This window comes from Drosophila takahashii, chromosome 2L, assembly GCF_030179915.1.
Source record: "Drosophila takahashii strain IR98-3 E-12201 chromosome 2L, DtakHiC1v2, whole genome shotgun sequence".
Classification (NCBI taxonomy): Eukaryota; Metazoa; Arthropoda; class Insecta; order Diptera; family Drosophilidae; genus Drosophila; species Drosophila takahashii.
Genome location: NC_091678.1, coordinates 5,851,194 through 6,088,749, shown reverse-complemented (window position 1 = coordinate 6,088,749; position 237,556 = coordinate 5,851,194). Strand labels below are relative to the sequence as shown.

Genomic DNA, 237,556 nt, shown 5'->3' with positions numbered 1-237,556 from the left:
GTCAAATGCAGTTAATATTATGACAGCATGGAAATGGGTCATAAAATGCGAATGACTCACCAAATAATAGCTAATGAGGCATTCAAATGGAACACATTCCAAAAGCTTTTATGCCAATCAAACGCAGAGTAAATTGAAATGAAAATCGCTGGGAAATGTAAACAAAGTTAACGAGGGAAATCTGAACAATCAAATGTTGCGCTCCATTGGAGTCTGTAAACGAAAAATGAACCTGTCAATTACGAATATGGTTTTTTTTTAAAGGGAATCCCAAGTATCTGCGTTTGAAGTGAGATTTTAACAAACTTTTTCCACGAAAAGCATTCTGAAATCTGCCAAATGAGGCGGAGGAAAATGGGGAGAAAAAGGCAAGCAAGCAAAGCAAATGAAAAGAACATGGAAAACTGCCGCAATTTGTTGCAAAAACAAAGAGAGTTTTGCTAGTCGAAAAGGAAATGCAACAAAGTAAAGCAAGGGAAGTGCAGCTGGGAAGATATTTAAATCCTTTTCCCTCTCAGTTTTTCTCTTCTCCCGTAGTTACCGCAATCAGCCACTCCCATTTCTGTCGACCCGCCCACTTTGATGACGCTTAATAAAAACCCACAGAAAAATAGAGAAAAATGCTGGAAATGAAGAGGGGAAAAGTTCATGTTTTTCCTTGTCAACTCTTTCTTCAGTTGGCTTAAAGAAAGTAAAAAACACAAATGGTGGACGATGAAAGGGGTTTACAAATGGGGAAAATCAGGAAGAACTAAGGACACTGGCTGCTTGCATTTGTGTTGTTTACAACTGGCGAGTGACTTTTATTGCCTCCCATTTGAATTTGCATTTCAGGGCAGCTGAATGCCACCTAATTGAAAGTAGGGCAATGCGGAAACTCAAATCGGGGATTATTGGAGATGTAACGAGTTTTGGGAGATTCCTTAGCGATCTAACATTCATTAAAAACCTTCCAGTTCAAGAAACTCCTATGGAAATCGCTTCCCATATGAAAGGATTCCCCACGGAGTTAGTTTTCCACAGCCTCATTTTCATTCTCGCCACATTGAGCAACTCTGAATGTGCGAGCATAAAACTAAGTGCTGCCTTTCAGGATCTCTCCCTGCTCCTTCCTTATATCCCATATATCCTATATGTATATATGTATATGTATATATGTATATCCCATCCAGTGCCTTTCCGAATCCTTTCATTTCATATTTAGCCAAAGGGAAACGCAACAGAAAGGAAAATGCGGCTAGACAAGAGCAAGAAAACAAGAAAGCGACCACAACTGGGATGAGAAAGAGAAGGGAATAGGAGGGAGGAAAGAGAGGGGTGACAGGACAGCAGTCAACATTTGCTGACTTAGCTGCAATTATGGCAGATATTTTTATGAACTTGATGTCAGCACATACTCACACTGAGACACATCCTGCGACACATGACACACACACACATGAATATAGCTGAGTATATAGGGACATTAAGACTTCTAAATGGAGGAAAGTTGCGAACTGAAAGGCCAAACGGTGCATGGAAAATGGAGATGAAAATGACAGTTGGAAAATCATACGCAAGGGCTTGTAAAGTCGCTAAAGGACTTCTTATGAGAGAGGGGAATCTTCTAGTTTTAGTTTTCCCGAGATTAAGTCGGAATATATCAATATATTTCCTTACCTCAAATATTTTCCTCATTTACTAAAAACATAATGGGTAATTTCCTGCACGCTTTAAAACGCCCCATATCATAATTAATTTCACTTTGTTGTTTATTTTCGGGTAGCCCTTGCAAATGAAAAACATGCCCACGATGAAAAACCTCACGTATTTCCGCCGGAGGACAGCAAAAAGCAGAAGTTAATTGTTCAAATATTTCCAGAGCACACATGCAACGCCCTTTGACCCCTGCATCCTCATACCCCCTGGTATTCCCTCCTCTGAAACAATGAAAGTAGGCGGAACAAAATCAAAGCTCCGCTTTTACGGAAAATGCACTCCCAAATAATTTACGGCACAGTTAAACATACAAACATTTTCATTGTTAATTTTTATGCAGGGAAAATAGGGGAAATTTGGATCCTTTATTGCAGTTTTACACCCTTGGAAGAAAAACGAAATTCAGGAGAGCTTTGCAGTGCATTTTCCATCACATTTTCATAGCTCTCAGTTCGAGGCTCAATAAAAATCATGCACAATTCATTTTCAGTTCCACTTTGCGAATTTTATTCCTCTTTAAGAGTTTCGCGAGGAGAACGATGAAACACTCAGTCGTAAAATTAAATTTCTCCGCAATTAATTCCGATCTCTTCCTCTCTTGGGGAAAACTTCGCTGGAATTTTTATCGCTGACCCGTAATGACCTTCGCATCGATTTCATCGCCTCCCACTTCCCACCCTCCTCCACTTTGTTTTATTTTCTTTTAATTTATTTATCTTTTTCGTAGATATTTCGCTTGAAGTTGATTTTATGCTCCAGCTAACTCTGTCTCCGTCTTTCCATCTCTGTCTTTCCTATGAACTTTTACGGGTTTTTGGTCGCCTTTCCTGTCGCCTTTTAATTGTGTTTAAATTATTGCCGGGAAGGGGGGATGGGAGCTTCGATTTCTGTTTATCTTCAGCAATTTCCACTAAGAGCGGAATGAATTTTCTTTGAAATTTATTGCTCCGGAAATTAAAGGAACTTTACGAAAGAAAATGGTTCAAGGGAATGACTCTAGAGAACTTAGTTTTATATTCAGTATATAATAAAGTAATTTGTATCTGCCCAAAATCATAACAAACCGATAGATTAGTAAAATCCAAATGGTTATATCAAATTACCATAAATTATTATAATCTATTTATTGACCCCACCAATTTCTTCGACACTTAAACTCCACCCCAAAGATCCCAGATACGTAAAACTTTCTCCAGAACAACAACAGGCTCAAGTTTTCTATTACGTCGCTGCATTTTCATTGCTGATTTTTATCACGGGCACATTGAAAATTTACGACTTTGCTCAGCGCATAAATTCTGCGCCGTTTGCCAATTTTTATTATCTGCAAAATACGTTATGCGCATCTGAGGAATACACGAGAGTAGGGAGCATCTAATGGATACATGAACCCAAATTGAGACACTTTGCATAGACCAAAGCAATCATCCTCCCCTCGAAAGAAGTCGGGAAACTTCTCGGGAGGGAAAGCTCGAAAAATGAGCCAAGAAATAATGATAAAAGGTGAAAAATGCACTTAGCGGGCAGGGATAGCAGAAAATGCTAAGCGTAACTTATTACGAAAGAAGGAGGAAGGGAAAGCATAAAGAAGGAAAAGAAACTTTCCGCGGAAACTTCAGCTGCATGTGTTGCATACTTTGTGGGGCTCCAAAGAAAGCATGAAAAACGAGCAAAGGGAAAAGGAAAACATTGTGAAATTTCAGCCCCAAGTAAACGGGAAAAACAAAATTTTAATGTCCCCCATAGGAAAGGGAGAAATAGGGAAAAGTTTCCTCCTCCGATTGCGATGCAAAATGTTGTCACTTTGTATCCTGACAGCCAGGATCATCAATCGCTGCACCCAGAAAAAAATCCGTTCGAAACGTTCAAAAATCAAGCCCAAACGGGGTCAAAAAGTGCGTAAGCCCGTTTGTTGTCAGTTCATGAACGCTTGTTCATAAAATTTGAACGAAATATTTGGCATGTTTTGCGAACGAATGGGGTCAGTTTTAGAACATTTTGGGGTTAATTTGAGAACAAAAAGTTCATAAAAAAACAAAAATAAACAAGATTTCTGTACTTGCCACTTGCTGTTTTTACTGTGCGCCTGGTAGAGATGTATTTAATATTCTTTTTTTTAGTGGTTGAATTATTTTTAATACATGTTATATTTTAGAATTTGTTGTTGTCATATAGTTTATTTATTATTAGAAGTACATATTAACATTAGAAATAATATTTTATTAAAACTTACGATTCACGACGTCCTCTCTCGGGCTCGAACCTGGGCTACTCTATGTCAAAGGCGGACGGTCTAACAGCTGGACCACGGAACCAATTTTTCAAGTACGGACAAACGGTGCACTAGACTTGCATGTTTTTCGGTCCGGGAAGGAAATAGTTTATGAACAGCGTTCGCAATTTCAGAACCATTGTTCATAATCTGACCACAATCGTTCAAAGCTCAACACTTTTCTGTGACGCGTTCATAATTTTACCAATAAGTTCATGATTTGACCCCGCGGCGTTCTTTTTTCATGAACGAAAAATAGCGAACGGATTGTTCGTAAATCAAGAAAAATGTTCTTGATTTTTTTCGTTCTTTTTTTTCTGGGTGTGCTCTCTTTTTCTCTGTCACCAAGGATCCCTCAGAAAAACGTAAGAAACGGGAATATAAATAAAGGAAGACACCCCAAAACCCCAACATTTTTCCAGCCAATAAATTTTCAATTTCCGTCCTGAAATTTGCAATTTATTTCACTGCAGCAAAGCTAATTTCCACTTTGCTCCTTTGTAAGAACCTTTGAGAGAGTTTTCCTAGGTGGACGGTTAGTTTTCCCCGTAGTTTTCCACACAAGCTCACAAGAGTTTATCGAAGGACATAAATACGCCGGCAAATTGCATTGTCTGGTCCCAGGATTGCACTTTATTAGATAAGCAAAATAAGAGGTAAACATCTGCCGGGATTCCCGCAATCCTTTGACAAGTAAACAACTGGAAAAGTTCACCCTCCATTTTCCCCATAAATCACGGCATTTTCCCTCAATGGAGGGCTGTCAGCAATTTGATTTGATTTGCAGACGCTGCGAAAATATTTCATAAATATTTACCCACAATTTTTTCCCGATTTTTTAACACTTTTTCTGGGTTTTTCTGCTTATCGCAGGCGAACATTTGCAACTGTGAAAATATTTTCGCGCTTTCCGTTTGTTTTTCCCTTGCTACTTTGTATTGCAAATATTTTCCACCATTTTTGCACTTTATTTGCCTGGAAGGGCGTGTCCGAGGGGGCGTGGCTGTTTGTTTTCCTTTGATGTGCTAAATTGGTGCACCGATTGCATTCGAAATGAGATTTGATCGCCTTGAAATCGTGAGAAGTTAACTGGGGGTTATGGAAACAAGGAGGTTGGCAGCCCTTAGTTTGCATACTCAACTCTCGCAACAGAGATTTTTATCCTTTCTGCGCTTCGGGACAATATCCATTTGATTTTAACGACTTGCGAGCAAAGTTTCCCCGCAGGCAACTCGAATCCTTTCCAAGTGAAACATTAAACTTTGCCCCATCAGAGAAATAAGGATAACAACAACATGGTGAAGGATATCAGCAGACAGAAAGGCAGTCGGGATAATGGCCAAACGAGACATGACAGCAATGAGGGAAAACATTTACAATAATCCCGAGGAAAGGTTAAAGGCGCGACATTTCCATAGCATTTTCTTTTGTTTTTAGGGTCGTTAGAAATAAATGTATAAATCCAGGGTCATGGCACATTATAAGCTTTGAATCACTTAGCTGATGTCTAACCAAACCAAAAATGGAAAATGGGAGGGAAAAAAAGAAGCACAAATTGTGTTTAAATAGGCCACGTCCACTTTCCATCCTCTCTCAACCACTCCTAATATAATTTGTCTAATTAACTCATTCTGGTTTATCCTTCAACACCCCTTCCTATTTCCTTTTTTAAACCCCTTTTCGCAGGATTTCTGTTGGCTCCGTTTGAACTTGGCAAAGGGAATCCTTTAGAGCCTCTAATTATGCCAGTTGGCTAAAAATGCGAGTGGCGTTGCCTAATTGCAGGCGACTAACGCGAAGGCGGCTCACGTGGCGTATGCGCAACGTGGGATAACTTTTCCCTTTTCGCTTCTTGGGGTGTTGTTTCTTGGCGCCTTACTTTTAATGAAATCACGCACAATTTGAGGGGTGTGGGTGCGTCATGAGTTCAGCTAAGAAACAAGGGAACAAAATTGTGCCTTTGATGGCTAAATTTGGCGTTTAATCAGGTCTTAAGATACAAATATCTGCGCTAGAATTCAAGGAAGAATCTGCAGTAACCCTTCACCACAATGATGTCCTTGTCTCCTCATTCGCCTGCAATCCTTTTGTGGTTTTTCACAGTTTCCCAAGGAGATGAGAAATTCATTCAAGGGGAACAACAATCCACAATTGTAGGCCATTTTGTGTTTAATTAAGCTCGAACTGCCAATGGTTAAAGTCGCTCTCCCTTTCGAAAGAGAAGCAGATTCATTTGGCCATGCAAATTGGAAGACCCGCAGGAAGTCCAAACACCTGAAAGGAGCCTCGACCTTCGTGATTGTTGCCCTCTATTTACTCCCCGTTTGTTTGCTGTGGTCAGCAATTAAAAATTCAAACTACAGTTGTGCCGAGAAATGCCTTACTAATTCTAATTGCAAACTGTGTTGCGAATGTCCCCAAAGGACCCACAAAGGACACCCCGAGGATGCGGCTCAGCTGCTCTCAATTGTTATGAAAATGCGGTTGGATAATGGAAAGAATCTGCTTAGATATTTACAAGCAAAGTGGTTGGGAAAGTGCTTCTGAATTAATTGAAATCTGGTTGGGCAAGGATTTGTTTCGGAGCTTGTTCATCTCCGTAGATTACTTAAAAATAAGGAATATTTCTCTTATCACCCTATTAAATGGCCAAGGGTCTCTCTTATATTGTCACTAGCATTCTGCCAAAAACAAACTTTAAAAGGTGCCAAATAAACACCACTAATGAAAAAGTAAAAGAGGGGAAATTCCAGGTGACAGCTGCTAAAAGTTTGCCAACATAACTGCCAAAGTGGAAGGAAGCTGGAAAAGCGTTAACTTTGCAACAGTGTCAAAAACTGCAGGCGCATCGGGAAAACAAGTTTAACCGTTAGAAAGTTTGTAGTGGGCATTGGAGAAAAGGTAAAAAAGTGGATGTCAGTTTAGAAATGTGTCTAAATGGGTTTTCACATCAGTTATTGAGAGGTCTGTGATATCAATTTAGCCTAATTGAGTTCAAGGACATCAACAATTTTCTTCTTATTCCCTTTTCTGATTTTCTGCTCACATCTCACCAGCTCATTGAGACAAACCTGAATTTAATTTAATTAAATGCAGTATATTTAATGCTCTACAGATATAACATTATAATTGTTAGTAATTTTCCCGACAATACAGTTCACCAGTAGAGGGCCAAAGTCACCCTCCCTTAACCAATAATTTAGAATAATTAGTTTGCTTATCTGGTTGACCATCGTTTTTCTATCAGCCCTTCAGCACTCAACGGTCGATGTGTAATTTTCGATTCACAAATTACTCCGAGTCGGACTTCAATAATGTTACGACCGAAACTCGTCCATCGTTTTCGCCAGAACTTGGCCCATTTCACCCTGAAGGCAACGTTGTATTTATCCTGGGTCCTGGGACTATTTCCCTTCACATTCGACGCCAGAAAAAGGCAACTGCATCGCTCCAAGTGGCTTTTGGCCTATGGTTTGATTTTGAACACACTTCTGATCGTTTTGTCCTTGCTGCCATCTACTGACGATCACAATGACATCAAGGTGGAGGTTTTTGAGCGTAATCCCCTGGTAAAACAGGTCGAGGATCTCGTGGAGGCCATAGGCTTAATAACCACAGTGGTGACCCATTTGCGGATCTACTGGAAATCTAAGGAATTAGTGGCGATTCTCAACGAACTGCTGATGCTGGAAAATCGTCACTTCAGTGAGCTCATCCTCGGCGACTGTTGGCAATTCGATAGGTATGTGATCGAAAAGGGTCTGCTGATAATTCTGGAGCTCGGTTCCTCGCTGGTGATTTACTTTGGAATTCCGGATAGCAAAGCCGTTGTCCACGAGGCAGTGTGCATCTACATTGTGCAGCTGGAAGTCCTCTTGGTGGTGATGCACTTTCACCTGGCAGTGATTTACATATACCGCTTTGTGTGGATTATCAACGGACAACTTTTGGATATGGCCAGAAGATTAAGGAGAGGTGAAAGTGTGGATCCTGAGCGCATTCAAAAGCTCCTCTGGCTTTATAATCGCCTTTTAGATCTGAATAACCGACTGGCCACCATTTACGACATCCAGGTGACCTTCTTTATGGCCACCCTGTTCTCGGCCAACATTATTGTGGGTCATGTGCTGGTCATCTGTTGGATCAACATCCAGAGATTTTCGCTGGTGGTCATGATTCTGCTCTTTCCACAAGCGCTGATCGTCAACTTTTGGGATCTCTGGCTGGGAATCGCCTCTTGCAATTTGGCCGAGAGCACGGGCAGAAAAACCTCCACGATCCTGAAGTTATTCAACGACATTGAAGGCATGGAGGAGGAAGTAGAGAGAAGAGTAAGTGGGTATACAGAAAAATATTAAAAATATTATATAGGTATTATAGTTTCTACTTTTCCCTTAGATAGCTGAGTTCTCTTTCTTTTGCATTCACCGGAGGCTGAGAATTCGGCACCTTGGATTATTCGACATTAACTACGAGATGGGCTTCCACATGATCATCACCAATATTTTATATGTACTTTTCTTGGTGCAATTCGATTACATGAATTTAAAATTCAAAGCAGACGATAGATATGATCAACAAATGTAAAACATTTCATTTTTAAAGTGGTTATTTATACTTTCTCTTTATGGATATAAAATAAATCATATTATTGCTATAATATCTTCTTTAATACTAAGTAATTTGGGAGATATATAGTTAATAATTTTTAACTATTTATAGTTAGTTTGTATCGTTCTGGTAATATTAGTGTGCACAATAATAATGAGACTTATTGCTTACCCTTAAAAATAATAGGTATGTTTCTATCTTTATTCTACCATTAATTTGTATATTACCGACACTCCTTGTTCTCTCTGAAATCGATATTTCATCACCGTATTAATAACTCTAACGGCTTTATATAGATGTTTAACTTTATTATCCATCTGGACTTTATTTAATGGCTAATTGTTGTTTACATTAGTAAAATTGTAAAATGGGAAAATATTTTATTTTTCACTCGCAGTTAGAAATGTTGGGATCACGTCGCAACTTTAGTCCCCTTTTGGCGAGGTTCCTCCTGAAGGCTGCACTCTATGGATCCTGGCTATTAGGATTATTTCCCTTCACCTTTGATTCGCGAAAATGTCAAATTATACGGAATCGATGGCTTCTATTTTATGGATTAATTTTGAATTTCTTTCTTCTGAGCCTAATGGGTTACTACGTAAGTCAAAAACCGGAAAAAATAGAGGCCCTTGGACGAAATCCTCTCCTGAATATGATATACATGTTTTCTGGAATAATGGACCTCTTCTCAGCCGTCATAATACACTTTATGAATTTTTGGGGAAGTGAAAAAGTTCAGGAGATCGCCAACGAACTGTTAACCCTTGAGTATCAGGATTTTTCTGGTAGAAATAGTCCTAAATTTAACCGTTATGTTATACAAAAGTCATTAATTGTGATGGGACAACTACTATCCGTGTTGGTTGTGAATTATGGAATGCCTGGAAATAGACCCTCCACCTTCCTAATGATCTTTACATGCGTGATTCAGGTGGGCATTAATCTTAATAGCATACACTATTATGCCGGAGTGCTTTTCATCTATCGCTATATGTCGACAATCAACGATAAGCTCCAAGACCTAGCTGACCTATTCAAAGTGAGTTCCCTGGATAACTCCCCAAGAATTCGCGAATTGGTCTCGTTGTATAAACGGCTTCTGGAGTTAAATAAGAAATTAATATCGGCCTACGAATTGCAGATGACTCTCATGCTAACAGTGGGTTTAGTGGGAAATATTGTGATTATATACTTCCTTATTGTCTTTGGAATAAGCATGGGTAGAACTTCCATCTCTCTGATGGTTTTTCCGCACACTTTGCTAATTAATATCTGGGATTTTTGGTTGAACATCGTTGTATGTGAACTCACGGAAAACACTGGTAGAGAAACCTCATCTGTCCTACAACTTTTTACTACTCTTGAGCAAAATGATGTTGAGCTAGAGAGAAGTGTATGTATATAAGAGCATTTTCTTCTAATAAATAAATGTTTTCCTTTTCAGCAGTTAAATGAATTCGCTTGGTTGTGCAGTCACCGCAAATTCCGATTTCAGCTGAATGGACTTTTTTCGGTAAATTATAAGATGGGTTCCAAATGATATTGACCAGCTTTCTATATTTGATATATTTAGTTCAGTTAGACTATATGAATTTGTAATTTAATTTCTTAAATTTAGGAAATGTAAGAAGGAACGTTAAAGTCATTTAGAATTTTTTGTTATTATTTTAAGAACGTTTGTTCCTATATTAAGTACAAAATGTAATAAAAAACAGTCGTTAAATTAAGATATTGGTTCCTTTTTTCCTCAGTTTATAGTCGTTCCTGTAACTCTTAGTAATTGCTCACTCTTATTCCCCTTTTCTACGTTTCTCCCTCAAATCGATACTTCATCACCATATTAATAACCCTAAAAGGGTTTACTTAGATAGTTACCTTCATTATCTATCAGTGGGGTTAATGGGGCTATTGTGGGGTAAATTTTATTCAACTCGTTTGTTTAAATTTGTAAAGTTGGTCTGACCATTTTATTTTTCATTCGCGTTGGAAATGTTGGATTCACGTCGCGACTTTTGTCCTCGTCTGTCGAGGTTCTTCCTAAAAGCTGCTCTTTATGGATCCTTGATATTTGGACTATTCCCCTTTACCTTTGACTCGCGAAAATGTCAGCTTAGACGGAATCGATGGCTTCTGCTCTATGGCCAAATTGTGAATTTTTCACTTATAAGCCTACTGGTTTACTTTGCACTTCGGAAACCGGAAGCACTTGAAGCCCGTGCAACGAATCTTGTATTGAACAATGACATACTTGGTAACTGAAATAATGGAAACCTTCTTAGCAGTCGTAATTTATTTGACGACTTTTTGGGGTTGTGAGAAAGTTCGGACGATTGCCAATGAACTTTTAACCCTTGAGTATAAGGATTTTTATGGTATAAATTGTCTTAAATTTAACCGTTATGTAATACAAAAGGCCTTTATTGTGCTGGCACAATTTCTATCAGTGTTGGTTTTGTATTATACCATGCCTCAAAATGGGCCCTCCACCTTCCTAGTGATATTCTTTTGCGTGATAGAGATGGTCATGAATCTGAATAACATGCACTATTACACCGGGGTGCTTTTCATCTACCGCTATGTGTGGTCAATTAATGGACAACTCCAAGACCAAGCTGATCAATTGAAAGATAATCCCCTGGAAAACTCCTCAAGAATTCGCGAATTACTCTGTTTGTACGAACGGCTTTTGGAGCTAAGTAGGAAATTAGTAGCGGCCTACGAATTGCCGATGACTCTTATGCTAACGGTTGGATTACTAGGCAATATTGTGATTATATATTTCCTAATTGTATTTAAAATCAGCATGGGTGAGACTTCCATCTTTCTGATGGTTTTCCCACACTCTTTACTTATTAATATGTATGATTTCTGGCTTAACATCGTGGTATGCGAACTCACGGAAAATGCTGGGAGAAAAACATCATCTGTCCTAAAACTTTTTTCTACTCTTGAGCAGGAAGATGTCGAGCTAGAGAGAAGTGTATGTATGTTAAGGAATGTTTTTCAAATCAATAAATGTATTTCCTTTCTAGTTAAATGAATTTGCTTGGTTGTGCAGTCACCGCAAGTTCCGGTTTCAGCTGAATGGACTTTTTTCGATAAATTATAAAATGGGTTTCCAAATGATCGTAACCAGTTTTCTTTATTTGATATATTTAGTTCAGTTTGACTACATGAATTTGTAAGGCCTTTCGTAAATTTAATAAATGTAATAATAATATTACTGTGCTAACAAATTTCAATAATTATATGTCTTTTCTCATTCTCCCCCATTTTACCTTAAATCGATATGTTACCCCAAAGGGCATAGGGGAACAAGCCTGGGAAAACTGCCCCAGGCGATATTGCAAAATTTTAGATGAGGATTGGTAGATAGGAACCTAATCGATAAGAATTCCAATTTTCAAATATTTTGATCCGCTGGTTTACGAGTAATCTGCCGCAACTAAAGAACATATCACTTGATGTATCTTCCCTTCGGTGGTTCTTAAGAAAACTTTTTGATGCCAATAATTTTTGTGTTAACCTTCAAGAATGTCAGCCAATCTTTGGATTTTTACCATTCTTATAAGCTACCAAAAATCGCGATTCAAATTTTCAAAAAATTGGTTCAAGACTTTCCAAGTCTGACAACACCGCCAATTTTTTACAGTTTGTGTGTCCTATAACCATCTACTTCATATAAAATATTCATAATTTTTCGAGTGGTGCAAAAGTGTTAAACAAACAAAAAACTGAAGAATTTATTTCTGGAAGGGTAGGAATTAGAGCTTGAAAATTATCGATAAATGATAGTATCGATATTTTCGATACTTTATCATTATCGTATCGATAATATCGATGATTTCAAGGAAAGCAAAGACAAATTAAAAATAATTTTATAATTCTGTTAATACCACGTATTATTATTATATACATGCATAATACACTTACATTATTATTAATATTATTATTAGAAAAAATCGCGGGTAATTTATTTAATTTTAATTTCCGGTTTTCATTATTAAAATGCACTTTCAGACTAAAGGATCGTCCTCTTAAGAACTCGTGGTTTATTTATGTTTGATCATTGAGTTGAGTTGCGTCACATGTCTAGAAAGACACCAATTCTTAGTCAAAGACATTCACGGCTTCTTAAGAATTTTTTTTAAAATATATTATGAGGAAATACTTATGTAAAATAATAGAACAAACCTTTGTTCCATACCATTTTTTGGTACTAAAGAAGAACAAATTCCTCCTCTTCTGAAGAATTCCCGGTTGCTTTTTTTTTTGATCCTTTGCCAAAATTGCTCAAACGATCTTCGTTTTGTTTGTTGTTGGTATTAAAAGAACGAGAGTTCCTCCTTTCCCCAAGAAATCGCGGTTCTTTCATTTTCGATTTTATGCCACAACCTATGGTTATTTTCCCCTACTTTAATTGATACTATACCATAAAGAAGTAAAAATTCCTCCTCTTCTGAAGAATTCGCGGTTGTTTTTTTTTGGATCCTTGAGTCCAAATCGCTCAAACGATCTTCGAAAAGCGACCAATTCTTATCAAAGGCTATGAATTCGCGGTTTCTTGAGATTTTTTAATAGCGGACAGAAGGTCGGTAGCTGCAACCAAGACTTTGTTTTTGGTACTAAAAAAACCAAAGTTCCTCCTCTTCCCAAGAACTCGCGGTTCTTTTATTTTCCATTTTTTGCCATAACCTATGCCCTTTTCGCCTACTTTTAAGTATTTCATAATATCTATGGTACCAAAGAAGAATAAAATACCAAGAACTCGCGGTTCTTGCATGGTAATTTGTCCCTACTTTAAGTGATTTTGTATTAAAAGTTATTTTGGTCCTCAGAATTAAAGAGTGAAATCTGTTCGTTTCTCTCTAATAAAACGTCAGAAAACATCGATATTATAGATAAATATCGATGTTTGAAAAATATCAGAAGTATCGATAATATCGATACTGATATCGATAATTTTCAAGCTCTAGTAGGAATGGAGTCAATAAAATATATTTGGCTTGTAAATAGTTAGTTCTTAGACCAGAATTATTATCAAAGAGTAAAGTTTTTAATATTATGGGTGAAAAGTGGTCCGAATTATAAAATGTTTGGCATGTAAATGTTTGCTTGTAATTGATTTAATAGGGACCCAGTCCCAGTCTAGTCCCCACAGCTTCGAATTTCATATCCTCCCTGGATAGAGATTTCATAAGAAATCCTTTGAGCATGGATGTCCCACAAATACTTTATTTATGTGATTCTAAAGAAATCGCGGTCCAAAGAGGATTATTTAATTTGCGATCCTTTCGGTACCATCGTTATTCTAAAAAGCAAGATAGTAATTTGAAAGCTTTAATATGCGGAGCACGATAACAAATTGTTAACAAATTCGCGCAATAACAACGGTGCCGAAATCTCGCATATTAAATAATCCTCTTTGGACCGCGATTTCTTTAGAATCACATAAATAAAGTATTTGTTGGGCATCCATGCTCAAAGGATTTCTTATGAAATCTCTGTCCAGGGAGGATATGAAATTCGAAGCTCTGGGGACTAGACTGGGACTGGGTCCCTATTAAATCAATTACAAGCAAATACAAACATTTTATAATTCGGACCACTTTTCACGCATAGTATTAAAAACTTTACTCTTTGATAATAATTCTGGTCTAAGAACTAACTATTTACAAGCCAAATATATTTTATTGACTCCATTCCTACCCTTCCAGAAATAAATTCTTCAGTTTTTTGTTTGTTTAACACTTTTGCACCACTCGAAAAATTATGAATATTTTATATGAAGTAGATGGTTATAGGACACACAAACTGTAAAAAATTGGCGGTGTTGTCAGACTTGGAAAGTCTTGAACCAATTTTTTAAAAATTTGAATCGCGATTTTTGTTACCTTATAAGAATGGTAAAAATCCAAAGATTGGCTGACATTCTTGAAGGTTAACACAAAAATTATTGGCATCAAAAAAGTTTTCTCAAGAACCACCGAAGGGAAGATACATCAAGTGATATGTTCTTTAGTTGCGGCAGATTACTCGTAAACCAGCGGATCAAAATATTTGAAAATTGGAATTCTTATCGATTAGGCTCCTATCTACCAATCCTCATCTAAAATTTTGCAATATCGCCTGGGGCAGTTTTCCCAGGCTTGTTCCCCTATGCCCTTAATAACCCTAATAGCTTTTATATAGATGGTTAACTTTAACAGCCATCAATGCTTCGTTAAGGTCTCTTTTGTTAATAAGTTTCTGAACATTCCCCGCACATTTTTTCCTGTGTTTGCTTACAAACGATATATCCATAGTTAATTGGGCCATTCCACTTCTTTCTCGTGGTGGGAAATGTTCGGTTCACGACGCGAGTTTCGCCCATATTTGGCAAGAATTATCCTAGAGTCGGTGCTATATGGATCGTGGCTAGGCGGTTTATTTCCCTTCATCTTTGATTCCGAAAGACGTAAAGTGAGGCGCTCTCGATGGCTTGTTGTCTATGGCCTAGTTGTGAATTATCTAGTTCTGTTCGTTCTGTTATTCCTTGGATTTCAATATCAGAACCTGCGCAAACTAGATGCCTTCGAGCGAAATCCTGTGCTGGAGAGGGTAAACGTGCTAATTACACTGATGAGCCTTTTCTCAGCCGTTGTGATCAATTTTATGAATTTTTGGGGAAGCAAGAAAGTGGAGGAAATTGTCAACGAACTTTTAACTCTAGAGTATCATGACTTTCGAGGTCTGAATGAAAAAAACTGCCCAAAATTAAACTGCTTTGTGATTCAAAAGTGGGCGGCTATGGTGGGTCAGCTTATATCCTTTTTAACGGTCAACTACGGAATGCCTGGAAACAGAACTCATATATCTCTAGTGCTTCTTAGCTGCTGGTTGCAAGTATCCGTCTGCTTTAATATCATGCAATATTATTTCGGAGTACTCCTAATCTATCGTTATGTGTGGCTGATAAATGGACAACTCGGAGACCTGCTGAATCAACTGAACCTGAATCCCACAATAGCATCGTCGAGGATTCGCAACAATCTCTCCTTGTACAATCGTCTTTTGGATCTAAATAAGAAATTGGTGTCCGCCTATGAATACCATATGATACTAATTCTCACTTCTTGGCTAGCTGGCAATATTGTGGTTAGCTTTTTTCTGATTGTGTACGGAATTAGTATGCAAAAGTGCTCGATATTTCTGATGGTCTTCCCGCAATCATTGCTCATAAATGTTTGGGATTTTTGGTTGACTATTGCCGTATGCGATCTGACCGAGAGGACTGGTAGGAAGACCTCAACAGTTCTGAAACATTTTACTGATATTGACTATAAGGATGATCAGCTGGAAAAAAGTGTGAGTATATGTATACTTGTAATGGAAAAAATTTGTAATATATAATAGAATTTTTTTCCCCTCAGGTTAACGAGTTCGCCTGGCTGTGCAGTCATCGCAAGTTCCAGTTTCAACTATGTGGACTTTTTCATGTTAACTACAATATGGGTTTCCAAATGACCATAAGCAGTTTTCTATATTTGGTTTATTTAGTTCAGTTTGATTTCATGAACTTGTGAAACCTTTTCTTTCATTTAATAAAATGTATCTTAAGTTTTATAATAGTGTCTTTTTTAATTCTTGCTTTATTGGTATTCTAAGTTGTCCTAAAGTTCTGTATATTAGCGGCATACCTTACTCGCCGCAAGCCGAAAGTTCACCGCCGTTTTAATAATGCTAAAAGCGTTTATACAGATGGTTAACTTGTAGCAGCCATCAACACTTCATACAGCGACCTATTATTTCTATACACCTTTACCACTTTTCCCGCATTTTTATATACTTAACCAATTCATTTGAATCTTGCGTTCGGAAATGTTTGGTTTACGCCGCGAGTTTCGTCCTCCTTTGACAAGGCTCATCCTAAAGACAGTATTATATGGGTCCTGGGTACTTGGATTGTTCCCCTTCATCTTTAACTCCAGAAAATGTCAACTGAGGCGCTCTCGATGGCTTCTTTTTTATGGCGGAATTATGAACTATTTCCTTCTGTTTTTCATGGTATTTCTCGGGTTTCAGTATCAGAAAGAACACAAACTAGAGGCCTTCGAACGAAATCCTGTGCTGGAGAACATAAACATTCTAATTGCTGTGATAAGCATGTTTTCAGCCCTTGTGATACATTTTATGAATTTTTGGGGAAGCAAGAAGGTAGAGAAAATCGTCAACGAACTGTTAACCCTGGAGTATCGAGACTTTAAGGGTCTCAAGCTAACAAATTGTCCAACATTTAACTGCTTTGTGATTCAAAAATGGGTGACTATGATGGGACATTCTGTTACTTTTCTGATGGCCAACTACGGATTACCCGGAAACGAATCCCATTTATATCTAGTGCTCCTAAGCGGCCTAGTGCAAGTATCCAACAATTTTAATAAAATTCACTATTATGTGGGCATCCTGTTGGTCTACCGCTATGTGTGGATAATAAACAGACAACTTAAGGACCTGGTGAACCAACTCATATTGAATCCCACAACAGACTCATCGAGGATTTGCCAATTGCTCTCCTTGTACAATCGCCTTTTGCAGCTAAATAAAAAATTGGTGTCCACTTACGAATTCCACATGATACTGATGCTTACAGCTTGGTTAGCTGGCAATATTGTGGTCGTCTACTTCTCAATAGTCTATGGAATTAGTATGCATAAAGTTTCGATCTTTTTGATAGTCTTCCCGCAAACGATGCTCGTAAATATTTGGGATTTTTGGTTGACTGTTTCCGTTTGTGAGCTCACCGAGAAAGCTGGCAGAAAAACCTCATCACTTCTGAAACGGTTTGCTGATCTTGAGTATAGCGATGATCAGCTGGAAAAAAGTGTGAGTATATACTTGAAAATATGGAACATTTTTGTTTCATTTAACTCAGTAATATTTTCCACAGGTAAATGAATTCGCGTGGCTGTGTAGTCATCGTAAATTCCAATTTCAACTGTGTGGACTCTTTCATGTAAACTACAAAATGGGATTCCAAATGATCATAACCAGTATTCTATATTTGCTTTATTTGGTTCAGTTTGATTATATGAATTTGTGAAACGTTTTCTTTTATTGAATAAAATCATAGCTTCTGTACTCTAAGTTGTCTCAAAACCCTGTACACTAGCGACATTCCTTATAAGTCCCGATTCGCTGGCTTATCGCCGTTTTAATAATGCTAAAAGCGTTTATATAGATGTTTAACTTTTTACAGCCGTCAATACTTCGCACAATGACCTTTTCTCATTTCTTTCTTTACACTTTTCTTAATTTTCACAGTACATTATTGTAGTTCCCCAACTCACTTGACCATCGTGCTCGGAAATGTTTGGTTTAAACCGTGAAGTTCGTCCATTTTTGGCCGGACTCATCTTGAAGACAGTGTTATATGGATCCTGGGTACTTGGATTATTCCCCTTCAAATTTGATTTCCGAAAAAGTCAACTGAGGCGCTCTCGATGGCTTCTTTTTTATGGCTTAATTATCAACTATTCTCTGCTGTTGCTCTTGCTATTCCTTGGACTTGAGTTTCTGGAACTACGCAAAGTAGAAGCCTTCGACCGAAATCCTGTGCTGGAAAGAATTGACCAGCTAATTGGAGTGATGAGCATGTTTTCAGGGCTTGTGATAAATTTTATGAATTTATGGGGAAGCAAGAAGGTGGAGGAAATTGTCAATGAAATGTTAGCCCTGGAGAATCGAGATTTTAAGGGTCTAAAGATAACAAACTGCCCAAAATTCAACTGCTTTGTTATTCAAAAATGTATGACATTGCTGGGGCAGCTTTTAACTTATTTAACGGCTAACTACGGAATACCTGGAAACGAAGCCCATTTATTTATGGTGCTCTTAGTCTGCTTGCTGCACGTATCGCTTGTTTTTAATACTATGCACTATTATATTGGAATCCTGTTAGTCTATCGCTATGTGTGGCTGAATAACGCACAACTCGAAGATTTAGTTAGCCAACGGATTCTTATTCCCTCGACAGACTCGTCGAGGATTCGCCAAATTCTCGCCTTGTACAATCGCCTTTTGGATCTAAATAACAAATTGGTATCCACCTACGAATACCACATGATTCTAATTCTAACTTCTTGGCTAGCTGGCAATGTTGTGGTCGTCTACTTCTTCATTGTCTATAGAGTTAGTATGCGTAAATTCTCGATCTTTTTAATAGTTTTCCCCCAATCGTTGCTTATAAATATTTGGGATTTCTGGTTGACTATTGCTGTTTGTGATCTCACCGAAAAAGCTGGCAGAAAAACCTCAGCACTTCTAAAACGGTTTACTGATCTTCATAATGGAGATGATGAGCTGGAAAGAAGTGTAAGTGATTTATTCAAAAAATTTTCTAATATAAAATTAAAAATTATTTCCCACAGGTTAATGAATTTGCATGTCACCGGAAATTCCAATTTCAACTTTGTGGACTTTTTTCCGTAAACTACAAAATCGGTTTCCGAATGATCATTACCAGCTTTCTATATTTGCTGTGTTTAGTTCAGTTTGATTATATGAATTTGTGAGAAAAATGTTGTATTAGGTAATTACAATTAATTTATGGGAAATTGAAAATAATATTTATTGAGTGAATCAACTTGCTGTTTGTACGATTTCATTGATGGGGCAGGTTTAATTTCTCAACTATCCATTAATAAATTAAGCTTTTATTGATTTTAGTCATTTGAAGGAGGACAACCATCGTAGGTTTGTCAGTCGTTTAGCAATGTTCCGACTTCGTTGTGGTTTTAGACAACAGTTGGTCTACATTATCCTAAATTCTGTTCTGTACAGCTCCTGGCTGCTTGGAATTTTTCCATTTAAGTATGAACGTAAGCGGAAGAGATTGCATCGCTCAAAGTGGTTAATCCTTTACGGAATTTCCCTGAGCTTTAGCCTGCTTGTCCTGATGCTAAAGCAGACTGGAGAGAGCCAGAGAAACGGGGTCAAGTTGGATGTCTTTCAGAGGAACTTTGTGCTGCATCAAATCAGCTTGTTATTGGGAATATTTGGTGTGCTGACCATATGTGCGATGTATCTGCGAACCTTCTGGCGGAGCCGGAATCTGGAGGGGATCTATAACGAGTTGATGCTGCTCGAAGTCAAGCACTTTGGGTCTGATGCCGTGGAGTGTCCCACATTCGATGGCTATGTAATCAAGAAAGGATTCCTAATAGTCGCAGGACTGACCTCCACATGGATTTTGCACTTTGGGATGCCGGATCAAACGTTGTCAATAGCAAATCTTTTGGTTATTTCGTTGGTCAAATTGGGAACCTTTCTCCTGGCCATTCACTTTCATCTCGGTGCGGCCTTCATCTACCGCTTTGTGTGGCTCATAAACAGGGAACTCCTAATCTTGGTTAGTTCCTTGAGAAATAATCACAGGGTAAGCACCTCCAGAGTTCGTTTACTCCTCCGACTCTATGGAAAACTGGTAGATCTCTATGGAAGACTAACCGATTGCTACGACTATCAGACGGCCCTAATGATGATAGTCTTCCTGGCAGCCAACATCATTGTGTGTTTCTACATGATCGTCTACAGGATCAGTTTGAGCAAGATGTCCTTATTCGTAATGCTGATTATGTTTCCCTTGGCTCTGATCAACAATTTCCTCGATTTTTGGCTGACTATTGCCATTTGTGATTTGGTGGAAGGCACTGGAGGAAAAACTACAATGATCTTGAAGTTATTCAATGATATTGAGATTATGGATGAAGAGCTGGAGAGAAGTGTGAGTTGATATGCATGATATAACCTAAAATATTAACCGTAATATTTGTGTTTTCTTTTCAGATTTCAGAATTTGCCTTGTACTGCAGCCATCGGAGATTGAAATTCCTTCACTGTGGCTTATTCCACGTGAATCGAGAGATGGGCTTTGAAATGCTCGTCACAAGTGTTCTGTACCTGCTTTTCTTGGTGCAATTTGACTTTATGAACTTGTAACTCCCAGGCTTTCAATTAGTCTGGATTTCCGTTTAAAGCTGTTACTAAGTCTCCCAGACAGACAGATGAGATGCAATATTAAGCAGGTGACATCATGGGAAAAAGGGCTGAATCACTTTCCTCACAAGTGAATGACTTGTAGTTGTGGAAAATGTGAGGAAAATCGGAACAGGGCCGCCGGGCATAAGCTGCAGCAATAAAAGCCAAACTCCTTTGCCATTCCCTTAGTCTTAAACGAGGCTATGCAAAAAGCCAAAAGTAAAGCTCACAAAAACACCCGAGTCAAAGGCGTCTGGAGAATGGAGTGGCTTTTCCGTAGAAAGAAGTGCAATTAAGGCCAGCAAATGAATGGGGTTTGTGCTTTGCAGCAGGGATTCCCCTTTTACTATTCTGCCCGAACAATGGAACTTAAGTACAAGTGCAGCTTTGGGAGATTTCTACCTCTTTCTTACACACAAAAAACACTCATATATTAATGTAGAACATTAGAGGCTATTATTTTCGAGTAAAGAAAAATGAATTGGATTAAATCGGATAAGAAAGGTGCCTTAAATATTTAATATCCATTAAAATATATTTTTGATTTTATTGGATTTTAATTAAATCCAATTAAAGCTAAGACTTACAATGTCTCCGGATTTGTGTGCTATATTCCAAGCACCTGCGCTTGATTTATGCCTGTATTTCTGCACATTTTATCTATTATTCGTTTGTTCAGACATCGGCAACATTTAGGCCAGAAAACTACAACTGACAGGCAACAATTAGGCCAACAATGTGGGGTCGGTGGAAAAAGTCAGACAAAGGAAGCCCACACACACACAAACCAATCGGGGGTCCTTCGTCCTTGGCATCCTTGGCTGTCAGCTACAGGCCTCTGGTCCCTTTTCGCCTTTCTCGCCGAGGGATAGCACCATTATCTTCGATTATCGAGAGCACAAAGCCAGCAGCGATAACAGGGCTCACAGCAGCCACACTCGACACAATCGCGTAAATTGATTTTTATTATCCTGCGCCGGGGATTCCCCTCCTTCTCCACGGTATCCTCGAGTTTCTGGCAAATTTCCTGCTCATCTGCACGTTGGGCAAACAAATATAAACTCGAGTGTACACAAGCATTTGATTTATTGCCCTGGCCCAGGACATCCGCCAATTGTTTGGGCCACGTGGCGGCCCCCGCATCCTGGGGCTCCATTGTTTACACAATAAAATTCCAGCAGTGAAGTCAGCATTAGGTCAACATTCCTGCCATTGGGGGCGACTCGTCAACGCTTGCCGATAATTCGATTCGCTCATCTCGATTTGTGCCAGCTTTCAATATATTTTTATTAAAATGACAGCATCTGGTTATCGCTATTTCTTCTGCTGAGGAAAGCACATTTTCACCATTTTCACGGAGGCAAGAAAATTCATAAAAATATTTCCGTTTTATGATGATTCGCCCTGTCAGCAGAAATAGGCTCGAAATGGATTTCCCTTATAGTGATAGGTTCGCACATCTTCCCTTATTTTCGCCTCCATTATGAGACCATCTTGTTTATGGTATTGGTCGTTATATTGAGATGGAAATATTTTTGTAAATTAAAAGAATAAAAACTAAATATTTATTTCAATCAAAGGCCTAAATAATTTCAAAAGAAATATCTAATTTATCGTTTTTTCCATTATCATTTCCAACTTCTTTCGCAGAAAAGTGTAATTAAAGTTTTGCCAAGCGAAATTTCCTATAGCTACAATATTCAGTCAGACTTTCCACTAATTGCCCGGCTTTTCTTGGCTTCCTTCCATCGCATTTCCCCCCTTCCTCTAGTTTCATTTTAGCTGGAGACACAAATCGGCTTTGCTCGTCGCTGAATTGTTGTTTAAACTGCCAGCAACTTGCAGCAAATTGGCAATTATTTAATTTCGCAAACTTTTCTGAGCCAAACTTTCGAGGATAGCTCTCCTATTCCCTCCTCCCTTCGATCGGCTTATATAAATTGAGGGCTGGAGGCCAAAATTATAACGCATTGGCAAACTAATTAAGGCAGTCGGCTCGAATCAATGGAACAATTGGCGGGTATTTATCGTAATTAGGGAAAGGGTTTGAGGCTGAGGGTTTGCCCTTTCATTAACTGCTTGCCTTGAAGTTCAAAGTCCCCTTAGTGAACTCCCTTCGCTCTCGATCAAATACATTCCCCAATTTGCGGCTGCTGGAAAACATATAAATTCAAATTAAAAATCTGCTGATAAACTTTGACCTTTCATTTTCAGCCTTTGGCAATCCTTTTGGGTCATTGAACGTCCTTTACCTAAGAGAAGGCGAAAAAAGCGAGTTTCACCCGCTCCCTAATTACAATAAATGGTCAGTCAGCTCAATTTTGTGGAAAGCCTGGCGGCAAATTTTAATTAATTTGCCGAACAAGTTATAAATTGAGGTGAACTTGACGGCAGAAAAGTGTGAAGGGTTCGGATAAATTTGTATCTGATTTAAAGGAAGCGCTGAACCTTTTTCAAGCGGGTTTTTCCTGTAATAGTCATTTGGATAATTCGAAAGCTATTACATAAAATGAGATGTAGGTGCCCAATAAAATATATGTATATTCCCCACCCCGAGTGATTTTTATACTCTCATAAAATAATGGCTGAACATATAAATATTCCGCCAGACAAAAACAGACTAAGAGCGGAAATTATCGATGAAATTTACGAGCCGGGCTCATGAGCATGCGATGGAGAATTTTGGCCAACTAATGCGTCCATCAGGATTTTTATGGTGTAAACAAAGCAATGAACAATTTGCGCGCATTCCGGATAAAGCCAATAAATCAAATATATTGGCCGATGCGAAAGGGAGGAAATGTGGCCCGAAAGCCCCAAAAACTTTTTGCTGAGCCAAGTTGATTGTGGATGAGGGAATCGGGTAAGTGGCCAAGGGGGAAGTAGGGAGCTCGAAGGACTCGAAGGATAATAAAAATCAATTTACGCACTTTTGCTGTGAGCGACGTGTCCTTTGTAGTTGTTTTTATTGCCTCCTCTCCTGCCGATGTTGTTGATGTCCCCCTCGGCATTGTCTTCCTCATCCTGGCTTCTAATCGAGGCTAATGGCGGTGATTCCGGGGCTAAGAGTGGGGTGGTGGGTGGTGTTGGCCTGGCCTTGACAGCGGTTGGCCCCTGACAATAAGTGGCTAAGGGTCAGATTATCCGCAGCCTCAAGTGTTGATTTTTTAACAGGATTTCATCCTTGCACTAGGCACTTTAATGGTGGCTTTCGAAAAGGATTTTATTTCACTCCAGAAAGGCTGGGGTTTTCGGAAAAATCTTTGTATTTATATATTTTATTTTTTCCAAAGCTAGTGCTCTAATTTAAAAAGTACCGCTTAGCACTACAAAGCACGAATTTATTTGAATGGAAATCCGCAACAAAAGCCAAAACCCGGAGCACAATAAATCAGGAAAAACAAGCAGCCAGCAAGTAAGTAAGGAAAGTGTGGAAACAGCTGGAAAATCGCAGTCAGGGAAATTAGCAGAGCAGAGCACACCATGTGAATCACACAAGGGGCGAACAAAGAAAATGCACCAAAGCTGCTTTCGGCTTTTCCACTGTTTTCTCTGTTCTCTGTTTTCTCCGCCGCCATTGTTCGCCGGAAAATCCAGCTGCATTCTTAGCCAGCCAAAAAATACAAAAACCCGTTCATTTGTTGGCCTTAATTGCGCTGCTTTTCACAGCTACTCCATTTTCTGGGAATCCTTTTGACTTGTGCCCGTTCTCCTTTCGGCTTTTGCATGGCACATTTCTCCCTTTATTGCTGCATTTTTCCTGCTGATGTCCTGCGGCCATGTTTCCCTTCCCCCCAGTTGAAAAGTCAACAAGGCTTTCACTTAGACACGACTCCTTGTAAGCTCGGGGACATGCATCCCACTTGTTCTGAAACCCAACCCCCCATTCTTGAGCTGTCACTTGTTAGTCCTCCGAGGAGCTCCCCTTTCGAGAACCCTCGACTCCAGACGACACAAGGAAGTGCGAACCAATTAGGGGACACTTCCAGGGGCGCTTTTAATATGCTTTCTTCACAGGTTCCAAAAATCAAACTGAAGGAGGAACAGCAGGTACAGGAAGCTGGTGATGGCCATGCGAAAGCCCATCTCGTAGTTTACGTAGAACAAGCCGCAGTGCTGGAATCTCAGCCTGCGATGGCTGCAGAACAGGGCAAAGTCGCAGATCTATGAAAGGAATAATTAATTAATATTTTAAAAATTATTTAACATTTTTTAAGAGTGAATAAAAACCTACACTTCTCTCTAGTTTTACATCCAAATGTTTTATATCATTGAATAACTTTAGGATGGCCGACGTTTGTCTTCCAGTTCTCTCAGCCAACTCGCAGACCTCGATGGTCAGGCAGAAATCAATCATGTTGATAATCAAAGCCTGGACAAAGACCGCCAACTTGATGTCTACCTTGTTGTTCAGACTTATGGTGAAGATGATAAAGAAGTAGATGCCCAAAACGTTGGCGATCAGAAAACTGGCCATAACCAAGACCATCTGGTAATCGTAGATGGATGCCAGTCGATTGCTGATATCCAAAAGACGGTGGTAGAGATCTAGGAGGTAGTCCACCCTCTCAGGCTCCACATCTTCTCCACTCGCCAGTTTGTTCACCAGCCTGAGCAGCTCCCTATTCACAATCCACACATATCGGTAGACGAAAACCACTGCCAGGTGAAAATGCAGGGCTCCCAAGAGGACAGACAGCATCATCAGACATAAACTGGTGAGTCCTATAAAAAACTGGGCACTAAAGTTCGGCGACATTCCCATCTCCAGAATCAGCATGGATATCAGTTCCAGAATCACCGAGACACCCTTGTACAGGACAAACCTGTCGAAGCTGCAGCATTCCTCCACCGAATAGTGGCGAAAGTGGCGATGCTGGAGGTCCTGCAGCTCGTTCAGGATCCTCTCAATCTCACCGCTCTTCCAGAAGCCCCGCAGCAGCATTATGGACACCATCGAGAGGCTCTGAATGTCGTGAACTCGGTTTATCTGCTCCGCCAGTGCGTTCCGATGAAACACCTGCATTTTCAGCGGCGTCTCGCTCTCCGTGTCATTGGTGGCCACCAGCAGAATAAAGGCCACATTCAGGACAAGGCCATACACAATTAACCACTTGGAACGATGCAATTTCCTCGTCCAGCTGTCGTAGGTGAAGGGAAACACGCCCAGGATCCAAGAGCCATACAGAGCACCCTTCAGCGTGAGGCCAGTCAACTGCTGGCGGAAGCCACTTCCACTGGGGCGGAACATTCCGGCCGGAGAATCAACCTCGAATGGTCAGGAGTGCCAGCTGCGATAAGGTTGGCTGGATGTACAAATGTTTTCCGGCTGTAGTGTGGGAATTGCTGATGAGCGGATTACTTGTAGTGAACGACAGGCATTTCGGCAGAATAGCACTGGAAGAAATCAACGGAGTATATGAACTTAATACCCTTTTAACAACGAATTATTTTTTAAAGACAGAAAAGAAAATTAGTTTTAACTTTGAAATATTTTTTAAGTACCTATACCAAAAATTTAATTTAATTATATATTTTTTTCTCATCATATAAATATTTTGAGTGTAATTAATACATAACCTTCCCATTCTTTGTTAACCATTGTACATACTTTTTATAGGCCAAACGAGCTCTTTGTGCTCATAATGCGAGCAACATTTTCTGCGATTAAATCGCTTAATTAATTGGATGGACATGGAGTTGAAGTTCAGTTGAAGTTTTCCGCCCCCAATTTTCCCCACTTAGTTGGGTCATTCCCGAAGGCAGGCTCGTGAAAAATAATTTCGAGAGGCCAAAGGGAAACCTGAAAAGAAGCTCGAGAAGAGCCTCTCACTGCAATTCATCTGAAATCTGTGAAAAGCTTCGAGTGCGATAATATCCCCGGCATATTTCACTTCACATCTGGAGAGTTCTCCTGGAGATAGAGGAGGAGTTTGAGTGTTTGACTTGTGGGGAGGAATCGTCTCGAGAGGAAAATCTCCGAAGTGGTGCAAATGAAATTTCATTCAATTAGTGTGGCAGACGACAAGTTTGATGCCTGAATGAGCTGCAAAAATTCGAACAGAGAATCCGAGAAGAGTGTGGGAATAATGGTTGACGTCCAGCCATGCGTTTAAGTCCTTCAACCCAAATCGATGCTTGGACCTCAGATTAATTAGGCCCAATTGAAGCCTGAGACGCGTCAATAACCGAATTATCTTCATAGAAGTGGCAGCAACCGTTTGGACACATTGCTCCCCAGAAATTCGAGTTTTTTTAAACTTTTCCCCACTGGCCGCAACAAACTTTCGAACGGTTAAACTTGTTTTCCCGATGCGCCTGCAGTTTTTGACACTGTTGCAAAGTTAACGCTTTTCCAACTCCCTTCCACTTTGGCAGTTATGTCGGGAAACTTTTAGCAGCTGTCACCTGGAATTTCCCCTCTTTTACTTTTTCATTAGTGGTGTTTATTTTTGGCACCTTTTAAAGTTTGTATCTGACAGAATTCTCGTTACAATGGAAGAGCCGTCACCTTTGACCATTTTATTAACTGATAAGAGGGATAGTCCTTATTTTTATTTAAAATCCAAATTAAATCCTTGCCAAACCAGTTTTCAATTAATTCGGAAGCACTTTCCCATCCACTTTGCTTGTAAATTTGTAAGCAGATTCGTTCCATTATCAAACCGCATTTTCATAACAATTGAGAGCAGCTGAGCCGCATCCTCGGGGTGTCCTTTGTGGGTCCTTTGGGGACATTCGCCGCACAGTTTGCAATTAGAATTAGTAAGGCATTTCTCGGCACAACTGTAGTTTGAATTTTTAATTGCTGACCACAGCAAACAAACGGGGAGTAAATAGAGGCTCCTTTCAGGTGTTTGGACATCCTGCGGGTCTTCCAATTTGCATGGCCAAATGAGTGTGCTTCTCTTTCGAAAGGAAGAGCGACTTTAACCATTTGGAGTTCGAGCTTAATTAAACACAAAATGGCCTACAATTGTTGATTGTCGTTTCCCTTGCATGAATTTCTCATCTCCTTGGAAAACAGTTGAAACCACAAAAGGATTGCAAATGAGGAGACAAGGACATCATTGTGGTAAAAGGTCCCTGCAGATTCTTCCTTGAATTTTAGCGCAGATATTTGTATCTTAAGACCTGATTAAACGCCAAATTTAGCCATCAAAGGCACAATTTTGTTCCCTTGTTTCTTAGCTCAACTCATGACGCACCCACACCCCTCAAATTGTGCGTGATTTCATTAAAAATAAGGCGTCAAGAAACAACACCCCAAGAAGCGAAAAGGGAAAAGTTATCCCACATTGCGCATACGCCGCGTGAGCCGCCTTCGAGGCAGTCGCCTGCAATTAGGCAACGCCACTCGCATTTTTAGCCAACTGGCATAATTAGAGGCTCTAAAGGATTCCCTTTGCCAAGTTCAAACGGAGCTAACAGAAATCCTGCGAAAAGGGGCTTTAAAATAGGAAGTAGGAAGGGGTATTGAAGAATAAACCAGAATGAGTTAATTAGACAAATTATATTAGGATTGGTTGAGAGAGGATGGAAAGTGGACGTGGCCTATTTAAACACGATTTTTGCTTCTTTCTCTGTCTTCCTGCTTCCCATTTTTGGTTTGGTTAGGCATTGGCTAAGTGATTCAATCTTATATTGTGCCATGACCCTGGGATTTATACATTTATTTCTAACGGCCCTAAAAACAAAAGAAAATGTTATGGAAATGTCGCGCCTTTAACCTTTTCCTCGGGATTATTGGAAATGTTTTCGCTCATTGCTGTCATGTCTCGTTTGGCCATTATCCCGACTGCTGATATCCTTCGCCATGTTGTTGTTATCCTTATTTCTCTGATGGGGCAAAGTTTAATGTTTCACTTGGAAAGGATTCGCGTAGCCCGCGGGGAAACTTTGCTCGCAAGTCGTTAAAATCAAATGGATATTGTCCCGAAGCGCAGAAAGGATAAAAATCTCTGTTGCGAGAGTTAAGTATGCAAACTAAGGGCCATCCCCCTGTTGTTTCCATAACCCCCAGTTAACTTCTCACAATTTCAAGGCGATCAAATCTCATTTCGAATGCAATCGGTGCACCAATTTAGCACATCAAAGGAAAACAAACAGCCACGCCCCCTCGGACACGCCCTCCCAGGCAAATGAAGTGCAAAAATGGTGGAAAATATTTGCACTACAAAGTAGCAAGGGAAAAACAAACGGAAAGCGCGAAAATATTTTCACAGTTGTAAATGTTCGCCTGCGATAAGGAGGAAAACCCAGAAAAAGTTTTAAAAAATCGGGAACAAATTGTGGGTAAATATTTATGAAATATTTTCGCAGAGTCTGCAAATCAAATCAAATCAAATTGCTGACAGCCCCATTGAGGGAAAATGCCGTGATTTATGGGGAAAATGGAGGGTGAACTTTTCCAGTTGTTTACTTGTCAAAGGATTGCGGGAAATCCCGGCAGATGTTTATCTCTTATTTTGCTTATCTAATAAAGTGCAATCCTGGGAGCAGACAATGCAATTTGCCGGCGTATTTATGTCCTTCGATAAACTCTTGTGAGCTTGTGTGGAAAACTACGCGGAAAACTTACCGGCCACCTAGGAAAACTCTCTCAAAGATTCTTACAAAGGAGCAAAGTGGAAATTAGCTTTGCTGCAGTGAAATAAATTGCAAATTTCAGGACGGAAATTGAAAATTTATTGGCTCGAAAAAAGTTGGGGTTATGGAGTGTCTCCCTTTATTTATATTCCTGTTTCTTAAGTTTTTCTGAGGGATCCTTGGTGACAGAGAAAAAGAGAGCAGCGATTGATGATCCTGGCTGTCAGGATACAAAGTGACAACATTTTGCATCGCAATCGGAGGAGGAAACGTTTCCCTATTTCTCCCTTTCCTATGGGGGACATAAAAAATTTGTTTTTCCCGTTTACTTGGGGCTGAAATTTCACAATGTTTTCCTTTTCCCTTTGCTCGTTTTTCATGCGTTCTTTGGAGCCGCACAAAGTATGCAACACATGCAGCTGAAGTTTCCGCGGAAAGTTTCTTTTCCTTCTTTATGCTTTCCCTTCCTTCTTCTTTAGTAATAAGTTACGCTTAGCATTTTCTGTTTCCCTGCCCGCTAAGTGCATTTTTCACCTTTTATCATTATTTCTTGGCTCATTTTCCGAGCTTTCCCCCCGAGAAGTTTCTCGACTTCTGTCGAGGGGAGGATGATTGCTTTGGTCTACGCAAAGTGTCTCAATTTGGGTTCATGTATCCATTAGATGCTCCCCATTCTCGTGTATTCCTCAGATGCGCATAACGTATTTTGCAGATAATAAAAATTGGCAAACGGCGCAGAATTTATGCGCTGTGAAAAGTCGTAAATTTTCAATGTGCCCGTGATAAAAATCAGCAATGGAAATGCAGCTCCGTAATAGAAAACTTGAGCCTGTTGTTGTTCTGGAGAAAGTTTTACGTTTCTGGGATCTTTGGGTTGGAGTTCAAGTGTAGAAGAAATTGGTGAGGTCAATAAATAGATTATAATAATTTATGGTAATTTGATATAACCATTTGGATTTTTATAATCCATCGGTTTGTTATGATTTTGGGCAGATATAAAATACTTTATTAGAAGATGAATGTAAAACTAAGTTCCCTAAAGTCATTCGCTGAAACCATTTTCTTTCGTAAAGTTCCTTTAATTTCCGGAGCAATAAATTTCAAAGAAAATTCATTCCGCTCTTAGTGGAAATTGCTGAAGATAAGCAGAAATCGAAGCTCCCATCCCCCCTTCCCGGCAATAATTTAAACACAATTAAAAGGCGACAGGAAAGGCGACCAAAAACCCGTAAAAGTTCTTGGGAAAGACAGAGATGGAAAGACGGAGACAGAGTTAACTGGAGCATAAAATCAACTTCAAGCGAAATTTCTACGAAAAAGATAAATAAATTAAAAGAAAATAAAACAAAGTGGAGGAGGGTGGGAAGTGGGAGGCGATGAAATCGATGCGAAGGTCATTCCGGGTCAGCGATAAAAATTCCAGCGAAGTTTTCCCCAAGAGAGGAAGGGAGATCGGAATTAATTGCGGAGAAATTTAATTTTACGACGGAGTGTTTCATCGTTCTCCTCGCGAGACTCTTAAAGAGGAATAAAATTCGCAAAATGGGAAGCCAATGAAACTGAAAATGAATTGTGCATGATTTTTATTGAGCCTCGAACTGAGAGCTATGAAAATGTGATGGAAAATGCGCTGCAAAGCTCTCTTGAATTTCGTTTTTCTACCAAGGATGTAAAACTGCAACAAAGGATCCAAATTTCCCCCATTTCCCTTATTTTCCCTGCATAAAAATTAACAATGAAAATGTTTGCATGTTTAACTGCGCCGTAAATTATTTGGGAGTGCGTTTTCGGTAAAAGCGGAGCTCTGATTTTGTTCCGCCTACTTTCATTGTTTCAGAGGAGGGAATACCAAGGGAGATGAGGATGCAGAGGTCAAAGGGCGTTGCATGTGTGCTCTGGAAATATTTGAACAATTAACTTCTGCTTTTTGCTGTCCTCCGGCGGGAATACGTGAGGTTTTTCATCGTGGGCATGTTTTTCATTTGCAAGTGCCACCCGAAAATAAACAACAAAGTAAAATTAATTATGATACGGGGCGTTTTAAAGCGTGCAGGAAATTACCCATTATGTTTTTAGTAAATGAGGAAAATATTTGAGGTAAGGAAATATATTGATATATTAATACTTAATCTCTGGGAAATGAAACTAGAAGATTCCTTTTTCTCATAGAAGTCCTTTAGCAACTTTACAAGCCCTTGCGTATGATTTTCCAACTGTTATTTTCATCTCCATTTTCTATGCACCGTTTGGGCTTTCAGTTCGCAACTTTCCTCCATTCAGAAGTCCTAATGTCCCTATCTACTCAGCTATATCCATGTGTGTATGTGTGTGCTTGTGTGTCATGTGTCGCAGGATGTGTCTCAGTATGAGTATGTGCTGACATCAAGTTCATAAAAATATCTGCCATAATTGCAGCTAAGTCAGCAAATGTTGACTGCTGTCCTGTCACTCCTCTCTTTCTGCCCCCTATTCCCTTCTCTTTCTCATCCCAGTTGTGGTCGCTTTCTTGTTTTCTTGCTCTTGTCTAGCCGCATTTTCCTTTCTATTGCGTTTCCCTTTGGCTAAATATGAAATGAAAGGATTCGGGAAGGCACAGGAAGGAGTTGGAAGGAGGGATAGGATATATGGGATATAAGGAAGGAGCAGGGAGAGATCCTGAAAGGCAGCACTTAGTTTTATGCTCGCACATTCAGAGTTGCTCAATGTGGCGAGAATGAAAATGAGGCTGTGGAAAACTAACTCGGTGGAGAATCCTTTCATATGGGAAGGGATTTCCATAGGAGTTTCTTGAACTGGAAGGTTTTTAATGAATGTTCGATCGCTAAGGAATCTCCTAAAACTCGTTACATCTCCAATAATCCCCGATTAGAGTCTCCACATTGCCCTACTTTCAATTAGGTGGCATTCAGCTGCCCTGAAATGCAAACCCAAATGGAAGGCAATAAAAGTCACTCGTCAGTTGTAAACAACACAAGTGCAAGCAGCCAGTGTCCTTAGTTCTTCCTGATTTTCCCCATTTGTAAACCCCTTTCATCGTCCACATTTTGTGTTTTTTACTTTCTTTAAGCCAACTGAAGAAAGAGTTGACAAGGAAAAACATGAACTTTTCCCCTCTTCATTTCCAGCATTTTTCTCTATTTTTCTGTGGGTTTTTATTAAGCGTCATCAAAGTGGGCGGGTCGACAGAAGTGGGAGTGGCTGATTGCAGTAACTACGGGAGAAGAGAAAAACTGAGAGGGAAAAGGATTTAAATATCTTCACAGCTGCACTTCCCTTCCTTTACTTTGTTGCATTTCCTTTTCGACTAGCAAAACTTTCTTTGTTTTTGCAACAAATTGCGGCAGTTTTCCATGTTCTTTTCATTTGCTTTGCTTGCTTGACTTTTTCTCCCCATTTTCCTCCGCCTCATTTGGCAGATTTCAAAATGCTTTTCCTGGAAAAAGTTTGCTAAAATCTCACTTCAAACGCAGATACTTGGGATTCCCTTTTAAAAAATCATATTCATAATTGACAGGTTCATTTTTCGTTTACAGCTTTCCCTCGTTAATTTTGTTTACATTTCCCAGCGATTTTCATTGCATTTTCCCCTGCGTTTGATTGGCATAAAAGCTTTTGGAATGTGTTCCATTTGAATGCCTCATTAGCTATTATTTGGTGAGTCATTCGCATTTTATGACCCATTTCCATCCTGTCATAATATTAACTGCATTTGACTTTTCCCTTTTTTCCCTACTTTCTGGTGAAAGGGATACAATATTTGTATTTTCAATTAAAGTTTGCCATTATTCAGTGAACAACTGCAGGGATTGTGTCCTTTTCACTTCCCATCTTCCTATTTCCGCTAACTTCCCAACCAACTCCCACTTCCTGGCTTTCGTTGTCCGTTATCTGAGCATCCGGTTTGGCTTAGTTTCCCATTCCATTTCCATTTGCACACATTCCCAAACAGAGTGTTTATCATTATCCCACATGACTTGCCATTCCGAATTTCCACCAAGAACTCCATTCCGAATTTCCGTCATTTGCGTAGTCATACAAAATTAATTAGGAACCTCTTCACACATTAGCAAGTGAAAACTGAGACTGAGGAGGGAATTTAATAGTAAGAAGAAAACTGAGAACGGATTACTATTACTCATATGCCACCGACTCCATTTAATTTCGTTAATGAATCATTCCATTGAGACTCTGCAGGTGGGACTCCGATTTCACTTTGCCATTTACATTAATTTCTTTTGGCCATTTTAAGGCATTACCTTGATTTATTCGTTGAGTTCAGAAGAGATGAAAATCAGGGAAAGATGATTTGTTCACCTTAAAGATCGAAAATGTATAAGGCCACAAGAGGTGAAAAGAAATTCAAAAGAAAAGCGGTCAAGAAATACTACAGAAAATCAAATGGGGAAGTTAATCGAAAGTGCAATTTACATTCACAATGAAACGAAGTTATTAACTCTTTTCCATATTCTTCATCTCCTTCCATTTAACTGCCCCCTCAGTTGTCCTTTGAAAAGTTTTCAACTTGCGCTGAACCGAAATTGCATTTAATTAACATTCAGCCACAAGTTATGGAGGGAGAAATCCTGACCCTGGGATAATTCCATTGCAACAGTTGGTCCCGTGGTTTTTTCCTTATTATTTTCCTCACTTCTCCACTTCAACATTTCACCCTGAGTAAATCGAAACTTTTATTTCTTCATTACGTCAGTTCAGATCGATTCGGGGAATATCCTTCCTGTTTTCCTCCACGGATGACATTTCACTTTACATATCCTTGCTCTTCGCCCCTTAAATTTCCTTCATTTCTGGTGACGTGTTTTCGGTTTATTTTGTTTTCCTCTTTTAATTGAACGAAGCGGAGATTTTAACGAATTTATCGACGGCAGGATGGCAGGATGGCATCTCCCAGGATCCCCCGTCACCTCGGCAAAGAGGGCATGGTCGGTTGCCTTGTAACATACTTTATGCATGCCTCAATGGGCGTTCACTGAACAATGTGGGAAGACTCGGGATAAATGGCAGATGTCTCTATCGCATTTCCCTGGATTGTTGAGTGGCTCACTGGAGAAGTGGAGAATGTGAGAAGAGAAAGGGAAATCATGGAGATACAAGTATTATCCATATGTAAATGACTCCTTCGAGTGGGTTGCCTCTTCCCAGTTCCCCATTGTTGTCTCCATGTTCGGAGGATATTAACCACCTGGAACATAAACAGCGGTAGCAAGTGCATCTCCCCCATCTTAGAAACTCCCTTCGTCTTCATCCATCCATAAATCATGCAACACCTTCGACCCATTTCCGAGTGTTCAGCTGTCGCACAATCGAGAATGGAAACAGAGGACGTGACTCAGGTGGCTGCAACTTGACTTTCCCCCTTCCCATGACCCTAGGTTAACCTCTCCGTTCCCCGACAACCGAGATATTCGTGTTCTCCGCAGCATTAGCATCTCAAACAAGGCGAAACATTCAAATTGATGTGACCCCAAGATGAAGAGGGAGCCAAGGGGCAAGGAGGAGGTGTTCATCTCCATTTAAGCGAGGAGTGAAACCTCAACTAGTGATGCATTGGGGTCAGGGAGGAAATCTTTATTTTCCCGGCAAAACAGCGGCTTAAAGTGGGTGGAATAGCACAAGAATTTTCCACTTTACCCGAGTGTTTCCATTTGCATTTGTAGGCCAAAAGGAATGCCAAACAGTGAAACAAAGCCAGGAAATGTATTAGAGGAGGGAATAAGAGGTCCTTTGGTGGAATGCTCTCAATTCAGAAGTAAGGAGAAAGGGGCGAGAAGGTGATTCAGCTTTCCTCTGTGGTCTCCATTCGAGTTTCTTCATGTGTAAGTTCAAGGTCAGAAAGTAACCTTGACCGTTTTAAAAGCAAGACGAAAACATTCCTCTAATCTGTGTCCAAACTTGTCTCGGACTGTGAACTCATTAAAAATTCTGAAAGCGGAACTGAAAGCATTTCCCCAGTCGGATAAAAAAGACAAGTGGGGCAGACGAGTGCGGACAACGATGCGTATGAGTAATGGAATTTAAAGTTGATGAATGGGATGAGGAAAAACATTTAGAAACGGATAGTGAAACACTTTTTGGTGAAAATTATTAAAGGGTAAACGTGACAAAGCAACAACTCAGCTTCAGTTTAAAGTTTTTTAATTTTTACTAGTTTAAATTCTTAAAGATTTCCCTAAACTATCCTAATCAAGTAAACGTATCCCTTAATTCACCTGATGAGGTCAAATGCACTCGCAATCCTTTTGAGTCATCTAGGATTTCATCTCCCTTTGGCTGCCTTTCATCGGATGCCTGAAAATGCAAGAAAACACTTGAAAAATGCTTTGTTTGCTGCCTCATCGGAACTTTAGTGAGTAGCGTGGAAAAATGCTCTCCAATCAACTGAACTCAGCTGCACGGCCACGCCCTCCGCCCATATCCCTAAGCCCCCTCCCTTTTACCTATTTTGGATCCAAAATGCGGGCAATAATGAAAGTGCTGACAATGTGAGCCCAACCGAGGCCCCAAATTGCAGTTGCACCTTGTTTTTCCACCCGTTTTCCCCTATTTTGAAGGCCCCTCTTCTCCGCCGCCCATGGCAACCGCAACGAAGGACGAAGCCTGAATCAGGAGCAGTGGGATGGGCCATCGGATCCAAGCTGATGTCCTGCGTGAGCGGAATTTTAAACGGGTGCCAGGAACAGAAGCAGGCAGCATCATCTATCACAAAAGGGGGTTACGTTGATCAGAGGTTAGGTGTGTACAAAAAATAGAAGAGGGGTAGGAAAGGGGATGCATCCACTGCACTTTGACCTGCATCCGCTCATTACAATCTGGCTTTGTCCGCAGAATTGGATGCAATTTCCTCCCACTCCAAACCAAAACAAATAAATTTGCGGGTCCTCGATTCAAGTGGACGTGGCATGTCAGTGAGACTGAATGGAAATGCGCAACCATCACAAACTGCCAGTGAAAACTTTGTGTCAAGGCCTTTAAACCAATTAAGTGTTTGTCGTTTGGGCCAAGTTCGTAATTGGTTTAAAGGGTGTAGAAGGGTGTGAAGAGGGGTGGAATGTCTGTGGTTTGGTGAGGGAAACCCCCGAAAAGTGTCACCAACAAACACCAACAGATGGGAAAAGAAGGCAACCAGAAGGCAATTGACCCAGAAATCCATCTGCCACCCATTCTCAGCATCTTTTTCCCTCTTGCAACCCCAAATCGAAGTCAAAACAGAACGGGAAATCAATAAAAAGGGAGAGGTGAAGGGAGAACCAAAGGACGAAGGATGCTGCATGTTTTCCTTAACAACAAATGTTGCCAGACATTGTCAACATAAAGCCAGGAACATTCTCTCTTCATTTAATGGCATCCTTTAGATAATTCTCTGGAAAAGCTCTCTCTCTCTTCTGCGATTTTCCTCACTCTGTTGCCATAATTCAGAGTCCAACATCCGTTCGAGGGCCACATTTTGGGGGAGGTCAGTAGTCCTTAGTCCTTACTCAGTAGACAGTCCTGCGTCTTGGTCGAAATTCTTATTATTCATGTCAACGACTCGCACATTTAGAATGCAAGAAGGGGAGGAGGTTGGGGATATGGGTAGGTTATCCACCGGAATTTAAATTTATTTGACTGGGAATTTGTTTGCCTTGCGAGAGCGGCAAACAAAAGTCTCAATTTAAATATCAATTAGAAATGTTTATCGGGGAGTGAGAAAGAGAATGAGCGACGGAGATCCTGCCATCAATCAATGTTCGAATGGGAATAAAATATATATGCAGGATACGCTTGAGTTCCATCCTGATTCGTGATTGCAGATCCTTCTTCTGTAAGGAGAGATTCTGTAGCGAACTACGTTTCGAGAGCTGGTGTAATTTGTAGCCTACGTAGAGCACGCGCTGGTTCCGGCATGAGTTACCAGTAGAGGGGGGTCGGGGATAGGTTTTAAGAACGCTGCTACTTGCTCTATAGACGAACAACAAAATCTTATTACTTCGCGTGCTAAAGGGTACGAGGATCTCCACAGGACTAATGGACCGGACTATTGACTAGCAAAGGACAGACAAGGACGAACAAGGATGTAGTGCCTTTATGTCAGCGGTTGTTCAAGCTGACTTGCCCTCCCTACCATGATCACCATCGACCAGATATATTTATGGCGATCCCTAAAAGGCGACTACACTTTACACGACAGATAACATTCGACGACGCATGGCTTCCCTATGGACTCTACTCAACTTTAGACCACATTATAAATTTTATTTTTAAACATAGAATAATCCTATTAACTGACAAAATTTAATTCTAAACAAGAGCATTAGGATCCTAAGAAGTGATTAACATATAGATTGAACTTAAAATTGCGAATTTAATGAATAAAAATTAAATTTAGCGATCGCTGAATATTTCAGTGCTCATGTATATAACATCTAGCTTTTACATGAAATAATACAAATGTAGAGAGCGGGTATAATGGGTGTAAGCATGTAAAATTATGGCATTATATGTGTGACTTAAAATTTTATTTTATTGAGCAGGGAGTTGTGGTTTGGGCTTTATGGGGAGGAAATTTTTTGGAATTTGAAGTTTTCTTTAATTTTTTTTTTATTTTTATTACGGCATTTAGTAAGGGGGTTAAATTTTAATGTTTGTTGTCTCTTTGGACTTTTGTGTTATTTAAAAAAAAAAGGTAGTTGAGATTCATTACAATGGACTCACTTTGTTTCCCACGATGAAGCGCTTCTCGAAGGGGCCTGTGAAAGAGAACCTCAACTACTTAAGAGATTGCTTAAGTTACTCTCACTCGCCTTACTCGTAATCTTCAGCGGTACGGTACTCTGCCGTTAAGTTATGGGAGAGGGAAGGGAATTGTACATGGAAAGACGGGACTGCTCAGCTCTAATGCATATTTTCCTGTTATTGACCTTCTCTCTTGATTGCTATACTCTTAAAACTACTTAAACTAAATTTCAGCTGTTGATCTGCTCCTAGCGGCGTAAAATGCCGCGTAAAATTCGTTACTTTAAGTTTTTAAATGTAATTAGAAATGATTTTGTATTTGAGGGGTTGATTAATTCATTTTTTTTTCTTGGGCTATATTTCCCTACGGCTTACGGACTGTATTGCCGGTAAATGGACCCTAGCCTAAATTTCGCTGGCTACTGGGCTATTCTACAACATATAAACGTAGATGTAGAAAGTATCAAAAATATGTAGATAATATATATAAATCAAATTCTCGGCGCTTTGGTTGCTGCTGAGGGATCTCGGATTCTGCTGCTGCTGCTGGTGCTGATTGATCGGTTGATGGGTATATAACTTCACTCCTGTTGGCCCTTTTGTTCTCCAGACGCCTCTTACGCCCAAGCCTGGCTTTTGGCGGACCGGGGTTATGTAATTAGGTGCCACCTAAAAACATTACGGCGTTCAAACACCACTTTATCAACTTCTCGCACTCAAAAAACTTACCCACTAGGGGTTGGCACTTTAGCACTTGTGTTTTTTTGGTTTTTAAGCCACTTGTAACGGCGATTGCCGGGAATTTTGGAAATTTTGGATTTCCTTTAATTTGTGTAACTTTGATCTTTGCACTTGCAACTAACTTCTTCTTCGATCCACTGGTAATTTTGGTGTGACTCCAAACGAAATTGACTTCGGGTCGGGACCCTGAGTCCGACCTGTAGCTCAAGCCTACTCACCAATTTGGTGAAGTTTTGGGAGTTCTGGCTCAAGAGACTATATTTTCTACTAAACCATGTAGACCAAACTCTGTTGCCTACTTTTGGGCCGAAAGCAATCTTAGCCAAAAGACAAGCAATCCTACAGTTCCCCCCCACCAAAATCTCACTTGGGGTGCGCTATCGACACAAGGGAGATCCCAGCTTGTCTTATTGTCGCAAGTCTTTCGCGTGGTATTTGCCAATTAACCTTCCCTGGAGGTCCTCAATTTCATAATAGGCCAAACCCAGTTTTTTTCGGATCCTAGACTTTATAAAAACCGGTGCTAGCTTTGAGCTAAAACCCTTTGCGAAGTTGCTTTGCTGGAAGTTCCGGCGAAAGACCTCTTGACCCGGTCTGTAAGACACAATTCGGCTCCGCAAGTTATAAGCCCTTTCATTCCTTTCCCTTTGGGCTTCCATCGAATCCTGAGCCGTACGCCTTATTATGTCTCGCGAGTCATCCTTACTGAACTGTACATTTCTATCCTCTAGCAATCCTAGCTCCCTAATGATTTTATATGATTTTCCATCTACTACCATGTGCTGCCCAAAAACCATTCTGTACGGTGTCGTTTTTATGGCCGAATGAAAACTTGACCTCAACGCGCAACAGATGCTACTAAGTTTACTATCCCAGTTCTTTTGACTCGGATCTATGTACGCCTTGATGGCAGCTAACACCGATCTATTGACCCTTTCTGAGGCGTTGGCTTGTGGAGCGTAAATCGCCGTATAGGAGTGTGCGATCCCATATCTCTCAAGTAAAGCGTTGAACGCCACTGATTTGAACTGCACTCCATTATCGGAAATAATAGTTTCCGGTACGCCAAAACAATGGAAGATTTCTTTTTCAAGGAATGGAAGAATAGCCTCTGTGGTAAATTTCTTTACGGCTTTTAGAAAGGGAAACTTAGATGCATGATCGACTACAATAAAAAGCCCTATATGCCCTTCCGAGCTACGCGGATACGGCCCTAAAAAGTCCACGTAGAGCCTTTGAAAAATCCTTTCAGATTGGCCAGTATTTCCCAAGGCTGGTCTCAAAGTCTGACTGGGATGCTTTGTTGTCTTGCACACTTCGCACCTATTGACAAAATCTTTTACATCTACCGCTAAATTTGGCCAATAGAAATATCTTCTCAAGTTTTCTAACATTTTGGCTATGCCACAGTGTGCTGCTAAGGGATCTTCATGCGTTTTTTTTAACAAATCTGGAACTAGCTCTTTAGGAAGCCACAGCTTCCAACAGGATTCATCTGCCACTTTCTCGTCTGCAGCGTGCTCAGCGCGACGATAAACAAACCCGTTGCTGACCTTAACCTCACCTAATTGTTGTACTCCTGTGGAAATAGCTGCTTTTAGATCTTCGTAGTTTTTCCCTTTAAACTCACTAGCATCCATATCCACTAAACTAGATATTTCTAAGACCGAAAGGTCTTCCGTAAAAGTCCTTGACAAGGCGTCTGGCACTACATTTTGGCTTCCTTTTCTATGGCTGATTTTGAACTTAAATCCCTGCAGTTTTAGGGCCCATCGTGCAAGACGAGAACTGAGGTCTCCCTGGGACATAAGCCACTTTAAGGACGCGTGATCCGTTATAATTGAAAACTCTTGTCCCTCCACATATGCCCTGAATTTTTTTACCGCCAAAACAGCTGCCAAACACTCCTTCTCTGTGACTGTGTAATTTGATTGACATTTGTTTAGTTTCTTGGACATAAAGGAGATTGGAACTTCGTTTCCCTCGGCGTCGTCCTGCATTAGAACAGCGCCCACTCCAGTGTTGCTTGCATCACAATGGATGGAAAACGGAGCGTCAAAATTTGGGCTATGCAACACAGGGGCCGTACACATGTGTTCTTTCAAGATTTCAAAAGCTTGTTGAGCTTCCTCAGTCCAAGCAAATTTCTTTCTGTTTCTGAGCGTATCGGTAATTGGAGAAGCTAAAGCGGCAAAGTTTTTTATAAATTTATTGTACCAACCCGTCATTCCTAAGAAACGGCGAACCTGTTTCATGGAGCGAGGGCTAGGGAACTCCAGAATTGCGGATATTTTATCTGGGTCTGTGCCTACGGTTCCATGGCCAATCACATGTCCCAAGTATTTAACCTCCTTGATACAAAAATTGCTTTTTTCTACGTTTATGGTCAATTTGGCATTTTGAAGGTGAGACGCAACCTCTTTCAGAACTTCTATATGTCTTTCAAAAGTATCTGAGACTATTAGTAAGTCGTCTAAGTACACAAACACCTCGTTCCTTAGAGACGCTGGGATCACCTTATCCATTAGCCTACACATAGTCTGGGGAGAATTAGATAGCCCAAAGGGCATAACAACAAACTGATAGAGGGGTCTTCCAGGCACTGTGAATGCTGTTTTGTCCCTTGAATTAGCATCTAGCGGGATCTGCCAAAAGGCGTCTTTTAGATCCAAACTAGTTATGAATTCTGCTTTTGGGAGCCTACCTAAAATTCCATTAATAAGTGGCATTGGATATGCGTCTTTAACCGTCACTTCATTCAGCTTTCGGCTATCAATACACAGCCTTACTTTACCAGGTTTCTGGACCAGAACTACTGGTGAGGACCAAGCGCTGGACGACTCCTCTATTACACCTAGCTCTAGCATTCTATCCAGTTCCGCATACATAAGTTTTTCCGTTGCCGGAGATACCGCATAGTGCCTTTGTTTTATGGGTTTTGCTTGAGCCACATCAATGGAGTGTGAGAGTAGTTGGGTCCTTCCCAGACCTTTCGCCGCGTACGACGGGAAAAGCTTAATTGCACGAAGTAGCGCTTGCTGCTGGTCAGGCAAGAGCTCACGAGATATTGGCTCTTCTAATGCTGCCACTATTGGATTGTTGCCCCGGAAGGCTTCGGGTAATAACTGGAAATGCTTCCAAAAATCTATTCCTAGATACAAATCTCCTGCTAGGGATGGTACTATATAGAAGGTTAGTGTTTTCTTTTCGCCCCGGAAGGACACTTCTGTAGTTAGCCGACCACTTATCGGTTGGGATTGCCCGTCTGCTGTTCGAATTCCTGCTGTTATTCTAGAGTATTTTATATTTAGTTCTGGTAGCTCTGCAGCCAGACTCCCACCTATGCAGCTGACTGACGCTCCAGTGTCCAGTAAACCAACTACCATTTTGCCCAAAATTTCAACCTGCGCGTAAGGCCTGAAATCGTTAAGTTGCCCCACTATGGCTGAGAGCAACAGCTTGCGTTCTTTCTTTTTTAAACATTTGTAATTGTCCCTACGGCTTGTTGAACGAGTGGTATGATTGCTCTCTAACTCAGTTTTGGAAGAAATCTGGGCAGTTGATTTTGGTTTTGGGGTTAGTGAAGTGAATCTAGTTGGTCGGTCATCGTTGCCTTCGAGACCATCTGTTTGCGTGCCTTTGTGGCACGCTCTGCTGAGTTTTTTGACGGGTGGCACTTGATGCAGGTATGACTGTACTGGCCGTCTTCTCCGCATCCGAAACAATACACCCGCTTCGGTACTGGGCACTTGGTATGTGGATGTCCCTTTTCTTTACAGTTCCAACATCGCAGATTTATGGCCGCTAACTCTTGATCTTCATCAGACTCTTCGCTCTCTGTTACTGTCTCTACCTGACATTGCACCTCACAGACTTGCCTCCTGGGTGGTCCGTGGCGCGGTGTAAATCCTTGCGGCTTTCCTACGGTTTGCATAAAAATTTCTCGGGTCCTTACTAGTCGTCTTAATTCTTGCACAGTTCGGGTATGCTCATACAAAATCTCATGTTGGACTTCTGGAAGGAGGTTCGCCCGCAAAGTTTCAACCATTGCTTGCTCTGACATTGGTTGCGACAGTCTATCTGCAAGGGCAGCGATTATCCTATGGAAATCATCGAAAGTTTCGTTTCCCCGTTGCTTCCTTTGGTCTATTTCCGCTCGAATGTTCCTGTCAGTTCTATCGTCTTTGAATTGGCCTTTAAGTCCTTCAACTAACTCGAACCAACGCACTGCAGATACGCTTTTATGAAAACGCCAATACCAATCGCTCGCGATTCCGTCAAACAGCAAATTAGCATTCTGAGCCACTAGCTCAAGATTTCCCTCCAATGATTGTCCTGCTAAAGCTTCTACTCTGTATATAAAGTCTTCGACAGTCATTGGCCCTTTTCCTGAGAAGCGTAGCTTCCAACCAACCATGATTTGAGCAATCTTATCTGGCCTTAAGGAGCTGCTTGCTGAGGCAGGCGAATAATTGCTACTACGATTCTGACCTAGATTTGGTGGACCTTGAGGATCGGTATTACCTTGGTTATACATCGGGTCTAACATTATCTGGTTAGGCGAAAAATTTGCCGCTTGGGCTTGCGAATTCCCTGCGAACGCTTGGGTCATGGTTCTTGTTTGTTGCGCCAAAGCATCAGCGAAACATTTTGTTTGCTGGGCCAATGCAGTCGTTAAGGCTTCTGAAATGGCTACCCTGATAGTTTCGGCCATTGCCGACTGAAAATCAGTTGGAGGTTCAGTCGGGGCTGAAGGCGGTTGTTGGTCGTTACCAGTAGGCATTGTGATGTCGCTTGATGGTTTGCCTTGATTAGCTTTCGACCTAGTTACTACGTTAAGTGGCACTATTGGAGTTTTGGTTCTCGAGCCAGAAGGTTTAGTTGGAGTATCAACTGCTAAATTCTCCGCTGATGCGAATGATAGTGAGCTAGAGCAGACAGGACAGATTTTTGTTTTCCCCGCTTTTGTAGCGAAGCAATTTCGGTGAAAATCGTGACCGCACCTTGCGTGTAGCAATTGGATCGGAAAGGAAATAGGTTTTGCGCAGATCTGACAAACGTTCTCTACTATTTTATTTAGATCTTCTGTGCTGTGTGCTAGGGACATTTCAACAAAACCTACAGCTCCGGAATCTTGCAATAATAATTAAAAAAAAATATCTACCTAATAATAAAAATAAATAAATAAAATAAATAAATAATAGTAAGCAAAAATAATAAATAAACAAAACATAAATAAATAAATAATTAATCGAAAAAAAATCAGAATAAAACTTTCAAAATTTGGGGTGCCATGCAATCGTTTTCTGCTATCTTTTTGTAAAGTTCCTTGTCCTGCTAAGCCCTGTCGGTAATGAAATTTAATACTATTGACTCTAAAAATTTTTAATAATAAAATGGAATTACAAGTGGAAGATGACGTTTTCAGATGACGAACTATTACACAAAAACAATAAAAAGGTTCACCTCAAGGCAAACGGCAACAAGAGGCTCCTGTAATATATGGATTTCCATGTAACAGATTCACTAATCTTACATTTAACATCTTGTATCAAATAACTTTTTGCAACTTGTATTATATACAGACTATACCAGACACACCAGGCAAACGGCCAAAAGTGTTCTGTACAATTCCGCCTAAAACTCCACTACAAAAAGATTAATACGCAAAACAAAAATAAATTACAAAATAAAATTTGACTAGAAAGGTGAAAGATATCGTTTTCAGATGACGATCTATTAACGAAAATACCTACTTAATCGGTTCACCGCATGGCAAAACGGCAACATCCGGCTCCTATTGTTCAGATTCTCGAAAACAGACTCTTAATCTTAAATTTAACATCTGGTATTAATAAAATTCTTGAACTTCGCATAAAACACAGACTATACCAGATACACCAGGCAACCGGCAACAAGTGTTCTGTACAATTCTATATTAAAGTTCAGTACAAAAAAAATTAATACTTCCCACGCTAAAAGACGGGATGGCAAATTTATTAAGCCAATAAACAACGCCCTATGCGTAAGTTTAATTAGGTAGCGGCGTTAAAGCTAAATAGCTAAAACTTTTCCAGCGGCCTAATAGTATGCAAGGAGTTTTGATCCGTAAATCACTCCTCGCCGCACCTAATCTAGAGGATGAATGCTGTGGAGATTCTCTTGACTAACGTCTGATGTTACTGACGGTTTTAAATAAATATATTTTTTCTTTTTATGGATCTGGCCTTGCCGGATCGATCTGTCGCCATGACAGAATCGGGCCACACACGTTTGGGCGCCAAATAAGTTTATTGTTATATATTAGAATACTGTAGCGAACTACGTTTCGAGAGCTGGTGTAATTTGTAGCCTACGTAGAGCACGCGCTGGTTCCGGCATGAGTTACCAGTAGAGGGGGGTCGGGGATAGGTTTTAAGAACGCTGCTACTTGCTCTATAGACGAACAACAAAATCTTATTACTTCGCGTGCTAAAGGGTACGAGGATCTCCACAGGACTAATGGACCGGACTATTGACTAGCAAAGGACAGACAAGGACGAACAAGGATGTAGTGCCTTTATGTCAGCGGTTGTTCAAGCTGACTTGCCCTCCCTACCATGATCACCATCGACCAGATATATTTATGGCGATCCCTAAAAGGCGACTACACTTTACACGACAGATAACATTCGACGACGCATGGCTTCCCTATGGACTCTACTCAACTTTAGACCACATTATAAATTTTATTTTTAAACATAGAATAATCCTATTAACTGACAAAATTTAATTCTAAACAAGAGCATTAGGATCCTAAGAAGTGATTAACATATAGATTGAACTTAAAATTGCGAATTTAATGAATAAAAATTAAATTTAGCGATCGCTGAATATTTCAGTGCTCATGTATATAACATCTAGCTTTTACATGAAATAATACAAATGTAGAGAGCGGGTATAATGGGTGTAAGCATGTAAAATTATGGCATTATATGTGTGACTTAAAATTTTATTTTATTGAGCAGGGAGTTGTGGTTTGGGCTTTATGGGGAGGAAATTTTTTGGAATTTGAAGTTTTCTTTAATTTTTTTTTTATTTTTATTACGGCATTTAGTAAGGGGGTTAAATTTTAATGTTTGTTGTCTCTTTGGACTTTTGTGTTATTTAAAAAAAAAAGGTAGTTGAGATTCATTACAATGGACTCACTTTGTTTCCCACGATGAAGCGCTTCTCGAAGGGGCCTGTGAAAGAGAACCTCAACTACTTAAGAGATTGCTTAAGTTACTCTCACTCGCCTTACTCGTAATCTTCAGCGGTACGGTACTCTGCCGTTAAGTTATGGGAGAGGGAAGGGAATTGTACATGGAAAGACGGGACTGCTCAGCTCTAATGCATATTTTCCTGTTATTGACCTTCTCTCTTGATTGCTATACTCTTAAAACTACTTAAACTAAATTTCAGCTGTTGATCTGCTCCTAGCGGCGTAAAATGCCGCGTAAAATTCGTTACTTTAAGTTTTTAAATGTAATTAGAAATGATTTTGTATTTGAGGGGTTGATTAATTCATTTTTTTTTCTTGGGCTATATTTCCCTACGGCTTACGGACTGTATTGCCGGTAAATGGACCCTAGCCTAAATTTCGCTGGCTACTGGGCTATTCTACAACATATAAACGTAGATGTAGAAAGTATCAAAAATATGTAGATAATATATATAAATCAAATTCTCGGCGCTTTGGTTGCTGCTGAGGGATCTCGGATTCTGCTGCTGCTGCTGGTGCTGATTGATCGGTTGATGGGTATATAACTTCACTCCTGTTGGCCCTTTTGTTCTCCAGACGCCTCTTACGCCCAAGCCTGGCTTTTGGCGGACCGGGGTTATGTAATTAGGTGCCACCTAAAAACATTACGGCGTTCAAACACCACTTTATCAACTTCTCGCACTCAAAAAACTTACCCACTAGGGGTTGGCACTTTAGCACTTGTGTTTTTTTGGTTTTTAAGCCACTTGTAACGGCGATTGCCGGGAATTTTGGAAATTTTGGATTTCCTTTAATTTGTGTAACTTTGATCTTTGCACTTGCAACTAACTTCTTCTTCGATCCACTGGTAATTTTGGTGTGACTCCAAACGAAATTGACTTCGGGTCGGGACCCTGAGTCCGACCTGTAGCTCAAGCCTACTCACCAATTTGGTGAAGTTTTGGGAGTTCTGGCTCAAGAGACTATATTTTCTACTAAACCATGTAGACCAAACTCTGTTGCCTACTTTTGGGCCGAAAGCAATCTTAGCCAAAAGACAAGCAATCCTACAATTCCCTTTAAAGTCTGATGAAGATGGAAGATTGAAGAGTTTTGTCTGAGCTTGGGGCAAACTTTTAATTGATTTGTGCGGCAGGGAAACTTTTCCCTTTCCTTTTTCTTTATCTGTCTCTCGAACAACACTGCTCAACATTTCTGTTAATTTGTTTACCATGGAATAAGAGAGACAACAAAGAAGCAGCTAAATCAACTGATAAGCAGAGGGAAAAACTGCGCATTTTTAAATTTATTTCTCCGGGAATCTCGCTTGGCAAACGTAGGAAAAACCACGAGGAAAACTGCGCAACAAACAAACCTTTGCGGTTCCAGGAATCCAGAATCCGCAGAGCAAACGGAATATTCGATTGAAATATCTGAGGGGCCAAAGGGGATACAAAGAATTCGGCATTAGTTTGTCTATTCGATTTATTGGCAAACTTTTCACAGCAAAGTAAGCTGTATATCCAAATTATTTTGTTGGTTTTAGTTTCGTTTGTTTGGGCTCAAACTTTGCTAACTTTTTAATTGTTTTTCAAGTCCTTCAGTCATGTAAATTAATTTGGTAATTGTATTTAATATTTTTGCCCATCCCTTTCCTTTGCAAAAAGTTTGGCTTGCCTCAAAAAATTAGTAACTTTTAGTTTGATTGTTAGCCAGAGTTTTCCATCCTTCACAGAGTTGAAAGTAAATAAATATTTTCATTTGTCGGCATAACATTTACAGCAATGTGATGAAAGAGCATTTATTCCAGGAAATGTAATTTATTTTTAGCTTAAGTACTTATTTATGTTTTTCTTTTTCTGGATAAGTGGGTGTAGGAAGTTGGAATTTTTATAAAATTTACTGTGAATTTCGAAAGCTTTCCTTTTTTATTTTCTCTAAGCAGCTTAGATCCGAGTTCAGTTTTCTTTTGATTCTGGGTCACTTGTCGTGATTTGTATCGCTTTTCCTCATTTTGCAGACAAGACAAAAGGAAAAGGACTCGGAGACAAGGAAATATTGCAGCTAAGCTGGGAGAAAATAAAGAAAAGTTCGCGATAAATGAAAACAAAGTCGCCAGTAAACTTCTCCACTCCCATTCCGTTTTGTTTTCACTTTTTTAAATGGGTTTTCTCTCCCCATCCGATTTGAGGTCGTGTCACAGTTTTTCCTGCCAACAGATTTGTGGAATTTCCAAAAAAAAAAGGAAAGAAAAACCTTCCACTTCTGTTTAATTATGAAATGCAAGCAGAGTGAATGAGTGGAAATGCGGGAGGAGGGCAGCAGTTTTCCATTGTTTGCATTGGCGAGACTTTTCTCCCCGCTTTTCCCGGCTTTCAGTTTGGCCACAATTCTGGAGAGGAAAACTTTCGTGGGTCCTGCAGTGATTTTCCTTTGCTTTGACATATTGAAGCGTCTAAAGGGGGCGGGAAAAGTGCTGGAAAGGGGCGGGGCATCTGTCAATCCCTTGACTTTATGTCTCGCGATTTTCCGGGGTAGAGGGGAAAAAGGAAAGCGAGAACCGGCAACGTTGGACCCATTTAAGGCCTCAGTCAGTGTAGCTCCCATCGTAATTGCTTTTGTATGCTGAGCATTTGGCTTACAGCGATGGAAGTGAGACAAGGGAACTAAGCTGGTGGGAAAGAGAGGTGGAGATACGAGGGAAAGAGATAGGGACACAAGTGGGAAAGAGAGGGGTTTCCCTCGTTCCCTTTGACTTGTTTTCAGCCACCGAATAATTTGAAACCACCAAAAAAGCCACAGGAAAGGAAGCAAAAAATTTCCGCCAAGAGGAAAGTAACACACATTAAAACACACACACATATTAACACAAAAAGAGAAAGAGACAAAGGAAAAGAGATTGAAAGAGAGGGGGAGATGCCACAGAAAAAGTTGTATTAAATTATGAGTCTGTGGCGAAATAAATTTGGAAGAATGAAAATTTAAATAATGCGAGGCACATTTACCATAAACCGCAGTGTGTGTTTACAGTGAAAAAATCATAAAGAAAGAATTCTTTTTTGATAAAAATGATAAAAAAATAATAAAAATAAAATAAACACTAATAAATGATATTCTATAGTTTTTAAATGAACGCTAGAATTCTATATATATTTTTTTATATAGGTAGTACTGTTTTACCAGTGCATTACACTTTAATGTGGGATGTATTCAAAATATGCTGCTCACTTCACCAGAAATTGTTGCCATTTACACGATACTTGGGCAGCCAGAGAAGCCCTCTCTTTCACTCCTCTTACTTCTCATCTCCTTCCAATTCTCTATGGGTAATTTCTCATCTCTATGAATGTGAGTGTAAACGGAGAATGCTGAATGTCTCAGTGGGCCAACTTTGCTTATCAGTCCGCGTAATTTCGCGGTGCAAGTTTCAAATTTGTCAGTGGTCCACGAATTATGTGGCTCACTTCCACTTCCTCTAGATCTCCTCCTAAACTTAAGGAATCCCCAAATATGGATGAGGAACTGCCTCCGGCCGAAACAATCTGCTCAGGTGGAAAGAGGAGGGCAACTTATGGGATAAGTTATCAAAATTTGGCTTCTTTTGAGCCACAAGTTAGTTTTTCCTTTAGTTTCACTCCCATTTTAGTTAACTGTAGTTCGGAGGAAAGTTTTCAAATGAACTAAAGTGAATCCATGGAGGACTTTTGAGGGTGGAAGTGGGATAATGACCAAGGGTCAGGTTTAAAACCAACATTTTAGGGGCGGATGAGGTAGTTTCATGCATAGTTAAGTCTAATGAATAGAAGAGGACCTTCTGAGTAAAATGTATTCTTATTTCACCTTATTACAAAACATATTCAATTCTAATGTAATTCTGCAAGTGTTCAACCTTTGCCATTTAAGCATAATTAGAGGCTTATAAATCCGATGCTCATTCCAAATTGTTGCAATCACTCTCTTGTTGTTCTATTCATAATTTATCCGACTTATTGGTATTTGCATTTGAATGTTTCCATATCGCATATTAATTTCATGTTTACTTCGCTTACGAAATATCCACATATTCCTCCTCTTTTGACCCACTTTTGCTTGGCCAAGATTTTCCTTCTCCTCCTTCTCTTGTTGCCCCGTAAATATTGTAAATTATTTTGGCCGAAAGCCAGCAAACTGGATTTGGAATTCAGAAACGAATTAAATTGGCAAGCTCGATGGTTCCTCGTCCTTTTCGGCCGTTTTCTAAAGGACATCCTCAGCATTTTGCCTTCTTTTAATTTCGTTGAAATGTCGCGTGCATCTCAATTCTCCGCTCCTTTCCCTCGGGGAAGAATTGCCCGTAATAAAGTCGCCTCAGTCTGGAGAAAGGCCTTTAGCAACGGGGAGGAGGCCTAGAGGAGGCTTGGTCCTGGCATTTCTCATCTCTCATGCAAAATTTGTAGTTTCCCCGTGGTCTCGGTTTCGCCTCTTTTATCGCTTTTTTCGTTTTTTGCCTCAAAATGGTTTACGGCTACGTGAGAGGAGAATTTGCGAAAAGCCAACATGTGTGTCTCCGTCCCTTTCTGCCTCCTATCCCCATCTCTTTCGCACCCTTGGCATATTGACAGTGGGATTGGGAAATACGCATGCAAAATACGAAAGAGACACAAAATATTCACTTGGCGAATTGACTTGAGAACATTTTCCTTTCTCTTATCCCACTCACGATTTCCCCGCTTGTGTTTGTTGACATTTTCCCGACTCTTTGTTTTCCCAGCGAGCGATTGGGGGAAATCGAGAGGAAGGGAAATATATGGCATTGGGTCACGTGCGAATTCATCGATGAGGATGATGATGATTAAGGCGATGATGGAGATGGTGGGCATCCTTGGAATCCCTACGAATTCGTGGATTGAGATGCTAACTGTCCGAGGACAATTATTCAAGACATGAGTTCTTCACTCCGAAATGAAAAGTGCAGTAAAATTAAATATTTAAGCGACACTTTCTCAGCTGATTGTTAAATTCTTTCCCTGTTCACTTCGGTTATACTACCAAAGACAAAATCGATTGATAAACAAACAAACCCCGCGGCAAAATGGAAATCGGCTGAGAGAGTTGTGACGGGATATTGTCTGAATCGCATTGGCAAAGCGTCGGAAAAATCTAGCTGAAAAGTTGCCAAATATGCCAAAATGAAATTCGAGCCGTGACAAGGAAATCGATCAAATGAAATTGAAAGACCTGCGGCCCACAATTCGCTCCGTTTTCATTTATTTTCATCAATCGAAATTTTTCACGGGATTCTCTATTATCTAAAACACAGCACTGAAATTTAAGCTGTCATTTCTGTTTTCCAAGTTGTCATTTTCAATTGTCACTGCCTAATGCCACGCCCCGGTCCGCATCGCCGCCCACATTGTTTGTCCGTATAATTTGTTGACTAAATAGCTCAGTCGCGGATATCGGGGCAATATATCATGGGGAAAACCGGGGGAAAGGGTGGAAGACTGGTCGCTGCAGCAGTACTAAATTATTTACCGATGGCCACAAATGTAATGTTCCAATTCCCCTTCCATCTGCATTATTTCGTTTGGTTTTTGGTATTTCCCAATTAATTCGAAAATTGTTTTCCCAGTTGGTAATATAACGATTGTACTTTCACTCCTCTCCTCATTTCATCCTGAGTTGTACATTGCTGCTCTATTTGCGATTTGGCTTTTGTCTAATGTTGTTTCTAAATGGCCACTAATTAATTTTTGGTTTACAGATTATACAACATGTAAGCTAGCAAGGTCATAAATATTAATTTTAGTCCAGTAAAAAGCTGTTTACCCAATTTTATATTAAAGTAAATAACAATGCAGACGGTGAATAATTCCATTCACTTTAAGAAGAATTCCAGACATTTAGCCACCTATTTTCACCTTTACCTCTGCCTCTTGGCATTTAATTTTCGTCTGCTTTCATTCCATTTAACTTTTGTGTTCTCCAGAATTACAAATTCATAGACACAAAAGTTAATTGCTCCGCAGACAGAGTTTCCCACCTTTCACACCTGTCCTGCCTTTTTGACTGCCCATGAATAATTCGAGATAGTCCGCTGACAAATTGTGTGGCTCGTTAAATTTTGGCCACAAAATTCGCAGCGAATTATGCAAATTTCAATGAAACGGACACAGCGATTCCGAAGATTCGCGAATTCTTTAGCAGTCCAAATTCTGAAAGGCCTTACTTGCTATTTCATTTTTGTTAAGAAAGCAAAAAGGCGAGGACAGCCATTAATTCTGTTTAACTTGTATCTGGGCTTCCTGTTATCCTCCACTTGGCCTACATAAATAATTTTTAATGATGTGAAAATGGTTTCACAGGCACTTTTCCTATAATTAATGTTGACTTCCTGCTAAGGAACCGCAGGAAGAAAAGGGAAGATGAAAAGCTCGAAGGCAAACCGCAAGTAAAATTGAAGTGGAAAGGCCAGTGAAAGGTGAGGAGCGACATGTGTTCAGAACCTTTTCCGGAAATGAAAACCACTCCAGGGGAAACTCCTCTTCTTGAAATTTATTTTTCCCACCTGTTTGTATTTTCCGATTCCTTGACACCAATTCAATCAGAGTTTTCACTGCAATACTTCCTGCCTTTCCATAACATCCCACTTCCCTTCCACTTCTTAAATTTCTTTGACATTTTCCCATTTTCTTTGGTCTGCTACTTTTATTTAGAAATAATTTCCGCTGCACTTTCCGCACAGAAAGCAACTAAGTTGAAAGTGATTGTGAGAGAGGTAATAAAAGCAAGGAAACTCCAACGAATAATGTGCATTCATTTGTAGCCAGAACTCAGGAGAAACTGGTGAGAAGTTTCCTTTGTCCGCGAGCAGAATTTAATGCAATTGAAATGGCAATTTCCCCGGTGGAAATTCTTTCTCGGACCTTGAACTTCAGTTGAACCCCTCACAGTGCCTCCTAAATTAACCACTCTCTGAAGTGCAATAATTTCCCAACGAACCCAAAGAGGATCCAGTCGGAGTCTCTCCTGATCCACATCCACATCCACATCCTTATCCTGCTTCCATTAAGCATCCCCCGAAGAGGAAAAGACCGCAATGCAGTTCGTGTCCGAGTTCCGTTTTTATGGCAGCTGGAAAAGGCGGAAAAGTGGGTGGAAAAGGGGGTAGGGAAAAGCGGAGGTGATGGCACCTGCACATAGGTAAATTTGTCCAGCAGCGAACTAAATTCCAAACGGAAGTGACACTCTAATTGAGAGCAACGAGCCAACAGGGAGGTGTTTTTGGGTGGTGAAAGGGGCGGAGAAAGGGGGTTCCAAAAGGGGGAGAAAGTGGGGAAAGCAGAGAGAGTGGTGTGAGGAGTGGGGAGGATATGTCCACTTGATGCGGGCACTGGGAGTATCACTAAAAAAAGTAAACTCGTTAATTGCTAAGTGCAAAACCATAAAACGTCTGTAAAGAGAAAAAAGGAGAGGAATTCTCAAGCGGAAAAAGGAAAATGGTTGGGGGAAAACTGTTTGGTTTTGGATCAGGCCAACAATATAAAGAGGAAATGGGAGAATTTAGTAGGTAGGATAAATTATAATGCGGGATTGAAATGAAGAAAAGTGTCTGTAGGCAATAAAATAAAAATTAAGTTGCATGTAAATGTGTAAAAGATATATTCCCAACTTTTGACTAACATCCTATTTTAGTTTCCTAATTTAGTTTCAATATTATTCCCAAATATGCAAGGTATAATATTAACATTATATTATAGCCAAAGTAATCCCATGAATGGATATCCCTTTCCAACTGACTTCATCCGATTTGCATGGCCCCCAAGTCTCAGTAAATATCAAGGAAATATCTCCCATCCGTTTCGACGCCAAAAAGGATGTTCAATGTCAAGCTCACCTTCGCAGGATTCTAGTTCGACAAATCTGTATCCGCTTTTTCCCTGGCCTGTCATCGGTTTGGGTGAACTTTCCACCGAACCTAAAACAAGATGGAAATGCGTTGCATATTTATGAATAATTCAGCAGGGAAACTCTTCCCCAGGCTTTTCCTATTTGTTTTGCACAAATTGTCAGAATGTTGCCTGGATGACATTGGCACCACGTGTAAAGCACCTCCTCCTCCTCCTTGTTCTTTTCATCCTCCACATGCCACAAAGTTTGTCCAAAATTGGCCATTGGAATTTATTCATGTGGATGCGGTTGTCGTAAAAGGAAGAAGGAGAAAGTATCATCATGCAAATCACTCACTCACATCTTCTACTCTTCCTCTTTCCCTATTTTCCACCTTAAAGCTTTCCCAGTGGTCAGTTCGCAGCTGGAAAAACTTGGTCCTGCGACAGCTGAAAAAATGAGTTCCATTTCATAATTATCGTGGGAGGTTGCCAAGGTCCCTGGGGAAATTGAAAAAGAGAATGAGAATGAGAAGGTCCTTTCGCACAGCTCAGCTGTGACATTTTTATTAAATTTCCGCCACTTTCTCCTCTCTGCAGGATATGAGTTGGCGCGAGCTTTAATTAAAGGAATAATCAAGGGGAGTTTGCCCCTAGTAATATATCAACATCTCCTTCTGCTCCGATTGAACTTTGGGGTGTGACGAATGTGGAAAGGAGGGATGGGGAATTGATTAATGAATGGGAAGTGGCCAAAAGGTTGCTTAAATATTGGGATAAGGGAAATTGAAGTGGAAATCAGAAAGCACTGGAAATAGGAAAGTACTGTTTCCATTCTTTGGTAAGTTACACAAATTTTTAAAAATATTTAATAAATTACTTCCTGTTAACCCTTGGCATATTAAACCACACATCTCAAATTGGAATTGCTGTTTTCCCGTTTTTACGATTTGTTCTTCGAAAGTATATTACTTATCTTGTGATTTCACTTAGGTTCCCGAGTTTATTTACAATTTATGGCGGAGGGTAAAGCAAAATCCTGTCTCAAGGCTGCCAGAATCAGGGTATCCTTTACCAAGAGATTAAAGGGGAGAAATGGAAGGCCAAATCACTCTGGTGGTTCAACTCTGAATTTTTAAAGACTTCATCAGCAGAGTGCAATCGGTTTGGCAATATTTTTTGTTCTCAAGAAAACTGAAGGAAAAACGAGTAAAAATGCAAAAAGAAAATGGCAATTAACCGAACAGAACCACAAAAACAAAAAAGAAGAGGAAAAACAGAGACGAGGAAATTAATTAACAATTGAGGCTATGAAAATGCAATGAAAATGGACGAAAAAAAGATTGCAGATGCGTTTCTCTTTTCCTTCTTTAGTGGCAATAAAAGAAATAAAACAAAAGTCACAATAAACATCCAACAGCAATCAAAGAGCACTTTATTGCCAGCCAAAATGCTTTCCTACAAACTCGAGTGTAAGATATTGGGGATAGAAACTGTTAAAAAAGGATAACACTGTGATAGAATAATTTATGATTTTTTAATGGCAACCACTAACTTGTGGGCGTGGCAAATGGGGCGTGGCAGATTGGGTTGTCCGTTCCTGACGCAATTACGGAATCTGGGAAACTTAATTGCTGCTGCAGTGGAACGACGAGCGAGGTCCTTGAAGTCAAAGGAAGGAGGAAGGAGGAGATTGGGATGGAAACTGCGGCTGTTTACCAGTTGATTATCGTCCTTGTCGGCTGTCTCCGCTGTTTGTCTGCTCCTGCTCCTGTTTGTGACGTGGATAGTTCGTGGTTGCCTTGGTCGGATGTCCTGCACATCCTCTCCTTTGGATCCTGCAGATTGAAACCAGCCATTGTTCGTCAGTGTTTCTTTAGCTCAGTGCTTTGGTTTATTCTTTGGTTAGCAAGTGAAACCTTCAAGATAATTTTATTGACATTAAAATGGGTAACCAGTTTGTGGCTTCTTAATTCATCATAATAACAGTATTTTTAAAAAGAAATTTATTATTTTAATTAAATTTGGTGTAAGCTTTCTCTTTGTAAGCCCCTTAATATCCACCTAAGTCCCTCATGTTTTCACCTCTCATCTGAACCCAATTTGAATGCATAGCCAACCCGCATGACATCTCGTATTTGGTTTTCCTATTTGGAGGCCTCCATCCTTTTGCCCATGCTGTTTGCCAATTTGGTCAGAATTGTGCAGCTGACCAAATGAAAATCCCCGTGCTACCCCATCCCCTATTTAACCCCCTGCTAATTCCCAAAGCCGTGATTTGCAAACACTTTAAATATGCCAGTGATGTGGGAACAGAATGCCATCTCCCCAAAAATTCCAGGACTCCCCCCTTTAATCCTCATTTGTTGGGAGGGCAGTAAAGGATTAAGGATTCCCCAGCAATGGGGATTAAAAGGGTGGGAAAGAGGCACTCACATTCATAACTGTTTTAATATTTGCACTTTTGCAGTGAGTGTTGGAATGCTGAGAGCCAAGTTCCACATCGACGTGAATTTGGGATATCAATAATTTATTCATATGTGGAAGTGCAGAGGGAAAATGGCAGACAGTGAAACCCCTTTGCACTGCCTTTTCATTAACAATAAACCAACGAGTAGGAGGGGGAAACAGCAACTGGACACGCCCCCAATTTGTGCAGTAGGCGCAATATCCTTCCGGTTTCGAGGTTGGCCAATTGAACCGGAAGTGCAATTCCGGGGGGAAAGGGGAATATTGCGGTTGAGCAGCGATCAAAGCGCCTCGAATGCAATCGGGTGTTAATCCTACGCTCGTAATGGGAGATAATTTATCGGAGGAGTGGGTCAATTAAGCGGATGTATCCGCATTCAATCTCAACCTGTATAAAATACTTGCCTTGGCCTACAATGAAAATGTTTAGCAAACTTTATTTGCTCCTCGGACTGCTTCTATGCCATTTCCCTTCACCATTCGCTCTCGAGGATCTCAATCCTCCAAGCGGGTCAAGTGAAATGTGCTTCACAAACTTTTCTCCCTCCCCAGAACCCCCATTTTCCCCACTTTTCTTTTCCCACACACAACACATCAAACAGGGAACACACAATGGAGCTCGAGAGTCGAGAAGAAAGTGGAACTTGCGACCTGATTTCTGGGCTTCTCCTACTTGGACACGTTCCGATGCAGATGTATGTGTCTGGGGATTTATGCCACCGGTCTCCAGTCTCAAATTTATGCAGAATACACCAGCATTATTGGTATGAAATTTTTGATAAATGCTGCCAATTAAGTGAAAGCTTGACAGCAAACGGATTTCCCAGGAAACAAAGAAAATGAAGGGAGGGGGAAAAGGAGGGATCACATATCGATTCCTATTTGGATTCGGACTGCGGATGAGGTTGGTTTACCATGGGGATTTGGCCTTAAATGCTCCTCATTTATTTTAACACCCAGCGAGAATCGAAAGCCCAAAGCTCAAATGTAATATGGGTACAGTGTGAGAAAAATCATGTACCTAACTTAAATTGATACCTTTAATCTCATGACAATTAAAAAAAAATAATTTAAAAATATATTTTTTTTTCTACATAGTAAAAGATAAAATAAGACATGGTAAATTAATTTTCTTTCAGTGTAATGGAGGTGTTCCGCTGGATATTTTTCTACTTTGAGCCACCGCCTGTGGCGTAAATATCTGATTAGGCTCCAGCCCACAAAAACTCCACCCACTTTTCTCCCTCGCAATTTTTCCTTTTCTAGGCAGCCAAACAAAGGGCACCAAGAAAATGGTGAAAATAATCTCGGGCAACATCTGGAGGAAAAGCGAGGGAAAAACGAGAGGCGACTGCTCCCTTTACGATTGAGGACAAGGCAAAGCATTCGGCAGTAAAATGGCCACTTATTGTTTGGAATTGCCGGGAAAACAAGGGAAAGGTAGAAAGTGCTTTATTCTTGGGGTTTTCCTTGGGGAAATTCAGTTGGCAGTTGGTGTTTTCAGGAAATATTGAAAATGTTTGACCAATCACATAGATTATTCTGGCTATAACCTGGGCAATTAGTTGGCTCATTGATATCTGTGGCTTGCTGTTGGGTCAGCAGTGTCTGCTTCAATTTCTCCTCCTTATAACAGAACCACTTGACCTGCTCCTGTTTTCAGCATCCTCATGAACTGCTGTGGTTGCTGTGGTCGTCCTGCCACTCGACTTCCATCCTGGACACTCAACTTCAGTTGGGCTCCCTGTAATTGTCCTTGTCTGCGTCAGTTATCCTTTGTCCTGGTTTGCTGCTTCTTTGTGCGGTTTTCTAATAACTGATGGAAATAATTTGCTCATTTTATGAAAGCAGTTTCTGCATGTGGTTGACACATCAAAGGGAAGAATTTAATTTAATTAAACGAAGCACAAAATCAACTTGCTTAATTTTAATAGTGATTGGAAATTTTACTTGAATAAATCATAGGAATTTTTAAGAGGTTGACTTAAATTTTTTGGTTTTCAAAATAAGAAATTTCAAATTTCACCTCCATCCAAAAGTTCATTTTCTCGGAATGACATTTATTACTTTTTAATGAGCAATCTTCATCCCAGAAAATGTCCCACGTGGCTGTCATTAAGTTGGCCCCCAAAAAACCTGGGCCCACGAGTCAGTAAAACTTGCAACACTTGCACAAACTTTTCAGCAACTTCGAAATGAACTCGATAAAATGGCCAAATCATGGTGGAATTCGAGGACATCCTTGGCAGGATTACCGCAGCAGTCATAAAGGCAAATGATGGCTAAATAAAAATGCTAAACTACAGTTGCCAACTCATGCAAACGTCGTGTCCTGTCTGCGTTTAAATTACTTCTTGGTGGCCAGTGGTCGTTGGATGTGGATGATGTGGATGGGATGGGTGACCAGGATGAGCAAGTGCCACATGACCACAGAGTGGGCTCAAAGTCGAGCTGTGGTCTGCCCCCTTCCAGGAACTTGAGCGCCAGACCGAAGACAAACTTAAACTTCAGGAAAACTTTGGTTTTTGCTAACATGCTGCGGCTGAGAAAATGTCGCCAGCAGGAAAACTTGTCTAAAATGTTAAGCTGCACTAGGCTTAAATGGTAAACAAAATGGGGAATGTAACGAAGATTTAAATACCTTTGTTAAAGTTTCTGTAAAGATTGTGCATTAGCCTGATTACTTTTTCTATATTATGGAATTTACCATTAATATATTATTTTAATACAGCATCCTATTTTGAGTTAAAGGTATTAAACAAATCCTTTTACAGAGAAGTTTTTAGCAAACTTTTAAATAAATTTCTAAAAAAAACCTTTAATAAACTGGAATATTTCCAAAAATGTTAAGAAAATAATAAATTAATTCCCAACCAACAAATAATTTGTTAAAAACATATACATAAATCTATAAAAATATACACCATTGAACGGCAAATCCCCACACAATAAAATTTGATTCAGTAGATTCCATAACTTAAATTCGTTTGGATAACAGTTTTCCATTCATAAAATCTCAATGCTTTCCGGAAATCCAATTCAGAATACAAAACAACAATTTCCACGAGATGCTAAAATCCATTGCAATATAACTAAAAATTTCCCTTTTTCCGTTTTTTTTTTTCTTTTGCCGGAAGCCCATCCAATAATCCTTTGTGCATACTGAAAGCAAACAAAACTAATTTCTTTTTTGTTTGTTTTTGGCTTTTACTTGCAAGCTGGGATTTTCGCGCTAAGCAGAAAGTGGCGCATAAGTTGAGTCGCTAAATAAATCAGTTTATGCATCTACAAATGGAGTTTCGAATGCAAATCCTTTTGCCAAGTGAAAAGGATTTTCAGACAGCATCCTTGGGCGTGTTTACCCTTCAGTTGCCTCCCGTTTCAGACAATTTGAAGCGCTAAAGAGACCGCGGGGAAAGACTAAGACAATTGTCGATCCGCTTCGACGCTTCGAGCCGGAAAAATCTTTTCCCATTTTGCCATCCGAGACTTTGACATCTCCACTTGCATGCGAAATGAAAATCCTGCTTTTTGCTAATTGGCGGATAGACAAACTTAAGTTTCACCAATGAGATTAGCCTGGCTCCGAGTTTTAAGTTGTTTTTAAGTTTCACAAACTTTGAAGCCGAACTTTGAGCTCTTTCAGGAATTGTGAATTTTTTATAGTGCATAAATTGTTCACAAATAAGTTTTGAGTGGATAGAAAATGTTTGAGAAAAAGTGGATGAAATTATTGTTGTTGTAAGAATGTTTTAGCGCCATTTTTTCAAGAATAAATTGCAAGAAGTTTTTCTAATTTGTAGTGCATTTTATTCCAAGTTTGTGGAAAACTATAAAAACAGTTTTGTAGTGTTTATTAATACCTATCCAAGTGTAGAAGACATTGGACCATTCGTTAAAAAGCAGTTCGTTTGCTGCATGTATTTACTTAAAGCCTTTTATAATAGTGCATTTTAAACCAAACTGACAAGCAATTTGTCTGTTTTTTTCCCACTGAAGGATGTCCCAATCTGTCCTTTTTATCGCCTCTTAAAATCTCCGCGGACCTGCCAATATTTGCCCAGTCTTAGAAATGCACAGCGAATGGCATCGCGTGACAGGATCCTCTTTCCATTTCATCCCGCAGGCTGTCGGCGCAACTAATCCAATAAGTTCCACTGGCACCATCCTAATGAGCCATTCTATTTGCCTGGCCCCCAGTTGAGTCGAATTCTCCTCCCGATAGTTCCTTCAGCCCAAAGGCAAGAGCATCCACATCCGGTTGCTGGAGGATAAACTTTTCTACGCCGCCTTCCGACGGAGGCAAAAGTTACATTTAATGAACCATCAGGACACACCACTCCGGGCATCCTGCCGAAGGAATGGCGAAGGGGGAAAGGGCAAAGGGATAGACAATCCCCAGAAGTTAACTTGCAATTTTGCATGTCGCGCAATTAGGCAAAAGTTAAATTGCTTGTCATAAATGTAGAATTTGCAACACAAAAATTGACTTAAGTGAGTGCAGGAGCTTCAGCTCGAAATAAATTTAAGCGGCTTTTGAATTTAAATTGCACTCATAAGCGTCGTAACTCCTTGAGCTGTAAAAAGCGCTGAACCACGCCCCCTTGGCGCCCACACCGCCCGCAGCCCCCGCCCATAAAGATTATGAAAAGTCGTAAAAGGCCAAAAATATGAATGCGATAGTCATAGTCTGAGCGGGTCCCGAAAATGGCTCAAATAAAATAAAACAGCAGACTCATGCAGAAAAGTCAGCGTCGCCAACATTTTGTGACATTTTCCGCTGTCAGCACGCGGAAAATTCTAGAGTGGCGGCGGGGGTTTTGATGGGTGGTACACTCGAAAAAAAACCACCCAAGAAAATGTATCAAAATTTCAGGGACTTAGCTTCAAAATTATATATTTTAAACTTTAATTGAGGATTGTTTACTAAGAAACCTTTAAAACTTTAATAAATTAAAGTCGAAGTACATCATAATTGCTTATCTTTATTTATTTGATTATTTTGTTTTATTTAAACTTCTAATTTAATTTTGTTTGTATTGTTTATTATACGAGTATTTATAATTTTTACACAAATATTGTTTATATATTTTATAAAAACAATTACAACATATTTATAATTTATATTTGTATGGTTCCTGTTTTTATTAATCTTAGCCTAAACTTTTTCTAGTGTCCTTGTGGTGTTTCCTAAACTCTGGAGAAAGGCTTAAAATATGCGCCGCTGGCTCAACATTTTGTCATATTTTCCTGCTTAGCCGCTACAAGAAGCTGGCTTCATTATAGAACAGCTTGAATCTTCCTGCATAAAGTATGAAATTAAAATGCTGTCCAAAAAGGAAAAAAAAAACTAGTGACAGCAAAAGTTGGAAAGCGTTGGAAAAAGTGGAAAATAGAAACCAACAGAGAGCAAGCATTTTTGTTGACTTGTTGGTGGCTCTGGTTTGTTGTATGTTTTAGGGGCATGTTTTTAGGGGATGAGGGGTAATGGTTGTAGGGGGTGTAAAGAGGAGGCTTAGGTCACACCTGTGTCAGTGTGTTGCTGTTGTGTTAAAGTTGAAACTTAATGTGTACAGCTTGTCGGGGGCATTTTGCAGCCCCAAAGTCATGGTTAGTTGAACTTTTCATTGTTGCCCTGAACAGTGGCTTTAGTGTGGGAATTGTACGTCTCAAAGTTTTAGGAACATTTGGAAAAGGAATATTAAATGAGCTAGAAATAATAGTATTTAAAGACACCAGAACATCTCTTCGATTTCGCAATTCAACCGCAATCAAATACTTAAATACCCAAAATATTATAATTATAAATTTAAAAATCGACTATCTTAAAGAGAAAACTATAAAAGCTTAAGTTAAAAATTCCTTAATCCAATAACATTTTTTTACCGACTGCAATTTAAGTTGACATCTCCGACCTGCACAACATGCTGATATTATTTCTCTGAGAAAAATAAACTTACGCACCGAATATGCAAGAGGCACAAACCGGAGGCGGCAATAAAATGCCAAAAGGTATAAAAATAAGGGGAGACATCAACAAACTTGGTCAGCCTGTGTTTTCAGAATATCAGATGGTTTACAGCCTTTGTTTATTTATGGCGGAACCGGAGATCCAGGAGAGCCCGCCTACCATTTCGGGGCACCACTCAAATTAAAGGACCCACAAAAAATGAGATTTTCGAAACAACATTCCCGGGCGGACAGGAAAAGCTTTCACCTGCAATTTACCCGGTTGCACTTGCCATAAAACGAAAATTTCATTAGGCCTACCAGGCAAAAAAAACATAGGAAAAATAGGAGAAGGGAAAATAATAGAGCACGAGTCCTTCACGACGATTAGGGTTGCCGCCCATTTCGCATTTTTTGTAGTACTTGCTGGCCGAGTATTTTGCCGTAAATTCCGAACCATTTCCATTTTGCACAAAACGTGACTGAGTTTTCCCAGCCCCGCCCCCCGCTTTTTGGAAAATCCCCGCCCATTGGCTTCCGTTTTTCCGGAGCCTCCGGCGGGGGGAAACTGTAAATAAATTTTATTTTTCGGTCCGCCAGCAAAGTGCATGGAAAGGTCCGGAATACGGATTGCCGGATAGAAAAGTGCGGGCCCCGAAGCCTTAAAAATGGAAACTTTATCTGCATTTAGTACATAAATAATCGAGGGCTCCGCTCCGAGGATTTCGGGAGGTGAAAAGGCTTTTGGCTGCACTCGGGATGATATTGCAGTGCTAATTTGTTTAGGATTGATGGACTAGCATTTGGCCTGAATGGGCTGGGAACCCTGATTAATCGAAATCTTTCAGCAGGTTATGGATTTGCAGTCCGGTGTTTTCACTAAGCGAGAAAATTGCATTGAAAAAAAGAGTCATTCTGTAGTAAGTTAGAGGTAAAATGAAGCCATTTGTGGACATTTATTTTACTGAAGAGCCATTGCCGCTTGAGGAGCAATTTAATAAGGTGAACCAACCTTTGAAGAGAACTCTTTATGGCAGCCCGCTGAAAAATCAGGTGCGTACATATGTGCAGCTTTTGGTTTATCTATTTTTTGCTAAGATGACTTGCAAAATTGACACCAAACTGAAATTCCCATTAGAATTGTTATTAATGCAATGCAATGATTTGCTGGTTTTCATTAAATTAATTTTCTGCGAATGTCCCAATAATTAAGCAAATATTTATGCTTTTGATTAAACATATAAATCATTTTTTATTATTGCTTGTTAGAAATATGAACTGAAAAAATGTTGATTTATGGAAAAGTTGTCGATTAAACAAAATTATATCGGTGAATAGTTTTTATTAAGTTGATATTTTTGTGGCTGACCAGTGGGCTTATAAATATTTTATTATTTTAAATAATTTGTTTTGCCAAAATAAGAATTTAATTTTTTTATTATCAGCATTTTTAATTCTAGATTAACAATTACGCGAAAATATGTTATTTTATATAGCTCGGCTATAGAAACCTATACAATTTTTTTTGTTTAATACTCCATCCTTATTTGACAGGATTTAGATAACCATATGGATTCAATGGAAAACGAAGAGCGAACTCCTCTTTTAAACTCTCAGAACTTTAATAGCGTGTATGGATCATCATCTTATAGCTATAACGACGATTTTGAATATTTTCCGGACCTTAGTCAACCGCTGCCTAATATTTCCTTTCGTGAGCAACTTCGTTTAACTGCAGTGAATCGCGGCAAAAACCTCAGCTGGCAGCGCAGTCATAAGAAGCGTCTCGAGGAAATTTGGCTATCCCAATTTTCCATGGATATTTTGAGAGACTAAACCTTGAAAAACGTATATCTAGTCGAAATTATGTGTGTTAAGCTCTTGATAACTTTTTTTCCCATTAGAGAATTTTTCTTACGACGTTGATGGATGGCCATGGAAGTAAATACCTCTTCCGATTTCAACATTTGATTGATAATCCCTTTCAAAAGTGTTTCAAATATTCAAAATAAAATGATTATACTATTTTTAGCAATAGTTCAAAGATCATAAAAATCAGACTCTCATATTTATTACTTGGTTCTTCAAAAAGTGGAGAAATATGCATTTGAAATGCTCTCAAACATCGTGTTATCCCGCTGTCGACTAATTGTTAACAGGTGAGTGCAATGCGTAATTGCAATTTGCGCAGCGTCATTCGGATAATTAAGTGAGTTTTAACTTGTGTGCACACACAATACGCTCGTGTCACATTGGTCATGGTAATGTCAAATGAAAGGCAATGAAGCACTTTAAATGCAAAACTCACAATTTGCCAGTCCAGTCGAGCCAGCCTGCCGAAATCATTTAACGAGCCTGCCAAATTGCCTTACGCCAAATGTTGGGGAAAGCTGTGGGGAAATGCACTTCCACAGTCGAATGTCAGGATGTCCAGCTCGTGTCAGGATGCATTGATTTATGTCCAGCCAGAAGTCGAAAAGGGGAGGAAAACAACATGAACAGGGAACGTAACTGTTATAAGTTTTATTTTAAAAATCACACTTTAACAGTTATTTTCTGATTTGTAAAGTAAAACTCAAAGAATAACTGTTATTTTTTGAGTTTTATAATAAAAGTTGACAAATAACAGTTATTCGTCGTGATCAAAATAAAACTCAAACTTGATTTATGGCGATTTTGTGGGTAAACGAAATTTTAAAAAAATATAGGTATAAAATATGCGCGGTTGCCTTTTTTAACAAATTTTTAGTAAGTTATAAAAAGCACGGTTATTATGTTTTTTTTAATTATTTCATTTTTTCAAAAATGTCAAGGGAATAACTGTTATTCATAAAAATCAAAAAATAACAGTTATTTTTTGAGTTTTATTATAAAAATCAAAAAATAAAAATCATTACGGATTTGTAAACTACAATGGCTAATAAAAATTGTGGTGTAATTAAAAAATTTTTAGGACCCTTCTAAGTGCGTGATTTTTTTGTATGAAAAATTTACAATAACAGTTATTTTCGTTCCCTGAACATGAATCTTCATTTGTGAATTGCATTTTATATGACTGCTCTCTGTCTGACATTCAGTCAAGTATTTTTGCGAACAAACATAAACAGGGATTTACAGACGCGGTGAAGATAATAGGAGTTTACACTGAAATAGCAAAATAAAAATAAAAAATAATTTTCAAATTACAAAAAAAATATATTTTATTATTATAAAATTGAATAATTTATTTTATTATAATAAATGTTATTTTCTCTTAACCACAGCTGTGACTGTTCATCCCCTCATATACATATGTTTCAATTAGTGCTCTACCAAAGGGATCCCAATCCCACCTTCAAGCTTAATTAAGGCAAGTGACCAGCTTTATGTTCAGCTTTATTTATATAAATCTACATATATGCAAATGCGAATGCGTGTTTTCTTGTGCAGTCGGCATAGCAACTTCATATGCAGGACGAGATCCCTGCTAATGGAATTCCCTCAGACAATCCGGAATTCATTCGACTGCGAAATTTCTTGTTTTGATATGTTTGTGTAAATGGAATTTTACAGTTGCCAGCACAGAAGACACTCTGTTTTGGCATAAATACTGGTTTCTGTACACTTCCTTCCCCACTCTCTCTTAATTATTTAATGGAGTTGTCGTCGGGTAAATTGTTTTAAGAATGCAATCAAATTTGCATAGTTGGAAGGTAAATATTATGGGAAGTAGAAACTTAAAACGTTAGGCTTATGGATATTGCATTTTTAAAATTAACAAAATAATTTTTTTTATTTACCGACAGTTCCAAAAAATTGTCAATAAAATTGAAGTTAATATTATTGAAATAATATTTGGTTGATTACATGGTAAATTTTAATGTCCAACAAAATATAGTTATTAAATATTAATACATTCATGGGTTTTGAAGAAATTTCCCTGCAGTTAACTATGAAGGTAACGTCTTCATAACTTCGTGTTATTTGCTTAATGAAATTCCCTCGTCAGCCAGGCACAGCTTGTGTTCCTCGTCTCTCGTCCTTGTCCCAGGCTCAGAGCCTTAGCTTATTGAAATGCTGAGAAGGAGGGGACCCCAACCACCCACTCCTTGAAGCCAATCCAACCCCAGGCCCACTTAAGTCATCCCCTTTTCAGCTACAACAATGCAAATATTATTCCTTGACACCAGCTGTAGAAGAGGCGACTTTGCCAGCTGCTGTCACAGGATCCCCCTGGTTATATATATATATCTGGGTTAGCTGAGGACTTCCCACTCCCCCACATCTTTCCATTCCATTGCTAATAACTTGTTGCATAACCAGAAATCCCCAATGCCTGCCATAAAGCACTTAATCAAGTTAATAAAAATTGATGGCTGGCACGCAAACAATTTGTTTTTTGACTGCCGAAAGGATGAGGGGAGAAATTGAGGAGGTGCTTTACTTAGTTTGGAATTATGAAATGTCAATTTAAAGTGTGTGACAAATTTGTTTGATTAATGGAAGTACTCCGTTGATACCATCATGCTGACTTTGAACGTTTTTTATGAAACTCTTTAATAGCAAAAGTATAAGAATAATATTGTTTTATTAATCGTATAATAGCAAACATTCCCTTTGGGCAATTAATCGATAACAAAACTGCACTTTCATAGCACTAATAGCTTTTTAGAGATAAGTTAACTTTAGTTTTCATCACCCTTCCAAGTTTGTGTTTTATATATAGGGTCAGTCCTTTTTCATGTTATTTATTAGTTTTACTTTACAATTTAGACGGAAAATGTCTGGAACTCGTAGCGGTTATTGTCAGAACTTGGCCTGGTTCATGCTGAAGATGGCTCTATATGGATCCTGGATACTGGGATTGTTTCCCTTCACGTTTGATTCGAAAAGAAAGCAACTGAGGCACTCACGATGGCTTTTTCTCTATGGCTTTATTGGGCATTCCTTACTCCTGTGCCTACTTTGCTTCAGCAAGTTTGAATCTAAAGAGCCAGGTAGCCTTGACTCTTTTCAACGTAATCCGATGCTTGCGCGATTACACCAACAATTCGGAGTCATCACGATTTTCTGCGCGATCTTTACGCACTTTATGAACCTTTGGGGAAGCAAGAAAGTTCAGGAGATTGCCAATGAACTTTTAATACTGGAGTATCGGGACTTTCATGGACTCAATATTAACAACTCACCCAAATTTTACAGTTGTGTGATTCAAAAGATTTTAACAATGATGTGCCAGAGCTTAATTCTATTTACGTTCTCTTTATTCCATGGAAATGGATTTTCTAAGATCTTTTCGTTTCTTAGCTGCCTGCCCCTTTTGGACCTCCAATTAATTGTTATGCGCTTTCAGATTGAAATCCTTTTCGTATACCGTTATGTGTTAATGATTAACAGAGAACTCGTTGACCTGGCGTCCAATATTCGCCTAAATCCCACCGCAAAATCCTCAAGAATTCGCGAACTGGCTGCCTTGTACAATCGTCTCTTGAAGTTAAATAAGAAAGTGGTAAAAGCCTTCGACTTGCAGTTGAACCTTATATTAGCGGAGTACTTAACTTACAACATTGTGATACTGTATTTCCTTATTGTGCTAGGAATTAGCCAGAACAAACAAAGTTTCTATTTTGTGGCTATCCCACAAGTAGCCCTTAATTTATGGGATTTTTGGTTAAATATAGTCGTCTGCGATATCACCGAAAAGGCTGGTGGAAAAACGTTAGCCATTCTGAAACTATTTAATGATCTTGAACACAAAGATGTCGAACTAGAGAGAAGTGTGAGTATATGCAAAGAAACTTAATTATATTTAAATAAATAAAACCTTTTTTCAGCAGTTGAATGAATTTGCATGGCTGTGCAGTCACCGAAAATTTCGGTTTCAGCTGTGTGGACTCTTTTCGATTAATTATAATATGGGGTTTCAAATGATCATTACCAGTTTTCTTTACTTGGTCTATTTAGTGCAATTTGATTATATGAATTTGTGAAATGTTACTAGCTTTGATAAATAAATGGATGTAAATATCACTATTTCAAAACGTCATTTGCAGTAATATAGAATGTACATAAACTGCTTAAAAATACATTTTTGCTACTATTTTTCCTTCTCGAATAATTTTCTATTTAAGTTGAAAGAGGAGCAACAGCGACAGCCAAATATAAAATGGAAGAATTTCCACATGGGAGATTTCCGTTGATACCATCATGCTGACTTTAAATATTAGTTTATGAAACTGTGTTATGTCAAAAAAATTATGTTGCTTCATTATTCGTATAATAGTAACCATCAGCTTTGCATTTTAATCGATAATAGAACAGCGCTTTAATAACATTAATTGCTTTTTAGAGATAAGGTAACTTTAGTTCTCATCACCCTTCCAAGCTTGTGTTTTATATATAGGGTCAGTCCTTTTCCTTGTTTTTCCTTAGTTTTACTTTACAATTTAGACGGAAATGTCTGGAACTAGTAGAGGTTTTTGTCAGAACTTGGCCTGGTTCATGCTGAAGATGGCTCTCTATGGATCCTGGATACTGGGATTGTTTCCCTTCACATTCGATTCGCAAAGAAAGCAACTGAGGCGCTCACGATGGCTTTTTCTCTACGGCCTTATTGGACATTTTTCACTTTTGTGCCTACTTTGGCACCACAAGTTGGAATCTAATGATCCAAGTGAACTGCATGCTATGCAGCGTAATCCGTTGCTTATGCAAATACAGCAACAATTTGGATACATCACGATTCTCTGTGCGATCGTTACGCACTTTATGAATTTTCGGAGAAGCCACAAAGTTCAGGATATTGCCAATGAACTTCTATCACTGGAGTATCACGAATTTCATGGCCTAAATATAAAAAATTATCCGAAATTTAACTGTTGTATAATACAAAAGTCTTTAACAGCAATTTGTCAGAGCTTAATTCTATTTACGTACTATTTTTGGCAAGAAGATAGATTCTCGAAGATCTTGGCTTTCCTTCGCTGCCTGCCACTTTTGGACGTCCAATTACTTGTTATGCACTTTCAGATTGAAATCCTTATGATATATCGTTATGTGTTGTTAATTAACGGAGAACTCGTGGACGCCAGAGACAGTATACAGCTAACTCCCACCGCAAAGTCCTTAAGAATTCGCGAACTTGCTGCCTTGTACAATCGTCTCTTGAAGCTGAACAAAAAAGTGGTAGAAACCCACGACTTGCAGTTAAACCTTATATTTGCGGAGTATTTAACTTACAACATTGTTTTAATATATTTCCTTATTGTGCTTGGAATTAGCCTGAATGAGCAATTTATCTATTTTGTGGCTATCCCACAACTAGTCATCAATGTATGGGACTTTTGGTTAAATGTTATTGTCTGCGATATTACCGAAAAGGCTGGTGAAAAGACTATAACAATCCTGAAGCTATATACTGATCTTCAGCACAAAGATGTCGAATTAGAGAGAAGTGTAAGTATATGCAATCAAATTAAATTTTATTTAAATAAATTTTAAATCTTATTCAACAGTTGAATGAATTTGCATGGCTGTGCAGTCACCGCAAATTTCGGTTTCAGCTGTGTGGACTCTTTTCGATAAATTATAATATGGGGTTTCAAATGATTAATACTAGCTTTCTTTACTTGCTTTATTTGGTACAATTTGATTATATGAATTTGTGAAATGTTACCAAATTTGATAAATAACTAAGTGACATTAAATAGCATATATTTCAAAATTTTACTGCGGACTTTAAATGTTTATGTTTATGGAACTTTTATGGGTATTGTCAAAAAGTTAAGAATGATATTGCTTCATAATTTGTACAATAGCAACTGTCCACTTTGGATATTAATCGATAATAGAACAGCGCTTTAATAACACTAATAGCTTTTTAGAGATAAGTTAACTTTAGTTGTCATCATCCTTCGAAGCTTCGGTTTTTTCATATAGCTCCCGACTTTTACCTTGCTTTTTATTTAGTTGGACCAAACAATTTATACGGAAATGTTTCGACCTCGTCGCGGTTTTTGTCAGAACTTGGCGTGGTTTATGCTAAAGACAGATCTCTATATATCCTGGCTACTGGGATTGTTTCCCTTTACTTTTGATTCGCGAATAAAACAACTGAGGCGGTCACGATGGCTTCTTCTTTATGGAATAATTGGGCATTTTTCCCTGCTGTATCTAATTTTTCTCCGCAAGTTTCAATCCGAAGAGCGAAGTAACCTGAATGCTTTTATGCGAAATCCGTTGCTGGGGCAAATTCACCAACAATTTGAATTCATCACGATTCTCTGCGCGATTATTACGCACCTTATGAACTTTTGGGGAAGCAACAAAGTTCAGGATATTGCCAATGAACTTATAACACTGCAGTATCAGGATTTTGACAGTCTGAAGATAAAGAACTATCCCAAATTTGACTGCTGTGTGATACAAAAGTCTTTGGCTGCGTTATTTCAAAGTGTAATTCTATTTACTTTCGCTTTAACGCAAGGAAATGGATTCTGGAAGATCTTGGAGGTCCTTCGCTGCCTTCCACTTCTGGACCTTCATTTAATTATAATAGGCGTTCACACTGAAACCCTTTTAATATATCGCCATGTGATGTTTATTAACGGGGAACTTGTGGACCTGGCTTACAATATACAACTAGATTCCACCACAAAGTCTTCAAGAATTCGCGAACTCGCCGCCTTGTACTACCGCCTCCTAAAGTTACATAAAAAAGTGGTAAAAGCCTACGACTTCCAGTTGACCCTTATTTTTTCGATATACTTAACTTACAACATTGTGTTAATCTTTTTCCTTATTGTGCTCGGAGTTAGTTTGAACCAGCAGTATATATACTTTGTGGCTGTCCCACAGATTATCCTAAATGTGTGGGATTTTTGGTTAAATATTGTCGTGTGCGATATAACCGAAAAGGCTGGCAGAAAAACTATAAAAATCTTGAAATATTTTACTGATCTCCAGGATAATGATGTCGAACTGGAAAGAAGTGTGAGTATATGCATAGAAATTTAGTTATATCTAAATAAATAAAAACATTCTTTTTTATTTTTATTAGGTGAATGAATTTGCGTGGTTGTGCAGTCACCGCAAATTTCGGTTTCAGCTGTGTGGCCTCTTTTCGATTAATTACAATATGGGTTTTCATATGATCATTACTAGTTGTCTTTACCTAGTTTATTTGGTTCAGTTCGATTATATGAATTTGTGAAATATTTTTTATAATGATTCGTAAATGAAATAATAAAGTATTTATAAGACATTTTTAAAATTTTTCTCCTGAACTCCTTGAAAATATATTTTCCCACTACTTTAACTACTCGATAACAGTTTCCCATTTAGGGAACGACTTGTTCTCCATAAATTCGAGAGCAGTGCGTGTGGCATTATTATTTTCCTGCCAGGATCGTGACATCCGCGACATATACTTTCCCCAATTCGTGAGTGATACGTGATTGGAAATAATTTAAGCTGCTGCGATAAAGCAATTTGCGCAAATTTAAGATGAAAGAGGCGACAGACGGGCAGCAGCCACAGCAAAACACACATAAAATGGAAGCATTTTCACAACTGTCATTGAAATGTCAACATAAATCTACTGACATCCAGTGCCAGTTTTTCTCTCCTTCTGGTTCTCGTCCTTCTCCTTTCTCCCTTCTCCACTTCTCCATTTCTCTGCCGCTTTCCCCAGCGACTTTTGCGCGCTGCGTGACGTAAATGCTGATGAATATTTCTCATCTGTTGGCTGTGGTTCTTTGGATGAAGTGGGTGGATGTGGAGAATCTGAAGGATATGGCTAGTGGTGCGGTGCCTTCCCTGCAGTTTTGTTATATGTCCTGGATAGCTGGCTTTCAGCTCATCTGCACACTGAAAAAATAGCTTTAAGATATTCGGAAATAATTACTATTAAACTGTTTCCCTTTTCCTAATTAAAAATATTTTTTAATTATTTAAACAATTTTCTGATAAATGTCTCTGAATAATTTTAGTTTACTTAATATGTATATCTTTAAAAATAACAACAAAGCTAACCAATTAATCTAAAAGTAGTTCAATAAATTCAGAAAATTGATAAATATTTAATTATTAAAAAAGTCTGACATCCAATAACTTATTAAATATAGCTTGTGATAATATTTTAATTATTTTTCCAATCTTTTTGGCCAGTGTAGCCGCATCGCTAGAGAGAGAAAGCGGGCTGTGACTCCCAACAGCGAAATGGGCTTGTCAGTTTTGATGAACTATCTTTGGCTGCTCAGCTCGTCCTGTTTCGCTGCTAATGCTAATGCCTCTGACAGAGATCTATGTGCGGTCTGATTCATTCGAGTCCCAGTATTCTCAGTAGCAGACTCGGTTTTCTTTGGGACTTCAGACTACAGCCTCCAGACCCCAAGATGAGGTCACGTACAACTGCGTCGACGTCCGCTTGTTTGGCTTATTAAATGTTCAGTTGCCCTGCCCTCGAATTGCAGACATTCTGGGTCTCGTCCTGCCCCCTGCATTTAGTATTAATCTGGCTTAAATGTGATTAATGTCTGGTTTCTGCAGCAAAGGTCGTGCGGTCGGACGAAAGTCTGAGATAAACTAAGCCTGGTTTAGCAAGTGTAATCAATATTGCCATTAGCATTCAGAATTCAATTAGGAGTTGTGTGTCTGTGGGGCTTTTGGGCATTTTCCAGATGTCACTGATAAATTTTAATTGGGTTAGAGAAAGCTAGTTTGCGGTTGCTACTTAAAGTCATTAAATTGTTATGCGTCTGCTGGTAACCACTTGTAAGGATAATGAAAATCAATTGTATTAAGCTGTTATTAGCCTTTAATTCAGAATTTAATTGTGTTTCAGACAGCTAAAAATTAGTGACACCTTTGAAATTATAATTCGGGATTATAAATTATTTTTTAGGAAACTCAACTTTAAAACTTATGCTGTTATTAGCCTTTAATTCGAAATTTAATTGTGTTTAGGAAAGCTTAAAATTACTGACACCTTTGAATTTATAATTTGGGATTATTTAATAGCAATATCATCGCTAAAGTTACGTTATAACTGTCCCCATGAAACCCATTTAATATTCTAACATACCCAATAGCTGTCTCAATATTCAGCCAATCGCCTTGGGTGGGATTACCACCCAAGCCGAGATTTCCCTCCCAAAAGGAAAACCCCTCTTCGATTGCACCTTTGATGGCGCCCATAACTTAGTGGCAATATCTTATGCCCTGAGGTCACAAACAGCAACATTCATTAGCTGTTTGCTGGAGCCGCTGGGTTTGCTTTAAAGTTGATTGCTTGCCAGCTGCCGCTGTGCATTTTGTGGTTTAATTAAAGCCCAGGAATGGGGATACGTAATACGTGTAGTTTTGGGGCGTGGGGAAGTGGCAGACAGGCGGCAGCTGCCTTAAACCAAATTACACTAATTGGGTTACCATATGACAGGGCAATGCGTCGACTGTGACATTTGTTTGCCAGGGCTTGCCAATGCTTGCATTATGTCCGCCCACATCCTTCGCCCGCACAAACACAAACACACAACAGCCCACACAAACGAGTGGTGTTGGTATGCACTGAGAACTCAAATCGATCTGAAGGATTAAAGACCGTTTTATCATCCGCATGTTAAATTTTAAGTGAGGGTTAAGCTACGAAAATGTATGGGAAAATGGAGCTAATCCCCTCCCCACTCGGGTGAAAAGTTAAAGAAAACTGGGTATTCAAAAAGTATGCATCAAGAAATTTGTTTCGCAATCCTTCTAGAAAAAAATACTGGTTAAAAGTGTACTTTAAATTTAACAAGCAGACGAGAAAACGGACCCATGTTCATTAACGCGAATTCTTAAGGATAATTAAAAAATTCTACAGTATCTTATTATATCTAAACAGGGAATTTCAACCCACAATTCATACATTTTTAGACCTCGATTTTTTTCCGAGTGTACCATAAGCCCAGTCGTCAGTAAGTCCTTCACTCCACTGAGCGTTTGCATTCGCAGTTGCCAGCTTGTAATAAGCTGCAGAATCATTTTCCGCATGCCGGCTGCTTTGACAGCTGCAATACCACACATGGCTCAAAGGGTCGAAAGGGGCAGGGGGCAGACGGAGGAAAAAGGGGCAAAGGACTTGGGGGAGTCGGTTAACTGATGTCGACCGCACTCGAAATGGAACCCAACGGAATCTGGCTTAGTTAATTGAGTGGACAGCAGGCAGGTCTTTAAAAGCCGGCTTATATTACAAGGAGAATTAGGATCGGTTATGGGATTATGTTAGAGTACAGTTTTTATTTAGAAAAATAAATTGTAAATTAATATTTGGTAACTCTCAAACAAATATTTTATTTATTACCTTGAGCGCTGTACTTTTTGAATTCAAAATGTGTTTTTCTAAAGAGACATTTATTCCTTTGGTTTTCCGCGTTTGAATTTGAAAAGTTCCTAATTTGGTTTGTCTTAAATAGTTTTAAATTAATGCAAGAAACAGAAACACGTAAATTTAACGTAGTTTTAGATAAACCCTAAGCTTCAACAGCAGGCTCCACGGACAAGGTCCTGTTGCTCCCATTCCCAACGGGGATCATGATGTCCTCCAGCATTTGGTTTAGGGACTCGGAGCCCAGAGCATAACCCTCCCTTTTGGCACTGCGATTGTGCATGGCATCTATGTAAACGTGACTTGAGTTCTGCTCACTGCTGAAAATGTGCTGCAGGACACTGCTGATCCTTTCAGACCCCAGGATCTTGGGTTCCTCCGTGGCCAATCCCTCGATAGCCGCCGTTTCCCGCTGGCTAGCGATCCTGGTAGGCGACTCCTCTTCATTGGCAGTCTTTAAGAAACGTATCCCCTGCGCAGAGGCCAAAACTCCAACCGAAAAAGAGGTAAGCCACTGAGCAATTGAAATCATTGAAAATGGTTTGTCGGTTTGTCTGTTATTATGATTCGAAACGGAATTTTGATGGGACTTTCTGGTGTTTGAAAGTTTGATGCGATTGCTATGACTTGAACTCTTTTTTAATTTTATCTTTTTAAAATGTATATATATTTAAAAAATAGGTAAATTTAAAAATATACAAAATTGTCTAGATAATTGTCTTCGAGCAAATGGGTTTTAATTTTAATACGCTATAAAAATTTCTTTCTTATTTTTCACAATTTCCTAGCACTTAAATAATAATAATTAATTTGTTCCGTTTAATGTTTTAAGTCTATTGCACAAAGTAATTAAATATTAAGGCGAATTTAACCCTTAAATATTTCTTATAAATATAGCTAGAAAAAATCCAATATCGCATATCGAAATGTCGCTGCGATACTGCCACCGCTAGTCAGCTGTTAACGCCCACAGTTCGACCGATGTGGCAACCCTGGTCTGCCAACAAAAATAAACATTTATTTTTTCGCCCAAGTTCCCGGAGTTTTTTGCCCAATTTAAAGCCATGCTGCCGGGCGTTGGAGTGTTCGGAACGGGCGAGATAGCCAATGTGTTGGTTCCCCTGCTGCGGGAGAAGGGATTCGAGGTGCGGGCCATTTGGGGCAGGACCCTGAAGGAGGCCAAAGAGACGGCGGCCACGCAGAACGTACAATTTCACACGAACGTTATTGATGACGTTCTCCTCCGAAAGGATGTGGACCTGGTGTTCATCGTCTGCCAGCCCTTCCTCCACGCCGAGATCTCGGTGAAGGCTCTGGGTATTGGAAAACATGTCGTGTGCGACAAGCCGGCGGGTTTGCACCAGCAGGATGCCCTCAAAATGGTGCGGGCCTCGCAGTATTATCCCACCCTGATCTCCCTGGTCAATCATCCGCTGAGGTTCCTGCCCGCCTTCACCCACATGCGTCGCTGCCTGCAGGAGGAGCTGATCGGCTCCCTGGGCGACGTGGTGCTCATGGACGTCCGCGTGCAGATGGGCACCCTCTTCCCCGAGAAATACAACTGGATGTGCGACGCGCAGATGGGCGGCGGTGCCTTGAATCTCGTGGGTTCCGTGGTGGATTTGGTCACCTTCCTGCTGCAACAGCAGGCCATTCGGGTGCATGGGGTACTGCGATCCTACACCAAGACCACGGCGGCCATCAATGGCATACGACAGATTACGGCGCCGGATTTCTGCAACTTTCAAATGGAACTGGCCAGCGGAACTCTGGTCACGGTGGCTCTCCACAGTCACACAGTGCCTGCCAAGGCCTTCTCCCAGGAAGTGCTCATCTATGGCAGCAAGGGACACCTGGTGGTGCGAGGCGGCGATCTGTTTGTGCTCAAGGAGGGCCAACCCAAAGAGGAAGCTGTCTACGTGGACGTTCAGGACTTGCACTTCGCCACCAATAACTCCTTGCTGCCGAGACCCTATATCAAGGGACTCTGCAAGATGGTGGGCGCACTGAAGGAGGCCTTTGGCAGCAAGGAATCCTCGTGGGTTAAGGCCCCCGTTTCCACAGCCGCCACCTTCGAGGACGGCCTCTATGTCCAGGCTGTGGTGGAGGCCATTCGGAAATCCAACGAAACCAGGCAATGGCAAAGGGTGCAGTTGTCCACCGACAGTCCTTTAAATCACGATCAGATCATCCGATATGCACGCATGTCCACTATGTAGGGAATCTCGGTCTTAAGTGCAATAACTAAAGGATTCCAATATATATTTTTTTATATAATATACGTGTTTAGCTGTAAGCATTCAAAGGATCGCGGCTTTTAAGCCTGCGTCACCTCCATTAATGTATTTAACTTATTTTGTAACGCATCTGCATTTTGAAACTAATAAAATTGATTTGTTAGACAAGGATATTATTTATTTTTTGTGACAATATTGTACAATTTTGTATCATAAAATAATTTTGTACCATTTCTTTAACCTTTTGATTTATCTCAGGAACTTTTTTTTTGCTTAGGAACCTTTCCAACCAAAATATCAAACAAAAAGTATCAAATTTACCAAACATTTTATTACGAAATCAAAAAATCTAAAACATTTGCTATACAAACTAAACATAATCGGCCATATACAAATAATTCGAACTTAGGAATACAATTAAAACTAAGCACTAAAGAGACAAAACAAAATGTTGATCACAAATGTATCTTTGTTGCGGACCTTATGAACGTAAATGATTATTTAAGATTTGGCATAGCTGAAAAATCCAGCTCAGTTGATGAAGTTTACAGGGCAAGATGGAAACTGGGGTATAAAAAGTGTGTATTAATTGATCTTCCATATTTTCTTTTTTTTTGTTTTTGGTATATCAGCACTTAAACTGGAATAAGCTACCCTAAAGCCTTCTTGCATACAATATTACAGAGAATATTTAAATAAATACCTAAGCTAGTTGATAACATCATTATGGAAAAGGTAGATCAAAAATAAAAACACAAGAGGGAAAAGATATAAATTCAGTTTCGAACTTAAAACAAGGAGAGATGGAAAGACACCCGACTATGTACAGAAGAAGTATTAAAACTTAAGTGTAGGATCGCAGATATCCTATCGTCTGTTGAGCTTGTGCCACAGAGTTATGATGGTCAGGACGTGCATAACTGCAATTACGGTTCCCATGAGGATCATGCAATCGGACATGTGCACATCCGAGATCATCATGTACTTGAGAAAGACCTTTGGGCTGCGGAAGTGACAGTACATCGCAGTCTCCGGGCACTCCAGAAATGGTCGATCCATGCCATAGATGGCATTCAAAGCCCCGTGGAATCCGGCCCGGAAATAGCTCAAGTGCCACATCCATCGGAAGAGGGGCGTGATGTCAATGTAGCGTGTGCAGAACCCGAAAACGGAGAACATCACCGCCAGAATGGGTCCCAGAAATACGGCAAGCTAAAGGTAGGAAGATCAATCATTATTAATTTGACTTGTGGTTAGTTGGTGGTTGAGAATAGAACCCACCTTAGTCGGCAGCGTGGCTCCCACGAAAAAGCCCCAGGCCTGAGCACTTAATGAGGCCATAATGCCCAGCAGCATAAAGTAATAGATCCGGAATGAATCCACGACATCATTCCCGGTGAGATGGACGCTTATGATGATGTACATGGCGGTACAGAGACTCTGTAAAAATAATATAGAAAATTATTAGAAAGTTCATAGAATAATTATGGAAAAAAAATCCAGAAACTGACAGAGCTTAACTAATCTATCTATATTAATTCTGATTTAGATATCATTTACTATTTATGATAATTAATATCATTATTAATTGTATTGATATTACCATTAATTAATGACAATTGTAAGATAAATGGATTGGTTGTCACTTTCTTATCTATAGATAGATAGATATATAGACAGTTCTATAGGACTGACATATTTTTGTTCCCCCTAATTATTATGGAATTTCAACTTTCAGAGTCCCAGGTAATTTACAAAGAAATGTTTGCCTTTCATAACTCCGTCAATCCAAAGAAACATTAGGGCCAACAAAAGAATTTCTTTGTATTAGAAAAATATTAAAAATTTCTCTCTACACGGCATATGGATGCCGGAATACTGGAAAAAATGATGCAAAATTACAGGCAGTCGGTAGCCGTCAAGCTTACGCGGTTCTGACACGCAAATGAAACCCAAACTCGAACATCAGCGATTTCACATCGTTAATTTGACTTAATGACCGAATGGCAATTCATTATACCACTGCCACCTACGAGAGCTTAGCTTTAAATGATGATTAATGATCGGGCTTGGCTAGGCGATTTTTCAATATTCGCATGGCTTACCTGGAAGGGTATTTCGAAGGAGATCAGCGAGAGGAAGTAGGGACCCAGCTTGTACCAGCGATTGAAGTGCTCCCGTGTCAGCATGTCAATTTCCAGCGGAACTGCGAATAAAATTAATTGATAAACGCGATTCAGATTCCGATTAAATTCGATACGATGTGAAGTGTGCGCACGAAGGTGAGGGCATTATACATATGTAGGTCAGGTCAGTAAACCGAAACCGGTAAAGATCGACTCCCTCAGCACCTCTGAAATCTCCTGTCTGCAGTAATTTATTGTAAAGAGATTCGAGAATCGCCCGCCAACCGGTTTTATTATACAATAATCTCAAGCTTGTGTCTCTTGTCCGTATCTCTTGTACTTTTATAATTATTTACTTAGTGGTTTTAAGGTTCGTTTTTTTTGGGTGGGAAGGGGATCTCAATTTTTGGTAATTTACATGGAAATTATAAATGACAAAGTGGTTCGACTAAGATCTCTGATCGCTGATCAAATTTAATACGGCCTTGCCTCGGAGGTTAATGTTCTTAATTATTTTGTTTGATTTAGTAAATATTTACAAAAAGGGAGCGTAATAATATTTTTGAAGCTAAAGCAATTTTACTAAAGTCAAAAGGTTTGTTTGTTGTTTTCAACAAGGGGTTCAAATAGTTCAAGTTGTTACATAAAAACAATTTAATAATACAAAATTTTATTTTTAATGAGCTTATGTACAAGGCTAAAATTATAAACATATTTTTCATGTAAGATAAAATCTCTACCGCTTTCAAAATGCTAAAATTTAAGTTTATTTAATATCAAATGTTTGCTCAAATCGCAAAGTTTAAGTCTGTAGACTAAACCCAGCTAATGATCCACTATCTAAGCTCATAATCTTGTTTCCTTTTTGCCAATTAAGAGACACAAAAACTTTTGTGCAAATGCCAACAAAATTATTGGCTAATCCGCATTCCGAAAAAAAATAAATAAGTAGATAAAGTAAAACAGTTGGCAGCTTAGAATGCGGCAAGTTAGAGACAAAGTAAAGTTGCCAAAATAAATAGGAATTGCGCAAGAGCAGCTGCAGTCTTTTGCCCAAATTTGGCGACAAATTTTTGCATAATTTTGCTATTGAATGGAAAATGGCAGAAAATAATCGAGAACCACTTGGAAAAATGCATGGGGTGGGGTGGAAGTACAAGTATCTTGGGGACTTGAGTACCCAGGCAGCTACTTACATGTCAAGACCACAGCCATTTTGCCGGTGTAGACCAAGAGCAGAGTGGAACCATAGAGATAGACGTAGTTTCCCAGCACACTCTGGGCATTGTTGCCCACGTTCATGTACAGATAGCCAAAGACGACTCCAATGAAAATGTGCGAAAAGATGCGGGCCAGCAGAAGAAACTGAAAGAGAGATACGAGGCATTAAGATATATGTTCGACTCACAGGTGCGGTGAATTTAATAATGTTTTGGAGTCAGGTAATTTGACTTCCCCTATTTATCGTATTAGAAACTTGATTTTGATAGAGGTTATAGAAATTGTTTTGTACATAACAGAAAATAGCATAAATAAATAGTAATGTTATATGATGCTAATATAAATATTTGATAAATCATTCACATCGTTGTAAGATCCTTGTAAATATTACGCCTTAAATTGTTATTGACTTTAATTATAGTTTGTAAATGACAATTTAAGGGTTGGTTTCACAAGGTATAGCTAATATTTGAAGTGTCGATAAACTGACAAGTGCCATAAAAAATAGTAAGCTTTTAGCTAGGCGATGGGAAAAAGCATCTTAACGATGTAACTGACCTATTTCATTAGGTCAAACTTATATCATAATTTTCCTTATGGAATACATTTAAAACAAATTATTCTATAAAAACAGGGCTATAAAAAATGAGAGATAATGAGGCTATTAAATCAATATGCAAATATAACTTGCAAAATTTCAAGGCTCCGAAACTTTATAGCTAGTAATTTGACCGCTGTTGTGCCTTTGGCCAAGCAATAGGCAAACAAATGTTCGTGCCGCAGTGGATGTTGGTCATTAGAACACTCTAAAACCAAAATCTATGTGAAGGCTGTGTGGTGGCATTACTTTTTGAGTTACGACCCGCTCGAGTGGGTCCGAGATTCTCGGTGTCGCCGTTCGTCCAGTTTCTGTGACACTGACAAGTCAATATCAATACACAGAGGTGCTAAAAAGTCCACTATTTGAGTGCAGTGTATATGCAGATCCATATTAATCGTGTGCAGTCACATAAAGATGACTTAACCTGCTAATTGGTCGTCACACAGACTTTTCAATTTCACATTTTAAACATATTCCAAGTGCTAATTGTGCACATTCAAATGATAAACGTCGGGCATCAATCTCGCAGGCCTCTCTGATTATTTATTTATTTTTTATGGTAAATATCTGAGGCTTTTGCCCTGAGTCATTTATTTTCTGGTAGTGCCAAGAGGCAAATAAATATTTAAACGAGCTGAAAAATGTGTCAAATGTAGAACAACACGCGGTAGTAATTGCCTCGGAAAAATCTTATTCAGTTGTGAAAAATTAATTAACACAATTGTGTTTAGTTTGTATTATGAAAAAAGCCTCGACTTACAATAAAAAAATATTACTACACAAAATAGTGCTTATAATGATTATATGTTAAGGCATAAACCTTCAGCCATTTCCATTTGAAAATTCACCAAGTGCCCTATTATCTGCCTCATGCATGATCTTATATCATTATGCCATTAAAAGCATGCATAAGTCCCATTTTCTTTTGATCTTTTTTTTTAGCAAAATCCGAAAGCGTGGCAAAGTGGCCAACCTTCCCAAAAAAAAGTTATAATACTTAATGTACGGCCACAAAATGGTAATGTGCAACTGAGACGTAATTACTCACAGAAAAAAATTAAACAAAAAATAAAAAGCGGTTTTTAAGAGATTAGCCATTAAGAATTACGCAGAAAACGAGATCAGCAGTAACTGAATTCACTTTTTTCGAGGACGCCGCACCAATTACCAAATCAACTTGACAGCCCATCAACATTTAACGCCACTGCCCTAAACCGGCTTTGAACAAACTAATTGTTAGCTACTTTATGCAATTAAATTATTGCAGTCAAGACTTTATAAGTTGTATTTTAGTATTTCGAAATACTTTAAATGTTTTGGTCTTAACTTCAATTTTAACCTTTGGTAATTGAAATTTGTATAGAGGCGAAAAATAATGTTTTTGTTTTGAGGCTTATAAAAAATATGATATCTTCTTCTATAGATTTTTTTATAATTTTTAAATTTTTTAGATAGTTTTGTGAATATTAAACTTTTTATGTGTAAAGTGGTATTTACTCTTAACCTTCGAGTTAACCAACTACTATATTATTTTCGTATTATTTCTTATACTCACGTAGTTGCGTTTGGCACAGATCAAGATGCGCTGCATCAGGAGTAGATACTGCATAAGGAACGAGGCCGATCGGATGGCATTCGGGGGCTTGGCAAGCTCTTTGGCATTGGCAACTGGCAACTGCTGTTGCTGCAGATTTTTCTCCAGGTGATCGGCTTCCACAATCTCAGCGGGTCCGCTTAGTGCCTTGACCTCCTCCAGAGCCAATTCCTGGGGCGATGCTTTCACATAATCGAAGCTGGAGAATTGCGCCAGCGCAACTTGGCTGGATTTTCCCAGCGTCCTACCGTCAATGTTGTCTGCAATTTCGGGGAACAGCGGAAGCGGAGATTAGAGAAAGTACATAATAGTAGTAGACAATCTAATTGGGGAAAATTTCTGCTTTGTTTTCTCTTAAAGTACTGAACATAGCCATTTGCATATATTTTTATGCACTGAAAATTAAAGTTTTAAATATTTTACCTTTTACTTTAACGAATTTCTGGTAATAGTACTGAATAAATAGAAGGAAAAAAAAACTTTAATAGGCCCTGTAAAAATTTACGCATTTCAAGATATTATCTCGCATTGGACCATTAAAATATTCCCATAAAATTTCATTCAAAGTTTTAAACCATATAGCATGGCAACAGAACCGAACTTACCTTTAATTGTTGCCACGAGGCGTGACATATCGGCACTGCTCATATAGCGATAGCGATCGACATCCTCGTAATACTTTTTATTGGCCGCATGGATTAGTTCATTCAGATCACGTTGATGCTCGCCCACGGCCACTTCCAGAACTGAAATTCAAATGAGTTGATATATATAGAACAGATATAGAAAGAAAGCCTCTGGAAATCTTCACTTACGATAATCGGCTGGATTGTGATAACTCGGGCAGACGAGCTGCTGATCGGCCAGGAATGGAACCAGTTCCCTCACAGGACCCTGGTACATACAGTGACCATCCACCACCGTGTATAGCTTGTCGAACATCTCGAAGATCAAAGCACTCGGCTGATGGATCGTACAGACTATCGTGTGACCCTGGGAAGCCAGTTTCTTCAGTAGAGCCACACAAGAACTGCACGAGGAGCTATCCAAACCCCTATAAAAACCGAGGTAGAACGACCCAAAAATTAATTAAACTTGTGGAGTGACTCAACTTTGTTTAATTGCCGGCTACCTAACCTTTGGAAAGTTGAGAACCAAAAAAACCCCATTAAACAGTGAGAAAAAACAGCGAAAGACACAAAAAAGAACATTAAGAAATTGGGCAAACTGAAACTTTAATGGTAGGTGAGATAGAGGTCTTGAACTTGAAATTAAATTAAATGAAAGTGACAAACGAGTTTGTTGCCAAAATCCATTAGCCGATGCAAGTCAAGCGGCATTACGAAGATTTGATCGACTTGCAGTAAACAATTTATTGAACAATACCAAAAAACGAGTTCATTTAAGTATTATTTACTGCCTCAAGTATTTACGTATCTCAAAATTAAACTTCGCAATTTGTTAAGCTATCTAAAAAGAAACTCAAGTATATACTTAGTTAAATAATTTTCCTACCTTATTAAACAAGAATAAAAAAAATCTAAAACTGATTCCCAAATAAAACCCATTTATTCTCAGTTATTTTTGTTACACTTCTTGTTATATTTTTGACCAGCTCATTTCCTTTGTGTGAAATATCAAGTCATGATATTCACTTGAGACTTCTGAATCGGCTCAACTTACAAAGGGTTTTACTTAGTCATTCCGGATGAAAAGCTATATTTAATCCCTGACCAGACGATGTAAGCTAAATATATCAAGCCCTTAATGGTCGCTTAAAAGCGATTAAACTCAATATTCTCGTACTCCAATCAAACCCTATTAAATTAATTTCCAAACTGATGAACAATTTAATAAATTACTGCAATATCTGCCGGCTAAGTTAGTAATTAAGAGAATAATCAATAACGAGGCACATTCCCTTATATAAATTTAAATAAAAAACCACTTTCTGCTCGTTAAACAGCAATCAAAGCAAATCGAAACTAATATGGAAAATATAGACAATTGATAAGCCCTAAAGCCATATAGACGGGGACAAACTTGACTTGTGGGTCAGCCGCGGATTGGATTTGCTAGTGTTTTTCGCTAAATTTCCGCTAAGCAAAGTTTGCTCATCATCATCATCGTCGTCGCGATGATGACGCTCATTATCACGGCTACTCTAATTACATAAGTGTGTTTATATATTGTCACTCACGTCGTCGGTTCGTCCAGATATAGTACGGGAGGATTACTTATCAGCTCGAGAGCGATTGCAAGCCGCTTCTTCTGTCCGCCCGAAAGCTTCCCCGTGGGCACATTGTACCGATGGTCCAGACCCAACAGCGATAAGATGTGTTTGATCTGGAGATATAGATACAAAAATACTTTAGATAAGATTCTGCTGAAAAGTGCCTCTTAACAGATTTAAAAAATTTTAATTCCAAAACAAATATTTATCAAAGGAAAATATATTAAAAAATTCTCTTTATCTCAGAGAATTTTAAAAATATTTCTAGTCTTATTATTTTTTATACAGATTTTTTGTTAAATTATTTTATTATTTCGGTTTTAAAAATATGTCTTACCAGATCCATTTTATAGGCTTTGGTGACCTTGAAGCCCAGTTTCAAATGGGCCGCTAGCAGCATTATCTCGCCGACCAATAACTGTGGACGCAGCAAATCATCCTGGTGGATATAGCACAGCATTTGGCGGAACCTCTCCGAACTGGGAGCCATTGGCTTTCCATTTACCCGTATATTACCCGACACTCCAGTGGAACTAAAGAAAGAGCAAGAAAACGACGGGAATAAAGAGTGAAAATGTGTCGAAGAAAAATCAAAAGATAATCGCCCGGCCGAGCAATTAAAATAATTATAATAATAATGTACACGAGCTCAACATTAAAAACAACAGCAAAAAAATCTCCACCAGCGTCTGGATCGGGGAAGTGAACCGAACTATAGCGTATATAGCATACGCCACTTTCAAGTTCATAGTTTACTGACCGATAACGTTTAGCAATGAAAACCCGTGTACCGCTTGGGGCATACACTTTACCAGCTCAACCATTACTTTAATCGTGATAATTGCACAGAAACAGCAATTTGCAGGTTTTGTCTCACCAGCAAGATTTATAAGATTTCGCCCCTACACGTGCAGCAGTGCTGCCATCACTCAGCTTGAAAAACAGGACAGATAAGCCACAAAAAACAGGGAAAAAAAGGACAAAAAAGTTAAGAAAAGGACAAAAAAAAGGACAAAAGTAAATGTGCCTACATTTTTCTGTTTTTACCAATGGGTTATATATTTACTTAATATAAATGGATTTTAAATAAAATTTAATTATGTAATGATCTACTGCGCCCGACTCACAACCTTCTTTGTTTGATTATTTTACCATGGTAAATTTTTGTGCGTATACGTAATAATCTAAAATTATTATAATAATTAATGCATTTCAAGTAACTATATTCGTAATACAAAAAAATTAAATACCTGCGTCAAACCTGAAAAAGAGTCGTTCAAATCTGAATTTTTTTCTGACAAAAAAGCAGACAGTAAAAATTAAGAAATTTTAAAAGTGCTTTCCTCTTTTTTTTGCTACAGAAAAAATCGTACTATAAAGAAAATCCATCGACTGCTTTACGTCTCTTTGATAATTTGTAAAAAGAATTATTTTTTAAGTGCCGAACTGTGAGAATGATGGTTAAAAAGGCATTTTAGCAAATAAAAACAGGTTTATACACTTTCGACTAGCAAAAATAACACTCAAAACCTTTTTTTTGAAAAAAGGATAGATTTCCGGATAGGGGATGTTTGAAATTTTTTCCGGATAAAGCCGTTAAAAAAAAGACAGATCTGTCCGGAAAGAGGACAAAATGGCAGCACTGACGTGCAGTGCATATATGAATTACTAAAAATGTTTATTTACAAAAAAATGCTGTAATAGCTGTCAGTTGGCCATCAAAAAAAGCGCTGCGATTAAACAGCGATTTCCTTTTAGATACGTCAATTTCCATTTTTGCGGGTAGACAAAGTGACTCAGAGATTATTTCCCATCCCGGTCTCAAGTCCTCATTATGCAATGGATGAGAACTTGAACTGTGGAAGGAAGAGATACGATTATGTCCGGGATGGAATGCCAATCTCAAAGGCACTCGCTTTCATTCGTCAAACAAATCGCGCGATTGTGATTCATGTTTTAGAATTGCGAAATAAAATGATCTCTTTAAATATATATGAAAATAAATATAAAACTGGGTAAATATTATTTTGAAATATTCTGTATATTCTATATAATCTTTATAGATCTCCTATTTTTATCCTATTTAACTGAAACATTTTATAGATCACTTTTCCTCTATAAAGTTTGTTAAGACAACACAGAAACTTTATTTACTGTATTAAATGAATCAATAAAATTTTGATTGTATAAGCAAATAGACAATAGAACTAGGTGAAATTCCACATACGAGACCCACTTAGGTCCCTTTAATCTTTAACCCTACTATAAACCAATTTAATTATATAGTAAACCAAATGCAGCTGTGTTCCATGCCGACACTTGAACAACGTGTTGATTGATTGAGCGATTGCGACGTCTGCACTTTATATGCATACCCGATGTCCGATGTGTAATTAAATGGCATGAAACCAGATTGCACATTCAGCGATATAACCATAAATTAAGCACAAAAGTTGTCTGAGGAAAAATTGATTTTTCAAGTTCAAGTATGTGGAAGAAACTCACCAAAAACCGGACATGACATTTAAGAGCGTACTTTTGCCAGCTCCCGAAGGACCCATAATGGCTGTTAGTTCGCCAGAGCGAAAACTGCCATTCAGACTATGAAGGATTTCCTTGGTGACTATAATGAAATTTAGGAAAATTATAATATTATATTTTAAAAATTTTTATTCAACCTACCGAATTTCCTTTCGGGAAATGAGAACTTCTTTACTGTGTATCGCACATCGGAGAACTCGATATCCACGGGATCGCAGTGATCAAAATTAGCATGGGCCATGGCCTGATGATAATTTGGCGGCTGGAATCCATTCAAATCATTTGTAACCTTGGTGGCTAAATTGGAGGAACCCCGTGACGAATTCGATGTGGTGTCGTCGATAGACAACTCGGAACTGGCTGCTGTGGTGCAACAATTGATGCCCAGGCAACCACTTTCGTGCTTATCATGATGACCTTTGTGGCTGCCACCGGAACTGCTGCTGGCATCGCTGTTTGCCCCACCGCCCACACAGCAGGCGGCATCCGAAGCCTTGATATCTGGCAAGAGTGTCATGTTTGCAGGGACTTCTCAATATTTCTGGTCGGGAGAAAGCTGTGAAATGAAATACAGAGGAATACACGTTTATTATTTATTTATTAATCAGAAACCAAGGAAGATTAGACTTATCAACGCAGACTTTTCTAATTATAAGCAATAAATGTTTAAGAGTCATCTGGAGGCTATTCACTTCGAACGTTTTTAATTTGTAAGCTAATAATGTTTTCGAATTAAAAATATCTCTTGCCTTAATGCCTAAATTTATATCCAATTTAAAATTTTCCCACTAGATAATTATTTCATATATCTGTAATCAGATTTTCCATCTATAATTAAGGGCCTCTCGGTTCTCAGTTTTCAACACAAGTATAGAATTATAATAGCAGCTCTAGAATTAACGACCTGTTTGCTCGCTGGGGCGTTAACTTCATTTATTGTTGATATTTGACTAACAAACAAAATTATTTGTTAAAAGCAAATTAATTTTTAGGGGGCGTTTACACTGGGTTTGCGCAATTTAGCAAGACACTTTATAGTTGCATATCGCAAAACTTGGCAGTTGCATCATTAAATATTTTCTATATATTATATACTTTTTCTACGGGCTTTTGTTTAAGCCTGCTTCGAACAAAGAAAGTTATTGTAAATTTTTAATGTAAAAGGCATTTATGAAAGATGAGCGTGCTTCGTTAAGTAAAGTCGGTCAAACTGATGGATGGACAGTTTTTCGAAGCCTCTTTGAGAAATGTAAAGATCCCTTATCTTCGCAGAATTCCTCAAAGGGTCCATTAAACTTTGATTTATACATAGACTGATCTATCTGGAATATTTATCAATTGGATCTTTTGCTTGTCATCTTGTATTGAGTTTCTCCTCTTTGATTCGATGACTCGACATTATGCAAAAATGGACAGTAAAAGAATCGAATTGAAAAACATACTTGTGAATTTAATTTAAAGTAAAAACCGTGTCAATAGCAAATATTGATGTTTTAGCTTCGATGAAATTAGAATTAATTTATAGTTGATTATTCTCCAGTTAGCTAATGTTTGCTAATTGTATGTACCCTTGACTTAGGTCAGTGTTTTTCTGCCCGATTTAGGGTTTGCTAATTAGTTATGCAAACAAATAGACTTGAAGGAATCGCCTAGAACTATTAGAAATTCTAAAAATATTGGGCAATATTTTAAACAACATGTAATGTTTGGATTTTTCTTTAAAACCTTGAAAGAATGAGTATCTAGGCCATGCAAATTAGCTTTGCAAAGTTCTTTCAATTCGGTTAGACTTTAAAAACGTTTTTCTCATTGCTTTGGGCGGCTCTTTTTTTTTGCTATGTTGGCTATACATAGATTTTTTATTTATGTTTGGCCAACAAGTTTTCGAGTAGTTAACTGATATTGACTTTGATGTAAAGAGTTTGTGTCTGGCTTGTTAGCTGAATGACAAACCAAACACAGTCGAAACCAGTTTTACAAAAAGAACGGCATAGAAAAAGTGCAAAATCATTTACCAGATTTTTTGCAGTCTTTAATTAGCCGAAAAACTAAAGCGGCTCAAGTCTAGAAGTGTGATCTGATCTTGGTGCAAAATAGAAGTTCAACTGGTTCTGTCTTGAGTGCATTTCGAGTGCAGTTTCATTGAGTTGACAATTTCCATTGATTGAGAGACTGCGGCACACAATTGAGTTCAGCATATGGTCGTTCAATTTACGATGTTGGGCGAATGACATAATTATATATGAATACATTTTTGGTCTGGTCATGTCTATGCATATGAAATTAGATCCATTTTTGTTGTTACAAAATATGGAGTACTGAGTAATCTGCAATCATGGATGAATATAAAAATCTAGAGATTTATTTTGACTTTATTTTAATTGTAAACTTTTTTCTTTTAAATTTGTATTTTCTGTGTACTTAATTAGTTGAATAAGTTATTTCAAAATATATTTGATATTATTTAAAATTATTTTAAAACTCTGTCAACTGATTTTTAAATATAATTAATATTTTTATCGTAACACTTATATTTTCTTACTTCAATTTGAGTTTACTTGTACCTTGATGACTCAAAAAATTAATTGTGTATGCACTTTAAGACCCAAAGATCGTGACACAGCTTTATAAGTGGTTCAGAAGCACCGAAACGAAACTATGAGAATCCGGGTATTCATTTAATTTTGGAAAGCTCTAGTCACAAAGGTCGTTGGGACCTTAAGGCATTCGGTCTCTCGGTCTCTCGGTTCTCTGTTCATAACTCAGTCAATGCAAATTGTTATTTTCTGTGCTCGACCGACATGCAAATACATAAAACTCGAAAAAAATCGAAAAACGCTCGCCATTTCAATTAAAGTCACGAAACTGAGAGATCATGAACAACTTCGGTAGAACAAAAAAGTAAGAGAACTACAATAGAATGAGGCAATTGATCGTTTTGGTTTTACTGGTTACTGCAAACCCACGATAAATAGAAAAACTAAACTGAAAACATTACGTATACGACCCCTGGAACCACTATATCACTATTTCACTATTCGCCTTGCGATAAAGAAAAGTGACATCGCCAAGGCCAGCACGTGGCTAAAGCTAAAGCTAAATAATGTTAATGGATCAGGGTTTATCTCAGAAAGACTGGGTCTCACTTGGCAAACATATATGCACAAGAATGAGTTCTACGTACATATCGTTTGTACATACGTCGCAGTAGCCGGCATAATAATAAGTTTGTTTTGATTTCCAATATTTGTCTTTGCCTTTTTCGAGCGTCTGTTTCTTCTCGTTTCGAGTGCCAGTCAGCCAATGACCGCTATATTCGGTTTGTTTATCATTTTTCGAGTGCATTAGTTGTCCACTTGCTTTCATTTATTCATACGTTTTTTTTCATAGGTATTGTTTTACTCACGTAATGGGCAAATTGAACGAAATTAAGATGATTGAATGGGAATTTAAAAAAGGGGAAAAAACAGCTTAAGCAGCGAAATAAAAGTTTAAAATGAGATTTTCACGAGATAAGTAATTACCTCAAATGCAACCGAAACAAATTAGAAACACATTGCACTTTTGTTATAGAAGTGAATATATTTGCATAACACAATTCCCGATTCACCGTCTGCCACAACTTAAAATTCACAGCACAACTCATGAATAAGTTAGCCGGAGCTCGAGTGATGCAACTAGAAATGCTGTTCGTTGTTGGGATCGCATAATCGAATAGGGAGTGGGAGTGGGTCGCACGATAAAGAAAAACCTGACGATCGAAGTCGGTTCTTATGCGATGGCGATGGCCTACATTTTCCAGTTTCAAGTTCTGACTGAGGCGATAGAGGAGGTAATCGAAAAGAGAAAGATAGAGTTTGTATGGAAAGGTTTTCTTGAAAGAAAGGCAAACCAAATTATGCAGAGCTGCTACGCTGGAAATGTGTACTTTCTAATTAGCAAGAAATTGTGAAATTAAAATGTTGGTTTTTTTTTTGTTTAATAATTTAATTAATTAATTTAATTTGTATTTTTTCAAATTAAGAATTTTAGAGTAATTAACCCCAAAAGTACAAGCATTATTCTAAATAGGTTTTAAAAAAACTTTAGGGCACACAGAAAATTCCACTCACTAATTATAATTATTATAACACTAAACAAGATTACAATTTTAGATTTCAATTGGAGATTTTTATGTTAAATTATGTGAAACTGAAAATAAAATGAAAATTATCCAAGTAAAATCCGGGAAAAATGATTCAATTTACGTTAAAATTTGTAAAACAATATGTATGCATTTTAGGAATATATTTAGAACTTTGGCAATAATTGTAAGCGTGTCTTAGATTTTTTTCCCAGTGCCCAATCGACTTTCAGTATTCTTCTGTTCTTTGTCTACACAATTCTTCTGGTGATTCAACCCGCTCCTGTACTCCACTCTTCCCAGAGCTTTCTTTCTTTCCCCATTTAATGGGTCAAAAGGTAACTTTGCGGTGCTAACGAACCTGTTGACTGCAAGTTCTTCAGCTGTTCTTTCTTCGGATTTCGTTTTTCAAAGCTCGGCGATTAATTCTTGTTTTCGGTTATAAGTAGTACACAAATATTTGGATTCTTCTCAAGACGACGTAAAAGTTGACGACACAGAACGCAAGTTTATTAATGAAAACACATAATCACAAAAAGAAGAAATGCTCGTAATGTTCGTATTTTTGACGTAACTGCAACGCGAAATAATTGCAGTCTTCTTTAATTAACCTTTGATTAACATATGGACGAACACGCGATGAGTGTTTTATCGTTGTTAGGGGCACTTCTTGGTTTTATTTTCTTTTTTGTTGATTTCTTAATTCGATTTTGTTGCACTTTCTTCACATTTTTCCTCTCGGCTTTGTGGGCTTTGCTTTTGCTCCGGCTTTTGCCTCCGCTTCCATTGAACTTATGCAGATGGGCAGCGACGCGTAAATTAATTTCAATTGCGTGTGCTATACATAGTGTGCTTCGATTTTCTGTATGTCTCGATTTTTCCCGATTCTCGCAGTATATATAAATTTTACGTGTCTGCAGTGCGCTGCTCGTGCGTTCGCAACGCTGGCTGGCGATCAACAAACAGTGGAGCGCTCTCCGCGGGCCTTTTATAAGACCCCCATTCCGAACCCGACTCAGCTGCTCCATCGCGATCTCTCTTGCCCCGGGGAAATACTCCCTCTCTCTCGCCGGCCGCTTACGTCGTGCATTACGTTGCGGGATTACTTACTCCAAACTCTAATACCCAGTAATCTTCAGAGATAAGAGGTATATAAAAGGCATCCCCAAAAAACATGTATACCATCGAATTAAGATTATTCAAATGAAATAATTCAATGATTTTATGAATTGAACTTATGATCATAAGTTTCCATAATTTCAAAACATTATTCCTAACGATTTTGAGATCTTAATCAGATCTTACAAACAGCAAGATGAAAAGGATAATCGCCCTTATGTTCTTTTCTATAATACTTGAGAAGGTGAGTTAAAACTTTTTTAAATTTTTAAAAATATATTCATGAAATATAGATAGGGTGTCAAAAAGTTTTGTTACGTAAACTCTTACAAATGGTTTGTGTATGCTTTATGGTAATACATTGCAATGTTCCAGCCCCTGACCTCCACTACGTTCCCGTTAGGCACTACGTACTGGGTGAGAGAGATCACTCTCTTGGGCAAATTTCCCGATTTCTTTCTGGTTTTTTTCGCCTAACATTCGCTGCGTGGTTTGCACAAGTCAAAGTCAAGTTTTTCCTATGACGTTGCCTGCACATATTTATTCGCCACAATTTTTTCTTTTACTGTGAATCATTTTGCGGCTTGCATTGATTTATGAGTGGGCTTAAAAAAAAAATGTGGAAAACTGCGGTTTCGTTGGGACTTTTGGTATTGTTTGATAGATATCGATTTTATTCGGATTTTGTTCGCCGACAAGACGGGAAGTTGCACCTTTTATTAATAAATTACTGATTGGCAGAGTGTAATCTATTTAAAATATGGATTTTATAATTATAGGTTTGGCCGGGGTTTGCCTTGAACCCAGCTGTGTGATTAACAGGAGAAGACAGAACTGGAAATTCTTAATTGGGCCAAGATTAGCCCAGTTAATTGCTAGCTAAATAAGTTGTAGGGCTCATTCTACGAGTTTTTCTAAATGGGTTATACTTAATCATTGAGATAAAGCTTGTTCTAAACATTTTAAATACTTGGGTTTAATTATTTGAATTAATAAGGTATTTATAGAGAAGGCTTTAATTGTGGGTATTTATTTAGAATATCTTGTAATGAATGAAAATGGGGATAGTTATATTTTTATCCAGACTCCGTATTTAATCGATGTTATTTAGGAACACAAGAACGGAATTTATTTTAATGGCTCTTAAAAATCCGATGGGATTTCTGTATTTAACTATTGGCAAGCCTCGCCTTTAAACATTGATTGGAATAATAAGTGCATTGGTTCCACCTAAGCCTATTTAATTTTCTGATCAGTCAGACTTGTACAATCCCTTTATATTGAACACGGAGCAACCTTTAATTTCAATATTTTCTGATACTATCTGGCCAAAGTTCAATCTACTATATGGCCTTTAGGCCCTACCTTAAAATCTTTAATCACCCCTCATTTTTGCAAATACTTTGTAGTTCTATAAATACTCCAAGTTGGCAATTAGGAGGGGAAAAATTTCTTAAATTGTTCGAATGAACATACTGAAACTGTAATTCTTAATTACATATTTCTCGAATGGAAAAAACTATAGAACAGCTTAAGCCAGATATTTCTTAAGCCTTCCATTTTTATAGCCACAAATTGTGGTGACTTAGATCTGTTCGAAATTATCCAGCTTTAACTTGGATAAATGGCGCAGTTCTTCATACAACATGTCATGTAGAGTAATTAATTTTTCCAGAGATAAAAAACCCAGAGATAGCTATCTGATAATGCAGTTATTTGCCCAGCTTATCAGCACCCAATTATGTGGGCTTTTGTTACCGACAATATCCGTTGATAAAGCTGTTTATGGAATGTTGTTTGTGCATCCAGTGATTAGGCTACCAACTATGGCCCAAACATTTGCTGCACTTCCCACGAACTTTGAGCCGTGTTAGAATTTAGCCATATTACTATAACCCAATCCAATCCCCGTCTAATAAACTTCAGATAATGATTTATGTGGGTTCCCTTGGCACACGAATGGGCGAGCTCAATGTTTAATTTAAATTTGTAATTCGCAGTTCGCAAAGTCGCCAGACAACGTCACGTTTTTTTCCCCTGCAGTGTGGGTTTTGAGTTAAGATTTTATTGAGTCAGATTTGGATGTATCGGCTTGTACTATAAATTGGCTGATTACTTTTCTCTGGTTATTTTAAATCAAAAGTGACATTGTTGTAGCAATTAATTTCTTTTAAGGCTGAAAGATTACAATGTTATCAGTTAAACATTTTTGTCAACGATTCTTGTTTAAAAATTTAAGTACCAATTTGTTATTCATTATGTTAAGTGCTACGCATTTATAATTTGAACTAAGTGGTATACTAAATTCCTTATCTGTATGAAAATATTGTACGAATAATAAAACACATTTTAAGGCCGATTAAAAAGTTATATAATTTTGGATTTTTCGACAAAAATTGTTTACAAATATTAAATCATAATTCTATTTTAATGGCGATCCTAAGCGCCATAAATTCATAAACATTTATAGGTTCTATATTGTTTATAAACAACTCATTAGGGAAATGAAAAATTCTCAAACACATTTCGATTTTCGCTTGACCCTCACTCATATTATATTTATGAGCTAGGGTTACATTCCTATATTTTTAACCCACATATCTGAGCTTTAAACATGGTAAAGTATTATCACGATTTTTTGAATAAATTACCTGTTTCCCCTTTTTTCAGATTTTTGAGACACTAACCTAAGCTATTTAAATATGGGAAGCTGAATAAGCTTAAAAACAAATTACTGTTTGTTGACAGATTGAAACTACGCAAGCAGGAAGATCACGTTGAAGACGATGACGATGGTGATTATGATGAATCGCGCTATATGTCCGGCGAACTGATTAGACGTCGCGTGTCCCATTTGCGGCAAAAACTTTTGGGTCTACCCAAAGATCTATAATATTCTATTATATTCTATAATTTTAATAAATATTTATATAAATCAAATAGCCCTCAGAGGTGACACGATGCTCAGGCGTATTCTCATAAATAGTAGTACTCCCCTCCGGTAAAAATCTCTCTAAACAAGGGTTCAATCTTGGTTCAAGATCAGCTATTTTTTGCACACTAGGAAATGCTCAGGGCGACACTTTTTTTCTAGCTGGACAAAATATTCCTAACTGATAGGGAAATTTGAAATTTAATCGGAAATTGTGAAAAGCAAACAATAATAAACAAACGAACATGAGAAGTCTTTCTTTATGCCCGGCCAGAAATCGCAAGAAAATAAAATCGCATTATTAAAAGTCCACTTGGGACGCCAAATGTTTTGCTAATGAAAGGCATAAATATTTATACATATATATTGGTATACCGTATATAAAGAGATATAGCCAGAACCAAATCGGCTTACGTTCCAAATGCACAGCAAACACCATTTGGCAACTAATTAAGGTTCTGTCGGATCGAAAGGGGTAAGGGAATGGGAATCGGAGACGAAGTCTGGCTTTCGGTCTTTAAGACTGATTGACATGCATACACTGCAACAAATTTTGGGGGGGGGCGGGGAAGGTAACACGAATTGGCGTGACGTTAGATGAAATGTGAATGGATCAATGAATGAATAAGTTAATTAAGCTAGGAGGCTACTTGAAATTTTGGTCTGGTCTCGTTGGGTTTGCGGATTCTACGGCGATCGTGACGATGGTAACGTAGACCACAGTTGAATGAATTATATATATGAGCTGATGCTATATAGTTCACTGTCTGCTGATGATGGGTGCTTAAAAAAATTACGGGATCAGAATTTAACGAACCGTGGATCATAATGGTCAAATTTCATTATGAACATAAATGTTTAATTGACTTTGGGGGATCAAATGTTACATAACAAAAATTAAAATAGTTTCATGATAGCTGATATCATAAAATAGAAAATTTGAATTAAAATCTCAACAGTTAACGAACTGTATTTATTTGTTGCCTTCTTATAATAGTATAAACATTAATCACTTTAACTAGATTTAATAATTGAATTAAATTAAAATGTCCGTCAAAGTACCTATATCACGACAAATCAATTTCTGTTTCAGTGCTTCCCCAAACCGAAATTCGTGGAACTCTAGTATTTATCTATATTTACCCCAACACAATGCGAATTGTGGGTTCTTTCCACAACCATCTATCCACCTCCCATCGCCGCCCCCTCCGCGGTTTATTATTATGCGTCACTTTCTTTCCATTCAAATCGAATAAAACAATATGGGAACTACCGAAAAACCCGCCGGAAACAGCGAAAGAAGACGACCAAAAAAATAGGAGAGGAGCAAAATCAGAATGCCAGACATGCGGGACATGACAGTACTTCGTAATAAATCCAATTTTTCCTATAGCGAAAGGTGTGTTCTGAAAGGAATATGAGTACGACGCCGATTTGCATATGAATATCACTATGCTTTTGGTAATTTCATTGTACTTCATTGTACAACTGGAAAGTTGAATAGCCTGCAAGAATAAACCGTAAAGCGAAGATGATGAGCCATCCAAAGAGCCCAGATTTCAGATCCCAAAAGGTGGTTGCACCCACAACTCAGCCCTCAATCGATGACAGCTGTCAATGGCCCAACCTTGAGAGATTATTGCTGGAAAAGCAAGGAAAAACAGTACTGGATCACTCAGCAGCTGCAACTGGTGGCTTTATCGACTTGACATTATAGGCAAACTTGACCAATATTCTTTATCGTGCACGGAGAAAAAAATATCCAAGGAAAACTATATGATTAAAAGCATTATGTCTCCTTTTATAAATCTTACTGTAAAAGAGTCAGAGTTAGTGCAAATATTTTATTTTATTTTTTAAATTATTTATACTAAGATTAAAAAAAGGAAAATTAAATTGTATGTTTTTCTAAATGTAAAGTATAAAAAAACAAAGAACCTTAAGCTTAAGACCCTCAACTAAAAACCAATGAGCATGATTAGCAAAAAAAATCCATCAATTGATTGTCAATTGAGCAGATTAAAGAAAAACAGAAGAAAAATGACCAAAGAGGAAAAACAATCGAGGGTGAGTGGGTAAAAGATGGAAAAACAATGGAGGGTTAGAGGGGCTAGGAAAACTTTAGTTGCGCCGTAAATAAAAACAGACAAAAGAAAACCAAAATATGGAAATTGTAAGCGGCACAAATGGGATATATACGTCGCAATACATTCCATTAAAACTCGAATAGCAATGAAAAATTATATTTCACAGGGTTAAAAGACTTTGCACACGGTAGTAAATATATTTTCGTAGTTAATAACCTTAACTGTAAGTCTTTGATCTACTGACTTCTTAAATTACTGACGATTTTCACATGAACTTTCCAACTTTCAATATTAAATGCCACTTTTATGTAGAAAAAAAATAGTATTTACAATTTTTCTTTTATACCGCAACTTGATGCGCCTGCGACTGCAGTGGAAGAACAACTAACTATGCGAAGGGAAATGAAAACAAAACGCTTAATAGCTGCGGAGAAGGAAAGAAGGGGGTGAAATTGTTTCAAGAGGGTTGAAAATGCATTCTCTGCTTGGCGCCAAATGTTAAGTATTTTGAATTCGCATTACAGCACGCTGTTAGCTTAGCAGAGCTGTTAGGCGCCCACCAGCTGTTAATGCAAAACAGCTGAGTTTCGACGTTGTCAGCACTGGCCACTTGCACGCTGTTTTTGTTTTGACGGAAATCTCGGGAATTTTTTAGAAATGAAAATATCTCGTTTTAAAAAGTCCCACAAAACCCTGGTGTTTTTCGCCTCCAATTTCGACTATCGGGAACCCTACCAAGTGCTCATTGACGCCACCTTTTGCCAGGCAGCTCTGCAGGTGAGATTTGCTATAAAATAAAACCTGTTGATTTCCCAAGTTAATTTTTTAATTTTTAGCAAAAAATTGGCATAGATGAACAGATCAGGAAGTACTTTCAGTGTGGCGTTAAACTGTTGACCACCCAGTGCGTCATCCTGGAGTCCGAATCCTTGGGAGCACCGCTCACTGGAGCCACTTCGATCGTCAAGCGATTCCATGTCCACAAATGCGGACACGAGGGAAAACCAGTGGCAGCCGCCGAATGCATTAAATCTATGGTAAAATAGGGATTATATAGGGACTTATCCTAGCTCCGAAGGAAACTATAGTTTGAGTTGATCTTTATTTTATCTTATTTCAGTTCCTAACTTCGCTATATGGGAAAAACTGATCTTGATATTTCAAAGTTTTAAGAAGCCTTTTTTTAATATTGTAACATCTTAAAAGCCGAAATTATTTTATCTATATTTACCACTCTATTTTAAATTTTGTTAATTTATTTCAAACACTTTTACAAAAAAAAGACCTCTTTCACCTCTTACAATTTTTCTATATCAGTTGGTTCCATTTTTTGAATTATTCAAAACCTGTCTAAAGATCCATAATATCTTAAAAACCTTACTATTTTTAGTCATGTTAAACCTTTCTTCCTTTAGAATTTATACTCCAAAATTCTTTAAAAATGTTTAGATTTTTGTATATCACCAAAAACTTTAGAATTCATTAGAATCGCTAGTAAGCCTTCCCTAAGTTCACCAAATTAATTTATAATTTCTCTTACAGACCAAGGACAATCGCTATGTAGTAGCCTCCCAGGATCGTCTGCTGCAGGAAAGTCTTCGCAAGATTCCGGGACGTTGTCTACTGTATCTGCACAAGGCCACGCCCGTTTTGGAAGCCCCATCCAAAGCCTCCAAAAAGTGGGTGCAACGACGGGCCAAGAACTTGATGCTTGGCAAACAGGTTGAGAAAATCGACTATATGAAGGAGAAGCAGGGTCTTAAGCCAGCTGAAACTACGGACAAACCCAAGAAGCACAAAGGACCCAAGAACCCAAATCCACTGTCCTGCAAGAAGAGCAAAAAAGAGAGAAAACCAGAGCTCAAGGGAGTCGAACAGACCACAATAACCAAGGCGAAACGAAAACGGGTCAAGATACCAGCTCATGTCAAGGCAGCCTTGAAAGCAGATTAGATTAAATTTCGTTTAAAGAGTAGATAAATATAAGATGATGAAAAGTAAACTGCAGTAAATAACATTAGAATATGAATAGAGGGTTGATACTACATTTCCCCTTAAGAGAAATAGTAAACTATGTAGATATTTATTTTTTAGCTCACCATAACTTCTCCCTTACTTTCCAATATCATCGAAGAAACTGTTTAACGCCCACTGTGCCCATCAAGATTATCGCAATTTAAACGCACACTCAACTTAATCTCGGGAACATATATTTATATATGTTTCTATATAGTTAAACACTGTACAATAGTATAAAAGTTGACTGAGAGCCGTTTCGAGGAGGAGGGAGAGGCGAGGCTTTCGACCGATCTTCTCACAGTTTGCCCTCGCGAATCTTGTTCAGCGTCTTCTCGGTCATGAACTGGGCCAGGATCTTGCTCAGCGTGGGATTCCGGGCGCAGTAGGCCAACAGATTGACGGGAAAGAGGCCGCACCAGGTGAGGTCCATCTTATTAGCCAGGGCGACGGCGAAGAGATCACCGCAACGTTGGGCTGTCATCCGCTTTTGATTGGCCGTACTCAGGCCCACCTTGCCGCCCTGCTCGCCCGTGAAGGCCTCCTGCAGGAAGTCGGTGGCAATGGGACCGGGAGCAAAGAGGGAAACATCCAGCTTGCGCATCTCCACCTTCAGCGAGAGCAAGTAGGCATTCAAAGCATGCTTGGCAGCGCAATAAGTGGGTGAAAAGGGCACCGGACTGAAGCCGGCGATGCTGGAAGTGGCGGCAATGTGACCCCTGCCGCCATTCTGCTCCACAAAGTAGCGCACCACCAGGCGACTGAGATGAACCACCGAGAAGACATCCAGTTCGAAGAGCTCCCGATCCACCTCGATCTCCACTTCGGTCCAACTGGCTCGCTGGGATCGGCCGGCATTGTTCACCAGGACATCCAAACGATGAAAGTGATTCAGAACCGTGTGCAGATGCGTTTTATGCTCGTCTATATCGAGCATATCCATCTGTATGACCAGCACATCCTTGGTGGCCAGCAATCCTCGCGCTGCCGCCAGACATTCCTCCTGAACCCTCTCCAATTGCTCGATTCTCCGGGCACTTAGCACCAATTTCACTCCCTGTCTGGCCAAACTGAGGGCCAAGGCGCGGCCAATTCCACTCGAGGCACCTGTTATCCAGACCACCTGGCCGCGCATCGACGACAGGGAGACTCCGAAGCGGGATTTGTACCACAGCGCCACATTGCAGTCGAGCAGGATCCAGAGGAGCACGTAGACCACGTAGTAGAGCACCAGCAGGAGCAGCAGAAACTCCAGAAAGGTCATCGCGATGGCTTCGACTGGCGCTTGGGGGCGGGAGAAACCTTTGTCCTCTGCCGCAACGGAAGACACTGAAAGCGGGTTTCGTTCGCCCACCCGAGAAAATCACTGCTAAGTGGGTCCGATCGATCAGCTGGTCGTGGGTCTCAGTGATGACGCAGTGACCGCGGAAAGTTAACACCTTTTCTGGGAGATTATAATCTTATTGGTCCAAAGATCAAGTCTTATAACAAAAATTTAGTTTAAATTCGGTAGCCTTTTTTTAAATATATGCGATAATGGTAACATAATGTTATATATTTCTTTCGATTTTCATCTTAAAAACCCTTTGTTAAAACTTTCCAATTTTTTCAATAGTTTTGAAAGTTATTTTTGAAATTTTTGATTAAGATCAATACTTTGGTAGCCTTATTTAGCCTTATCATTAAAATCCCTTAGTCAAAACTTTCAAATTTTTTTCAATATTTTTAAGAAAGTTATTTTTGACTAAGATCAATATTTTGGTAGCATTAATTAAATTTTGAATAAGAGATTATATAAAAGATAATGTAAAAGTTTGTTTCGAAATCCCTTTGTCAAAACTTTCAAATTACCATATTTTTGAAAAAGTTATTTTTAAAGGTTTCTCAAAATTAATCTGTTTCTTCTTTGGCATAATTCTACATAGTATCATATGAAAACATCCTATAAAAATTTGAATTCTTCCACTTAAGGCATCATATAGAAAAAAAAATGGTATTACAAAAAGCTTGCTTATCTCAAAATTCGTCATTAGTATAATTCTAAATATTATCATATTAAAATATCCTATAAAAATTGCAGTCCTTCCGCTTAAGGCACACAAACCTTACTTATCTGCTCATCTCTGATAGTTTCCTTTACGTAAACGAATCGAAACGAAATAAGTCTTCCAACACTCCGCCTTTGCGCCAACAGTCGCATCAAAATTCAAGCAAAACCTTTTGGCTATACTTTTCTCTTTTAATATAAAATGTAAGTAAACTAAGAACTAAATTCTAGGCCTGCAGGAAGTCGCCCAGATTGTCGCATATCTTGTCGATCTCCGCACAGCCCGACTGCTCCAGGGCCACAATGGCATTGGCCAGTGCGATGGTTTCCCTCAGGGAATGGGCCTTCAGCCAGATCCTTCCATTCACACCCACAGCGATCTCGTAGGGCAATTCCCGTGTTAAAGCGGCCAGAACGGGGCAGTTTTCCCTGAGCAGCATCCTACCCAAATTCAGGCTGCACTTGAAGAAGAATCCCTCGGCGAGGACGCCCAGCTTGCCGCGTTTGCCCACCGAATTGACGCAGACCAATTCGGGTTCTATGTCCGCGCTGGCGTTCAAAACTCTGGCGTAGATCAGATCTCCGGGATTCAAATCCGGTCGGTTCTTCTTGGTGGCCGACTCAAAGGCCAGGTACGAAATGGAGGCCGTGTCCGCTGCTCCGATGTCCACGCGATATAGATCACCCGCCTTGGAGCGAACTATTCCCAGGACCAGGTCGCCGCGTGCCGGGATATATCGCCTCTGGTAGTTGTCCACCCAAAAAGTGCTCGGTTCCTTGTGGCGCAGCGGTCCCGCCTTGCTGGCCACCACCGTTTCGTCCTGTCGGCGCAGTCCTGGGCCCAGAATCACGCGCTTGCTCTTGGCCAGCTCCTCGATGGCCTCTATCCGCTCGCCGGGCATCACTATGGTGCTGGTTGTGGCCATTTTAGTCGATCTTTTCTGTGGTTTAGCCGCTCCAAAAATCCAAACAAAAATTCCGCGTGTGCGATTCAAAACATATGGTCGAATCGAGCGTTAGCCAACACTGCCGTTTAGCAGCACTGGTCTTAACAGTGGTCAGCTGTTATACTCCTGTTAACTTAACATTTGTTTAAAGGTTTATAAATGCTTAATATTTTATTTTTTTAATCAAATAGTATTAAATTCTTTATATAACTTTATTTTATTTTTAACAATTTTCTCTAAAAAAAAATGTATAAATATTTCTATTATATTTTAACAGATTTACTTATTAAAATGTTTAACGGTTTTTTAAAAACCCAACAATGCATGAGAGCTAATACTAAATAAAATATACTTAATAATAGCCCGATCAGCTGTGCCGCTATAAACAAAATCGTACGTTTTGTTAAAAGCCGCCTTGGCATTTATTTTCTATAATTTATGGCAGCAAAAAAGCGTGAATAACAATAAGTATGTGACTTTGAATGACCTGAGAAATCACTTCTAGAGGTTTTTACACGCATTTCAGTACTCCCCTCTGGATGTCATTTCATTGTTTATGCTTTAATTAACTATTAACTTTGACATTATTTCTTGCTCTCTTGTAGATAGACATGCAATCCACAGCTGCGTGTGGAAGTCATTTCATCTAACCTTGTGCGAAGGTCAATTTTCCCCCAAAAAATATAGGAATTATACCAGGAAAAAACAACAACTAAGGGAAAACGCACCCCCACATTCAAAACCGGCGAGCACCTGGAAACGCATACATATAAAAAGAGAGTAAAAGTAAGTAGCTCTCTCTCAAGCTTACTCACTTTTAATAGGGGTGGGTAAAACCATCGATTACATTTTATTTTTTACTATAAGCACTAAAATAAAGCTTAAAATAATAATTTTAGGATAAAAACTTGTTCAATAATTAAGAATTAAATATTAAAATGGATTAAAGAAGTGTGGTAAGCCGACCTTAATTCGAAAATGATTTTAAGATTTTTGTTTATTGATATTATTCAATTATTATTCAAGATTTTTTTAAGCAAGGTATTCAAAATCATTTAACCTTTATTTATTATTTACAAAAAATCATTACAAAGTTTATTACCTTGAGTACTTTCTTTCCAACGCACTCGATTAGCAAAAGTTTTCAAGCACTAGGTCGGTTTTACCCCACCAAAAAAAGTTTAAAGTCCTAAGAATTTTTTCTTTGTAATTTTTTTCTTACATTTTTTTATAACTTTTTTTTATCGATATTGTTTCCAGCTCTAAGTTCTCTCAGCCGCTCCTCAGGTTCCACACAATGGCGCAAATTCTGACGCTGCGTTGGGCTCTCCCCAAAATTCTGTCGTCGCGAACGGGCAGCGAAAAATCAGCGAGCGTTTTCTCAGCGGTTTCAGTCGCCCTCAGAAGCAAATCAGCAGCCAGCCAGCTCTCATCTGGATTTAAATTTCTGCAGTTCAGCTATAGTACTTGGTATGTATAATTGTGCAATTAATGTGTGTGTGCGTGGGTCCAGCTTAATAAAATATTTCATTATTTTATCTGCCAAGTTCAAGTAGACTAGCCCCATTAAACGCCTTTTAAATTAAACATTCTTTTTGCAAGCGATTTTTGCGCGATTATCTAACAAATTGTGCTGTGCAAATTTTCAAGTGGGACATTTTTTTCGTATATTTCCGATCGATTTAATTGCACAATTCAAATAATGCCAATGGACAGCAAATTGTCATATCGCAACCAATACATACTTTCGTTTTTTCGCAACATTTACACGTACTCCGGCTTTGCTGACTGCCTTACTTTGCGTCTGACCTTTAAAAGTAGCTTAGAGGTCATTCGGTTGTTCGCCGAGAGAAAACTGAAAAACTCTCCCACTGAGTCGTCGGGAAAACGGGAAATGCCGCGCGTGTCATTGACTCTAAATAATTTTAGAAATATTTTAATAAAATCGGAAGACAAATTAAATATAGAAAATGGAGAGGTGACTTTTCGAGAAGATTCCATGGAGAAAGTCTGACATAAAAGGCAGGAATGAAGTCGGTTGCACCACTTAGCGATCATATTGCGTTTGAGTTTTTAATGCAATTTTTTAAAAAGTTAATGAATATATTTTTTAAGTTTAATTTTTCTTTTTATTTTTAATTTATATATTTTTTGCAACTATCAATTCAGTTATAAATTTATTTTTTTTTTTATTGCTAGATATTCAAAATAAAAGAACAATATTATTTGAATATGTTTTCAAATATTTCATGGCACATTTTTTTTACATTCAAAATATATAAATAATTTTGATAATACTTAGAATGTATTTCTTAAAAACTAAGATAAAGAATATGTATCTCTGTAATCATTGTTTTTCAACTCCTTTCAATTAATTTATTATATTTATATAATTTTAAAACTTTTTAGTAAAATTTCAAAATTTTTATACAAATTTTATTATGATTTAAATTGTATCTCTGTAAACACTGTTTTTGAAATCGTACTTTTAATTACTTTTCTAATTTTAAAACTTTTTCGTAAAATTTTCTAATCAAGTAGTCGTTTAACTTTTAAGTAAAGAAAAACTTGGCAATTTCCTAATTAGTTAATAAATATGTCTGGGATTTCGGGAATATTCTGGAGTACATCTGCCATTAATTTTGAAGGCCCTTATCAGCGGTCAGATGTTGTTATTTTTCAAACACCACGCTTAGATTAGGACCATTGATATTCGTAATACTAATTTATTTGTGAACTTTGGATTTTTGCAGTGCCAGCGACGAGATGACCATCAAAGCAATCAAGGCCCGTCAGATCTACGACTCCCGTGGCAACCCCACCGTGGAGGTCGACCTGACCACCGATCTGGGACTCTTCCGTGCCGCCGTTCCCTCGGGCGCCTCCACCGGAGTCCACGAGGCGCTGGAGCTGCGCGACAACGACAAGGCCAACTACCATGGCAAGTCGGTGCTGAAGGCGGTGGGTCATGTGAATGACACTCTGGGTCCCGAGGTGATCAAGGCCAATCTGGATGTGGTCGATCAGGCGGCCATCGATAACTTCATGATCAAGCTGGATGGAACCGAGAACAAGAGCAAGTTCGGAGCCAATGCCATCCTGGGTGTTTCCCTGGCCGTTGCCAAGGCAGGAGCCGCCAAGAAGGGTGTTCCTCTCTACAAACACATTGCCGATTTGGCTGGCAACAAGGAGATTATCCTCCCTGTGCCCGCTTTCAACGTCATCAACGGTGGCAGCCATGCCGGCAACAAGCTGGCCATGCAGGAGTTCATGATCCTGCCCACCGGTGCCACCACCTTCACCGAGGCCATGAAAATGGGCTCCGAGGTGTACCATCACCTGAAGAACGTCATCAAGGCCAAGTTCGGTCTGGATGCCACCGCCGTGGGCGATGAGGGTGGCTTCGCCCCCAACATTCAGTCCAACAAGGAGGCTTTGAACCTGATCAGCGATGCTATTGCCAAGGCTGGTTATACCGGCAAGATCGAGATCGGCATGGATGTGGCCGCCTCCGAGTTCTACAAGGATGGGCAGTACGATCTGGACTTTAAGAACGAGAAGAGCGACAAGTCGCAGTGGCTGCCGGCCGATAAGTTGGCCAATCTGTACCAGGAGTTTATTAAGGACTTCCCCATTGTCTCCATTGAGGATCCCTTCGATCAGGATCACTGGGAGGCGTGGAGCAACCTGACTGGATCCACCCAGATTCAGATTGTGGGCGATGATTTGACGGTGACCAATCCCAAGCGCATTGCCACCGCCGTGGAGAAGAAGGCCTGCAACTGTTTGCTGCTGAAGGTGAACCAAATTGGCACCGTCACCGAGTCCATTGCCGCCCATCTGCTGGCCAAGAAGAACGGCTGGGGCACCATGGTCTCCCATCGTTCCGGCGAGACCGAGGATTCGTTCATCGGCGACCTGGTCGTCGGTTTGTCCACCGGACAGATCAAGACCGGTGCTCCCTGCCGCTCGGAGCGTCTGGCCAAGTACAACCAGATCCTGCGCATCGAGGAGGAGATTGGCGCTGGCGTCAAGTTCGCCGGCAAGTCCTTCAGGAAGCCCCAGTAAGCGAGAGGGCCACTTCAAAATTCCAACCGAAATCCTGGATCCTGGGAGAGGGAATGCAGATGGAAGGAACATTTGTGTCTGGCGCACAAATGGGAATCAGATTTAAATTACCAAAACCGTTTGCTGTCTCTATGCTTCGTTATTAGACATTATTATTAATGTTAAACACCTTGATCTAATCATTATTTATAAAAAGAAAATTTCAAAAAACACACTACGTACAAGATGTTTGGTCAGTTTATCAGAAGAGAGAGCTTGGAATATCTTTCATGTAGTCGCTGTAATTGTTTCTAAATTATATATTGCTCTATACACACCCATCAAAACTCAGATAAAATGGTTAAAAAATTGTTATTGAGACATAGAATTTAAGCGGAAAGCCGTTAAAAGTCAAACTCATCGAATACCAGGTGTTCAGTAGTCGAGATCCCACAGGAAGAATAATACACACCAAATATTACACACATTGAGAATGCGTACAAATATTCAATTTGTTAGTTGATGTGAAATAAAATATATAAAAATCCATTTTTGAGTTGGTTTTTCAATTTAAAAACTGTGGCGTTGCCAGAGGGGTCGTGTAAATTAAGTAAAATTACTTGAAAAAAATATGGAAAAGATTTGGAAACTTGAGGTGTGTAGAAAACCAAGAAAAAAACATTTAAGAAAATGGTTAGTTTTGGAATTAATTTTCCTTTAATTTTGGCTTTTGCTTAAAGGAAAGACAAGTATTTATAATTATTACTTTAGTAATTAACAGCTTTGAATTATGCGCGTGATCGATAAGAATTCGATAGCAAACATATGTTTATTCGATAACCAAGATCTGAAATCTGGAAAAGGTAAACAAACAATGGCTTATAATAAAATTAAATAAAATATTAAAGAACAGTAAGTATGTTAATTTCATAAGTTGTAGAAGCTTGCTAAAGTTATTGTTCGCTTATACAGAAATGGAGAACCTGTGCCGCATTTGCATGCTAAGTTCTGGAGGAATGACAAATATATTTGATGGAGACCCCGGAATAGTGGACATTATTTCCCACTATACTGGAGTGGAAGTCAAGGAAGGAGATCCATTTCCTAAGACCATATGTACACTTTGTCTAAAGGTTGCCCGGAATTTCTTTGAGACCCACGTGAAAGAAGAGTTCATCGATGAGGATTTACTGGAGGAGGAAATTATGATAATATCAGATTGTGACAGTGTAATATCACATTCCACCAATGGAACCGAAAAGTTCGATTCCGAATTGAAAAAAGAATTAGACCTAGAAAAGGATTCACATCAGCGTTTCTCCGTGAAGAATGAACCCATAAGGGAAGAAGATGACTTATCCGTGGAAGAAGTAAACTCTACATCAGTTGGCGAAACTGATCTATCCGATTCCAATGATTCTAATGAACATAAAAGAAAATTGATTGATCTCTCCACACACAAGGAGCACCGCCTATCTCAACGTGAAAAGTCGTTTTTCCAGTGCTCCCATTGTCCTGAGATTTTTTTGGAACATGACCATCTTCAGAGTCACGTTCGTTGTCACCATTTACAATTCTCGTGCTCCCAATGCTCAAAATCCTTTGCTAAGGAATCCATTCTGCGTTTACACATCCTGCTCCACAAGAGGCTAGAGGCTGGTAATTTACTCAAAATGTAAATTAATAAGAATTTTCTTTAAAACACTATTTTTTAAGTTTACTACTTATTTTTAGCAGTAGTATTAATGAACATTCCGAAGAATACCATTGAAAAGATGACATTTTTTTATTGTGATTAAACTACAACTTAAAACTGAAATAAACAAATGTTGACTTTGTATTATTATGGTTTTTTTTTTTTTAAATTTTAAGAAGTCTATTATTTATTTTTGTTTACCGCATTACATTTTTCTAAAAATTATAAGAATGTGTTCAGCTTAAGTCTCAAAGTGCAAAATATAAATTATCCAACTTAACTAGAGGTAATTTGTGTTCATTGATTAATTAATTAATTCATCTTTTTTACAAATTGTAAAAATTAGTTTTAACTGAAGCAGCACAGTTCCCCTTTTAAACTATTTTTTATAATTTGTAAAAAAGATTAACTAATTATCGGCGGCTGTGCGTTTGAACCGAGCGATATCGATTTTGGTTTAAGTCTTTGCTATTGCTTAACATTTTGGTGATGCTAAGACTTCGATAGCCCCCAAACATCGATTCGAAAAGTTCCAGCGATGACGTTATAGTTATTTATTTTTATTTAATTAATTTAGTTTTATTTATTTATTTTAGTTTAATTTAGTTAGTTAGTTATATTAATTAAATTCATATCGATTTAATATCGATTAGCTTCTCATCGAAAACTTCTCAAAGTGGACACCCTGATATCGAATAGACAAAAAAACTCCGAGCGAGACGGTTGCATCGGTCAGATGGTTAAAAAAATTAAACCGAAAACGTGAAGGATCGGCGACCGACTGAGTCGAAACAGTGCTTGATTGACGGACAACATTGTGCGCATGAAACCATAAATTAAGAGAACGCTATCGGTGAATTCAACTGCAGTTGCATAACTCATTGCCAAAAATTAAAGAGGGGAAAAATCACAAAGTTCTCTTTTCGGAAACTCAAAGAAAGTTCAAAGGACAAAAGAAAGTGGGCAGGAAGAAGAGGAGAGTGTCGTCAGTGGGTTAAGAGCCCCTCCTCCTGGGGCCGCCAAACCCCCCTACCTCCCCCCGTCCGCAACGTGCCTTAGAAAAATAAAAATCGTGTTTGCTTTTTGACAACCAAAAAAAAAAGAAAATCAAGTGCGCGTTAATTGCTCGATAAACCCCCTACGAAAAAACCCCTTATATAAAGAAGAGTATTTAGGAACATGGCCCAAAACACAGCAGACACTTTCATCCATTTAATTGCCGGCGGGTAAGTAAAACCTATTAATTCTGGACTTTTTTTTTCCCCTATTGCGTCTTATCGCAGGTCAGGCCATTTAGAAAAAAAACCGGTTTGCTTGGGACTTGATAGTAAAATTCGAGGCGAAAACGTCGCAATTGCGATTAGATTTAGTTCACAAATGTGAATTAAACATTTTTGGCGCCATTGCCAAAAAAACCTCAAAGCAAAAAAAAGAAAGGCCGAAAAGAGCAGTAAAAAAAAGCAGCCTGCTCTTCAGGAAACACGCTCTGTTCACGTGTTTTTCTTATATTTATTATACGGGAACGACAGCTGGTGAAATCACAACGGAGATAAACGAAATAAAATGATATATGTATAAATGGCATAAAATACCTTGCAACAAACAAACACAAATAAATAAACAAAGCCCTTTCTTTATTTTTCTCCATTTTCTCGGTTCATTTTCCCAGGCAATGTCCAATTGGAATTCATTCTCAATACCCACGACAAGCTTCAATTATTTTGTTGTTGTTTCTTTTATTACTTTTATTGTGGCTTTTATGAGGGCTATTTTTAGACGCGTCGCATCTGAATTTATTTTTGTTTTTCCTGCACTCTACACACACACTTGCCGGCATATTAGTTATGCCTTCGAACCTGTTTTTGTAAGAGAAGCGGACAAAAGTCGAGCCCCTGGTCATGCGGGAAATGTAAATTTAAGTGGGGTTACGATCGAAATATGGGGCCAGTTATTTATGGTTCACAAATCGGAACTTGGGGCGTGTGTTTCCTGGCGTTTTATGCAGTTTAAGATCTGATTTTTAAAAATTATATTCGGAAATCTTGAGGTATAAAAAGATGTTTTACTAAAATATTTTCTTTTGTAATATAAATGGAAATTTGTATTATTCCGATTCGATAATTCTTAATAATAATATTACTGAAAAATTATCAATTTAACATCCTATAAACAACTCATTGTTTGGATCCCTAAAATTAATATTTAATCTTAACTGGGTTTTTACTAAATACAAAAAAAAACTCAGTTAGGTATCGAACTATCAATTTATAAAAATAAAAGTAATAAAATAAAAAATCAGAATAATTGGATTAAATTAGCCTTGACTGGGGCCTTTAAATGTGACCTCTGAAAACACATCACCCCTAAAATTTACACAGAATTGACTATGATAAGCCCCCCAAAACTTTCAGCAATCAAGTCACTGGGCAATTTGCCGGCCGGCAGCTCAAGTCCACTTATCAACGGCAAAAAAAAAAAATACAAAAAAGTAACGCCAACAATGCAGTTTCAATGTGCACAAATTGTCGTATGTAAGTCTTCTTCGCCCCAAGCTTATCCGTATCTATGTGAGTTGTTTGCACATATGCGTAATATATACTTTTACTGGAGGGGCAGAAAATAGAAGGCAAGAAGTGCACGTTGCAACTTGAGCTGGCTTAATACCCCCAGTTGTTGTAGCCGCCTTCTAGTTTGTCGCTAGTTCCCGAGTATCTCGTGTTGGTACACGTTGGAAAAAAATAAAAACAACCTTGCCTTCCACACATTGTTATCGCTATAAATAAGCCACAAAGCAAACAATTAAACGACATACATCTAATCAAGCATCAGAAGCCTCCAAAGGCGGGACTTACATAAGCGGAAAATATCAGGATTGTAAAATAGGATAGAAATAAATTCCCTTTACAAATAATTTACTAAAAAAATACATTTAAAAAATATATAAAATTATTGTTGTTGGTTTTTTTTAAATATTTTATTGTATGGGAACCCAAATAATGTAAAATCTTAAAAAAGAAAATTCAATTAAAAAAAAAAAAATAAATAAATAAATTTTCTAAAAATATTTTAGATTTTTTAGATCTTTTAACAAAACAACTGATTTAATTTGAGGCTTATATTTCTAAATATAGTTTTACTCTACGGGCATATTTAAGTGATACTATATAAAATAAAACGTTCCTGACAACCGGCAATTAGTAGCAATTGCGAAATGGCGAAATTGGTTCAGACAGCTGAGATCTATTCCCTATAAGTTTTCGATTTGGCACACCATATTGCACATTTCTCTATCCACCTACGGATACTATATAGTGTGCATTGTATTTTGCCGACAATATGTAGGTTGTTATTTGTCTAGAAACAAATCTAAATTGAGCTTGGCAAGCGATTTCGAATTTGTTTTGGTTTTTCAACGAGACAGAGACAGCCCAGGCAAATAAACTTTTTCTGGCACACTGACTCAGTTGAAGGCGAGTGGGGATTGCAACAAACAACAGTGACCAAGGTGTTTATAGAGGCTATTATAGGGGGGATGTGGTAAAATAAACAATGTCGTTGAAAACAATCCCCTTGCAATTCCTGGTCTGAAGTTATTTATATCATATCATCGTTTCTTATAAAGTTGTGTAGTTTCATGACCCCAACTTTTCCATCAGCTGGGATTTGTTTATGTTTTTCGGTGGTTGTTTTCTTGCTTGACCAGGCCAAAATAATATCGAAAATGTTTTCTCCGCTCTTGATTTTTTCTCGTCGTGTCTCACCGCACGTACGCATATTTTAAAAAGTGGTTATGTATACAAGACTCTTGTTTGTACCACTAAAGATATAATAATAAAACGGAAGGTGTTTCCCGGTAAAGAAGAAGATTTTGTGGGTCAAATATAAAGCAAAAAAATATGACTTAAATATAAACTTTTTTATTACACTTTTAATTTCATATTCTTAAATAAAATGAAATTTATTTTCATATTTCTTAGTCACTTGTCAAAGCTAAAATTGTGTCAAGGGCGCCTGTTTTATTATACTCTTGATCTAGACACATATTCTTAATATTGAGAATATATCCACATATAAACCAACATATAGAAAACACCCAGAAAAGCGAAAGAAAAAAGCGGGAAAAATACAGAAGGTCGCGTGCCAAGTTTTATTCGAAAATAATACGAATTTTAATTAACCTAATGCTAATTTTAGAATATTTAATCGTTAAATTAGCCTACCTAGAATTTTTAAACTCCAGATAGGCCCAACTATCAGCAAAATGTAGTCCTCTTTCTTAACCTTCGATTCCTTTGACCCATAAACAATAACATTGAAAACTTTCCATAGATTTCGTAATCTGAGAAAGAAGCCAAAAGCAGCAGGAGCCAAAAAAAAAACGTGAAAATAAAAAAACGGCATTGATAAGATGGGAAGTTAGGTCTGCGAAACGCAAAAGCTATTGAAATATGCGTACTATATACTTTTTGATAAGCCAAGTCTCCCCGAAAAGGCGTCTTTATCAGCCAGAAATATGATTGAAGGTGTCAGGGGGGGTTTTCTTTAAGCAGCTGGACAAAAGTCACCCCAGCAGAGGCTGACGCATTACCAATTATCACACCGAATACATGTGGCCCACTTGTATTCCTTTTTTTTCATACAACCCATAGACGATGTCTGCGGGGTCCAAAATTTCCGCTCTTATCTCTGCAACGCGTGTGTTTTTATATTTGGGGAACAAATGTACTCCGAAGCAATGTCAAAGAACAGATAAATCGCACATTAACCGGTTGCAAATGGCACGATTTTCGCACATGCGTCGCACATGCCAAAGGCCATCGATCGGGGGAATCTATATAGCTTTGTGGATCTTGAGAATCCGTCCGAATGTACTTGGATGCACATGTAAACCTTAAGAATTGGGAATTTCACATGTTTCACATTTCACAAACAAACAACAGATTTTTCTGAATTTTTAAAGAATTCTTTTTATATGTGAACAGAATATTTATTTGGAATAAATTATATTGGCGATCAAACTGATATTGCGATCTACTTAGTTAGTTTTCTTATTAGAAGCATGACTTGCTATTATTCCCTTAATGTATTGCTGGAAAACAGAATTGATTACAAAGTATTTAGCTTTAAATAGATGGGTTATTATACTTAACAAATTTTATTTTAACAGACAACCTTATCATTTTTTGTAAAATGTTAATTTACGATCTTTTATTGTAACATTTGAGCTATTAATTAATTTGTAACTCTCATTTATCACACTCTAGTCTTTAATTCATCACCTTTAACCAGTTAGTCCAATCATTAATCACCTCATTTCCCAAGTCAGTCAACTGTTCTAGTAAAGTTTTCCTTATCCTTGTATTGTTTGCCCAACTGTCTGTCTAAATTACTTTCTGTTCGCCATGGAATGGGGTACAATTTGCTTTATTTTCGCGTGATGTGCCGGGCAGATGCTAATTGAAATTCAATAGTCGAGCTTCCCGCTAATGCATTGATTAAATGTGATTAATTTTTATTGACCAGCTAGAGGGGAGAAAGTATCTAGATTAAATTACCAAAAGGCAGCATATGGTGGCGTGTTTTCCTCGCTCTCTGGACATAATTAGCCACCGGTTCCAGGGCAATTATGTCATAGTCGGGAGACATATATGCATACCAGATTCGAAGCGGATCGGGCAACCATAGAAGTACTATATGTTTTAATGGGTGTGCTTTGCTGATAGGCAATTCTAAAAGTACCGATAAGAGGAGGCTGCTTTTGTCCGGTCATTGCAATTCATCCGCTGGCAGGCATCAAAGGTTATCGAAAGTAGAGCCGGGTCAATCTGGAACCAGTTGGGACTGGTTTTTCATAGCCTGGAATCACTGGAATCACGGCAATCGCCGCCAGATTTGCGAAATCAAACGAGGGAAAAGCAATTCCCATTCCCTTAACCAGACAGTTGATTACATTTTGTGTTTTTTTTCCTCTGGGATTAACGTAGACATTCGTGTCTGTCCCCAAAGTATATCTACTCATCGATCAAACTTTTTTCCGACTTTTCTCCAACCATTTAATTTCCGCCTCTCTGTTCTGTTCCCTTTGTTGCATAACCTTTTTCTACCATTTCGCGAGTTTATTGCCACCGATTATAATAATTTAATTTCACGGTTCCCGGTTGCCAACTGCCAATTTACAAGTTTGCGATCACGAGTTATGCTTCTGCAAATATTGTATACTCAACTTCTAGATAACAAAGTTGATAGAGAGGGTAATCAGTGTTGGCTTTTGGGAAAGGTCGTGTATAATTAATTTTTGTAAACAACTTTTAAACCCAAAGTAAACTTAAAGTCAAGGTTAAGGTAGCTGGGTTTAGGAATTTAATGATATAACAAAATTTATAACCTAATAGAAATTTATCTTAAAATGTTCCTTAAATTTTCGTATGACTGACAGCTGCAAATTATTTTTTCACACATTTTTATTTTGCATCTACTTTCAGCTATTTCACCTATTTCACAATTCAGTAAACAATCATCTGACCTTGCTTTACATGCACTTGGAATTCGTAATGAATTGAAATAGAAAATTTTGTATAATTTGCTTGGGTTACTTGATGGACTGCCGCCCCATTCCTTCTCGCTTTTCTTTGATTTCCTTGATTTTCCCCAACCGCAACCCTTTCATTGCATTAGGCAAAATGCTATTCATTTCCGATGCAGCCAATCAAAAATGCCCACCACCTAAAATCGAAATTGAAGTGGAAGGGGCGACAAGACACTCAAGTAGTTGGCTATATTAGATGCACAGAATGGAACACACATTTTTAGCAAAGGAATTGCGCAAATCCAAGAAATACGAGTTGGGGAAATAGATTTTTTTCTGCTTGCTCGATTGCCAAATGAGATTTATTTTTATGTTATTCATAGTTGAACATTTGCCATTGAAAACGGGGGGAGGGAAAATATGAGCAGTATATATTTTTCAGGAGCTTTTATTTTTATTTTCAATAAATCTTAAATATTATATATATAATATAAAGAAATAAATTAGGATTTCAAATGTTTACTACTATTTTGGGAAAATTAAGCGTTGTTATTTATATTGAAATCAAGATTTCACATTTTAAAGTTGTATTTTACGCAAAAATTAGAAAATCGGCTTCTTTGTCAAGTAAAAAAAAAAGATAAAAGGATCTAAAAAAATTTCAAATTTTAGTGAAATTATATAAAATTAAATGTAATGTGCAATAAATATAATTTTCGAAGTTCCAAAGATCTTAATTCGGTATTTTATTGGTTAGGAAATAATAATTCTAAGTTTTACTGTATATGATATATTCCTCCCTCGATTTTAGTTGCTATCCCCTATTTTTAGTCGACATATTACTTATTGTTTTATTTTTATTTAATTTTCTTGTCTGTAGATCCGCTGGCACGGTGGGCGCCGTGGTCACATGTCCCCTGGAGGTGGTGAAGACCCGTCTGCAGAGCTCTACGGCTTTCATGACGCCGTCGCGTCTGGCGGAGAATGCCGGAGGACCGGCGAACGGTGGCCAATCGGAGCTTTTGCGGCCGGAACAACGACGTAAGCTAAGCACAACGATATTACGTAACAGATCACAGCCACAGGTGATTGGGGGTGTGCGTAGGGTAGTACCAAATTCTTTTTACCTATTCTCTCATCCCCCATCTAAATCCATTACTTGCCACTGCATCCTAACTAGCTTGAGCTCAAGCCCTAATCCTAAAACCTGATTAAAAAAAGAAACACATGAGCAGCCTTTAACACCTTCGATACCTTCATCTCCATTGCCACGAATTTAATTTTTATGATTCTCTAATCAAAAGTGTTTATTTTCGCCCTTGCAGATCATGGCCATTTCCCATTGCGGCATCTCATCCACAACCCCCAAATCCATGAGCATCGTGCAGTGCCTGCGGTAAGTAGTTATAGTTTTTAATATCTGAAATCAAGTTCTTATATATCCGTTTTTATAGACACATTGTCCAAAACGAGGGTCCCCGCGCTCTGTTCAAAGGTCTGGGTCCGAATCTCGTGGGCGTGGCCCCCTCCCGTGCCATCTACTTCTGCACCTACTCACAAACCAAAAACACGCTCAACAGTTTGGGGTAAGTTTTGTATAACTAAGGTATCCCATCAAACGAAAACCAAAAATCAAATATCGGGGTTCCATAAATTTTAAAACAAAAAAAAAATCATTTTATGACACAGAAAAAACCCCCCAATTTAAATCACAAATAAAAATGATTGAAAAAATTCGTGGAATAAAATATTCTAGAATTTTTTTTCCCATCAAATTTAAACCAAAACAAGAGAGAACGCTATAGTCGGGTTGTTGTCCCGACTATCTAATACCCGTCACTCAGCTAAAGGGAGTGCGAACGCCGTGTCGGGTTGGTGTCCCGACTAATAATCGTAACTCAGCTAAAGGGAGTGCGAGGGAGATAGATATATAATTTTTGATTGCGTATAACTTTTTAATGAATGGTCCGATTTGAAAAATGTCTTCTACATTTCGATAGGTATAAATATACACAACAAAATTGCAATTATACTTCTCGGAAATCTTTAAAGATGTGGGCGCAGGACCCATTTCAAAATCGTTAGTGGGCGATTGTGGGCGTTAGAGGGGGCGTGGCACTCGGCTAAAGTAAACTTGCGCTGCGTAGGAAGCCCAAGAATATGCGTGGAAAATCTCAACCTTCTAGCTTTTGTAGTTTCCGAGATCTCAGCGTTCATACAGACAGACAGACGGACAGACGGACAGACGGACAGACGGACAGACGGACAGACGGACATGGCTAGATCGACTCGGCTAGTGACCCTGATCAAGAATATATATACTTTATGGGGTCGGAAACGCTTCCTTCTAGCTGTTACATACTTTTGCACGAATCTAGTATACCCTTTTACTCTACGAGTAACGGGTATAAAAACCAAATAAAAATGATTAAAAAAATAGAAAACGATTTCACTTATCGACGGATATTCTAGAATTTTTTTTTTCCATCAAATTAAAACCAAAAATCAAATATCGGGGTTCCATAAAATACAAAAAAAAAAAACAAAAAACAAACATTTTAAAACTCAGAAAAACTGCCCAATTTAAATCACAAATAAATATGATTAAAAAAGAAATAGAAAATGATTTCACTTATCGACGAATTTTCCTGCATTTTTTTTTGCGACGGATTTGTTTTTAGAATTTTTCTTCCTGCCAAAAAAATTTAGATATTTCTGGGACACCACAGGAGAGATTATATTTAAATTGCCCTATTAATACCTCGATTTAAATCCCCAGCTTTGTTGAACGTGACTCGCCATTGGTGCACATAATGAGTGCAGCGAGTGCTGGCTTCGTCTCCTCCACCGCCACCAATCCCATTTGGTTTGTGAAGACGCGGATGCAGCTGGACTACAACTCCAAGGTGCAGATGACCGTGAGGCAGTGCATCGAGAGGGTCTATGCCCAGGGAGGCGTTGCTGCCTTCTACAAGGGCATCACGGCCAGCTATTTTGGAATCTGCGAGACTATGGTTCACTTTGTCATCTACGAGTTTATCAAGTCCAAGTTGGTAAGTTATTATTTCGATTTATTTTCGATTCTTTTCTAATTTTGGATTCTTTTTATTTATAAAGCTGGAGCAGCGAAATCAGCGGCATACGGACACAAAGGGATCCCGAGACTTCCTGGAATTCATGATGGCTGGGGCGGTTTCCAAAACCATTGCCTCCTGCATCGCGTATCCCCATGAAGTGGCTCGAACTCGTCTGCGGGAGGAGGGCAACAAGTACAACTCCTTCTGGCAGACTCTGCACACAGTTTGGAAGGAGGAGGGCAGAGCAGGACTCTATAGGTGGGTTATTATAGTGATTAATAGAGGAAATGTTCTATTTAATCAGTCATTAATCAAGGGGTTCCCTTTCGCATGCTATAAAAAATAAGTAATGAGTAAATAAATGGGGATTCCAATGAATACCTTTCTATCTATCACACAAAAGTACACTTCCACTTTAACCTATTAATTTATTTTTACTTATTTGTTGTGGGGATTTACTTTAAATTGCTTTGACATTTGACTGATTTTGTATGGTCTGGTAATTCACAGTTGAATTATAGGGAATTCCATAGATTTTGTGTACAAAAATAATAAAAAAATATATTTATAAAACATCTATATACTTTATAAAAATATTCTCTCCCATCTTAAATAAGAAACAAACATTTAACACGGATGCCAAGTTTTTGCTTGTTCATTGCTAATGAATTATGATAATGCGCCACCCACGAATTCGTGAAGTCTATTTAAATTCTTTTGCGTCGCATATTATTTTGTTTGTTTACCTTAATTTGATTATCACTAGCGGCGTGCTCACTCGCCGTGTTTTATATGATATACTCTAGTATTTGTAGTGCAATTATTTTACTAATTCCGCCATCTGCTTTTATTGTCCACTTTATAGAGGCCTGGCCACGCAGCTGGTGCGACAGATTCCCAACACGGCGATCATGATGGCCACCTACGAGGCAGTCGTCTATGTCCTCACCCGGCGCTTCAACAACAAATCGAACGAGTTCTACGACTTTTAGACAGCATTATTCAGTCGGAGAATCCCCGATCAAGGACTAGTTAACATACGAGGAGGTGGAACCCAATCTGTGCATATGTAGACGCGACTGCTGCAACTTAATTGTAATTGTAACCCATTTTTTTAGACGATCCAAACCAACGAGCGCAAATTCTTAGTTAACTAGCTTCTAAGTCGGATATGAAACGAACTCGATAGACTTAAGACGTTAGACGTTGAACGTTGGCCAATAATACAAACAGAAAACACGCACCAGGATCGAAATGCACCATCCAAAAAAACAAAAAAAAAGGAAACAACACTTTGCTATATGCCATAAAAGGATCTAAGTTTGAAAAATGCGGAAAAACAAACGTTATCAAAATTTGAAAAGGCTGCTATTTAGTTAAAGATACAATATATATTGAGTGTATAAACGTGGTTGATATTTTGATATAGTAGTGTAAATAGAATTCGATTCGCTCAGAGTGTATTGTAAATAGATAAAGAGTGAGTCGACTGGCGTTGCAATATGGCTCCCTAGTTTTGTTAGTTGTAAGCACAAAAAATGTTGAATCGGCCGCAGTTGCCAGTAGATGCCGCTATATATATATATTAATATAAAACCGACCGATCCGATATACGTAACTGTAACCGTAATTTGTAAAAGTTTCCGTTAAGTTTCCTCAAATGCGATATACATTTTAGTTACCATTACTCTACCATTACACTTATGATTATTAATATTATTATTATTATTGCTGTTTATTTAGTCCATTAGTTAGCTAGTTAGTGAGCTCCACTGAGAGCCATAGTGCCCCCCGCCCCCAAAAAACGTATTTCATCGATAACGAGCAAAGAACGAAGAAAACTACTGTGAATAATTGATTGCAATCTGATTTAGTGGTGAAATCAATAAATACAACACTTTTGTTTAAAAATAATCCAGTCGTTTATTGTTTAATGCCGGTCGTCGTGCTCTGCCCATCGCAAGGGTCTTTAATGCAGACCATTATCTTATCAACGACGTCTGCAGACCGATCATAGTTCAACTTAGGCAAGCAGACTGCTTGCCAATAAAAAGTGCGATGAGATAAGCTGATTTCGCCAAGATAATATTTTTTTGCATAACTGAGAAAAAGTGATTTATTGGTTTATGGTAGGCTTTCGCTACTTCCATTTGACGGTCATAAAATGACATACGCTTGTCAAATTTAAGCCATATTTACAAATATTGTAGGTTAAAAAATGCTGACAACGGAAACTTGAATTTTAAAAAAATATGTTTCTCCTTATAAATAGTAAACGCCTTACGGAATGCTTGTTATTTCTTTGAAATTTAAAAGGATACATTTTTTAAGAACAAATTTGTATTTTAATGAAAGTTTGGATAAATTAAGAAGATCAGTCGAACAATGAACGACCGAAAAAATGTTTTGAAATTTAAACTACAAATTTATAAAATTAAAAAAAAAATAATCTAAAATTAAAATCATAGAAAAGTTTATCAAGTTCAGTATTCATTAAATACGTTATAATTTTTTTATTTAATCGTGACTGAGAAACTTTAACGAAGATTAATCAGTGGCGAAAGAGATGCAGCACAACCGAAACATAAACAAAAATGTGAATTAATTTTATAGTTTATTTAAAATCGTAAATTAAATGAACTTTTTTTTTAATTAATGGTATTTAATAAAATTGATATGGTATTTATTTTAATGGTCAGGTGGTATTTTTAGTCGGAACGGTCACACAGCAAGTACGTAACGCAACAACAACGTAACGCAAACGTTTTGAGCAACAAGTGTATTTTATTTTCATAAACAAAGTGTATTGAAACGAAAAAACCCCAGTTAAAGTGATGTTTTGGCGTATATCTTGTGTCCTCCGTTGATCCCGAGACAGTGAGCAGCTGCAGAGCATCGAAATTAGCCTGGAACTCGGGTAATCAGTGCAATTGGAGCAGCTTGAAAGGCAAAACACGCCAACGAAACGAGATCGAGAATTGAGTTGACACCCATTCCGATTCCGCGATGCAAATCGATGCGATCGAGGCCTGAATAATGCTGCTCAGCGAGACCCACTTCTGGACGACGCTGCGGGAGGAGGTGCGGATCAAGAGCCACGATTTGGGGGCCTTTCGCTACCTGCGGCAGCGGGACAAGGATCAGGAGCAGCAGGACCTCACGTGCCTGGCCAAGCGGGATTACACGGAACGGCGCAATGGATTGGCCGTCCTAAAGAACTCAAGTCGCAAGTCGACGGGTCGCCTGAAGGACAACCTCAAGAAGCTGGAGGATCTGCTGCGTCAGCACAGGATCATCCATTCCGAGTGGCAGGATGCGGCGCAGGTGCTGCTCCTGTTTTCCCACGGCCTGATTGCCCACATTTGCGTGGACATCTACACGGGCGACATCCTGCGAATGGTCTTCGAAAAGTACTTGGTTGGAAAACTCGCCTCCGAGGTTATTACAGATGGTAAGTACATATCTGCCCAATGGAAATTGCATGTAATTCACACCATTTCTACCTGCACTATAAAAGTCATCCATCAATCATAGGCTTTACCTTTCTGCATGTAAAACTCAGCTGGAAAGCGCTTTTCTTGGAAACAACTTATTCAAAAATCGCTTTATTTAAATATGTACCCTTCTCTAGTGCAAAACCCACTCAGCATGCTATATTTAATGTCTTTTCTACGCATAATTAGAGCTTCTTTTCTCAAGCGTCTTTAGAACTCATTTGTGCCTGTAAATCACCAAGCAACATGACTGTATTTTAATTATTTATTACTCTTTGAAATATATAAATAGGTAATTTATTTCAAGATTTAAAGATGATAAAAGATCTTTAAATTAAAATTTTTCTAAACTAAATTGGCTTAATTTTAGAGTTGGGCACTAATTTTCAGAAAAGGTGTTGCCAAAATATTTTATTAATTTCGTTTGCCTTTCTATTTTTTAGAAAATAATTTCTAGTTCTAAGGGCATTTTTTCTAGATTTTAGGGTGATTTTAGTTCATGGTAACCATTTTCTACATTTAAGAAAAAATTCCTTGATTTAAGAAAAACTTTCTTGACATAAGAAAAATTTCCTTAGATTTATAAATAACTTTCTTGTATTTAGAAAAAAAAATTTTAATGGCAATTTTCTAAAATTTAAGGTTAAATTTATTTTGAGTGCATAACCATGAAAACTCGTATACTACCTTAAAAATATCTTCGATCTTAAGTAAACCCTTTCAAGACCTTCCTTCAAGACCATGCAAGATTATAATCTTTGGATCATAAAAACCAAGGGTATTCCCAATTCCGTAGAGCAGACTCCGGATCTTCGGATCTCTTGGCCTTGCACTTCAGAGCGCTGCTTGTGCAGTTATGGAGAAATTTGCATTGGCAACAAGTGCGACTTGATTTGCACTTTCCCACACCAACACAGCCGCACGCACACAAGCAGGGGCATGCAATTATTGTAATTTTTAATTAATCTGCTAGCTTGTTTTGTTGCCTGTAAATATGCGAACCCCGAACCCCTGAACCTCCCTGAATTTCCGATCTCCCCCAGCTTTCCATGTTTTGTTCGAGGCACTCATTCAGCTTTGTCGCTTGTGTCTTCTGTGTTTTTGTTCGTTGTCTCGCCAGCTTTTTTCACCCGTTCCCACATCGTCTTGGCCTACAATACCAACCAGCTGACGGTGGTGCATCTGCAGAGGCCCAATGCGCGGTCCCAGGGGCCGGAGAAGATCGCCAACATGGATCCGCGCATCTTCCACGTGATCATACCGGGCGCCACCGAACGCAAACTATCCCGCCACCTGACAGTCAATGGAAGCTTCGATCTCTTCGTGGTCTGGACGCAGTCCTCGCAGAACGAAGTGTATCCCTGGAGGCCGACAATAAGGGATCAGGATCGAGCCAACATTCATGTGTTTAAGATTAAGGGGTAAGCATGGTAGCTCCTATTAGAGCCCTGCATGAATGGATTCAATGAATTATTTTGAATTGTTTGTTTTAAATGAATAAATTAATTAGAATTTTGAGTCTAGTAGAATTGAGTGAATTTGAATTTTGAGTTTAATAGAATTGAATTAATTTGAATTTTTAGTTTAATAGAATTGAATGAATGAATGGCATGAATTTCGAAATAATTCAAACGACAATTTCTTTAGAAAAAGAAAGGGCCATAGTTTTGTGATTAAATCTGCCTGAATTTTCTATACTATGCAGTTAACATTGATTGGTTAAAAATGTTCCACTTCTTGTTCTTAAAAGAAAGCACAAAAAATCTGGCAAATTCAAAAAACTCATAAAAATTATTCATTCATTCATTCATTCAATTTTAAATAAATTAGAAAAACATTCAATTTATTTCACATAAAATTGAATTAAACAAATCAGAAATTTCATGGCATACTGTGATAAAACAAAAATTGAATGATTCACGCAGGGCTCTAGCTCCTATTTAAAAACCCATTTTAATGATTTTCCCTATAGTTTACAGCTGGAATCGATTGCCTATTGCTGGTCGGAGAACGACCCACTTTGCGTGGACTTCCTGCGGAGCAGCGAGAGCCAGATCATCACGTTGGAGCAGAAGGTTTCCCGCAAGGGCGACATTAGCGCCGAGATCTGCTCCTACGAACTGGCTGCTGGGAAAATGCAGCGCACCGCCATCACCTCCATACCCATGGGCGCCCAAATCTGCTCTTTTGCCTTCAGTCCCGACCAGGAGAAGCTCTTCCTGGGTAGCATCGATCGGAATATATGCCTGCACGACTTGGTTCAGCAGTCGACGAAGTACGCCAACCAAATTGAGATTGTCCCCAATCAGTGCGCCTGGCACTGCGACTCCGCCATGCTGTGCGTGGCCAACGAGCGTTCGGTGCTGCAGTGCTTCGATCTCGCTTTGGCCACCATTGGCCATCAGCTGGTCAGCGAGAGTGTGACGCCGTCGAGTTTGCTGGATTTATCGCACTACTTTGTGGCCCAGCCAACGCTGCTGAGCGTCGCCTTCAGCAGGAAGCCGGATTTGGCCACGTTCAAGCACACCTACGCCCAGACAGACTGCCTGCTGTTGCTGATCTACGAACAGGGACCCTTGGCCTGCATGCGCATCTTCGGCGGCACTGGGATGAGGGGTGATATCCACAATTCCGGTCTCACTGCGGATGTCATAGCGGACAAGTATCTGCGACTGCAGCAGCCGGACAGAGCGGTGAATGTTTTGGCTGCTCTTAATTGGGAGACCTACGGAGCCATGTGTTTGATCACCCTGCACAAGATAGCCAACTATGTGTTCTTTGGCGGGGATCAGCGACGTCCTCGCATCGAGCTGATGGCCAGAGCCCTCAAGACTTTCGCACACACGCTTTCCGAGGAAACGAAGGATGAGTTTAGCGATCAGGTTTACGATCTTAAGCGACGCTTTTGCTTCTTCCTGCTGCGGTGAGTTTAAATCAGGGTTCTAATTTGACACATATGTTAAAAACATGAAAAATTTTATTTTACCGTGTGAGCAAAATTGTTGACATGTGTGTCAAATACAAAAGTGTTTAAATGTGAAAAATAATTGTTAACACACACAGCTCACTTGTGTTTTTTACTCAATGTGTTTTTAACACGACGTGTTTTTTACACACTGTGTTTTTAACACAAATGAAAATTACATTTTACTGACATTAACGAGTCGAAGGGAAAATGATATCTTATATGTTAGTTTTAACCATTTCAAAGCATACATATATGAATTCTAATACTTTGGAAAACAGTGCATTTTTAAAATTTTTAATGTCAAAAACTCATTGTGTTAAAAACACGCTGTGTAAAAAACATGTCGTGTTAATAACACGTCGTGTAAATAACACAAATGACATGTGTATGTTATTTATGTTTCTAACATATGTAGGATACCATTTTTTACACATAAGTCAATACATTTTTTGAACCTAACACTTTGACATTTAACATGTTAATAACACAAGTTTTTTACAGTGTGTGTTATTTTCCGAACCCAGTCTTAAATACTAAATAAATAACTTATTTCTATGCAGTAAAAACCTCTTTGCCGAGGCCTTTGAAATTGCCCAGGATGTGGCCGACTATGACATCTTCATGGATCTGTACAATCTCACCAAGTGCATCTCCAGTCTAAGCGAATTTGCCCAGGTGGCTTTCAGTCAGGCAGCTGCCATAATCCATGAAGAGGATCGTGCCAACGGCAATCTCAGTCTGACTTGTGACCTGCGCTCCGAATCTGCCTGCTCGCTGTCCACCTGCTCGGATTTAATGCGTGTTCAGGCTGTGGCAACAGGAGCAGCCACTGGACAGCCGCAGAATCAACAGATCCTAAAGAACTACGTGCCACCGCTGCCCTCGTTCAAGTCGAAGGTGTTCAATGCTGAGATGATCAAGATCAACATACCCAAACCGGAACTGAGACCACCCTTGCCAAAGGTTTCCATAGCACCACCCACCACTTCGCTGGCGAGTCTCTCCTTGAAGAGCAACAGTCTGCAGCAGGCGCCGCTGAAGACCTTAAATTCAAATGGTAGGTGGAGCATAAACAAATCTTTATAATAGAGCCCTGCGTGAATCATTCAATTTTTGTTTTATCATAGTATGCCATGAAATTTCTGATTTGTTTAATTCTATTCTATGTGAACAAATTTAATGTTTTTCTAATTCATTTCGAATTGAATGAATGAATGAATAATTTTTATGAATTTTTTGAATTTGACAGTTTTTTTTTGCCTTCTTTTGAGAACAAAAAGTGGAACTTTTTTAACAAATCAATGTTATCAATGTTATCTTATCACAAAATTAAGGCCCTTTCTTCTTCAAAAAAATTGCCGTTTGAATTATTTCGGTATTCATGCCATTCATTCATTCAATTCTATTAAACTCAAAATTCAAATTCATTCGAATCTATTAAACTCAAAATTCTAATTAATTCATTCATATAAAACAAAAAAAACATTCATGCAGCCTCCACTTTATAAGCATTAATTAATCATTGAATTCTATTACCAGGCAATTTGTGGTCCCAGGACGTTCCTGATCAAACAGTGGGTCTGCCCATCAGTCCGCTTCCCCGCCTTGCGCCCGCCAATGTACCAGAGCAAACTGCCCAGCTTGGTCAATTCAACACAATAACAACAGCATCGCCTCCACCGACGGCAGCAGCCTATCAGCCCAAGTTCTATCAGCATCCGCTTGTCTCTGGCAATATACCCGCCATGTTGCCCTCGGTGACCAGCGAGGAGTATCAGAAGCGTCTACTGCTCAAAAAGCCCACTGCATCCATTCTATCTAACCCAGCAAATCCTGCGAATCCTACAAACGGAGAGGCAGCCACGCCGACTGCCAAGTCACAAACGGCCGAGAAGAACAAAGTCAAGTTCTCCGACACAATACAAGTGGCCGTGGTGCCGGTAAACTAATTACAAATTTAAATGTGTATGCATTATTAAAAACTAACTATCTTTTAGGAGATTCCCCGCAAGGAAAAGCCCATGCCGCCCAAGAGAAATGGTTACTCGCGACCAACAGCACGCCATCTGACCAATCCCAAAAAGGAACTGGCCGACAGCTTGCCGCTTTGTCATCCCAACGATGAGTATCTGAAGGACTTTAATCCTATTACCACCAGTGGGTTTATATTTAAACAATAATTATGAGTACTTCATTAAAACCATGTTGTCCTTTTAGATGTAACCAAACCGCCCATTCGACGTCGCGAGGAGGAGCCCAAGCAGAGCAGCAGCAAGAGCGGCAACTCCTCGTCCATCAAGGTTGTCCACTTTGGCGTCGTCTAATAATTCATAGTGCAATTCCTAAGTTAAGAGCTGCGTCTTCCAATCGTTTTAAAAAACCACTGCCGTCCCAGTTAGTGCAAAGCTTTAAATAGGAAAGTTTTTACTCATAGGTTCTCTCTACTCTTTACACAGGTTACTCATTAAAGCTTAGCATTAAATGTTTGCCAAATCGGAGCACTACTACTTCTTCTTGGTGGTGGTCGGTCCGCCCATGCGCTCCAGTTCGTCCTTGAGGTCGAGCAGCTCCTTGTCGGGCACATAGCGTCGCTCCTCGCAGTCGTCGGTGTGCTCCTGCACCTTCAGACTGACTCCCTCGGGCAGGGCAGCCTGGGCGAGGCGCAGGAACTGCGGATAGACCGGCGCATCCACGTTGTTCAGCTGCAGATTGCGCTCGTAGGTGGTCAGCTTGTACTCGGACTCGATGACCGTGGAGTTGGGTCGCAGCCGCTGCACCTGCGTCTGCTGCGGCGGCAGGGCGTAGCAATCGGAGACGTCCAGGTCCAGGTACTCGGCCACTCCGTGGAGAAACCGCTGGTAGCTCTCCAGCTGCGGGTAGTCATAGCCCTTGATTTGGACATTCAGGCTATCGTACTGCGGGAATTTCGGCTTGAGGGACTGAAAGAGAGGGGAAAAAGAAGTTAGTATATGATGGGGATTGGTTATTCTATTCTAACTATCCTACACGCCAAGAACCCCAAAGATATTCCTATTCAAAAACCAAGAAGCACGATATTTTCCAAGCTTTTTTATGTAGAGCTAAGACAGTTCGGAAATAAACAGATGATTCTTATAAAATCCCTGAAATATTAAAAATATAGGAAGACATCCTTTCTAAAAGATGTAATATCCGTCAATACTAAAGGATATACACCCCAAGAACCTCAAAGATCTTCTTATTCAAAAACCAAGAAGCATGAGATTTGTATAGCATTTCCTTGTAGAACTAAGACAGTTCAGAAATAAACAGATGATTATTATAAAATCCTCGAAATATTAAAAATATAGAAAGACATCTATTCTAATAGATGTAATATGGTAATCCGTCAAAATTAAAACATATAAAATCAGGAAAAGATATGTACATATGCTTCTCCTATGATCAAATAGCCATATATCAAGTATCACAAAGTTATTCTTATTGGATTAATAAAATTGATATTAGTTCTATCAGAAATAAGATGGAATATCCGGGTAATCATTATTTAAAGCCTGTTTATAAGTATAATTTCCTAGAAAATTATCATTTCCCTGCAAGAGCACAAAAACGAAGATCTAGTAGACCATTGAAGAACCCACCTCCAGATAGTCCGGTTCATAAACACTACCACTGGTGTTCCTCACAGCGGTAGTGGTTGCCCCGGGCACTTGCAGCGCTAGCCGCACACTTGGAATTATCTATAATAACAAAATACACGAATTTTAATAGAGAATTTAATAGATTTTCAAGTTTATTTACCCTGCGGAACATTTCGGCGTTTTCAGATGTCAAAGTCGGGTTATATCACCAGCTGATGGCGAGTGCGGTCACACTAAACCGCGCTCTTTAGTGTTTTCCGCCCATTCACACTACGGTCCTACTACTAATCGGAGGAAATAATATTTTATTGTATTATATTTACTTTACGCACACACAACACGTCAAATTCTTGCAAAATGCAGGGAACGGCAGCGGTTTTGGTGGTTGCGTTGGCGCTACTCCTTGGCCCCTCGCAAACGGCCGGAAAATCGGATCCGGGCATTGTGGACGTCCTGGTGACGACGGTAAATATGTGTACCACCCCAAGCAAAAACCTATCGGGGATTATTCCGTTTCCGGCTACGTAATCATGGATATATCCTGTTTATAATCCCTTTAGGACTTGCCCAGCATCCGGGAGCAGCGTCCACTTTTGGCCGACACGAAGATCTACGCTCAAAGTGAGTAAAAAACGCGTGACGAATGCCACTGATTAACCCCCTTCCTTTCCGCCGCCACCCGATTTTCCAGTCAAGGGCTGCAATTTGGATGGCAACATCACCGTCACCTTCCGGCTGACGGAGCACCCCTGCATCTACGACGATCGCCTGGTGGGTACTCTATATCCAGATGGTACTTGATTCTATCTAATCCAATCTGTATTATCTTCTTAAAGCTACAAGCCATCGCCCAGGATAGCAAGCTGTCGACCAACAGCAGCATTAATAATGTTATCACCGAAATCACCAGGTCATATCCCTGCAATGTCCTCATTGTCCTGGCAGGAAACAAGGATAAGCCGGCTGAGGGAGCAGCACCTGGAACGCCGGAGCCCAAACATCCCATGCTGGAGAACAAACATCCGCTTTCGGTAAATGCGACATAAATCAGCGAAAAGTAGGAGACACCAATTACCAGGCGACAAGCCCAAAAACATTTGAGGGTTTCGCCTTATCAGTACGCTTATCGTTTCTCCAAAAATAGCAGGGTACTTAAAAGTAGAGAGAGGGCATATAGTTTTTTGCTTAACATATGTAGGTAGAAAAATTCTTAGGAAGTGTAATGTGACATACAGCAATATAGAATTTATCTTGATTACTCATCATTTAAGTATACAAATTTTAGGAATAGCAATATGATTTCTTTAGACTATCGCATTTACATAGAAAATAACTATTAAACGGTAACAAATAGAAAAATTCCTAGGAAATGTAATGTAACATAAAGCAATATAGAATTCATTTTAATTAATCATTATTTTCGTATCAAAATTGTAAGAATAACAGAATTATTTTTTTTAAACTTTCGCATTTACATAGAAAAAAGGTATTAATCGGTAACAAATAGTCGACTAAGGCGTTTCTACGCACATAAACCAGTGTTCTTTGATGTAGAAAATCCGAAATACCGATAAAACACTTGCCACGCAGTAATTAAACGACTCCCTTTTCATTTCAGCCCACAACAAACCCAGTTGCGAGCGTCAAGGACGATGGAATCTACGAAATTGAAGTGATCATCGCAGTGCCGCCGAGCGTAAAGTTCAGTGCCGTGGTGCACATAGAGTTCCTGGGGCCGCACGGTTATATCTCGGCCATAGACTGGCCCTTCCTGCCGGTAAATAATGAGTAATTCCGAAATTGACTTTGTTTATATTTAATACGTTTATTTTCCCACCAGTTCTATTTAATCATGTGCATTGTTTACGTGATATTTGGCATCATTTGGCTGTTTGTTTCCTTCGCCCAATGGCGGGATTTGTTGAGGATACAGTTCTGGATCGGTGGCGTCATACTGCTGGGAATGCTGGAGAAGGCCTTCTTCTACGCGGAATACCAAACGCTGACGAACAAGGGATTTGCTGTTCAGCATGCCGAGCTCGTCGCCGAGTTTGTGTCCTGTGCGAAGCGCACGCTGGCCAGGATGCTGGTCATCATCATGAGCCTGGGCTTTGGAATCGTCAAGTAAGGAAAAACGACACGAAGCAGCTGTCTTATAACCACGACCACTTGAAACCCGTTCTCGTTTAATTAATTCCAAAGCAGTTGTTGGTAGTAAACTAGAACTACTAGGGCTTACGTGGTTCTCCTGCTGCAACAGAGGCACCTAATCACTTAAAACCTAGCTATAAGTAGGGAAACCCCTGAATTCAATTGATAATATTGTACCTTATCTTTTTTAGACCCCGTTTGGGACCCATGTTGCACCGCGTGGTGGGCGTGGGAACCCTCTACTTTGTGCTGGCCTGCGTGGAGAGCTATTTGCGTATCACGAATGTAAAGACCGATCGCAGCGAGCTGCTGGTTGCCAGCATTCCCCTGGCGGTTCTGGATACTGGAATATGCTGGTGGATCTTCACCTCCCTGGTGCAAACAACTCGCACACTCAGGCTGCGAAGGTGACTCATGCGAAAGCCCAAACAAACTTATGTTTAAACGTATATAAATATTCCAGGAACATGGTCAAGCTATCGCTGTATAGGCACTTTACCAACACGCTGATATTTGCTGTTATCGCCTCCGTCATCTTCATGCTGTTTGCCCTGCGTTTGCGTAGGATCGAGAATTGTACGCCTGTGAGTTGATGATTAGCATAAACTTGGCTGTGAGGCGGAGATTTACTTATTTGAAATGCTTTTTCACGCTTCATTTAGGGCTGGCGTGACATTTGGATTGATACTGGCTTTTGGCACATTCTGTTTTCGGTGCTGCTGCTGGTGATTATGATACTTTGGCGACCGACGAATAATAACCAGCGATATGCCTTCACCCCGCTGCTGGATAACCCGGAAGATGAAGACGATGAGGGTGAGTGGACCTAGAAAATAGCCAGTAAACAGTAACTAATTTTACTCTTTTAACAGAAGAGGAGGATCAGTTTGTGGCCGATGCCTATGGCGTTAAAATGCGCGGTCAGAATGGAACGCCGAAAACGTCGACGACCTCACGAAATGCCACGAACAACGAGGAGGACGATCTGCGCTGGGTGGAGGAGAACATACCCTCCTCCATGGGCGATTCGGCCCTGCCCATTCTGGACTCGGATGAGGAGATCATCAACACCAAGTTCGAGGTGTCGAAAATGCAATAAGCTGTGACTTTCGCTGGACCGAAGAGACTTTCTACGCATATTTTTGCACATTTACACATTCGTGTGGCCCATCTGCTATGTATTTTTCTAACCGCCATCGAGGAGGGAATCAACGTTTGCCGTGCTGCACCGACACTGATCTTCCAATTTCGAGAAACTATTTGTCCGGCCACGCCTTCAGATCCCGTGTAAAATATTGTATGTAATCGTAGTTCCTTCTACGCGCACGTCCTCCCCTCTAAATAAATCTAACTTATTCGTAATACCCCTAGCCTAAGTTGTAGATATCTATGCGCGACGAAAAGTAAACCTAATTTATAATCCTCGATTTCAATGTTGAACACCTTAATTAGTTGTTGTCGCCCATTGTATATAGCTGGTAACACAAAAACGAAACGATCTATATTACTGTACGAGTATTCTGTAATAACTATGATAAATCGCGACTACGCAATGTCGGTGAAAAACACATAAACTTAAACTATTTGCTGATAAATGAACAGATTAAAGAGTAATTGTCTAAGTATGTAAGCACACCATCACTTGCGTCACACACCTCAACGTATTTAATTACATATTTTTAATCAAACGGTCTAAGATTTTCATAAATAAATGCAATCGTATCTTAAAGGTAGCCATGAACCAAAGTGCTCGATGTTTTCTTTCAGTCCTTATCTTTCTTTGTGACTATAGGGGGTGCTATATGTCGAAATCAATATCACAAGTCTGTCATGATAAAATAAAACAACATAGGGAACTTATATTATATGTTTAATATATCTTATCTAATGCGATAGCGAAACTATTTCCCCCAATTAAAAAGCATAACGGTATAATTCAATATTTATTAGTTTTCTCTTTGTATAAAATTTCTCCTTGCCTTCCAAAAATGTTTGTTAAAAAATATTAAGTAAAGAAGAAAAGGTAATGTGCATTTCCTCGGATAATACAATCACAAAGCGATTTTAGTTAATATTCTTTTGCTTCGAGCTCCTAATTGTTAGAGTACACACAAACACAAAGTCACAATTAATAAACACAATATTTATTCGCGGAAGGATTAAGAACGAAACTCAAGTGCCTCGGCTTCGGTGCAAATATGCATTATTACAAATAAGATACAAATACTTATGGATACTGTCTTGAGGGCGGCGAAGTTGGCATTTTCGGCTGAACTGTGGATGAAGCGCGACTCTAGATTGCAACAATGTGGGGAGGATTTACTTTAATATGTTTGTTTTGTGTTGTAACAATTTTCTCTCATGTAACAAATTTACTGCCTAGAAATGCGTATTTAATATTTTTAGTCTGCTCTTGGTCCAGGCTAAAAGGGGTCTTATAAACTCTGTGTGAAAAAGAGTGAGTAACAGGGAATTGTTTGGGTGCAGTTTAAATATTAAGGAAATGCCTCTCATTAAGATAATATTTCTAGGCCTTACAATTCGCTTATTAATTACCCTATTTCAAGAACAGACCCCTCGTAGACTGGATGGTTTTTTCATGTGAAAATTCAGCCTTCAGCCGCTCGGTGCTCAGTTCGATTCGGGCTTGACATTGCGTCGCAGAATGGCCGCTGCGAGGTCCTGTTTCATGGCCGCCTGCTGGCGCTGATCGGCCAGCGATTGTGTGCTCCTCAAGCCGTTCACAATGTCCTTGGTTTTGCCGAAATAGATCTCGTTCAGCGTGTTCCGGATCTTGTTCTCCATCTCCTCGACCATTTTGCCAATATTAGCGATATGCGGCGACGATTCACTCACATTGGCATCCTGCTCCTGCTGCCGGGTGAGGGATCCACCCAGATTCATGGTGCCCGAGCCCTGCTTATTCGTCTGCAGCCACAGCATTGCCGTCGAGGTGAGCTTGTAGTGGGCCGTCCTGCCGGTGGTCTTCTCCTGCACCTCCACCACATGAATCGAGTCCCAGCAGCCGCGAATCATCTTGCTGCCATCGCCCGCTTTCTTGATCAATATAACCGCGGCAAAGCCATGATCCAGATCCCATAGATACACCGATGAGACTCCTCCCTCGTAGTACATCTCGCGGTACTGATCGAAGGCATAGTTGGCCTCGATTTCCAGTTTCCTCAGTCGTTCCGAGGGCATTTGGCCATCCTCCAGCGGGGGATAGTAGGAATTCGACCACGGGGATCTGTAGGAGTCACCATCTCGGTTGTAGTCGCACAACAGGTAATCCTTGCCATGCTCCTTGTCCTTGGCAATCTTCAAAGGCTGATCCACCGAGGAGAGCAAATCCTCGCAGAGATCCGGTGCCAAGTCTATCAGATCGATGAGGTTCTTCTCGATTTGCTGGGGCGGCAGCCTCCGCATCAGATCCAAAGCACAATCCATTTGCATTTCCGACTGAAAGAGAGGTATTTTTTTGTATACTTTATATATTGAGTCACTGCAGCGATAAGAGGAGAGCCCCCCAAAATCCCCCGGTTTTAGACTGCCACCCGGCAAAACAGGGGATTACCATATATGGGCATTATTTGGGGACACAGGCCGCCGCCCTTATAAAGAGGGTTTCTTTTTGAAATAAAGAACTTGAATACCTTTTTCTTAAAAATTGGGCGGCTCCGCTATAAAACCCCCGTTTGTTGGCCTGTTTTTTTTGTTTTTTCTTTTTCCTGACACCATCAACCATAGTATTACTCACCATTTTGATACTTTTTGCTTTCCCCTTGTTTCGCTGGGACTGAGACCGCTTTTGCTACTGGCTTCCTTGCGTCGATAGAGGCCTATCTTAAACTCTAGCTAGGATTTAAGGGGGTTTTATTGCAAGTAAATGCACTAAATTGACTCTTTTTCTTTTCTTTATTATTAGGTTTTAGCCATTCGCCACGAAACGTCGACACCAGCAGTGTTGCAAAATGACAACATGGGTGGTATTCGAATACTGAACAATTTGGTATTATAAATTACTAATAAAATACCGAAAAATCCCGGAAAAATCCCGGTAACGGTAATTTCTAAAAAACCCGCTAATTTTCAAAATCGAAATCAAAATATTGAAACTAATATTTTATGAATTTAAATACCAACCAAACTGGAATAAAATATGTTTAATTGTTAATTCAATAAATTTTAAAAATAGAGAAGTGCAAAATGTTTATTGGTAATGTAAAAATAAAAAAAATATATTTTTAAATAATTAAACTGAGAGGAAATCTTTCCAACATATTTGAAATAACCGTATTTCAAAAACTAGGTATTTTAATTATTTTTAAAAATTTTAAAAACGATCCTCGCATGTTAAGAAAATAAATATTTTATTATACATAACTATAATACCCAATTCCACAGAAATAAAACCATGAGATTATTTTGTTTTTATTATATTTTAGCAACAAGTTTATTGAATTTAGTTTCGTTCATATACTTTTTATGCTTAATTCCATTCTGGTTGCCCATTTCCTTTCCGTGTCGTGTGAGTTTCTGTTACAATGCGTTTGGTTTTCTGTGACTGTTGGTTTTAGCTTACTCGTAGTTTTGTTTTTAATATGTTACACGAAAATGTATGGCATAATCGTAAATTTTTTATCCGAGTTCATGTTTAAAATATATTTAAGCTGCTTCGCTTGCGTATTCTTCAGATATACATACATACATTCATATTTCGAAATCATATGCCTGCTCTGAAAATGTAGTATTGCCCATCCTTCTGAGTCAATCCTTGGATTTCTTGATTTTTACATTAACTTTAGCCAAATACATAGCGTGTGGGTTTTTGCTTCGTTTAGTAAGTAGTTCAATAAACTTAATTAATCGCTTTCGGTTTTAGATTCCCGCTTCAAATACGTTTTAAGGTGTATACTTCGACCATATACAATAAATGTAAAATCTCAGACTTTAATTTTTAACTAAGGTGCACTACATACAGAAATCGTTCAGAGAAATGTGAACTAAATCGAAGGTTTTTTTGTCGCAGCTTTAGTTTTTTTAGCCTGGGTAAACTGTTACAGGTGTTTCGTAAAATAAGGGCAGGTTTCGCTATCCTCGAATAACTTAGATAATTATAATTTGTATTCCTTAGTTGTTCTTTTGAAGTTTAATATTTCGGCTAATTAAATATTTATTTACTCATGCTCTGTCGCATTCTTAGACATTGTGCCAATACTCGAAATCAAAAGCGGTTTCAGATAATAATAGTACATAACTCCATTTTCGTATCGTATTTCATATTTCTCGTCTTTTTTCTTTCGCTCAATAATTATGCAACATTTGCTTATCAACGCTTCGACAATCAAATGTAATCACAGTTTTATGTTTTCCTTCTTTATATAAACTCATTTTCATTTAGCTATTTATTTCACTATTTTCGCATTTCGCGTTGAGTATGTGTGTGTGTTCTCTGTCAGTGTGTTTGTTGTAGTTTGTTGTTCTTGTGGTTCTTGACTTTGTGTGGGTGGTAAAAATAAAAAATATTAAGGGAGTGGTAAGTACATGCCTAGTCCTCATGTGCTTCAAAAACTCACCTAACCTTTCAATCTCTCAATCCTCAATCCTCGATCTCCAATCCTAAATCTCATTCCGTTCGGATCCCATGCTTATGAACATCTCAACTCACTGGATCCTGCGCTTTCGCCTTCCATGATCGCTTTATTAGATTATTAATACTATTACGTATTTAGAAAACTTTAAGAATATTGCACAACTTGTGAAAATGCTGACTTTGACTGCCATTCTCATTTCGTTATAAGTTTTTAAAAATATTTCATTTAATATTTAATACCTGAGTTGTTCATAATCGTTTCGCATGATTATTACATCCGTTTTTCGGTTGCATTTTTTTTGTTTGTTTTTATTTAATCGTAATACATATCGAAAAAAGTTTTTTTTGTATTAAATGCATGTATACATCGTCGTGAGTCTTGATAATGCCCTGAGTTTGCTCCAAACGGATTTGCGTTTTTTTAAAACTATTTTTTTTGTTTAACCTTATTCACGTAAAGTACTTTTCATACCGAACTTCTTTCTCAAGTGGACCGTTGCCTTCTTTGAATTTAAATGGTTAAAATTTCGTTTGGGTGATTCGAAAACTTTTCAGTTCAGAACAAAGTAAATCGAATGGTTTTTCGTGGTAAGTTTTTCATGTGTAACTCAAGTTCTGTTGCAATCCGATTTCAAATGAGTAACCCAAAATTGAGGAAAAATAATAAAGGGGGTAAAACGGTATGGAAACTGAATTTCAATTCTAAAAGTCACACCAACTGTCATTCTTTTTTAGACCGACAGCTATTCTTAAAATTTTAACTTTATACTTTATGCCGAAAAATTTGTACGATTTCTTCCTCATCGATACCTTGTCTCTATATATATTTAATTAATTTTAATTTATCTGCTAAATTTTGTTTGTTTTACCTGAAATTTTGTACTCGTCATTGTTCCAAAAGTTTTTGTATGTTCTCAAGTGTGACTTATACACAATAAACTAAATTCGAAAGGTTAACCGAGGGAATACGAAATAAAAAACAATTAAAATACGCACATACATTAAATATAATTTGTACTTGCTTCGATTTATCGTGATAGACAAATTTACAACAACTTGATTTACACATTGAGGGGGGAAGAGACTTGGGGAATGCTCTATATATGGGAGATATTTATAGCCGTATCGTATGCAAATACAACTAGTTTCATTAAGCATTTCATTTTCATCTTCAAATTTCGCATTGAACTGAACTGTAAAGTTCCTTAGGCCTAAACACATTATTTTTCTTTTAAATTACTTTCGATAGTCGTAAACTTTAGTATACATATTTTCGTTACATTTATATTTTTAGGAGGGGCAGTGGGGTCGGGGCATAATCAATTCGAGTCCAAAACGTAGTCAGTACTGTAGGGGTAGAATTTTGTTTTTCGTTTAATTTGGTTAACCAATAAAAATTGCCAATTAGGAGATGTTTTGTGTTTTTTTCTGGGGTTTAACATTTATTTAGTTGCATTTTGTTTTTAGCATTTACGTGTTTATATATTATAAATTTAGATTTTATCATATAATGGTTACAAATTAGAAAAAATGTGTAAACAAGCCAATTTGTTGCGATCGAACAGAACGAATGACGAAAACTGTTACAAATTATACAAAAATATATATTACATTCTCTTGCCTCTTAAAATTAAACTGGGGTTGGTGCATGCAGTTTCTCGCCTTTCTCCAATTTTTATTTTATAGTTATTTGAAATAACTTAGGTAAAGTAAGCATAATAGTGTTTTCTGGATAGGGGATAGAGGGGAATTGGTTCTGTTGAAGATGTCACAAAATTATATCAAAATTGAAAAGTAATCGTAAGTACAATTGGCTTGTTGAGGGGGATTTTTCGTGTTATTTTGCATCTTGACATTTCGCGCTAAATATTAATAGAAAAACAATTACTAACAAAAATATATAACAAAAATTACATCGAGCTCTTACAAAATGTTCGGTGCACTAATTTTCACATTAAATTGAACTTAAATTTTGTTTTGTACGTGTGCACACTATTATTATTTATATCGTTACAATTATTATATTTGTATTCTTGTTACAGTTTCACTTTTGTTTTATGGATTTTCTTATTCATTAATTTATACAACTCAAGGGTAAAGGTAACTAAGGATTATTGAAAAATTACGAATATACAATACACAATTCTTCTGGTTTGATTTATTTTATGTACAATAATTGTTTGATTTCGTGACCTTTCGTGGGTCGACGTTTTATGTGCTTTACTGTACTGTACGCTCTAAATGCAAAATGGCGACATTTGTGTTTTTTACTTTTAGATTAAGTTAATTACGCTCTCTGGGATTTTCTTTCGATTTGTTTTGCTTGCAAACATATTTTACAAAGAAATTATTTTACGCCGCTTGTCGAAAAGTTGGGCCTAAAATCTGATTACAGATAAAAGTATTTTTGCTTTTTCCTTTTTTAAATAAATAGTTATGTATAATTGATGCACGTACATAGTGTTGCTTGTGCCTAATATTTGTTATAATTTTAATTTTTTTCTTTAGCCAAAAGTTTAAGCCTAAAATGTTTGTTTTGTAAAGTTTGCTTACTTACGCAAGTTTCTTTTAGAAAATGTTTATCTTCGTTTAGCAAAATGTTTCCATCTCTTTTTTTGTTTTTAATTTTATAACCGTTAGGGGTTTGCTTTGAATTTAATTTAGTTTAAATTTTTTCTTTGCTCAAAACTTGTATTCGGCCACTGGACTTGGCTCAAGCAAAAGTATACCATTTACTGGGATCGTCTCTTTAATTTTTTTGTGGATTTTTCATTCCTTTTTGGGGTAAATTTTGTAGCCTTAAATAATTTCTTTGTATTTTTGTTTATAGTTAGATTATAAAGAGTTACGTTTGTTTTTCTCGTGTTTTTCTTTTTTGTTTGGTTTGCCTCATTTAGTTGCTTTGCCGAAATTGATGTATACAAATGATCTTAATCCTGGTTCATATATCGCCTAAAACATCTGCTCTCTACACATACATAGTAAAAGTTTTGGATATTTTCGTATAATTAGAGTTTAGCCAAAAGTATATTCTTGTAGTTTTACATTAAATGTTTTTGTTTTATCTGAATTTCGTGGGATCTGTGTGTTTAGCGCATATTTACATGAAAACGTCTATAAGGAAATTCTTTAATGGGGTTTATCCTTCTTCAAATACCAAAGGTTGTTCAGTGTTTATGGGTCTGAGTGCTTCTGTATGTGTCACCATTTTACAAAAAGAATAAAATGAAGTGGGAAATTGAAAAGTATATATTTGTTATATCATGCTCATCTCGTTACTGCGCAGTCTATGGCTAATTGAGGTAGTTCAGTTTACTATTGCAGTTCGATCTGGTCTGGTTTCCCATTATTATTGCTATTGTGTGTTCATGTGTGATTGTGTCTTTTACATTTAAAATTAGTCCTCACTAAACATATGCGTGTAATTGCTAGCCACTAACTAACCGATAATCGATAATCGAACTAAGAACTAAAGCTTTCCTTGATAGCATCTGCGATTACAACAAAACATTATTTGTGTTTCTCCTCTCGTCCTTTCTCCTCTGTTTGTTTGTCCCATGCAAACCAAAAATGATAATCGTAATAATAATAATAATGATAAAAATAGTTCAAACAAGATTAAAAACACAAAGAGGTAGGTTCTTTCCTGAGGTATATGAGTTCCTGAGTTTGATTAGACTCTAAATTGTAAGACGAAACGATTACCGAAACTAAGAACTAAGGTAACATAAACTAAATATAAGTAAATGTATCGATTAAAGTAAGGTTAATCTAAATAACCCCTGATTACTAAACATTATATTGTTTGATTGATTCACTGACTGACGGATTGAATTACTGACTGATGGCTTGACCCTGGGCCGAGTCCGCAGATTTGCGCCCCCTCAACGTACTTAAAAATAAAATGTAATTCAGACTCCAGCGAACGTTGAGGGGGTTGTGCAATTAACGGACCGGTAACCGGGGGTTAAATCTGCATGGGTGTGAAGAGGTAGTTTGGTTTAAATATTGCCAGACTTTAATGGTTTTTATTTATTTAATATTGCTATTGCTGTTTGCGGTTGCCTTGCTGCTGCTTGCTTTTCTATTTCTGTTCTCCTGCTCAACACGAATGCTAAATAAAATTCGAGTTGTCGTCGTTTCTTTGATAAGGACAAATTATTCATAAAACGAAAAAGAACTAAAAACGAAAGTAAACGCTCTATTCGTTTGCAACTTCAAAACGATATCACAGAACAAACTGGGGGTCGGGGTAGAAAACCTATTTTAACGCGGCTTTGTGTTTCGTGTGTGGTGTATCTTGTGATTTCAACAGTTAATAAAAGTAGTTTAATATTCAACATTTTGGCTATTTTACGGTTCTATGGATTGCGGATCACCCTTTGTAGCTATCATCGGATCTCCTCCCTTCTATTGCCTTGCTAACATGGAAAACGTAGAAATTAAGACAGTTTCACAATTGAAATTCAGTTAGCTTCTAATCAAATAAAACCCTTACTTCTCTTTCTCTCTGTTGGCGAGCCTAATGTGTTCCTACATATGCGCTTAGTAGTTTATGTTTACAGTTTACAGGTATATATATATATATTAAATCTAGGCTTTATCATTATACAACTGAGGCCACACATATATATGCTATGGATATATATGCGGTAATAATAGATGTATTTACAATCCAAGACTTTTTATTGCCTTGGTCCGCCCTTCACATGCTGGCGGATTTTCAATTTCTCAATATTTTCAATTGCATCTCTCTAAGATTTCCATTCTAGTTTTCTTCTCGTTCGCTTACAACAAAATTGTTTCTCTTTTGTTTGGTATTTTACAGCTTACTCTTTGTGGATTCTGTTCTTTTTCTTTCTTCCAGGGACTTGCCCCTTGATGTAGCCATCGAAATTATAAGAGCCGAAAAAAGGAATTTTGAATTTTTGTTGGTTGGATTTTTAGGGGAATTTTCTTTTGTACGAAAAATGTTTTCCAAAGGTGTGCCAAAAGTTTGATTTTGAATTTCGTTTTCTTGCTGTAATTATTGCTGTTTGTTGTTGTTGCTTTTGTTGTTGCCATCAAGTTTTTGAGAACGTTTTTGAGTGGTTTTTGCTTAATATTTTCGCTTGTTAATTAACATGTTTCACACTTGGCTAGAATTATTCAATTAAAAAATAATTATATTTACTTTACGTTTTCTTTGCTATTTGCTTTTCTCTCCCATCGTTAAATATACTTTTTCTTTGTTTATAAAATTTTACTAGTAGTCATTTAATTATATATTTCTTATAGGCACCCAATTTACCAATTGTTTTTTTTACGTCTTTAGAAACTTCTGAATTTTGGAATTGAATTTGAATTTGGTTTAGATTTTTGTAGCCGAAAAGCAGTTGTATGAAATTTTGAGGCCTAAACTTGAAGGTGGAAATCATAAAATCATAAAACAATACGCAAAAATCACAAAACAAAAATGTTACTCTTTTTTTAAAGCAAATCTTTTTCTGTTTTCGAGCACAGATCCTGGAGTCCTTGGTCCTTCGCGGGAAAAGTGGTCACATCACTTGACCCGACTCATGGCCCCAATTGCCTTTTCGTATTATTAATTTAATAAAATTATTTACAAAAAACTCCGACAAAGGGGCAGTCGTTCGGGAAAGTGAGGACCCATCTTAACCCAGGTGAGGAATCTCAAGGACCCTTAGATATCCTGACTCCTTCCTAGGTTCTTCGTTTCTCTTCTATTCTGTATTTTGTTTCTTTTGTTTATACTATTTTATTATTGCAGGTACTTGTGGTTGCGGTTTTGTTGTTGCTATTGTTGCTTTGTAGTTTGTTTGTTGCAGCTATTTGTTTTGCAGTGTATTTAATCTTAGTCATTCACGTTTCGTTAAATTCAGTTTTCTTGATTTTTAGCATTATCGTTTCGTTTGATTTGAGGCAACTTGCAGTTTGTTACTTGTGACGTTTCTATAGGAAATCAAAAATATATATGCGACAATATATCAAATGAATCATCGATTCTCCTCCCTCTTTCAACACACACGAATAAACAAATTCTTGTTTGTTTTTTTTGCTATATGTTTGCTACACTTTTTGGCGGTACCAATCAAAAACGTTCAAACTTTTTGCACTTACTATTTCATCGTTTAGTTTTAGTTTTTCAATGTTAATTTGTTTTTCATTGTTGCTAGTGTTTTTTATGTTTGATTAGCACCCTGAAAACGATTTTTCAGCCGGATTGCATTTATTTCAATGTTCTGTTTTCTGTTTTCTCTGTTTTAACTGCCATAAATTGGTTTGGATTTTGTTTTGTGTTTGCTGCATTAACTTTGTATGATTGCTGGTTGGTGGTGTTGGCTTTAAACACAAATTCGTAATGAAAAATCTGCAAAAAGTTGGTCATCAAATCTCCTGCCTGCCGTTCGTGTGTGTTCGTCTGTCGTGTCTGATTGTTTGTTGTGTGTGTTTGGTGTAAATCTTATCATATTAGTAATTCTTTGTTTTCAGTTATTATATTAATCATTTTTCCCCGTTTCAAGGGACTTCACTTGTCATCCTGGTAGGTGGTCTCCGAGGGCAACAGCAGTTGCATCAGTAGTCATATATCATCATCTTCTTTTTCTTGCGCGCGCGTAAATCGTTTTTCGTAAATCACTCATCTTTCACTCCATCTTCATCATCATCATCGATTCTTAGCCTAAATCTAAGCAGCTTCTTTGGGGGGCGTTTCTCCTCATCCTATTGCTCCACATTGACCTTGGGCGTGGAGGTCAAAGTGGGCGTTTGTGTGTGTGGTGGGGGTGGGGGGCTGGTGGGCGTTTGGGGCATGTGATCGTAAATGGCTTCGGCCTGGATAACCGGTTCCGTTTCGGACATGTGCAGACGATCTTCCTCGTCATCGTCCTCGGACTCCGATAGCACCTCGATCTTGGGCTCGACCACCACGAGTTCGGATCCTGGCTGCGGTTCCGGCGCCTGATCCTCCTCGTCCACTTCCATGGGTCGATCACTGCCATCGCTGGCCTCCGCATCACTGCAACCATCACTGGTGGTGCCAGTGGTGTTCGTGGTGGTTGTAGTGGTGGTGGTTGTGTTAACCGTGGTGTTTATGGTGGAGTCCATGGCCTCGGCCGCCTGTTCCGCCGCCATGGCCGCCCTGATCTGCTGCGTCAGCTCTTGGTGCATTCGCTGCTGCTGCTGTTCGTAGGTGAGCGTTGCTCCCTCTTCCGATGCTGCCCCATCCACTGCCTCTTTTTCTGCCCCATCTCCTGCTGCTCCTCCTGCCCCCGTCGTCTCCGTGGCGTTCGTTGTTGTTTCCGCCACCATTGCATCCCTTCGCTGCATGCACTTCTCGAGTGCCATCTTGAGTGATTTACGTTTGCGCTGCTTTGCCGCCTCCTTGTGGGCGTTCATGACTACTGATGCCGCTGCTGTTGCGGCCGCTTCCTATGGTGAATGATTGCTGGCCGCCGCTGTTGCCGCCGCTGCTGCCGAAGCCGCTGCGGCCAGGTGAGCCGGTGCTATGGTTGCTCCCGCCGCCAATCCAATCTCCTGCTTGTGCTCCCGGGCAATGTGTCGCCGCACCGTGTTGTTCCGCGTGAAGGTGCGCTCGCAGAAGGGACACGGCACCCGGATGCCCTGATGACGCTGCCGGATGTGGGCCCGTAGATTCGTCTCATAGCCGTACAGGCGATCGCAGTACAGACACTTTAACTTCTTCCCGTCGGCCGTATTTACGCTGTTCTTGTTGTTCATCTTGGTCGCGTTCCAAACGTTCAGCATGTCCGCCGGCGCTATCGAGGCGGCCAGATTGCTCGAGAGCGTGCCGTCCGCCTTGAGGTTCTCCAGCAGGGCATTCGGTGTGGTCGACGAGGTGTTCGAGTTCGGCGGCGGCGGCGGTGAGTACTTCAAGTTCTCCAGCTTCACGCGCAGATCCTCAGCTCCGTTCTAAATGCCAATAATTATTAAAGGTCTAGAACCCGCATTTACACACTACTCACGTCTGTGGACTCGTCCATTAGCTCGCGGTCGTCGTCGTTAGCCTCATTTGCACTGCCATTGTTGCGCTCCGATTTCACTATGCGATCCAGGCCACTGGTGGCATTGCCATTTCCCGCTGTGGTGCTGGGACTGTGGTTCTCGTAGCGACTGGGGAAAAAAATAGCGGAGTTAGTTGACGCACTCATCACTTAATGAATGAATCCCTATTCGAGCTTAAAAAATATCAATATTATCGACACAATCTTGTGAAAACATCGAAAATATCGATATTTTTAAATATATTTATTAAAAATATCGTTATTTTTCAATGTATTAAAAATATTGATATTTAAAAAACAACGATATTATCGGCACAATCTTGTAAAAACATGGAAAATATAGATATTTTTCATGTGTTTAATAAAAATATCGATATTTTTCATATACATTTATTGAAAATATCGATATTTTTAAAAATATCGACATTATCGACACAATCTTGTAAAAACATTGAAATTTTTCATATATATTTAATGAAAATATCGATATTTTTCACATATATTCATTGAAAATTACGATATTTTTGAAAAATATCGGTATCATTGACACAATCGTGTGAAAAACATCGATAATATCGATTTTTTTAAAGCTTTCATCCTTATGACTAACTCACCTGGACTGTGGCGAAGCGCGTTCGGAGTGCATGGTATCTGCCTCGGTGGGCGCCGTGGAGGAGGCGCTGGACGAGGGTCGGTGGTACGGCGGCTTGTTGATTGGGCTGGGACACTCGGAGGACTTGGAGCCATCGCGCAGCACCGAGCCGCGCTGCTCCTGCTCCGAGTACGGACTACGGACGATGGCTCTCTTGCGCGGAGGTTCGTAGTTAATCGGCCGGTAGATGGGCGGCACATGGGTGTAGCCCATTCCGGATGAGGAACTGCTGCTGCCCGGATGCATCATGGAGTCGCATTCCTGCTTCAAGATGCCGGTGGATCCGCCCAGATGGTGAGCAGCGCCAGCGCCGCTTCCCAGGCTAATGGGTCCATTGTTGCCGGCACTGCTGCCCACGCCATTGCCTCCGATTCCTCCTACTCCGCCGCCTCCGTTATTTCCCGCTCCTCCGCTGTGCGAGCCACCAATGCCGCCAGCCGTTCCGCCGATGATGTTGCCACCGGCACTGCCGCATCTGTCCACGATATTCGCACTGGCCGCCAGGGTGCTCAGGCTGCTGGCCGCCGCATTGGCAGCCGCCGCCATTCCTCCGGCTGCCGCCATGCCGGCCAAACTCAAGCCGTTGCCGATGCCCATGCCGGGTATCGAGTTCGCCCCCGTTACTCCTCCTCCGCCCAGACCGATGCCGACGCCACCGGGAACGATACTGCTGCCGTTGCCGCCGCTTAGGCTGTTCCTAATGCTCCGCCTGCCCGTTGGCGAGTCCAGCGGCGATAGGTCACCCATGTGTTGTTGCGCCTGCTGGGCCGCCAGACGGCCCGTTTCTGTGGACAGACCTTTGACCTAAAGGGTAGAAGATAGAAAATGATAATTAAAATTGTAAGGAACTATAGTTTGAAAAAATCGGCATTATCGATATTTTCGATTTTTTTTTTAAACATCAAAGAGATAATTATTAAACAATTTTTTTTTGGGTTTTAAATTTTTTTTCTTGAAAACAACTATTTATCGACATAATATTATAGTTTGAAAAATATAGACATTATTTTTATTTGTGATATTTTTCAAACATTGATGTTTTTCGAAAACTTTTTTTTAAAAAACATGAAAAACATAATCATTACAAATCTTTTTTCGGTTTTAGTTTTTTTCCCTTGAAAACATCGCTATTTATCGATATAATATTATCAATGTAGAAAAAACTACAAAACTATCGAAAATATCGATTTGTTTTTTTTGTTCAAAATATCTAGATCCAAACTAATTACCAACCTGCAAACTCTCGGCGGACTTGAGGAAACTGTTGAGTGCCTCCTGGGAGACGTGGACCTCGCCCTTGTACATGAACTCCAGGAGAGCGGCCATGTTATCCGGCGTGGTCGCCTCCAGTATGATGACGCACTGGCCATTTGTGGGCGTGTTCTCGAACAGATCGGCGAACTTCTTCGAACAGGCGGCCAATATAAGTTTGTGTGCTTTGAATACTGCGCCTGAAATTTAGAATATAATTTATTAGAATATAAAAATATAAAGATTAAATTTATTTTTAAATTTCTAAAATATTTCCACATCCCAAACTGGTTAAGGGTTTTTCGATTAAAGCATCTTACTTTTGGGGCCAAACCACGACCCATAAAAGGTTGCCAACAGGTGGCGCCGAAACGCTAACCGAGACCTTGAACTCATAAAAAATCATGTCAAATATATATAAGAGCAGGGGCATGGGCACTCGCACATAAACACGTACACGGAGGACAATAAAAGCCGCAGCAAGGAAATGATTTCCTCGCTCTTGACTACACAGACACAAAAGGAGGAGCTTTGCATCTGCAACTCGCTCTCATTTTCGTACTTTTTCCTATGTATGTGTCTGAGTTATTATTCAACATCAATGTCGTCTTGGTCGTGGTCCTGGCAATCTTTTGTACTACCTGACACACAAAAACCCACCCGGCGTATACGCAATGTTGGAAATTTGTAACGGAGGGAGCCACTCGGAAACTAAGTGTATTTTGATGTGCTCTCTGGTGGTGTGTATATATATAATCGTTTGGCTACAATTTTTCACGCTTTTCGCGTCTCTCTTTTGGGTTTTTCTTTTCTTGACATTTTCTTTTTGGGCAGGGAGGTTGGGAAGTCTGGAAGTTATGTCTTTTCTTTTATGGGGCACTTGTTGTGTTAGCTGCGAGCATTACTTAAGCCAAATTGAAACGAAACTCGCACAGCGGTGTTTTTTGAGATAAATACGGAAAAAATATAGAGAGTAAAAGAGAGAGAGGACGTCTAAAATTTACCGCCGACTTTGTTCATAAATATATCTCAAGTTTGACACTTTTGGGAAATATTCTGTAGCAGCTGAAGCGCAAATGCATTAAGTCATTTCCTCACTCAAAATTCAACATTTCTTCTTTCATTTTTCGGGGCAGCTTATCGCGCAGTGCAGTGTATTTCTATATAGAATTCAGCAGAATTGTGTCAATTCTTGCCTCAGCGCTTACCAGCTGATAAGGGCTGATAACGGAATTCAATTCGTGGGGCAAGACAACTGGAAAAAACAAAACGACATCAAGGTCAAAATCAAACGCATTGCACGAGCCCCGAAAAAAAATGGAATAAAATAAAATATGAAATATAATAATAATTATAAGCACACTCGGAAGTGATTCAGGCAACGCGGCGTATGCGCGATTTGCGTCGTCACTGATTAGCTCTCTCGCCAAAAATGTATTATATAATCGGTTGATTAATACACCAGACTACGTAAATTGCATTTAACATATGCCATACAGCACACTTGTATTATATTTTTTTTTGTTTACCCCTCCTCCGTCGTCGAAAAAAAAACGCTTTTATTCGTTCTTGCGATTATGTATCAGACGATTTTTGTTGTGTTTTTTTTTCGCTAGCTGGATTTTCTAACACTTGATACAACAGAAATTGGGTCACAATCGCCACAATGGAAACGTAAAAACACATATTGCTATAGAAATTCACTTCGATATGTGCCTGTATGGGCTGGCCTTGATAAAGAAATGACATTATGTGTGTATAATATATATATTTTTCTAATGCTGCTGCTGCTTCGCTTGTTTACGTTCTGCGTTTGCGTTCGTTTTTTCATTTACTCCGCAATTTGTTTTGATTTTGGCTATTTTTTTGGGGTTTTTGCTATTATGCAGTTTGGCAATAACATGGGCTCAAGTACTCCGTACTTTCTGTTTTTTATGGTCAACAATTAGTGGCAATAATCTAATCGAATGAATCATGAATACTACGGCACGTGTTGTTTACTAGGAAAGTTCCTTAAATATTTTCTTTCTTCAGCTAAAAAAAAATGCAAGCTTTCTGAATGTGAACATGTGATTATTCCTAACCATTTCAACCCCATTTGCAAAATGTAATCCCAATATTCTTACCCCATTAAAAACATAGCCCCAGGCAAAGTAAATGTTCATTTGGGTAAAAATGCTCATTTCTCAAGTGCTAAATATGCCCCCAAAACGAATGCATCCTTTTCAATCACAATATAAAAACAAGTAAGGAAAAAATTCACATGAATATTAAAAACAATATAAAAAACATACGTTATTTGCCTTTGTTTTCGCAGACAGCCAAATATTTAATGCTTCATTGCCAAATGGACAAAAGGGAGCCAAATCAAACATAACAAATGCAGAATTTGGATGGACTCCCATCTAAAACCATCCAATACCCCACAGAAATATTAAAAACCACAATTAAAAACAGTCAAAGCAAAGGGTTAGAAAAAAAACAAGGGGAATGGTATATGTGTGCTGGGGTGTAACGTTGAAAATTTTAATCAAAAGTAGTACCACTTCGATTGATATGAATGACAACGGGAACTGAGGAACCGGAAGCCAAAAGGGTTTCAGGATTTGTCTAGGTCCGTTTTTTCTTTCTTTTTTTTTTGGGAGTACTACACACTGTCTACGTATCCGCCCTAATAATCCCAGTCAGCCCCTGCTATACCCACTCATTCAATTCAATCAATGCAAAACAGGAGAAAAAATCCATACTTACGCACACATGGCGTATGAACAATGTGCGATGGGAATAAACCTTAAAATTTGCTGGAAAATCTTGTAAAATTTAAAGCAAGAAACGAGATGCTAACAGAGTGATATTAAGCCAAGGTTAAGCTACAAGGAAGATAAATAAAATAAAGGAGAGCATAAAATGGTGCTATACATACGCTCTACATAATAATCATAAAAATAAGCCAAGATGCTCCGACACATAAACACCCAAGTAACCGAGCGACGGCAAATATTTAAACCCAAATCAAAAGAGAAGGAAAATAAGGTTAACAAGGGTCCCAAAAACAGACACACACATATATATATTTAAACGTACACCAAAAAGGAGCTCCCAAATAACTGACCTCAGTCAAAAGCCTGAATAAATATATACCAAACATACAAATAAAAGTATATATGTGAATTTGCCCGCATTTATTCGCCATTTAATAAGCCAGCATAAAAACTGTAGTAAAAGGCCGTAAATGAACTAGCAGACGAAACAGACAGACAGGCTAGAAACAACTGGGGGATGGATGGGATGGTATGGGAGGGTATATATGATTTCTATGGGCTGGGATGCGGCTGACAGACAAGGACGAGACAAGCCATAAAAGCCACTTCCACTTCGCGTCTCCATCAAACAAAACCGGCGAAGGCAAAAAGAAATCAATGTCTGATTCTCTACCACACCGGCTTATTAGCGAAAAATAAAAATAAACATGAGCTCAGTGGGGAAATAAAAGGAAGCGAGTCGTAGGTAAATAAGAATAACTCAATTGGATGAAGGATTATCCGTAGCTATTATTGGGAATTTTTGTGTTCATTACATCGGGTCATAACTTACTTTGGTATATCATAAATAAATGAATGCCTATCTATCCTATATTATAGTTATTATGGAGTATGATATTTTTTTATACCCACAATCGCCACATCTTTAAAGATTTTGGAAAAGGATAAATGCAATATAGTTGTGTTTATTAATACCTATCCAAATGTAGAAGAAATATTACAAATCGGACCATTCGTTAAAAAGTTATGAGCAAATATGGAATTCAAGCAGTGTAAGCAGTCGCTTTTTTGCTGCATGTATATCTCCATCTCCCTCGCACTTCCTTAGCTGTACTGATAGTCGAACTTTTTTACTAATTTTACTTTGTAGCTCAAAATATTCAGTCTTTCTATTTAAAATCAATATATTGTTAATTTTTAACATTAAAACTGATTATCATTTGAAGCTTTTCTATATGGTTTATTATATCCTTTTGCTTTGATGCCTTTAATTCAAAGTCAAAGGTTCGTCTTCTAACCATACTCATATTTTAATCACCTTTACTTATACTATTAAGATTAAAGATAACAACTTACCATCGCAGGATAGTGTGACATCGGCCAGCAGATCCGATTTGAACAGATTGGAGAATGTTATTGCCAAGTTTGACGAATAACTGTTCCACTTGAGGCAGAACTGCTGCTGTGGATCCATTTTGCCAGCAGTTTTGCGTCCTCCGTCGCTGCGCCTATAACTATACCCTTGTCCCGATCCGTGGCCGTATCTTTAGCGGTGTCCTTAACTTTCAGGATCCAAGTTGTTTGAACGGCGCCAGAACGGCGACTACGATGACGTTGTTTACGATTTTTGCCAATGATTTTTGGATATCGATGTTGATGTTGCTGCTGCTGCTTTTCAGTGGTGCTGCTGCGAATTGATTTGTTTGTTTTCGTGTTGCCAAAATGGAATTTCGTGGAATTTTGTAGCTGCCAGCAGAGCATAAAAGCAATTCGGCCGCTGCAAATCCTTAGCCAAAGGGAATTTTGCAATTGTTTAGTTAATTTCTTGTGTGTCGTCCTCGTTACGTTGAATTGTTCCGGTTTCGTGATCACTTCCGCAGCTGCTGCCACTACTTCTATCGTTGCTGATAACTTTTTTACTGGCGTTGGCATAGAAATTTAACCAGAAACTGTGAGAGATCCGAACACGCCAAATGCTGCAACGAGAATGACGAAAATAATATTGGGCGATTAGTTTAGGTTTCGATGCGTTTGACAGGGAACCTGATGGCAAATTCAATGCCTGCTTGTTGCTTAAATATAAAAAAATCGAAACTCATCTACACGAAGGGAATGGATGCAGGTTGCAAAATATATATCCCCCACCCATCCAAGTAGTTCCGAGAAATATGTTTATTCTGAGCTAAACTCAAATTTCAAAAGCCATGCGAGGAGCATAGGGCTCTTTCTTGGCCAAAAAGCTCAACAAACTGCATCGCATTTGTGTTGGTAACTCTATCTTTGGCCTGCAGCCTTATTTCCGACCAATTTATTAGAAATTAATCGAGCATTTAGAAAGAAGCGAAAAGAGCTTGGGAGAAAAAAGAAAGAAAGAGGGAAAAAATCACAAGATATACGATTCAATTCTGGGAATTCTGGGCTGGCCATCTCAAAAAATGCCGCCGCTTCCAAAGGTTTTTGATGCAACGCGCGAGAACACACAACTTTCTGATTTCTGACTCCTCTCTGACTTTTTCTCTTTTTTTTCTGCTGGCCTCGTCTACGGTTTCTGCCCCCCACTACCTCTACTTTATATCCTGGATTCCCGACTCCCGATTCCTGGAAACTGCAGGTGAGGCTGCCCTTCGTTGCATGGGATGCGTTTGTTTTCTTCGAATTTGTTTAATCGTTAGAAAAATGCGGCCCCGCAACTTTTGTGGAAGCTGCCAAAAAAACAACTCGCTTCTTTTATTTTTTCTTTTTTCCTTGACCATCAAAATCAACGGTTTCGTTTCGAACCAAAGGGGGATAAAAAAGATATCGGTAAAAAGCTATTAAGAAATTCCTGGGAAGTTTGCAGTTTTTGAGTACGGCAACTGGAATTCATTTGGAGTGGCAAACAGGGAAGGGATGCCCTTGGGGGATAAGAATGATTTAAAGATTGGGAGAAATTGATCGAGATGATTCACGGTTTGTGGAGCAATGCAGAAGAGTATTGATTAAATGCTGCACGAGTGGCTCAATTTAATTTATGTGATAATACTAAGGTATTACTAAGGTATTATCATTTAGAAAATGTATTTAAAAATAAAAATGCTTTGTTTATTGATTTCGTGGTCAATAAAATTTTTGTTTTTAATAATTAGTGTATAATATTTACTTCTAAAAAGGTTGTAATGATTTATTGTCTTCCCCTTTCCGAAATAAATCATATCAGAAGCTTTTACCACCTCTGTCATCTTTCTGCTTCTATTCCTCCAAGGCAACAACCCCAAATTACAAATCCTCCTGAAAAACTTCTTTATTTTTGCACTTGGTAAGCTTCTGGGCTCGTTAGCTTTGAGCTCAACTGTACTAAAAATCCTAATGCTTCCATTCTTGTTGTTGTTGTCAAAAGGGAATACGCAATGAAATTTACGCAGCTGCATTTGAAATGCCTTTTCAATTACACGAAATGCTCAAACTCAACCATCGTGAAAGGAGAATAAAAGAAAAAGCCAAAGCCCGAAAAATAGATCAAAAATAGATATGCCCGTCTCGTTTCCGTCCATTGAAGATACACAATATATATATACGCAAAACGCACCTGAATGGAAGTCTCAAGGCGAAAACATAGCTCAGGTATCTGGTAACCTATCTGCCTCCAAAACAAACAACAACAAAAGCCGGAGATATGTGCGAAAAAAACACAAGGCGTAAATCCTTTTCACAAACACAGATACATTAGGATATGCGTTCCAGGAACAACGCACACACAAATGAAATAAAAGCAGCTTTTTGTTGTATATATTTGCTCCTTTGGAGTTTTCTTTGTGTTGGACAGGAAGAAGCCGAAATATCTGGGGTATTTGGATCGGGAACTTAGAGCCTGAGGGGCGGTTGAGGGTTGATCCTCAGGTTCAGTCAAAAATAGCAACGCACATTCAGGAAAAAAAGGAAAATGCGCAACAATTGATATCAGGAATGCATATTACATTAGATAAAGTTATTTCTTATTAAAAATAATTAAAACAGATCAGTGGGTTTTTCATAAATATCCCTTACAAACAAAACAGCATTGAATTGCCATCAAAGCTTGAATATTAATTGTTATAATTTATTGATGGCATTTCAACTAATTGACCTTGTGCACTATTTAGACAAAACGTCAATTCAATTCCGTGATTCACATTTTTTTTTATTTATTTGTTGAGTGCAGTTGCCCAGCATATTTCAAGTGGTCAGCTGTGGCCACAAAAAAAAGATACATTCGATACAGTCGCATATATATTTATGTGTGAATACAAAGTCTACTCGTCTATTTTCGACATTCTTGTTCGTTTTGAATGGCAATTAATTCCGACAAATGACGCATACATATTGTTATGAAATCTCTTTGTCTTCTTTTTCTTAAGCATTGCAATCTTTAGAACTTTATTTGGAAAAATATGTCTTGATTAGACTGCGTTCAGCTTGATTTTCTTCCTTCGCCGTGGAATCCTGAAGATGCCAATTTGGTTCAATAGCAAAAATAGCAGACAGGCAAGTACCAAAATCCAGAAAAGCGTCAGCAAACGATTTAAACAATCTACAAGAGACTGCAAATCATGCCTTCTCAAGTCCTTTTCATCATCAATAAAGAACATGTGATGGGATAGCATCATAACTATTTTTTATTTTAATATTCGAAGGAAATGGAAAAGACTATGTGGGTAGGGATTTTAAGGTAAACAAACAAAAGCTGTTATAAAATAAAATACATTTATTTTAATTAAAAATTTATTGATTTTTTGAAAGGGTAACAAACCAAAACCAAAAAAACTGAAATAAAAAATTTTATTTTTTTGTTGGTATTAAAATTAAAAAAATTGAAATGTATTGTTTAACCTAACAATGTGTTGATTTTTTAATGGGTAGTAAACCATAATACAATAAACAAAATTATAATTAATTAAAATCCATTTGTTAGCCCTTAAAATGTGGTAATTTTTAAATCCCTTTCCCTTTTTATTCTTCTTAATTGCCGACTCTTTTCGCCTTGATTGAATGTATACAAAACCCCTGCCATTAAAAGCCAGCCAGGAGAGAAGATTTGATAACATTACCGCATCGTATTGCAAAAGTTGCCGATGACAGCTCGGGTGCAGAGTTAAGAAACCGCGTTGTCATCACTTTTGCCACTCCCCCTTTTTTTCTGGATTTCTTTTTGCTATTTCCAAGCGCCTGGCGATGACAGCTCCCAAACAAAACAGAGAAGGAGAAATCTTGGTAGGGAATTCCCTTCTTAATATTACACATGTCCGCATAATAGCAAAACGCCGGCAGATGTGCAGCAGTCGAGAGATCCAAGAATAAATGTCGCATAATTCACAGCGCCAGTTTTGGGGGGAAATTGTGAAATGCTTCGCCACAGGGAGGCGGTATACATCAAAGTGAAGTCTTGTGCATATTGCATAAAATACAGAAAAAAAGTGTGAGATTCGTGGGTGGATTATCTGAGTTATGACATATCTTTTGCGGCCCGCTGAGATAAGCACAGCCCAGCGGGTGGGAAATCAGGTGCATCTGGCAAACAGCGCAATTGAGTAACTTCTTTGACATTTCGCATTTTTTGCCGCTTCCCAGCGGTTATTACCACACATAATTGCAGTGGATTTTGACAAAGGAAACCTGTTTTGACTTCTGGAAAATAACTCATTAATCTTTTCGGAAGAGTAAGCATTTCAAACGGGATTTTTAGGAAATTCCAATCAGTTCCACAAAGAAAAAAAGTTGTTAAAATATCAGATCGATATTTAATAAAATTTTGAATATAAAAAATGTAATATTTTTTGAAAATTTATTGTTAGTCACCAGACTGAATCAACAAACAACATTATTAGCCCCTATAATTTACCAAAAACAAAACTTCACCTAGTTTCCAATGAGTAAAGTCAAGTGTTGTCGTAAAGGTAATTAGCTATGCAAGGAAATGCAACCAACTTGAAATGCAGCTCCATGAATAACAAATGAGTTACCACCAAAAAATATAAAAAAGGGGCAAGAAAAGGTAGTTAACACAAATACGGTTGACAGTTAGCTTAATACGCTTCGTTGGGCAGCGAGAAAAAATGTTGTGTTAATGCAGTGCAAGTACAAAAAAATGTATCTTCAAGATACGCTTGCCTTGTCGCAATTACAAATTTACATTTATTTTTTCGGATTTATGAAAACAACGAATATGAGATTCCCAAATTAATTGTTGGAGTAACGTAATTAGGCAAAGAGAGATGGTGTTCTATTCTAAACTTACGATGACTGGATAACTTTGACCCCAGTGGGTAAACGCTTGGGCGATCTTAGAGAGCATAGTTACCTGCAAGTAAAAAGAATAAAAAAATACAAAATTAGTTTAAAATTTTATTATTAAGTATGTAAAGTTTAAATAAAAAATCTATCAATCTTCTAGCTAAATTGTATTTGTCATTTATGGCATGTTAAACTGCCTAATGATTTATTTTGAATCGGTATCAGAGTTTACTCTTAATACAGGGCTAAGTTACGTTTTGAAATTGAACCCTCGGATTCGGCAGGCATTCAATCATGGGGAACTGAGTTTTCGACAGACAGGCGTAAAGTGGCACCACCTAGGAACATCCTTCAAACCTATCCTTTTAACCCCTTCGGTGGCGACTGCTCAAACCCAATTAAAAATGTCAAAAAATGGGGAATACCTGTAGGTAGTTAGCAGTTAGCGCACGCAGTAAATATTCATCACGCCATGCCAACAAAGGGTTGTAGGATTTTTGGTTTTGGTTTTCTCCAAGCCAAGTCGATTCAAAAACATCCTGGCATCCGCGAAGCCCCCAAACTCCCGCATTTCCAGCGCGTCACACAGTTTAACTTTTCATTTGGCATAGACCCCCCTTTTACCCAAGGAGGGGGCGCCACTGCTTATCAGCATGAGACGCACACATGTCAGGACAGAAAAACAGGAGCTACACACACGGCACAGCACAGAGTTACTGGAATGCATTGTGGACGTTGGAACAATTGCGTTCTGTATGTTTTCGTGCCTCGTCAGCAAAATTAAAAAATAGATACGCAAACGTTGGCCTACAAAAAGGGGGGTGGGCTGAGGGATTTTTTGGGATTTTTTTCCCCCCAAAGTTATATGAAAGAAAAGCGCTACCCATATTCCCCAACCATATTCCACTTTTCTCTCGGCCGAATTCAAATGTCACACAAGGATCGAAAGGTACGCATGGCCAGTTCTACGGCCCCAGCCTCCTTTATCCTTGGTTTATTGCAAAAATACACAACAAGGGGGGGAAAATGGGTGGTGGTGGGCAGGTCCAAACAACAGCTGCTTGGGCAGTTTTTCCTCCACTCTCTTTTTTTGGGGCACAAAATCTAATAGAAGTAACACACAGGAGCTGAATGGCTGGCTGGCTGGATGGCCAGAAATGTCACTGGTCCAGGCCGATAACTATGGCCCCGCCCCCTTCCACCCACTTTTGGACAGGAGCAGACACCAACAGACCCACAGGATGGATGGTCACAGCCTCTACCTTTCTTTTTGGGTGGTTTTTTGTCTCAGTCTGGCCGAAAAACCATCCCAAGCCCTCCCCCTTAGAAAGCACTGCGTGTGTATTTTTATTGTATATATCATTGATGAATTCGCCGATAACAAATCTCAATCAAATGTCAAAAAGGTAACTGGCAGGAACGTCCGAGCGATGGACAGACGGAGGAACCCCAAAACCCACCCTCCGTTTAATTTTCCTACACGTTGTAATGTTGCAATTTTCACGCAGGCCACGCGTCGTATGCGCAATTGTTTTAAGCAATTCTGCAGATAGATCGAAGGTTGAAAAAAAATAGAGAAAGAAAAATAAGAGAGTGATGGCTGACAGCTGCTGCAGGTGGGTAATAGAAGAATTGACCTCTACAACCCCCCACTTAAACTCACACGATTTGCTACCTTTGCGTGTGACAGCTCAAATTGTCATCTTGAATTCGAAAACTGTCAAACTTTTACGGAAACATTTCAAGTTCCTGTGTTGAGAAGGGGGAAAAACTGAAGGACAGGTATTTGAAGTTAGAAATGCAAGAGGAATTAAATATTTGATGGCCAAATAAAACAGTTGGATTTCAAAAAATTTTACAACATTTCACTTAATGAAAAAAAAATTAAAACATCCTTTAAATCACCTTAAATATTATAGAATTTTTCTAAACATCAAAATATATCATACATACTTTTTAAAAATCAGTAGCTAATCTCAAATTAAATCCACCTTATTTTTCAAAATTAAACAATAACAATAATAATAATATTAAATCCTTTTTAAAATCACCTAAATTAATATAGAATTTTTCCAATCATTAAAATATTTCATATATTCTCTTTTAAAATCATTAACCAATCTAAAATCGAACCCTTTTTCCCGTAAGCCCTCTTTTTATTGTCACCCTTCCCCATTTGCTTGCGTTTGTTGTTTTATTCGCATCATCACCAAATTAAATAAAGCTCAATGACAAACTTCATTAGCCAAAAGATCAACTGGCCAAATGGCGAACAACAAAAATAACAATTTTCCCACCCCTCCGGCGGAATAAATCCGTAAATACCCTCGATTCCAAACCCTCGCTGAATTTTTTCCCCCGCCCGAACATCGAACAGAATCCCTTTTAGCCGGACTTTTGTCCGGTGGTCAGAAATGGCAAGCAAACGTTATGCCAGAAACTAAATTAAGATTGAAATGTAAAACTGAAAGCGTTTTACACAATTATTGAACGCTCAACAGAGAGCAAGAGGAGGACGATTTGTCGTATCGCAAAAGTTAGGATAGGTATAGGGATAGGGGTTGTTGTAACAGGGAAAACCACTCTGGAAAAAATAAATGCGAGCGGGAAAATTCCGCCTGTCGCGACATTTGACAGACAATTCACAGTGCGAGAATCATTCGAGTGCATAACTTACAATCCGTAAATATAAATTTTCGATTCTATGGCAGAAAAAAAATGGGAAAAATAGAAGGGGGATGGACTAATGAAGGTTGTGTGCCCAGAGGCTGGAATTATCACTCCAGCATGCATTTTCTAAATGAAAATGGGCAGGGGAATAAAAAAAGAGAAAAAGAGAAAGCGACGGTTTCAATGTATGGAAATTTCTGTTCAATCACAAATCCAATGATGTTCGCTTCGACGCATTTTGACATTTGGACAGGGGGACGGGGATTCGGAATAGGATGTTTCGACCGAAAGCGTTCTTCACTTTCTGGTTTGAGTCGCTTTGATGAATTTCACTGGCCCCAACCGATTGTTGTTTGTTTGAAAGGCTTCGTTTTCGTTGTCCTGCCTTCTTCTCATCCTGTCCCCTTAAACCTATCTATATATATGGTACATTGTAGACCTCCCCATTTGGAATCTATGGCTATATCGACGGTCTTCCCTCGACTGGCCTGGCTTTTTTAGGCCGCTCCTTTTGTCCCTCGCAGTGCATTGATTAGAATGTTTGGACTTGAGTACGTAAATATTTTTGCTTGCCTGTCAATTAGTACGTTAAGCTGCTGTTGTTATTTTTGCTTGGTGGTAGAAGGGGATTGGATTGGAATTAGAAGTAGTAGAAGCAAAAGACTGTAGGCTTTTGTGGGATTTTTTATGGTTAGGGTTTTTGAGAGGATTGCTTGAGTTTGGGAAATGCACTTTAAATTGTCTGGAGTAGGCAGAAAAAAACCTTAAATAAAATCAAGAAGAATTTATTCACATTTCAAGAATATTATCATCTTCAAGTGATTTGATTTGTCTTACCTTAATATCCAAATCATTCTTATTTTTTGTACACTTATTTATAGCTCATGTTTTAAAACCACATTTCCTTGGTAATTTGAAAATAATCAATAACCTTTTCCTTAAAAACTTTTTAAGCCTTACTTTCATTATCCTAAGTCCCCTCTTATTTAGGAAATTATCTCACTCTACCAGCGCTCACCTGAGCTCAATCTCTCCACCCCCAGAGAGCTACTCAAAAAGTCATTACTTTAATCGAATTCGCATTTCCCGAAATGAACGTTGGCCGCAGGACTCAACTGCAACGCCTCCTGCGGCAGCGAAAAAAGGATAACAACGATATTCTCATAAACTTCTGATAACGCAGAGGGTGCGAGGTTGCGAGGGTCAATGCAAAATGTCTGACAAACATGCAATTAAGTCGTTAATACTTCATCGATTTAATACACGCGGACAGGGGATACAGGATACGACGGACGCAGCAAGGATTAAAGCATTAGCGAGGATAGCTCATCCTTATAAAAACAAAAAAAAGAAAAAGGAAACCAAGAAAAAACGGAAGCGGAAGTGGCGATAGAAGCAGGACGATGGCAGACATTTGATTAGTTTGTTTGGCCTCCCAAATTCTCTTTCTTTTTGCTTTTAAGAGATATGCAATTACGATATAAAAGTTAAACAAACCAAGGGATAGGATATACCAGCCTATGCGATGCGCAGCGATATGCGTTCAACATTTGAACATTTGATTAAAAACGCAAATAGATTTTGAAGCTCACCCCGCACCAATAATCCCTATGTGCATAAAAAATTAACCAACAACGATGCTTTGGAAAATAGAAAATAAAAAACAAAAACTGAAACTGAAAAGCGCGGAAATTTTTTAGGCAAATACGGAGGACCACCAGCAATTCATCAGAGGAACGACGTTTTTTCCATCATCCCAGGGCTCAACTCATCTCTCCCACCTGTAATAAAAATCATAACCGGGAGGCGTGGCACCAGACACCGACGCACATATTGAACTAACGACGAGGGGGGGTTTTGGGGGCTCAAAAAGGGGGTGCCCGCATGTCTGTTCTGTGTAAAAAGGTAAAAACCAATCAAGAGCATCAATAAAAGGCACGTCAATCAGCGTGTGGCATGGTAGGCTCTAGCCATTTTCCTCCACACTCCTCGGAAAAACTGCTGCTCAACAAGCACGAAAAAATCATATTTCCTGGTCCTGGCCATCGTGCGTGTGTTTCCCCTTTTTTTTTGTTTTTCCTCTTTTTCCCTTCTACCTCCTTGTGTGTGTTTTGGCCTTTTGTCTAGGCATTGGCAACGCGGTTTTAGTTCAGTCAAGCTGTCATATCGACGCTTTTGCATGCCAGACCAGCCTCAGCCTCAGCCTCAGACTCACAAAACTGGGAATCAAACTCAAACTCAACGGGAACCCAGCAAAATTCAGGAACCCAGACTCACAATCCCTCCTTTTCCTGGTCGAGGACCCCAACCTGCGGTTATTTGATGGTTACATATCATGATTTTTCAATAAATTCAACGTCCATGCGGCACTTTGCTCATTGAATTTTGAACAGCGATCTCGGCGAGGGGATGGGGTATGGGTTCTAAATGTTGGGAATTTGAAGGATGGTAAAGGGTGTACCATCGACCACGAAGCTAGGCCTAAAGTTGAAAACAAACAATGGTAATGGATGTTGAAGGAGTTTTAAAAACTTGAATTCCGCTAATGAAAGGGGGAAAAAATTACACAACTATTAGAAAATCTTAGAAAATAATACAAATTAATATTTATTTATTTATTCTCTGGTTAAATATAAACTGCCTTTAACCTGTACATTAATAGCCGCTGTGAATAAAATTAAATAAAAAACACTTTAACATTATACCAAACCAAAGATTTAGAAAACCTTAAACTTCATATGCTTTTATGCATTTTCCCCCATATCTAATTAAAGCTGAACGATTCAATACGTTCTCAAACCATAAACATGTTATGCCAATCCATTGCCGTGAAACAAAGCATTTCCGTTAATCAATCTCTTGAAATACCCCCTTGAAAAAAAACGGGAGTAATAAATAATTTTCGTACTCTTTGTCGCATATCAGAGACCGGCAAATCCGAAGAACACTCTGACTACCCCATATTATTCTACATGGCTTTATAATCATAACCAAAAGTCTGGCCACCACACTTTCCCATTCCTTGACTTAGTTCTTTGCTTACGCATTGCTGCATTAATGCGTATGGAAAACAATATTTTATATTTTTTTGTCAGCTTTTTTTTCTGTTAATGAATCTCGTTTGGGGTTGTTGCAGTAGGTAGATGTATGATGTGTGAGTTGGGTATACCATTTTGAAAAGAAGTTTTGGAAATTCGCGACTCGCGAATCGAGGAACCTTTCACTTTACGGTAAGCCGCATTCTGCGTGTCTCACTTGACGCGACCAAAAAAACCAGGAATGGCCGTAGAAAAAATTTATGAAATTTAACAATGAAAAAAGGGTTCAAACTCTGGCTCCGTATAAAGCCAAGTATCAGATGCATATATGGTCGCCCATTCAAACGCCACAAACTCCAACTTTCCCCTTCTTAACGCGTCTGCTGCCAATTTTATTAATGAAAAGTCAAGTGATTTTCATTCAGCGAGTGGGCGTGGCAAACACACGCACAACTCGTTAAGGGTTGTCGGAACCAGAAAAAAAAATATTTATTTCAAATATTGAATGTAAAAAAAATATGTTAAAATTCTTTGTAGGATTTTTTTTTACAGAAAATGTTATGAATACTTGAATAATTATTATGAATAATTTGGGAATTTATTGGGAAAATAGGAAAAGAGTGAGATTTATTTAAGGACATTCTTCTGTATTTTTTAATTTTATGGATATTTTTGGTCTAAGAATTAAGGTAAATATGGGTATTACATTGAAAAATAATTATAAAAAGGCCACAAAAGCTACAAAATTAATAGCTGTGCAGTTTTTTTCATATCTTTAAAGTATTAAAGTATTTTTCTCTGACCAGAATATAAATCTTTGCAAGGACCAACCTATACATTATGCTTTCCAACTGCCCACCTAAAAATCCACAATATTCCTGAGAACACATTTGTCCACTTGGAATCCCTTTTCACTCCTGCAGATGCTGCTGCAAATCACCTCGAGTAAAAGTGTCAAAACAATACCAAAAACGCACAGGCGCAGTGTCCCTCAGCACCCACCTCCCCCTTCTTCTTACACCCAACCACCCACTTCTCACACTCACCAATACGCACATAATTTATGCCTATGTACAAGGACCCCAAGGAGATGAGCCGAACAGTATCCAGAAGCCCGAAAAAAGCACTCGCAGGACTCCAAAAAGGAGAGCGCACACATAAAACGCAGACTGCAGCCAGAAAACGGGAAAACTGCGGAAAAATCAATTTTCTTGCGAGCCCAAAATTTCCAACTAAGGGTGGGATGTGTACTATATATGTATTTTGTGCGTTTTTTGGGGGTTGCACACGCACACACAAATACACACTCCTTGTCACGCACTTGTGCAGCGAATTGTCACCCAGTTTTAGCCAGAGAAAAAAAAACAAAATAAACCAAAATCCAGCGAGAAAGAGAAAGTTGTGAACGTGAGATGGCCGAAAATATTGGATGCCGTCTTTGAAGTGCAAAAATGCAGCATTATTTTGGGCTAACGCAATTAGGCAATTATTAGATAGTATGAGAGTGTGTTGTACCCCTTGTATGTGTGTGTGGGTATATATCCTGCAGAATGTCCTGCGCCTGCTAATTACTCATGCCGCACGCATTTGCCGCGGGGCACTGAGGCGTATACACAATCATTTTCATTGGACGTGCATTGAATGAGGAGAGGAACACAAAGGCGCAGAGGAAAGCTCCGAAAAAATAAAAAGGATGAGTGGGAGGAAGATCCTTGGGGAGTGAATACACTTTTAAAAATATCAGGAAAATGCTAAAGATTTTTAAATTCGTTTCTAAAAAATGTTGATAAATTTTTTTTTATATTTTAAAATTTTTTGTTGAAGGAAAATTTAATTTTTTTTTAATTTAAAGAGGTATTTACCTTAATTATGTTACATTTTTAACCTTCTTTATCCTTATTTTTCGTAAAACAAGCCTAAAACGAAATGTCATTAAAATTACTGTTTCCCAGCCCTCTTTTTTTTCTTCCTTCCTCAAAACTGGCCCCCAAAAAAGTCACGCACTTGCCAAAAAAAAGCATTTCCAATGACGTAAGCAACAAAGTTAAATTCTCTTTTTGTTCTTTGTTATTAAAAAAGTCCAGAACCATGTAGTTGTTGTTGCTGTTGTTGGGCAATTGAGCACAGGCGGCAACGAAATGTTGCAACAAAGTTTTGGCCGAAAAATCTTAAACGCAAAGGCGTGACTCTTTCTTCTTTCGCCTTGGCTTTTCCTCTCTATTTTCATTTTCTTATACATGGGCCAGGGCAGCAGGATAAATGTTTTTCCTTTTTCCTTGCCTTTTTCCCTTGCAGATTGATGAGGGAGCTGCAACAGTGGTGAGGAAAATAAGAGGCGGGGGTGTAAGGATCCCAGAGGGTGACTATTGAATATGTGTCAAATTGAGGCAGCAACATTTCGAGTCGATTCGACAGGATTGCTTTTGGTAGAAAAAAAAACAACAATAAAAAGGAAACAAAAGGACCTTTTCGGACATGACAACAAATTATTTGCTGCTTGAAAAAATTCGCCAAGGAAAAGAGGAAAACTTTCAGGTGTTACTTGGAAACTTTGTAACGAAGTTGAACTTTAGTTTGTATTTTTATTTATTATGGAAATATATGACAAATTGTTAAATCGACTTGAGTTTTCATTGTACAATAAGAGGTTCTTTGAGATATTTATGTTTTTTAAAAATCCTTACATAACAGCAATTTATCTAACTTTAAATCTTTAAATCCTGTAGCCTATACTTTAGGTACTATTAATCTTTTGACAAAAAAAAATAGCATGTTATACAGTTTGCTCTCACATTTTTCCAACCTCATCTCAAAGCAACTTTGTACAACATAAACATTGTAAGGGAAACCCGTTTTCCGCAAAACCTCTTTTCATTATCCTTTTTATTTTTTTCTAAACTTCCTGAACAGCAACTGCAATTAGTTTGTGAGGCGGCACACGCGCAGCGCCTGTCACATTGGCAATTTGGACAGCTTACCAGATTCATGCAACCCTTAACAAAAAAAAAAAAGAATTCGTGGCGATTGCAACAAAGACGCAACGCTTAATTAACCCTGGCTGAAAATTGTTGCAGTTGCACTCGAGGGTTGGGCGTCCTCGAATGGAAATCGAAATCCTTTGATGCAGCAGCTGGGCTGCAGTCAGGGGATTATGAGCTACCCCTAACACTCCATCAGGGGATGAAGATGATGATGGTGCATGGGTGCACCAGAAAAAGGTCGGGTTCATTATCAGCACGTGCCCGAAGGATGTTTTTCCTCTTTTTCCGGCGCCGAGATTTCAAAAATTGCATTCTTGTTTTAGCTGCAAGCGGCGGTTATCCCAAAAACCCGGGGTTAAGTTTTGCTGAGTGGGTGTGGCACTCATGTCGCTTTTCGGTGGTGGCTTAAAGTTTCCTTTTTTCCATCTGCTCAGATGATGGATCTGGTTTTCATGACTATCGGGGTGGGGGTGGTTTACTAAAATTGCTTAACGCACTTTAGACTGTGGAATTGTTTGCCCATGACGTGGCAGGTCTGCAAGTCTGCTACCGGGGCATGACTAGCAAGAGATTCTGAAGATATTGTATCTCATTCAGTTTCGGGACTTACTAAGGGTGGGTATTTCAAGTTGGTCCAAGAGGAGAGAAAATATTTACCTGCAAGGAAAAGAAAATTGAAAAAAGAACATTAGTTTGGTGTTTAAAGTTTAATTTTAAAAATATATTAAAGTTTTTTACAAAAAACTTATTTATCGTAAACATCAAAAAAAAAAAAAAAAATAATATATTAAAAAAAATAAACAAATTTAAAAATGTTTCTGGTTAAATTTTGATTTATTTTTCTTTTGTTAGCTAATTTTGTTCATTTTTGCACACAACTGCAACCGTATTCTCCAATAGGAATAATGCAGATCCGAAGCGAAACGATCACGAGGCCACATCGTGAAATGCAAAAAAAACCAGCCGACGAATTAAAATTCAGCACACGAAGCCGAAAGCGCATACGAATTGAAATTGCAACGACAAAAACAAAGCCGAGCAAAAAATTGCAAATAATATATAAAGCAGATGGAAAGAGAAGAATGCAACGATCGTGCAGCTATCTCGTTTCCTCAAAATGAATGCAGTCTGATTGGATGCGCAGAAATGGCGAAACTGAGGTGTTCATTTTTAGAACACCCCAATAAGAAATTAATTACTTAAAAAGGAGCACTTCTTTGCACCTGTTTGCAGCTGATTCCATATCATTAGTCATCCACTCGGACTATCTTACTTTGTCTCTTCGCTCATTTATTGCATAATCCACACATACACTGGCAGAAATTGAAATACGTACAGAACATCATTGTGTGTTTGTGTGCGCTATCTGAACACGTATCTGTTTTGCTTTGTTTTTGCTTTATAGCTATTTTATATTTTTATACCACGCACACAAATACTTTTTGTATATGTCTGCCCTCGTCGCAATTTCCGTAAATTTAACCTACATTTTGATTTCGCTTTTATTTTTGTTTTTGGCAGAGCAACAAGAATTAGCAAAACAGAAATTGCACGTTAGAAGAGAAAGAGAATGGGAGAAAACGAGAGGGAAATATAGATATGGGGGTACTTTTCGGAAACTTCCCATTTTGGGGGAATTTCTTGTGGGAGTTTTGTTTTTTTTTTTTGTAGAATTGCTGCTGCCATGCGCAGCTGAGTTAAAAGCAAAGAATACAAATGAAAACGGAGGGAGGTATTTTTTCTCATAACGATTGTGAAATACCCTTAATCCTTTATTTTTATGACTTTCTAATTAAAATTTATTTTATTTTAAGAGATTTTTTAGACATTTGTCATACTATAAATGGGTTTCGTAATATAAAAGACATAAACTGAGTTTAAAATATTTTATGATAATTAAATTAGTTTTTTTCCAGACTTAAAATTAAAAACTAAAAACAAATAAAAAAAAACAAATTTTTTTAAGACAAAATATTTTTTGGCTTTGGTTATATTGCTTCTTTTTCACTGTCTTTTTCTTTCTATTCCCCTTTTTCATGCGCAGCGAAAATTCAAAGCAAAGCAAACAAGCACCAAAAATTCGCAAATATGAATTCGCATGCACACAGCAGGCTATCGCCTTCTCCCTCTGGCACATGTGTATATACAGTGTGTGTGTGTATATCTTGTTTGTTCTAAGCTAACCCATACAAAGGCTGATCGAAACAAGGTCAAATGCAGTTATTTGCTCAACAACAAGACCAAAAAAACGGATCAAACTGTTTATTGCTAGCTTTTTCGCTCTCTTTTTTCGGTCCGTCTTTTTTGAAGATTTTTTTTTATTTTCGATTGCATTTGTGAGTGTGTTTGGCTACTTTTTGATTTATCTTTTCCGTTTTAGTTGCTTTTTATTTTTTATTTGGATTTTTTGTTGCAGCCTGCGACTGCGCCGGCAGCTTTGCTTGATTTTTTCTCGTTTTTTTATTCCTTTGCCTTTGCCTTTTTCAAGGATATTCGGCGCCATTTCTTGTCTTTTGTATTCTGCGCGTGTGAGAACAACAACTTTTGGGTTAGTCAGTCAAAGGAATTCCAGGAATTAGTCGCGCATGCATGAAAGGTGAGAATAATATTCTAGAGATCTCAGCGAATTTGGATCTCAGCAAATGGGAGAGTGTGTGTGTTTGTTCAAGTGTTTGGCAGTGAATACGAAATTGAGTGAATTGAATAAAATGTGAATCAATTAAGCAATTAATGCACATGATGTATGCAAAACGATGGGAATCGTTGCGAAACCGCGATGATCACGATTATGTGGGAATATTTGGCAAGGAAGTAAAGTATGGGTACGGCAAATTTAGAATTTTTGGGAATAATAAAGGAATGTCAGATAGTTTTATACTCCTTAGAATTAATAATGAATTAAGTAAAAATATTTACATTTTTAAGAACACGCGTTGGGCGCCATTCCAAAAGTCCTTTATGCCCCACGTTGGGCGCCAGTAATATTACACTTGCAACTGTTTCTTTTTCGCAACCACAAGAACGGATTTTAATAGATGATGTTAATGTTAATTTATTTAACCACAAAATAATTATATTCGACAATTTCAAGGTTCGTAAATCAGATGGTAAAAACTCCACAATACTCATGAATTGTGATTATTATATAAGCACACCTGCATGATCTACGAATAATAAAATGCAAAGCTTTTTGTCATCACTCGAAAAACTTGACGCGAATTTCAAACTTCTGTCGAATTCTCGCACTCACAGAACGACGACAATGCACAAATAAATTCAACTAAAATAAAATACAGCGAATATTCAGTGTATACAAGGCGGATCTATGTGTGGGACTGACGTCGAACACCCCCGAAACGCCACCCGAAATGAAAAAAATTCGCTGTCAAACAAATTATTTACTTTGTACGCCAAACCCAGAAAGTCAGGCGAAGGAAAAATAAAGAACGCATTTTGGCTCCACCTCTCTCTGTCGCACTCTATCCACCTTCTCGCTCCCTCTCGCAGTCAGTCTGCATGTGGAGATCTCCTCCGACTGGTACAAATATATGGAGAGAACAGCGCATTTTGCTGTTATTCATCATTGACCTTGCACTCATAAAAATAATTTTCTACATTTTAGAAAATCGCCCTAAAAAATTTTTCGCCTTTGAACTGAGAAAAATTTTCTATTTTTACGACAAATTTGCCATAAATTTAAGGCAGGTGACCATAAAAAAATATTTTTAGGGTTAATTTTTCTATTTTTCTAATATTTAGGGCGATTTTTTTCGATTTGCTTCGTTTTGACCTTTTCTAAATCCAACGGCGAATTGCCCTAATTTTTTTTCTAAAATTTTTCTAAATACAAGGGCGATTCGCCTTAAAAATCACTCCAAAAGTGTGAAATTCGGTAGCCCAGCGGTCTAATCACTTGCGCTTTCAACTTTGCTATATGAGGACTAAGGTCGTGGGGTTGTGGGTTCGAACCCTGTGTGATTCAACTTGATTTTTATGTTTTTTTTTTTTTTTTTTTAAACATTATAATACTGAGGACATTTTTTCGTCCGAATTTTAAATTAAAGTAGTCTTTAAACCTTAAAAACGTATGGGAGTTCTGAGTTAAAAGCATACTTTGTGTTTGCGGGCAAGAAAACGGGACTAATTGTCACAGTCGTCAGGAAAAAAAATATACGGTTTAGTTGCCTTTAGTCATATTATAACGTAGACCTCAAGAAAATAAGATGTGTGCAGAGTTTGTTCGTCGTCTTGCGCGAGGGGTCTGTGGTGCAGCGGTAGGACGTTAGACTCTAAACCGAGAGGTCGTGGGTTCGATTCTCGCAATGACCAAAAAAAGTAAGTTGTTTTTTCTCCTCATATTTATTTCCCTAATTCATTTACAAACATGATTTTTCAGTTCTAACGGCTGTGCTGTATAGATCGGGCCCCCCTCTTAAGCTACCATATAAGCTACACACCAATACAATAATATTCAACGGTGTCCTCCGCCGGTGTTGTTTAATTAAAGCAGTCCCAGCTCCCAGAATATAGACGATTTAAAAAAAACATGCTTCCCAAATTCAGTTAAGCATGCTCAAACACGATTTTTTTTAACTTGTCTAATTTTTTAGGGCATTCGCCTATAAAAACAGAAAATTCGCCCTTAATTTTAGAAAAATACACCTTAAAATTAGGGCAAATTACCCTAAAAACAGGAAAATATTTCTTATTTCAAGAAAAATCACCCTAAATTAAACCAAATTTCCATCGGGATTTTTTAGAAAATTTTTCTAAATACACGGGCGAATCGCCAGCGGATACGATTTATGGGCGATTTTCTAAATCCACGGGCGAAAAGTCAGTTTTTTAGGGCGATTTAGGGTAAAAATTTCTATGAGTGTGGTTGCAATCTTTGTGTGTATTTGTTTGCTCACCAAATTCAGTTTTTTGTGCGATTTTTTTTTGGGTATTTTTGCTTGCGCATTTCAAGTTTCCAGTATATGTGTGTATATATAAAAAACAACAATATTTTGTTGCTCTTTTTTGCATTTTAACTAATTCCAAGAAACATATATTTCACTGCGATATAGTGCAACTGGAAAACAAAAAACGAAAGATAAAAATGACTCAACAAAAAAATATTAATCATACGCCACATGGGATGAGTGGAAAGTTACTGCAAAATCAAGTGCAACTTAGTCAAAATATTTGCCCAAACAATTAATACAAACAAAATTAAAGATATGGGGGGAACCGAAAAAATAAAAAGAAATTGCTCCATTTGACATTGACGGACACGCGCAAAAAAAAAACTCGCTAAAAGAGACGAAACTAACAGCAGTTTATGAGACTTTTTTGCAATGAAAGAAAGCCGAAAGAAGGGGAAGCAAACAGCGTAAAAAATATTTGAAACAGACACAACAACAATTCCGCTCGCACTGCACACAAGTGTCCCAATTCCACGAATCTCTCATTCCACGCTGCTTCCACAATAAATAAATAAAACGACCAAAAAACAGCCAGGCGGGTAAATAATAATGCTAATACATAATAATAAGAGGCGAGCAAAAGCTGCAAAAATAAACGACGACGGCAACTGCCAACAAACAGTTAGACCGCAGATCCAGATACGGGTGCTAGTACGGGATACAGATACAAATACATATAGGGATACAGATATAATGGAAAAGATACAGATACATTTGCCAACTTAGTAAAGTACTTAGTTTGGCAACCAAGTTTACAGATCACTTTTATATTTATTTTATATCTAACATTTTCATAAATTTTTGGGAATAAGTAGTTGGCAATTGTTAAAATATCCATCCATATGAGTTTATTTTATTGTCAATTATAATTTAAGAATTTTTATTAACTCTTTTAATGGATAATATAATTTTAAAAAAAATATATATTTTTGTTCGCAACAATATAATCCCAGTTTTTTTTTTGGTTTAAAAGTATTTAAATTATTTATTGCCTTGCTTTTGCTTTGCACATTTGTTTCATAAATGTCGCCTTCTCTTATTTATTTATGGACTTGCATTCGACTTCATTAATCCCGTCAGAGAGAAGTATTTTATCTTTAAATATACAGATACATTTGCTCTATTATGTCATTTTATTCACCTCTTTTATACGTACATTTATTTATCCACAATTCATTTGACTTCATCTGATGACGTCGAATTTGTTGTTGGCTTTTTGTTTATTTACGGAAGCGTTGTGATTTTGTTGTTGTGTCTTGATTGCCTCTACGATATTTGACATTTAATAATGAATGCATTAGTTGCTTTTAATTGATACTGGTTAGACTCTTGGTTGAGAGTATATAGAAATAGCGGTTTTATTTTAACTAACTTAACAAATATTTATTTTTATTGTAAGCAGCCATTAATCAAGCGCGAGTTTGCATTTTTTATTTTGAAATCTTAAAACTAAAAACTCATATTTTATCTAATTAAAAATGGCCATGTTAGACTAATTAAAAGTCGCTAAATGACACGAGCTTCTATTCAAAATCGTTCTAAACTTTGTTCCCTCTCATCCTCATTGCAACTCAACTTTTTTGCACATGCATTATCCACTCATTCTCACCGATCCCCAGACATTCGAGTGTATGGAGATGTATTCCGTATGTACTCTCGGTTATTTTTAGCCGCGTCTCTTGTCACGATTAACTTATTTCCACCCATTTTTTTTGTTTCAGCGATTATCTCATTAAAACTCATTTTGTGTGCATTCAATGTTCTTTTGCGCAGTTAACCCCCTTTGACGAAAAATACCCCTCGTGCAAAAATACAAGTTATTATTATCATTTGTTATTGCAGTTTCAGTCGTCTCAAAGTCGCTAATATATAAATATATATATATTCTTGCTGACTTTGAGCCAGCTGACATTCACAAGCGGACTAAGAAAAAATAATAAAATAAAAAGCGAATACAAAAGTATCAAATTAATTAATAATTGTTTTTCGGATCTAATGAAACTTTTGAGTTTTGTATTGAAATTTATTTGAAATACATTTTTAAACTTTTTTTAAAAATCAAAAACAAAACCTATAATAAATTTAAAGCACCACCTTTCAAATTTTTCAGCAACAAAGGCCATAAAATGTTAAACATTGTCGACAGTCTTCGATGTCTTCATTTTCATTTTTCAAGTTCAAGTTCAAGATAAATTTGATTTCATTTCACTTTTTTCTCTTTTTTCTTTCTCCGTCTTGTTTTTTCTTTTATTTTACTTTTTTTACATGACTCACAGACACAGATACTGATGGGTTTCTCAGTGTTTTGTGTGTGTGCGTATCTGGGTTTTGCATAAAATTATTTTCATTCATATAAAAGCGAGTTGAAAAAAAAGGAGAGGAAGAGTTTTCTTTAAATTTATGGGTATTGTTAGAGATTAACTCTTTGGAGGTCAGAGTTTATGGGTTACGTTTAAACTTTGTAAAAAAAATGTATATAAAATGTTTACCAACTATAAAGAGTACTGAAAACATTTCTTAGAAATTGGTTATTATGCATTCAATTTTAAATACTTATGAGCGAGCATTAATCATGTACCAAATGAGATTACAAAAATATTCAAGCAACTTTCATCGCTGCCAAGCCCCCGCACTCAAGTCTCTTTATTTTTATCGTGACCATTACACATCGCCCACCCAAAATATTGAAATAAAAAAACAAAGCCAACTTATTAATTTACCCACAAAATGTCAAATGATTATAAAAACAATTGATATACAACAAAAAAGAAAGAGGCTTGAAGAAATTGAATTTCTTTTGCACTTCAAGACGCCCACAAGCCGCCACAAAGAGGTTGACTATACTATACTATATATATATCTGTATACAAAGTCGCACTCAAATTGTTCCAGACATTGTTTGTCACGACGTCGACATTTGCACAAAAGGCGTACAAAAATGGTACAAAAAGCAAATATCAAATAAAACGTCACATGCAATTTACTGCAAAAAATTTGTTTCTCGCATGACTTTTACTTTTATTTCAGCTTGTCTACACATTTTATATATGTGTGTACAATATTATCCTTGCAAAGGGGGAGAAAAAAAGAACTGGTTGCGTGCAACAACTTGGAAATGCGACAATCCGCGACTCGAGGCGACTCGGACTGGGTCGGAATAGGAATAGCAATATGAATCGGAGTGGAAAAGGGGGTCTCTCTGTCTGGGGTTTGAACTCGCGGCCCAAACGAAAGCGAAAGTTATGACATTTTGGCAGCCAAATCGAAAGTGTTTAGTGTAGGTGTGGGTGGCATACTGCCCCCAAACCCACCTTTCTTTTCCCGTTTCTTACTTCTTTTTAGTTGTAAAGTGTCTCGAGTGTAACGCCTTGAGATTCGTATCTGCAAATTGCAGGTGGCGTACCCGAAATTTAACACAGTAAATGTGAATTGGAATTTGTAAAATATTTAAGCAGGTGGTATGAAGAATTTCTTCAAAATATTTATAAAACTTAAAAGACTAAATCCTCCCCTCAAGTTTAATTACTTAATTTCCTGTAAAGGTTTTTGTTTAGAAATCTCTTTAGATTTTTTTTCAACTTCCCCAACGATTTCCAATTAATGCATGCAGTATACCAATCCATGTTCCTCCCATTCTATTCATGATTTATCGCCTTTCTCTTTTTTTCTCCATCTCCCTTGGTCAATGCAGCAAATCACACAAATTAACTAGAGAAAACTGCCGCAGGACAGCATAGAAATCCTAATGAAAAATTGTTGGCAAAAAAAGGAGAGAAAGAGTCGAGTGGAGGATAAGAAATTTCATTTGAGTTCAAGTTGTGCAAGCCGCAGAAAACAAAAACCCAGCGAAAAGGAATAAAAAGACAAGGATATCCCACAACCATTGACAAGGATGATGTTCCAGCAATAAATTGCTCAAATACAGCAAAACGCTGGGGATGCCCTGCAAAATGCAGGCAAATTATAGCCACAAACCAGTGTCAAGCCAAGAAACTTGGGGCGTAGTAGTAAAACGGTGAAAATAGGGAAAATACTATAAAATACTACTACTACACAGCGAAAGGAAAGGATGTGCAGGAAAAAAACAAGGAGGAGAAGGGGCATTGCAGGCTGAAATGAATTTTCACTCATTTCCTTATCGTCTGTGATTTCCTTGCCAGACTTTTCGGCCAGACGCAGACAAGCCAAATGAATTCTCTCTATGCAGGCAAATACACCATACACCCCCATCCCTTTTCCATTTTCCACCCCCTTTTCCACCCGCTGTCTGTCGCATTGTCTGCAGGCGGCGCACAAAAAATGCATTTTGTTGCCTGGAAAAAAGTTTTCCTAGCTGGAATGAAAGAGGAGCAACCAAAGAGGCAAAAAAAAAAACCGAAAGGAAAGGAGGGAAAAAAAGGAAAATCAATGAACAACAACATTGCATGAGGGTTGTATCCCCTGCAACGTCATCATCACCACCATCATCATCATGATGATCATGATGATGGGGCAGCATCAGGAGCTTGGGCTGTCATCATTATGAAACATACAACAACCCTCGACTGCAGCACACTTGGCCCAAAAAAAGGGGGGTGTGCAACCCCCAAACAAAGTGCAGAGCACACAAAAAGGGGGTTTTTCACCCACTCTCTCTGGCTCTCTCTCTCTCTGCCTTGTTCTCTCTCTCTTTTCCTCCTTCAGCAGGGACACACAAAAAAGGAGCAGCACAAACTTTCACTTTTTTGCATGAGAAAAGAGGAAATCCAAAGGGGGGTTTGTGTTCCCAAAACGTAAAGAAAGGGGGCGGTTTGGGGGCCGCCGTCATGCGGCATTTCATTTATAGTCGGTTAGTGCAATGCGCCAAAAAGCAGACTACACATATGTACATATAAGCCATAAAACAGAGACAGAACGCAAGAAAGAGTAGGAAAATCATAGAAAGAAAGAGACGGAGAGAGTACGAGCAAGGGAGAGGGAAGAAGCAACTGCAGTTGCAACCCTTTTTCAACACGATGCAGCAATAATTCTCAAACAACAAATAAGAAAAAGCCAAAAAAAAATTGGTTTTCAGTTAAAATGCAACTCTGCAAAAACAAAACTTTGGAATTGTGAAAGAAGAAGAAGGTGAAAAAGGAGGAAATTTCGAGTGTGAGGGGGTTTTTCGGGCTGGTGAAAAACTGCCGCAGAGGGTTGGAACTCCAAACTCCAAAGCTTGGGAAAACTTTTGCAGCTGACTTTGGCAATTTCCATTGCAGGCTACGTGCACGAGTGTAGATAAAAATATTTTAATTTATTTCACATTCGCCGACTGCAGTTGGGAGTGAGTGAGACGGGGTGAAAGAGTGAAATAGAGAGAGAGAGAAACGGCAGGGGAGGCAGACGACTATCACCATCACCACCCCCTTTTTGCATACACACTGCACATTGGCTTTTTCAGCGAGAGGCTTTCCTTTGCTTTCCCAGCCATCCATCCGTCCATCCATCCTCACACATATGCTGAGTCGAGTCTGGGTTTTCCCATTTTCATTTCCTTTTTTTGCCTGCATTTGTCGCATGCAGCTTTTCCCAACACCACCCCCACTCGTTTTTCATTTTATTTATCTTTGATAAAAGGTTTTAGTTTTCTGTCTGTGCGAGTTTGGGGTATCCATCAATAGTTGGTTCAGACTAAAAGGTTTTTTTTTGTTTGTTTCTAGAATTCTGGCATACGTATGGTATCTATTGTACATATGTAAAGGAAATCTATAAGTTTTAAAGGGCTTTGATTGGATGAATGGACAAGGGTTGGCCACTCGGCTGCTTCAAATGCAATTGCAATAGACAGCAAATTAAGTAATTGGAGTGGATATGATATATATATTTTAAAACTAATTTTTATTTTCCTTTTTCTCAGGCAAAATTTTATATAAATATATATATATTTATTTTCCATGTTATTAAAATTCAAATTAAATTTGCAAACTTTTTACCACAACGATCTCTCATCAAAATGAATATGCAATCCAATTTGGAATTCCATTTGTGGAATAAATCCCCTTTGGCCAAAAATAAAACGCGAATAGACTTTAGTTTTTAGATAAAAATACAGACTGACATGTGGATTTTCCATTTAGATTTTCATTCACGCTTCGTAGCATTTATTTTTTTCGCAGCACAGCAAACTGCAATCCAATCCCCGAAAGGCAAAATACGATGCCAATGCATTGATGATTTATTTATGCAGCAGAGCACAAAACACAAAGGGTAAAAATTGATTTCTGCATTCTGCAAAATTTATCGCTAAAAAATTTATTTATCAACAAAACTTTGGCGCAACTGACAAAGCAAACAAAGTTCCTCCCCTCTGCATCCCCTTGCCAAAAATTTCCCCGGTGGTCCGAAGAGTATTATTGGAATATTGCCGAAAATTCTGCAGAAAAGCGCATGCAAACAAACAGACACAAGCAAAAACACACACACATCCTGTATATGAGCTGAGAAAAATCGGCAAACAAAAACTTTCAAAGAGGAAATACAACACCGAAAAATGGGAATTAAATTTTTGCTCCTTTTTTATTATTTTATGCTGCTGCTGCAGTTTGCTGATTGTTTATCTAACAAGAGGAAGGGCAAGAAGGCCGGGGAACTGCAGTATTTTCTGCCACGCCCCGAAAAAACTAAAGGAAATGAAGTTTTGAGCCAACAAACAACACACACATATGCATTGGAGTGGTTTGGAAAATCGTTGAAAAATCGAAATTATATTAGAGAGCAGGGAGCAAAAAACGGAAATGGACAAAAAGTGTGCATAGGCAGAGGTGGAATATATGCACATCTATGTATATAGAGAGATGGACCCATGGAGATAAATTCACAGGGAGAAAGGACGAGAAAGCAAGATTAATGAATGGCCAATGCCCATAGAAACGGATAAAACAAAAGCAGAAGAGACTACTAAAAGCAATAATCCAACTGCAGAATGCAAATGAAAAACCATTTGAAATTAGAAAAGCCAGAGAACGATCGAACAAACTTTTAAGGAGAATTATTATTATTGGAGAATTACAATCTAAATGAAAGATAAAAAGTTAAAATAATTTTTAAATATGTTAAGAGAATTTAAAAATATTATTCATAATTTTCAATCTATTAATGAAATTTTTTTAAGAATTTTGAAACACGAAACCTTTTATTTTTAAATCACTTTTGTTTAGAATAAAATGATATAACATTTTATATTACGTAATATAAATCAGGACTCTCAAACTCAAGTTACTGCTTTTTGCCTAAAAGAATGCAACGAGCGGCATTTAAAACATTCTCTATAAAGAATTTGGAAAAGTTTTCTCGGGGCCAACTCTTCATCACATGCACCGGCAGTTTTTCCCGACCCGAACCCAAAAAGTGGGTGGTTCAGAGTGGCTGCAGCGGTTCCGAATTCAAAGTAGGGGGTGTTCCATGCGGGTGGTGCAAAAAGAAAAGTAGAAATCCCTTCAAACAGAGGCTCTCGGACTAGGGTCGTGTCTAAATTAAACTTCATCATCGTCACAACACAAAACAAAAGGAAAAGTGGGCATGGGTATGGGTTTGGGTTTCAGTTTGGTTTGGAATTTTTGTAAAAATTGCATAGCTTTTCTCGCCCAACCGCCCAACTATATATATAGGGTAGTGCCTTCTCTTTCGCTTTTACGCTAGCGTGGACTGCAGAAATTGGCAGCAAAAATATAAAATGGGAAAGGCGCAAAAAAAGGAATCAGAAATTATTGTAGATTGCAGAGGACCTGGACGGTAGGACTGTGGGACTTTAGGACCTGGGACCCAAAGTCTGACTGACCAGCATGCAACCATCCAAAAAGAGGGAGGGTCTGGGCTCTACAGTCTTCCTTTTCCACTGGCCCGGCAAAAAAGAGAGCAAGTGAAGTGCATAAATGGATTTTATAACGTTCCGAGAGCCTGGGCTAAAGTAAATTTATGCTTTTTAATGCAATTGCAGGGCGAGCAGACCGTAAGTGGGTGGTGGTGTTGCAAGGAGTTGGGTGGTTGGGCGGTTGGGTTTTGGGTGGGTTTACTCAGCCCGTTCAGAGGCCATGCCATGCTCCGCTGGTCCGGGCTAAAAGCATTCAACCAGCTCTTCGTTTCTGGCCACCCAGAAATAATAAAAACAGAGCAAAAAAAAAAAGAGAAGAAATAATGGGAAAAAGAGTTTGGATTCCCCCCCGTTTTCTGCAAAATGGTTGCAACGGTCGGATGTCGTCGACTACGTCGCCATCGGCCAGACAAAGTGACATTTGTCGTTAATTGCAAAATTTATGGTCAGGAATCCCAGTGAAGAACGGAGAACCGGAGGGCGGTGGCGGAAAACCCTGGCAAATGGAAAATGCCTCAAGGGGTGCTGGACTTAAATGCAAAACAAATGCGACAGCGAAAAAAATAAATGCGCCATAGAAATGAGAAATTTTTTATGCAATTATATCGTGGGAGGAACTTACGTTAAGCTCTATACACGACGGCCTAATTAGTTCGTACAAAGACATCAGTGCTTACCTGCAAAAAATAAAGAAAATTAGTTTAGTAAATTTTAAAAAGAATAATTTAAAGAATGTACTTTATTTATTTTATTTGCCTATTTTATATTAAAGGAATGAATTTAAGAAAACTGATACCACTATTTATACCCGTTACTCATATTCATTAAAAAGTTATAAGCAAATAAAGCATTTTCCGCTAGATGGCGCTACTTTTAAGCGAATTCATCTGAGTAACGGGTACTCTCTTGTTTCTAATTACCACCTTATCATTTTTTAAGGCTTTCAATATATTCTTTTCAATACATACAACATGGGATCTACCCACCATTCCTTAAATATACTTTTTTTTAGCCATTTCCTGTTTTTTAATGAATCACTTTGTATTTTCTACTTCCAATCAAGGGAAATACTAAAAAAAGAAAAGTGCAACTCTACTTAGACCGCCCACAGCAACTGTTTTTTATATATGGAATGGTATGTACACTTCTAATGAACTTACTGTATCCGACCAGTGAAAAGGAAACAAAAAGCAGCACATGCGACGTTGCCCTGGCTGCATTTTGCCTTAATTAGTGTGGGTAACTAGGTGGCCCGTCGGTTGTGATGGCCCCAACACCTCGGGTCTTAACCCCCCACTGCCCCCTTTTCCCCACTCTTTTTTCCGCGCTGTCTATCAGCCGTGCAGCCATGTGTGCAGTTAACCCTTTTTTGGGCCCATCCACTGACATCGAGTGCACTTCAAAGTAGCAATTCAATTTCATGGTTGCGCCCCCTTCTTTACTACTAAAAGAAAGAAGACAAAAAGAGAAGTCTACTCTCTTTCATGGCTTATTCCTGTGTAAATCACGTCCATAAAAATGTTGCACTCGAGTTGGTGCATTTTAATTAGACCTAGGAGAAAAAACTCCACACTGCAGGCGGTCGGTTTTAAATGTGTTTTATCAGCGGTCATCGCAATGTAAATGAAACACCTTGCACAAGAGTCGAGGGAACCAGAATCACCCACGCATAACGCCAAATAAAGAGGCCCCCAAAAAAGTCTGAGAAAATCCATAAATTAAGCCCGAAGGCAGAGGCAAACTACAACATCATCATCATCGGAGGGGCAAGTGCAAGACTTGCGTAAATGCATTGTTACATTGTTTGAAAAAGATTTGAGTGGGGTGGGCTAAACCTATATCCCAAAAGTGTGACTTGCAACCATATACTACATATATCATATATGAGTCAACGAAGCGTAGAGCAAACGACAATGTTGTAGTCATAGCACTATTTTTTGGGGTGGAATTCCTGCTTGACTGCACTTTATAGAGCCAACGAGCGATTGCAATGTTGCATCTCAAAAATGTTTAATGAGGAAATCAACTTTGATGACTAAATGTTAGATTTTCTGACTCGAATACTACTTACATATAATGATAGGTTCTTTTGATTAAAAGTTTAATATTAGATTATTATATTATTTAATTTAATATAATTTTATATTATATACATCTATAGATCCATATATTTAAGACTTTGTTTCTCCCAACTTCCTTTCATTGCTCTTTTTTCGGAAATACCCACTAACTGCGGTACCTCCCACTTGACAACAAATTACCTTGCCCTCCGCTGATTATTTTTCCATGGAGCCAAGTGCATCATCCAACCATCCAAAGTTCTGCATATCAAACGAACCAGAAACAGCCAAAGAAGAAACAATGAAAAAAAAATTTACCACAGGGAGGAAGAAAGAACGCCCTCGAAGGGCTCTAACGGTAAATGCTGCATATGTGTGCCCTCTCTTTCTATCACTCTTTTTGGTAACCCTTTTTTTCGCTTTCTTTGTTCCTTCTTCCACTTGAGTTCGCTTTGTTTTAACGGAAGCTGGCGCTGTTGTTGTTTTTATGCTTTTTAATTTCCTTAACCATTTTTCTTTTGTGCTTTTTGTTCCACTTCTCGCTTTTTTCTACCACCGAGTGCACTCTTCAAGATTCTTTGGAGAAAGAGAGAGATGTGTAGAATGGGGCTAACACGGGAGGAAAACGCAGAGGAAGTGGAAGCATCGAAGGTGGAAACGCATCAAAAACAATGTCCCTTGTGGGGGAAAATGTCAAGTTGGGAAAAGAGGAAAAAAAACAACCAAAATAACAAACAAACAAACATCTCGTGTGGCAAAGAAGTAACAGATTTTACAGATTGCGGCAATTTAAGGGAATTATGTATGGTTGCATGTGTCTTTGAGTGTTTTACTTCGAGTGTTTGCGTGTATAATACTTGACATAATTAGCTGTTATTAAAAAGAAATTGGGGGGACCGAAGGTTCTCCAATTAAATAATCATTTCGGTTCCGTTCTTTCGGTTCTCTGCATTGGAAAGGGTTAGAGGGAGATGCAAAACATGTCACCGTTGCATTTCCATGAAGCTTGTAAAGGGTTAGAGTGGGATGGGTACAATGGGATTTAATCGTAAGATCAGTTATTTGGATGTGATTTTCTATTGGAAGAGGAAGTATTTAAGTTTGGATTAGGCTGAAATCTAGATGGGATGTTGGTTAATTATTAATTTTATTATTAACAACTGATCTTAGAATGTAAAAATGCTTTGCAATTAAATTTTTTTTTCAACAATTTTGATCTATATCAAACAGATCCCCTTAAAATAAAAGTTTTTATTAATATATCGATGAAATTTCGGTAGAAATATGCCAAATAGAATACGTTTCTACCCAGTAATTTGCTCGATCCCCAATCTATCTGTATCTTGAACTGATCATCGCACTGAAAAGCTTCCGCCTTGAAATGCGTGGCGCCTAGAAGAGCTTCGAAAAGTGCGTGCTCCAAAAGCTCCAAAACTCTGACCCTCTCGTTCGCTCTCATTTCGTAGGCCTGAAACCAATTTTAGACTTCCTCGTTTTGTTGTTGGATTTGCAATGGAGCTTTTTTGATTTCATGATTTTTTTTTGGGTTGGCTGGCTATAGTATAGTATAGCCTGATATTTATTGCGCGTGAATGTCATTTGTGAAGCGGGAAAAGCTCGACGAACTGCAAAAGTTTAGATGTATTGGGGCCTCGTTTCAATTGTGTGCGTATACGCACATTTTTAATTATGTTGTGCCAGCTCAAGGTTTTTTCTATCGCTGCTGCTGTTTTATTTCGGTTTTTTTGTTCGTAGTTTTATTTTTGTTGCTGTGCAGGCTGCCCCTTACGCACTTTGAGCCAATTTAATTGTAGGCCACGCCATATTTTTCGTTTTAGTTTTTTTTTTTGGATGCGACTTGTGAATTTTTTTTGCGTTGCGTTCGCATAGGGAGCAAAAGAGATGGGTAGCATTGAGGAAAAGAGATGGCAATGGCACTCCTATGTGTACATAGGCCTATGTGTTTATTTCTTTGGTTGCTCTGGTACATAGCACAAACTTTTTTGTTGTTTAATTTTAACTAAACATTTTTTTTTGTATTTTATTTATTTGTTGCGCCCTTCTGCAAGTTTCTCTGAGTGTGTGTGCGTTCGTTTTTTATGCGCTCTCATTCTGTTTTTGGGAATTATCAGCATTCGGTTCTGGGTTGTGATGTAATAGCTTCGAAATTGACATTTTTGTTTGCTCATTTGGTCTGCCTGCAATTTTGTTTCCTTTTTAAGCGTTGACTTTTTAAGATTACATTTTTATTTGGAATTTGTATTGGATTAGTCAGATTATTTAATATTCAAGGAATTCGAAATATAATTTCTGGGAATCTTGGAATAATTATTAATTTCCTGGCAGTTTTTAAAAAAATTAAGTCATATTCTAACTAAAAATGTACAATTTTTTACAAGTTATAAGAATTAAGCGAACTCATATTTCAACTATCTAGCAATATTGGTTTTTTAATAAAAGTCCTCTTGCTTTATGTTTCATCCATGTCATACATATATGCCATTTTTTACTACACTCCCACACACTCAAAAAATGGCAATGAAACTTTACACATTCCAACTGTTCAATGCAGATAAACCAAAGCTCAGTAAAAAAAGATGGAAACAGAGGGAGATAGAAATGCGTTTTCTATTTGTGCAAACTATTGCGGCGGCCATATTCGCACACAGATACGGACACACACACATACGAATGTAGATAACACCCACACAAAGACGTTGCTTGCATGCAAAAGTTTCGTTTTTTATTGCGAATGTGCAGATGTGTGTGAGTGTGCGTGTGGCGAAGTGGAGCAAAAGGCAACTGGCAATTAGCAACTGGGGAATGGCCAGAAAAAACCTCACAAAACTAGCGAAAAACGGTAGAAAAAACACGAATTGAGTTTGCCAAACCCCAATAAACATTGCACATACAGCAGCGTTCAAAATATTAGTTTCACTACCCAAGGAAATATCAGTTTTTAGGATCACTTTCATAGATTTTATAATATTTCTATAGATCACTTTTTGTACTTTATTATTATTATTAATAATTCTTTTCGTTCTTAATTGTCAATAATTTAAAAAAGAAATTATGACATAGTTTTATTATGATTTTAAAAAAGAGTATAAATCATCAGTTTTTCTCTTTTAGTATCTTTGAATGCACTTAAATAAACGCAAATACTTTCAGGATAGCTTATATTAAAATTTTCATGTGGATTAAATCATTTTCTTTTTTATGCTAAAAAAAAGTTTATTAACCGCTACTGTAGTTCCCTTAAAAAGTATAAGCTTCCCCACTATCTCGTTCGTTTTTTAGATAGGCCTATGCTCTCTCTCTCTCAATGAATAGTAAGCATTTAAGTGCCATGGAAGCGAAAAAGAAAAAAATTGTCGCTTTGACTGACAGTGACAGGTTTGCCAGACTGCCACGCCTTCTTTGCCCCTTCAACCAGTTTACAGCCTTACCTTCTGGCACATTTTGCAGCCAAGTAATACCTTGCTCACTTTTTTTTTGATAAGCCATAATTAGCAGTTCATAAAAGCGATTATTTCATATGAATTTTTATGGTCAAGTCTCGTGCAAGTTTCATTATTTTTCCTCTATATTTTTTAAGTCTTTGGCAGCCCTTGAAAGGGAAGAGCGTGTCATGATCTTAATGATTCATAAAAAAGATTAAGATAGGAATTTTTTGAAGTTCCAGAACTAAAAACTTAAAGATATCAATTATTTTTTTTGGCATGAAATAAAAAATCATAACTTTTTTTGTTGGAACAAAATCGTTTTTATATGCTTTGAAAATGGTATAATTAATTCATTTTCTTTCTTGGATTAACGTTTTGGGTGGCTGGACTTGCATTTCGGCTTCTAAAAAGTATAAAAAATGCACTTTGGACATCTTAATTGACCGCCTTCTCCCATTTTTTTTTGGAACCCCTAAGGAGACAACTGTAATAACAATCAGGCAACTGACAATTTCTTGCAACGCAGTTGCTCTGTTTCGCTTTCTTGGTAATCGTTCGCATTAAAATTCAAGCAACTGCAGTGGCAAGTCATAAAAATTAAACAATTTGAGGAAAAAAGAGAACCGAAATGCGTTCGCCTTTGAAGGAAATTGGAGTGGTTATTGCGGGGGGCTAAGAGCATATCATAGACACTTTGCGCAAGTGCCGACAACAACAGCAAATAAAAGAAGAAAATAATGAAGTCGGTTGCATTGCGTCAGTTACAACACGGCCAAAAGAAGAAGAAGAGGAAAAGGGGGAGAAGCCGCGCAGTCTGCTCCAAAGACAAGTTTATTCTTAGAAAAAACTTAACGATTGTGCAAATGCACGTAAGAAGGCAAGGAAAATGGGAAAGAGCGGGACACATCACCGCACTTCCGTCAAGGGAAAATGCAGCAGACGAAAAACTAAAACAAAAAGTTCAGAAAAACGTTGTACAGTTAAACAAATTTTTCTCATTTGTGATAACGGATTAGTTATTACTTTTTTCCATACAAAATAGCTATATTGATTAATACTACAATGCAGTATTTTCCATTTTACAGTTTTATTGATAAAAATATTAAAACAAATAAGATATTCAAGCAATATTAAGATATTTACATTGAAAGATACAGTTTTTAATTTTTTCTGACTTTATTAAAAATATTTAAAATAGATTTTGAAGCTTTAAAATATTATTAATTTTTTCTCCTTTTTAAATTTGTAAATAATTTTTTTTTTAGTTATTTGTGGATTTAGAAAAGTAATAGACGTTCAAAAAAAATCATAAAAACTATTTTCCGTGTAAAAGCTTGAAACAAAAAAATAGAGAAAAACTGTTGTGCATTTAATTAAATGCGGAAGACCCCCAGAGCAACAAAAGCAGCGAAAAAAACCGAAACTACAATTTCAAGCGCACGCAATGCCTGACCAAGCGATACAAGTGCGAGCGAGACGGGGCGAGGGCGAGAGCGAGAAGGGGCGAGCGGTACAAAAAAGTACACAACGCACAAAATTTGGAACACGCTGCGTTTGCTAAGTAGGTCAAAGTGGCAGCGGCGCCGGCAGCGCAGTCAAAAAAATATATATATTGCGTGTCAACTGCGACGCATTATTTTTTTTTTGTGCAGCGGCAAGAAGCAGAAATAATATATTTTTAATTTATGCACAACCCCAAAAAAGTATCTACACCCCTTTGAAATGCGAGTGTGTCTGTATGTATCTACACATGTAGAAATGTCAAGCAAGCAACTTTTGCTTTTTTTTCTCGCTATTAATATGCAACGCCAAGTTTTGAGTGTCATAAATCATACGCAAAGTGCGTAGACAATTTTTTCTCTTGACCAAAAAATGTTTTCCTCCTTTTTTGTTATTTTTTGAATAAATTATAAGTGTAATTAGAGGCGGAGTTAATTTTTTCCGAGCTGTAATTGTTTGCAAATGTTTGTGGACACTTTCTAAAACAACATTTTTTCTTTTTACGCACTTTTTCGTGGGGAAACTTTGGGTAGTCATTACTTAAGATATGCAGAAAGTGGTATTTAAAATTACCCTATAAAATTATTGAAACATTTTATTAAAATGATTAAACTCACCTTAATATTCAATTGCAAATTTTCGCATTAATCCAAATCCAGAATCTTTAGTTGTAAACCTTTTCACAAATGTTAATTTTGAATTTATCAGTTTTTCTTTTCAGTATTTTTATCTCACTTGCACTTTTTGCACACTTGGACCAAAACGTTTATGTTCTTTAATTATTTAATTAATTATTTAAGTATATACTCGATTTGTTTTTATCAAAAATTGTTTACCAAATATTCTCCGATATAATTTGTAAGCATAGATATATGTATAGGTATATATATATTTTATAAATACATGTATTACGATTACTTTTGTTAAATATTTTTGCTTTGCTTTTTTATCGAAACGAAATTTTTATGCAAACTAACACACACGTTTTATCTGCTGCTGCTGCTTTTGTTGCTGTTGCTTTTACTGTAGTGATCACTGTAGTAGTTGCTATGGCTGCTGTTGATGTTGCTGTTGTTGTTGTGTTGCTGTGTTTAGTATTGCGTATGTCCGAACCAATAATTTTGAAGAGTTTACCAATTTGGTGGCTTAAATTTTTGCGGTTTTTTGCGTTTGTTCTAAAAAGATTTCCCTCGGCTTTTCAACTGATTTTGGGCTGGTTTTTGTTTGCTGACGGTTTTGGTTTTCCTTTTTGTTGATTTTAAAATTTACATTGATTTAGTTAATCATGTTAGATGCAAAACATTTTCACGTGTGGACGTTTTGAGATAATTTAATTGTATATTATTTGATGTTTTGTTGCACGCAGCTATGCCAAAAATCGTTTTTTGTTGATTTATTTTGAATTTGATTTAAGACCAAAAGTTATGTTGCCAATTTTTGAATTTTGCGTTGTTTTTCGAAAATGTTTTTGTTTCAGTTCATTTTTAAATTGAGTTTTTATAATTTCGCGAAATTATTTTCAATTTAATTGATTTTTTTTGTATTATTTAGATAGTTAAATGTTCAAAATGAGTTGCTTGATTCGCATTTTGCTGCATTCGCCGGTTTTGTTGTGGTCGTTGAATGTTTTTCTTGATGTTGCTAAAATTGGCTCGTTGCGACATTTTCACAGTGACATTTGGCTGCAAATATAAATATTAGAATAAATTATTAGAAAATGTGAGTAGAATTTGGAAAAGTGTCACAAAAATATTAATTCAAATCAGATTCAGGGTTTTGGATTTTTGTTTAAAATATGCATGTATGTGTGTTATATTTTTGACATACTCATAAAAATCTTAGATTCGACTTTGAAAAAAAAAAACCCATTTGTCACAATTTTTCTGAAGAAATGTAATTTACTTAAGAATTTCCGAATTTCTACGTTTTTCCCAAAAGTGTGTGCCCATGACATAAATTCCTTATCAGTGCGACTCGTAAAGTGAATTGGGATAAATGGTTTTATTATCGCAGCATATATTTCATTTTCTCGTTTTCAGATTTTAATTCCCACTTGGCTTCTGGCAAATGTCTTTTATGCCACGGGCTACCCGAAAACACTTTAGGGGCTGTCCATATATTACGTAATCACGTTTTTGCTGATTTTTGAGCCCCTCCCCCCCTTGGTGATCAAACGTAATCTTTCAATAAATACCCCGCCCCCCCCCCAATGATTACGTAATCCCAAGAATAAAATTTTTTTTGTTTTAATATGTGTTTATTAATGGAGTTTGGTATGACACATTCGGTTCGTGTACGCTGAAATTATCTCCAACATACTCTTCGTCAAGCCATTCCAGGTCTTCGCATTCTTCGTGTGATTGAACCACTAAACATTCTCTTTCTCGCCGCCCAGCCACTAAAAAAAATTTTTTCTCTGCTTTCCTATCTAAGTTTGCAGATATATTTAAAGAAAAAAAGTTTTTAAAAAAATTCTTTAAATAAAAAAATACATATAAAATGATTACGTAATCATTGTGCAACACCCCCCCCCCTCCCCATGTAATCAAACATAATCATTTCAATGACCCCCTCCCCCCCCCTAGGTGATTACGTAATATATGGACAGCCCCTTATTTGGGGCACGGGGGACATGCGTGCACAAATCGGTGAAGAAACAGGCCCAATATCGGTGGTAAATTTTATATTTCTAATCTTTGGAGCCTTTCTGGTTTGTGTTTGAAATTATTATGAGTTCTTTTAACATATGATAACTTTTTCATAATTTTAAAAGATCCACAAGTTATTTTTTTTTGTAATTTTTTCACACTTTTTCAGTTTTTTTAGGAACTTTCCAACACTTGCATCGTAGTTCATAGTTTTTCTACACTTTTTCCTAGCTTTTGAGCAAGTGTCCTGGGGATTAATTGCATTTTTTCTTTCCTCCTTGCACTTCTTGCACTTTCCTTCATTCTCCCTTAATTGCTCTTTCTCCTTTACACACTCACACACACAGACAGATTCGAACACACAGTGCAAAAAAGGGGTTCAGTTCACTGGGATTGCGCCTTGTTTATTTTCAGGGGGAGGCGGAAAACGGGGAGGGTTGTTTATTGTTCCATGTTCTCCTTGCTGTTCCTGTTGTTGTTGTTGCTATTGCTTTTGCTTATTTTTCTATTGTTGTTGCTTGATTAAAAATGCAGACGTTTTCGTTATGCATAAAAGTTTTTACTTCACTTTTTCCCAGTTTGCTTTTGCGTTTTGTGCTTCTTTTTTAAAATTCGAGTTGCAAACGCACACACACACACAGCCCTAAATTTTCAAGAGTGTATTTGTAAATCAAGTACACACGCACAATTGTTAGAGTTCTGGTTGAGAAATTGCAATTGTTCTTTGGGATACTTTTAATTTTTCAAAATATTTGAATTTTTTACTCAAAATTACCTTTTAATCACTGGTTGAAAAAACCGTTTTGCAACACTCACGACGCACAAACACACTGAAATTAACGCACACACATGCACTCTGGACAGTTATTTTTTGTGCATTTGCTCGACGAAACACAAACAAAACGTAAATAATAATTAAAAAGTTTTCAATGCCGCAAACTTTTTGCACTTTTCCGCTTTTTGCACTTTATCCGCTGCAGTTTTTCCAATATGAAAATATATATGGGAGAATTACTGTTTTCCTTTTGTTTTCAAGCGGTTTCGTATTTTTGTTTTTTTTTAACTTTTCGTATTTGAATTTATAAAAATTTGAGTTTAGTCGTAGTTTCCTGGGCTGATTTTCTGTGGTTTCTGCTGCACGAGAGACGAGAGGCGAATGCGAATATGCGAATGCGAATGCACACAAAACGCTGCTGCTGCTTCGAGCTGCGAGCTCACCGAAACCTAGGGCCGAATAGACGAGTGCTGTGTTCCAAAATTTCGTTTATGGCCTATCAGCCGGCGGACTGCGGCGGCGGCTGCGACGTCGACCGCGGCAGAGTGTGGAGCCACCACCAACACATGCAAGGGCAAAAGCAAAGCAACAGTCGGCGAGCGAAAAGAGAGCGAGCGTGCAAACGCAGCAAAGCGCAGCTCTGCACAGTGGGGCAAAAGCAATTTAAAAAAAAATTCAAAGAAAATTAAAAAAAATGTAAAGAATTAATTAATTTTGTAAATAATAGTTCTTTGTTACTAAAAAGTAACAACTGTAATTACTATAAATAGTGAGCCTGGTTTTGAAAAGCAACCTAATAGTGTAAGTCTAAAATATTTCTAAAATATTTGCTTTCTTTTCAAAGAATAAAGCGTATGTTACTACTATGTTAGTATAGAATAGAGTCTTATTGGGAGGTGTCACAGAAATCCCTTCCAACCAAATTTCCCATCAAAAGCAAATCTCGGTGTCACAGAAACCGTTTGAAAATCAAGTACACGATTTTAAACCAGCGGTCGGCAGCGTCCTATTAAGTCAGCATAGGAAATTGTTCTGCTCATCCCCTGCCTCTCACGTACACTGTAGAACAGCGGTCTGCGCACACACACTGTTAAGCTGCCCCGTACAATTTACTCACACAAATATAAAACAAAATGTAATTGTATGAGTTTGCCGACCGCTGTTTTAAACCAACCGAATAGTAGGCCTTGAAGCAAATGTTCCTAAATCCAAAGCAAATTAACTTCGAAACTCCTAGAAAACACTACAGATTCTGTGACACCAACGGTTTTGATGGTTTGGTTTCCAAACCAACTCTCCCCAAATCCGTCGCCGGTTTCTGTGTCATCCCTGATAGGGAATTTTAGACATAGTTCTTAAACTTGACTAATTAATACATAATTCATTAAACAATGTATTAAAAGTATGCACTAAGCATTTACGGTTTTTTTTTAATATATATATTTTTGTCATGAAAATATATAGCGATAGAGAGTAGACTATTTTCTAATCTCAAAAGTTCAAAACATTTAAAATGATTAAACATTTTTTCATGTTTAATTTTTTGTCCCACTGTGCTGGCGTCGCAGTCGCAGTCGCTGGTAGCAGCGCAGCGGACCAAACAAGTTTCGGCTGCGTGCTTTTGCTTTTTGAATTGAATCTCGCGTTGTGAAGGAAGAAATGCGAGCGGAGACTTTTGGTTTGGTTTTTTTGCTTTTCGCTGCTGCTGAGAGTGCGCCCATTTTGCATTGGTTCGCCGTCGCCCCCGCCGCATAAGAGTGTGCGTGTGTGTGTGTGTGCTTTTGTTTTTGCTTTGCTTGCCCCATTGCAAATGCAAAAGTTTTGCACTGGTGTGGGGCAGAGAGAGGGAGAGAAAGAGCGGCGCTCTCTCGCTCTCCCAAAGAGAGACAACCACTTGCGGTTCTTGCTTCTTTTCGCTATTAATCCAATTGGAATGCAGGCGAGAGCAACTTGCAATTGTCAAATTGAAGATTTCCAATAAGGATACTTTTATGTGGATGAAATAATATTGTAAAAAATGATTTTATTTATTTTTCATAATTTTTTTGTATAATATTTACTTTGTTTTATAAGGAATAAGTAGCCGTTGCAATGCCTTTTGCATGTCTTTTTCTGTGTGTATGCACTGCCGCCCCAGGATAAAAATTACATATATCCTTTTAATCCGGGGGTGAGTTTCTCTCACCCTTTCCCTCTCTCTCTCTGGCTCTTTTGCTCTCTTCTGCAGGCGCAATTGCATAAGGCAAAGGACATGAGGTAATTTTGAGGAGCTCCGCTCAAGTGGAAAATGTTTAGGGAAATCTCGCCCAGAAATAGCAAAAGCAAACCTAAACTTGGTCTTAACCTATTCGAACAGCAGGAGATCTCCACCCAGGTGGTCTCTAAATAGTAGATGCAATAGCAATAGGGTTTCCATGAGGTGATTTTACATACAATAGGAAAACCACTTTAAGATCGACATAAATGGGAAATAGGAATTCAAAATAAATTGGTTTTCGTTTATCTGCCGTATGTTGAAAAATCCCTGAATTAGATAGAAAACGTAAGAAACTAAATTTTACAATAGGACAATTCTAATTTTCTTTGCCTGTCCTTACAATGCACTTCTAATTTTCTAAAAAAAATAATAATTTGCATATCCCATAAGAACTTTTCAATCAAACTATTCATATCCGAACAAAAACCCTCAAAATACCCGACAATTTTCACCCAAAAAACTTCCCCTATTCCCACAAGTGTCACTATCCCTTTTTTGAATGCATTTCCCATCAAAAATATCAAATTCCTGCACAATCGAAACAATTAAAATTTAATTTCAATGGACAAAAAGAGTTGAAAAAGCGGAAAAACTATTCTTTTAATTAATTAAAAGTTGATTCTTTACTGCCGGCAAAGACAGAAAGACAATAAAGGCAAAGTAAAATTGGGAAACCACACATAGCAAAATACATAACTTTTATATGGAAATAACTGAAATGCTAGGAGCTTCATTTTATGTTATATTTTTAAATTTACAATTTGTATTAAAAGCAAAAGTAAACTAAGAATTAAAGATTTAGACGGATTTTTAGCTTTGAGGCTGTTCAGCATGCATAATGAAATGTATCATAATATTTACAAGTTTTTTTTCAGTGCAGCTTGCCAAAAACAATAACAATGCGCATTCGTTTTGCAGTGAGAAAAAGAGAGAAAGAGAGCTAAGCTTTTTGCGCCAGCGGCAGAACTTCCCCTTCCATCAGAAAGAAACCGTAGGAATGGAGAGCGCATGTCGTTCTCTCTCGCTCTCACTCTCTGGGAGAGCGGCTGCTGCTGCCATTTTATGCACACACAACACAATGACAATTAAAGCTTGTTGGGTTGGCGAGGGGGGTGGGGTGTGGTGGGGGGCCACCGAAAAATTTACGCAATTCAAGAAACACGTGGAGTGCCGACTGCGCTGCCGGCGTCGCTGCCTTTATGCTGCTGCCCAAAAAATCCAATAGGCAACGGCAAAGGCAAAGAGCTTTTGCTTTTGCTGTTGTCTTTGCCTTTGCCTCAGCCACCGCACACCAATGCAACGCCTATGTGCATGCACGCATGTGTGTGTGAGAGTGCGTGTATTGCGTATTTTTGGCAGCATTCAATGGCCGCTCTGCCGACGCCGACAGCGACGCCGGCAGCGACGCATGGCGCAGGGACGGAATTCCGATTGCAGGGCAATTAATATCAAAATTGATTGCGGAGCGGATTCAAAGCCGCGGGCGTCCATTAAATTAATTACCAACATGAAGTTCTCGAGAGAAGTTTTAGGTGCACAGTTGGTTTTTAAGAAAGCTTAGGACTTGGTTTACTTTTCTTAGATAATCCTTTTTCAGTTTGTGAAAGTGATTTGAACACAAAATTGCCATTGCTGTGATGGGGCTATCAGTTTTAACTACCAATTCTTTATTACATTAAAAACATAATTTTAAAAAATTTTAAGGAAGAGACTAAGTTTATTAAAGAAAAGATTATTTTGGAAAAATTGTTAAAAAACTATTTTTATGAAATACTAACACGATCCTGATCTAATCTAGGTTCTTGATAGTTTTTTTTTTTTTGCAAATTTTTCATTTAAATGCAAATTAAAGTTGAGATATTTATTAGAAACACCCACTGTTTAGCTTAAGCCCAAAACTCTTCCCCTTAGCAAAAATGTACTGCATTCTTTCCGTGGGGCGCCATTCAGACCACCCCCACCCCCTAAATCCACCCCTGGGCATCCGCCTCGTTTGTTGTTGTTGCTTTCTCTCCGTTTTGCTCTCCTTTTGCTTTTGCAGTACTGCACGCACTTTTTGGGCCTATCTCTCCCCCATTCCCTTCGTCATTCAACTTTTTGCTTAGCTACACAACTTTTTGTTCGGTACACAGAAAAATATATTTACTATTATTAAAAATTAAGAATTTTATGGTTTTTAAATATTTAAATTTGTTTAAAACATTTTAAAAGGCTTTTACAGAAATAAGAAAAGCTTTTAGAATGCAATCTTCGCCTTGATTTGTTTTAAAATAAAGTTTGTTTTGTTTTCTGTGCATTTTTGGGGGGTGGGGGATGGAAGGGGGTGTTGTGGGAGGTGGTTGACGGGCGGTGGGAGTGGGTGGTTGTGCGTTATATGCTCCACTTTTTGGGCCTGCGACCACAGCCCCAAAATTCTGTTTTCGAACGCACTTTTGCAGCTTGCGTTTGTATGCTTTTGTATACGCACACACACAATCGCACCGTATCTGTGTGTTTGTGTGTGTGGGGCGCGTGCGTTGTGATTGTGTGGGTGTTTGCATTGGTGTGCGCGCATTTTTGGGTGTGCGTTTTTTGGTATTTCGTGAAATTTTAGCATTTATTTGTTATGTACTCAAACTGACGTCGCTGCAAAGTTGCTTTTGCTTTTGCTGCTGCTGCTGCGCTGCTTTTGCCTCCTTTTCTCCCTCTCCCTCTCTCTCTCTCTCCATCCCTCTCTTTCTAAAACGCTTGGCCTGTATGCGTGAGTGCGTAGGCTCGCCTATGTACACTATTTGGCAATTACATTCGTCTATATATAAATATATACACTTGCACGGCTATATTTGTTTGTTTGTGTATTTTGTACAGTGGCTCCATCGCATAATCGGACACCTACTTTCATAAAATAAACATGCAAAAAAAATTAATAAAATGGTTTAAATTCGTCGTTTTTTTTGCTTTTACTTATACATAATGCTAATATCTTCCAAAAACATAAACAAGAATTACATATTTTCCACGAAAACACTTAGTTTTCCAACAAAAACAACAAAAAATCCGATTTTTAAGGTTCAACGAATAATCGGACACTCGCTAAATATGGTTATTTTTTATGGAACTTGCTGCAAACTTGGGGTTTTTGGCATTGAGATTACTTTGTAGTAGAAATTAAGAGAAGAAACCATCACTACACTGCAAAAAAAAGTTGAAATGACTCCAAGGAAAGCCATTTTCTGTGAAACTTCGTCAGTTGATTGGAAAACTCAATTTCGAACTGATAACTGTACGGAAATTCACTGCATTGGTCGGAGAAGTCAAGTCCATTGTCCAGGACATTATTATATAGTTCCGGGATACATTTTAATTTGACAATAGAGGCGGGGAAGGCCAAATCAAGATGTTAATGACGGCGTAATTCCAAAGTACCTTAAGATTTTAAGGGATAAAAAATATTTAAAAAATTATTGTTTAATGTTTCTTTCGTTGGTCTGAAAGTGTATTAAACAACAAACAAAATGAGGTATCGTTTATAAAAATCGGTTCACAACTTACCTAAAAGATGGGTTCGAGAACATTCTTGTTAAGCTGAAAGCTTCGTTTTTATTGAAATTTGTATGGAAATCGTGCTTTTTGACCAAGCAGTTATTGGTTTGGTTATAGTTTGGTCCATTTTTTAGGTAAGTTGTGAACCGATTTTTATAAACGATACATCATTTTGTCGGTTGTTTAATGCACTTTCAGACCAACGAAAGAAACATTAAAAAATAATTTTTTAAATATTTGTTATCCTTTAAAATCTTAAGGTACTTTGGAATTATGCCGTCATTAACATCTTGAATTGGCCTTTCCCGCCTCTATTGTCATCTTAAAATGTATCCCGGAACCTCATTATAATGTCCAGGACAATAGACTTGACTTCTCCGACCAATCCAGTGAATTTCCGAACAGTTTTCAGTTCGAAATTGAGTTTTCCAATCAACTGACGAAGTTTCACAGAAAATGGCTTTCCTTGGAGCCATTTAAACTTTTTTTTTCAGTGTAGTGATGGTTTCTTCTCTTAATTTCTACTACAAAGTAATCTCAATGCCAAAAACCCCAAGTTTGCAGCAAGTTCCATAAAAAATAACCATATTTAGCGAGTGTCCGATTATTCGTTGAACCTTAAAAATCGGATTTTTTGTTGTTTTTGTTGGAAAACTAAGTGTTTTCGTGGAAAATATGTAATTTTTGTTTATGTTTTTGGAAGATATTAGCATTATATATAAGTAAAAGCAAAAAAAACGACGAATTTAACCCATTTTATTCATTTTTTTTGCATGCTTATTTTATGAAAGTAGGTGTCCGATTATGCGATGGAGCCACTGTACATAAATATGTTTGCTTGTTTGTGCTTTTCGCTTTTGCTTTTGGGGCCGCCAAAATAAAAAAACACTGTTTTATGTGTGTATACTGCATTTTTATGCCCATGCAGAAGATATTACTTTTTGGGGTTATGCGATATGCTTGCATAGGGTAGAAAATCATCTCTAAGCGCATTTGGTAAAAAATAATGTCTTAAAAACTGGTTAAAAAAGTCAAAAAAAAGTATTTAGTTGATAAATATGCAACAAAAAAGTTAAACAAATTTCTTAGATTTTTTAAAAATTTAAACAGTTTAGTTTTCCACATTTTCGAAAAGTTTGTTTAAGCAATTCAAGAATTTAAGACATTAAAAACTAAAGAAATGTGAATAAAATTTTTTAGACTTTTATTTTGTTATTTCCTTACAATTAATTTCCTTTTATATTTTTCTAACTTGATTTTAATCAATGTATTTTAGAAATATGTATGTAGGTAAACCAAAAACTTATGATATTAAAAATTGAAACCTCTTGGGTTTTCCACAAAAATTGCACCAAAAATATATGTTATGCCTGACATTTGCTTTGGCATTTGTGTTTTTGTAATGCCTGTCAAACAAACAAATGCTCACACATTCGCCTCGCTTTTCATGGACATCCCACCCACTTGAAAACCCCACCCCCTAAAGCCCCCCACCCCCTGCCTCACCCCTCCTCCTCACCATATCAATGTTGTTGCGTTTTCAGATAAGATGATATCATTTGTTTTTGTAGCATTGCCAGCACATTCAATTCGCTTGTGTGAGTGTATGAATGTATTCGAATGTGTTTGTTGTTTTTTCTGTGGTCGCTTTTTTATGTTGGGGCTGAAGGTTCTCAATTTTTTGGCGACTGCATTGTATAATTTATATTTCCGTTTCATTTGAGTCCATTTTTATGTGGAAAATCAAGAAGTTGTACTTAAAAATGAATAAAAAATATTTTATTTAGTTTTATAGGCCAGAACTTTACGCTTTTAAATTTGTATATGAATAAAAAAATATTGTAAAATCCTTTTTTTGGTATTTATAATTTTTTTTTTTTAAAAACCTATTTATCTTATGCATGTAATAAGTAAAGTATTTTCCAATTGAACCAAATGTTTTACCAAAAGAAGCGTAAAACTGTGACGCAGTCCCAGAAATTATTGCGTATTTAAGCCGGTCCTTATTGAATCCTCTTATGTATTCATTCAAAAGTGAGGCGAAAATGAGCGAAAGAAAACAAACAATGCGGAGAAAAGGAAGACAGACAACAAAAGATAAAAAAAAGGGTTTCAAGGACATTTTACACATAATTTTTACTACCTTACACGACGGCCACGGGGAAAATGGAAAAGCCCCGGCTAATGTAATAATTTTTGCGCTCGGCTTTTGTCAAGGGGTAACTCCTGTTGCTTTTCGTCCTGATTTGGGACCAAGTTGAATGCTCTATTACCCGCAAAAAAAAGTAAAGGGGGATGAGGGGTGGAGGGACTGGGAAAAAATGTAGAAGAAACCAGGATATAAGGCAAAGTTCTAGGACGACGACGACGACATTGATTGCCTTTTTACCTTCGACCCCTTACCCATATTATAAAGGTTTCTTTTCTTATACCCATACTTTTCACAACCTCATTTGTTTACCTTGCGCGACCCGGTGAATCGATTATTACACCCAAAAAAAAATGATCATAGAAAGTAAACTATTTCTACATTAAAAGTAAACTATTGAGTGTCAAAAATTTCTCGATACTCTGAGTATTAAACTAATGGACTTCGAAAGTATAAAAATGAAACTTTCGAAGTTGTCAAGTTTAAACTAACGAGTGTACAGTTTATACTCACTCAGTGTACTGAAATTTAGGGTGCTAGTTTATTTTGTATACTATTTAGTATAATGCCAGTATAAATATTATACCCCGTATAAAAGAGACAAAATTCAAAAAATGTTGTTCTGTACTTTTCATATATTATTAAAAATATTTTTTACATTTTTATAAATTACTGAAGGTAATTTTTAATTTAACAAATAAACATAAATACAATACATGTACAAAATATGTACGTGTGTATGCATATTTGGGCAAATGCAGCCGTTTTACCGCTTATGTCGCTGATCATCTCCAGAGTGGTCGCCGTCCAGATGAACACCGGAGTTTGGTCGGGGACGCTGATATTGAAGTAAACATTGCGCTGGCCGCGGTCAGAAAAAATGCAAGCCAATAGCAAGATCCTTAGTTTCCCGGCATCTGGAGCGCAATTCAAGGTGGTGTCCGTAAAAAGAAACGAATTTACTCATTAGTTATGCACTAAGACACAATTTAAATGTACTTACATTTCAAATAAGCCCAAAATAAGCAAATATTAAAATTTTCACAAGTAATTTTCACAAACAGACCGCAGCGTCGTTTACAAAATACACTAATGTAAAACCCTTAAAATACTAACGCGTCCGAATAGCATTAAAAAGCGGTAACACTTTTTCTGTTCGAAATTTCCAGGTTCCAAACCAGAGCATCCTGGCTTCACACCAGGAGCGAAAACCGAAAACTTCGGTATAGAAATTAAACTCAGGACATAAACTTAACACTATTTAGTCTTAACTTAACACTATTGAGTCTGCTCCTTACATTATTTAGTTTTAAATTAATACTGACAGTTTGATACTAGCTGTAGTATACTTTTAATACAACGCGTATTAACTGTAAACTTTCGGATTTTTTTTTGGGTGTATGATTTGGGTGAATGAACTTGAGTGGGTTGACAACATTCATTTGCATATGGAAAATATTTAAGCTTCCTTATTATTTTTAATAAGAAAAAATTGAATGGCTAAAAAATATTTGGTTAAAAATAGATTTAGTTATGAATATTAAAAGGACTTTCCGATTTTCTGTTCTTTACTACATATTTTCTTAAATTTTACCATATTTTATTATTTTTATTACCATCCAAATCAAATAAACCTTTAGTGATTACGGATTGTTCAAGTTCGCGTTACGCACTTTAAAACTGAAATACAATACTGAAACCCCATTAAAAATACATTCCATCCATTGTGCCGGAGAGAACACCCAATATGTTCGAGATTCGCTGAATGAAACACAGGGCTATGTGAATTAGAGCAAACAGCGGGTGGATGGATCCCAAAACAGGGCAGGGGTAATGTAATTTAATGATGAGCAGCGTCAAGGGAAACTGGGTCACTCACGCATGTTGTCGCTGCAGCAACAAAGCACACGCACTCTCCAACCAGATGAAGAGATACGTTAGACGTTCAGATACACATCATCAGCAGTGCCAAACTACCAAACTACCGAGTAGGGATGTCGAAAATATATCAAAATATAAATATATCGATATTTTTTACGAAAAAATAAATATTTTTATCGTGATATTTTTTTTGAATAATTATCATATATCATCGATTTTTTTTCACATTTTTTTTTGATAATTTTAAGTGGTCTCACTTTTCATCGGGACAAGAAAAAATACATATGGGCACTTCCAAAATGTCGCTCGGGACATTTACACACCTTTAAAGTTGAAAAAAAATTGTAAAACAATGGATTTTAATTTTAATTATGGGCTTTTCTTTTCACTCTTCCCAAGCTCAATTTTTGGTAAAAATCTTGATTTTGTACCACTTTTAGTTTTTAAGATATCGGTAAAAAACTGCCGTATTCGCTCGGGACAAAAATAGAAGTGGATTTCAGGGAAGTTCATACAACACCAGAAATTAGCGAATTCTGATGGAATATTTGAATGCGATTTTTTTTAGAATGTTGTTCAAACATGTCGCTGTGAAATGCTTTTGGTTTCACTCAAAAATTCTTTGCCGTTTTTTTTTTATGCAGTTTCAACCACATTCGCTCGGGACATGTCGCTCGGGACATTTTTTCCGACTGTTTTGTAAAGCGGATTTCTTTACCTCTATCTCTCAATGGCTGGATGTTTTGCTTTTAACTTAATAGTTTAGCATGTGAATGAAGCATTCAGTACAGAAAAATGTCACATATTAGCATTCCTATAGGATAAATTTACAACAGAAGACAGGTCCAAAAAATAACAAAAAAATAGCCAAAAACTGATTTTTGCGTATATTGGTGGGGTTTGTCATAAAAATAATCAAACTATACTCCAAATTTGTAGTTAAGCTCAGTATCCAACTAATTAGAAACTAATATCGGGGCAAAATCATGTAGAAATATGTTTTATTCAAGTTTCAAGGTTTTTGGCTTGGTGGACTTTTTTTTGGAAGTGCCCATATGTGAAAGATGAGCGCCGCTAAAATTTATTTTTCGGCAAGTGAAAATGCATAGCATAGCATTCAGAATTCAAGAAAACGCGCTAAAAAAAATGCGCGGGAAATACCTGACTTGAATATTATAAATAAAAACAAAAGAAAGCAAAAATAAATATTGTTTTCTTTCATTTATTAATAAATATAAACTAAAAATTATAAAAATATAATTTAAGATCGTATGTGGGTTAATGTTTAGTGGTTAATGCTTACGCAGCTTAAAATTAAAAAAACAATAATAAAACAAAAATAAAATAAAAATAAAATAAAAAAATATCAAAAATATCTGATATATAGATATTTTTTTTCTGATATATCAAATATCATTTTGATTTTTTGTTTAAATAAAAAATATCATCGATACGATATTTTTAAATATTTCGACATCCCTACTACCGAGCTACCGAACTAAATCCAACCCAAAAGACCCCAGACAATGCGACGCGAGTGTGAAGAGCGGGGAAAGTGGTGCAGGGTGGTGCAGAGGTGAGGTTATTCGGGTGGTGGTGCATGCAAAATAGAATTAAGCTACAGTAAGATAGGAAAATGTAGAAAAAAGAATTTTAAAAGCAGTCACATTGAATAAATATACGAAATTAAAGTTTTTCCATTTATGCTAGAACCTATTGGGAATTTTAAGGCAATAAAAGACTTTTCAAATTTAGTTGATATTCTTAGGTCAGTTTTTTATAAGTTAAAGTCTTAGCTGACTTCTACTGTAATATTCCCTTCGTTTACCTTATGTTGTGCCCACTGTACTTAAATTTTGAGCGCTTGTAACCGCTGCAGTCCCCTTGTGCTACCTTTCTCACTTCCTCCCCTTGATCAAATGCAATTCTAACGCACAACTTGAACAACAAATTGTTGTTGTAGTTCGCTTCTGGTTTTTTGTTGATGTCGTTTTCGTTGAGTGGAAAATTGGGTCACTTGCATATAATCCACATGTGAGTGCGTGTGTTTTTTTTTCGGTGGATGTTGCAACGATGGCGCTGCTGCTTTAGTTGCTGATGTTGCTGCTGCTGTTCTCCCTTTGATCTTTGCTCCGTTTGTTGTTTTTCTTTTCGGCTTTGCCCTTGCCTCCCACTGGGCGGATTGGGAAATATTCTGAATGCAATCTATCAATCGCTGACGATGTTGCTGCTGTGTGCAACCACCGAGCGAGTTATGTAAGAGCCATATTTCAGCGGGAAAAATAGCTAAGCAATAAAATGTGTTAATGGTACTTGGCAGAATGATCTCCACAATTAAAGGGTCGTCTTTTATGGTGGAAAAACTCTAAAAGGATTAAAAAATTTGCAGCATTTAATACTAATAAATTAAAAGTTAGGTAAAAGAATTCCAAAGTTTATTAATGAAAGGTTTAATGTTTTTATAAACTTCATAAAATTATTTAATTCTTTAATATACATTTTTAAAACTTAATGGACCATTGTAAAAGTAGAACCCTAAATAAAAACAAATCCTCTGAAAGTTTCCTCCATGTTCACACTCCATATACAATCAGCTTTTACTCAATTCTCAAGGCAAAAGGAAAATCCTCTCAGGCTTGTCACATCATAATAAAATCACATTATGTGGCCAAAAACAAGGAGCTTCGACCCAATTAACCATAAATTAAATTAACTAAAAACCCAAAGAGGACGAAACGAAAGAAAAAATTCGTATAATATGGAAGGCCAGCGAATAACAATTTTGGCAGCCGCAATTGTCAAAGGTTTTCCAGTTTTCTTTTCGGGTATTTTTGTTTTTCCGCCACTTTTCCCCCCACTTTATTTATATTTATTTTATGCAGAAGAAAAGTTAAAAAGACTTGCACAATTTAATGGGCACAAAAGGCAGCCGACGAGGAAAACAAAAATACCGAATCAAAGACAGAGACACACCGAAATGTTCATAGGCAATTCTCAACATTTTCTTTATTTGTTTATTATGCATGAATTGTAAATGTTGAGCCAAATTGCTGGGTCCAAAGAATCGTAGAGGGGGTGGATGACGTAAAGTTTTGTGCTTGCAACAGCAACCGGAAGAATTCAATTGTGTGTCAGATGTTTAAGATATTGGCGAGGGGGGTTTCTTGGGCTGGGGGTTTATTTTTGGGGGAAGGCAAGAGGCAATTGTGAATATTAAAATCTGTGCGGGAAATACTGCTGAGGAAGGTATTATTTGCATGAGGCTCTTACGCAAAAACGGAAGATGTTCAAGGCAATAAAATAATTATAGATCCTTGCCTGGTTGAGATAGCTGAGTTGGAAGTTCTAAAAATCAACCTAACAATATTTCCGAAATTTAACATAAAAAAATTATAAATAAACTAAAAATATTGATCATTCGCAAAATTTAATAATTTTTCATAAACTATTTTTAAATAAAAAAGGAAGGATTAAAAATAGAAATTTAAGATTTTTTAATGTTAACATTATAATATCACTTTAAAGGTAATTGTACCTTATTCAGAGGCAAATGGTTATCGACTTCCACTTTAAGCCAAGTTAAACTCAACCCGCTGAGCAAATTGCTTTATTAATCTTTCACGCACTATATGATTAACAAATTTCTAGTGAGCTCGGCTCATTGTAATATTTTCTGGGCTGGAGACCCCCGAAGATTCACTAAAAGTTTCGCCGCGACTGGGGAAAATCGCAGGCAATTTCGATTCCCACGCGTGCACAGTTTACGCCAGCGAACTAATTGCAAATTAATGACTTTTGGCGAGCGCAGAACTATGAGATACATATTTGCGCATCGCAAAGATACTAGAGCCCTTGGGATCCGGTTAATCAATCATTTTGTCTATTACATGCCTCGAGTTAGACAAAAAGAAAGAAGTATTTCTATCATACGTCTGTCAATTTGTAGTTAATTACTTTGGTTATTCTTTTCGCAGCGATCTGCGTACAAGTGGTAGAAAGAGACGGCCATAGAAGGCAGTAGAATTGCAATTTTAGCACACACTTGCTATCTCTTTCTGCTCCCCTTATCTCTGCCAGAATTGCATTTGTATTTCGCCGTTTTGTGGACTGGTGTGCGGTTGTATCTGTGTGAGAACAAGCTTTTTGCACATTTTCGCAACAGCAAGCGATTCTCATTGGATGCGCAAAAATGGCGATGGAGAAAGAGGGAAAAATATGCAAAAAAAATATTAATGGCAAAATGCATGAGAAATTTATCAATGATATTATATTTTACAATTTCAAAAAAATATATGTAGTTTTCGTTAGATTTTATTTTTTTTCGCAAAAATTTAACGAAATAAATAACTAAAACTAAGTCAGCTTTTATAATGCTACAAATAAATGTTTTTTCAATCAAATTTAATTAATCATAAATTGTTCAATGTTTTTATGCTAAAAAATTTAAACGTTAATCTCAGAAGTCAATAATTGTAATATGCATTCTGAGATTTATGTTGAATGTAGTTTATTTTTTTGGCAACTGATAATAAAATCTTAAAGTATAAGTAAAGAAAATATTGTAAAAAAAAATGTCAAACTATTCAATATTTATATTCTTAACAAATTAAAAGCTTTTTAAATGGGCAATAAAAATACCTTGATCCCCTGATCCGCAGAAATTTACAACTTAATCGATTAAACAAATTAGTGCCTCATCCACAAGCCTATTCGTATTTAAAAATCATTTATCAAATACTTTATTGAGATTTCAATCGGGCAAAGCAAAACCAATATTATTTGCCGTAAAAAAATGGAATATTTAATTAGGCGATCTCCAAAAACCCAAAGTGATGCGTGATCAGATCCAAAAACCGAAATTTAAACAGAATTTCCCGCAATGCAAAAATAGTGTTGAACCCAAAATACAAGAAAAAAAATAAAACAAACACGTTTTCGACATTGTAGAAAAATAAAATCTTGGAAATTGTTGTAGCTGCTTGTCTTGTTTTTGTTTTTTGTTAATCTTTGTAGACGAGCCGCGTGGACATGAAATTTATGGGATGTCAAAGGGCCGTATAATCTGGTGGGGAGCGAGCGGGACGGGGCGACTGGGGGGAGAGAGAGGTGCGTTGGATTTTGGCGCGTGCAACGAGAGCCGCACTCTTTTCACGCACTCCCTCTCTCTCTCTTCCACTCGCACACATACGCACACGCACGCACTTTGCCGATTACCTCATCGCAGCGAATGTCAGCACAAAAGCACAAAGCAAAGGCAAAAGCAATGGCAGCACAAAGCAGAATGGCAACAGCAGAGCAGCAAAGCACAGGCTTGGAATGCGTGCGCATTAATTTTGGAAAAGGGGGAGGGGGTGGTGTTGGGGGGTCTATGCTCAAAGGCCATGCCCACAGTGATGCACATAATTATAGGTGCTAGTAGGTTTCAAAGTGCAGTGCTTAAATCCAAATTAAAATATTTATTTAAAAAGGATAAAAACAAAATTTATCCTTACTAAATAAATTTAATTGTAACTATTATAAATTTGATTAAAATATAAGTTAAATTTAAATTTAAAAAAAAGTGTGCCCAGCCTCGATATTTTCTTTATTTCAAAAGCTGGGTTTTATATTTTCGGAAATATCTTTTATAACAAAAACCAGAAAAATGCATCATATTTGTCTTCTGTTCTAGTGGGGTTTTCTTTAATTTCTTTACCTAAAATTTTTATTTTTTTAAATAATATTTTTACAAGTGTTCCTTTTAGGAAGTTTTACGATTTGATTTCTGGAATTATTGTGAAAGTATTAATTTGTTTTTCACAAAAACTGTAGAATTCTTAGTTAGTTTGGCCCCATTTTCTCCCCCTTGACTGTGCGTTCTGCCTGCTGCGATCTCCATGTGGCTGGCTTCTGCGTTTTTCGTTTTGCTTCTGGCTTTGTTGTAAGTTTTGGAGCCCAAGAACTGGTCCAGGCAGCATTTGAATTAATGATCCATTGTTGTTGCCGCTGCGGCTTCTTGTTCTTCATCATTTTGTGCCAGTTCATGATGTTTTTCTTGGTTTTTTGCTTTTTTTTGGGTTATGGGGTAGGTCATTCTGCCTGCCTTGTAAATGTCGGAAATGTAGCCAGCTAGTTTTGTAATTTTTTGATTACAAGACGGAGTTCCACAATTACATTCGCTTGGGCCTGACCATTTTGCATTTTACTACTATTACTTCTGGTTGTTTTTGCGGTCGAGTGGCAATTAATCAAAAACGCCTGAAGGCATAGAAATCCCATAAATCACACAACAAAAGGGTGTGTGTGCGAGCCAGCTGCACTCCTTGACCACCTTTCATCGGCTCCTCTTTTCCGTTTATTTCACGCAATGCGGAAAGTATAACATAATTATACTAATTTGCATTTCTAGGAAGGTGGACTATGAAATGTGGAAAATGTGCGTAAAAACTATTGTAATAATAAATCAAACAAGTGGGGACAAATCGAAAAGGATCGAATATTTGTTACTCTTTGAAGGTTGGAAAAGTACAGAACATTTAATGAATAAATCAAAAACATTGAATTATTTTACAAAAATAAAAAAAACCAACTAGGAAAAGTACAGAAAATTTAATAAATAAATTAAAAACATACTTAAATTTTACATAAAAAAAGTCAAAAACTTTAGTATTAAATACATTAAATATACGAAAAAAATTTCAAATTTAATAAAATATTTTTAGATTTAATTTTGATTTTGCTTTTGAAAGTGCAACTTATTTTCTCAAACAATTTAAAATTAAACTAAATGATGATTAAATATTTTAAAATTATTCCTTTTAAAACAGACATTGGACACACGATTTATCATAGTTGATATACCCAATGAAAACCTTATAATGCGTAAAAAATCTCTTAATTTAGTAAATCATATATCAAACATTCAGCAAAAGGTTTTTCTAGTACCTGCACATATGTAGCTGCGCCCACAAAAAAAAAATACATAGAAACTATAATCAAAACCCCAACAAAACCGAAACCAAGGCGGCGTATGCGTAATATAATTCTTTGTTTGAGCACGCAGGTCACCTGCTGCTGCAGGACATCCACACCTGCCCCTTTCTCCTTATTATTAGTTAATGGCCAAATGGCATTCAAAATCATGGCACACATACGCCATGTGGGACGTCGGCCAGCCCACGGAAAATTTCCTTTTAATTTTATTATTTTCACATAAATTTTTCGTGTGCCTCGACTGTAGTTAGTTTGTCCTTTTTACGCTACCCTCCTTCTTTTTTATTGCATTTTAATGGAAATTTTTGGGGTAACATGCATGGAATAATTCGCCATTCTTTTTGCCTCCTTCTGCGTTAATGCGCACAAGTAAAATAAAAATTCATTACAAAAATTAAATAATTTAATTATTGGCTGCGTTTCTCAGGGTTTGGCCCGGGCTCAATGGATGTTTTTATAGGGAAATTGCGTTTTTATTTATAATTTTTTGTTGCCGTGTCTCGTCAATTCGGGTTAAAGGAGGTGTGTCATTTTAGCTGATTGTCGTTTGGTAGAGAAAAAATAGTTCCAATGCCGAAAGATAGTATTGCACGTTATCGTTAAGAGTAATCGAAAATTCGATTTTAATCGGTTTATTGATAAGATAAGTGTTAAATTAACTCTAAGTTAAAAGTCATGAAAGTTGTTTACGTCTGCTGTGTACGATTTTAAAAATTTTTCAGAACTTAAGTATTTATTTTTATATTACTCCAAAAATTGTATCTATTAATAGTTTCTTTATGTCAATTTTCATCATAATTTTATAGGTCCTTTATTTCCAGCTTCCTGGTTTCATACTTCAACATTTAACGATTATAACAGCATTCCACCCGTACCAAAACCGAACCAAACAAAAATATGATAATAAAGTTAAGAAAAAAATGCCATATTTATGCCCAAGTTAGAAAAAAATTCGTTCAAATTAGTTCCAAGAGGAGGGGCCGGAAAACAAGCAAATGATGTGAAAAACAAGCCGGCGAAAGGGAAAGGAAGTGCCGGGGAATCCAATTCGAACTGAAAACCGAACCAGAAACCAATCCAATCAGACGGAATGAAATGTGCAAGTGAAGGCGAAAATCGCTGACTTGGAGGAAACCCAACCGAAATACCAGGGGATCCGACGAGGAGAACTATCAGAGGCCTAGGAAGCTATAGGAAGCAGGAATCCTGGCGCCTACTGACGGCCCATAAAAATAACACAGCACAAATCTCATCTATATAGTTTATATACATTTTTGTGTGTGTCTTTCCTCTTTTATTTTCATGCGCTTGTTTTTAATCTTTGACTTGTTTTTCGCCTACTTTTCTGGGGACCCAGACAATGTTATTGCATTCTGGCGACGCTGACAACTTTTAGGATCTGTGGGTCGGGGTTTTAATGGTTAACTCACAGCCTAAAATATATGTATATATGAATACATATATCTGTGTCTGTGGTGCACTGTGTCCTCTGACATTGCCCTCGAGTTCTGTTTGTGACATTTGTGGGAGATTTCTCTATTTAGCCGCCTTGTTTTTGGGCCTGCCCCCGCTGACGCCAGTTGGCCATTAAATTGATAAGCGAAAGGCCAAAACAAAACAGAAAAAAAGAACTGCATGGAGGGTTTCGCGAAAAAGGGGGGAGAAATAAGGACTTGGACTCGATGCCAGTCGGCTGATAGATAGATAGACACCAGCCAGATTTTGGGGGGAATTCGAGAAACTGTTCTTAAGAGGGGTGTAAATGGGAGTTGGAACTGAGGGGGGAGTAACTAAGATGAAGCTGTAATGCTAAGAAACAGTTGTGTGCGAATGGAGGTCAAACTACTTTAAATGATATCACAAAAATTCTTAAAAATAGGAAAAACCAAGAAAAAAATATAATTACAATTTTTTAAATAGGTATATTATAATAATTATACATTTCTTAAATATTACAAAACAAAACAAGAAAGGAAGCTAGCTTCGGCAAGCCGAAGCTTATATACCCTTGCAGATCATTCTATTAATTTACAAATCGCAAAAATGTTAAATTTCTTATTATTTCACATTAATTTTTCGATCGTTTCTATCACAGCTATATGATATAGTAGTTCGATCTTTTAAAAATTAAAATCGAAATTCGGAAATATTTCAAAATAGTCATATCCCAGAGTAGAAGGGAATGTAATAAAAACCAACAAAGATATCATTTTTTTCCCATTAATTTCCATTTAATTTTTCGACCGTTCCTATGGCAGCTATATGATATAGTGATCCGATTTAAAAAACAAAAAAACCGAAATTCAGAAATATATAAAAAAAAATATTCCCAAGAGTAGAAGGTAAAATTTCAAAAAACACCGAAGCTAGAATTTTTTTACGTTTTTTTTTTTTGATCCTTCCTATGGGAGCTATAAGATATAGTTGTCCGATCCGGTTGGTTCCGACATATATACTACCTGCAATAGAAATACGACTTTTACGAAAGTTTCATCCCGATAGCTTTAAAACTGAGAGACTAGTTTGCGTAGAAACGGACGGACAGACGGACGGACAGACGGACGGACAGACGGACAGACGGACAGACGGACAGACGGACAGACGGACGGACAGACGGACAGACGGACATGGCTAGATCGACTCGTCTTGTGATGCTGATCAAGAATATATATACTTTATGGGGTCGGAAATGTCTCCTTCACTGCGTTGCAAACTTCTGACTGAAATCATAATACCCTCTGCAAGGGTATAAAAATATTAAGCTCACCAAAGCAGCATTAAAGCAAGATTAAAAACTTAAATCATAAGCCATGATAGCCTCAAAAAAAACTCAAATCAAATGGGAAAACAAACCTCTCCACTCTGGAAATTTTTTACAAGTTTTCATTTGGAGCGGGGACACTTCAAAAAACAACTTGCCAATAAATGTCGAAAATATAAAATGGCAATAAAACAAGGCTGTCAAAGGCAAAAGTTGAACAACTGACAGTTCCTAAGGATCCTGGGTCCTGGCAGAAATCCCCGCACAAAGACATTAACATGTGGCACACATTTCCTTCCCAGTGACCGCCAAAGGCAGGAAGCGAGAGTCAATGACAAAATAAACCAGAGGGATACAAAAGACTTTATTTCAATTGAGATTTCCTTTCTTTTTCGTTTGGGGGGCGGGATTGAAGGAGGTCCGCAGTTATGGTAGCCAATACATTAAGTACTTTCTGGACTAACTTAGCTTCATTCTCGTGTCCATCCCCTCACAAATTGTCGCCTTAATAATGCCAATGACAACTACAAACAACAAGGACAATTGACAGAAACTTATCCCCCTAAAAAATAAAGGAGGAAGCAAAAATGTCAGCTGATCAATAAGGATAATGAATTTGGGATACATTTTTGGGGGGCTTTTGGTAAAAAGAGGGGAATGGAATTAAACTTTAAAGTTGGTACTTCACACAAAATTTAATTTTAATTACTTTTAAGAGATTTTTGGTCTAAGAAATAAATGATAATTATTTTATTTAAGTTTTAACCTTTTGTCATTCAGAAATGAATTTAATATATTTTTGGTTTTAGTTTTTTATTAAGATATATTTTGTAATAAAAACTATGCCATTTAAATATTCAAATACAATACAATTATATTTATCACCTGCCAAAATCTCTTATTTTGGGTAATTAAGAGAATCGCAAAGTTATCTAAGAGTGCAGCGGCTTTCGTCCAGTTCAACGAAAGCAAAAGTATGCTGCGCATTCGTTAAGTTGGTTTGCAGCTCGAATAAGTTTTCGACGTTGGGAATTCAAAAATCTTACGCGGGCAATAAATTGCAGCAAAATTTTAAGCTTAAAATTAACACTGTAAATTGCTGGCCAATTGAAATGCGGAAATGTCGAGAGATTTATGGCCTGATGATGTTTCTTTTGGAGATTTTCTCAGGCCCAAAGTTTGCAGCGCACAGTCATACGCAACTAGATAGATGCGTGTGTGTATATATATTTTGCCATATAATTACCGGTTATTGTACGCTGAAGCTGCGTCGACCTTACGCACAAAATGCGTGTTGTGTTAACAAAAAAATACAACAACAAAAAAAGAAGCAAATCTTCAAGCCCACATAAAGCCAACCGATTTCAGGCCTCTCACATAGACAAACTCACTGACGCTTGGCAACACAAATGTTTAAACAAAATATATGTATTTCTGGTTTTTCGGGCCTCTAGTATTTCTTTTGGGCCCAAAACTTAAGGCCCAGGTCGAACAAACAGCTGGAAGAGGAAGACTTTTAAGCTCGAGGAGCAGCAGAAAAACCGCACGCAGAATTTTATGCGCTCGGCAAAAGATTTCGATTTCGTTGTCCCTTCGTCTTCGGTCTTCTGTCTTTTGTATTCTCTTCTCTGCCCCCTCGTCATTCGCATTTCGCTTTTACTCTACATTTTCGTAGATCGCTCATAGGCTTCTATTCCAAAAATTCGGCTTTGGGGGCCCAAAAGATGAGCTACTAAAAAATATTTCAAAAAATTACACTTTTTCGGATGTAAAAATTAATAATAAATTATAAAACTCACCAACTTAAAAAACTGGAGAGAACACAATAGTCGTATCTTGACTGTCAAATACCCATTTCTTAGCTAAATGAGCGTGACAGAGATGGAGATATGAAAGAGGCGCGACCTATCCGAAAATGATTTATTTACTCATAGCTTTTTAATAAATAATCCGATTTTAAAATTGTTTCTTTTAAAAATAAATCACTTTATAATTCTACAAAGCTGACTAATCACATTTTCTATTTAATAAAATATGGATTTTTATTTTATTTGAACAAGCTTAGAAGCGCATTTGGTTAGGCCATATGACCGCTAGAAAAAAGCCAACATCAACGCATAATTTTTGGGATTTTGTTGTTGCCAGTTTTTCGGTTGCCATCGACTGTATCTGTGTTGGTAAAATGGTATCTGTGTGATTCGCCTCTATCTTATAGTCGAGTGCACAAGTATTTGTGTGCGTTGCTCATGTGCGTAACGCATTTTTCACTCACCATCCCGCTCTAACGCATTTTGTTCGACAAAAGCTCTAAAAAAAATGTATGAAAAAAATTAACGAATCTTTAAATAAAAAGAGCAACAACACCTACAACTACAACTACGGCCACAGGCATAAGTCAACCCAACTCAAGGTTATGTTCAGGGCTATACCCATACGCATCGCATCGACAACTGAATTTCAGTCGCTTTTTTTCGTTAGCATTCGGATTTTTTGGTTAGTGCGTTTACGCATTTTTCGTTGACTTTAGCTCGCACATATATATATTTTTTTTTGGTTTTTTGTGTGTAGTTTTTGCAGCTGCTAATCAAAATGCCTAATGCTTTTGGTTCGCTGTCGCTTGACTGTAATTTATAAATGCCCAACGAGCTAGTTTTTTTTTGTGGAGGGGAAGTTCGCAGCGATACGCATTATTTACGCAACTGATTTGTATTTGCACTGCAAACTATATACATAGGGAAATATATACTTAAATACAAACACATATCGTATGTTTTGTGGCTATTTGGAACCCCATCCAATTAGCTTTACAATTAATATGTTCACTTATAAACGCACAATTGAAAGTACATATAGTTGGGGTTAATTACATTTTGAATTCTGGCTTTAATTGGAATGATATGGGGAAAACTTCAGCTTTCAGGTCGGGGATTCAATTAAAATTCTAATTACCTAGTTAATTAAAGGTTTTTCGACAGTGCAGCCAATAATGATCTGGGAATATATACAATATTTTAATTGTATTTGGCAAGTCAATGATTTATTAAACTTAGAATTTTTGAATTTTTAATATATATTTAAGATGATAAAATATTAAGAGAAATTGATAGATTCTTCGAGATTTAACTGCCACGTTTACAATTTTCTTTACCATAAACTTTCAAAAATGTTCCAAAACTCCAATGTCTAAGTACAAGCTTACAAGCCTAATAACCGTAATAAAAATCTTGTTTACCTCAACCCGGTAGTTATTGAATATTTAATGGATCCCTTCCTCGATCATAAATCGAGTTCCGAATCATCGTGTAATGAAATGCATTAGACTATAAAACTTGGCCAAACAAAAGTTCCGGTTAATCGAATGGCGCATTAAATAAAATTTAGATATTGATATGGGATACAAAAAAAAACCAAACCAAAAAATACTCACGTGCATTGGACATTCCAACGGTTTTTCAATGGCCCTGCATCGCCAGAGGTCACAAACCGAAAACAAAAACCATCAAGAAGCCAATCGAATGCCAACCTTGAAAACAGCCGACAGGTTACAAGTTTACGGCTCAATTTAAATATTTTAACAGCTCAAAAAACGGAAGGAGGGGGCTTCAAAAAACCATATCACGCTACAAATTTTGGTAAAAGGAAACTCGAATATTTTTAAGGCGTACCCAAGTCAGCTGCCTGGGCTCCCAAGAAAATTATGAAAAGTATTTTACTTTCCTAATTGAACACATCTATTAATATTGGTTGTGCATGTTAAAGGGACAAGTGGGAATTTAGAGGTTTACAAAATAATTAAAAATTTATTTGATGAAGGTGACTAAATCTAGATTTCTTATAGAGGAGCCTAAACGATTTTAACAAAATAATACAGAAATCAAAAACAAAGTATCTTTTTGATTAGAAAAACCTTTTAAAATCTGACAATCCATTTTTTAAATTTAAACAGCCGCTAGGTGGCGCAAGTGGCGTTGACGACTGCTAGGTGGCGCACTCCCTTTAGCTGTGTAACGGGTATTTGATAGTCGATTTTCAAAATTAAGATATCTTCCCATAATAAGTAATGATTTCGATTTTAGTAATTATTAAATTGCCACAAGGTAATTAAATTATTCTTAGATCTGTATCAGAATTGAGTTTCAGATGCTTAAGATAAATTTGAGTTTGATTAACGTATCTGTTTGACTACTTTAGCCTTGGCAGGTTCAACGATTTCTTTGTTAGGCGTTTTTCCAACTGAAAACTCCACCGAAAATTATTAAATATTGTGTTGATAATTTTTCAACGGCTCTAATCTCGCACAACAAAAAGATCGTGTTCGAAAACGTGTTCGTAGTCCGAGTGCGGAAATGAGTAGGTCCGAATGGAAGAAAAAAAACACACACACTTCGAGTTTATTGAAGGGCTAAGGTCTCCAGCAACTACAACAATAAATTTAATTGATATACGCATTGATAGCATTGGCTACAACAGCAAAAACACCCAACTGTCGATTGTTTCTGTTGATTTTAGTTCGCTGAGTTGAGTTCCCCATGTGAAGGGCACTTTTTATATGGCTTTTGGGTGAGCGAGAACGAGAGGGCGAGATATTAGAGGCCCTTAAGAAAAATGCTCGTGTCTGTACATTTCAGAGTGTGTGTTGTGGTGTTCAAGGTCACTCCATTGTCGATTCGTTGTTCGTTTTTCATTTCTAGCTGCGTTTACAGCGACTCTGCGAACAAACACAAAGGCAACAAGCAAAATGTAGAAAAACTTGCAGCTCCAAACATCGATGAAGTCAGTTTACAAATATTTTTCATTGCAAGGTCAGTTTTTAGTGGGGTTTCAAGCTCGTTTTTTATGAGCTAAGAATGGTTATGGGCTCAGAAGATCAGCTGTAATCTTGATTAAATATCTAAATCTTATTAGCTCATCAAAATTTTACAAATTACCGTGGACCATGTAGTTCTAAATATATGAAATTAAGTAATATTTGAGCTAATGGGAATAAAATAAATAAATTTAAATATTTTTGACATATTATTTTTTTTGGTATTGCAGCTCCAATTATATAAAAAATATTTAATATTTGAGCTAATGGGAATAAAATATATTTATTTTTAGCACAAAAGCTTTTTTAAAAATATAAAAAAAATATTTTTTAATTATCTTTTAAAAATCCTAATCTAGCCGTTTAACTCCTTAAATTTTCTTCTGATTTATATGATTACCACTGGAGCGCTGGAAGCTAATCTACAATCTCGAACTTAGAACCCTACCTTTTTAGCGACTCCATCACAACTGTCAACTGTAAATCAAAATCCCATAACTCAGGGAGACACTCGACCCGTAATTAGTGGGTCCGTAATTAAGCCGTAAACAAAAGTCAAGAGAAAGAGGCCCGAAAAACAATGCATTTTGACCCGGCCAAGACACGAAGGTCCGCGAGCGTTAAAGAAATCTGCCCACGCACATGAATATAAATATGAGCATATATATTCGTACATTTGTCACCATTTAATGTCGTTGTCCAAAGCGGAGCTCAACAAATCAAAGTCAAAATGGAGTAGCCGAGAAACAGAAGCTCAAAAATGGGATTCATGGACTGACAGAGGTGTACAAAAATCCAGAGACAAAAGGGGAGAAGAAAATCGCGTGCTTGTCACACCTACAAAAATATGCAAAGCAAAAGACAAGTGTGAATGTGTAATTAAATTTTATGAAACAAGCATGTGTGTGTGTGTGTCTAATTCCACCCACATTTCCCTCTCACATTTCGTGGGTTTCCCCCTCGCCCAAAAAACCTTATTCAATTCAGGGAGATATACGATTCCGGGTTGAATAAGAGCGTTTTAATGACTGTCTGTAGGTACAAAAATCAGTTCGTACTTTTGATTTATATATGTACGTGCTACAAGTATAGCGTTATTAACAAATGCAATACAAATATTATTTGATTGAATGAAGATTTTATTAAGAGTGTCATCCAGTGATTAGAAAATCTTATTGAAATAAGAATATTATTTTTAATTGGAAACAAATTATTTTAAAATACATTTTGTACATTTTTAGAAAGAATTTTAGTATAGAAAAATATTAGGTATTTCCTGTTCAGTTTATAAAATGTAATAGCACCAAGTTCTTGATATATTTTCTGATATAAATCACACACATGTTTAAAAATAAAAAGATCGGACCACCCAATGGGCAAATACTATCCACCTTCCACTAATATTTTGTCACTTGTGTCTGCCACTTAGGAAGTTCACTAAAAATAGTCATTTCAAAAAATAAAGAAAAATATTGCAAAACCAGAAGGAAGGCAAAATAAAGACGGAAAAAGCATTAATCAAACAACCAAAAATTACCGAAATATTCGACAGCTGTCATTCGGAGCACGCACTTCTGTCATCGTTTTCCGTTTTGGTTTTTTTTGTCATGCAGCTTACGCACTTTGCAATGGAAAAACTAAACTAAACTTACAAAAAAAAAAAACAAAACAATAAAGAAGCCAAACTAAATCAGTGGAAAAAAAAATCATGTATTATTTTTAAGATTGTTAATTTTGAATGCAAGTCAAAGTTATATAAACTTATAAAGTTATTTTGCTTTCTAGATTATTCAATAGTTCTGTGATAAATATTGTTAAACGTAATTAAAATATGGGAAAAATATTTATCCAATTTTTGACTCATATCCGTTTTTCAATTTTCTGGCATTTCCGTATCCGGATTCGGATCCATCTTAGTAATAGAACGACATACATATAGGCTTATACATATACATTTTTCATTGGCTTTGAGCGCCCCGCTGCGTTCCATTATCAAAAAAGCAGCGACGCACACGCGGATCATGGATCACACGCACTGTAGCCTCATAGAACTTCCAAGGTTAGAGGGTTACTGACTTTGAAAATGCGATAGAGGCAATTTCATTCTTTTTTTTTCTATACATTTTTATTTGAATTTTGTTGCTGCCTTCTGTCAGCAGCAGCCGAAATAACAACAATTTAATTGAGCCTTTTCGCATTTTTCGATTCTTCACTCGCAGTGCGTGGAGAACAGGCGAAAGATATAAAAACAACGAAATGTCATAGAGCAGCAAAAAGATACGGGAAACGAGAGAGAATATGGAATGAAGGGAAACTACTAAATACAAAAAAAAAGTGTTTGAATATTAGAATTGGGTGCTCGAATCCGAAGTACCACAGATATGAGATTAATTATTTTTAAAAGATTATTTATAAGAAACTAAAAATAGAATATAAAAATAAAAAATGTATAGATAAATAAATATGCAATTTGAATTTATTAATTTAGAACTTTTAGAATGGGATATTATTTTAAATTTATTTATTTTTTCATTTTAAAAGCCATTATAAATATAAAAGTGATTTTATAATGGTTCTAAGGAGCATACTCTCTATAGTACGGTGATTACAGGGTAGCCCAAAATCAGGCGCAAATAATAATGACAGGTAGTTTGTCTATGAGCTTCATTTGAATGTGTGCGTGTGGGACGCTGCAGGTAGCAGATATAGCTTTGTTCCCCTCAACAGTTGTTGTTTACTGGAATAATTCTCCAAACAACTTTGGAGCCAGATTTCAGGTATTGCTTTTTTGTGTTGTATAGTGCAAAATGGTTGCCGAGTTCTAACTCTGTATATGTGCAAGGGAATGAAAAAAGAAGGGGGAACTATTATTTTTTTGCTGGGCATCATGTGACGGTGATGAATGCGTGCGGCCCAAAATGAATCGGAGTGAGCTCATTTTTAAATCAAATTGCGATGTTTTATGCGCTTAGCATCAAGCAATGAGATTTTTGGGGCTACAGTTCTAGGAATGATATAAATATCGTACAAATATAAGTGGAAAAAATTTTAATTTAAATTAATACAAGTTTTTGCATTATTCGAGATAAGCCTCTTATAATACAACATACATGTCGTATGAGTGATTACACAGAATGTGTTGCAAATCACGCATACGACGGGTTGAAGGGCATGTTAATAAAGCAATAAAATGAAGACTTAAAAAACAGTGAAAATTGTATATTAAAAATATATTGTTAAATTTCTATTTCTGTTCTTAATATTCAAAAGACTTACAATATTTATACAAGTGCGTGTAAATCGAAAAAACAGTGGGCCTCTTGGAAGATTACTCATACGCCGCGTTGGCTGCACACATAAATTGGTAGAAAAACAAACTACTTGGCCAAATGTCAAGCGTTGACTGCTCGAGTGCCGAAAAATTTCGCCACGAGGTTATTGCACTTTCTAATGCTCGAAAGAAATACAACAATAAAGCATAGAACAATCAGAAAAAAAAGGCAAGCAAAATGAGGAAAGGCAAAAAAAGTCAGTAGGCGACGCAGCGCAATTAAGCGCGGCAAAAGTTTTGCCTCTGTGTTGGTGCAAAATGTATGAAAAAAATTCCACCCATGATCAGCATAAATACGCAACACGCGCACGCACACTAGCACACGTGTTGGGCAGAACAAAAAACCAAAAAAAAGAACAAAAATAAATTAATAAAAGCAGCAAAAGCGCAACGAAAAACGCACGATAGCCGAAGTTTTTTTTTGCTGCCGAACGAACGAACGCCTTCGGCAAAGTTCTGGATTTTATATGTGTGCGTGAGCGGTTCATTTCTTTCGTAGTGTGCGGAATTTGTTTTTCTAAATTTGATGATGCAATACACGCATTTTGCCGACGCCATGCCGCCGGCAACAAAGTTGCGCGTACAGTGGAGCTTGGTTAATATGGAAATTACGATTAATGTCTTTATTGTAGCGTGCTTATGGGGATCGAGCGAAATTATCCTACATTTTATGTAAGAAAATAAAAAAGTAGGTATATATGTGTAGGTATGTATTTAAAGTTCAAAATTAATGAATAAACTATTTACTTAAAGTAATATTAATCGAATAATATATCGAACATTTCTTAAAGTTAAGAGGCTTTTGAAAATTAAAGTTCGTATAATTTTTATGTTACTATTTCTATTCCTTGAAAATTATATAAATATTTGTTTTTTTTTTAAACAAACTTCGTTGAATATGAAAAAAACCATTTCAAAAAATTGTAAAATATCTATGGTTGAAGAACATAAAATCATGCTATTTATTTATGTTGTTTGTTAATCCTAATTAATTTTCACTATACTTGATATATGTTTTTTACATCGCCATTCACGCACACCTTCACCTTTTGTGTGTTCTCCAACTCGTTCATCGTTTTTTATTTTCGCTTCCTTCTTAGCACGCACTCTGCACTTTGGTTTAAGCGACTTTTGTTTTCTTGCCTCCGAAATTCTAATTCTCAGCGAAATATTTTTGGGATTGGACTTGAAAAATGTGGGAGGGGGGATAAAGAAGGGAGGAGCAGTTGGGGGAGTGGTTAGCATGAATAATAGCCGCGATGGGCAAAGAACGCACTGAAAACGATGGCGATTCATCAAAGTCCGAGCTGAACAAGTTTTTTGCATTTGAAAGAGACGCAATAAAATTAAGAAACTACAAAAGGAGAGGAGAATAAGATAGAATAACCACCCAGAAATTTTATGATAAATGAATACAAAAGAAATATGATGGGATAGGATATAAAAAGTTGTAGTGTCTGTTAGTCTGTAAGAATTTAACAAATTGTTGGTCATCCAAATATATTTAATTTAAAATAATATTTAAATTTACCATCTATTTAATTACTTTTTGGGTGTTAATTAATTAATGTTTTTCCATATCTTATGATAAATATTTTTCTAGTAAACGATCTTTAGCTTATTATTATGTAGCTAGTGACATTAATGTGAATCGAAATAATGATTAAAGACTTGACAAGTCCCCACCCATGACCTTGAATACCCATGGAGGCCGTCAGAATTTTATGTTGAGGTAGCAATAGAAAGAAAGGGGGAAAAAGGGGGAGAGGGCGAAAGAGAACGTATAAGAAATAGAAAACAACTTTTACTCAGGTTCTTTGTTATGATTAGCCATTCGCTGCGTACGCACATAAATTCTAATTTTACTTTTCGTACGCACACAAAAAAAAACCCGAATATATAAAAAAGATCTATAAGTATGTTTATATCTAAGACAGTTAAATGTGTATTTTTAATTTTTTGTTCTTTTACTTTTTACGACCTCTTTTTGGCCTAATGTGAAATGAAAAGCATAACAACACTGTCACTTTTCAATGAGCTATGTTTATTAATCTTTTTATACTAATTAATAGATTTATTGGCTAGTATTTGTTTCTATAGTTCTTTAGGTGTTCTAGTTTTGTTCGACTGGCCCGCTATTAATTCAAATTTATTGTCTCCCACGCTCATGTCAAAATATTAATTTATGTTGATCATTGTTATTGCTGTGTCAGCAGTCATTGCACTCTGACCGAATCAACACCACAGAAAAAAATGGCAATAATAAATCGGCGCTGAAAAAAGATAATACTCAAAGCGAAATTTCGCGAAAGCAGGGGCAAAAAATTACCGCATCGTGCATAGAAAAGTTCATTGACTTCATTAGAAATCCAGCACATGTGTTTGCACAAGTCTGTGTGGCCATATCTCTCTATATGCGAGTATATTGTTATTTTTCGACGTGGGTTCGCTAACTTTGTTGTTGTTGCTGGCGGCCTGCACCAATCAGCATTAAAGCACTTCCTTTCTTAAATGCCAAATCTCTTTTCTCAGTTAGTTTTCAGTTCTCTTTGCTTGTCCTCATTTTGTAGATCGCACACGAACTGCAAAAAAAGGCAAAAAGATTTTAAAAAGATTTATAGACCTACTTATTGTAAGACTAAGTTCTATTTAAATAAATAAAAATATATTATTGTTCACCCCGATAATAAATTACAGTGATTTTTATTAAGTATAGGCCTATAATATTTGTTCTTAAAACAATTGCAAAGTAAATAAAATATTCTTGTTGATCATCTTGAAAACTAATGTAGATCTTATTACTTTGATAAACAAATTCTAGTTTAGTTTATAATTTTAAAACTTTTAACAATTCATTAAAGGTTAAAAATAAATACATTTTTTAAACTTTTTATTATGCATTTTTTTATTTAAAAAATATGTTGTACTTTTCATTATATTCAAAAAGTTCCTGCAACAATTTCTCAATTTTTTCTGCCACTCACTCAACGCTCAACAGGCATTCAATTAATGTCTCTCATTATGCAGATAGATTCATTTGGAGGCTATTAGCAAGGCATAAATTTCAATTTGTGTGCGACGCCCACAAAAACAATAAGAAAAACAACAAAGTTCTAGCCGCAGATGACTTCACGCACATTTATGCAAAAAAACTTTTTTATTCAAATTATAAACAAATTCTTCAAATTAAACAAGTTTTACTCTTTTATGAATTTAAATATGAAATTAAGAAATGGGAGAGTTTTAGGAAAATTATAACAAATTATCTTTTAAATTTTGGCACACTTACTTTTACTTTTCTTATAAATAAAACATAAATATATTTCAATCTATTTCAGTCTTGTAAGCTCACACCCATTTTATGCGTAGGAAGTAGAAATCCCATTAACATTTCCCCTCATACTGCATACAAATCCAACTAATTTGCATATAGATAAATGATTCTCAAAAAAAACTATAGGCTTAGCCCAAGAAGACGAGCTCGAGACTTAAATTCGATAACCTTGAAAAACTGTACAAGCGATCATTCCACTCTATGCATACCAACTACAACGCAGAGCTTTACGATATTCGAAAATGCGTGAAGTTTGAATAAATTTTGTTGCTGCGTTTGGTTCTTTCGGCTGCTAAGCAATTAATTAACCCAAAGTTTTTTACGCCGGCCAATTGATTGGCAAACGAAACAGGAAAGAGGGGTTTATAGGAAGTCTCAGATGCGTGGGCTCCACCATTTACTCGTTTTTTTTGTTCTTGAGTAGCGAAGCACAAAAACTTATTGAACGCAATTCCAAATTAATGAATATTTTTGGAAGTGAAGCAATTTTTGGTTGGACTAGATCAATGAATCTAGATCATTATCATTTATAATTTTTCAGTATATTCAATTGCAGTAAAAACTAAAACTTATGTAACTATTTAAAAATATAAATTAGAAATAAATTAAATTTTAAATTCATTGTTGAAATAACGTATTCAATTAAAACAAGAGAGAACGCTATAGTCGGGTTGTTGTCCCGACTATCTAATACCCGTCACTCAGCTAAAGGGAGTGCGAACGCTGTGTCGGGTTGGTGTCCCGACTAATAATCGTAACTCAGCTAAAGGGAGTGCGAGGGAGATAGATATATAATTTTTGATTGCGTATAACTTTTTAATGAATGGTCCGATTTGAAAAATGTCTTCTACATTTCGATAGGTATAAATATACACAACAAAATTGCATTTATACTTCTCGGAAATCTTTAAAGATGTGGGCGCAGGACCCATTTTAAAATCGTTAGTGGGCGATTATGGGCGTTAGAGGGGGCGTGGCGCTCGGCTAAAATAAACTTGCGCTGCGTAGGAAGCCAAAGAATATGTGTGGGAAATCTCAACCTTCTAGCTTTTGTAGTTTCTGAGATCTCAGCGTTCATACAGACGGACAGACAGACAGACAGACAGACAGACAGACAGACAGACAGACAGACGGACAGACGGACAGACGGACAGACGGACATGGCTAGATCGACTCGGCTAGTGACCCTGATCAAGAATATATATACTTTATGGGGTCGGAAACGCTTCCTTCTAGCTGTTACATACTTTTGCACGAATCTAGTATACCCTTTTACTCTACGAGTAACGGGTATAAAAAGAACTGCAGTACATTTATAATATTTTTGTAAAGTCCTACAATTTAAGATATTGTATTAAAATCTTGATTTATTTATGTATAACTTTATCGACATTTCATATTTGTAAATTATAATTCAAAGTGAATGATTTCTTAATATATATATCGTAGGCTTAAAAACTTAAAAAACTGGTGAGTGCAAAGCAACCAGTCGAAACCAGTGGTAAGTAGAGGGGTTGAGAGGGCGAAGAGTGGGGAATGGGGCATCACAGGTCCAAGAATAAACGCAGAAACAACAGAGCCCACAAAAATGACTTTTTAACCAAAAGAATAACAAGCTCCAGCCAGAGCAAAAGCCAAACGAAGTGAGGCCAAAGCTAAGCCAAAGTTTTTCTAGCAATTCTTAGCTGGTTTCCTCTTACCTCCTCGGTTTCTATTCGAATTCTCTATTTTTGCTGCTCTGTGCGTGGTCTTCACCATCTTCCATCCCCCATCAACTTGCAAGCGATGACTCTTTCCTAATCGCCAGTCGAAAAAAAGAACAGATAGAAATTCAACGCACTGTGAAAATATAACAAGCAGTGTGGGTTTGATGTGGAAAAATAAATCATACGCAGTGTGGTCAATGCTGAAATAAAATTCATAAGGCATGCATTGAAAAAAACCAAAGGATCATAAAATATACACATATTTTTTTCTTTATATACATAATTATTAAAATAGTTGTTTTCAGAAAAATCATTATATATTTTAATTTTTGTTGTAAAAGACCGATGTTTAAAAGATATTATAGTTAAGAATATCTACTTAACACGAGAACCCCATATTGATTTGTTTAAAATATCTAAAACAAATTACCATTTCTATGATATTTTATTTATACGATCTTATTTATATGATCGATACGATTGCTTTTTTTTCTGTGCATGCGTGTGTGGATTGTTGTTGTTGATTCAGTCCCAATCAAACGCTCCCCAGCACACACACACCAAGGCAAACACACCGCAACAAACACACACACACTCGTACAGTAGTTCCTGTTCTCTTATTTTTTTTTGCAACTTGCTTCTGACGACGTTCTTTTTATTTTCACTTTGACTATTCTTTCTAGTTTCACCTTGAAAAGTTCATTCACGCCAAACGCAACGTCCCAAGTCCAAAAAGTAGAGGCAGCCGAAAAACTAGCACAAAAATAACATAATTTATTTGGACGCAGAATTCTCGTCGGACTCGAACTTATTTTTTTTGCTTTGGCCCCTCGAAATTTTGGGTTGCACGCAAAAAAAAGAAACGCTCACACACGCATAGCAGAAAAAGATGGAGAGTTAGGGGGTAGAAAGAGAGAGAAAGAGCTAGATGGTCAACATTTTCAATGCAAATGTATACGCATTTTTTGTGCCGCCATTCCTTTTGACTATTTATGGCCGCTTTTTATTTTTTTATTTGCCTTTCGGCAGAGTTGGAGGGTCCGAGAGTCTTGGAATCGAGAATGGGGCTAGTAAGAACACTTTCGGTTCTTGGAATTAGTTGTAGCTTTATTTTAATATGCTTTGTTGTGGCCAACTAGTCTCGGCTTTCGAGATTTATGGCCGCCAACTTTAAGACAAATACAATTTTTTTGCAAGATCAACGATAGTTAAGTTGGATATTAAATATGGGATCTTAAAGGTGATACTTTGGGATTTTGGTACCTATTTTTAAAAATTCAACAGAAATTTATTTATTGTCTTATTTATTATATTTTGTTTGTATGATATTTAAAGAAATACAATTAATCGAAAATAAAATATAATCTGTATAAATAACAACCCTACTTATAATGAAAAATATTAATATTCCTTAAAATTTCTATGTTTCGGTTCTAAAACTACTTCAAAATTATGTGTTTTTAATTAATTTAATAAAACCATGAGTCACGCCAATCAAATCTTCGAATTCCCCCTTTTTACAAAAAAAAAAAGGCAACCACAATATAAATCATCCAAAACTATTTTGTACCAGCAACAAAATTGATTACGATCCAGAGACTAAAGAAAACAATAACAAATTCGCACACCCCCAAGCATGAAGAGCCAAACAATAACAAACTATCAGCATTCGCGAAATAGAAATGCGAAAAAAACACAAATTAACAGCAACAACAAAACGTGCGAGTGTTCAAAACAAATGGCGAAAATTCGGTGAAGTTCAAGGTATGAGCCATTAAATAAAAAACAACCGAAAAGGCAACCAGAGAACTACAAAAAAAATTTGCTTTAACTATTGTTGGCAAGGGAGAACTATTCATGTGCGTATATTTCTAGATAAGAATTTTGGGGAGTGTATGAGAGAGGGGGAGATAAAGATTTGGAAGAAGTAGACCCATTAATAGGTGCGTGCGATCAAGTGCAAATTTTATAAGGTCAAAAGAGATATGCTATTAAAAATAAAATAATAAATTAAAATTTCGCTGAATTTAGTTATATTTTTCCATTTTAATGTTAAATTAATTAGATAGAATATTAGCTAAAAAAATTTTTTTTTTTTAAGTTTTTATATTATTTTTGTTAATATCTATACATAAATTGGGATCGTCATACACCATAGATATTCCGGTATCTGTTAAAATAAAGCCATATAAAAACTTTTTTTGGTGTAGCATAAACTTGTGAGAAACTTTGAAGGAGAGAGGAGAGAAAATGTGCGTGGTTCGATCGAAGCTTGTAGACTATGCCTCTCTTCTATGATTCTTTATATATATTCCCCGTATAAAAACCGTCTGACAAAGCAAACCCACACTAAACGACCGAATCTTATCTGGCCGATCGTGCGTTCTATTTCGCCGACAACAACTACTATTATTTTTTTCTCCGGCAAACGCATGTGTCTATATGTACACAAATGTATGTATTTTGATAGTTTGTTTAGTTTGTTGTAGGTTTTTTTTTATTTTTTTTTTGGGGCTGGCTGGCGAAGCGTGTGGCTGATTCTATATAATCTATGATGATTATTATGTTAGTCTAGGTCTGGCCACCGACGAACTATGCGTATGCTAGCTGGCGAATATCATCTGTTGGTTATTTTTATCTAGTTTTCGGGCTTGACATATATTAACCATTTTTATAGGTTGAGTTGGCAGAGACTGACGGCAGACAGGAGGGCAGATAACGATAAATTGGGGGTAATTGTATGCAATTAACAATAGATTATATAATAAGGGTTAGGAAGGGGTAAAACATAGAAATGTTTACATTAAATATTGAAGTTAGGGATATTTTACTAAAGAGTTTTAAGAATAATTTAAATGTAAATCTCAACAGATGTTTAGAAATATTTTTTGTTAAGTATTAGTTAAATTAACGTAGGGGTAAGTTATACGAAAGTAATATTTATTTATATTTGTTGTTTCATAGTTTTACTGTAACCTTAAAAATTTCTATTTTACTACGAGTTAAAATAATTAAAAAAATAGATTAACAATAAGTTTCCCAATTTTCATATGATTTCACCCGAAAAGTATGCTATACTTATTTGGCAGAACCAAATTCTCTTCAAGCTATTAAACCCAAAAACGTAGCCAAATGTAATATGGCTACATAATTTAACTTTTAAGTTAAACTGATTTTAAACACACACATCAAATAGCAAGTAATTATCCTTTTATTTTGCGAAAATGTATGCAAAATACGAGGCAAAGTAAAACTTTTTTGCTGACCGAAATAAAAACAAATTATAAACAGACCTGGGCCATTATTATTCACCTACTTTGGGCCACACACAGGCCAAGTAAGCAAAGGAGTAAAAATGGGAAAGGGCCAAAAAAAGGGCTTGACCTGAATTTGCTTATCAGCCAACAGCATCCGAATGACTTAAATATCTCATTTAACGCCAGACCAAGTACGGTTGGATTTCTGGGGGGCTTACACGCACACGCATATTTACAACTAAATATAATAAATTTCAACATGTTTATCCCCTTTATTTTGAGCACTTTTTTCACCCACACACACACAGACACACATATCCTTTATCCCAGTTTTCCCCAGGATAAGAGTGTCTTCTTCCTGCTTCCCTTACTTTTGCTATGTGTGTGTTTTTGTGAGAAAGTGTGTCAGAAAGTTTTATATTTTCCCTGGCTATTACTTTCACTACTTTCGAGTTGGAGTTGTGAAACTGTGTTATGGATTTCCTTTTATTTCGTTATTTTTCTGTTTAAGGGTTGGCCTTTTCCTTACCCTGCTCCTCCTCCTCATTAGTTCTTTTAGCTGTCGTGCTTGTAATGCCACAAATTAACGATGTATGTAATTAATATCTCGAATTGGCTTACAATTTGCTTAAAATTTGTCATATTTGTTTCACGACAGTTTTATGGGTTTTTGGTAAGAGCTTGTTGCCAAGTTGTTAGGGGAGAGATTTTAGTTGGGCTTTTGGAGCGTGATGGGAATTTTTGGGATAGTAGATATGAGCACTGGTAAAAAAAACGCATAGTAAAATCAAATATTTTTTTAGTTGATTTCATTTACTACTTTTCATAGTTAAATCAAATAAATAAATCATTGATTTTAATAAAAAGCATATTTAAACCTTCATTCAAATATAAAAATAATAAAATCGAAGGGAATTATATTTGAAATGATATTACTGATGTTGAAAACCAAAGTCGCAATAGTAGTTTTTAGTATTGTAAATAGTAAGTTATATACATAGTATAATCAATGTTTTTTCTGATCCGATTAAATACTTTCGCAATTTATTTTGAATAAAAAGTTTATTTGACACAATTATTTTGAAAGTCAAGATTCAAATAATATTAAATTAAATTTCCATAAAATGTATGAGTGAAACGTAGCATTTTTAGTTTTAAAAAGTTATATGTGTTATGGATCGTGTTAACTTTACATTTAAGTTGAACTTATCCACTCGCGCGTAACATGGTGCGATGGATCAATGGGTAAGGCATCTACCTCTGACGCGAGAGGACCCCGGTTCGAAACCGTCTGAGGCAGAGTAAGTAAAAAGTTTTTAAGAAGCGTATTTAACATTTCCTTAACATTTATAAGAACAATATTGTATAAAAAAAGTTGTAAGAATTACTAATCAAAAAAAAAAAAAAATAAGTTGTGGTGTCAGCGGGACTTGAACCTGGTACCCCCGAGCACAAAATAGTATCAGAACCTAGCCCTTGACCCCTGAGCCATGCCCATATTATTTCCTAACGAGGCAGAATGCTCTTTTAAGTTCACAGTAATATTTTTGATTGTAATGACAATAAATAACTGCATTTCAAAATTAAAGTAAATACTTTAGGCGCTCACTCGAAAAAAAAAACAAATTTGTAAATTATTATTACAAGATTCTAGTCAAATCAAATACAAAAATCTTTGAATTTACTAAAAAATATTTAAAACATTATTAACTATGCGCCATATACGATTTTACTATTTTCATGTTAGGATCTATTTCGCTGGGAAAAATAATTGAAACAATGGTAAAATAGTGACATTTACCATTTTTTTTTTACCAGTGAGGTTATTATAATTATTAAATTGCTTATTAATTAATTAAATTTAAGAAGGTAATAAATAAGACCTATATTTTGACAAAAATTTATTTTTTGTTCCCATATTTTTACTCCAAATTTGTACTCCGAAATTTTTAAAGTTTTAGCTTTGTTGCTTTTCCAATAATACCTTAAAGTTCTTTAAAACCGTATCCCTGCTTAAAGCTATTTTCCCCCAAAGACTCTATCTCATTGATTGATAAATATTTCAAGTGATTTCACTTTGATTCCGGATTTCCACACTCGCATGCCAGTTGTCGTCCCCTGTCAAATTCAGAAAATATTCCTCGTAGATGGGAAACGAAGAAGCCAGCGACGAAGAAGTCAAAGTCGAAGTAAGCCACTAAAAACTTATCGCGCATATATAAATATATAAATTTTAATTAGAGCTCGCGCACACACACACAGAGGCAGTTGAAAAGTTAGAAAGAGATAGAGAGAGAGCTACACAGATACTTTCCCTTTTTGCGACCTTAATTAATTTTTGGCCCAGTGACATTGTTGGAGTGCAAAGGAAAGTGGGAGGGAATTGATTTTCCTTATTACCAGCTATTTGTATATACCAAAGACGGAAAATGAAAACGAGAATGAAAATGAAAGTGAAAGTGCAAAAGCGCAGCGCGCAAAAGTATCTCAGGGATACGAAAAAGTTCTGGGGGATGAAGAGGAGTCGAGTGGTTTTTGCTCTTGCCTTTTCAAGTGGCATGGGTAGTTGTTGTCAAAGTAACGAGTGGGCTGTCAGACTGTCAGGACTCTCGGCTTCCACCTCCTTTTTTGCCAGGATCTTTCTCTTTCCCTGCTGAAAACGCCTACCATTCAGTAAAGTCGCCGTCGCCTTCGCCCCTCCTGTCAGAAGTAAGTAAACTAAAAAGACAAAGGCCTCGCCTAAAAGTGTGCTACTCATAAAGAAAATAGGGGGGGCTTCGGTTATAAGAGGGGGGAGAGTCTTATGGCCAAGTATATAAAGAAGCTGCCAGTAGCATATCTTTCTGCTGCCACTTTTCCTGCTTTTTTGTGGCTGTGCTGCTGCTGCTTTTTCAAAGATGTTGCTGCTGCTGCTGCCGTTGTTGTTGCTGTTGCACGTTGCTGGGGCAACTTGGACATTCGGCCACGAGTCCCAGCCTCAACAATGCAAAAACAATAGCAGCAACCCGGGCAGCTATAAAATCAGTCAGAAATACAAGCAACACGAGCAGACACAGCAGCAACATTAGCACAAAAAACAGCAGCAACAACTGCGAATTTTCGGGTTGCTACTTGCTACTTGCCACACGCAACTTTTGCTGCTCCCCTTGCCATTTTCACAAAACCCCCGACCCTCAAATTCCCTTTTCCTTTTCCAAAGTTCGTTGGAAAATTCGAATGTCAGTTGTAATAGCTTCGGCATATAAATCAATAAAATGATTGTACGCACCTTTGGGGCCCTTACCCGCCCCTGGCCACGCCCCCTTCCACCTCCACTTCACCTTTCTCCCTCCTTTATCCAATTCTCGTCCACGTCCTTTGGCTTCCTTGCAGCTTCTACTGTGCTTGTGTGCGTGCTGCTACTGCTGTTGTTATTGCAACGTTGTTGCCCCAAAATATTCACAAAAAGGGGTGGCACTGCGAGGGTTTATTAAGAACTTGGGATATATTAAAAGACATAATTTCTGCTTTTTTATTTAAACTATTTTTTTTATGGAAGTTAGCTGACCATAAGAATTATTCAACGTCCTTTTGGCAAGTTAAAGTTAATATATAAATTATAATTTGATTGGGTGATGCTCTGCATAAAAATAAATCGAGCTTATTCCAAATATTACTGGATTTCCCCTTTTTTTGCTACACTGTTATTCCCTTTTAATATTAAAATTTCCTCTATATTTTTTCTATTCATCTGCAACTTTAATGTTTCATAGTTTATAACTAATGTAATATGTATTCTCTTTTAACGTTCTGCTAAAATATTTGTTTGCAATTCTTTATTACTTTTTTTAAAGGGGCGGACTCTCAAAAAATTTGAAAAGCTCTGTGCAGACTTATCAAAAATAGGCGTTTTTTTCTTAGGAAACGCCTAATAGTTTTAAGCTCTGACCGAGGTATCTTTTATTGCAATTTTTTGGACATGGATCAGTACAAATTAAATCGTTGTCGGGCTCTCATTCAGGGTGAGTGTTTTTTAAGATTTTATAGTTATAGTTATTTTATTTTATTTCTTTTTAAAATCAATTTAAACTTTAGTTATTTGCAGGACAATGCAGCTCCTTCTCGGATCGCTAAGCGCTATTTTTGTGCTTTTAATGCAAGAAACAAACGGGGAAATTCCCGGTTGTGACTTTTACGACACTGTAGATATTTCGGCAGGTGAAAAGTTGACAAATGGATCGTATTTATTTGAAGGCTTACTCATTCCCGTCTGTTTGTGGTCTGAATATGATTATAAACTTTTGCCGGGTGGCTCAAAGGAGTCGGTGGGCAGGCACGTAAGAGGATGTGTTTGCAAATTAAGGACCTGCATCAGATTTTGCTGCCTCGAAAATCACAAAACCCTTAACGGCGTTTGCCATGGTGACATGACCATGGATGAGATAAACAAGATCGATCCATACGTGAACGTAACCTTCAGCAACGGAACGGTGGCCAAAAAGCACTTCAAAGAAGACCTCATTTTGCAATATGATTTGCCCAAGCCATGTGAAAACGAAATGCACTACATAGATCACGAAATGCTTTTCAACGACTTTACATTGTTTGAGGTTTTTATCAGCTTATTCATAGGCCGCAAACGACGAGTTTAATCTTCATTATTTATTTTTAGAATGGAACCTTTCTTCTCCACTTTGGCAACATATTCATAGAAAAGCGGGAATACTGCCTTCAACATGTTAAAACTCTAGGTGACGATTTTCGAATTATGCCCCACTTTTGTCCTCTTTTCGTTGAGGAATCTAAAATATGGGAGACTCTTGGTAAGCTTATGCTCTTATATATACCCAAAAAACATCCAAAAACTGAAAATAATGTTAGTATTACATAAAACAAGATCCTGAAAAACTACCTCTAAAAAATTAATTTTATGTAAGCTTAAGCTTGGTAAGCTTATGCTCTTATATATATGCTCTTATATAAAAAAAAATTCAGAAAAATTACCTCTAAAAATTAATTTTACGTATTTTCTTCTTTCCACAGCGATGATAATATCACTGATATCTATACTTCTTACGATCAGCGTGTACTATTTTCTTAAGAAGGCTCAAAACGTGCTCGACAAGTGCTTCATCTGCTGTATGGTCTGCCTGTTTCTATACCATCTAATTTCGTTCCTCAACTTCTGGAATCTATCGACGGATTTATGCAGTTTAGCAGGTTAACTAAATCTTAAAATTCAAATATGAAAATAATAAACTGTATAATTTTAAATATTATTTTCAGCATACCTGAGCTACTACTCCTTCATTTCCCTGTTCCTTTGGCTTTCCATCATCAGTCTGCACCTATGGAATACGTTTAATGGCAGCAATTTCTTGACAAACCGCTTCCTGCCTGAGAACCAGTTTTTGGCTTACAACACATACGTTTGGGGCATAGCGGCGATCTTGTCCGGAATCACTTTTATCGCTGATAATGTCGTAGAGAACGAAGACTGGAATCCTGGCATGGGCCACGGTGTTTGTTTTATCGCTAGTGAGTTGCGATTTAATTTATCGTATGCCCTATAATTAAAGCATTATGTTTTATCCTAGGTTGGGGTTATGCTATATGGCTGTACTTGAATGGTCCAATTCTATTGCTGATTACTCTCAACGTAACCATGTTTATCCGAACGGCTAGGATCTTAACTTAATACCAAGAAGAAAAGCTGACAATCAACACGATCAACAAGCAGACGTAAACCCAATGATTTTATGTTGCTAGCATATAATTTTAAAAAACCATTTCAAATTCCTATTACAGTTACAGCTTATTTCTGCGGGTCTTTATCTTCATTGGTGTGTCGTTCAGTTTGGAGATTTTCGGGCGCTTTTTGCCTTATTATATTATGCGGGTTATTGACTACATTGCCTTGTCCCAGGGTATCATCATACTTGTTCTCATTCTTCTGAATGGCAGCACAATGCAACTTCTAAGAAAAAGGTAAGTAGTTGGTGAATTTTCAAATAACCTTCAAATAACATTATTGTATTTTCCCGAACAGCATCAAGGGTGAGATGGTGGAAGACTGTGCGGAAGATTTTTCGGCCGAGAATTCCGCAAATTTCCGTAAATTTAATCAAGGTGTGCTTTAATAGGTAATGAAACTCATTTTACCACTGATAAGCTTTTCAAATAAATAGTAATATTTAAATCACCCTTTTATTACAATTTTTTATTTACAGAGCCCATTGAAGATTAATAATTATAATATCTAGTAATTCATATTTTGTTACGAACTATCCTACAAAATTAAAATTGATCTTTAAAAAATGGTTATTCATTATTTTTAATTTTAAATATTTTATATACTATATACTGTATCCAGAGTTTTTGGCATAACAACATTTTTCGGCATATAACAACTAATACGTTTTTATTACGGAGAGTTAAAAATAATATTTTAATAATATATCTTTTAATTTTTTGTGTACCTACTTAGTTATGACTTACAAAAATGTTAATAATTCCCGAAACATCAGTGGCAACCCTCGCTCGGTAAGCTGTGAGCTTCAGGTGCGCCTGCTTGTTGCTATTCCGAATGCTCCTGCCCCTTCCAAAAAAAAAGAAGAAAGCCCACCTCCGCCTGGGCCATTTTGCTGACTGTTGATGATGATAATGGGCCTTCCCCTATATATACACTTTTTTCCTCAATTTTTTCGGTTTGGGTTCTTGTGGGCGTGCCCCATCCTGTCCGTTGCGTACGAAGTAAAAATTTTTACGCATTTTTGATTTATGGCCCCAGCGCAAATAAATTGTCGACGTTGTCAACTGTATATTGAAAATGCATTGGGCGCCAAATAAGGAATGTAACAAAGAGGAGGGCAAAAAAGAAAAAATCTTAAAGCCAGTGATTCGCCTCAGCAATCTGAGCAATAATGTTAATGATTATAGCCGGGAATTGAGGTAACAGCTGTAAAGTTGTTACCGAAATATTAAAAGAGGAAAGGAGTTGGGCATGGGGTTTTTATTTTGGACTCAAGCACCTGTGGTTCACATATGCAGCAGCCCAGGGGGCCAAAAAGCAGACTTGGCTTCGAGGGAACGCTGCCCTGCCCGTTTTTGGCCATTAAAAGTTTTTACAATGCAGACACACGCACTTCGCTGGGGCCCCAAAAAAAGAGAAAAAATGTTTGCCAGTAGGTAGGGAAAATGGTTTGGGGCCAAGTAACGTGGCACTTTTCACAACACAACGGCTACTTTTTCCCGTAGCTCAGTTTTTGCTCTTTTTTCTCGGTAGGTTTGGTTTGGTTGGCAGGGCCAACAGTGCGCATACTTGATGGGCCTCAGCCATCGTACTTCCCTTACTTTCGATTTTTTTTTGGCAGGACTCCCTCCTTCCCTCGTGATGGAAGACCACAACACATGCGAACTAAAGTTGCTTCTGGCCAGGGGTTTACGGCCCCCATCCTGCTGACTTCTTCGCTTGGTTACAACTAGGACACGTCGAGTGGCTCTTGAGCTTGGATTGCCTGCCTTGGAACAAGTTTAAATTGCTCCGATAACCTGGAGTTCTTGGAGATAAGCTACTTAAATTTGTCTGCCAATAAGCTGTGTGCTAAGGAAATGGCCAATGGCAATTTAAAGGATTTAGTATTTGTATAGAAAGTGCAAATAAATAAAAAATTGCATTATTCTACCTCACAAAATTGTTGAATATTTTTATTTTCATAAAAAGAGATAAGACTAGCTTTTCTTAGAAATATAAAGATATTTTTAGACTCAAGTGAATTTGATTTTTCCTGCCCAAAGGACATGTAAAAAATTTCTAAATAATTTTAGAATTACCAAAAGGTAGCAAAAAGTACCAAGAACCTTAAATTACATTTTCAAAGAATTTGGGTTAAATGTTGCAGAAAAACCTTTTCCTCGTCTTAGGATTTTCTCCATAATCCAGGCAACACCTCATTAAAGTTACATTGAAGCTACATCTCACATCTAACTAACGAGCCATCCACTTTAGCCTGCATATATAGCTAACCCAGCCCCAACTCCCCCTTTTTCTCACCCCTCATACACACACGCACCCCCATGAGGGTGACACACACACATGCACATATTAGGAAAGAAAAAAACAAGGATGGACGGACATCGGCTGACGTTGCTGTGACAGCAAAGATAACGCAATAACAACAGCAGCAATGTCAATGCATGTGGCAAGCAAATGACCAGCAGGACCTCCCTCACAAACACACCCACACCGAAACACACATACACATACACACACGCAGGAAGACCCGCTGAGCATGTGATCTATGCCTATCTGATGTATTTTAATGGTGCTCACATATATTTTTCATTATTGCTCCTGCTGCCTGTTGACCAGGAGGTAAAAGTTCTACGAAATAAAATGTGAATCGAATAAAAAATAGACACTTTTAGGAATATTATTGAACAAAATAATGTAATACTAAATATAATATCTTAAATAATAAATAACTATAAGTAAGTAATTTTTTATTTTATATTTTAATATACGAGTTACATTATCTTTAATTTATTTATTTATACAACAAAAAAAATCCAAAAAAATTCTATCTTATATTAGGAAATATTTTTTAGTTACTCCCCGTACTATTGAGCATACCCTAGACATACCCTTTACCTATCCACAAAGTAATACTCTCGTTAGCCCCTCATTTACCCGCCCCCCGAATTTTTTTCCTTTACCCATTCCTCGCTTATTACGTATACGCAGTGTCTGATTCCTTCCCCTTGCAGCGCAGACCAACAATTTATATCTATACACCAGAGGCCACGATTTTTTTGCCAGCTACCATGTGGATGTGGATGCAACGCATTGGGGCCGCTGGCAAAAAGCCACCCGCACCTAAATCCTGACCCAGTCCCAGTTAGAATCCTAGCTTCCTAACCTCTCGTCCCTTCTTTTTTTTTTTGGTTCTTTATCTGGTCGTGCTGCGGAATTTTTTCGTGATGATATGCGATGAAGTATGAGACGAGGAGGTTGTATACGGACAATGTTTTGGGGCTGATATTTTTTATGGCCCGTTGAGATTGCAATTTGAAAATCGATAAATTGTAATTAATTTAATGGTCACAGCGACAAGCAACCAAAAGAGACAACAAATCATGCGGCATGTGAATAAATCATAGATGCTGCAGTGAAAAAAGGTACCTGAGAACTTCCAGGACTAGTAAGAATATATAATAAATCATTTTTAAAGAAGCTATAGGACATCCAACTAATTAGCCACAAAAATGTGACCCAATGGCTGCTATAGAAACACATTTTAAATTGAGAAGGCATGGGAATCCGAAAATTAATAAGAAAAGGTAAAACCCATAGTTAAAGACTTTAATCCAATAATATAAATTTGAAACTTAATCTGTGATGCAACTCAAGTCTTGAAGTCGCCCAAGTTTTAATTAAAATTTCGCTGTGACCGGGAACATATTTCCCAAATGCAGCAATGAAAAAACAATTTCCACATTCCTTATTATAGAAAATTTACGCTGTCGCTGGGTATTTGCATAATTTCCACCACCCATCCACCCACCGAAAGGCCAGAAAGAACCAGATCGACTGGGATTGCTGATTAGCAGTCCCCAAACACCACCCCCCGCCCTTGCCATTTTCCACCCCCTTTACGTTTTCCACCTTGGTAACTGCGGTCCAGCCGGCCAGCATTTAATTACCTTGGAGAAAAAAGCGTGGAAACCGAGCACAGAGAAATTGAGCTTGAGGTGGGGGAAAGGGAAAAGCAAGGAAAACGAAAGGCCTAACCTAATTTTCTCAAATTTCCCAAGCAACGAGATGTGGGCAGTACAACTCTGGCTGGAATTTTCAGATTCGGAGCTTTGGTTTCTCGCCAAATCTGCGAAACAGTGTGTTCAGGGTGCTAAAAATGCAAATGCACAAAATGAATATTCAACAGGAGAAAGACTGTCTGTTTTGAGGAAAAGAAACAAACAAAAAATGCTTACAAGAAGATTGCTTTCGAAGGTAACAATAGAACGGATTAAAGATCCCTGTCAGGGAGAAAGCTAAACTGTTCTAAATTTGTTAAATGATCAAATAAATATATTTAATAAAGATACAAGTAAAAAAATTTAAAAAAAAAAAAATATACAACCTACAAAATTGATTAAGTAAAGAAAAAAAGGAGAACTAGTATGTTACAAATAGGTATAAGGAAATAAATAAAAAAAATCCTTATTCCTGTTTCAAATGTCCATAAAATCGAAAGGTAAAATAGAAATATTACAATAGGACAGCAGATAGCATAAACACGTCTCACCCTTGACCTTCTTTTCTGATTCTCCCCCTTTCCCTTCCACAAAAACTCACGAAAACAGAAGCACACATTCAGTTTTGCATTATGTTCATGTACCTACTCTACGCATAACAACGAAACAACAAAGAACAACAGCGGCGAACAACAAAATAGAAGCAAAAGCAACAAACAATGATTTTCATGGTACGTAAAATTAATTAGGGCACTGAGACAAAAATCCTCAAATTTCAATTGAGCCGCAGCGCCTTGTCAATGAGGCCACGTGGGAGTGAAAGAGATGGCAGAGGGGTGGGGGAAAGGGACGGGAAATAATACTCATGCACTGAAAACAAGGAGTCGAAGAAGAGGAAGAAGCTGCCCAACTAAAAATATCAAGGACCCAAATGAGAGGGTGGTGGGGGGATGGAAGAAGCTGCTGGGGAAACATAATTACTCTGCATCTGTGTGAGTTTGGGTGTTATTGTATTTGTGCGTAGGCTGAACAGAGGTTTCGACTACACCGAAAGAATAAAAATTTCACTGCAGCAATACAATAAAAAAAACATTTTTAGTTAATATTTCTAAAAAATTAAGTTGTCAGTGAAAAATTAAAATTAAATAAACATTCTTAAGAATCCCTATTGAACTAAAAATTTTTATAAATAACTCAACTTTGAATGCATTTTTAACGATAGTACTTTAAAATACCACATAAAAACAAAATGTTTTTTCTTGTCACTTTTTTTTTTAATTTATGTTTTTTTAAATTTAAATTAGAATTCTAAGTGTATGTGTTGTCAATGCAAGCCGGCTTCGAAGATTCTTCTTGTGTTGCCGCTTCTTGTGTTTCCTGTCTGCGTCCTTTCCCTTGTCTCCCTTATGTACAGGACCAGAATCTTCCACATAGCAGTGGGATTTTCTATGTGTTGGAGTCCTCTGATATGGTATTTGTGCGTCTGCATTTGTATTGGTGTTTGTTATCAGCCCAAGAGCAATTACAGCAGCAGCAGCACAACAACAACAACAACCTGAGTCGCAGCATCAAAGCTCAAAGGAAAACGAAAAGCAAAGACTGTGGAAAACTCGCACAGCATTTTCAGCTAATACATAATTACAAATATATTTAATCCTGACGGTTTTTTAATTGTCCTCGGCTTTCGCAGATGGAAGAAGGGTTGAGATTAAAACGGGAAGACGGGGGCAAAAAGACAGCAGGCAATGTTGTGATTGACATTTTAAGTGAAACTGAAAGTGGAAAGTCAGGAATAGCTGAAATGTTGGTATCCCTGCTTTTATTTGATTTTTGAGGGGATGGTGGAGGTAAAATGCAACATTTGGACAAGTGGAAACTCGTGGATGATATGCTTTTATTTAATTAATTAAAAATATCTAGAAGTGCTTTCACAGAAGTTTCACAAAAGTTTTAGTTTCATTTAAAGTGGTGGCCATTTTATGGTGAAATAAATGTGAAAACTCATTTTAATTACAATATATTTCAAGATACATATTATTTTTGTTTGAATCAAAATATTGTGTGTTGTAAAAAAATATAAACCAAATTAAAATACAATTTTTTTGTATATAACCTTAACCCTAAAACTATAATTTGGGGGTTAAAATGTTTAACGGGCAAGTAAGACAAAAATACAAAAAATATCTAATATTTTTAGATTAGATTTTTAGATTTGATACTTTTAGAAGAAAATAATCAAATAAAATTAAAATAAACATAAACTTTTGCTCCTCCTAACTTTCCTGCCATTAAAGCTTTAAAATTGCAATTAATTTTCGAGTTAACCAAGCCTTCAGCTCATTCCACTCGGCGGGTAAGGCACTTTATTAGAAAAGCGTAGAAACTGTTTGGAAAAAAGGCAAAGATGATGAAGAGCAAACGGAAGTAGAAGAGGGAGAACTGACAACATAAAACCTCAAACCTCAAAGAGAATTTTCACCGCTGCTCGGAAAACCAGGGGACGCCACAAAAAAAGAGGAGAAGGCTCTGGCCGCAACTTGGAAAATTCAAGCGTCACCCCATTTTCCCTCCCAAAATACAAAAAAAAAACTTTAAACTAACGCGCCGCAACAAAAAACATACACAAACACACTCATCACTATGCAGTGCAGGAAAAGCGTGAAAACAAGAAGAAAATACAGAGAAGAAGCAGCAGACGACCCACATTGATGAAGGAGAATAACAGCCGAAGGCGGAAAATGCCAAGAAAGAAACTTGTGGGCCGGGTGAAATGTTTTCTCTTTTCTTGCATTTCCAGCAGAGGAAACAACAAAGACCGAGAGGCCGAACTACGCAATTTGCTGAAAGGCTGGCCTGCAACACGAACAAGAAAGAAGTGGGAGTAGGCAGTTGGTAGACCAAGAAACCCAAACTTTTATGTACCAGAACTCCCTGCTCTATATAGTATATGCCGCACACAGAACCCAACCAAGAATAACCGCAGTGGAGGCAACGTCACTCACATAACACTGAAGAAAATGTGTCTGCTGCACTGAAAAGAAATAAGCGGACTAGTAATGGATTTAAAAAAAATAATATTGTCATCCAAAGTAACTAAGGTGTGTTTCAAAATTATACGACACCAACACACTTATTTTTGGAAATTTTTTAGCGTTGTTGTTGTCTATAGAAAGCGAAACATTTAAATGCAGATCGAAAGAACAATGTATGATGTGTACGAAAAAAAATACCACGCGTCCTTCATCCTCTTTTTAAGGATTTACCGCTAATTTTTCGAAATATAGTCTATTTTTCGGCTATGTGCGATCGTTTCATAATTATACGACACCATCGATTTTTTCCGGTTCCAATGATCAAACTTGACCGAAATTTTTTTTCTGGTTAAATATAAACCAAAAGGTTCCATTTTGAGAGTAATCCAGCCCAAAGGTCCTTTCAATCTTCAACCAATACATAAATATTGAATATGTCTCTCTACACCTTAAAAAAGTAGTTTTTCGAAGTCATATCCCACAATTCGTCTTAACTTTTGTCTGGTCAATATTCTTAGCACTTTTGAATCAAATAAAAATCCTTTTCAGTTCATTACATGCACGAAACAGACCTCAAAAATCTTTTTTTAAAGGATTGCCCTTTTGGAACCAAACTGTTTTATTCCAAAAATATTTGATTTTGGGCGATACTTTCTGTCAGAATGCAAAAATTTGTTCTTCAAAACCTTAATAAACTTTCCACATTTCACGATTGGAACATTTTAAATGCGATCCCCAGTCTGCGCCACTTTGAAGTTTTTTCGAAATTTTTTCATACGAATTTGAGTGTTTTCTCCATGGGATTTCATTCGGGGGGCGCAGACTGGTGATCGCATTTAAAATGTTCCAATCGTGAAATGTGGAAAGTTTATTAAGGTTTTGAAGAACAAATTTTTGCATTCTGACAGAAAGTATCGCCCAAAATCAAATATTTTTGGAATAAAACAGTTTGGTTCCAAAAGGGCAATCCTTTAAAAAAAGATTTTTGAGGTCTGTTTCGTGCATGTAATGAACTGAAAAGGATTTTTATTTGATTCAAAAGTGCTAAGAATATTGACCAGACAAAAGTTAAGACGAATTGTGGGATATGACTTCGAAAAACTACTTTTTTAAGGTGTAGAGAGACATATTCAATATTTATGTATTGGTTGAAGATTGAAAGGACCTTTGGGCTGGATTACTCTCAAAATGGAACCTTTTGGTTTATATTTAACCAGAAAAAAAATTTCGGTCAAGTTTGATCATTGGAACCGGAAAAAATCGATGGTGTCGTATAATTATGAAACGATCGCACATAGCCGAAAAATAGACTATATTTCGAAAAATTAGCGGTAAATCCTTAAAAAGAGGATGAAGGACGCGTGGTATTTTTTTTCGTACACATCATACATTGTTCTTTCGATCTGCATTTAAATGTTTCGCTTTCTATAGACAACAACAACGCTAAAAAATTTCCAAAAATAAGTGTGTTGGTGTCGTATAATTTTGAAACACACCTTACAAACAAATTTAAACAATTTTTTAAGTTTTTATTTTTTTATTTATAACCTATGTCAAGAAATAAACATAAAAAAATGTTTGCTTCCAATTTTTTTTATTATAAAAAGTTGTCACTGTAATGATAAATGACATACTACAAAAAATATAAATAATAAAAATACTAAAAAGAGCTAAATAAAATAAACACATCTTAAAATCATTTTTTTAACCTTTTTTAAAATTTAACTGGGTAAATGCCACCAGCACAACGATTTCCACTCACTTTATTAACTATCGATTAAGCCTTAAGTAATCTGACATTTTTTCACTATATCCCCAGCCATTACGCATCGGAAATGCCCATACGAAAATATATCAAATTACATTCTGTCACTGTACAATCCCCAAGCTGCCGGGACCCCCATTTTCCCTTTCCCCATTTTCCATCAGCCCATCTTGCCACATTGCCATCCTTATTTTTGCCCTATTCCTTTTCCCCCAGAAAATTCAACCGCTGCACACGCACAAAGGCGCCAAAATTACAAACGCAGCGAGTGGTCGACTGTGCTAATGGGTGTGAGTTTTCCTCGAACCCACTTTCCCTTACTCCTCCTCCCCCTTCTTCTTCTTCTTCTTTTCACCCATAAAGGACTGCAGTAAATTCCACGGCCCCCCAAAAAATACACCCAACAAATCACCCTTCCCCCGGTTGCCTCCCAAAAGAAAGTTTTATATAGGCGCCGGCGCACGCACATCTGGCCAAAAAATATATAGATATATATGGTACGCAGTACATAAAAGCTGCAGCCGAAAAAAAACATTTTCAGGGGGGCTTAGAGGGGGGTGGTAACACCCCCACTCAAACCCACCAACCCGTGTCAAAGTCATCCTCCCCGAGAAAACTCCAAAAACCCATCGCCAAACGCGAAAGCCCTGCATTTTTTTCTATTTACTTTACTTTGACTTTACTTTTCGTTTTGGT

At 37.7% G+C, this 237,556-nt stretch overlaps 26 protein-coding genes and 1 long non-coding RNA gene across 39 annotated transcripts; 18 read left to right on the top strand and 9 right to left on the bottom strand.

Moving 5' to 3' along the window:
• Positions 1-7,284: 7,284 nt before the first annotated feature.
• Positions 7,285-8,557, top strand: Gr22a (Gustatory receptor 22a). Its single transcript, XM_017154174.2, has 2 exons — positions 7,285-8,305; positions 8,373-8,557. The coding sequence occupies exons 1-2, from the start codon at positions 7,285-7,287 to the stop codon at positions 8,555-8,557; spliced, it is 1,206 nt and encodes a 401-aa protein (XP_017009663.2).
• Positions 8,558-9,167: 610 nt separating this feature from the next.
• LOC108065915 (putative gustatory receptor 22b) lies at positions 9,168-11,766 on the top strand. The gene is made up of 3 exons (XM_017154175.2): positions 9,168-9,740; positions 10,995-11,561; positions 11,614-11,766. The coding sequence occupies exons 1-3, from the start codon at positions 9,168-9,170 to the stop codon at positions 11,764-11,766; spliced, it is 1,293 nt and encodes a 430-aa protein (XP_017009664.2).
• A 3,157-nt stretch (positions 11,767-14,923) lies between these two features.
• LOC108065959 (putative gustatory receptor 22b) lies at positions 14,924-16,146 on the top strand. The gene is made up of 2 exons (XM_017154226.2): positions 14,924-15,928; positions 15,994-16,146. The coding sequence occupies exons 1-2, from the start codon at positions 14,924-14,926 to the stop codon at positions 16,144-16,146; spliced, it is 1,158 nt and encodes a 385-aa protein (XP_017009715.2).
• Positions 16,147-16,441: 295 nt separating this feature from the next.
• On the top strand, positions 16,442-17,663 carry LOC108065957 (putative gustatory receptor 22b). The gene is made up of 2 exons (XM_017154223.2): positions 16,442-17,446; positions 17,511-17,663. Exons 1-2 carry the CDS (start codon positions 16,442-16,444, stop codon positions 17,661-17,663), a joined length of 1,158 nt encoding a protein of 385 aa, XP_017009712.2.
• Positions 17,664-17,929: 266 nt separating this feature from the next.
• Positions 17,930-19,168, top strand: LOC108065960 (putative gustatory receptor 22b). Its single transcript, XM_017154227.3, has 2 exons — positions 17,930-18,934; positions 18,991-19,168. Exons 1-2 carry the CDS (start codon positions 17,930-17,932, stop codon positions 19,132-19,134), a joined length of 1,149 nt encoding a protein of 382 aa, XP_017009716.2. The 3' UTR covers positions 19,135-19,168.
• Positions 19,169-19,334: 166 nt separating this feature from the next.
• Positions 19,335-20,560, top strand: Gr22d (Gustatory receptor 22d). The gene is made up of 2 exons (XM_017154229.2): positions 19,335-20,345; positions 20,408-20,560. Exons 1-2 carry the CDS (start codon positions 19,335-19,337, stop codon positions 20,558-20,560), a joined length of 1,164 nt encoding a protein of 387 aa, XP_017009718.2.
• A 3,264-nt stretch (positions 20,561-23,824) lies between these two features.
• Gr22e (Gustatory receptor 22e) lies at positions 23,825-69,512 on the bottom strand. 6 transcript variants are annotated; one of them, XM_070211596.1, is made up of 5 exons: positions 64,476-64,842; positions 54,112-54,250; positions 53,758-53,838; positions 24,834-25,996; positions 23,825-24,763 (listed from the first exon to the last, which is right to left on the bottom strand). In XM_070211596.1, the coding sequence occupies exons 4-5, from the start codon at positions 25,848-25,850 to the stop codon at positions 24,611-24,613; spliced, it is 1,170 nt and encodes a 389-aa protein (XP_070067697.1). In that variant the 5' UTR covers positions 25,851-25,996; positions 53,758-53,838; positions 54,112-54,250; positions 64,476-64,842; the 3' UTR covers positions 23,825-24,610. The 6 variants fall into 6 exon arrangements, 4 of the variants coding, with proteins under 4 accessions (XP_070067697.1, XP_070067698.1, XP_017009717.2 ...); XM_070211597.1 differs by lacking the exons at positions 53,758-53,838; positions 54,112-54,250; positions 64,476-64,842 and adding exons at positions 69,083-69,316; positions 69,386-69,512; XM_017154228.3 differs by lacking the exons at positions 53,758-53,838; positions 54,112-54,250.
• Positions 63,003-64,210, top strand: LOC108065951 (uncharacterized). The gene is made up of 3 exons (XM_044394821.2): positions 63,003-63,220; positions 63,722-64,015; positions 64,072-64,210. The coding sequence occupies exons 1-2, from the start codon at positions 63,104-63,106 to the stop codon at positions 64,001-64,003; spliced, it is 399 nt and encodes a 132-aa protein (XP_044250756.1). The 5' UTR covers positions 63,003-63,103; the 3' UTR covers positions 64,004-64,015; positions 64,072-64,210.
• On the top strand, positions 64,200-68,136 carry LOC138912552 (putative gustatory receptor 22f). The gene is made up of 3 exons (XM_070213607.1): positions 64,200-64,326; positions 66,920-67,925; positions 67,981-68,136. Exons 1-3 carry the CDS (start codon positions 64,280-64,282, stop codon positions 68,134-68,136), a joined length of 1,209 nt encoding a protein of 402 aa, XP_070069708.1. The 5' UTR covers positions 64,200-64,279.
• A 626-nt stretch (positions 69,513-70,138) lies between the features above and the next one.
• Positions 70,139-71,357, top strand: Gr22f (Gustatory receptor 22f). The gene is made up of 2 exons (XM_017154221.3): positions 70,139-71,137; positions 71,205-71,357. The coding sequence occupies exons 1-2, from the start codon at positions 70,139-70,141 to the stop codon at positions 71,355-71,357; spliced, it is 1,152 nt and encodes a 383-aa protein (XP_017009710.3).
• Positions 71,358-74,474: 3,117 nt separating this feature from the next.
• Positions 74,475-75,116, bottom strand: LOC108065949 (uncharacterized). The gene has a single exon (XM_017154216.3). The coding sequence runs from the start codon at positions 75,040-75,042 to the stop codon at positions 74,656-74,658; it is 387 nt and encodes a 128-aa protein (XP_017009705.2). The 5' UTR covers positions 75,043-75,116; the 3' UTR covers positions 74,475-74,655.
• A 360-nt stretch (positions 75,117-75,476) lies between these two features.
• Positions 75,477-76,918, top strand: LOC108065988 (glucose-fructose oxidoreductase domain-containing protein 1). The gene has a single exon (XM_017154289.3). It carries the CDS (start codon positions 75,575-75,577, stop codon positions 76,727-76,729), a length of 1,155 nt encoding a protein of 384 aa, XP_017009778.1. The 5' UTR covers positions 75,477-75,574; the 3' UTR covers positions 76,730-76,918.
• A 140-nt stretch (positions 76,919-77,058) lies between these two features.
• LOC108065987 (ATP-binding cassette sub-family G member 1) lies at positions 77,059-97,735 on the bottom strand. 3 transcript variants are annotated; one of them, XM_017154286.3, is made up of 12 exons: positions 97,671-97,735; positions 87,205-87,619; positions 87,028-87,145; positions 84,860-85,055; positions 84,490-84,635; positions 83,105-83,343; positions 82,895-83,035; positions 82,251-82,549; positions 80,070-80,238; positions 78,853-78,953; positions 78,029-78,187; positions 77,059-77,959 (listed from the first exon to the last, which is right to left on the bottom strand). In XM_017154286.3, the coding sequence occupies exons 2-12, from the start codon at positions 87,578-87,580 to the stop codon at positions 77,615-77,617; spliced, it is 2,289 nt and encodes a 762-aa protein (XP_017009775.2). In that variant the 5' UTR covers positions 87,581-87,619; positions 97,671-97,735; the 3' UTR covers positions 77,059-77,614. The 3 variants fall into 3 exon arrangements, with proteins under 3 accessions (XP_017009775.2, XP_070070786.1, XP_017009773.2); XM_070214685.1 differs by having other exon boundaries at positions 97,655-97,672; XM_017154284.2 differs by lacking the exon at positions 97,671-97,735 and adding an exon at positions 91,548-92,133.
• Positions 97,736-97,921: 186 nt separating this feature from the next.
• Positions 97,922-99,326, top strand: LOC108065991 (rRNA-processing protein UTP23 homolog). Its single transcript, XM_017154291.3, has 3 exons — positions 97,922-98,101; positions 98,161-98,361; positions 98,867-99,326. The coding sequence occupies exons 1-3, from the start codon at positions 97,982-97,984 to the stop codon at positions 99,275-99,277; spliced, it is 732 nt and encodes a 243-aa protein (XP_017009780.1). The 5' UTR covers positions 97,922-97,981; the 3' UTR covers positions 99,278-99,326.
• Positions 99,327-99,517: 191 nt separating this feature from the next.
• Positions 99,518-100,732, bottom strand: LOC108065990 (dehydrogenase/reductase SDR family member 7). Its single transcript, XM_017154290.3, has one exon. The coding sequence runs from the start codon at positions 100,602-100,604 to the stop codon at positions 99,639-99,641; it is 966 nt and encodes a 321-aa protein (XP_017009779.1). The 5' UTR covers positions 100,605-100,732; the 3' UTR covers positions 99,518-99,638.
• A 767-nt stretch (positions 100,733-101,499) lies between these two features.
• Eno (alpha-enolase) lies at positions 101,500-106,619 on the top strand. Of its 3 annotated transcripts, none has more exons than XM_017154267.3 (4): positions 101,500-101,591; positions 102,940-103,120; positions 103,622-103,804; positions 105,088-106,619. In XM_017154267.3, exons 3-4 carry the CDS (start codon positions 103,632-103,634, stop codon positions 106,400-106,402), a joined length of 1,488 nt encoding a protein of 495 aa, XP_017009756.2. In that variant the 5' UTR covers positions 101,500-101,591; positions 102,940-103,120; positions 103,622-103,631; the 3' UTR covers positions 106,403-106,619. The 3 variants fall into 3 exon arrangements, with proteins under 3 accessions (XP_017009756.2, XP_070067579.1, XP_070067587.1); XM_070211478.1 differs by having other exon boundaries at positions 103,595-103,804; XM_070211486.1 differs by lacking the exons at positions 101,500-101,591; positions 102,940-103,120; positions 103,622-103,804 and adding an exon at positions 104,974-104,995.
• On the bottom strand, positions 101,562-102,394 carry Rrp40 (exosome complex component Rrp40). Its single transcript, XM_017154269.3, has one exon. It carries the CDS (start codon positions 102,311-102,313, stop codon positions 101,615-101,617), a length of 699 nt encoding a protein of 232 aa, XP_017009758.2. The 5' UTR covers positions 102,314-102,394; the 3' UTR covers positions 101,562-101,614.
• A 617-nt stretch (positions 106,620-107,236) lies between the features above and the next one.
• Positions 107,237-108,221, top strand: LOC108065975 (zinc finger protein Paris-like). The gene is made up of 2 exons (XM_070211471.1): positions 107,237-107,293; positions 107,354-108,221. Exon 2 carries the CDS (start codon positions 107,356-107,358, stop codon positions 108,058-108,060), a length of 705 nt encoding a protein of 234 aa, XP_070067572.1. The 5' UTR covers positions 107,237-107,293; positions 107,354-107,355; the 3' UTR covers positions 108,061-108,221.
• A 544-nt stretch (positions 108,222-108,765) lies between these two features.
• On the top strand, positions 108,766-119,594 carry Rim2 (replication in mitochondria 2). Of its 3 annotated transcripts, none has more exons than XM_017154294.3 (7): positions 108,766-109,303; positions 115,484-115,688; positions 115,929-115,999; positions 116,058-116,189; positions 117,383-117,656; positions 117,721-117,938; positions 118,546-119,594. In XM_017154294.3, the coding sequence occupies exons 1-7, from the start codon at positions 109,257-109,259 to the stop codon at positions 118,670-118,672; spliced, it is 1,074 nt and encodes a 357-aa protein (XP_017009783.1). In that variant the 5' UTR covers positions 108,766-109,256; the 3' UTR covers positions 118,673-119,594. The 3 variants fall into 3 exon arrangements, with proteins under 3 accessions (XP_017009783.1, XP_017009781.1, XP_070067817.1); XM_017154292.3 differs by having other exon boundaries at positions 115,484-115,709; XM_070211716.1 differs by having other exon boundaries at positions 108,767-109,303; positions 115,484-115,644.
• Positions 119,595-120,385: 791 nt separating this feature from the next.
• frtz (WD repeat-containing and planar cell polarity effector protein fritz) lies at positions 120,386-126,501 on the top strand. 2 transcript variants are annotated; one of them, XM_017154279.3, is made up of 7 exons: positions 120,386-121,131; positions 122,295-122,595; positions 123,147-124,097; positions 124,703-125,199; positions 125,682-126,082; positions 126,140-126,299; positions 126,360-126,501. In XM_017154279.3, the coding sequence occupies exons 1-7, from the start codon at positions 120,717-120,719 to the stop codon at positions 126,464-126,466; spliced, it is 2,832 nt and encodes a 943-aa protein (XP_017009768.2). In that variant the 5' UTR covers positions 120,386-120,716; the 3' UTR covers positions 126,467-126,501. The 2 variants fall into 2 exon arrangements, with proteins under 2 accessions (XP_017009768.2, XP_070067815.1); XM_070211714.1 differs by having other exon boundaries at positions 120,997-121,131; positions 122,342-122,595.
• Positions 126,502-126,549: 48 nt separating this feature from the next.
• Positions 126,550-128,063, bottom strand: mRpL48 (mitochondrial ribosomal protein L48). The gene is made up of 3 exons (XM_044394868.2): positions 127,923-128,063; positions 127,763-127,861; positions 126,550-127,081 (listed from the first exon to the last, which is right to left on the bottom strand). Exons 1-3 carry the CDS (start codon positions 127,932-127,934, stop codon positions 126,647-126,649), a joined length of 546 nt encoding a protein of 181 aa, XP_044250803.2. The 5' UTR covers positions 127,935-128,063; the 3' UTR covers positions 126,550-126,646.
• A 29-nt stretch (positions 128,064-128,092) lies between these two features.
• Positions 128,093-131,659, top strand: LOC108065984 (transmembrane protein 87A). Its single transcript, XM_017154280.3, has 10 exons — positions 128,093-128,227; positions 128,323-128,383; positions 128,454-128,533; positions 128,599-128,793; positions 129,381-129,539; positions 129,603-129,886; positions 130,105-130,320; positions 130,377-130,497; positions 130,576-130,729; positions 130,786-131,659. Exons 1-10 carry the CDS (start codon positions 128,120-128,122, stop codon positions 131,010-131,012), a joined length of 1,605 nt encoding a protein of 534 aa, XP_017009769.2. The 5' UTR covers positions 128,093-128,119; the 3' UTR covers positions 131,013-131,659.
• Positions 131,660-131,843: 184 nt separating this feature from the next.
• On the bottom strand, positions 131,844-133,877 carry cpb (F-actin-capping protein subunit beta). The gene is made up of 2 exons (XM_017154282.2): positions 133,671-133,877; positions 131,844-133,372 (listed from the first exon to the last, which is right to left on the bottom strand). Exons 1-2 carry the CDS (start codon positions 133,671-133,673, stop codon positions 132,545-132,547), a joined length of 831 nt encoding a protein of 276 aa, XP_017009771.1. The 5' UTR covers positions 133,674-133,877; the 3' UTR covers positions 131,844-132,544.
• Positions 133,878-136,920: 3,043 nt separating this feature from the next.
• chinmo (Chronologically inappropriate morphogenesis) lies at positions 136,921-186,821 on the bottom strand. The gene is given in 7 exon segments (XM_017154266.3): positions 136,921-143,438; positions 143,492-143,639; positions 144,145-144,986; positions 145,416-145,633; positions 149,552-150,171; positions 183,549-184,613; positions 186,355-186,821. Coding segments are annotated over 5 exon segments (2,535 nt in total). The 5' UTR covers positions 149,670-150,171; positions 183,549-184,613; positions 186,355-186,821; the 3' UTR covers positions 136,921-142,229.
• An 8,076-nt stretch (positions 186,822-194,897) lies between these two features.
• LOC138911974 (uncharacterized) lies at positions 194,898-195,348 on the bottom strand. The gene is made up of 2 exons (XR_011417608.1): positions 195,286-195,348; positions 194,898-195,199 (listed from the first exon to the last, which is right to left on the bottom strand). It is a non-coding gene; the product is annotated as an uncharacterized lncRNA (long non-coding RNA).
• A 31,071-nt stretch (positions 195,349-226,419) lies between these two features.
• Positions 226,420-227,535, top strand: LOC108065945 (probable G-protein coupled receptor Mth-like 3). The gene is made up of 3 exons (XM_044394820.2): positions 226,420-226,920; positions 226,983-227,133; positions 227,354-227,535. The coding sequence occupies exons 1-3, from the start codon at positions 226,420-226,422 to the stop codon at positions 227,533-227,535; spliced, it is 834 nt and encodes a 277-aa protein (XP_044250755.2).
• Positions 227,536-228,047: 512 nt separating this feature from the next.
• On the top strand, positions 228,048-228,463 carry LOC123003179 (G-protein coupled receptor Mth-like). The gene is made up of 2 exons (XM_044394819.2): positions 228,048-228,298; positions 228,360-228,463. The coding sequence occupies exons 1-2, from the start codon at positions 228,204-228,206 to the stop codon at positions 228,448-228,450; spliced, it is 186 nt and encodes a 61-aa protein (XP_044250754.1). The 5' UTR covers positions 228,048-228,203; the 3' UTR covers positions 228,451-228,463.
• The last annotated feature ends 9,093 nt before the right edge of the window (positions 228,464-237,556 follow it).

Coding starts and splice junctions, on each gene's coding strand:
- Gr22a (XM_017154174.2), top strand. CDS start 7,285: ATGTTACGACCGAAACTCGTCCATCGTTTTCGCCAGAACTTGGCCCAT. Junction 8,306..8,372: donor GGAAGTAGAGAGAAGAGTAA/GTGGGTATACAG, acceptor TCCCTTAGATAG/CTGAGTTCTCTTTCTTTTGC.
- LOC108065915 (XM_017154175.2), top strand. CDS start 9,168: ATGGGTTACTACGTAAGTCAAAAACCGGAAAAAATAGAGGCCCTTGGA. Junction 9,741..10,994: donor AGATGACTCTCATGCTAACA/GTGGGTTTAGTG, acceptor GTAATACAAAAG/GCCTTTATTGTGCTGGCACA. Junction 11,562..11,613: donor ATGTCGAGCTAGAGAGAAGT/GTATGTATGTTA, acceptor TTTCCTTTCTAG/TTAAATGAATTTGCTTGGTT.
- LOC108065959 (XM_017154226.2), top strand. CDS start 14,924: ATGTTCGGTTCACGACGCGAGTTTCGCCCATATTTGGCAAGAATTATC. Junction 15,929..15,993: donor ATGATCAGCTGGAAAAAAGT/GTGAGTATATGT, acceptor TTTTCCCCTCAG/GTTAACGAGTTCGCCTGGCT.
- LOC108065957 (XM_017154223.2), top strand. CDS start 16,442: ATGTTTGGTTTACGCCGCGAGTTTCGTCCTCCTTTGACAAGGCTCATC. Junction 17,447..17,510: donor ATGATCAGCTGGAAAAAAGT/GTGAGTATATAC, acceptor TATTTTCCACAG/GTAAATGAATTCGCGTGGCT.
- LOC108065960 (XM_017154227.3), top strand. CDS start 17,930: ATGTTTGGTTTAAACCGTGAAGTTCGTCCATTTTTGGCCGGACTCATC. Junction 18,935..18,990: donor ATGATGAGCTGGAAAGAAGT/GTAAGTGATTTA, acceptor TATTTCCCACAG/GTTAATGAATTTGCATGTCA.
- Gr22d (XM_017154229.2), top strand. CDS start 19,335: ATGTTCCGACTTCGTTGTGGTTTTAGACAACAGTTGGTCTACATTATC. Junction 20,346..20,407: donor ATGAAGAGCTGGAGAGAAGT/GTGAGTTGATAT, acceptor TTTTCTTTTCAG/ATTTCAGAATTTGCCTTGTA.
- Gr22e (XM_070211597.1), bottom strand. CDS start 25,850: ATGTTCCGCCCCAGTGGAAGTGGCTTCCGCCAGCAGTTGACTGGCCTC. Junction 24,764..24,833: donor ATGTAAAACTAGAGAGAAGT/GTAGGTTTTTAT, acceptor TTCCTTTCATAG/ATCTGCGACTTTGCCCTGTT.
- LOC108065951 (XM_044394821.2), top strand. CDS start 63,104: ATGAAGCCATTTGTGGACATTTATTTTACTGAAGAGCCATTGCCGCTT. Junction 63,221..63,721: donor GCAGCCCGCTGAAAAATCAG/GTGCGTACATAT, acceptor CTTATTTGACAG/GATTTAGATAACCATATGGA.
- LOC138912552 (XM_070213607.1), top strand. CDS start 64,280: ATGCTCTCAAACATCGTGTTATCCCGCTGTCGACTAATTGTTAACAG. Junction 64,327..66,919: donor TGTCGACTAATTGTTAACAG/GTGAGTGCAATG, acceptor TTTACAATTTAG/ACGGAAAATGTCTGGAACTC. Junction 67,926..67,980: donor ATGTCGAACTAGAGAGAAGT/GTGAGTATATGC, acceptor ACCTTTTTTCAG/CAGTTGAATGAATTTGCATG.
- Gr22f (XM_017154221.3), top strand. CDS start 70,139: ATGTTTCGACCTCGTCGCGGTTTTTGTCAGAACTTGGCGTGGTTTATG. Junction 71,138..71,204: donor ATGTCGAACTGGAAAGAAGT/GTGAGTATATGC, acceptor TATTTTTATTAG/GTGAATGAATTTGCGTGGTT.
- LOC108065949 (XM_017154216.3), bottom strand. CDS start 75,042: ATGATTTCAATTGCTCAGTGGCTTACCTCTTTTTCGGTTGGAGTTTTG.
- LOC108065988 (XM_017154289.3), top strand. CDS start 75,575: ATGCTGCCGGGCGTTGGAGTGTTCGGAACGGGCGAGATAGCCAATGTG.
- LOC108065987 (XM_017154286.3), bottom strand. CDS start 87,580: ATGACACTCTTGCCAGATATCAAGGCTTCGGATGCCGCCTGCTGTGTG. Junction 80,239..82,250: donor TCTGTGCCAAACGCAACTAC/GTGAGTATAAGA, acceptor TCTCTCTTTCAG/TTTCTTCTGCTGGCCCGCAT. Junction 78,188..78,852: donor CCTTCGAAATACCCTTCCAG/GTAAGCCATGCG, acceptor TTATTTTTACAG/AGTCTCTGTACCGCCATGTA.
- LOC108065991 (XM_017154291.3), top strand. CDS start 97,982: ATGAAAATATCTCGTTTTAAAAAGTCCCACAAAACCCTGGTGTTTTTC. Junction 98,102..98,160: donor TTTGCCAGGCAGCTCTGCAG/GTGAGATTTGCT, acceptor TTTAATTTTTAG/CAAAAAATTGGCATAGATGA. Junction 98,362..98,866: donor CCGAATGCATTAAATCTATG/GTAAAATAGGGA, acceptor TTTCTCTTACAG/ACCAAGGACAATCGCTATGT.
- LOC108065990 (XM_017154290.3), bottom strand. CDS start 100,604: ATGACCTTTCTGGAGTTTCTGCTGCTCCTGCTGGTGCTCTACTACGTG.
- Rrp40 (XM_017154269.3), bottom strand. CDS start 102,313: ATGGCCACAACCAGCACCATAGTGATGCCCGGCGAGCGGATAGAGGCC.
- Eno (XM_017154267.3), top strand. CDS start 103,632: ATGGCGCAAATTCTGACGCTGCGTTGGGCTCTCCCCAAAATTCTGTCG. Junction 103,805..105,087: donor CAGTTCAGCTATAGTACTTG/GTATGTATAATT, acceptor GGATTTTTGCAG/TGCCAGCGACGAGATGACCA.
- LOC108065975 (XM_070211471.1), top strand. CDS start 107,356: ATGGAGAACCTGTGCCGCATTTGCATGCTAAGTTCTGGAGGAATGACA.
- Rim2 (XM_017154292.3), top strand. CDS start 109,257: ATGGCCCAAAACACAGCAGACACTTTCATCCATTTAATTGCCGGCGG. Junction 115,710..115,928: donor TGATTGGGGGTGTGCGTAGG/GTAGTACCAAAT, acceptor TCGCCCTTGCAG/ATCATGGCCATTTCCCATTG. Junction 116,000..116,057: donor AGCATCGTGCAGTGCCTGCG/GTAAGTAGTTAT, acceptor CCGTTTTTATAG/ACACATTGTCCAAAACGAGG.
- frtz (XM_017154279.3), top strand. CDS start 120,717: ATGCTGCTCAGCGAGACCCACTTCTGGACGACGCTGCGGGAGGAGGTG. Junction 121,132..122,294: donor CTCCGAGGTTATTACAGATG/GTAAGTACATAT, acceptor TTGTCTCGCCAG/CTTTTTTCACCCGTTCCCAC. Junction 126,300..126,359: donor CTTTAATCCTATTACCACCA/GTGGGTTTATAT, acceptor TTGTCCTTTTAG/ATGTAACCAAACCGCCCATT.
- mRpL48 (XM_044394868.2), bottom strand. Junction 127,082..127,762: donor ATGAACCGGACTATCTGGAG/GTGGGTTCTTCA, acceptor CCTCTCTTTCAG/TCCCTCAAGCCGAAATTCCC.
- LOC108065984 (XM_017154280.3), top strand. CDS start 128,120: ATGCAGGGAACGGCAGCGGTTTTGGTGGTTGCGTTGGCGCTACTCCTT. Junction 128,534..128,598: donor GCATCTACGACGATCGCCTG/GTGGGTACTCTA, acceptor ATCTTCTTAAAG/CTACAAGCCATCGCCCAGGA. Junction 129,887..130,104: donor CTGGGCTTTGGAATCGTCAA/GTAAGGAAAAAC, acceptor TATCTTTTTTAG/ACCCCGTTTGGGACCCATGT.
- LOC108065945 (XM_044394820.2), top strand. CDS start 226,420: ATGCAGCTCCTTCTCGGATCGCTAAGCGCTATTTTTGTGCTTTTAATG. Junction 226,921..226,982: donor ACGACTTTACATTGTTTGAG/GTTTTTATCAGC, acceptor ATTTATTTTTAG/AATGGAACCTTTCTTCTCCA. Junction 227,134..227,353: donor TAAAATATGGGAGACTCTTG/GTAAGCTTATGC, acceptor TTCTTTCCACAG/CGATGATAATATCACTGATA.
- LOC123003179 (XM_044394819.2), top strand. CDS start 228,204: ATGCGGGTTATTGACTACATTGCCTTGTCCCAGGGTATCATCATACTT. Junction 228,299..228,359: donor ATGCAACTTCTAAGAAAAAG/GTAAGTAGTTGG, acceptor TTTCCCGAACAG/CATCAAGGGTGAGATGGTGG.